The 288,358-nt window shown below is 44.5% G+C and overlaps 3 protein-coding genes and 2 long non-coding RNA genes across 9 annotated transcripts; 2 read left to right on the plus strand and 3 right to left on the minus strand.

The window, feature by feature from the left end:
• Positions 1-7,997: 7,997 nt before the first annotated feature.
• RFTN1 (raftlin, lipid raft linker 1) lies at positions 7,998-216,677 on the plus strand. Of its 2 annotated transcripts, none has more exons than XM_047875543.1 (10): positions 7,998-8,267; positions 27,431-27,583; positions 89,204-89,390; positions 117,665-117,773; positions 151,366-151,705; positions 159,914-160,117; positions 171,371-171,486; positions 202,266-202,369; positions 205,134-205,215; positions 215,321-216,677. In XM_047875543.1, exons 2-10 carry the CDS (start codon positions 27,439-27,441, stop codon positions 215,699-215,701), a joined length of 1,668 nt encoding a protein of 555 aa, XP_047731499.1. In that variant the 5' UTR covers positions 7,998-8,267; positions 27,431-27,438; the 3' UTR covers positions 215,702-216,677. The 2 variants fall into 2 exon arrangements, with proteins under 2 accessions (XP_047731499.1, XP_047731498.1); XM_047875542.1 differs by lacking the exon at positions 7,998-8,267 and adding an exon at positions 8,537-8,650.
• LOC125175196 (uncharacterized) lies at positions 198,716-199,807 on the minus strand. The gene is made up of 2 exons (XR_007155691.1): positions 199,351-199,807; positions 198,716-198,808 (listed from the first exon to the last, which is right to left on the minus strand). It is a non-coding gene; the product is annotated as an uncharacterized LOC125175196 (long non-coding RNA).
• A 13,814-nt stretch (positions 216,678-230,491) lies between the features above and the next one.
• Positions 230,492-271,697, minus strand: OXNAD1 (oxidoreductase NAD binding domain containing 1). 4 transcript variants are annotated; one of them, XM_047875568.1, is made up of 9 exons: positions 271,164-271,697; positions 266,114-266,269; positions 264,196-264,322; positions 263,856-263,919; positions 247,931-248,037; positions 239,286-239,427; positions 232,691-232,933; positions 231,798-231,906; positions 230,492-231,094 (listed from the first exon to the last, which is right to left on the minus strand). In XM_047875568.1, exons 3-9 carry the CDS (start codon positions 264,312-264,314, stop codon positions 230,940-230,942), a joined length of 939 nt encoding a protein of 312 aa, XP_047731524.1. In that variant the 5' UTR covers positions 264,315-264,322; positions 266,114-266,269; positions 271,164-271,697; the 3' UTR covers positions 230,492-230,939. The 4 variants fall into 4 exon arrangements, with proteins under 4 accessions (XP_047731524.1, XP_047731525.1, XP_047731529.1 ...); XM_047875569.1 differs by lacking the exon at positions 266,114-266,269; XM_047875573.1 differs by lacking the exons at positions 247,931-248,037; positions 263,856-263,919 and having other exon boundaries at positions 271,164-271,696.
• Positions 271,698-271,722: 25 nt separating this feature from the next.
• Positions 271,723-279,155, plus strand: DPH3 (diphthamide biosynthesis 3). Its single transcript, XM_047875574.1, has 3 exons — positions 271,723-271,970; positions 272,504-272,578; positions 276,716-279,155. The coding sequence occupies exons 1-3, from the start codon at positions 271,863-271,865 to the stop codon at positions 276,779-276,781; spliced, it is 249 nt and encodes an 82-aa protein (XP_047731530.1). The 5' UTR covers positions 271,723-271,862; the 3' UTR covers positions 276,782-279,155.
• Positions 279,156-279,558: 403 nt separating this feature from the next.
• On the minus strand, positions 279,559-282,439 carry LOC125174642 (uncharacterized). Its single transcript, XR_007155487.1, has 3 exons — positions 282,213-282,439; positions 280,555-280,637; positions 279,559-279,693 (listed from the first exon to the last, which is right to left on the minus strand). It is a non-coding gene; the product is annotated as an uncharacterized LOC125174642 (long non-coding RNA).
• Positions 282,440-288,358: the final 5,919 nt, after the last annotated feature.

Here is a 288,358-nt window from a genome sequence, read left to right on the forward strand (position 1 = left end):
GAAACTTATTCCCAATTTCAGGATCGGCCCCCACTATGCATAAGTTTTGGTGGTGGTGGTGGGAGGGGTCACATTGTGCCAAAGCATGAGCAGGATTTAGCAACCTGATCTGTGTCATCAACATCCAGGATGCCATCCACAGAGACATCTTTGCAGTGTCTGGTTTTCTATTGTTGTTTCATACTGCTCTCTGCTGTATTAGCCATAAGATCTGGTACAACCTCCTGTTGGTCCAGGTCTCTCAGCTAACTCTCCGGCTGCTTTAAATACATGAGAGGGGCGCCTAGGTGGCTCAGTCAGTTAAGTGTCCGACTTCAGCTCAGGTCATGATCTCACAGTTAATGGATTCGAGCCCTGCGTCAACTTCTGTGCTGACAGCTCAGAGCCTAGAGCCTGCTTCGGATTCTGTGTCTCCCTCTCTCTGCCCCTCCCCTGCTCGTCTGCTGTCTGCTCAAAAATGATTAAACATTAAAAAAAAATTAAACATTAAAAAAAATATTAAACACATGAGAGTATTTTGTGGTTCCTGTGCCTTTACTGACTACTGTAAACTTTGAGGGATTTACAGCCCTTTACCACTTTTGTGCTTCCCTTAGGTGCTCAGGAGTTGTTCTGTTTCTTCCATAGTATGGTACGGTCCAGTGGACCTGGAGGCTTCCTCAGACCCAGCTGCCCAGACAAACCATGCTGAATACCAGCCGGAGCTCTACCTGGGACAGGAGCCATGAGTCCCTTCTGGACTCCCATCAGTATTCCTTCTGGAATTGGGCTCTCCCAAACACATCTCAGGTTTTTATTATACCACCCACCATTATTATTACTCACTTTTATATCAGATATTCAGTTTTAGAATTTCCATTTGGTTCTTTTCTTTCTATAGGTTTTATCTCTGTGCTGAGATTGCCTATTTGTTCACTCATCAGAGATATTTTCTTTATATTCTTGAGAATAGCTATAATAGCTGCTTAAACATCTTAATCTTATTCCAACACCTGACTCATCTTGAGGTTGGTCTCCGTTGACTAATCTTTGTCTTGGATATGGGTTACATTTTCCTTTTTCTTTTGAACGTCTAGTAATTTTGGATGGTACTGTGGACCTTTGTGAGTGATACATTGTCAAGACTCTGGATTCTGCTATGTTACTCTCAAGAATATTGATTTTTAAAACATGTTAGCAGGAAATTAACTATGCTGAGCTACAACTCCAAACTTGGTCTCCTTTGCAGTGGGTGGTGCTTAGGGTCTAGTTCAGGGGTCAGGCAGATTTAATACAGTTTGGTGCTTCCTGTCTATGGCTCTCTCCTTTCTGGGCTTCTGTCCCCTCACTTTCCAGCTGCTGTGATCACTCTGAAATCTGTCGTCTGATTCCTTGGCTAGTGTGACTGTAGGTTTCTGGTTCAAGTTTGGGCTGCCCTGCAGGGTGCTAACTGGGGCCTTGATGAAAAGCCATTTAAAAAAAGGGAAACCCACCCACGGATGTTTCCATTTTTCAAATGTCACCTCCCTTCCAGTTTCTACCTATTTTCAGTTGCTTTTCATTGCCTTCAGAGAGTTGTTTCTTAGCTTTCGTCTAGAGTTTCTCTGTAGAGAATTGGTTCAATACAAGCTACTTTACTGCGCTGAAGTGGGATTTGCTGTGCTTCCTTTTGCATATACTGTAAGGGCAGGATATTGGGTCTCTTTCTGAGGGACTTAAAATGTCCACTCACTCCTGCACCTCCTCACATTTTTCTCCCTCCCTGCAGTATGGGATGATATTATGCCCTCGGGGGAGGTTGGAGAGACCTTTATCTGCCTCTTTAAGAATTGTTTTTTAATGTTGAATCTCCCTGGACAATTGAACTCACAAGCTTTTGAGACCCCCAAGACTTTTCTTTGTCTTTCTGCTGAAATAACCATTCCCTGAGCTATGGATGCCACACAGTTTAGCTGGTTCCCCAATAAAGATAAGGGGTGAGATGACAGGATGTGTTGGGATCGGAAAGAGCATCAGTATTCCAAAAAACCTGTTTGTCCATCTTAGGCATAACACCTGCGTTGAGTGATTACTTAGTTGTGGTCTAGTATGAGCGAAATTCAGTATATCTGATATTTAAGTCAGTAGTTTTAAGTAGTTAAGCCTTCTTATTTCATTCATCCATTCATTCAAGTATGTTTTACTCATTAAAAAAAAATTTAGGGAATGCCTATTATTGATCAGGCCCTGTGCTAAGTACTAATTATGGAATGAAAAGTGTGCTTATTACAGAAATTTCAGGTGTCAGCAAATATTAGGAAGGAACCGTAAGGCAAGCCTAGGATTAAATTTTACCTACTCTTTTGAGCAGCCTTGAAGCAATACCGATTTTGTGGTTTTAAAGTGACTTGGGACAGTGAAGAAAGCTCAAGAATTTTGAGGCAAAAAGTTCAAGTTTAAGCCCACTTCACCATTTATTAACTGCATCGCCTTGGGCAAGTCTGTCAATTTCTCTAGGCCCTTATTTCCTTTTCAGTCATTAGACAACTGCCCCATGTTGCTAGACTGAAAGCTTTCTGAGAATAGGAACAGCGCCTGTTCCTTCCCTGCCGATCTCTGTTCCTAGTGTAGTGTTGGCACATAGTATGTTCTCAATAAGTAGGTTAACATTAAATGTGTAATAATAGCTCTTATTGTGTTTTGATCATCTTGAGAATTACTAGGATTCCAAGAGGGAAATATTCCTAATTGGATCCCTCCTTTATTCTAACAGCTCCCAGATATGCTTGTGATGCCTTTCAGAACATCTAGTGGCTTCTAATAGGTAATATCAGCCAGCATAGGCTAGCTTATGCTGCAGAAACAACTTACAGTTTCAGTGGCGTAAAGCAAGTCATCTCCTCTTCATGTTACATAATTATTGCAGGTTAGATGGAGGGCTCAGCATGGACCGAATGTTGCCAGTGGCCTTGCTAGAGGGAAGAGAGAAATCTGGAAGGTCTCGTCCTGACAATTAAGTCATTTTCACGGAAGTGGTACACATCACTTCTGCTCACAATTCACCAGCCAGAACTAGTCATATAACCTCTCCCAATCACAAGGAGCTATGAAGACCAGTTCTACCGTAGGACCAGGAAAGGACCAGAAATATTTGGGGAACAGCACTGATGATCACCACAGGATTTTGAGCTGGTCCACTTGGGCCCATCTAAGTACAGGCTTAACAGAAATAGATAGGAACATCTTTTACACTCGGATCTTTTCACTGTCCCTGAGGTTTTGAACGGCCACACTCTCAAGGGCTAAATGGCTTCTTAGGCAGTTAAATGAGGGCTGAAGTTGAGGAATAGGAGTTAGTCCTTCTGGATGACCCACAGGTCATGCTCTGGCTGCTCTATATGGGAGTTCATTGCCAAATATCAGTGGGAAGGATGAACAGCACTTTTCCTTCCTCTGCTGAAGATCTGTAGTGCTCCTGGACAAGTTCTAAGAACTGTTGTCTAGTTGTCTACAGGGTTTCCAAGTGTTATGTGGATGATTCTCACTTGAATAGAGGGAAGCGGGCTTCTGGACTCTGACTGTCGTCAGTCCCTGAGTCCTACCAAATGTTCCCTATTGGCATAGCCCTCTGTTTCTCTCAGCTTCCCTTGCTCCTGTTTGACAACTTTGATCTATTCTTGGAAGGAGTGTGTGTGTGTGTGTGTGTGTGTGTGTGTGTGTGTGATAATGGGTGGGTAGGGAAGGAAAGGAGATGTGATAGGGGACAATGCTTCTACTTGATTTCATATTTTTCCATATCTTTTAAATTTTATATTTTAACCTTGACTTTCGAAACCCCAAAGCCAAGAATTTTACTTTTTTTTCCCTTGTACTGCCATGATAAGTCTCTCTTGTGGCACACTGGGTCTTCTCTAGTCTCAACTGAAGAAAAGAGGCTTGGTACAGCATGACAAGAAATACAGTGAGAGAGGGAAAGGAGTGGCGGTAGAAGGAAAAGCATATCAATTAATGTATCAAAATCTTATTCCACCATTTACTTAATGATTTATTTCCACAACCTTCTTTTCTATTCCTGTAGCATATATAGGCTTCTATATATTCATCAATAAATATATGAATATATATATAATCTCTGATAATAAAGTTTGTCCACAAATGCAAGTCAGTAGAGCATTCCATTTTGTCCCATAAATGGAATAACCAGTGAAGGGCTATGGATGTGGGTAGCTTTTGGTAAAGCCAGAAGGTTCATCAAGCTGCATGAGGGAAACAAGGCTGCAAATAGCCGCATGCTTCACACAATATTCCTGAAATTCAGTCTCACGGCTTTTTGCTCTAGAGAGCAAATTCTGTCTCAGCCACAGGAGGGCCCCTGCTCCCCTGAACTGCCTGTTTGACAGCCTGGGAATTCAGAGGAAAAATGAGGAGTAGATTCAGGAGCCAAATAACAATACATCCATGGGTTTTGTGATAGTGTGAATGGAACATTTGGCAATCATACGTTTCCTCAAACTGGCGATGTCTATGGGGGCATTTGCAGAGCGCTACTCTGACTACACTTTGGACAAAAGCCCCCGGCCTTGGCCAATCAGTGCATACATATAAAACATCCTAACAAGCCCCCTGTCCCCACCCCAATTCACACTTTCACACAGCTGAGGGTTACAGGGCATGTCTGGACGCCGGCACGAGTGTGCCCCGCTCCACTGTGACCAGGGGCACCACAGACTGGCAGGGGGTATGTCTGGGAAGGCTGTGCCTCTCACAATAAACAAAGGGCAGCGGGTTCCTCCAAAGCCACTGGCTCTGGGGCGCAGAACTCTGGCCTCTGCCACCATGCTTCCTCATAGAAACCAGTGTCACTCTACATGGGGCCGGCTTCCTGCAGCCATTTAGTGTGGAGCAGCTGGCCAAACTGTGATCTCACTGTAACTGCAAAGCCACTTAAAATATTAACCGTGCTGATAAAGATGAATAATTCTTGTACCTCCAGGGCACATAGGAGTTTACTTCTCTTTCCTGTCAGTCCTGAAATGCTGCTGTTCAGCTGCCCTGTACAAGAGCTGGGTTTCATGGCCATGTGAAAAAATAGAATAACAGCACTTCAGGTTCCCAAGTTTTTGATGGGTCTGCTTTCTGCATAAGTTGTTACTGCTCTTTACAGAATAATGGGGGACTGAGTTACTTTGAGCTAAGCTGGGGGTGCTGAGTTTGGTGACACTGTGGGGAGAAGGAGGGCACAATAGAGGATTAGCTGGGATTCTCCTTCCCTCCAAGCTTCAGTGTAGCTGGGGTGCAGCCAAATTGTTCCGGCTGCTGGTACCCATGGCCTTCATCTTCTCCGGAGTGGGGTGATGCCGCAGAGGCCAAGAGAGAGAATTGCCCCAGTGGGGGGTTCCTTTAACTGAGCTTTTGCAAGAATTGTACAGTCTGGCCACGGCTGCTTCTTATGCTTGCCTAGGCTGGCTTAACTCCTCTCCTTTCCATGAGGGGTGCTGAGAGAACCAGCTTCCCCATTAACTTGGGGCCTGCATTTTATTGACTGTGAACACTCAGGATCCCAGTTCTGGGGCCATCTGTGACCTGTCGTGCTATAACAGCTCGGTTTTCCCCGTGTTCAGCTCCCTCCCTGAGTACTTAGTGTTAAATCATAGGGGGAGGAAGTGTGAGCAGAGGAAAAACAGCACTATTACATGACCCCCGATGAGACCGCTGTGATAGAATTAAAAGCTGCCGCCCTAGGACATTCTAACAGATGACATTGTGAGGTTGCCAAGGTAACCCACCAGGATATAGATCCAGCATCTTTGGGGTTGACGCTGGGTAGGCGAGGTCAGTCAGAGGTGAGTCCCAGCTGCCCAGGGTCTATCCCCTGGCTGGCCAGTGCACGGCAGCCAATTGGAAAATCGAGGTTGACCTCTACACAGCACAAATGAACCCAACATTGACTCCTCATTGGGTATGCCAGGTGAAAGAGAATTAGAATATTTCAGATTTTCAGTGTCGGTTACGTGGAGCCTTGAAAGATCTGGATGCTAATGACTCATCCATTCATTCCATAAATGTTTATTGAACACCTACTAGGTACCAGATTGGAAGTGTCAGAATATCTAGGGGGGGAAGTTGAGAATTCTAGAAAACCCTAAAAAAAGGCAGATTCAAGCAGGGAAAAAAGACATTTAAGACATTTACAAATAGTACTTAGGAAGATGTTGAGTAGAAGAAAATGGAAACCATCAGAATAACTTATTAACCCCAATGATCTGGTGTTAAAAAAAAAAACACACTTATGTGCAAAAATTTATAGAATGAAAATGATTTGCTTAAAAGAAATCAACTTCTTCCCCTCCAACCGCAACCAGGTTATGCTGCATTTCCCCCCTTTACTCTTTATCTTCATTTAAATACTCCATGTTTCCTTTTGAACTTCTGGTTAACACCCATAATGTTATTTTTTTTCCCTCTGAGGTAAGGATTAGAAAAGATCAGAAAGATTTCAGATGGGCCCTGACTTGTGAAACTCAAGGCCTTGGCAGATAAATGACATAAAGATCTCTCCTTTTGGCCTCATAGGTGGGTGTTCAAAACCAGGGTGGTGCCACTGGACATTTGTCCCCACACACTACTGTTTGAACCTGGACTTGGGCTGACACCTGGTCTTGTTATATTCTCCCAGTGGGCAAGCCAAGCTGGGGAGAGAGCGGGGAATATTGGAGTTGGTGGTGGTGAGTGATGCCCATAAGCGGTGAGCTAGAAAGAGAAAGGAGCAAAACAGAAAACACAAACAGAATTGGTGGGCAGTGGAGTGGGGGCAGGCAGGAGGGAGGGACACAACTGGGATGGCGATGGAAAGAGAAAACAAGGAAGAAAATATCTAAGAAGCTGTGCTGAACAGGCATTCCTGAAAAGAAAATAGCGCTTCTCTACCCCTTGGGGGGTGTTATCAGTACCATAAGCACCTCATTAAAACACTGTTGGGGCCTGCAACCTGCCCACCACTCTGTGGGCTCCAATGCCTAAGGCCCCCTCTTTGCCCAATCAGAAAATGTAGATAGTTAATTAGATTATGTCAGCTGTCTTGCTGCAGTCCTCTTCATAGTATTAATAATAACAATGACAAGAGCTAAGTTATAGAGTGCTTCCTAAACACTTTACACATAAAACTCATGAGGAAGTGCTATTTAACAGATGAGGAAACAGGCCCAGAGCAGTTAAGTCACGTACCAAGTCACACAGGGAGTAAGGATGGAGGCTAGGCCAACCCCAACTGGTGCTATGATTCCTGCTTTTAACCCCTACACTGTAATTCTGCTTTGTTTAAAAAGTTCCAAGGGGAAAAAAATGCTTTTTAATGAGTGTTCTGCCTCACATCTTCACTTTACTAAGTCAGCCCTGACCTGGTGCTTTATTTATATAAGTGTCTCCTTGGGCAACCTAAAGTTGCAGGCCAAGATGGTCCCCCAGATCTTCTGAAACCTTAAGGACACCTGAAGTAGGCAGAATACAGCGGGCGTGGCAAGGGGTGGGAGGCATTATCCCTTTCATTAATCACTAACTCTCAAATACCTTAGACGCCTGAGATGGCCCACCTGTGGAATGGGCAGGAGAACAGTCCACTCTCAATGGTCCTGTTACACCCTCAGCCATCAGCACCTTGGTGGCTGTCACCATCCAGCACTCCAGCTCAAATATTTAGGGAACCCAGTCCCCTAGGCGCACTCTCATACAACCTTGGTTAGAAGGGGTCGAGGGAGTGGTCTTGGCGCCTGGACCTCTGCGCGGAGGGGCATTAGGGTCGACGGTGGGGTACGGCGTGTGCCGCGCGCAGGTGGCCCGCCGCGTGGAGGCAGCGGCGCGGGGAGTCAAGGGGGTGCAGGGCGCCGAGGGGCGCGGGGCGGGCCCGCTGCTCCCGCTGCGGCTGTCAGGGGCCGGCGGCTCCCCCGAAGATGCAGCGCAGCATATTTTGCACATGAGTTCAGAGGAAGAGGAAGTGTAGCCGGCGGACGCGCGGCGGCGGCGGCGGCGGCGGCGGCGGCGGGGGCGCGTCGGGGCTGGAGCCGGAGCGCGCCGGGCTCAGGGCGCAGCGAGCGGGAGCGCGGCGGCCGCGGGCTCCGCGGAGGGACGGACGCACAGATCGCGGGAGGGACATATACCGGCGCACGCCGCGCAGCCGCTTCCCGCCCCCACCCACTGGTGCCCACGCCTTCCCCTTGCCGCCTGCTCTGTATGGCACAAACTTTCCTCCCGGGACGGAACACGCTGTCTCAGGGAGCCCGCGCCGGCGCCTTCTCCTCAGCCAGTCCCTAACGGTAGGTGAGCGCGCGGCAAGATTTGGGGTGTAGGCGGGCACAGGCCCTGCCATCTGGCCCCGCGGACCGGGACCTGGGCGGGCAGGAGGAGCTCCGCGTGGCGCCTCCCTGCAGGTTGCCGGGGCTGCCAGAGGGCCACCGCCCCCACCACCACATCCCCTACCGGGGTTGGATGGGTCAGCGGCGATCCACGACTCGCAACGCTCTTGGCCAACTTTTTTTGAAAAAAAAAAAAAAAAAAAAAAAAAAAAAAAAAAAAAAAAAAAAATCATCCGTGGCACGCAATGGGGAGAGGCACCCTAGAGCAGTTTGTTAGGGGTCGTGGACTCTGCAGGCTCGGGGGTGCCTAAGAAGGAAGCAGAGGGGAAGCTTCGAGGCTACAGGTGGGTCTGGGACACTGCTGCAGGGGGCCCTTGGCAAAGATCTGTCTGGAGCCGGCTACGCAGTCCAGGTTCAGGAAGGCACGAGGCTGCGGTGGGGTGGGGGTAGAGGGTGGAGGCGCCTCTAGCCGCCCTTTTGCGTGCGCCCTGGGAGGTGGTTTGTTCCTGGCGCAGGGGTTCTGGATAGATGGGAGCAGACCTGCCGTGTGTCCAGGGGAAGCGCCGCAGCCACTGGAGGCACAGAGACTCGGGGCACGGGAAGTCCCCAGCGCTGAAAACGGCATCTCCCCTTCTGTAAGGGGACTTCTTTCCTCGTCCTAACCCGCTTTCCTAGGCTCAAGGGACTCCAGGGTAGGTCAGGTCTTGGCGGGGTGATAGTGACGTACATTTCAGAAAACCGATTGTCAGGCATGCAACACTCCTCCTTCCCCCTGACCAGAGCCCGTGCCCTTGACCTAGGATATCGCTGTCTTTGGCAGCGAGAACCGCGTGGAGGCCAAAGTGCTAAACCCAGGCACGCTCCCTGTTGCCTCCAGTTGCTTATGCTTAGTTAGCTGCCCTATGTGATTGTGGGTGGTCCCCAGGGACACTGAAAAGTGGCAGAGAGTTTGTTGGGGGGACTTAAACAAAAAGTGTGTGTGTGTGTGTGTGTGTGTGTGTGTGTATTTTTTTTTAATCCGGCACAAATCTCTATATTTGAGTGGCTGCCCTGGGTTTCCAGCAACAGTCCCTTCTTGTAATTGGCACAGCTGTTTTCAGATGCTGGGCGCGCAGTCAGACTAGGCGTCTTCAGCCCCTGCCATTGTGTGTCATCTCAGGATAACCGAGGCCATGCCAGGAAGGAAGGCGGGAGTAATGTGGGTGACCTCTGGGCGTGTGGGTAGGGCACGCTGTGCACCCCACGTGTCCCTGGCTGCCAGGATTCCTAATTTGTATCTCTGAACAGCTGAATTCCCTACCAAGTTCAAGTGACCCCAGATGTCACCAAATCCCACGGAAGGGTTAAGCAACAAGCTGTTTAGGTCTCTTTGGTGCGTGTGTGCTAACCTCAGTTGAAATCACTTGAACCTCAGACTGACTCTGCATCCTCTTTTGCCTTCAGTGGGGTTTCTGGCCCTGAGAGCTGGGGCATTATCCTCTGTATATCATGTGGCTGGGTTGGTTTTTCTTTGTTAGTCTTTTGACTTAATGGACTTGGGGCGAATGGAAGTGGAGTGTTGTGCAGTTCGCTAATAGATTGGTGCAGGAATTGAAAGAGAACAAATTGGGAATGAGTTCTTTTTCTCCCTCTTGAGCAGGAATTTTTGGCTTCCATTCAAATAATTGCTTTGTCTGTAGGGAAACAGGCAGAAAATCTTTGGCATGAGTGATGTGAGTTCCTGTAAAGCTACTTGTATTCTTCCAATCTTCATTCCGCAGCAGAATTGAAACTATGTGGGCTCATGGCTTGGTGGGCATGGGTATCTTGTCAAGTTTCTAACTTGGTGGGCTAAGGAGAGGGCACTATGAGTTTTTCTTTCCCTGACCTATCTCATTTTTAAAAAATATAAACAACTTGCAAGAACAGTAACTACCCAAATACACATATCTAGGGTGTAATTTTGCAATATTGGCTTTATTACACATCTGGAGATTTATTTGTCCCTCCATCAGTCCCAGCTTATTGTTTTATGCCCTTTAAAGTAAGTTACAGACATTGGCATGGGTCACTTCTAAACAGTTCAGTGCACATTTTATTATTCAGAGTTCATTATATGTTCGTGATTTTTTTTAGGGTAAAATTACAATTGTTTTAATGTTTATTCATTTTTGAGAGACAGACAGAGCGTGAGTGGGTGGGGGTTGAGAGAGAGGGAGTCACAGATTCCCAAGTGGACTCCAGGCTCTGAGCTGTCAGCACAGAGACCGACACGGGGCTTGAACTAACGGATGGCGAGACAGATGGTAGGACGTCCAACTGACTGAGCTACCCAGGCACCCCTAAGGTAAAATTTATATACATATAATGAAATGCACAAATGTTGAGAGTCATGTTTGCATAATGTTTTGATAGATGTGTACACCTGTATAATCCTAGTCTCTGTCAAGATAGAAAATATTACCATCACCTCAGAAAGTTTCCTCATCCCCATTCCCCCTTTCAGCGGCAACCACTGCTGATTGTTTCCCACTGTTAGTTTAGTCTGTTCTTGAATTCCTATAAATGGAATTATGCAGTATTGTGTAAAGCTTCTTCCACTCAGCATATTTCTGAGATTTATCCATGTTGTATATGTCAGTATTTTGGTCTTTTTTTATTGCTTAGTTATATTCCAGGATATGTCCATATCACAGTTTGCTAACGTATTCCCCCAGTTGATGGATACATGAGTCAGTCCCAGGTTATTGGGGTATTGTGAATGCAGCTGCTATGAATATTTGTGGACAAGTCTTCCTAGGGACATATGTTCTCATTTCTCGTGGGTAAATGCCTAACAGTGGAATCGTTAGGTCATAGAAGAGGTGGATGTGAACCTTGTAAGAAGCTGCGGGATCTTTTTCCAACACGGTTGTACCATTTTACAGTCCCACCAGCAAAGAATACGAGTATGGGAGTCCAGATACGACAACCCTATTTTCCTATCCCAAAGTCAAGAGCATGGTTTGACCAGTGTTTGGGGGTTAGAGGGTACAGAAATTGGACGCTCGAGACAGTGCGAAACACGTTGTTTTCATAGGTGGAGCAGCTGTAAGAAATCCCTGACTCTGCCAGTGAATGAGTTTACACTTAAATTATTGCAGATGATCAGACAAATATTTTATTTGTAGAGATCTTCAGAGAAGGGAATTCCACAGGGGAATGTACCCTTGGTTGTGAAAGAAGATTGATTGAGTGCTTTCTATATAAAGAAAAATAACCCCCACACCCCACAGAATTCCAGTACACTTCTGCTTAGAAACTCCTGGGGGATTTCTGACGTATTGGTCTAGTTGATGTGAACTTGGTGGAGGAGATTCCTGTTGGATTTCACCGGCTTGCGCAGCTGGCTGCTGAACGCGGTTGTGTTTGCTTTGTGAGGCAGATCAGATTTGGCTTTTTGAAGGCTCAGAAAACAGCTTTCCTGTTAAAGTGATTTGGACTGTCAGTGAGAAACATGACCTATCGACACCCTCTTGTCGTCCTGGCTGAGAAAATGGGTCGGTTCCCCTCAGGTCCTCTTACCCATTAGTCCCATTCTGTGGACCAGCAGCCGAACCCAGTGTGGACTGTTTTAGGAACAGGAATTGAGCCTCCCTGACTGCTTGCCACCCCAGAATGAAATATTTGCATCTGGCCAAGGTGTCTCAATGGGCTCAGATGACAGATAGTGTAGAGTCTCAAGACATTGCCCCGTTTGGGGACTGTTCTGATCTGACAGCCTAGGACAGTGCCTGCCACAGAATGGGGGCACAGTAAACATTGGCTAAATGATGACTGGTGACTCATGATGGTACCCGTCTGGGTGATTGCCCATCTGGAGGTTGACAGTGAGTGCCAAGATGTCAGGGCCCCAAGATGTACTTCACTAGAGGTTATTTAACCATAGCCTGGGAAACAGGTTCAAAGTGTTCCCACCTCAGAAGACTTGCCAACCGTAAACTTCCATTCTAGTAGCACTGTTGTTATTTCATTACAGATTTTACAGTATTATTAACAAAATAATAATTAACCCCCCGATGCTTACTCTTTGCCAACACTGTTAGGCACTTTACATGCGTTCTTTGGATTTAATCCACATGAGAGGCAAGTACTATTCTTATCTGCATGTTAGCCTTGAGGAAACTGAAGCTTAGTGAGGTTAAGTAACTTGCCCTAAGTTGACTTTTTCGTGTTTCCTAGATGTAGGGAAGAGACTGTGATGTTCTGGTTTTGCAAAGGAGATTACGTCTACAAGCAAAGATTTCCAAAAACGTGAGGCCATGGTATAGTAGAAACATAAACTGGGTAGGGCACCACAGCACTGCAAGAAATGACACACTGGAATCATTTCTTTTTCTTTTCTGCTTTCTGGGTTTGGGGCAGCCAGGCCTGTATAGAGATACTAATTATTTTGGTGACAATTTACGATGTTGTCCGTTGAGTATGATTTTAGTTTTATTGGAAGAAAAGAAAGATGTTGCCAGCTGTTGAGTTTGAGGGTCTGTAGCTGAGCTGTCCTGTTCAGTGGCCACCAGATACATGTGGCTATTTGCATTTAAATGTAAAGTGAATTAAAATGAAATAAAATTGCAGTTCAGCTCCTCAGTCTCACTAGCCACATTTCCAGTACTGTAGAGCCACACGTGGTTATTGGCATTGGAGTTGGATAGTGCAGAGGTGGAGTATTTTCACCATGGCTGAAAGCCCTATTTGATAGTGCTGCTCTACAGTAAGCATTTCTCCCTTTTCCTTTAGTTGAAGAGTTGGCAACACCCTTGGCTAAGGCTTAGGCTATTTTTCACTGACAAAGAGATAAATTTAGCCAGACATTTCTTTTATGTTTACCTTTTAAAGGTTTTGCATGTGTGTGATCTTTTTTCCCATTCACATTCAGTTTTCGACATAAATTTGAGTTTCCCTTTTCTCCTGGCCCCCCAAAGGGGCTTTCATTATTATCATTGCATATTTTACTAGGATGCTTTCTGTGAAAAGATCGGTACAGCAAGCAAGTGATGGCCACTGCTTGAGCCTTGTTAATTCCTTGCTCTCCAGATAAGAATTCGGTTGAGCTTTTAAATATGCATTTGTGTGACTTACTCCCCACCTGGGCTGAATTCAGGAAGAAGAATCGGCTCTCAGCGGGGCCAGAACCAAAGAGCTAGAAAATCAGGTCACATTCTACGCAAGATGGCTACCTGCCAAGACTGAGATGGAGGAGACACTGTTTGGGGGTATTGAGGGCTTTGCTTTGGAGTTTTCCTGGGTCTGACTGCCTTTGTGGCATAGGGAGTGCTGGAGAGGGCCCGGCAGCTTCCGTGTCCTGGTTGCACCAGACGATGAGGGGGATAGTGCCCTGGCTTGCCCTTCTTCTGTGGTTCAAAGGAGAGGGGACTCTAGCCCTCAGGTGTCATGGGGCACCAAGGCGAGCCAGTGGTGGAAAGTCCACATCAGCTGTGTGTTGCCTCGCTCGTCTGATACTGACCAACTCTTAAGTTACTTTGTGTAACCGTATTGGATGTTTTCACACTTTTTCAACCAGGAAACCATCTGGCTTTTATAACTAAAATGTCCCCTTTTGTTGTTCTATAGGCAGACCCCCTTGATGGTGAGCATTTATTTTTCGCAGAGGATTTTCAGCTTCCATCCGTGTGTGTGTGTGTGTTGAAATTTCCTACTTTGTATTTCATCTTGAGGAATTGCAGATTCCTGAGGAATCCTTCAAGTTTTATGGAATGGCTGCCAAATTGCTAAGTTTGAAGGAATTATTATAGTAGACCTTATCCATAAAGATGGATAAGAAAAGAGTTGGTTGGGGTGCCTGTGTGGCTCTGTCTGTTAAGCGCGTGACTTCAGCTCAGGTCATGATCTCACGGTTAGTGGGTTCGAGCCCCACATTGGGCTCTGTGCTGACAGCTCAGAGCCTGGAGCCTGCTTCAGATTCTGTCTCTCTCTCTTTCTCTGCCCCTCCCCTGTTTGCACTCTGTCTCTGTCTCTCAAGAATGAATAAACATTAAAAAAAAAATTTAAAAAGGAAAAGAGTTGGCTAATCACAGAGGGCGGTTAATGGAATGTGACTGAATCATGTATTACCAAATTTCAGAAATACCAAGTACAAGAAATCAGATTGTTCATTTAAACACTTCTGTAATTTAGAGAGGGCTTTTGGAATTTTTCCACTTTCTCGGAACACTGTATAAGCACCCTTTGCAGTGAGGTGTAATTTTGGCCATAGGCAGGTCAAAAGGAATCTTTACAAAGGATAACAACGGATACCAGTAATAATATTAATAATGGTTAACATTTATACTGCCTTTTCTATGTGTCTGAGCTCTTCTAAGTCCTGTTCAATATTAACTTATTTACCCTGCCAGTGGATTGTGTGTATATCCCCATATTATAATTGGGAAACCTGAAGTTGAGTGGCTTCCTCAAGGTTACCTAGTTAGCAAGTAAAGACTGGGATTTGAACCCAGGCGGTCTGGCTCCAGACCGTGTGCACCCAACCCCTGTACTATGTTTTGAAGAAGGTGAACTTGATGGGAGTGCAAGCTGGTGCAACCACTTTGGAAAACAGTATGGAGGTTCCTCAAAAAACTAAAAACAGAACTACCCTATGACCCAGCAATTGCACTACTAGGCATTTATCCACGAGGTACAGGAGTGCTGTTTCGAAGGGACACATGCACCCCCATGTTTCTAGCAGCACTATCAACAATAGCCAAAGTATGGAAAGAGTCCAAATGTCCCTAGATGGATGAATAAAGAAGATGTATACACACACACACACACACACACACACACACACACACACACACACACAATGGAGTATTACTCAGCAATCAAAAAGAATGAAATCTTGCCATTTGCAACTACGTGGATGGAACTGGAGGGTATTATGCTAAGCAAAATTAGTCAGAGAAAGACAAATATCATATGACTTCACTTATATGAGGACTTTAAGAGAGAAAACAAATGAACATAAGGGAAGGGAAACAAAAATAATATAAAAGTAGGGAGGGGGACAAAGCATAAGAGACTCATAAATATGGAGAACAAACAGAGGGTTACTGGAGGGGGTGTGGGTGGGGGGATGGGCTAAATGGGTAAGGGGCACTAAGGAATCTACTCCTGAAATCATTGTTTCACCATACACTAATTTGGATGTAAATTAAAAAAATAAAACTTAAAAAAAAAAAAGAAGGTGAACTTGAGAGAGACATGCAGATATTCCAGATATTCCATCCTTTACCAGATGATAAGTGTCTGTCCTAGTCTTAAAGGATGTTGGCTTAGCAGATATTTATTGTGCATCTGTTGGAGCAGGGCCTTGGGATAGCTGCTGTTGGGGATGAAGAAGAGATGATTGCTCCCTTTGGGAAGTTGGATGTCACATGGACAGATGAGGCATTACCGAAAGCTCCAGATCTCTCCCTTGAGCTCGGGACTGGTCCCTGCAGGTGCCTACCCCACACCTCTACCCAGTGGAGTTAACACATCTAAAACAAGCCCGTGTCTTCCTCCCATAGCCATCCCCAGATCAGAAGGGGCCCCTGCAGCCTTCCAGTTGCTCAGGTCATACATAGGCCCTAGAGGTGGCTTGGATGCCTTCTTTTTCTTATGCCCTATTTCTAAACTACCAATAAGTCCCATTTTCTACATTCAAAATATATCCAGAATTTGATTGTTGCTCATACCCCATCATCATCTGGTCTCTCCATTTCCACCATCAGTCATGGCCAGAGTGATCATGTCTCCCCTTGGCTTGAAACCCTCAAGGGGATCCCATCTCAGGGAGTCCTTACCCCCACCTGCATAGCCCACACAACCTGCCTTCCCAGGCCTCTCTGATTTCATGTGCCACCAGCAGCCACCCCCTCCCACCTTCCCCAGGCAGGTCCTGGAACCTTGCACTTGCCACCCCCTTGCCTGGTACACCATCCCCTTTATCCCATGGTCTCTTTAGGACTTCACTTAACATCACTTTTTGGGTAAGACCATCCCTGATCATCCTGTTTTTAAAAATTGCATCTTCCCCTGTGCTTGCTATCCCTCCTCCCTGCCTTATTTTTCTTTATTTGATGTAGTTTTTAAAATTTTTTTCTTCCTTTTTTTAATAATTTTTTTAATATTTATTTATTTTTGAGAGAGAGAGAGAGAGAGAGAGAGAGAATGGGGGAGGGGCAGAGATCAAGGGAGACACAGAATCTGATGCAGGCTCCAGGCTCTGAGTTGTCAGCACAGAGCCTGATGTGAGGCTCAAACTCGGGAACTGTGAGATTGTGACCTGAGCCGAAGTCAGACGCTTAACCAACTGAGCCACCCAGGCACCCCTAAAATTTTTTTCTTAATGTTAATTTATTTTGAGAGAAAGAGAGAGAGTACATGAGCAGGGGTGGGCAGAGAGAGAGAGGAAGAGAGAGAATCCCAAGCAGGCTTTGTGCCATCAGTACAGAACCTGATGTGGGGCTTGATCTCATGAACCGTGAGATCATGACCTGCACCAAAATCATGAGTCAGATTCTTAACCACCCAGGCACACCTAACATACTTTTAAAATTGAATTTCATGTATTATTTTTATTTGTATATTGTCTGTTTCTCTGCTCCTGAAGGTAAGGTCCTTCGTGAGGGCAGCGTTGTCCCTTTTTTTTTTTTTTAAATGTCTTTTGTATGGCTTTAGTATCCTCAGCATTTGGAATGGTGCTTTGCGTGTAGTAAGTGCTTTAATAAAGGAGGATGTGATGGGTAATTTTATATGTCATCTTGGCTAGGCTATGGTACCCAGTTTTTGGTCAAACGTGTAGGTGTTGCTGTGGGCCATGTTTCTTTCTTAATGTGATTAACATTTAAAGCAATAGACTTTGGGTAAAGTAGATTATTCTCCATAATGTGGGGGGGCCTCACCCAGTCAGTTGAAGGACTTAAGAGAAAAGTCTAAAATCTCCCGAGAAGGAAGGAATCCTGCTTCTGGACTGCTTGACTCAAGACTGTAACATCAACTGTTCTCTAGGTCTCTGGCCTGCTGGCCTGCCCTGCAGATATCAGACTTGCCAATTCCCACAATCACTTGAGGGTCAGTTTCTTAAAACACATCTGCCCTGCCTTCTCTCTCTCTCTCTCTCTCTCCCTCCACACACACACACACACACACACACACACACACACACACACACACTATCCTGTTGGTTCTGTTTCTATGGAGAGCCCTAAGACAGAGGGTCGAGATGGAAAGGAAAAGAGTGTCAGGGGGAGGTTCCACTGGAGGTAAAGGAATGGTATCTGGAGAATGTTCAGTGTGTACAAAAGGTAGCACTGGCCCCGTATAACCTGACCCCATGGTAGTTGAAGAGGAACAACCAGGGACTGGGGAGGGGAAGGAGGTTAGGGGTGAGGTTGAGGCTAAGGACTCCAGGCTGGGCAGTATATGTTTCTTATGCTCTGTGAGCCACTTGTAGGGCGCAGAATGGTTGCTCTAGCATTAGCCCAGGGTAAGAATTAGTGGATGAGAGACCAAGGAAGTCCTCCGACCATCCTCAGGGTGGGCGGGTTGGCGCAGAGAATGAGGTGGTGGAGTGAAAGGCTTCCGCCAGCACTCAGCTCCAGGCTGGCTGTGGCAGTGAGGACAGTGGCAGGAGCAGGCTGCTGCCTGGTGTTTTGAGCCTGGGTGTTATGAGGACAGGGGAACTCCCCACAGACGCAAGAAACATAGGAGAGAGAACAGGCCTTGATGGGCAAGGCGTCGAGTTCCCTGTGGAGCATATTCATTGAGAGTGTTGGCAAAGTTCTAGGTTAAGGTACTGAAACAGGTCCTTGGGCATGTTCACCTGGAGTTCACCAGGCTGGGAGGGAGACTGGAAGGTTTTTGCCCAGAGCAGGTAAAGCAAGGCCCACAAGAGGGGTATGCGGGCTAAGGCAGAGAGGACAGCATTTATGTGCCCTTTTTGAGCATATACAACACTACCACATATTAGAGGTTCCCAAACTCTGTACTGAAGCACCCCCAAGGCACCACAGCAAACTAGCGAGGGTGGGGCAAAAGGGCTTTTTACTTTTAATGAGGGGAACAGAGTGGCACTCGACATGTTAGCACACTAACTACTGTCTGTGGGTAGTTTACAGTAGGAGGTTAGACAGCACCGCATTCCTTTTGATGACGTCCTATCTCTACGAAACTGCGTGTTGGTGGTTGCTAAGAAACTGCTTTGTGGAACAGGCAAATGAAGATAGTGGTGTCCAGTGTGATTACAGGGTTTGAGAGGTCGTGTGGTGCCCGAGAGATGCACACATCCCATGAGTAAGTCATTGTGATAACTTAGGAATGAAAGAAAAAGGTTCATTCTTACAGTTTTTGTGTGCTTTTTTTTTTTCCAAAAGGCTAATAAGTTGTTTGGACATGAATAATTATTATGTTGTTTGCACCTAACTACCTCGTAAGTGGAACTGTAAGTATTACTTTTAGCTGGGGGGGGGGGGTGCCGTGGAAAACATACGGAGACGCTAAAGGTGCCGTGAAACGGGAAAGTCTCAGAACCTCTGCCATGTATTGTTGTGGGTGTTACAGGAAAAGCAGAGTTAGAAGAGGGGAGAAAGGAGGGGCATGGGGACCGCATTTCAAAAGTCCCATTTCTGGGGCACTCGGGTGGCTCAGTTGGTTAAGTGTCTGACTTCGGCTCAGGTCATGATCTTACAGTTAGTTGTGTTCCTGAGTTCCAGCCCTGCATTGGGCTCCCGGCTGTCAGCCCAGAGCCGGCTTTGGATCCTCTGTCCTCCTCTCTCTCTGCCCCTCCCACACTCATGCACGTGCTTTCTCTCTCTCTCTCTTTCTGAAAAAAGGTCTCATTTCTTCAAAAATAAAAGATGTGAAGTAAATAAAGTAAAATGTAAGCATTTGTTAAATCTTGGTGCTGGGTACAGAGATGTCTCATTTTGTTATCTTCATCTATATGTCCGAAGTGGTTTATACTGAAAATGATTTTAAGAGAGTGAGACAGAATGAGGGCTGGGGATAGAAATTTAGGGGTGTGCCTGTGTTTGGGAGGACAGCAGTGAGGCTGGGAAGAGGGCATCGGAGGTACAAAGAGGTTCAAGAGATGGAGATGTGGAATCAAGGGGGTCAGCAGGGCCATGTTTTCGACTGGGGTTCTCAGCCCTGGCCAAGAGGCTTAAGGATTCTGGGCCTGGCTGAGGCTGGGGTGAAGGAGACTGGAGAGGGTTCGGAGTGGGGAAAACCGGACTTGTTCCTAGCTTGTTGCCGGTTAGAATCCCTGGCTGCCGGTTAGAATCCCTTAGAGTTTTCAGCCGGGGAAACCCATTGCCCAGGGCTTCTCAAACTTTACTGCCTCTCAGAAGTTAATGAATCACTTGTCATTGAAATGTAGATTCTGGTTCTGCAGGCCTGGGATTCTGGATTTCTCATAGGTTCCAGGAAATCCTGGTGCTGCTGGGTCAAGAGCTCCACACTTGGAGCAGCAGGTTCTTCTGGGAGGGAGCTGTGCTTAGTGAAGAAGGGTGTTTGTGATGGGGACTGCGGAGGGCAGAAAGGTGGTCTGGATCAGACCCAGACTGAGATGTGTGGGCGGGGGATGGTAAGCAAGTGTTTTCCTTTGACGATGTAAATACTCTTTGTATTCCTTATCTTTTGCTATATAACAAATTACTCCCAGACTTGGCAGCCAAAAACATCAATAAACATTTATTATCTCACAGAGTTTCTGTGGGTTAGAAATCCAGAAGCAGCTGAGCTGGGTGGTTCTGACTTGGGGTGTCTCATGGGGTTATGGTCAAGATGTGGGCTGGGCTGGAGGCCATTCTGGGACTGAAGGTTGAGTTAGTGCTGGCTCTTGGGTGGAGGCCTCAGTTCCCTGTCCTGGGACTTCTCCATAGGGTTATTAGAGTGTCCTCATACTGTGGCAGCTGGCTGTCCCCAGAGTGAGGGATCCAAGAAAGGGTAAGGTAGAACCCACAACACTGTAACCCAGCCTTGGAAACCACACTCATCATTTCTGCAGTGCCCTCCTGGCTGACACGGGTCAGCCCTAGTCACTGTGGGTGGGGACCACTCGTGAATGCTGGGAGGATTATTCAGGGTCATCTTGGAACCTCTTATTGTTTTCAATGAGGAAAATAATGTGTATGCAGCACAGAAAATTTGAAAAATATACAGAACCATAAAGAATGTCACCCATAATCCCATGACCCCGAGGACATTTCTGGGAACATTGTGGTCTGTGTCTTACCAGTTAAAAAAAGAAGGTGGAGGGGCGCCTGGGTGGCTCGGTCGGTTAAGCGTCTGACTTCAGCTCAGGTCATAATCTTGCGGTCCATGAGTTCGAGCCCCGCATGGAGCTCTGTGCTGACAGCTTGGAAGCCTGGATCCTTCTTCGGATTCTGTGTCTCCCTCTGTCTCTGCCCCTCCCCCCCTCACACACTGGGTCTCTCTCTCAAAAATAAATAAACATAAAAAAAAAACCACCTTTTTTAAAGGTGGAGACATATATATGTACATATCTATATATTAATATATATTATAATGTATATAACATATATTTATACACACCCACACCTAGAAGAAGTGGTACCATGGAAATAATACTGTTTCATAAAGATTATTCTTTATATTTGGCATCCAATCAGGAACACTTTGAACAGGTACATTTTTCTATTGAAGTATAGTTGGCATACAGTGTTGTATTATTTTCTGTTGTGCAACATACTGATTCTACAACTCTAGACATTACTCAGTGCTCATCACAATACGTGTAGTCCCCATACAGTGTTATCGACTGTATTCTGTACTGTATGTTTCATCCTGCCTTTTTTGCTCTATAACTGGGAGTTCGTACCTCTTAACCTCCTTCACCTATTTCGCCCATCCCTCAACGAGTAAATTATACTTATCCTTGGGTTTCTGTCGTAGACTGTGTTTCTAGGGTATCAAGATTTGACACCCTCTGAATTTTCAAGTTTCCATTTACATTTCTGGGGCGAGAGAGATGTTCCTGTCATGTAAAAATGTCTTAATTTGGATCATCAGTTCTTACTCTGGGTGACTGAGTGATGTAATAAACATGCTTGAGGCTTCAAATACGGGATTTGAGTGTGGAAATAAAAAATGAGTTTGCCAGCTGACCCAGCATCATTGCATGTAATTGCCCCATCTCTGGTTGCTTGTCATGAGCTGTTGGCAATTGTAAAAATTAGCTTTACGGTCCTGCCACAGATTAGCGGCAAGTGTGGTAAATGAGGGCTCACTCTTAATGAAACTAATTTGTATTTGAAAATATAACTACATTTATTGCCCCATTATTTAAATGCATGTACACCAGTTGATAGTAAAAATGAACCTTTAAACTGAGGTTTTAGAAACCCTCACTGGAAAATAATCTTTTGAGGTGGTGATTCTTTTTTTTTTTTTTAATTTTTGTTTTAGAGTTTATTTAAAAAAAATTTTTTTTACATTTATTTACTTTTTGAGAGACAGAGAGACAGAGCACAAGTTGGGGAGGGGCAGAGAGAGAAGGAGACACAGAATCCCAAGCAGGCTCCAGGCTCTGAGCTGTCAACACAGAGCCTGACATGGGGCTTGAACTCACAAACGGTGAGATCATGACCTGAGCCGAAGTCGGACACTTAACCGACTGAGCCACCCAGGTGCCCCTTTAGAGTTTATTTTTGAGAGAGAGACAGAGACAGAGACAGAGACAGAGACAGGGTGTAAATGGGAGAGGGGTGGAGAGAGAGACGGAGACACAGAATCTGAAGCAGGCCCCAGGCTCTGAGCTGTCAGCACAGAGCCTGACGTGGGGCCCGAGCTCGGGAACAGCAAGATCATGACCTAGGCTGAACTCGGACACTTAACCAACTGATCCACCCAGGTACCCCAAAGTGGTGATTTTTCTTGAAGTGGTTTTCTAGTTGTCTTATGGGCATGTTGGGAAGCATTTCAGAAACAAATTAGAAATACTTTAAAATAAAAATCTTAAGATTTTAACATTTAAAATGACACAGGGTATCATGCCCCATTGCTGATCAGCTTTTTCTGGAACCAAGTCTGTGGTGATGTACTCTCTGTTTTAAAAAAAAATTTTTTTTAACGTTTATTTAGTTTTGAGACAGAGAGAGGCAGAGCATGAACAGGGGAGGGGCAGAGAGAGAGGGAGACACAGAATCCAAAACAGGCTCCAGGCTCCGAGCTGTCAGCCCAGAGCCCGACGCGGGGCTCGAACTCATGGACCGTGAGATCATGACCTGAGCCGAAGTCGGACGCTTAACTGACCAAGCCACCCAGGTGCCCCCTGTACTCTCTGTTTTATATCACAGAGATTTTCTGTGAATGTCCCGCACTCTGCCCAGACTTCCAGAACAGCCAGGCCGCTGCACCATGTGCTCTGTTCATTGTCTTTCTACTCATTTTACCTCTGATCTCCTTGAGAGCAGGGCCTGGTCTTCCCATTTTTATATTTCCTAATTGAGGGCCAGATTCAAAGCAGACCTTAATAAACGCGTGATGAATGAATGCATGCACATAGTCATGAACTTGGAAAAGTTCCCTCCCTCATGGAGCTGACAATTTCTGCATGAAGCTGGCCTCCCATGTGTCAAAGGCACACCTCATGCTGGGTTTGATCTGGAAAGTGTTGGTTTTCCAGAGTGTCACCATTTGAGGGATCTCTGCTTTCTGGTCATTTGCAATGTCTAATGTCCTCTCCTTGCAGCCTAGGATCTCAACCTCCCAGTGATTACCTTACTTTCCTCCATAATCAGCAGCCAGTTCTTAATTACTTTTAGTCAATTTCTGCTTGAGAACTGTATGTTTATTTTGGCTCTTTCCCCACTGTCTCGCCACAGGAATGGGGAAAGACTTCTCTTTGCTTTACCTTTGAAGAGCTTTTGGAAGGTTTTTCTTGGTACTTTCTTTGATGCTTGAGAGACCCATACTCATAGGTGCAGGGATGTCTCCCGGGAAGACAAAGGTGGAAGCAAAAGAAAAAATCTCCTGTATGACTGTCATATAATCAAAGCTGGTCAGTGATCCACTCACACATGAAATGACTAACTTGATTCACGTGACCGTAGGAATATGGAAGGGTGGAGTTGTGGGGGCTGAATGGACCACAGATAAAGTACCGGGAGAATCTCATCACACATAAGTGATTTTTAGCATGTGTCCTTTACAGAAATAGACAACAACAAAAGGAGAAAGAGCCAGGAATAGCACCGCTCTCACGATTCCACCCAGTGAGCTGATGCTGCAGAGTGAGCAGGAGGTAGAGGGGCTAATCTATCAGTCTCTCAGAGGGTCTCACTTCTGCCAGGCCTCTCCTGGGGTCAGCATCTGGCCACCCTGAGTGCAGAAAGAGAAGCATCATTCATTAACAGGACCCCTGCACTTACCGCACAGCCCAGAAATCTCACTCCTAGGTATTACCCTAGAGAGATGAAACCTTTGGTCCTCTTAAAAACCTCTGCATGAATGTTTATAGCCATTTTATTCATAATCACCTGGAAACAACCAAAATGCCCTTCTAAGGGCGAGTGGCTAAAGCAGAACCTCTAAATGCAGGCCATCTCGACTGGTAGTCTACTGAGGAGGCAGCAGGCCATGGTCTTTTTGAACAAACTTGGTGAATGAGTTACATATTGCATGATGAATCATCCCCAGACTTAGAGGCTTGAAACAGAAACAATGGTGTATTTTGCTCAAGGATCTGCAGTTTGGGCAGAGTTTGGTGGAAACAGCTTGTCTCTGCCTCACACAGTGTCAGCGTCTTGACCGAGACAGAGGCTCAACTTCCAAGATGGCTCACCAGCAAGATGGCTGGCAAGTTGGTGCTGGCTGTCGGTTCCTCTCCAAATGGGCCTCCCTGTGGGGCTGCTTGGGCTCCCTCATGGCATGGTGGCTGGGATCCAAGAGTCGGCATCCCAAGAATCAAGAAGTATGTGCTCCTAGTTTCTGAAGGTCCGGGTCCAGAAGCTGGCACAGTGCCGTTCTGCCATATTGTATTGATCAGGCAACTGTGGAGCCCAGATTCAGGGGAGGTGACATAGACCCCACCTTTCAATGGCAGGCGTGTCAAAGGATTTGGGGGCCATATTTCGAAACCATTACACTTACCATTTACCTTCTGCCCTATTACCCTTGAGGCCGATGTGCTTCCACTGAGATGCTCCCTGACTGTCGGAGGGAATGCGCAGCCACACCAGGCACCAAATGCCTGCATCTGGCAGTTCCCTCTGCTCTTCCCTCTGCCTCCAACCTCTCCCTGCCCTTAAAGGCCCATACCCATCCCTGCCCCAGGCCCCTCGTGGGATTCTAATACGAGCTTTGAAACCTCACATAGTAAACAGTACCATCAGGCGCTGTTCTATCTTATTTTTCCTCCATTGTGTGAGCTAGATTTTTCTGGTTTGAGCTATAGTAGGGACTGTAATAGATAGTTTTATTTTATTTATTTACTTTATTTTAGAGAGAGCACTCAAGCAGGGGAGAGGAGCAGAGGGAGAGGGAGAGAGAGAGAGAGAGAGAGAGAGAGAGAGAGAGAGAGAGAATCCCAAGCAGGTTCCACACTCAGGACAGAGCCCGATGTGGGGCTTGTTCTCACGACCCTGGGATCATGACTTGAACTGAAATCAAGAGTTAGATGCTCAACCTACTGAGCCATCCAGGCGCCCCACTGTAATAGAGAGTTTTAGAATGATGTGAAAATCTTCACCATTTTGACAGGGGTTGGGGGTTGGCAGAGCACAGGTGTGCTGGGTGTGAATAAGGTAGGGTCCTCAACACAAGAGAGTAAGAAAAACAAATTGACACTAAGGTTTTATTGGCTCACAACTGCTTCATATGTCTTCCTTCCCAAAGAGAGTCATGCTATAAAAGCAGTTGCTTAATTGGCATTGTGCATATTCCAAAGAAATTAATCTCTAAAGTTTGAGACATTGAGGATTCACCGATATTATAGTTTTGCTGCTGGCTGGTACTGTTTATCTTTTCTGTGTCAGACCACAGAGATGATTTACCCATAGCCTTGTCATATCCTATGAGATAAGCACAGTGCCCTTTGGAGTGAATTGGGGCAGAGACCTTAAGTTGAGACAGTCTGACTGAAACCTTAAAGTTGTAAATTGGGAGAATTTTTCTGATGCTTCTTGCCATCCCCCACCTCCTTAACTTTTTCTGAGTCTTTTTACTCGTCCTGGTAATTCTCTCCTCTTTTTTCTCTATTGTCAGGAAACCTGTCCTTTATAGAAGATGTTAAATCATACTAAAGTGTTAGAGGCTACCACAAGCTTAATTTGTTGCCCTTCCCATGGAGGTATTTGTGGTTTCAAAGGAGATCCTGAGGGAGAGTGATTCTAATTTCAAAGGAATGAATCTCTAATGCTAGAATTTACCTTATTAGGATAACAAGAATGGGAGGATTTTTGAGGAAGAGTTTTCTTTCTTTCTCTTTTTCTTTCTTTCTTTCTTTCTTTCTTTCTTTCTTTCTTTCTTTCTTTCTTTCTTTCGGGCCCCAAACACACATTCTTTCCTAGGGAGGTACGTGTGTGAGTGACTTACTTTGTGAGTCTCTGGGTTATTTCCATGTCTGTTCTGGTGGTAACAGTGCTCATCTTGCCAGGTTTACCTGTTCTCCAGTACACGGGAGCCTTCCTGTCCACTTCTCTTCTGCTTTGCCTCAGCAGATGCCCCTTGGCTTGCTTTTTAGTAAATATGCAGCCTCTGTACATATCAGCTATTATATCTGCAGAACTACAGAGTATTTTACAAGTAATCAGTTCATGCAGATTGCACATAAATCATGTCTGCTCTGGCCCTTTGGACACTAATGTTCCCTTATTAAGGCGTAAGTAAGCCTTCCTGTTCTCATCCATCCTTCCAGACTTTTTTTAATTACTAAAAAGTATAGCCTGGTTGTCACGACACCGCCCTCTCCCACTCTTCCCTTCCCCCACACACTTACTGCTTTTTTGAGGTTCATTGTGTTTTTCTGGAGCTTGCCAGTTTGCCTTAGGAAGCTGGGTACCTTGTGAATGGATTAAGCTGAAGGACATTCTTATCTCTAAAAGGAAGCAGTCACCACGTTTCTGTTTGTGATATTCTTGGCCAGTTAATATTTTTGTGAAATATGTTCTAATGGCAGCTCCACTACGCCAGAGAAGGGGGAAGAATTATTGGTCATGCTCAGCGCACCAAAGGAAAATATCTTCTACTGAAGTCTGGGCAGTGGATAAAAAGTCATTTCGTGAATGTCATTCTGCCTAAATAAACAGAGAACTTCGTTGTTTTTAAGCCCTCGAAAGGCTGGGAGGTCAGCCCACCCTAATATGCACATTATTCTAGCATTTCTCCATTTTCCCTTCCAACGATAGCCACAGATCTTCACTCTAACACACGTGCATTTCTGCTTCCAGTTTCTCTTGGCCTGCTATTAGTGTTCAGCCAGTCTTTATTTTGGTCTAAAACGACTCTCTAAGAGAGTGGAAGCGTCCTGTTATTTCATGTGGTTTGGTCTAAAAAAGAATGGAAGGGGGACTTTTAGATGAAGCAGATAAAAATACCACCGTCTACTTTAAGAGATGTTTTATGAGTATAAATTCCTGTCTAAATAATTGCTGGTGAGGACAGAAAGGACTTCGGAGTTTAGAAATTGTACCAACAACTTCTGATTCTCTCTTAGCAACCATAGCAAAAGCGACACGTCTCTTGTTTTGTCTTTTCTTTTCAGATGGGCTGACACCATAATGTACCACATTGCTTTTAAGATCTCATTTTTTAATCCTGTGTACAGATTATAGTGGAACTGAGGCGCTCTGAGGTATTATTTTCCTCAGGTAGGGGAAAAAGATAAAGACAAGTAGGCTTTTGGTGTCATCACAAAAGTGCGGGATGCCTGGTAATGGTGTCCTCACAGAAAGAGAAGCCAGCCTGGGTACTGAGCACAGTTCCTCAGGTGTTCAGGTCATCCACTGAATTATACTCTAGGCGTCCTAAAGGCTGAGGTCCTTTATGTAGTCTTCAGGGAAGTACGGGGTCTTTTACACTATGGTGCTTGAAAACAAAATCTCAGAAAAAAAAAAAAAAATCACCCCCCCCCCCCTTGTCCTTTTTTTTGGCTTCTGCTGCAGCTGCTGAAATGGGTTGCGGATTGAACAAGTTAGAGAAACGTGATGACAAACGGCCTGGAAATATCTATTCAACTTTAAAGAGGCCTCAGGTGGAAACCAAGATAGATGTGTCCTACGAATACCGCTTCCTGGAGTTCACTACCCTGAGTGCGGGTGAGTACAGGCGGCCTTGCCCCCCCTGGAGGTGGGTGAGCTCAGCTCAGCCCCGCACCCGAGGTGTGTGTCCCCCCCCCCAACCCAGGGCAGGGCTGGTGGGGCCTGACAGGACACGCCCGGGAGGTGAGCGGGGTGAGGGGCTGTGGGGAACTTGTAAAAGTGGGCCTTTGAAAACATACTGCCTTTATTTTTTTAATTTTTTTTTTCAACGTTTATTTATTTTTGGGACAGAGAGAGACAGAGCATGAACGGGGGAGGGTCAGAGAGAGAGGGAGACACAGAATCGGAAACAGGCTCCAGGCTCTGAGCCATCAGCCCAGAGCCTGACGCGGGGCTCGAACTCACGGACCGGGAGATCGTGACCTGGCTGAAGTCGGACGCTTAACCGACTGCGCCACCCAGGCGCCCCGAAAACATACTGCCTTTAGAAGTCCAGATTTGTATGTGCAGCTTTTCACTTTTGAAAAGATAGCAACTAAATTAAATTGTAACACGTTAAAACCACGTGCAAGACAAAAAGTACACACATGCTGGTGGGCCGTGTTTGGCCCCTGGGCCAGCTAGTTTGCAGGCTGTTTCGTAGGGAGCCATGTGGAGAAGGGAAATTTTGCCTTATCTCCTGTTGTGTCTGTCCCTCCAAAGTTACCTGCCTGCTGCCTGGCATCTTTCAAGAGTGCTTGTCCGTCTGGGCTTGGCTTTGCCTCATCCGAGCCGCAGGGCGTCCAGGTCACTCACTAACAGTGTCCCGGTGGCTCTGGGGTGACGGGCAAGAGGTAGCATTTTCATCCAGAGGAGCTGCTGAGCCCTGACCGTGCGGAGTGTCGGGCTGGAGCTGTGGGGCAGTTGGGCAGTGTGTCCTGATTTCCTGCAGCTTCTTACCCAGTGGGAGAGAAGACTCATACACATGAAAAACAAAACAAAACAAAACCCTCAACAGGCTATAATTGTAAGCAAGAGAAGAAAATACGTAAGATATGTTTTCGGAAGAGGAGAGATCATTCTTTTGGTGTGGAGGGCAGTCCCTAGAAGTTGTGACCAAACACAGGCACTAACTAAGGCATCTTGCCACTTTCTCCCTGGGCTGCTGGGTACATTTTAGGCTTCTGTTAACAGAAAAGAGAGTAGGTGGGGAAAGCCCTCATATTTGGGGGCTCATGTCTGGCTCTGCTGTGGAGTTGGCCTGCAGTGTGCTCTTCTGTCTCATGAACACGTGAATACCCGCCCCTCAGGGCAACTGTAGACTGGAAGAGGGAAGATGCGAGAAGCTCGTAGCACAATTCTCAGCACCTAGTAGGGCAGCTGGTGTTGCCTCCACCTCTGTTCCTGCTGAGACCACCGCTGCACCGAGGCTCCCGCTGCTTCTTGAGCCCCGAGAGAGATGGGCAGCTGGACCTCTCTGCAGGGACGTTCTGTGGGTCCCTTAGGTCCCCCCAAACTGAACCCAGCATCTTCCTCATCAGATTGGCTTCCTGCTGGTGCCCTTGATGAATAATGTCACCACCATCCTCTTAAACAGTCATATTTGACACCTTAGGCATCTGTGACCATACTTTCTCCTTGCCCACCATTTCCATTGCATCACCCAAGCCTATTAAAGCTATTTCTGAAAATGCTTGTAATATAGCTAACTTAACACGAGCAAATCTGAACACAAAAGTGTTTGGAGTATTTGGTCATCCATTATTTGTTCAGTGAATATTTGAGTGCCTACAATGGTTTAGGCATTGTCGAATGATTAAGGAGAAAACCAAAGCATGTATAGGAAAAGAGATTGCAAGGAAATACACCAACATGTTAAAAATTGTTAGGAAGCTGAGAATATGGGGTAATTCTTTCTCTCTTTTATAGACACATATATATAGACACATATATATAGACATATATATATATATAGACATATATATATTTTGCATCATGGTTGTATTTCTTTTATTATTAAGAAGAGTAATTTTTGCTCACAGAAACTTCCACAGACACGTGTCCTCCTCTGTGTACCTACTGCTCCATGACTTATCATCTAAGTTATCCCCCTAATCTCCTGATTAGTTTCTCTGCTACCTTGTACTCTGCTCAGAGCACCCACACTGCTTGCTGCATTGTGCTTTCTTTGACTGAATGACCTTTTGTTTTGTGATTATGAAATGAACATACCTCCACTATTAAAAAGTTACAAAAACACTGGACAAGTCCCAACTGATCTCCCTACGTCCACCCATATCCCCTACAGATCATGCCACTCTTCTGCTCAAAGCCCTGCCATGGCTCCCCCTCACCCTGAGTGGCACCAGCTACTTTCCACCCTCATTCTCCAGATGTTTGTCCTGCATGTTCTGCCATTTTGGTCTTGCTCTTTCTTGAACCCTCCAGGACTCTTTAGGGCCTTTGCACTACCTGTTTCCTCTGCCTAGAAATCCTCCCAGATATACCCTTGGCACAAACCCTTAACCTCCTTCTCTGTAAAACCCTCCCTGACCACCTATATAATTTCTATATATTTATAGAATATATATATATTTTATATATATATGTATATATTCTATATATATTATATAGATTTCTATATAACCGCCTATAGAAATTATATAATTTCTATATAACCACGTATATATTTCTACCTAATCTCCGACTCCCCATCCCTTTGTCCTCTTGATTTTCTCCATAACACTTCTTACCATCTAAAGTGCTACATATTGGAGCGCCTGGGTGGCTCAGTCAGTTAAGTGTGTGATTTTGGCTCAGGTTGTGATCTCACAGTTCTTGAGTTCAAGCCGTGTCAGGCTCTGTGCTGACAGCCTGGAGCCTGCTTTAGATCCTCTGTCTTTCTCTCTCTCTGCCCCTCCCCTACTCGTGCTTTGTCTCTCTCTCTCTTTCAAAAATAAATAAACATAAAAAAAATTTTAATTGCTATGTATTTTGTTTATTGTTATTTGTTTCCTTGTGGTCTGCCTTCTTTCGTTAGAGGATAGAATTTCTCTAACGAGTTCAGGATTGTGTCTGTTTTAGCCTCTGTGGTACCCTCAATACTTAGAGAACAGTGCCTGGCACATAGTAGATAATCAATAAATATTTGTTGAATGAATACTTAATGTATATTTTTGTGTCCTGCTTTTTTTTCAGCTTAACAGTGGATAGTGAGGCAGTGCCCTGTCATTCCATATGTTCTCAGAATATGATTTAAAGGCTATATATGATTTAATCACTCAGCATACCATAATTTATTTAACAGTCTTCTTTTATTGGACATTTAAGTTATTTCGGGCTTTGGGCTATTATAAATAATGCTGGCATAAGCAGTGCTATACATAAATCTTTGTGTGCATTTTTGATTATTTCCTCAGGAATTACTGAGTTGAAAGATATGAATGTCAGGACTCTTGATAAATTGCCAGATTGCCCTCTAGATAGGACCTATTTGTGTAAAACACAAATCTGATTATGCTGAGCCCTTTGGCGGGTTCCCTTGGAAAAATGCAGCGGAGATTCCGCCAGGCGCCCAGGACCTTCCTCAGCTCATCCTTGCCCTTTGTGGACCCTCCCCTACTTGGAGGACACCGGGCCTGGCCCCGCCCCCTCCCACCCCAGCTTCCGCTCCTCCAGCCTCACAGAGCCTGCCCCGCCCCTCAGCCCTTGCCAAAGTCCCACCCACCTGAAACTGTACCTCCCGACCTGCGTCCATCACAATTACTCCTCTATGCACGCCTGTCGTTCGTCAGTAGCATCCTTATGACACTTTTATTACATCATATATTAAACGTATTTGTGTTTCCTTGAGGGCAGAGATCAAGCCTTGCTTATCTTTCTCTTCGTCTTTCTTGTTCACACTTTTTAGCTGAGAATAGCGTGTCCTACATAACTGGGTTCTAGTAAACCAGAGTACCTGTTACGTATGCTGACTCATTTCCCTGGCAGCCCCTCAAGTTCTTTTCCAGAATTCTAATGGGATCCTTTGTTACTGCTCCAGAATGGAGCCAGCATTTGCTGAGAGCCTACTATGTGCCAAGTCCTGTGATGGGACATCTTCCCAACTTTTTCAGCTTTATTGAAATATAATTTAAGCACGTCACACTGCATGTATTTAAAGTGTTCAGACCCATGAAACCATTACCTCATCAAGAGGCAAGACATTTCCATCTCCCACAAGGTTTCTTCCTGCTCCTTTGTAACCCCTCGTTTTTTCCAGCCCTCTGTCCCCAGACAACCAATGGTATGCTTTCTGTCACTGATTTTATTTTCTACTAATGGAGCCATGTGGTATGTACTCTTTTTGGTCTGGCCTTTTCCACTCAGCTTGCTTATTTTGAGATTCATTTATGCTGTTTTACGTGTAGTAGTTCATTCTTAGTTTATGGCTGGGTAGTATTCTATCATCTGGGTGTGTCTCAGTTTGTTTTTCCGTCACGTGTTGATGGACATTTGGGTTGCTTCTGGTTTGGGCTGTTACCAATTGGGCTATTACCAATTAGCATTCATCTTTGCGTGGCATCTTATGTCATTTTATTCTCCCAGAAACACAGCGAGGTGTATGGGTACACACATCCCTTTTCTGCAGATGGGTAACCAACACTCAGGAGGTTAAGTAACTTTTCTAAAGATGCAGTGCTAGGAAGTGATTGGGGTGCAATTTGAACTCAGATCTCTTGGGCCTCAGAGCTCTTATGCCTCGGATACTGCAAGGTGCTAGACAAGTAGGCATTAACATCAAATAGAACATTCTTGTTAGAAAACTGGTGTTATCGGGTAGGAGGGTGTAAGGATATTCCTCGCCCATATTGTTTTGGCCATCGAAGATTTTTAAGTAGCACTTGATAGGCTTATTTATCATTGAGAAGATGCTCATCTGACTCTAACAAATTGCAAGTTGGAGGGAGGGTGTGGGCCCACTTCCACCTGGTGGCTTAAGCAGGAAGGAGTCGTGCACTTTTACGAAAGTCAGAATCAGAGTGAACGCTGTTTTGTTTGTCCCCTGCTCAGAGCTCAGTGCTACTGTAGATGATATTGGAACATGAAACCCCGCTTGTTGGGCTGACAGAGGTGAAAAGCAGCAGGATCCTCAAAGTGAAGCACATAAGCTGCCAAAAATCTCAATTCTGAGTGATTTGATTGGGTCTTAAATTTTCAATTAACTCTGGTCACCAAGGGATGAGCCTGCCCTTTGGAGAGTTTCATCACAGATAGAGGCCCATAAAGTGCCACAATTTCTGCAAAATGGTGCCTCATTATCCCTTTTGTACATATGTTTTGCCAGCTTCTCTGTGCCAGGCCACTCTAATACCACTTGAAAGCTACCTATGTCAGCCTCATGAGAATCAGTTGTGTTTTGTACATGTTCGGTGCCAGGGAGGTTGGCACCTGCCTAATGAGGCTAGTGTCCAGGGCTTTATTCTTGCTTCAACCATCTAGTCCTGCGCTGTCTTGTACAGGAGCCACCAGCCAGGTGGCTCTTTACATGTAGTAATTAAAATTCAGTAAAATTAAAACTTCAGCTCCTCTGTCACACTATCCACAATTTCAAGTGCTCACCAGTCACATGTGGACAGTAAAGGTACAAAACACATCCATCATCATGGTGAGTTCTGTGGGGGCCATGCTGCTCTAGTCTGTTTTCAAGAGAGGATAACTTGGTTCCACGTCTGAATCTGTACCTCTAATTCAAACTAATGTGCTATTTTCATTATGAAAGTTTGCCCGTGGGTCTGCTAGGGACCATAAGATGATAATTAATTGATTCCATAGATACTTACTGAATGTTGACCTGGGGCCAGATTTGCGTCCTGAGGACATATGGGTGAACCAGACAGGAGGTTTTCCGAGTTGGTTAGTTAGCTCAGCTGCCGTAACAAAATACTCCAGACCGGGCAACTTAAACCACAGACATTTATTTTCTCACAGTTACGGAGACTGAAAGTCTGAGATCAGAGGGCTGGCATGGTTGGGTCCTGGTAAGAGCCTTCTTCCTGGCTTGCAGAGGACTGCTTTCTTGCTGTGTCCTCACGTGACTGAGAGAGGGACAGTGAGTAAGTTCTGTTATGTCTCTTTTTATGAGGACATTAATCCTATCGGATTAGATGCCCACTCTTATGACCTCATTTAACCTTAATTCCTTACTCCAAATAGTCACACTGGTTGACACACACAGAATGTTGACTGAAAAGTCAACATCTGACTTTTGAAGGGAGACACATTCAGTCCATAGCATCAGTCTAGTCCGCTAGTCTAGATCAGTTCAAAATCTCTTACAGACGAAGAGCCAGGCAATTGTAGGACTTGATGCTAGCATGATGATGATAGAGGGGACGTGGTAGCCCCTAGTCATGTTGAAAGAGTGTGTGTGTTGAGGAAGACTTGAGATCCACAGGTGGATTTAGAGTTATCCAGACAGAAGATTGAGGGTGGAAGGAGATGATCTTTTCAGACAAAGGGGACAACGTATGGGAGTGTCAGAACCTGATGACAACATTGCATAAATGGTAAGCTGTAGGCAGTTCCATTTGGTTGGAGTGTGACCTTTGGGAAAAGTAACTAGAAGCCAAATGAGTAAAGATCTTGGGTCTTGGACTGAGGAGTCTAAGCTTTCTCAAGAGTGCTGAATGGTTTTTAAGGTGGGAACAGGGTGGGTGACATGTCACATCCACATTCTGGAAAGCCTGGTCTGGGTTTACAATGAAGGAGAATGGAAGGAGTAAAACTGGGGAAGGAGAAACCATTTGGAAGCCATTGCAGTCATCAGGCAAGGGGCGAAAGTGGCCTCTGTTGAGGGAGTGGCAGTGGGGACAAGAGGAGTGGGTGGGGTCAAGAGAGATTAGGAGGTGGTCCCAGGGACTGAATGGCAGGTGAGGAGGAGTGAGGGACTGGCAGAGTGGATGGCATGCTGGGTGCGTGCCCAGCTGGATACTCAGATTCTGCTTTAAAGTATTTTCAAATAACACATTCACTCTATCATCCAAGTAGCCCTGGGAATCTAGGTTTTCTCTCTCTCTCTCTCTCTGTCTCTTTTCAGTTGAGGAAATGGCCTTGACAGGTAGTAAGTAGTAAGTGGGACCAGAACCCAGTGTTTTAACTCTCTTCACATAGGATTTTTCAACTGCACATGAAAGAGAGTTCAGCGCCAACCTGTCTGGCCTGCTGAATGGTGTCTGTGTATTTGTTTAAATAGCTCTATTAAAGGTATAACTTATGAGCAATGAAATACACCCATATTAAGCATGTGGTTTGATGAGTTTTGATAAGTGTAAGCACCCATGGAACTGCCACCACACTCAAAATACAGAATTTTCCCATCACCCCAGAAAATCCTCTCATGCCCCGCCCCCCCAAGCCCGTGCTCCAGATTACTGCTGATCTGCATTCTGTCACTGTTAGTTTTGCTTCTTATAGAATAATGTAGCAGTGGGATCGTTTTTTGTGTCTGACTTCTTTTTTTTTTTTTTTAATTTTTTTTTTTTCAACATTTATTTATTTTTGGGACAGAGAGAGACAGAGCATGATCGGGGGAGGGGCAGAGAGAGAGGGAGACACAGAATCGGAAATAGGCTCCAGGCTCTGAGCCATCAGCCCAGAGCCCGACGCGGGGCTCGAACTCACGGGCCGCGAGATCGTGACCTGGCTGAAGTCGGACGCTTAACCGACTGCGCCACCCAGGCGCCCCATGTGTCTGACTTCTTTAACTCAGCGTGCTGCTTTTGTGATTCATCGGTGCCGTTGTATGTATCAAGAGCTCATTCCCTTTTGTTTGTGAATGATACTCCATTGTCTGGTTGTGCCACAATTGGTTTCATCATTCTTCTGTTGAACATTAGGGCTGTTTCCAATTTGGAGCTGTTATCAAAAAAGCTGCTATGAACATTTGTGAACAAGTCTTGTGTGGACATATGTTTTCATCTCAGTTGGGTAAATAAGGAGGAGTGGAATTGCTGGATTATTTGGTAAATGTATGTTTACCTTTATATGGAACTGCCAACTGTTTTCCAAAATAGTTGCACCATTCAACATTTCCAACAACAATGCATGGGAGGTAAGAGTTAGTAGCTTCATTTTTTATATGTGATAATGAGAGCCACTACGTATTCGGTATCTCATGTCGTATTAGTCCATTTTAAAAGCTAACAACAATCTCAGGAGGTAGGTGGTTACCTTTGTGGTATAGAGGAGTAAATTGAGATCTTGAGTTTCAAGGGGTTGTAAAAGCTACTTGCTCTAGGCCAGCAAGGTGTTGGGTGTTTGTAGCATATCCCGCCATCTTACGGCACAGCGGAGCCATCACTTTGGGCTCTCTTAGTTCCTGAATCTCCTGCACACTGGCTGGGTTGAAGCGAAATTGAAGTGCTTCGACCTGAAAAAGTTGAAAAGTATCTCCTGCTCCATTGCATATCTTCTTCAATTCATCTTATTTCTCCTCTTAAATTCTTGCTAATAAAGCATGTCCCATGACATGCATTACAATTTCTAAAATTAGTTCACATTGCCACATTTAAAAAATTCCCATCTTTGTGGTTTTCCTGTCTGACAGGTCTTTAAGAACTGACCTTTGGGATTTTTCTTTGACGTTGTGCTGACTAGGATTTTGGCTGCCAGCATTTTAGCCTTAAGCTCTGTATCTAAATTTTGGGTGGTCATGATAATAACACAGGATGACATTCATTATTCAAAACATGCAGATTGTGCATTGAATCATTTTAGGGTCCAGTTTTTATTTAACTTCCGGTCTGGGTCACCTTAGCCCTCACTGCAACTGCAGAAGCAGCTGATAATCATTGTCTATTTAAGTTGTCCTTTTAATCTGTCTCTACAACCAAGAAAAAAAGCTAACCTAAAAAATATGGATCATAATTTATATTGAGGCCTAAAAATTACAGATCAAAGTGTTTGGGGGCTATTGGGTGCCTAATAGCTGGTTATATGTCCCAGCACTGTTAGCCTGTCCGATTTCATGGATCATGAAGGGAGGTGATAAGCAGGGTCTAAGATATCAATCAAAATAATGTTAACCTCCAGAGAAAGCTTTTAGAACGTATCATTTTCTTAAAATAGTAGTTCTCCAACTTCAGGGTGAATCAGAATCACCAGGAGGGCTCGTTAGAAGAAGCCCAGGCCCCGGCCCGAGTTTCTGATTCTTTAGGTCTGGGGCAAGGCTGGAGAACCTGCATTTGTAACAAGTTTCCAGCTGATTTTCTTTTATCTGAGTGGAGATGGCAGAAAGAAAAAGGTATTTTTTTAAAGCAGAAAATAAAGTCAATAAATCCTTACATACCTAACTATCTATTGTCACCTACTCATCATTTATTTCCAAGTAGCTTGTAATATATTTGGAAGGAGAGGCCGTACTCCTAAGACAAAAATTAGTACCAGTGGATACATTGCTTCTCAAACTTTGCTTAAAAAATTCCCATGCCCACCCTACACCCCAGACCACTTCAGTCAGTCTTGGGGAAGGGACCCAGACGTCAGTATGTTTTGCAACTACGGGTGAGGCCAGTATGCAGCTATGGCTGAGAATGCATGAGCGTGTATAAAGTGCTAGATGGTTGGTGTAAGTGTGGGTACTCCCACTGGTTACCCTCAGGTGGGTCAAGTGTGCTGAGATTTTGTTTCCCTTCAGCCTTTGGACTGATGGATTCTTCTGCAGGTTGCCTCCAGTTCCCTGATGACTGGTTTCTTTCCCCAGAGTGCTGAGCGATTGTGTGACATGGTTTAGACTGGGAGGCCCTGGAATAAACAGTTGTCCTCAAACTTTGGCAACGCGAGAATCACAGGATGTAGATTGCTGCACCCCTACCCCTGGAATTTGTCATTCTGAAGTTCTGGGGTGGGGCCCAAGATTTTGCATTTCTAGCAAGTTCCCAGGCGATGCTTCTTCTTGGGTGTTGCTGCTACAGGGACCACATTGAAAACCACTGGGTTAGGCCATGGGCAGTGAACACAGTGGACACAGGAGGGAAGGATGGATTTGAGGAGGGGAAGCTGCACTGATGGGTTATAAGGGTTTACAAGGCAGTTTTTGGGTGCAGGTGAAAGGAAGAGAAGTGAGAGATGGGTTTAGGGGCCAGTTTCTTGCTGCCTAGTGGGTTTGTAGCCAGTGGCCTGGGGTCTGCAGACAGCCCCTCCTTGGCTCAGAGGCCTTGGCCCACTCATTGAGGGCAGGAGATCATACATAGCCAGGCTCTCGGGACAGTCAGAACTGTGGCTTTGGCCACAGGTGTAATACTCTGGCCAGGTGTATTGGGGGCCCAGTTACAACCCCAACATCTCGATCGACCTTTATTTTCAGTTGCATGGCTCATCACATTTAGCTTTAACTGTGCCACCTTAGAAGATCTGTAGGCTGTGGTTGTGCCCCACCAGTCATGTGTCCCAGCCTCTTCCTTGGCTCTTTTCTGGAAGCCTTTGCCTTAATTAAGTCTCCACCACCTCTGTTCCCTGCGCCCCTTTTCTGTTCCTTTGCTTTGCCCTTCCCAGCCTGACCAGGCCCCATACAAATGAGCTCAAGTTGAAAACCTAGAACAAGTGTGAATGGATGAGCTTGAGTCTGTGATAGATCAGGGAGTTGGCTAGGCGTGACACTTGGCTGCAGGGGCCTACAGGTGTGGGTCCCCCTTTACAGGGAAGCCCAACATGGTAAAGTATGGAAAGTAAGGAAAAGAACTGGGGGATGGGGTGGTTATTTGCATTACAGGAGGATTCTTGGTTTAAAGTGGGTTTCATCATGGGGTTCCTTTAGATGGAGCCTCAAGTGCTCTGAAGTGTTTGTTTTTCCATCCTTAATGAGGTATTTATTACCTCTCTCTAAATATGATACCTGCAGCTTTAGAACATAACAGATTCATCTATAATATTTGCAGCTCTTCAGCTGAATTGAACGTAAAGTCACTGATGTCAGGTTTTTTGTTTTTTTGTTTTTGTTTTTTTCTGGGTAAAACAAATAGACCAACCAACCTTGAAGCAAAATGTCAGAAGCCATGAAGTAGGGGGGGGTGGGGGGTGGGGATAGAAGGCAGGCCCAAAGCAGCCCTTGATGTTACAGCATAAGGCAGGAAGTCCCCTGGTCTGAGTTGGGGGTAATGGCTTTTTACATTCCCTAAACCTTACGCTCATCCCTGAGGGAGGGTCCTCCTGCTGCAGCCGTTAATCTTAATATCAGAAAGACTGTTCTACTCCTGTGCCATCTCTTGACTCTCTGAGGATCCCTGCAGATGATGAGATTGTGACAGGAGCAATGGACCTGAATGATGATGTTATCATTATTGTAACAATAACAACAGTACTAATAGGTAATCAGCCATGTACCATGCTCAGTGCAAATTAATCCTCACAGGATCTTGATTTTGCAGACGAGTAAACAGAGCTCAGAGAGGTTACCCAAGATGCCTGTGGTCACACAGCAAATATGTGATAAGGCTAGAATCAGAACTCAGACTTGCCTTCTTCAAATCCTTTGCTCATAAGTAGCGTTGGCTGTACCATAGGTTTCTCTGGTACAGTTTGAGGCTTGGTAGACTGTGGCCTGTCATTAAAAGACCCCATTGTGGCAGCCCTCCCTTCAATTGAGCCCTGCTCTAGGAAGAACTGTATGTTTTGGTGAATGACGTAGTGGAGATGAAAATGGCAACTGATTGTTATGCTGTATGGGGTAACGCGCAGGTTCATATGCTTGAACTCAAGTAATCCTTACAACTCTATGGGTGATTTTTCAGTCTTGTGGTATATATAGATGTAGAGGCTCATTCACAGGGTTGTTGTGCAGGGGACAGCTTGAACTTCAGTCTTCTGACTCCATGTGACCTGTGATCTTGCTGCTGCCCAGGACTTTCAGAGTCTGGGGCTTGGAAGCCATGTGAAGATCACACTGTCCATCGCCTATTGAGAACCACTTTCTTCTTTGGCAAAATCACGAATGTGGTTAATAACCCACTAGAGTATAGTGTTGGCTTCCTTTCGCTGCTGGTTTTAAAATAGGGCTGTTTGACCTCTAGCTCAGATTTGGAAGGCCAAGTCTGAACTTGGGTACGTGTGGATGGCTGCCACTTAGTCCCAGTTTTGTCACTATGCCAAGCTCAGAGGTTATCCTGTGCTGAATATAGACTCCTCCTTTGCTGAAAATAGTATGTGCAATAGGGTAGGGAAACATTTTTCTTTCCTAGAAAATCGCTCCTTGCTGCTCTAGGTAGCATCGACTTCTGTGAAACCATCTGTTCCTTCCAGTATAATTTCCAGACTATTAGATTAAACAGTTTCTCCTGACCCACTTTCGGCTTCTGTTTCCTTTCACTGTTCATTAATAAATTGTGTAGCAGAGTTTTCATGGAGAGCGTGTGTGTATATTTATTTAATTTCAGTTTGGGCAACAGCAATTGTTGGGTGCTGTGAATTTATTTAATTTCCTACCTGTGTTTCATTTTTGCTTCAGTTTCTGTAATTGCTCTGAGTCGGTTGCTTTTTTTTTTGTTTTGTTTTTAAGACTCATGAAAGGAAGTCAGCAGCATGAGTTATGAGTTGAGGTTCTGGTTGGGAGGTGTGCTAAAAACAGACCCTGTTTTTATACTGAAGACGCAGAGTGGTAAGGAAATCGGTTCCCATAAAACATGTCTTACTGCAGATAAATATGCTTTTACAGAGTTTGTGGGGATTTTTAAAGATAAATGAGATAATATGCATGACATGGCTTTAAGCTTTTCTGAGTAAAGCTACGATGTGCGTCTTCTGTATTATTGCTGCTTTTGATAATGCAAGCAAGTCTATTAGTATTAATGTTATTGTTAAATATTCACTAATGGAGGTAATAAGATTAGATTTAAGAGGAAGGAAGGCATTCTTTGCATTCCTTTCTTAATGTAAAAATTCTTCCTGCTCTTTTCCCAGCTAGTCTGAAGCCAGACCAAGAAACAACACTCAGTGTTGTGTGAGGAAAAGCTCAGGTTTGTATGTGTGTGTCTGTGTGCAAGCAGTAAATTTCAGCGACTTAAGTCTGCCTTCAGTGAAATGAAATTTCTTGGTGATGACTGTTATCTGTCAGAGCAAAACCAAATTATTTTTCTGCAGAATTCATAAAAGCAGCGCTGTAGTAGCGGGAATAATTTTTATCAAATTTGGTTAAAATGAAACAGAAAACAAGTTAATGTTCTATGTGTTCTACTAATGTTACTAGCAATATTGCTTCAAAGACTTTTTATAAAGAAGCTTTCTCCAGCACTTTGACCAGACTTCACTGATCCTTCAAAGAAAGGAGGCTTATTGAATGTTGTCTATGAAATATTTTTGAAAACAACTCTGGTATGAAAAGGTAGAGGATTCTGGCTTCAAGTTGGATGTCACTGTCATCATGTCTAGAAAGTCATTTGCTCAGTTCTGTGCTTTAGACATATTTCAAGCTGTTCTTTATTTACAGGCCAGATCTTTTGATAAATAAAAATTACATAGGTGATGGGTACCTGCTACACTTACCAGCAGCTGAGATGTTTTCCCATTTTATTGCATAAACATACTTTTCAGGTACATACATAGGATTTATTAGGAGGAGGATACATTAGTTTGATAGTCTTCTTCTCCAGAGAGGAAGGGGATTATTTCAGTTGGGTATCCCAGGTGTAAATTCAGAATTGTGTAGTAAGCATGAACACAGTATGGCACAATTTGGAGTGAATGTTGCTTTTGATCCAAGACTGGTAACATATTCCTACGGGAGCTGGCATACTTAGTGGGGTGGGCTTTCCTTAATGGAGAAAGCAGTCTTTTCTGATAAGCTTATTCATTAAAATTAATTCATTGGATATTTATTGATTACTTGCTCTTTGTCAGGGCGGGGTCCCTCAGTGTAGGAACCAATGTCTAAAACATTCCATCCAGTTCTACATTATTAATGTCCTACCCCAGGGTCTGGTTTCTCTGGAAACCAGTTCAATGCAGGCACAGCCTTTATAGAGTCTGTGTTTTATCTTGGAAAAGCATCTGCTTTGACTTACCGTGATCTATCTTTGACTTGGTGGGTGCTGCATGGCTGGAGATTTGTCTACTGTGTGGTGGGCACAGGAAGGCCCTGGAAATCTCAGACCAGGTCTGATCCCTGGGCCCACCAGCCGCAGTGTGGGAAAACCCCTGGGTTAGTGCCTCAACCAAACCGGCTTCCTGGAAGTGAGGGACTTGCCTGGGCTGCTCATGCCCACATCCGAGTTTCTGGGGACTTAGTAGATGTATCCAGGATGCCCTGGGTTTTAGTCTGTCATGCCTTTCTTCATAAGCAATGGTCTGCTTGGCCAGGCTGAGATAAGCTTATGAAAAAAAAGTTACTGCTGGTTCTTCCAATAGCCTGGGCTGAGTTAATTCCAGGACCAGGACTAGGGACAGGGGGAAGGGCACTGAGGGTTTTGAGGATTGCCTTGTTTTAGCCCCCAAATTGATGGCCCATCTGTTCCTTTTCTTACCAGTGTTTCTTATGAATCTGGAAACTGTAAATTAATTCTTATTTCTACTTGGCAGTACTTACTGTGGACTTTATATAAATGGATTAGACCAAAATAACTAAAATCTAAGAAAAAAACAACAACTATCTTTTCTCCTAATAGCCTTTACTGTCTTTGCTATAAAGTGAGAATTCAGATGTGGCTTAAGGCAAGAGATGGGGCTAGTGCCCCAGACAGGTGAAGGAACCAAGGTTTTGTTGTTCAAACTGGGAGTAATATGAGTTGAGAGCAAGGGTAACTGAGGTAAAAACAAAAACAAAAACTTTAAACTCAAATTTTATTCTTACTAGTTGCATGATATTAAACAGCATGGTGCACACCCTCCAAGATGGCCTCCAACAACCCTCCTGATGTTTAAGCCTTTGTGTAATCCCCTTCCCTTGAGTGTGGAAGGACCTAATGACTTATTTCTAGTGAATATGATACCATAAAAGTAATGGGATGTCACTTCCGAGATCAGGTTACAAAAAGACAGTGGACTCTCTCTTGCTCTCTTCCTCACTTCCTCTGAGTGAAGCCAGCTGCCATTTTGTTAGTTAGCCCAGTGGAGAGACCCACATGGCTAAGAACTTAGAGAGGCCACCTGCTAATAGCCAGTGAGAAACTGGGCCCTTGTCCAGCAGCCCCGGAGGACTTGAGCCCTATAGACGCACAAATGCATGAGCCTGGAAGTAGGTTCTCCCTTAGTGGAACCTTGAGATCCCTTCAGCCCTGGATGATGCCCTGAAGCCACCTCATGATAAGCCTTGAGCCAGAGACACCCAGCAAAACTTCACCTGGATTCCTGACTCACAGAAACTGTGAGGTAATAAATGTTTGTGTTTTAAGCTGCTAAATTTAGGGGTAATTTATTACACATTATTACATAACTAATATAGGCAGTTCATGTGAAAAGCTTTGTCTTGCTAGGATAGGTAGCATTGTAGAGTGGTGGAGAGCACAGACTCTTTGTTTTTCTTTCTTTCTTTCTTTTTTTAACTTTAAGTCCAAGTTAACATATAGTATAGTAACGCTTTCAAGAATAGAATTTAGTGATTCATCACTTACATATAACACCTAGTGCTCATCCCAACAAGTGTGCTCCTTAATGCCCATTGCCCATTTAGCCCATCTCTGCACCCAATACCCCTCCAATAACCCCCAGTTTGTTCTCTGTATTTAAGAGTCTTTTATGGCTTGTCTCCCTCTCTGTTTTTATATTATTTTGCTTCCCCTATGTTCATCTGTTTTGTATCTTTTTTTAAAAAAACTTCTTTTAATGTTTATTTATTTCTGAAAGAAGGGGGGGGCAGAGTATGAGTGGGGGAGAGGCAGAGAGAGAGAGAGAGAGGGACAGACAGATAGACAGAATCCAAAGCAGGCTCCAGGCTCTGAGTTGTCAGCACAGAGCCTGACATGGGGCCCAAACATACAAGCTGTGAGATCATGACCTGAACCAAAGTCGGACACTTAACCAACAGAGCCACCCAGGCATCCCCATCTGTTTGTATCTTAAATTCCACATAGGAGTAAAATTATATGATATTTGTCTTTCTCTATTATTTCATTTAGTATAATGCACTCTAGTTCCATCTACATTGTTGCAAATGGCAAGATTTCATTCTTTTTCATCACTGAGTAATATTCCATTGTGCATGTGTGTGTGTGTGTGTGTGTGTGTGTGTGTGTGTACGTACATCACATCTTCTTTATCCGTTCATCAGTTGATGGACATTTGGGCTCTTTCCATACTTTGGCTATTGTTGATAGAGCACAGACTTCAAGTTCCGTTTCTGCCACTTACTAAGCTATGTGACTTTGGGAAAGTCACTTAACCTCTCTGTGCCTCAGTTTCCTCATCTGTAAACAGGAAATGTAATAGTTTTGGATTTCAGATCCTATATTCCAGGAAGACTAGCTTGAAAGAGGTGGAAATGGGTATTAATTGACAGAATCCACAGTTTCTGCCCCAGTGAGCAGAAAGAAGGGGCCATATTGGTGGTTTTTGTGATCTTGTACCTCTTAGACTCCCAGATCAGGTGGCTGCCATTTAGCTGAGGCCATTTTTCCAGAGGAAGAGGCAGCCAACACACAGCACCTGAGCGATAGGTGCACAGGTCTGTTAGCCTGGAAGCAAATGATTAGTGTTCATTTTTCTATCCTTGCCCTTGCTTTGATACCATGAACCATGTCTGTAGCATCTCTCCCATTTCATGCCATAGGCCCTGTTGAGCAGAGAATATCTATTCTCAAGACTAAATTATATGTTTAAGAAAAGCCTTCTGCTTCGACCACAGTTATTCATTAGCTTGGATGTAAATTACTAAGCCTGCCTTCGAATTGTGAAAGTCAAGATTTGTGGCATTTAAACATATTGATGAAATGTAAATGCCCTATGGATACCCTTCCACAAAGCCCTAGCACTTAGATAAGTAAATGACATAGAAGGAGCTGGAAGAGATGGGCATCCAAAGCCCTCTCTTAAATTTGCAAATTGTTCTTTACAGGATTCTATCATCTGGTCACCCCCATCAGTAGTAATAATGTTTGGCTCCTCCCAAATGCCCCCAGTTCACTGTGGGCTGGTTACTTGTAGATGCAACTAGATTTTTTTTTCTCCTTTTTTCTTTCTCTCTTTCTCTTCCTTTCTTCCTTTCTCTTTTCTCTCTCCCTCCCTCCCTCTCCTTCCTTCCTTCCTTCCTTCCTTCCTTCCATCTTCCTTCCTTCCTTCCTTCCTTCCTTCCTTCCTTCCTTCCACTAGATCCCTCTAATTCAGATACATATTCTAAAAATTAGTATCAAATTTTTTGTCTGAATAAATAAAAAAAATACATATAAATGATACTAGCTGTCCTCAATTTTTGAGAGTTTCTTGTGTCTTCTTGCTGTTTTCATTTTATCTGCTCTCTAGCAGGAAAATAAAATTGCATTCGATTGACATACTCTCCTGCTGGGAACCCAAGATATATTACACCCTTTCTGTGTGTTCCTAGTTGTGATGAAATGGTGGAAAATCCCTGGCAACCTTAAATAAGATAGACACCAGCGATTTATCCAGAATCGGGAAGGAATATAATAATTTACTCATTTTTTCCCCATTAAAGAAACACCATAAAAGTTGAGGCAGCTGATGCCATGTGAACACCAGTGTGCTTTAATAGAGACCCATTAATAATTTACCTTAATAGTGTAATAGTTGCTGTTTTTGTGACCAAAAATTTGTTTCAACCCCTGCTTTATGGATGAAAAGTAGGATCAATTAATATTGAGTGATGATAGCCTCCCTGCGGAGAGAAAATGGGAAATCTTGGTGTCGTCATCCGCCTTGCGACTAAGAAATAGCTTTTCTTAATTGTACGGAACAGAGAAACCCAGGGGGATGTAATTCATTTCTCTCCAGCTTGCAATGTAAATTGAAAGTAAAGAAAAATAACCACATACCAGAGTGGGGATGTGAACTCAACTACTAAGTTATGTCTGACTTATAGGATTTGCTGGAAATGAGTGGACAGTTTTTTCCCCCAAGATGGAGCATCTCCTTCCACAATGGCATTGCTCAAGTATCTCTGATATCTCGTGACCAGAGGGTTTCTCTCTGATGGCAGTATGAAGTCTCTTACTGGAAGTCTCTGCTCCCACATCTTCTCCTGGCTTATCCCTTCTTCTCATCTTGTCTCTGCTTAAATTCCACCTTCTCAGAGAGGTCTTCCCTTAGGACTCTGGCTAAAATAGCCACTTCTCTTGCCCCATTCACTTTTACCCTTCCCTCCCTGCTTTACGTTCTTCATGGAACGTGCCATCATCTGAATCTGTTTTATTGTTTTGATATTTTTTATGGTATCCCCCAACCATAATGGTAATGTTTTATGGTATACCATTATTTCCACCATAATTTTTTATAGTATCCCGTACACCATAGTGTGAGCTCCAGGAGGACCTGACTTCCCTTGTGTATTGCTAAGCCCTCAGAGCCTTGATGCTAAGGGTGCTTGTTAAATGACTGAGTCAGTGAATGAATGATGAGTGTAAAAATTCCATAATGCAAAATAATTTAAAAATTCTTGGACGTGAAAAAAAAAATTCTTGGATATGCACACCAGCCTTCTTTTAAGGTATATTCACTTCAGGTAGATGACACAATCTGAGTTGATCCCCTGAATGTGGATTGGTGCCATTACCCTTATATATTTGTGCCAACAGCCAGAAGTCCCACAATGCAGTCATTCCACGGGTATCATTTTTCTGTAATATGCTCTTATAGAAATGTATATCCTTACAGCAGTGGTCACAATTTCTTATTTGTTCTGTGCCTTTTCCCTTGCTGAATTTTAAACACCTTGAGGATAGAAGCTGTTTCTATCTCATTAACTCTCTATCCTCTGCATCTACCACTGAGCTACATGAAGCTGCTTCTGGGAGTAATGAAAGATGCTGGAGGCTGGAACCAGCTGCTGCCACCAGGAGGAAGTGCCACAAAGAGAAGGAGGCCCCTTCTCCCCTCTCCTGCCAGCTAATCTCCATCTGGAGCCCCCACTGGTAGAACCTAATAGGAACCTAAAAGGCAAGAAGGAATGCCATTTTCAGAGTGCTGGCTCTCAACACATCAGGGTCTAGAAGGGTGGATGGACCTGAGTGACAGTGACCGAATGACCAGCACAGTCTACCCCTTCAGATTCTCGGCATCCAGATGTCTTTCTGCGCATTTTTAACTCGACAGGACAAAACAACAACTTCGTTTCTTCCTAACAAGACGTAACTGCTCTTTGTACAGTGCTCTTGCTCTTTCCCCAAGAAGGAGAGACACAGTGTCCTTCTCTGGGTGACGTGAGTGATTTTTCTACTTCGGTCTGTAAGATACAGAGTGTTCAGATGGGACTGGAGCAGCTAGAAGAGGCTTCGGTGTTGCTCAGACACGGATGCCTTGACTGTTAGGACTTGGCCTCTGCCCTCAGCCAACACTTCACCTGACTGGGGTTTATCACCTCGTAGAATAATCTAGGAATCTAAATCCTTAGTGGCCTTGAATCCCTGTTGCCTTAGTTTTCCAATATTTATTCTTGGACATGAAGTAACAAGAGGCACTCCAGAGACTGCCTTGGGTTCCATTTTTTGGCAATAATCTAGTTTCCCTTTGGAAATCAGGATCACTTGCCCCAGCCAGTACATTTTGGTTCTGTGGCATTCATAATCCAAAATGGCCAAGGGGCAGAGTCACCTGCCAGTTCACTGAAACCATTGCTAAATTGTCTGGTAGAAGTATTCCTTCCTTGAGAACCATGACCTTCACACCAGCAGCGCCAAGAGTTGTATGGCCAGGAAGCAAAAAAATCTGTTAGGAAGAGGAGCCATTCCTTCTTCCACGCCTTGGTTTTTACAATGAAATAGAACTGATTTTGCTTACATTCCTTGTCCTGAGAGAGTGAACTCCCAACTTGTCAGGATGTTGTCTCCCCATCTGGTTCCACAGGGAATGTTGGGCCAATAATTGGTGTTTTTTTTTTTTTTTTTATTTCAAATCATGTAAAGATTTTTCCAAGCATAGTGGTGGCTCAGGCTCTTTCAACTTCAACTGTGCATTTCATGGTGAATCAGTGGTTTAAAAATTGCATTGGATAGAAGCCTGTTTTTTTGGCCACGTCTCCTTGAGTGCTTTAAAGAGGCCATCAGATGCCCAAAGATGTCCAGTCCATTGTTCCCAGTATCACTCATCACCATGGGACTGGCTGTCTTTCTGGGGGTGTGCTGGCATCTTTCTCATGGCCCCAGGGCCATGTTTATCTTGGAGGGAGGAGAGAGAATAGCAGCAGCATTAACTAATTAGTCAACAGCTATTTATTAGTCCATCCTCCCTGCACATCAGGGAATAGTGCTGGTTGGGTGATTAAAAGCAGGGACTTTGGTGGGCACAGATCTGGGGTGAGGCCAGAAGACCTGGTGGGAGACCTGTCTCATTTACTCTGTGACCTCGAGTAAGTTACTCAGCGCCTCTGGGTCTCAGTTTCTTATCTGTAAAATGGCAATGTATTTCTCCTAAGTTGTTGGAATTGAATGAAGTCATCAGACATGGCATTAGGTAGGCCCATAGATAAGACTCAGTAAATGGTATTATACCAGATGCAAGAAGAGTCAATGAAGAATCATGTCCCTGAGGGCCTGACGGGATTTACTGCCCAAGACATGAATGATTTAAATGATTCTTTGGACCTTCATTCCCTCATTTGAAAAATGAAGTTGTTTGTCCTAATTGATCCTTCTCCAAGGTCCCATCCACTGCTGGGATGCTGACAGACAGTGGTTCACTGCACTGAGTGAGTAACCATGAGATACAACGGTGTGGAATGCGGCACAACCCAGGCATCAGTTGAGGAGAGGTCAGGGTTCACAAGGGTGAGGGCAGCCCTGAGGCCCAGGGTGATATCCCCTGAGGACAGGGCAAGATAGAGAAAAGTGGGGTGACTTTGAGGAAAAGCTCCCCCTCAGAGGTTGAAGGCAACTGGGTTGGGGGAAATAGTAGTGCTTCATATTAATACAGGGATTACAGAAGAATGCAAAGTGCTTTTGTGGCTCTTACCTTATTTAATCATTTGATAATACGGAACTCTGGGTCTTACAAGGTTTATCTGTAGGCGGGATAAGAAGAAAATCAGTTTGTTGAAATTTGGTACCTTGCAGCACCTCCGGTGACCTGGTGTCACGGCATCTGGCCCAACTTCGGAGCTGAGGTAGGTTGCTCTGGCCAACAGTGTTGTAGTGGGTTGTGCTAAAGGAATAGACAAGGTAATTGCATTCTGAAAATCTTATGTGTGTGCACTCACACACAATAGGAACTAGGTGTTAGCAATGAGGACATTTATCACCAACAGTGATTTTCTAACAGCATTTAGAGGGGAGAGGAGGCTCTCAGATCACCCCACCCAAGTGTGACCCTGGGCAGATGAAGGAACTGAGACCAACCTGGTGGCATGCCAGCCCCTGGAAGAACCCAGATTTCTTGGTGACTCCCAGTCTCACCATGGCCCCAGATCGGCCACATACCCCACCTTTTCATCATTTAACATTGTGTTAATCAGTTCGGGTTCAGATGTCCCCTCCTGTGTTGTTAGGGAACCAACTAAAGACCTGTGAAGGTCATTACGTGTTGAGACAAAGTCTGCCTCTTTCAAACGGGAAATCACGTTCTCCTGGATTTGGAAACATAACAGAATGGCTGCCTTGCCATGTTCTATGCCTCAGTCAGGCCAGGGGTTCCTTGTAATTCCAGAACATTCGAGCTGTTCTCTCATGGATGCCTCCTGGCCAGTCTTCCCACATACATCTGTCAGAAGCTATAACTGCTGGGCTTCTCCATGTTCTCCTTTCTGTCTCTTGCCTCAGTTATTTGACTGGGGTCTTGTTCTGAGACATTTTTTAAGGTTCTAGTTTCTTCTCCTCACCAAATGAGGCCCAGGACGTTGGCTCATAGCTCAGATTTGTATCTACCTGTGTAGATTATCTTTGTTGCTCTTATATATCCAGTGTTTAATGAATTCCTGTATCTCATTTCTCAAACTCTGTCCTCTGTCACAGGAAGGAGAGCCCTGTGGGGAGAGACACATCATCTCTCTCAGTGGCTCCGCACCCTAACACTTACTTTTTTAAAGGCAAAATCCCAAATTTCATAAGGTTATAACACTTCTTATGTCATTCAGGCAAAGAAATGTGACTTTCCCTCCTAAACTAGGCAGTTGTTTTTTTATGGCTTAATGCTTTGTCAGCTGTTGGGGAAATGAAAAGGGACAGAAAAGAAAAACAGCAAATACAAGAAACATAAGCAAGAGGTGCTTGGTTCTCCCACACCCACACCATCTTCCACAGCTGCACAGAGACCCTGTATAAAGATGCTGTTGGTGGGTATGTGTCCGGTGAATTCTGAGGCTCTGTGGGGGTGCTGATGAAAATGATTGGGAAAAAAAAAAATAAGGCACTCGCGTAAATCTTCCAGGGTCACCTTTTAAAAAGAATGGCGCCTTTCTAAACCACATCTTAAGACATTTCAAATTTAAAGGAATAAAAGAAAATTTGAAATTAAAATACTCTAATTTTTAGACAGTGTGAGATGGCAGACTTGTAGTTTTTATGTATTTTGCTCATTTTGTAAAACTTTAGGAATTGGAATAATCAATTTACAGTACATTTGTACCTAACAAAAAAAGACCTTTGATAAAGAAGTGACTTTAAAAAGAGGGATGGCTCTGGGCTCTACTCCCAGGTCTGTAACTGATCAGCTGGGCAGTGCTGGTCCAGCCACCTCCCCTCTCTCACCTCCTGTTTATTCTACACTTGACTGTGTACCATGTCACCACATAGGCCTTGAATGTGAATTTGCACACCAATCCTGCAAGGCAGGTACTATTGTAATTGACATTTTCCAATAGGAAACTCAGGTGCAAAGCACCTGGGTAAATCATTGAAGGAGACATGGATTTTGTGTCGTGAGGCTGGGATTTGAGCCCAGGCTGTCTGACATCCAAGTAAGTAACCTCTATACATACTGCCCCTCCGTCTGCATAAAATCAGCTATGACATGTGGTCCAATCTTGCTTTTTAAAGTGATTTAAGTTGTTATATGGGCATCATAGGGCTTGATTTATAATAACACGTTATTATTTGACTTGTTATATATTTATAAAGAGGGTTTTCACCAGAAATTTAGTTCTTGAATATCACTTGTTCCTAGAAGAAAGGTAAAGCATATTTTAAAAACTTGCTTTATTGTGTGGTTTGAGGGAATAGACGAGAAAAGTGGGAAGTACCTGTATTTTTATTTTGTAGGTGTAGCATATGTGAAGCTTTTCAAAGCACTGTTTGCTCACCTCACCTTATTTTAGCTTTAAATAGCTCTGTGAGGTAGGTTGGACAGATATTGAGTGTAGTTATAAAAGTTGCTTTTAAAATCCTTGTCTGGGGGCGCCTGGGTGGCTCAGTTGGTTGAGCATCTGACTTCGGCTCAGGTCATGATCTCACAGCTCCGTGAGTTCAAGCCCCACGTCGGGCTCTGTGCTGATGGCTCAGAGCCTGGAGCCTGCTTCGGATTCTTTGTCTCCCTCTCTCTCTGCCCCTAACCCACTCACATTCTGTCTCTGTCTCTCTCAAAAATAAACAAACATTAAAAAATGTTTTTTTAATAAATAAAAAATATATAAAATCCTTGTCTGTAAATTCTTACTTCCATGTCAACTTGGGATTGGTATTCACTGATCATCATTTTTCTTGAGAATGAGTCACATTTTAGATCACATTTTGGGATGATTTTTAGATGATATCCTGGACATTATGACTGTCATGTTGTGGAGACTCTGGGTTCTGTTACATTCCTTTGGTGAGAGTTGATTGTTTGTTTGTTGTTTGTTTGCTTGTTTTAGGAGGCCATTTCCTTGATTTGACTCTAATTGCAAACTACCTCCCTTGCGTGGCTCAATCTCAGCCTGGCTAGTTGGAGAGTACTTTATGCATGGTTCAGGGGTCAGCCAGAGATTTGGACAGAGTTTACACAACATTATTTGAGGCACCTCATCTCTGGTTTGTCTCTTTTCTGGGACCCCCCCTCCCCCCTGCATTTTCCAGCAGCTGAAGTTGCCTGGATTCTGTTTGTCCAAGCCAGTAATACTGTAGGTTCCTGTCTGAGCTTTAGCCTCCTCTGTGGTGCAGACCAGGACTTGCTCTTAGGCAGAGAGCCATACGTAAACTTACTAAGTTTAGTACCTTTCTTCTAAGTGTTGACTCTGCTTCAGTGCGGCTACTTGCCTTGGCACACTCTCCAGTGCCCTCAGATAGTTTTGTTTTGGTTTTTGTGCAGAGCCTATAGTTGTCATCTGCAGGAGAATCAGTCTTATAGGAGCGTCCTCAGCCACAGAAGTAGGGCTGGAAGGAAAGATATTAACATTCCTATTTTATAGACGGACAAGTAAAAGTACCAAGGGACCACATCTCTGAGTCTGTTAACAGAGACCGAATATGTCCCTGGGTCTGTAGCCTGGTCCTCTTTCTCCTGTCTCTTCCCCTCCACCTCTCCGCTCACGTGGATTGGCTTAGTGGTTGAACAAAGGAAGTTTCTTTTCCACTTCAATGCCATTGACAATACACTTGAGGTTCTCCTGCTGACACTGATAAACTGATCACTACTGGAGGGCAGGCACTTTGGGATGCAGTGGAGAGGGCATGTTTTAGAGTCTCTGATAGATCAGGGTTCAAACTTCACCCTGCTTCTTGCTAACCCCGTGCTCTTGAGCAAGTTTCTTAACCTTTCTGTGCCCACAGCAACACGGGGTCATTGTCAGGGTAAAATGTGATAACGTATCTGGAGTGCTTGGGACAGAGCAGACCTTCAGGAAATGTCTTTGTGTCAACAGAAAGAGTCCTTGGGGGGTGTTTTTTTCTGTGATTCATTGTCCTATCTTCCTATGGGGCCGGCCTTGGCTCTGTGTCCAGTCACTGTTGATAGGTGAGGAGGGAAAAGAATAAGCTTCATGTTCAAGGTGAGCGAGCATCTGCCAGGCCCAAGGCCATCTTCCCTGGAAGTCTGAGGGGTCTCAGAGCAACTGGTCTTCTCCCTGTTTCCCTCCGGGACCCTGCCCTGCCACTCTCCTGGAACTTCACATCTCTAGTTCCCTTGCTGCCTGTGCCAGGCTTTTGTTGAAGGCTGTGGCTCTGCTGTTGCAATGCCTCTCAGCATTGGCTTGTGCTCTCTATTCCCAAGACTGGTGCCCTGGGGTTGTCCTGCCTGGATAAGTGTAGCAGCCTTGCAGCTGGCTTCCGATGGCAACTCTTGCTCTTGTGGACTTAATAATGATGATACCACTGTGGAATACTTAATAGTAACAACAACCAGGGCACTACAACCACAGCCAGCTTACATAGCGTTTGCTGGACGCCAGGCACCGTTCAAAACCCTTCACGTATACGAACTCATTTACTCCTTCCAACGCTCAGTGAGGTTTGTACTAGGATTATCCCTATTTTACAGATAAGCACACTGCTAGGGAGTAGCACAGCTAGGATTTGAACCTAGGTGCCTAGCTCCAGAAGCTCGAACCCTTTGATGAACAGCCAGATTTTTTTTTTTTTTAATATGTAACCAGGTGGATACCTGTGGGGTTAGAGACACTGTTTTCTTCTGTTTATTTGGACCTGGAGTAGGCAGGGGACCCAAAGATTGTTAGTGGCCTGCTGCGAGAGGAAACTCCACCTTACTGGCCTGCTGTCAGACGTGGCTCGGGCAGGCTGAGTGATGGGAGAGTGGACCGGCCTTTTGCCAGTGTGGAGATGGCTGCATGCCTGCCTTCATGGGTCAGCCGCAGGAAGGAGAAGCGAACGTACCCTTTTCTGGCTGTGTCTAATTATGTGGCATTTTCTGTTTTGGTGATAAAGATTTAATCGCTCCGTTGTACTGGGGCACTGGGGCCTCGTATAAGTCATCTTTTATGATTGGTGATAATTGGCCCAGCTTGAATTGGCTTCAGCTAGTTTCAGTTCCTTACCGGTTTTATTCTGAGATCTGGTTTTAGCCTTATCTTTTTTCCTGAGTAAAGTTTGTTTTGTTTTAGTGTTGTTTTTTTTTTTAAACTCCAAATGCTGGGTTGTCTGTTCAGCCTTTTTCTTTACCCTGTCACTCTACTTGGGCTGACTTATGCATTAAGCATCTAATCTAAAGATGGTAAAGACACGAAAAAAACATCTGGGAGGGTTTTAGTGGCTTGGAAGAGAAAACACCGTGAAAGAGGGAACCCTGCCCCTCATTCCATCAGTGCTGTTAGAATCTGAGGCTGGATCTCAGGGTGGGGCACATTCAACAGCCATGAGGTGTAGACAGACGGCATCTAAAGGAGCCCTGCGTATCTACAAGAAACTCTAGACAGAACACACTACATCAAAAATTAACAACAGCGAGGATTTGGAAAATCCTAAAGATAAGTTTCCAAATGAAAAAGATAAAAAGCTTGTCGCCTGAAAGGGAATGAGGTATGAGCCACATAAATTAAGCTGACAGGATTTCTGGAAAGCGAAAAGTGTGCTGAGGCATTGCCAACCGTGGAATATAAATATATCTCACCCTGTTATCGTTCCGGGGTCTGTAGTCTCCGTATTGATGTTTCTGTGCTTTGAGTAAGCACTTCCTGAATGCTCCAGTCTTTGAGTCTAGAGGGCTTGATTTATGAAGAAAAGACGATAATGAATGGAAGAGGTTTCCGAGGAATTCATTTCGGGTTAGTGGGTGTGAGCCAGCTTCTCCCAGCTCCCTGACACGCGGGTGTGGTGGGGTGTGTGCGTGGTGGGGCTTCACGACTGCCTTCCCACGTGGGTTCACTCCCCGCTCAGACTGCCAAGGCTGCTTGCCCTGAACAGCTCTCATCCATTTCTTCCTTCCTTCCTTCCACCGAACTTTGTTTCCTCTCGCTTTCATCTCCTGAAGCTTTTGATGTTATGAACTGCAGTTAGATTTTTGAATCCCTAGGTTCCCTTCCATCTCTTTGGGCAAGTCGACTTTGTGCTTTCCTCTGCCTCACCCTTAGGTCTGGGGTAGGCGTGTGCCTGGCATGTTGAGGAACAGGATGCAGTCTGTGTCGGGGTCCAAGTAGAGAAGGGGGGAGTGGTAGGCAGTGCGATGGCGGGTCACAGGGTCCAGCCTGGGGGTAGGGCCCGTGGCAGTGTGGCTGTCCCTCGTGGAGCCTGTGAACGGAAGGAGACTGCATTCTGGGTGGCTGAACCGGTAGGCTGCGTGGCCGCTGTGTAAGTGAGGTGTTACTGACCTTTTACTGTTTGTCCCCTGCCAGATTCAAAGATCAAGGTGCCCTAATTTCTTCTTGTCTCCCTTCCTGCCATTTCCGATCATATCCACTTGATTCTTCTTTCCAACATCTTGCTATTCATCCCTCAGTCACATTCCTCCCGTGGGCCCCTGGCCCAGGCCTGTATCGCAGGAGTAGACTGCAGTAGTGACTCCCTTCTACTGACATTCTCACCCCCTTCTTGTCTTGTGCATCTTACCAGAAAACTCATTCTTCTCCACACCAACAAGGATTGGCCTTGAGGTCTGCCATTTTGTTTCCCCTCCTTTCTTGCTCTCCCCCCTTTAATCAGAGTGGCCTCCCTTTGTCCTCCCTGCCTTTCTCTGTAGCATAATTACTGTGTCTTGACCTGTGTTAGGTAGCTCACTGTCTAGAAAGAATTAGATACATGTTGTTTCAGTTATCTTTTGCTGTGTCAAACAATCCCCTGAAGTTGGTGGCTTAATGCCTTATTTCTCATGAGTCTGTCAGTTAGCCAGACTCAGCAGAACAGTTCTTCAGTTCATGTGGTATCACCTAAGTCACTCATGTGGCTGCACCAGCTGGGAGCTTGGCTGGAAGACCCAAGATGGCTCCATTCACTTCTCAGGCACACGGAGGTGGTTGTTGGCTGGGGCATCTTGATGCATCTTTCCCTGGTCTTGCTCTCCCCCTCTATCTCATCTGAGCTGGATCCTAAGAAGGTGAAAGTGGAAGCTGCCATGCTTCCAGGCCCAGGCCTGGAAATGGCACAGCGTCACTTCAGCCACATGCTGTTGATCAAGGCAAGTCGCAAGGCCAGCCTAGATTCAGTGGGAGGGGAAGTAGACCCTGCCTCTTGATGGGAAGAGTCGCATGCACATACAGAGATGTGAGGAGCTGGGGCAGGCAGTTTTGTAAACGAATATGCCAGTAAGTGGGCCCACAATGCCCGTGGTTGTAGGAGGAACAGAGGTATGCTTTCATTCATTCACTGTGGGCTTGCTGAATACTTACTGGATCCTGGGAGGATTTATTTTGCAAAGCTGTCCTCCAGAAAAGAAATGTGCTAGAGATGAATCTACCTGCAGGAGGCCACAAAAATCCTTGTTGCCCTGAACCCTTCCCTCCCCTGGGTGACATTTCTCTGCCGAGTAACTGGGCTGAACTTTTTAAAAATCTGGTGATGAATCATTTGTATTTTTAAAAATAAGTTTTTTTGTCTTCAGCTTGTTTTCTATTGGGATGCATGTGTTTTCCTTACCAGTTTTTAAACCTTTTTTTTTGTATGTTGAGGATTTTTAACTTCTTATTCTCATAACCTTTAATATTTAAAATACCGTTTAAAATAATATATGTTACAGTGGTTAGATTTCATGTATGTCTGTCGTGTTAATTCTTCAACTATATCATACATTCCTTGGGCTCAGAAACTCATTTTTATATTTGATAGTCTCGTGTTTTATAGGTGCTCACAGTAAGCCCTGAACTGCCTTCCTCGTTTGCAGCTGTAAGAAGGGAGTGTGTGTATACACGTATTTACTTCAGCGTAACCGTTGCTTTGTGGGGCTGCAAGCCTTGTGTGGCAATCGGGATATGCTTCTGAAATTCTCAGCTAACAAGATGGAAGAGACTCCTGCTGTAAAAAGTGTTGATTTCTGAGGATGCTTGGTGTTTTACTTAAAAATCAGGTATGAGCTTGAGGTCAGGCTCAGAAGGAAATGAGAGAATGACTGGTTTCCTGGAAATGCCCCCTTTGTGGTTTTATCAACGAGCAGAAAGAATCCTCTGAATTCTTTTACGGGCTCCGTGAAATGACCAATTGGAAAATTTGGAGTAGACAATGCAGGAGATCTCTTCGAGCTTTATAATTCAGTAATTTTTGCAATATTCCTACATGATATCATCAGTAAATGACTATAGAGATTTTATAGATATTACAACTTTAAAACAAAGTGAAATACTCTGACTTTTTTCATGTGAAATTCTGAAGGAGAAATGTGGTCCTCAAGCAAAAGTTTATTCCTTTGCAGTTGGGGTGGTGGGGTGATGCATTTTGAAGGCGCTCTTTTTATTTTTTTAATATGTATTTATTTGGGTGGGGGGAGAGCACAAGCCAGGGAGGGGCAGAGAGAAGGGGACAGAGGATCCGAAGCGGGCCCTGTGCTGACAGTCTGACAGCAACAAGCGCAATGTGGGGCTCAAATTCTCGAACCATGAGATCATGACCTGAGCTGAAGTCAGACGCTCAACCGCTCAACCGACTGAGCCACCCAGATGTCCCTTGAAGGCATTCTTCACTGCAGCAGCAGAACAGAGAAGGCAGAGTGTGGCTGGAAAATGAGTTTGAGGGGAGACCAGAGGTTGTGGGGGCACATATGCTGTGTCCAGGGCCTTGAGCTCTATAAGTGGGTGATGAGGACCATTGAAGAATTCAGAGCATCAGTGACATGGAATGATGGACATTTAAATTGTTCACTCATGGAAATGTGAGCTAAATTCTGCTTTTGCCTTTCTGTGTCTGAAAAAATCTTAGCCCTGGGGGAACCAACTGTGGGATCCTCTCAGGGAGGCCGGGGGAGCCTTTCCTTCCTCCTGAGTTTGCTTTCCTGTCCTCAGGGGAATTCGTGTTTCTTTTTTAAAGGCATGATTCCCTTACTTTTATAAGTTAGTCTTTCTCCTCTCTCTTACACCTTGCTTTGCCCTCTTCAGCCATAAATCCATTTTCTGTGGAAAAATGGGGCTCCGGAGTTGGCAAGATGGGGATGTGTCCTGCACAGCCTTCCGCGTAAGATGTAATGAAAGCCTGGCTGCCCCAACAGGTCGTGTGTGTGTGTGTGTGTGTGTGTGTGTGTGTGTGTTGGTGACCTCATGATTGTGAAACTTCTAGCATCCATAATTGACATCGGTGGTAAATTGCAACCCTCATCAGATTGTACAATTTTGTGAAAAAGAAGCAAATTGCCATGCATTGTGTTAAGCAGAAGAGGGGAAAAAGAAAGATGGCATTTCAAGTCATTGTTAAGTTTGGAACTGAATTTCTTTTTTTATTGTCTTGTTTAATATGGAGCGTGCATGTGTGTGTGTGTCTGTCTGAGTTGCCATCCTTTGTTGGGGACATTTTCCCTCCAGCTCAGGGACTGCCATGATGAAAATGTCTAGCAATCAAATGGATAAAAGTTGAGCATATTCTCCAGGATTCTTTTCATTATTTGGCCTTACATGTTCATTTTCTGAGCAATGACAGATACCCTCTATGAAATATTAAGGCCTCTTACCTCACAGTGGCATCCTTGAATACTTGCCTTCTGGTATTTATTTGTTTCAGCAGATCTCCAAGGTGACTGCTGAAATCCCCCAAATATTCCAGAGATAAAAGGGCCCTTACTTACATATGGTAGGACTCCTCCTTTTGCCATGCCGGGACTGTCTGGTTCAGACTCCTCTCCCTCTGCTTGTTGTGTTCATCTTAAAAAATGATTATAATAAATCATGTGATGGGGAGCAAATTAGCAGAAGAGTAGCAAGGTGGCTAGGGTAAACATCAGGGAAACTTTGATGCAGTCTTCTGTCTTAAGTTAACTTGCAGGTCACTGAAAGTGTGCAAGCCTCAGCTTCCTCTGTATAAAACAGGGGCTGGCAAATTTTTTCTGTAAAGGGAAAGATAGTAGATATTTTGGGGTTTGGGGGCACTGTGGTCTCACAGCTACTCAACTCTGCCATTGTCATGCAAAAGCAGTTCCAGACAATATGTAAGTGAATGGGTGTGGCTGCGATCCAATAAAAATTCACCAGAACAGGCAAGGGACTGGACTTGGCTTGCAGGCCATAGTTGGCCAACCCTAGTCTAAAAAATTGGAGTAATAGATACTTCCCTGTTTTTCTTCCCCATGGGTTTATAAGGGGGAAATTAAATACTGTAGTGAAAGCACTTTGAAAAATACAAAGGAGAGATTTCTGCTTCTAGGTAAGATTGAGTAGTTTGAAGCATACTGGTGATCCCAAGAAGAACAAGAAAAGCAAAGCCATGTAAAATATGCGCGCGTGTGCACACACACACAACGACATACACACAACGTTCTGTTTAAGAGCACCTGAGAGACGTTGAAACAATGAGGACTGGGTGGGGAGTGCTGAGATGTCAGGAAGGGGAGATGAGGAGGAGATGAGCAAACAGACCTGTAGCTACTGTATCCCTGGGGGCATTTCTGGTGCCAAGTGCTGGCAAGGGACTGGAAATCCAGGCTTTGCCTGGCTGGAGCATTGCTGCTCTGGGAAAGGAAAACTGGCAGAGCTTTTGCTGGTCTCCTCGGATGGGACTGGAGAGACAAAATTGGGAAGTCAGCTAAGTTTTCCCCTCAAGATGGTTGCTGAATTCTGAAGCTGCATGAACTAGGAGGTTGGAAGGCTAATCTGAAAGTCTCTAGGGGCACCTGGATGGCTCAGTCAGTTGAGCCTCTGACTCTTGATTTTGGCTCAAGTCATGATCTCAGGGTCATATGATTGAGCCCTATGTTGGGTTCTGTCTGCATTGAGTGTGGAGCCTGCCTGACATTCTTTCTCTCCCTCTCTGCCCCTCCCCTGCTCGTGTGTGTGCTCTCTCTCTCTCAAATAAAATAGGGGCACCTGGGTGGTTCAGTCAGTTAAGTGTCCCACTCTTGATTTCCTCTCTCTCTCCTCTCTCCTCCCTGCCTCTCCCCCATGCGCTCTCTCTCTCTTTTCCTCAAAATAAAGTTTAAAAAAAGTATTTAAATAACATAAAATAAAATAGTATGAAAAGAAAGCTTCTGAATGGCAGAAGGGACGTTGAGCAGTCATGGTGCTAAGAAGATAAAGAAAAGCGTTCAAAACCTCCTTTGGGAAGTTGCGAGAGTGAACATACCAGGCTCTCAGTTGAAAGCCTTGGTGGGCCACGTCCTGGGAACAGGAGCAAACCAGGGAAAGTTTGGTGCCGTTCCCGTCCCTCATTGGCTCAGGTGTTCAACCTCCTCCTCCACCCCAGCTCCATCTGCCAACAGAAGAGGGAGCCATCTCCTGAGGAGGGCAACTTCATCAGAAGTCTCTTCAGTTGCTGGGGCGCCTGGGTGGCGCAGTCGGTTAAGCGTCCGACTTCAGCCAGGTCACGATCTTGCGGTCCGTGAGTTCGAGCCCCGCGAGGGGCTCTGCGCTGATGGCTCAGAGCCTGGAGCCTGTTTCCGATTCTGTGTCTCCCTTTCTCTCTGCCCCTCCCCCGTTCATGCTCTGTCTCTCTCTGTCCCAAAAATAAATAAACGTTGAAAAAAAAAAAAAAGAAGTCTCTTCAGTTGTTTTATAGTTTTAGTGGTGTCTAGTATCACTAAAAAATTATTGGGAATGCCAATTTTTTGGGAATGCCACCCAGAAAAACAAGAGAGAAACAGAAAATGTAAACAGACTCACAGGCGATCCAGAATTTGCCAGTTAGATTTAGCAAAAACAATTTTAATAACTGTGATTCATATGTTCGAGAAAATTTTTGAATGGGGAAAATAGGTGAAAAGATGGAAAATTTCAACAGAGAATTGGAATCTACAAAGACTCAAGTGGGCATTCTACTAGTGGGAAAATACCTGAAATAAGAACTCAGTGGAAAGAGCCTACATAGAAAAGGACAAAGAAGGGGCGCCTGGGTGGCACAGTCGGTTAAGCGTCCGACTTCAGCCAGGTCACGATCTCGCGGTCCGTGAGTTCGAGCCCCGCGTCGGGCTCTGGGCTGATGGCTCAGAGCCTGGAGCCTGTTTCTGATTCTGTGTCTCCCTCTCTCTCTGCCCCTCCCCCATTCATGCTCTGTCTCTCTCTGTCCCAAAAATAAATGTTGAAAAAAAAAAAAAAGGACAAAGAAGAGTGAATGGAAGGAAGGTTAATGGGAATTTTCCAAACTGAAGCACAGAGAAGGAAAAGTGGAACATACAAAATAGAACATAAGGGAAGTAGGATACCATGAAAGGTCTACTATACGTATAATTGGATTCTCAGAAGGCGACAGGGAGAGGATGGGACAGAAGCAATATTTGAAGAGAAGATGGCTAAGAATTTTCCCCAAACTTATGAGAGCTAGCTACCCACAGATTCAAGAAGATGTGAAAATACAAAGAAAAAAACATAAGGTGCTGAATGGCTAAGGATGTCGTTTAAAAACAGATGATTTAGGGGTGCCCGGGTGGCTCAGTCGGTTAAGTGTCTGACTCTTGATCTCAGTTCAGGTCATGATCTCACGGTTCAAGAGTTGAGTTGAGCCCCGTGTCAGGCTGTGCTGATGCTGCCGAGCCTGCTTGGGATTCTGTCTCCCTCTCTCTGCTCCTCCCCTGGTGGCATCCTGTCTCTAAATAAATAAATAAATAAATAAATACCAAAAACTAAGTATTCACTGACATTTTATTTTTTATAAGAAAGTTTTTTTTAACGTTTATTTATTTTTGAGAAGAGAGAGAGCATGAGTGGGGGAGGAGAAAGAAAGGGAGACACAGAATCTGAAACAGGCTCCAGGCTCTGAGCTGTCAGCACAGAGCCCGATGTGGGGCTCAAACTCACAGACCACAAGATCATGACCTGAGCCAAAGTCGGATGCTTAACCGACTGAGTCACACAGGCGCCCCTCAATCCACTGACATTTTGGATTACTGTTACTGGTGGATGAGACCCATTTACAGGATGAACCTCCAGCCTCAGGCTTAATGCGTTTGTTTCCCTAAACCCTGTCCTCCAACCAAACCTGTTCATTTTTTATCTCCCAAGTTTTCCTGCTTCTCTGTTTTTGTCAAGCACAACCCCTAACACCAGCCCTTGGCCATTTCCCACTTCTGGGCACCCTTACCTAGTCATGGTCATTGTTAACATTATCAAGACACAGTTTTAAGGTCAGACAAGAGCCATATCCGTTTGGGTGGGATATTAGTTACTAGGGCTACTGTAACAAACGCCCCTGAACACGGTAACTTAAAGCAGCAGAAATGTATTCTCTCACAGTTCCAGAGGTCAGGAGTCTGAAATCAAGGGGAAGGGGCCACACTCCCTCTGGAGTCTCTAGGGGGAGATCTGTGTCTTCCCTCTTCAGTTTCTGGCAGTTATCAGCATTGCTTGGTTTGGAACTGCAGCTCCCTGTGCTGTCTTCACATTGCTTCTGCTCTGTGTGTCTGTGCTATGTTCTGTGTGTCTGTCTCCAAACTCCCTCTGCGTCTCTCTCATAAAGACATATGTGATTGCATTTAGGGTCCACTTAGATAAACTCCTTTTCTCAGGATCTTAACTTAATCACATCTCACCATATAAGGTACTATACGCAGGTCCTGGGGATTAGAATGGGGACATATCTTTTTGAGCTCATTAAACACAGTGATATTCTAGCAATAATAATATTAAGTGCTTAAAAATGATAGTGCATGCCAAGAACTTGCAAAGTACATTTCATGCATTATCTCATTTAGTTTTATACCAAGTATATAAGGTAGGAGCCATCATTACTACCTTTGTACAGATGAAAACTCTCAGGCTCAGAGAAATGAATACTTACCAAGGTCACCTGGCAGCTATGAATTGGGAGAGCCAAAATTTGAACCCAACCATTTGGGCTTTGGAGCTCCTTCACGTAACTGCTCTGAGTCAGTAGCTGGGTTTTCAGTTAGACTGCTTCCAGTAAATGGCTTTTAGACTGGGTACTTTCTAGCTCTAAAATCGTATGGTCCTCTGAGATTTTGTCAGAAAAAAACAAAAACACTTCAAACCTGTGTTATTTAGAGTATACAAATTTTAATGTGGCAGACAATGGAGAGAATTTGCTTATTATGCTCACAGAAGAAGAAGCCGATGTGAATTTGCTGTTGTGCATTTTGATATTTGCTGATGGTGGAGGTGTTCTGGAAGGAAAAATTATTCTGGACTCCCAGGCCAAGTCTATACCATCTGAGTGAATTGAGGTAATTGCTCAGATTATTTAGAGCCTGCCTGCCAGATAATTGAGGTAAATGGGGTTATTAATTTGAAGTAGCTAGGTAATTGGGTCTGCCTCCCTTCTATAATGTAAACATGGTCACATTGTGTAATTCTATAATTGGTTGAAAGCGTTCTCTCTATTCTTTCTCTTGAAGCACCTGCTATTGTCTGCAGCCTGGCCATTGGGTTACAGTGTATTAGATTATTACAGACAAACCCCAGTACGTAGCTTGGGTTGCCTGGTGAAAAATGCATACATATGTGTGTGTGTATTTATTTCTGTGTGTGTATGGTGTATATATTTTTAATTAAAAATGGGAATATAGGGAGTATTTTAAGGTTTGTTTATTTGTGATAATTCATGCGAGAGATTTACAGAAATGTGTGTGTTAAAGGTATCACCTTAGAGTCTATTTGAGGAGATGGTCTCTCCTTATTATAAGAGGTTTTTTTTCATTGAACCTTACTGTAATGTCTATATTGAAATCACCCAAGTAAGTTATCATGGCAGAGCCTAATCGTCATCAAAAATGGTCAAAGGAAAACTTGGTTCAGTTCATCAGCTTCTGCCTAAACGTTGCCTAATGGGATCTATGTTGTGGTTTTGCCATTGGATCAGAGACATTTGACTCGATCCAACGTATGCTTGCACTGGCCTGTGTTGTCGCTGTACCAGGCTGCCTGAAAGGCCTCCATGGGCCTTTTCAGATCCCTTTCCAAATGACTGACTAGTGTGTTCTTAGACTTCTCCAATTTATACTGGGGCCAAGCCTGCTTTGTCTGGGATTTTGTCTGAGAAGTCTGGCTATTCTAGAGTAGGGGCTGCCTTACAAAGGATAAGAAATTCTGGGGTGAGTGGGTGGGAGGGAGTGGACCAGGGTCACAGCTGCAGAGGCCACATGTCTCAGATGTTCTGAAACCTCCTGATTTTAAATATTCTTTCTGGCTTTAGACTGTACCTCCTGCATTTTGGCTTGGAAAAGGAGGCTTAAGAGATGGTCTGCTCATACGTCTTTCACATTTGTTATTTGTGTAACAGGCCTTTGATATGATACTTTCACCGAAGCCAAAAAAGGAGAAAACTGGGAAGAAAATTTCAGTTAAAAAAAATGTAATCCCCACCCAACCTCTGATTGAAATGTGAGGTTTTGATCTTGGCCAGTGGTGTTGGTGGTTGACATCACTGATCCGATTATTCTATTTCCTGCCTCACGTCGCTTGCCCAGATGTGATCCAGAGAGGATGAGGGCTGTTCAGACAAAAGTGGGCTCAGCAAATTCAGATGAAGTGTCCACCTGTGCCTCCTGAAGTCTTCCCTCTGGGCTGTGAGTTGATTTATAAACTTAATGGGCCTTGGGGGAAGAAAAAATGAAGAGGAATTTGTTCCTCAAATGAAAACCAAATATGGTTAAAAAAAAAAAAAAAGCTGCATGCAACTTATCCTCCCAGCCTCCAGTAAATGTACGGATATCAAAACAACACTCATTAGATAAAAATCACATTGGAAAAGGAGAAATCAAGACGATTTTGGTGTTTTGCAGGGCCAGAAGAATCCACATAATTTACTTTCTCCGCAACGTATGTATTACATACTGCATTATCTGGTTGTGTATAATATTTCATGTGTGATACCCGGATCATCTCTAAAACTACTAAACATTCAGACCAAAGCCATGTCCACATACAGTATTGAAATGAACCAACCATTTGGAAAGTTCACATTCTCAAAAATATCTTGGCTTTGGTTATCTGAGAAGAAAAGAATCACATTGAATTTGTTTCTTTGTTTGACAAACAACTAAAAGTTGCAGTAACAAAAAAAAAAAAGTTAAACCTCTTTCAAAACCTATTAGCTATAAATCTTAGAGCTTACTTTTCTCCAGCATTTAAACAAACAATGGCCAACATTCCTATGGTAATGTGCTCACTCTTCGTCCTTTGTCTAACAAAGTCATTATAGAGATAATGGATAGCTACTCAGGCAGGGGAATTCTGGGCATGGACTAGAGTTTTTAAGAAAATTTTTAGGAGAATTCTGAGTATAGATTTAAGTTTGATTTTTAATTTTCACTCTTTTGACATATGGGAAAATGAAATCAGTCTTTCATAAGAATAAGGCTCTTCCTGTAAGAGTTTAGATGGCTGAAATACTTTGTGGACATTTCTTAGACTTTTCTGGTTCGTGAAGACTTACTTCATTTGGTAGAAGTCCTGGTTGGTAACGTTAGAGAATTTATGAAACTGAGCATTATATTTTCAGTGTTTCATCAGATTTTTGTATTTCCAATGTGCTTTAAAAAAACGTGAACAAACTCACTATACCTTTGTATAAAATAAGAGTAACTCGGCCTTAGACACTCTCCAAAGGAAACTAAAGTTTATGGAAATTAGCTGTGGTTTTGAGAATTATTTTGGCGTCTTTGTGCTTTTAGTTTGTTGTGTATGCATCTGAGTTTTTAGTTACTGGAACCTGACATCTAAATAAGAGGCTGTTACTATGATATGTAAATAGAATGTATGGGTCGAAATGCTTGTCATTATGGATGTTGAAAGGACAATTTACGATTTACAAAGACGGAAAAGCTCAATAAAGATCTGTATTGAAGAGCTGGTGCAATAGGAAAGCTGATAGATGGGCTTCTTGTGGATGAACAGAATCAATGACAAGCGAAAGGAAAAATTCACTTCACTGGTAGGGAAAATGATTTCCAAATGTCAGCAAGGACAGTACTTTCTTCCTTCCCTGTGCCCTAGCCTGGGCTAAAGACCTGAGGCCCCGGCACCCTAACATGACTGGACTTTAATAATTCAGCAGGATGCTGTATTAATTAATACAGTAGAATGCATGCTGTATCGATCTATTTCCATGCCTCCTGCCTCCACTAGACCGTGTAAGCCCCTATTGGCCAGGCACCTTGTCAGGCTGCTTTTTTTCCCTTCCTGGCACCTAGTACAAGCCTGGTACATGGTAGGCGCTCAAAAAATGTCCAATGAATTAAGTTTTAATGATAAAAAACTTCTTTTTGTAAGAATTATTTATGTGTTCATCTTATTCTGCACATTTCAACCCACCATGAAATTAGTAGTTTAATTTTTGTTTCAGGCAGCGTTTACCATTTTCAATCAGAAGGACTGAAACAAAAAAGTAAAATCTTATTTTAAATTCACAGAATTAAATAATGGGTGACATTTTTATTTTTCTGGGCTTTTTTTTTTTTTTTTGTAAGTTTATAAAGCTTCTACTTCTGAACTTTGAGCTAAAAACTGCCCTGAGACTTCTGAGGCACCTTGTGTATTATAAAAGAAGGTATAATAATAACTAGTATTTATTGGGCATTTACTCTGTCTTAGGCATCTAACTCTTTCGGTTTCTATAAAGATTCTACCAGGCAAATACAGTTATTGTCCCCCCCTTTTTTAAAAAAAATTATTTATTTATTTTTAAGTTTATTTTGTTTAGAGAGAGAGAGAGGGAGGAGGGAGAGAACAGGTGGAGAGGGGCAGAGAGAGGGGGGAGACAGAGAATCCAAAGCAGGCTTCAGGCTCTGAGCTGTCAGCACAGAGCCCAGCCTGGGGCTTGAACCCACGAACTCTGAGATCATGACCTGACTGACTGAGCCACCCAGGCGCCCCTATTGTCCTTTTTTATGCTTGGGGAAACAGAGGCACGGAGAGATTTAAATGACTCACCCGATGTCTTTCAGCAAGTGGCCAAAGCCAGGGTCTGAGCCCAGGGAGTCTCCCTCCACATCTGCTTTCCTAACCACGAAGCTACACTGCCCCTGGGAGGGAGTGGCTGACCTGCACGCAGTGTTTGTTGAACGGACTGAGTTGAACCAGACAGGCCCGTCCCTTGGTGGAGACATGGCATAACCCTGGGTAGAAGCAGTAAGTCATGTGTACTAGTGGAGACCATAAAACAAATGTGGTGAACTGTAAAAGATTAAAGAGCTAGTTTTCCTGTCATTCTCCCAGAAAGTTTCACACGTACTTGTCGAAGTTCTTATAGAGCTGGCATCTGCCAATTTGTAAACTTTTTATTGACTCATAATACACATAGAGTGTTTTGTTTTTATGAGGGAAGTGGTGCTTGAAACAGTCGACATCTCTGTGTCAGCCAGACATGACTCTGGCAGTTCTCTGAGTGTGGTCTGCGGACCCCGGGTTGCTCCTAAGGGCAAAACTCTTTTCAAAGTAATATTAAGATTTTTTTTTTTTTTGCTTTTTTTCAGTCTTATTCTCTCACAAGCACACAATGGAGTTTTCCAGAGGCTACGTGATGTATGATGTATCACTAATTATGTGTGCTTGGATATACTGGTTTTAAAAATGTCTTAGTTTGGGGGCGCCTGGGGTAGCTCGTTCGGCTAAGCCTCCAACTTCGGCTCAGGTCATGATTTCGCGGTCCGTGAGTTTGAGCCCCGCGTCGGGCTCTGTGCTGACAGCTCAGAGCCTGGAGCCTGCTTCAGATTCTGTGTTTCCCTCTCTCTCTGCCCCTTCTCTGCTCATTCATTCTCTCTCTTTCTCTCTCTCTCAAAAAATAAACATTAAGAAAATAATAAAATAAAAATGTCTTAGTTTTAAGTTTTCCAATAAAATAAATATCAATAGATATAACCCACGTAAACAAACCTCTTAGGGAGTCCTCAAGAATTTCTTCCGTGAAAAGCCATTCTGAGACCCTTTTTCTGAGTTTGTTCAATAGATGGTGTTTACTGTTGTTTTTTTTAAATAATAACTGTATTCCAAATACACCTGAGTTTGTAATCCCTTTCCAATGTGCAAGAAGTTGGGTAAGATGAAATTTGCCTTAGAAAGATAAACCATTCTTCTCTTTGAGCTACCTTGCATCTTTTAGGGTACTCCCAAAGCCCTGAGCAACTTATTTCCTGAAAGAAAAGGTATTATTTCTTCCTTGGTTCTCCAAAGATTGGGTCTTCATTCTAACTTGCTGAGCATTATTTGAGAAAGAACAGCCCCAGCTACTGTACTTGTTAATAAGGCAGCCCGCTGAGTGCCAGAATCCATTTTTTCTGTGTGATCAAAACTAAGCTGCATTTCTCCTTCCTGTCATTTCACCCACTCTGCTTCGAGGTTTTAAGAATTAGCTGTTCAAAGATTAAGTGCCCTTAATCAGTTCATCTTCCATTACAATGTAAAGTTTCTCTTGTGTTCAGCAGAGAACTTGATTTTCATTTGATATCTGCGATCACAGAATAGTAAGTGGATTCCCAGGAAATTTCATGAAGAGCAATGATAATGCAGAGATGGGGTGGAGGTAGTGGGGGATGTTGAGCTAATTGATTAGTTTAGAATCTTCTAATTTCCATGAGGAATGGAGGAGCCCAATTTGTATTTCTCCTCCTTGGCATGTTATTCTCACAGATTGTCTGATGTTTCATTATCATCTTGACAGAACAGCTGATGTATAATTCTGTTGAGTAGTATATCCGTTGTGTTTTTGCCATGTGCATTTATTACTTCATGATTAGATTATTTTGTCTCTGTTAGTTGATTATCTGAGAGCTGGAGGAGTGAGCTCAGAGGAGTGTACATCTCTGGGTCCTGAATTTTCAGTGCCTCTGGCCCTTTGAACACAGCGGATACCTCCTTCCCCGATGATAATATACTGGGCTTTGGGGACCATAAATGACTGGTGTTAATGTCTTCTGCTAATAAAACTTTTGTTGCAGAATGTTCTCTTATTCAGAATTTCCCTAATCCTTACATACGGCCAGCTTCATTGCTTTCTGTCTGTCAACACTGGTTCTTCATCTGGTTCCAAGGTTAATTTGCACGCTTGTCATCCTGGGGTTTTTGTTCCCCTGCTCCCAACCTGTTTATGGAGCCTCTTCTCAGTGGATTTGAGAACTGCAGGCTAGGAGTGTGATGTGAGGATTTTAACATACACACGCAAAGCTCAGGCGGACAAATTGCGTTCATTCGCCAAATAAGCCTCTTTGGTGTCCCCCAGCCCCTAAAAATAACATCCGTCCTCCGAGTGGTAGTTAAAGAGAATCACCACAGAGCAAGCTTTTCTCACAAACGCACACCACCTAAGCAAACTGGGATGGTTCCGTTCGGCTGTTTCTGCAGCTGTTCGCTAATCCCCGGTGCCCAAGTACGTGCGTGGGAAGGCTTGATGGCCTGGAGGCTCCGTCACGGCGCGCAAAGTCTGGGGCTAGAGTGGGAGGCTTTGCTGGCTGCCAGTCTTCTTCTTCAGAGGAGGAGCCAGGGATCCTGATGGGAACTACAAGGTGTAGAGGAAGAGACGGTTTTGCGGTCTTGTCCTTCCCAGTAACTGTGTAGTTACTCTGTCCTTTTTTTTGTTTAATCATTTATTCATTTGCGAAGTAGTTATTGAATTCTGATAATTAGCCAGGCAAAGAGGAGGCCAGTTGTGAGGAGAACAAAACTAGCAAGACGAAGTCCCTGCCTGCCCAGGAGAGACGCACCAGTAAACTGTTACATTAACGAGAGTGCTAGATGGTGCCTTCAGATATGGAGGGAGGCCTTCGGCAGGGCTTTTCTAGAAAGCGTGGAGGATGAGTAGGGACTTTTTTTTTTTTAATGTTTATTTATTTATTTTTGAGAGAGAGAGAGAAAGCGAGAGAAAGAGAGACAAAGAATCCCAAGCAGGCTCCACGATGAGCCCAATGTGGGGTTCAGTCTCACAACCCTGAGATCATGACCTGAACCAAAATCGAGAGTCAGGTGCTTAACTGACTGAGCCACCAGGCTCCCCATGAGTAGAGATTTTCTAAGCAGACAGGGAAGGAGCAGGAGGGGAAGAAGGAGAGGTCAGGACCTGGTATTCCTCCGTTCCTGCCGCCATGCAGGCATTACTAATCAGTTGGGAACTATTTCATGGTGAGCTCACCCTCAGCCTAACAGTCTTTTTCAGAACATGGCTCCCAACAGCCTCTCTCACAATCCACCTCAAACTTGAATGAGCTAAAGAAGTAAATGGCCCTGGTTGTTCCCCTGCAGATCTGATTTTGTAGATCTGGGACATAGCCTGGGGATATCCATTTTAAGCAGACCTGCTCTACCCTACCCCCAGGCGGCCCTGATTCAGAGGTGCTCAGCAATAGTATTGAGAAATCATTTTCTGGCAGTTGATCTCTTGATTACATGAGTACATTCCAGCAATATTATTTTCATTCATATCAGAAGCAAATTGAAATTCTAGGCTCAGATAATTATAGACAGTCTTTCCACCTACAAAGCATGTCATGTTGGATTTTCAAAAATTGTGTAGGAATCAGGACAATTCTTTGAGGGGCTGCTCTGTGCCTTGTAGGTATCTTGCTTGCCCGGCCTTCACCGGCGGTAGTGACCTCCCAGTCACAGTAGTAACTAATAGTGCCCCCTTTGAATTTCCAAAATGTTTCCTGAGGCAATACCATCCCCTGTGAGAACCACGGAGCCAGATGATGGGCCCTGGGTTTTTGGAAGGGGGAAGGTGTGCGAGCCTTGTGTTTTAGCCAGACCACTGGGCTGTTGGTGAAGACAGTGTGTAGCTGGAAGGCAGGCATGGTAATCAGGAAGCCATAGGAAGCTGAGAGGGTGGCCATGGAAAGGAAGGAGGCTTAGAAAGGAGAGTCCCAAGGAAGAGACTTGACAAGATGCAACAGCCAGTTGGATGTAGAGAAGAATGAGGGAGAGGGAGGTATCTGTTGTTGCCTAAGGTTTGAGTTTGGCCGCTCTTGGATGTGATGCTATGGGCCATGACAAAATGCAGGAGGCAGGGCAAGTGTTGGAAAGATGGCAGGCTTTTGTTCCAAACATGTTGAGTTCCAATTGCCTGTGGGATTTGCAGATGGAGATTTTTCTGAACCAGCTGCAGATGTGGGTCTGGAGCTCAGGAGATAGAGACTTAGGAGAGTTGGGCACATGGAATTATCTGGAAGGAAATGGTGGTGGTGTCATGGAATGGATGAGATGTTGTTCAGGCTTGTAATTCCTCCTGGGCTAGTTAGGAGAGGGGGTCACAGAGGTTACACAGTGCTGGCCCTGCTGATGTTGGAGACTGTGTGCCTCTGTATTGTGATTCTCTCCAGCAGTACCCAAATAGTGTGGGTCCAGCAGGGGAGAAGCTTCAGTTCCCCATCTCATAAAATGAGTGTCCCTTCAAGCTCTAAATTCCCAACAGTATGGTTTCTGAATTGTCAAGAATAATATATTAGGTATGCCTGGGTGGCTCAGTCAGTTGGGCGTCCAACTTCGACTCAGGTCATGATCTCACAGTTCATGAATTTGAGCCCCACATCGGGCTCTGTGCTCACAGCTTGGAGCCTGGAGCCTGCTTCGGATTCTGTGTCTCCCTCTCTCTCTCTCAAAAATAAATAAGCATTAAAAAAAAAAAGGAAGCAATATATTAGGCATGAACATAACCTAAATTTGATCTAAATTTGAATAGAATGGGGGAAAAAGTAAGATATCTCAGTAGCCTCAGAGGAAGGGGGTCCTGGATATTTAGTTCATTCTCTTATGGGGCTCTTGGCCCTGCTCAGACAAATATTGTGTTCCTGGACCTCAGCACACATGTACAACCAGCTCACCAGGACTGTTCTAGAGGCCTGCCATCATAGTTGGAAACCTAGTTCAGAGCATCTGCTTATCTTAGGAGTCACTGATACCATTTTTAATTATAGAAGTTTTCTTTTTTTTTTCTTTCCATTTTTTTCTTTTAAAAAAATTTTTTTGAAGGGGTTTTCAATGTAAAGATCAATGTAAATGTAAAGTGCACTCCTTTCTAAATATGCCATGGAACCCAAAGGCCTTAAAAATTTGGGAAGTGTTGACAAACATACAGCTTTACAACTTTAATGGACAGTAGTCCTCCTTATCCATGGTTTGCTCAAAGTCACCTTCAATCCAGAAGCAGATGATCCTTCTTCTGATGTATTGTTAGAAGGTCAGTGGCAGCCTAACATTACATCGCAGTGCCTGTGCCATGCATCTCACCCCATCTCATCACGAAGCCACTTTATCATCTCCCATCATCACAGGAAGGAGAAGGGCAGATACAATATGATAAGATATTTTGAGAGAGACCACATGCATATAACTTTTACTATAGTAGATTGTTATAATTGTTCTATTTTATTATTAGGTATTGTTGTGACTCTCTTATTGTGCTGAATTTATAAATTAAACTTCATCATAGGTATGTATGTACAGGAAAAACATAGTATAGCTAGGGTTTGGTACTCTCCATGGTTTCACACATCCACTGGGGGTTTTGGAAAGTATCCCCTGCAGATAAGGGGCCACTACTGCAGTGAAAGAAAAACAAAATCGCAATGCACGTAACAGACTAAGGACTCATACCCATCTAATAGAAAATTGTATACAGATCAGTAAGAAAAAAGATAAGCTGCGTTATGGAAAAATGGGCAAATGGGATCTCGGCTGAAGAGTAAGAAATACATAATTACATTTGTACGTATCATGTATAAAAATATTCTCACCTTATTACTAATTATAGAAACTTAGAATAAAGCAACAGTGTCATTTTTCACCAACCAGATTGGTACTCTGGGGAAATAGGCATGGTCTCACTCCATGGATTGGTAAGACAGTTGTAGGGCAGTCAGGCAATTCCTATCAAATCTTGTGCCTGTGAGATGTGCGAACATGGGATTCTAGAAAAGCATTAAAAATGATTACCATTAGGAGAACAGAGGTGAACGAGGAAGCTTTGTTATGGCGGCACCCCACGCCCCCCCCCCCCCCCCCCCCCAGCTAGGGGAAATGCACACCAGGTATTGTAGAAGTCTGCCACGACACCGTTTTAATCTGGCTTTGACTTTTGTCGTCTGTCCCCCACCTCTGCACTGTGGGCAGGAAGTCCAGTGATGTGGAGAAGGCTGATAACAAGTTATTTGCATTTGTCCAACTGAAATACATTGGCCCCTACTTTATCAGTGTCTTTGAATATCACTATTAACATTTAAATTTGAAAATTGGATTTGCTTTTAAACATTTGCTTTGTTTATTTTCTCGTGTCATACCCTGAAATTAAGCGAGTCTGATTTACGATGGTTATTTATAATCACTGCGTAGCTATCTTTATTTCTCTGGTTTTCCCATTATAGACTTCTGTGGCAGTAAACATGCTGTACACACTCGTGGCTGTATTTTTTTTTTCCAATCAAGAAAATACACTATGAAATTTATGGAAGAAATAAACATTACATTTTGAAGAAAGGCTTCGTTTACCTACGTGTAATCATTTCAAGGAAAACACTGATCCAAGGAGTTGACTGATCTTAGGAAGGACTGCCAAGGGGGCACGCAGTTGTACAGAAACAGAGAGCGTGTTTTGGTTTTGAGGAGTTATTTTGTTCTGATCCTCTCGCACTCATTATAGTTTTGTGGTATGGTAAAAGAGCACTGGATTGAGAGTCCAGGGGTCTTTTATAGTCCTGATTCTGCCACTAACTATGTGCCTGTAGACAATTGTTTAATTCCTGTGGACATCACTTTACAATCGATGAAAACGAATGCACTAGTTTAGGTAATTAGGAAGACTTCCTAGTTAAGGGCATAGGTTCTGAATGATTGGATTTGTGTCTTGGGTTCACCACTTACTGGCTGGGCAACCTCGGGAAAGTACTCAACCTCTCTGATCGAGAGTTTTCCTCATCCTTGAAAAGGAGCTTATAGAGAGGTGGTTCGAGGATTAAATGAGGAAGTGTGTAACACGCATAAAACAATGTCTTATGTAGAGCTTATGTTCAGGGGAAGTGAGCTGTCGCTATCATCATTAGTACTTCTGTAATACTTCTCTTATCTCGTCTTTAAGGGCTCTTTCAGTTGTAAAACCCTCTGAAACCATGATTCTCGGAAAAGCAATTCAAAGGCAGTATTTGAAGTCTAGAACACTACATGGGAAGAGGAGGACAGTGGGGGAAGAACAGGCAGAGAAGCTGTCAGGTGGCCGCTGACCCCCCGCAACCTGCTTCCAGTTACATTTCTCACTTTCCATTTCCAGCTCTCACCCAACCCTCCCTGAGGCCGCCACCCGCGTGTGATCGGGGTGGACAGACACTATCTGTGCAGCCTCCCCTTTCTCTGTGGTAGCTGAGGACAACTTCTGGGCTTTAAAATAAAATGGTTGTTTTTTTTTTTTTTTTTTTTTTTTTCACTTTAAATGTTACGCCTGAAATGCTTCCAAGTGGAGCTGCTGGCAGAGCAGGCCTGAAGTGGGAGGAGAATTTAGGGTAGGAGTCCTTGCCGGTGGCGGATAGTAGAGGAATTTAGGACGTGTGGGTGAGGAAGGGAAGTACAGGACTAGAATTACCCCTGGCTTTATGCCTCCTTCAAGAAATATTTTCTCTTTGCACATTTAACTTCACAAATTTGGGATGGATTCAAGACAGACACGGAGAGTGGTCAGGGCAGTGGTGACATATTCCTGTCCCATCTCCTGCTGGATGCCTTCCTCTTGGCCATCCCCTCGTCTGTCATCCGCCTTTTCCTGGTGCGCTGTGTGTTAAAGGCTCTAAATGTGTTCTCACCATGGTTCCACCTCTTTTCTCGATCCTCTCTTTTATTCTCTTGCTCTTTTTGGAATGTGGTTTATGTTTCTCACTGGGACCTCCTGCTGTCCTTCCTCCGGTTCCTCGTTACTTTTACGGATGGTGCCGTTTTCTAGAACTGGCTCCCTAGACTTTGCAGTCCCGTCGCAGCTGTGGGCCCTTCCCCCTTCCTCATTCTGCGATACCACGGAAGTCTGTGGTAGCGTCTGGTGCAAATCACAGAGGTAGGAACCCCTCAACATGCTTTTCGCCTCACTTTCTTTTCTGAGTCCTGATGTTCTAGACCCATCTGGGGTTCACATTAAGAAATCAGTAGAAGTTAGGGGCGCCTGGGTGGCTCAGTTGGTTGAGCATCTGACTTCGGCTCAGGTCATGATCTCACAGCTTGTGGGTTCAAGCCCCGTGTCGGGCTCTGTGCTGACAGCTCAGAGCCTGGAGCCTGCTTAGGATTCTGTGTCTCCCTCTCTCTCTCTGCCCCGCCCCTGCTTGCATGCTATCTCTCTCTCCCTCTCTCTCTCAGGAAATGAATAAACATTAAAAAACAAAAATTAAAAAAAAAAAGAAAGAAATAGAAGTTTAAACCAGCATTTAAAAGAGGGTTGCAGGGAAAAAAAATGTGGGTGTGTGGCTTAGGCTGAGAAATTAAAGTCATATGTGAAAACTAAAGATTATTGATGTGCAGCTGGAATGGTTTCAGACATAAGGATCCACTTGCAGACATGAAGACCTGTCATGCTCGGTGACAAGTTGGGAGATGATTAGGGTTATTATAATATTGACAATAATGATCTTAGTGGTTCCCATATACAAAAGAGTTAAAGGTTCCAGGTCCAGTTCTACTGTGCTGTCTGCATTATCTCACTTAATCCTCATGCCGGCCGACGTGGTTAACATCACTTTTGTATGATATAGCCAAAACTGAGGCCCATCAGGGCTTAGGGCTCACCTAAAGTCATAAAGCTATTAAGGGGTGGCACTGAGAGTTTCAACTGAGAGTTTAAATAAAGGTGGGGCGATGGGCAAAATGGGTAAAGGGGAGAGGGAGACACAGGCTTCCTGTTATGGAATGAGTAAGGCATGGGGATAAAAGGCACAGCACAGGGAATGCAGTCGATACTATTGTAATAGCAGTATGGTGACAGATGATGGCTGCATTTTGTGGTGAGCACAGCATAATGCCTAGAGTTGTCAAATCACTGGGTTGTACACCTGAAACTGATATAACATGGTGTGTCAACTATACTTCAATTTAAAAAATAATAATCGAATAGAAAATAAACCCAAGTAATTTGGCTCCAGAGAGTGAACCTTGGCCCCCACACCATCCATCTTTCTGCCTTAGCCAGATTTGATACATCACCAGCTTTCTACCCTATAATTCAATTCTAGATTTCTGTTTTCTATTTGCCTAATAGGATCTGCATCGTTTAGAAGTAAGACAAACTACACTGCAGTTATAACAAATAATAATACTTCTTGGGACATGTGAGAATTCTGAATATCACGAAGCCGCCCATCCTACCCCCAGTGAAACCAGGCAAGGAAGCACAGGAAGGGAGACAGCTCTGTTAAGTCCAAACACTAAGACCACACAAATGAGTTTATTAGGGGTATGAGGGAGAATTTGCATCTCCGGAATGTAACATAAATCATCCAGAAAGTCCAGTACAAAGCACTGCCAGGGACTCAGCAAAACAGACCGGAGGGTCCACTGTCTATTGAGATTTCTGATCCGAATCATCTTAGCCGGGATGCCGGCTGGCTGGGGGCCTCTGTCACTTATTTCCAGTTTGGCCAGAGCAGTGATTCCCTGCTTGAGAGTTCCTGCATGGGGTAAAAGGTGTGATTCAGGAGGGCGTGCGATCTGCTGACAGAGTAAGAAGAGAAAAATGTTGAGAACCCACTTGCTCCAGAGAGGTAAACACTTTGGAAGTGTGACTGTGTTACTAGAGATTCTCGAAGAGCAGGGATTTAAGGGTCTCAGGGGCCAAAACATCAAACAGGAAGGCAGTACCAAGTTTTGCTTTCTTCCTCCAACTTGGAATAGTGACAGCTAGTGAAAAAAAATTTAGTATACGTGAAGGAAGATTACCCATTTGATCCCACACTATACATACTGTTGCAGCTTTCCCCCCACTCCTTGGTGTTACAGGCTTATTTTGGGAAAAGAAGTGACCTTACTCATAATTGGAGCTAAAGGATGCTTAGTAATGAATTAAACTGACACCTTAATAAAGGTGGAGAAGGGAGCATGCTTTTTGGACTGAAAAAAAAAAATGAGTCTAATTTAAAACAAAAGATTCTAGAACAGACCTGCCCCATAGAAATATAATGTGGGCCCTGGATGTAATTTAAAGTTTTCCAGTAAAAATTTCAAATGAAAAAATTAAAATAGGTAAATTCATTAGTAATTAGTAGGTAAATTAATTTCAGCATGTTTTATTTAACTCAGTATATTCAAAATATTATCATCTCAACATGTAATCAATACCAGATTTGTATCGAGATATTTTATATTCTTTTTTTCATGTGAAGTCTTTGAAATTGTGTGTGTTTTACACTTAAAGCACATCTCTGTTCACACTAACCACATTTCAGGTGCTCAGCAGTGATGTGTGAAGGGAAGAAAGACAGGAGGGAGAGGGGGGTGGGAGGAAATGTTAGTGAAAACCTGAAGGTGCCTTCTAAGCAAATAGATGCCTATCGCACCCTCTTTGGCAATCCCAAAGGCCACACTTCCTGGTAGTCCATTTCCATAAATTCTCACCGGCAAGTCAGGAAAATCTTTGCTCCTTCCTGGTTAAAATCCATCTTTCCCTTCTTGTGCCAACTGTTGTTGGTAGACGACATGTTTCTGGATGTAAATAAAAGCTCCCCCCCCCTTAAATTTCTTTTCTGTTTTATTATTCTGAAGAACCTTCCTTGGCCATTTACTCTCATGTAACTATTCTACTTGATCTCACCCTCCAGCTTTTCTCTTCCTCCACTGGAATCTGTGAGAAGGCAGCTGGAGGGACACACATGCGTGCATAGACCTCAGATACTATTTGGGACTCCATTTTTATAGTGGGAACCAAAATGCCTCTTAAAATTGGCCTCCTGAGGCATCATAGACCCCCATCTCTTCCATAGGCAAAAAATAAACCAGAGAGTGCTGATGACAATTTTGCATGCAAATTGGTTAGCGGAGCCCGGGGCTGCTCAACTTGTGTGTACAATTTTCTATTTCCATGCACCAATTTGGGAGTTTGCGCATGAACGCAGTAATTGTTCGTGCAAAGCTGAAAATGCAGGTGTGGAAGCCTTTTTTAGAGTAAGAGAACTGTCTGACCCCATTCTCATTTGAGTTTTGTTGAATCTTTCGTGATGTCATATGCATAAGTATTATTTATTAAAATACATTTCCAACATATGGAGCTTTTTGTAAGTCTTACGAATGTCTTTGTGACTGTGCCACCCAACATATGGTATGTCTCCACTACAGCGAGGACAAGGAGAGTCTACTGAGTTGAATTTGCTCGTGTGTCTGGGGGTAGTGCCTTTGAACCAACAAGTTGATTTCCTTTGTGGGTAGGAGTTGTACAAAGCCCACAGAAGATAGAATTTATTCTTGCCATAAGATCTTGAAACTATTCCTGCACATGGGGCATTTTTGTGCTTTTCCAACAGTTTCCACAGTGCATTGTTTTATATATTGTTTATATTACTATATTCGGAAATTTTAAAAAATTCTCCTAAGTAAAGAGTTTATTGATATACCAGTGTGAAACTCTATTACAGAGTTGAGATCCTTGTGATAATAACTCAAGGTAAACAGAAAGAGTAGTATTCCCTTGTGCTCTGCATAAATGCCAAACTGAAGTGTGCGCGTACCCTCGGGGCACCATACTTTTTGGGAAATTTCTTTTTTTTCCATTTTGTTCTGCCTGGGGTTAAGATTCCCCATCACTCCTTGTGTATAACCACAGACTTTGTCCTGTCATTATTTGGCCATCTCCGCAAAGTGGAATTTTTATATACTTCCTTTGCTTTCATTGTCATATCAACCCTTGATTTTTCCTCCAGGTCAGAGGTATGGATCCAACTCATTTTTAAAATTGCTACTTAATAGTCTATAGTATTGGATGAGCCATAGTGTATTCATTCAGCCATTCTGCTCTTGATGGATTTCATCATGTGCACGTAGGGAAGGAATTAAAATGGCCCTCGGCTGTTTCAGACTTGAAAAAAGCACCATATCCCTTCTTGTTCCGAAAGAGCTGACTGACCGCCTGGCTCTAATGGGACTGCCCCACGAGCTGGATGGGCGAGACCGTGTGTGGGGTGACGAGCCAGAGCCAGAATGTGTTTGCCGGCTCAGTGTGCTACCCATTTAAGGTGCCCCTTTGCTTTAGCCTCTTGGCTTTCAGCACACCTGAATGAGAAAGTACGAGAGCAATCACGCTTCTTAGTTGAAACTGAGAGTCCCCACAGCTCCTTGCAAAGATGCATTATTTTTCTGCTGTGCCTACTCTGAGAACTTGGCCACAGTGGCGTTGTATTTTCAGTACTGATTACTTTTATACAGAGTCTTCAGACTTTATCATAGAAATCCATATAGGGTCCCATTTACATTCTAAACAGTTTCATTTCCATATTGTTTGTACATATTCATTAGTGGCTGGTCTTGGATGCAATCAGTTTATTGTACTCTCAGAATCAAAGAGAACTACCCGGAGCGTCAGCTCTCAGGATATCGTGCTCAATTAGGAAAATGGCATAAAATATTGACAAGTAGCTTCCCTTCCGCCTCATGCTAAGCTCTCCTTGGATTTGGCATGGACCAGTTTGAATAGAAATTCTGAAGACTCGGTGATCCTTTGCTTCTCCCCTTCACCATAAAAAGTATTTTTAAGCGTGTGATATATTTTATTAATACTCCAACTTCAGTTTCTAGCCGGTTGCTTTTAATATTTGAATACCCCACTGTGAAGTCCAAGCAGCTTGAGGCCTGGTGTTTCTGGAAAAGCTTTCTTGATGAATCTTAGCCTGTGTCTTCTCTGACAAAATGGACCAGTGAGATGAGCGGGAACGCCGTCTTTTGGGTTTGATTAATGGGTACAGTCAATGGGAATTATTCAGCACTCTCCTTACAAAGTCCTAGACACTGAATTTTTTACAGTGTGATGTTGCATGTGTGTAATCCAGTGACTGCGTGTGATCCTTTGAAATGACAAGCAAGCCAATAACAACTTGATCTCCCCCTCTTCCTCCACCCTTCCCTTCACACACACCCCCACACATACACACAGACACACACACACACCCCTGTGGTCACAGCAGTCTGACAGTCTGATGCTTCACAGTCATTTGTGGTCTGGTGGCATGCACTTAAGAACTCATTTGATGAGGCCTTTGTTGCTTGGCCAACTCCTCCATGATTGGCCTGTAGAATCCTAGGTTTAAATAAGCTTTAAAAAGTGCTTTTAGTCGTACTGAGATTTTCCCCTTGACTTTATCCATGATTTAGGTAAGGTGTTAAGAGCTGTATTTTATGAAAGCTGATTGGTGGTTGCCAGAGAGGGGAATAGGGAACTGCTTACCGGGTATGGGGGTTCCCTTTTGGGGTGAGGAGAATGTTTTAGAAGCAGAGGTGATGGTTGTACAACATTGCGAACGTACTAAACGTCACTGAATTATTCACTTTAGAATGGTTGATTTTATGTTATGTGAATTTCACCTCAATTAAAAAAAAAAAAGAATAAACAGTGTTTTAGTAGTGTGGTCTCCTGAGCCTGGCTATGTTTTATTTTTTTTTCTTAAGTTTCACAAACATGAATTTTTGTGGTAAGACAATGACAGAAATCTGAATTTGGAAAGCCTGAAAACGACAGTTGTAACTTATTCTTCAGATTTAGAAATGACACAGATAGAAGCCTTCGGGCTGCACACATTATTTTAAAAAATTGAATTCCTATTCTTTACCTATACAATAAAAAAAAAAAACCCACATTTGAAAAATGATCGATTTTAGTGTTTCGCTAAATTGGATCTACTGCAAAGCCCAGGCAGACTGATGTTATAGAAATAACGGCCTTCAAGGAACTTTAAAAAAAAAAAAAAAAAAAAAAAAAAGAGGGAGAGATTTGGTTGAACAGTGTCATTATCAGCTTTACCTGTGAGGGAAATTACCCGGGGGAGATGGTGTCGGTCCTCTTGTGTTTCGCTCTCTGGTATTGACAGATCCATTAGCAGATGTAATTAGAAAAGCAGAGTTGGACTTTGAATAATTAGGTTAAAGTCACAGATGATGGCTGAGCAAAATAATAGAAGCTGTTGCAGTTCAGCGTGCCGTTGCCTGCCGTACAGAGGAGAGAAATGAGTGGCGGCTTGCTGTATGCCAGTGGTTTTGTTCTTGCCTTGGAACCTGGCACTTTCCCAGCAATAAAGTTTGAAGGAGCAAAGCCGTCCCTTTGGCTCTTCTGCAGATGTCTGCAGGGCTTCGTGTCCGGGGAATAAGTGGGACTGCGGAATGTTTTTGCTAAACAAAACATAGTCATAGCAAAAACAAAATCTCCTTCATCCCAGGAGTGTTAAGAAATGTGTGGTTTTGTGGATTAGGTCCCCCCCCCCCGTTTTCATTCCCCCCCCCCTTTTTTTTTAAGTCCTGGAATAATGGTTTATTTATTTATATGGAGTTATTTTCTGAAAGGAAAACAGAACACTTATTCTAAAAGACCTTGGGACTCTCATGCCACCCAAAATACCTTTCCGGCAGTACTTTCTATATTTTGATATTTTTTTTTAATCAAAAGCCTGTTATTGGTAATTGAGTGAGGAAAAAAAAAATATTTCCAAGGAATTCAAAATGTAATTATATAGTTCCCCCAAAATTATATAGTTCTAAACATTTTGTTCATCTTTACATCAGTGTAGAGGAGAGGAGAATTGGGAAATAGAGGGCTGTGTCAAATACCTGCAGGTGTATCCTTGAAAACTGATATAAATAGTGATGATGTGGGAATGAACGGAATCACAAGCTCTTCAGTATGTGACCGAGGCTTACAGCGTGCCTTGACAATGCTATGATCAGGGATAAGAAGGAGTAGGGGGCATCTATCCCCCTACATTTATCAAATGCCCCATCCAGTCTGCAACCTACCATGCCTTGGCTTTGGGCCATATGGACTTGGAAATAAAATGAGAATTACTTGCCATATCTAAAGATTAGGAGAGTTTCTATGAAGACCAAGATTTCTGAGTTCTTGAAGGTAAGAATGAGAAGTTTTGGCACCATTGGGCCCACATTCCCATTGACAATAAGCAGGCTGAAAGGCATGATACTGCCCTCTGGGTGAGAGGGTGCTCGGTATCCATTGTTCCTCCCATGGCTGTGTCTCTTGTTTGTTTGTCCATCTGGGCCCTGGCCTTGCGATCTGCCCCAGGCCCTCTACCAGGTCATGAGATAAGAGCCAGCCCCCACCCGGGCTAGTGGGAGAAGCCAGCTGGAGAACTGAGCTTTGTACAGCAGTGGCATCCAAGCCCTTGTGTGGGATGAAAACACGGCTCCCTGAGTGGGAGCACCGGGGCGTCCAGCCTGGTCCTCAGGTTTGCAGACTGACCACAGTAGATAAAAAAGACTTTGGAACTTGACAGATTGGAAAGTGGAGAGAGAGGAAAGTATGATCTTCAGATGGACATTGGGCCCTAACAGTGGCATTTCCTCAGACTGGAGTAACATTGGCCAAGAAAGCATCATCAGTGCCCCCCATCTTCAGAATATGAAGGATTATAATTAGAAATTTCAATTTTTGATGAGGTGGCTTATGGGTTCAGTCCTGGAGTGGCCTCATAAAAGCCCAGGAAGTCAAAGTAACTTCAGGTAACAGATACTGTTTTCTTTATAGCTCTCCACTAGGAAAGAGGGAACCCATTGTCCCCAGACATACTTCTTAGAATACCCCTTTTCTCTCCTATGACCGTGCAGGCATCTCTCCCCTGGAATGCCCCTCAATGTCTACAGTCAGAACAGGCAGAATCCTTTATAATCCCTGGGATGGGCAGAAGACTGGGACCCTCAAAGACAGCAGTGATTTTTATTCGGTCATAGTGGCAACAGATTATTTTCTTGCCTCTCTATCCATCTCTCCACCCACTCGCACGTGTGGGTATTCCGTATTCCCATTTTGGCTCTAGGTTAGGGGAACTCTTTCGGTTTGCACTGCAGACATTTATTATATTATCCAGTGTCACCTTTTAATTAGGAACTGGTACGTTACTCTTCAAACTGAAATAATGAAATCATTGCATTTTAATGCTGGAAGTTCCTTTCAGAATTGCCTCTCCAGGGTCTTCATTTTATAAACAACAGACCCAGGAGATGGGGTGGGAGTTAGATGACTTGTCCAAGGTTACATAATTTGTAAACGAAGTCAGGCAAATCTCACAAAACAAAAATAATGGAGAGGTTATCCGGGTGGGTGGGGTGAGAAAGAGACCAAGAGGCTACAATTGGTATGTCCATCCACACAGAGAAGTCATTCCTTTCTTTATTTTTCTAGTAATAATAGTGGGGGATTGGTCAGTTTATAAGAACTAGGGTTTTTCTGAAGGTTAAGGTTCAAACAGAAACAAGAAATTAAGGCCTTTAATCATATTTACAATAAGAGCCTGGTTTTATTTTATTGCGATGAGATTGTTGAGATTAATTTTTATTTGTTTTTTAACCATGAAGCTAAACTTACTTTGACAGCATGCATACCAAAAATTAAAGCCATAAAATTGCTGAGTTTTGACAAGAGATACATCTTTAGATTTTAAGATAAAAATTTTAAAGATACTATGTTTTATTCAGGAAGCATTTAACTATAAAGTGGTTGATCGCCCAGTGTTTTGAGTGCACTGATTTGCAAGCCTGGAGGGTAAGGGGTGTGGGTGGAAATGGGAAACAATTTAGTGGCCCAGCACTGTACTGTCATCACCAGCCTCAGTTGACCTATATCCCTGACCAACTCCCCACCCACCACTGCCAGCACCACTGAGAATGATACTTTGGAGCTTTATCCGTTACACACACATCATCCCGTTTGATTCTTACAGCCGCTGTACGATGTCATTATCTCCATTTTTTAAACAAGGAAACCGTGTGTTCACATGCCCAGGATTATCGCCAGGGAGGAATGTAGCTGGAATCCCAAATTTTCCAAACGTACGGACTGCTTTTATTTCTTTTTATTAGAGCGTGATGCGTAAGGGGGAACAAATACATAAATTATCAGAATCTTAGCAAAGGCTTATTTTATTACAGCAGTAAGAGCTTGAAATACTTGGCGCGTTCACAAAACACCACCCTGTGGAGACTGGCTGAGTGGGAGGGTCTCATACTGGTAGACTCACAGATGCTCTTCCTACACACTCTTATCAGAGAGGAGGGGAGCTTAGTGCTGCCTAGCATTTTGGGGTTTGATCGCTGTCGTGAAGTTACCCACCCCAAAAGGCCTGCCCTCCTACCAAAAGTCCATTACGTTTTGCAGATGAAACCACAGGCATCTGTGCCACACACGGTTATGCTCGTTCAGTTCGGTTGCTTTGTAATCTCTTGATAGCAGAAGAAACCTGCCCCTGTTCCCTTGACACCCTACATAACAGACCTGCTCCTGTCATTTGCAGGGCCCAGGAGAAAAAGTGCAAGACATGTTGGGCCTGAGCCAGCACTAGGGTGAGGCGAGGGAGGCAACATTTTTATTTAAAAAAATTTGTTTAATGGTTATTTATTTTTGAGAGAGAGAGACAGAGTGCGAGTGGGGGAGGAGCAGGGAGAGAGGGAGACACAGAATCTGAAGCAGGCTCCAGGCTCTGACCATCAGCACAGAGCCCGATGTGAGGCTCAAACTCACGAACTGCGAGTTCATGACCTGAGCTGAAGTCAGACGCTTAACCGACTGAGCCACCCAGGCGCCCCGAGAGGCAACATTTTTTAAAAAGACAAGATCAGTAACAGTGTGGTGCTAAGCCGTATTGGAGCTTGAGGCAAAAGAAAAAATCAATAATACTGATCCTGTATTTATTAAAATTTTGGATATTTTGTTGTAGACTTCTTGCATGAATTTTCACTTTGTAACATATTGCATTAAATTTTTATTGATCTTTCTTACTGAGTTTTTGGTGCCCCCTAAATTTTGCGGCTGTGGGGGTGTCTCCTTGCCCTCCCTTGGGCTTGCGGATGCACACATTGGGGCACCATCCACCCTTGCTGCAGATTGGAGAAGCCTGTCCAATCCCCCAGAGTGGGCCCTGGGCTCTAAGGGCAGAGAATTCCAGGGTCTTGGCTGTGGGAAGTTGGGCTATGGATGACAGGTGGGTACGTGTCCCTAGGTCCACTGTTTCCTTGCCCTCAGAGAGGAGAGGAGAGTGGTTGGAGGAGGGCCAAAGGAACCCTCTGGACAGTAGCTCTCAGCCTCAGAGTCTCTTGGAGGGCTTGGGAAGGTACAGATCAAACAGACTCTGATTCAGCAGGTCTGAGGTGGGGCCCCAAAGTCTCCATTTCTAATGTGCTCCTCCGTGCTGCTGCTGGTGGGTCAAGGAGCACACTTTAGAGCAGGGATCCACGGTGGGGGTCTCCTGGCCTGGGTCTAAGAAGTTGCTTGACAGATTTCTGTGCGTGGAATTCAGATTTCTGTGCGCGGAGTTCGGAGGGGCTCAGCGTTCTTTACCAGACTTGTCTTCAGATCTTTGGTCGAGCAGCATGTCCAGAATGTACCGTTCAAGGGAAAAGATGTCATACTTTTCTGCTTTCCTGGCCAATCTTTGCTTTGTCACTGTTATTAATGAAGGTTTCTCCAGGATGCTGGGCACTGCTTTAGAGTGAATCATTGCTATAGATTTTTTTTTTCCTGTAAATTTCTTGCATGATGTATGGAAATGAAAGCCACAGTGGCTGATGTTAAGTAGTGCTCTTAAGTACCCCTAGATTTGTTTTTAAGATTGTGTTTTAAGGGGCGCCTGGGTGGCGCAGTCGGTTAAGCGTCCGACTTCAGCCAGGTCACGATCTCGCGGTCCGTGAGTTCGAGCCCCGCGTCGGGCTCTGGGCTGATGGCTCAGAGCCTGGAGCCTGTTTCCGATTCTGTGTCTCCCTCTCTCTCTGCCCCTCCCCCGTTCATGCTCTGTCTCTCTCTGTCCCAAAAATAAATAAACGTTGAAAAAAAAAAAAAGATTGTGTTTTAAAATAACACATTATTTTATTTTATTTTTTTTAATTTTTTTTTCAACGTTTATTTATTTTTGGGACAGAGAGAGACAGAGCATGAACGGGGGAGGGGCAGAGAGAGAGGGAGACACAGAATCGGAAACAGGCTCCAGGCTCTGAGCCATCAGCCCAGAGCCCGACGCGGGGCTCGAACTCACGGACCGCGAGATCGTGACCTGGCTGAAGTCGGACGCTTAACCGACTGCGCCACCCAGGCGCCCCTAAAATAGCACATTATTTTAAAAAATACATAAAGAACTTTCAGATAATGTTTTTACATATAAATCAGAAAATTTTAAATGTCTTATCAACCCTCCACCCAATGACCCTGATGGATGGTAACAGTACCTACTGCAAGTACAAAAGAAAGTAAAAGCCACCTTTCCATCCTTCCCTCTATTCTCCAGCCCTTTTCTCCAATATTCATATTTTTGTGATTTCTTTCAGAAAAAAAATTTTATTCTGAAAAAGATTATCTCTCTATTTTTATACAAGACTAGCATAGGATAAACACTTGACACCTTGCCTCCTAACTTAATAATTTATCTTGGACACATTGCCATCAGCACATAACAGACTTACCTTAATCTTGTTAAATAGCCCATAGGATTCATCACCGGGTGTCCCAGTGTTTATTTAGCCAGCTCTCCAATGAAGAACTACTTGGTTCCACATTTTTGCTATGTGAACATATCTGTAGTATCTTTGTCCATAAAGCCTGAAAAACATCTAGGAGTCCAGCCATAGATGCAGGATCCAGTAGTGGGGTTGTTGGACAAAGGGTGTGTGTAGTTTTAGGTTGGAAGGCAAGCATCATATTCCCCTTCAAAAAAGTTTACCCGATCAACCATGATGAGCATGCCTGTTTCCCCAACATTCTTGCCCACAATGGATAGCATAGAAGTAAAAAGCAAAAAATTCTATTATTCCAATAGCAATATTAGTAGAAATAAACTTGTTAAGTGTACAATATCTATGTGAAGAAAACTTTAATAAGTGCCTGAAGGACCCCAAAGAAGTCTTGAATAAACAAAAATTATGCCTTGTTCTTGGATGGGAACTTGTAATATGATGAAAATATCCATTCTCCCTCAGTTAAGCTATAATTTGAACATGATCCAAAAATAATATCACTAGGAGTTGGGTTTTTTTTTTTGGAAGGAAGTTTTGATGAGCTGATTTAAAAGATGATTTAGAAAAAAAAAAAATAACAGACAAGAAGATTCAGAAACTAAACAGGAAGATAAGAAGTTTCAGGAAATAGCCTGACCAGATATTAAAATGTAACGTTAAAATTGTTAAAATAGATAAGTAGAGGACAATCATAAACTTGAATATATTCAGGAATATAATATATGATAAAGGTAGCATCTCAAACTAATGGGAAAAAATGGATAAACATGGGGGGGGTAGAATATTGAATTCATATTGAATAAATTCCAAACTGGATCAAAGATTCATATCCAAAAAAATGAAATATGTAGTAGCAGGAGAATCGTTTTATAATACCAGATGTCTCTGCTCTGATACAAAACTCAGAAGTCATCGAAGACAAGATTGAGAAATTCCACTTCATAAAAAAAAAAAATTCCTCATGACAAGACCCACTTTATGCAAAGTCAAAAAAGGAACAATAAATTGGGAACAGTATTTGCAAGTGATATCACAAATAAGAACTAAATCTCCTAATGTATAAAGAGTTTCTACAAACCTATAGAAAGAAGGACCAATAACCCAACAGAAAACTAGGGCAAAGATTATAGTTAACAGAAAAGGCGAAACAGACAGTATTTAAAACATGACATGTTAGGGGCGCCTGGGTGGCGCAGTCGGTTGAGCGTCCGACTTCAGCCAGGTCACGATCTCGAGGTCCGTGAGTTCGAGCCCCGCGTCAGGCTCTGGGCTGATGGCTCGGAGCCTGGAACCTGTTTCTGATTCTGTGTCTCCCTCTCTCTCTGCCCCTCCCCCGTTCATGCTCTGTCTCTCTCTGTCCCAAAAATAAATTAAAAACGTTGAAAAAAAAATTAAAAAAAAAAAAACATGACATGTTCAATAAAAAAAAAAAAATACAAGTTACATAATGAGAGAAATACAGATTACCACCACAGGGATCATTTTTTCACTATGAGATTTGCCAGGGCATGGAAAAAGAAATACCTTTGTACGTCACTGGGGGGAGGGGGGGGGAGGTGGTAAATCCATGTTACCCTGTGGAAGAAATCTGGCAATATCTGAGAAAATTACAGTGCATTTATCTTTGGTCTAGCAAATTCCTAGGTATGGAATTCCTAGGTATGATGTATTATACATGAGCACATGTGAAATTACGTAGGAGCGTAATTTTCGTCAGCATTACTTATAGAAGCAAAAGTTTGATTAATCTGTGGTACATCATACAAAGGAACACTGTTCATCTGTAAGAGGATGAAGAAGAATTCTGTGTGCTACTACTGAATGCTTTCTAAGCAAAGTATACTGTCAATTGATAAAAATTAATAAAAAATGAAATGTGTAACACTATGCTACCATTTGTATAAAAAGAGAGGGAGACATATAGACTTTACTTGTGTATGAATTCAGCAATTGTTAATGTGTATACAAAAAATGGATAATACTGATTGCCTTTAGGGAGAAAGCCTGAAGGGGGACCGGGCTGGGGTGTATACTTTCAATTGTGTATATGCTTACAGCTTTTGATTTTTGAATCTTGTCTGTCCTTCTCAAAGAATTGTTTTAAATCCAAATCTTTTTTTTTTTTTTTTTAATTTTTTTTTTTCAACATTTATTTATTTTGGGGACAGAGAGAGACAGAGCATGAACGGGGGAGGGGCAGAGAGAGAGGGAGACACAGAATCGGAAACAGGCTCCAGGCTCTGAGCCATCAGCCCAGAGCCCGACGCGGGGCTCGAACTCACGGACCGCGAGATCGTGACCTGGCTGAAGTCGGCCGCTTAACCGACTGCGCCACCCAGGCGCCCCTAAATCCAAATCTTAAAATAATTCCGTAGGTGAAAAATACTTGTTTTGATATTCATAATTCTAATGTTGAGTTAATGTGAGTGTTTTTTCAAATATTGACTAGCTTTTTGTGTCTAATTTTAGGCAATTGCCTATTCGTATTTTTCCTCCTCCCTCCCTCCCTCCCTCCCTTCCTAACTTCCTTCCTCCCTTCCCCCTTTTCCTCTTTCTTTCTTTCTTTCTTTCTTTCTTTCTTCCTGTAGTTTCTTTGCAAATTAAGGAAATTACCTCTTTGTCTTAAGTGTCACAGAAATTTGTTCCAGTTTGTCTTCTGACTTTGTTAATACTGCTTTTTGCCACCTGGAAATTTTATATTTGCGTGCAATTTCATTTTTTCCTCCTCCTCTTTCTTTTCTTTTCTTCTCTTTTCTTTTCTTTTCTTTTCTTTTTTAATTTTGGAGGGGATGGAAATGACTCTTCCAATATGACCTCTGAGAAGACTGACTTCTAGGTTTAAGACATCTAGTCAGCCATGCCTTGAGAGGACTTGGGAAATAACCTGCTGCTTTAAGTTCTCTTTGAAGGCAGTAGTTAAGACAGGAGTAAACTCACTCTTAGCAAGAGGTGACCTGGAGGTCTCTGCAAGGGCAAGGGGAGAGGGACTTGGGTGGGGGAGAGCGGGCAGTTTTGTTGGGTCCCTGATGAGCCTCTCCTCTCTCCATCTACAGCAGAGCTCCCGAGGTCCTCAGCAGTGAGGCTGGCCTCCCTGCACGACCTGCCCGCCCAGCTCCTGGAACTGTATCAGCAAGGCTTCTCACTAGTGGCCCTGCACCCCTTCGTGCAGCCAACCCACGAGCGGGAGAAAACACCCCTAGAGCACATCTTCAGGGCCATCCTGATCAAGAAAACTGATAGGTAAGTCTTCTGAGGGTCAATGGTTAGCTTAGCATTACGAGGCTGTTGCGTGTTGAATGGAGGAGGGAAAGTGAGAAGACGAGGGGTGGAGAATATATTTGAAATTTGCATGACGTTCTCAGGGCCTCTGCCCTCTGACAGGTAAGGCAAAGTGTTAGACAACCAGAGAGGAGTTTCATAGTGTCCTGTGACTGTCCACGCCTGACTCCGTGTCACATCCTGTCCCTCCTTTAATTTATTGGATTACACTCCACTAGAAAAATGCCTCCTCTGAAGAGGTGTACTCCCAGAATGATGTAGCTGGTAAAAGCATCATACTATTAATCTCAAATGCATGGCTGCAAAACACAGTATTTTTTTTTTTAAGTTTATTTATTTGTAGGGGCGCCTGGGTGGCTCTGTTGGTTCAGTGTCTGACTGTTGTTTTTGGCTCAGGTAATGATCTCACGGTTTGTGAATTCCAGCCCTACGTCAGGCTCTGTGCTAACAGTGTGGAGCCTGCTTCAGATTCTGTGTCTCCCTCTCTGTCTCTGCTCCTCCCCGGCGTACTCTCTCTGTCTCTCTCTCTCAAAAATAAATAAATTTTTTAAAAAGTTTGTTTGTTTATTTACTTATTTATTTATTTTGAGAGAGACAGAGACAGCAAGAGTTGGGGGGGTGGAGGGGGCAGAGAGAGAGAGAGAAAATCTCAGGCAGGGCTCAAACCATGAAGCCATGAGATCATGACCTGAGCTGAAACCAAGTGCCAGATGCTTAACCAACTGAGCCACCCAGGCTCCCCAAAATTATTTTTTTAGAGGCTATATGCAAACTTAATATCTTCCTCAAAACTGTAGAGATATTGGATATTTTAAACTTACCATAAGTTCTGTCAGTCACTAGGGAGGAGAAACAAAAGCCACTTGAATCAAGTGCTGTGATTGATTTGGTCTTCATTTTGATTTTCAAGACTTTGAGGATGTTTTCCAGTATGGCTTGCCCAGCTGAATGCTTATTCTTATGCTCTTATTGGGTCTAATTAGGCAAAGAGAGGTTGAGGTTGGTTTCTCAAAAGGAGCAGTATTAATTTTAAGTGATTTTTTGTTTTTAACAACAAAGGTGGGATAGTAAACACGTTACGTTTTTGTGCTTCATTGTGAAATAAAGTCTGGCGAGAGGAATCAGATCTGTCCTTTGGCCAACTATCATGGGAGGAATGATGACATGAGGTATAGTTTAAAAAGCGAGAGGGCAGAGTGACTGCTTCTCTTTCTCTCTGCCTGGAAGATAGACACCTGGCTAGTGAGCTCACCAAGGCCAGCTGTGAGGCAGAGGGCTGAGAGACTAAGATGGGCTCCTCCTTCCTGGCCAGTAGAGTTCATTTCTTCATGGCTGATCAAGCTCTGGGCTCTTAGTCAGAGTCAACATGCATTAGAGTTTGAAGTGAGAGATGGCAGGCACCTTTGCTAATGTCCAGAATTACCATGGTTTGTGTAGAGTAAAACTTTTCTCAAGTCTGTCTTTTCTGAGTATTGGCTTCTTTATGTCAATTTGCTGTATATCTGGGTCAGTCACAAGAGAGCGTTGTTCTGGGAGCCATAGTGGTTTTAGGTTCCACTGACACATAGGATATGCCTGATTATTTATAGGTCCCTTGTACCAAGTGTTCACTGTGTGCCGGGCTTTATAGGTGTCATTTCATTCCCGTAAGCAGCCTTTGAAACAGGTACTTTTTTTCTTTCCATTTTAACGGTAAGGAAGCTGAGGCCCAGGCGTTGACTTCTTTGTCAAGGTCACACAAATGGCAGCAAGCAGAGCTCTGACTGGTCCCAGGCAGGCTGACTCCCAGACCTGCATCTGAACCCTGATGTGAGGTACCTGAGGTGTTCCTGCACCCAGGATTCTTGTGGACAACTCCTTCCCAACAAAAGTGGGGGAGATACCTTTGATTTTTAGATGAAGTAATTTCATCATTCCACCTTCCTCCATTTTTACCACTCAATAATCTCAAAGAAGTAAGAATTTCAGAAAGGAAACAAAATAAAACCAACCTACCATGTACCTTCCAGGTTACACAAGGCATACACTGGGCATCAGTGTTTCTGTTCCTTACCTCATGCCACTGGCCTTGATGTTTAGAGGGGAAAGTCCACTTTGGTCAGGTCACAAGAGCATCCCTCTTGTGTAATTCCACTGTCAGGGATTTGCCATGAAGTCAGCACATCATAAATGAATTTGACTCTAAATGTGAAGATACGTTTTTTTTTTGGTTTTTTTTTTGTTTTTTTTTTTTTTTTTCCTGCTGTGGAGTACTGCCTCTCAAACTTTGATGTGCCTCCTGTGAATCTCCAGGGATATTGTTCAAGTGCAGGTCTGGAGGTGGGCCTGGGACTCTGCATTCCTTTCTCTCTTTTTTTTTAATGTTTATTTATTTTTGAGAGAGAGAGAGAGAGAGACAGAGCATGAGCCGGGGAGGGGCAGAGAGAGAGGGAGACACAGAATCTGAAGCAGGCTCCAGGCTCTGAGCCGTCAGCACAGAATCTGACGCGGGGCTCAAACTCACAAACCACAAGATCATGACCTGAGCCGAAGTCGGACGCTTAACTGCTTAAGCCGACCGAGCCACCCAGGCGCCCTGAGACTGCATTTCTAACACATTCCTAGATGGTATCCATGCTGCTGGTCCATAGATCACACTTAGAGCAGCAAGGGTTAGAGGACCTGACTAATTCTTATCCCACTCAGTGCCTGACAGTCACCTGCATTCCTGGGGATTGCCCCTTCACTGCCAGGGAGAGTTTTGAGAACTGGAAAAGATGAGAAGGAACATGCTTGTGGTTGGAGGGCCTGTGCTCTATGCTGACCTGGCTGTCAGTGAGTGCTGTAGTGTCAGGGGCACATTTGTAGATTTTTCTGGTACTAAATGATTTCCAAGGCCCGAACTTACTCTCAATTATCTGATCAGATGAAGTGGGTGAGAAAGCTCCTCTTAAGGATGAAGAACCCTCACTTTTGGGAATAGTCCATTATCAGCCAGTGGTGGAGCTGAAGTGTTCAAGAGGGGTTTTTTTACTTCCACTGAGGACAGTCCCTGAGCTAATGAACTTACTTTCCAGAAAAGGAAAATGGGTCAAGCTATTAAGAAGAATGAGACACGGGTGTGCTTGAGGGTTTTTAAGTAAGAGAAGATGGCATTCTCCTTGGGTTCGAGTTCACTCTGGTCTACAGTGCCTGGACCACCTGCCTGGATGACTTTAAGGAACATTCCAGGTTCTTAACAAGCAGAATCAGAGCAAGAAATTCCTTGGATAACTTTGTGCTGCATCTTTGAAGCTGCTCCCACCCCCACCCTGTCGTGTTTGTTTTTTTAAAGGAAATTGCTAAAGCCATGGTAATGACAGTGGTAATTTGCCATTCTCTTGGCAAAAATGACAGAATTTCCCCCACATCCATTCCCCATTAGTATTGGGTGGGAGGAGTGGGGGTGAGAAGCAGGATCATTATAGGATATCGTTTTAAAGGACAGGCATTTTCTCATAACAAACACAATAACCATGTGTGTTTGCAACTGAGAAAAGACACCACACTATTAAAAACAAACAAACAGGGGCGCCTGAGTAGCTCCATCGGCGAAGTGTCCCCTAGACTCTTGATTTCAGCTCAGGTCACGATCTCAGGGTTCATGAGACTGAACTCTGCTCAGGCTCTGTGCTGGCAGCCCAGAGCCTGCTTAGGATTCCCTCTCTCTCTCTCTCTCTCTCTCTCTCTCTCTCTCTCTCTGCCCCTCCCCCACTTGTGCTATAAACAAACAAACAAACAAAACCCAATGGAGCTTTTCCTGTACCAGTAGGGAGTTTATGTAGTAGAAATGAAACAAAGGAAGTACATGATTAATCTTTAATAAAGACAGTTAAAATGATATTTTTCATAAAGTCTGCCAAAGTTCTGACAGCTGTAGATGCTGTTAAATGAAGTAATTTAGGTCTCAAAGATGAAGTAAATGCCTGGTTAATATTTTTTCTAAGCGGACCATCTTGATAGAGCTGTAGGTAAACTTTTTAGAGTACCATCAGTCCAAATCAAGTTCATTTGCAAGAATTACCATGGGATGACTACTTGAAACTTGGATATGAATCTTAATACGTTTGAAAGGTGAACATAGGGGCGCCTGGGTGGCGCAGTCGGTTAGGCGTCCAACTTCAGCCAGGTCACGATCTCGCGGTCCGTGAGTTCGAGCCCCGCGTCGGGCTCTGGGCCGATGGCTCAGAGCCTGGAGCTTGTTTCCGATTCTGTGTCTCCCTCTCTCTCTGCCCCTCCCCCGTTCGTGCTCTGTCTCTCTCTGTCCCAAAAATAAATTAAAAAATGTTGAGAAAAAAAAATTAAAAAAAAAAAGAAAGGTGAACATAATGTTTTTAGCAAATAACTGGCCTTTGGGATCTGCAGCCAGACCAGGAAAAAGAATAGAACCATGCAAGCTTGCACTCATATCACTCCCTCACTCCCTCATTCGTTTGCAAACACTCACTGAACGCGTATTCTTTGTAAGGTTTTTTCCTAGGAGCTCCACTTGGTGGGGAGGTAGAAGATGCGAGGTTCAACTGGACACGGAGCTTGCCTTCCAGATCCCTGCGATTTAACTGAGAAAATAGGGGGCACCTGGGTGGCTCAGTCAGTTAAGTGTCTCAACTCTTGGTTTCAGTTCAGGTCATGATCTCATAGCCTGTGAGTTCAAGCCCCACATCAGGCTCCAGGCTGACAGCACAGGGCCTGCTTGGGATTCTCTCTCTCCCCCCTTCTTTCTCTCTCTCTCTCTCTCAAAATAAATAAATACACTTAAAAAGCAACTGAGAAAATAAGGCATGCCATGGGAGTTTGGAAAAAGAAGTCATCTCCTGCTGGAAAGGAAACCAAGGAAGTGTTTCTGGAAGAAAGAGCTTTTAACGTGGTCCTGATTTCTTTGGGGCAAAAATAGGAGTAATGTGCAAGAGGTAGAGGAGTGTATTTAAATCTTATAATGAAATGTTTTCTCGTGGAGTTTGGATAATTTGTGAGCATCATTGACAGTCTAACTGGATCATTAATGAGTTTTTCCAAAGGCTCAGCACAGTAGTATTTCTCTGAGCCCTATACCATTTTGACAAACCTTACTTAAATCCACGGAAGATTGCCTGATCTTTTTTCTTGAAAATTCTGATAACCACCCTTTCATTTTAAGATGTCAGGCCAACCCATACACCTAAGTACAAATTGTTCTTGATCCTAGGTGTGTTGAATTTACTTTGAAAACTGACTCAAGAATGAATAGCTGAATACGGAATATTTAATGAATAAGTAGAAAGAGAATTTGTACTCTTTCTCAAAGCTCTTTCTTTGGAACACTTAGTGATTTTTAACGGACGGTATAGTTAGTATAGTTTCATTCACTGAATTCTAAATACAATTAAGTTGTCCTTCAATTTTGGGGGGCAGCTTTCCTTAGAATGAGTTGCCAAAGATCTCAAAACTTGCCGGCTAAGAGAAGTCACTTATTACAATGTCACTTCTGGTATTTCGTGAATATGGGTTTAATTCTGGGTCATTTTATGGTTGTAGACATGAGTACAAAAACACATTGTGCTGCCCCATTTTTCAGCTGCTGAATTGTCATTGTTCACACGTAGAGCCATGATTGAAGCCATTTGGGTCCAGGTCCCCTGGGATCTTGCCTTATATGGTACAGAGGACCACAAACATTGGTGAATTCTGTCCACATTCATCAGGTGCCCTTTGGTCTAGGGTGAGGGGCTGGGGCACACAGCCAGGCGCCGCTAATGCAAAGGGTGGGATTCGGAAACCCTTGTGGAGGGTGGAAAATGCATCTAATGAACACTGCCCTTAGGAAAAAAAAAAAAAGGAAACTACCTTTGAGAATCTCTATCAGCCCACGAAGTAATACTGGAGCATTTCTCTACCTGATCTGTGCATGTTTTCCTGCAGGACTAGACTAGATGGGTGTCTCCTACAGTGAACCCCGTGGGGAAGTAAGTTGGTTCCGTGTAGAAGGAGCCTTCGTTAGAATCACACCTGGGGACAGGGGGGTGAGGTGCTTGCACCTGCAGAGGCAGAGGCGTTTGTGGGAACCCGGGTGGAGGGAAAGGTCTCCGCGCCTCGCCTCCCGGCTCACATCCATTCTGGGACACATCTGCCTGTTGAGAACAATTGGGCCGTTTTAAGTGGTAAACAGGCCTGTCCTTCAGTCAGATTTCTCTGAGATAAACGTGTGAGATAATAGCTTCACTATGCAAAGGTGGCTCTAAAGAGCTCTCAAAAAACTTCTCTGCTGGGCTGGGAGTTGTCAGATATATATGCAAATTATGTGAATGCCCAGCTAAATCAATAGGTCTTGGTTTTCACCTCTCACCCGGAATTTATTAATGGAGTTGCTTTAGAAAAGGAGGCTCTGTGGCTCCCATTTGCTCTGGGTCTGGAATGATGGGTGGATTTAAATTTTTTTTTTAATTTATTTTTAAGAGAGAGACAGAGTGTGAGCAGGGGAGGAGCAGAGAAAGAGGGAGACACAGAATCTGAAGCAGCCTCCAGGCTCTGAGCTGTTAGCGCAGAACCCACTGCCGGCCTCACACTCACAAACTGTGAGATCATGACCTGAGCCGAAGTCGGATGCTTAACCACTGAGCCACCCAGGCGCCCTGATGGGTGGATTTGAACAGGGAAACAAGTGGTGAGATGGGTCTCCCAGGCAGGCGGACTGGTTCTGGAAGAGCCAGAACCCAGAAAAGCTGACCGGGGATGGTGTGGGGTGACCAGAGCACGAGGTCAGAGGGAAGCAGGGAGAAGAGGCATGAGAAGCACAAGGGCCTGGATCAGGAGGCTTCCAACAGCTGGGCTAAGAAGTTTGAATTTACCCTGAGGTCCGTGGGGAACCGTTGCAATAGTTTTGTTTTATTTTGTTTTGTTTTGTTTTGTTTTGTTTTGGAGGAGCAACCCTTAGAGTCGTGCTGAGTTTTCAAAGTGTAAGAGGCGAAGGAAAAGAAAACTAAGAAAAAAGAAAAAAAAAAAAAACAAACCTAAGAGGGAGAAAAAAGGAGGCTGTCAGTTATGGAGGGAGCCGGATGGTAACTGAAGTAGGCTGAGATGGATGGGAGATGTGTCTGATGGGAGGAAATAGTGGATTTTAACATTTAGCTGAAAAGGGAGAGCATGAGGGTAGAGGAAGAATCGAGATACGAGTGCAGTTTTGACTCTGAGTGACCCGGAGGGGTAACTGGAGGAGGGGGGCATGGGGACGAGAAAGGGCTGTGTCTTCGTGGGGTTTCCCAGAAACAGATCCTGAGAGGATCAAGGAAGTGTTCCCAGGAAGCCTCGGTTAGAAGTGGGGACGCGGGACGGGGAAGGGAAGGAAGCCTGCAAGAGTACGATGTCAACCTTGGCCTGATTCGGCAGGAAGCAGCGAGTGTACCTTGAGGCTGGGGAAGCGGCTTCCGTACTCCTGCACCGAGGAGCCCTTTGCCGCGAGCCACCCTAGACACTTCCAGATCCAGGGCACATCCCGGAGAGGCAGTCACGATAGCCGAGGAAGACCTGGAACGTGCAGATCCTGGGGGGACGCACAGAACCAAGAGGGGCTTTGGGGGGCATCCGGGTGCGTATGCGCAGCTTCCACCGCAGAAGGAATGTGAATGGCATCAGTTAGGTCGCATCGTGCTTGCGGGCAGTTGCCGGTGGCAGGATGTCCACTGGCAGGTGTGTGCTGGGCGGTCAGGAGCCAGGAGAGAAGTCTGAGCTGAGTGAGGTCATGGGAAGCTGTGTGAGGCCGCGGGAAGCCCATGAGGACGGGCCCACTGCTGCGTCGCTGACTGAGCCCAGCCTGTCGTGGTCCCCATTCCCTACACCAGATGCCTCTGGTAATTCTTAGAAAAGACGCAGTGGCTTGCCGAAAGCCGCGCTAAGTGAGCTGCTCTGTTCCAAATTGACCATATGCTTGGAGTCTGAGAAGTTTTTCCTCTCAGACCGCATCAGCAAGCTGTACTCCCAAGCACTTACGAGCAGCCCAGATTGCTGGATGAGTCAGCTCTGGCCGCCCAGTGTCAAGTGATGCAGTGAGAGATGATACTTTTGGCTTTTTGCTGTTTTATTTCCAGGAAAGCAAATATCAGAAAGTGCCCAGCCTTTACCCCTTACTCCTTATTGGGGGCTGGGAATCTGAAATCCTGAAGACTGACTTTTTTTTTTTTTTCCCCTAAGACAGGGCTAGCAAACTGAGATGCCTCCAGGGGCCAGGATCTTGGGTTGGGGCTCCTGGGTATCAGAGAACCACTGCCTCACTCTGCCCTGTTGTTGCCAGGTGTCACCAGATCTTGTCCGTTTTCTTGAGAAAAGCCAGAAATCTGGATTTTTACATGAAAACTTCCCTTTTTTCAAGATTGCCTCACTTTTCCCAAATACAGGCATACCTTGCTTTATTGCACTTCTCAGATACTACATGTTTTACAGATTGAAGGTTTGTGGCACTCCTGTGTCACGCAAGTCTGTTGGTGCCATTTTCCCCAACAGCTGCTCACTTCATGGCTCGGTGTCACAGTTCGGTATTTCTTGTAATATTTCACACTTTTTCATTACCACTATATTTGTTATCATAGACTGTGGTCAGTGATCTTCGACATTACTGTTGTGATTGTTTTGGGACACCACAAAACACACTCATGTAATAAGACAGTGAACTTAATAGATCAAGGTGTGAACTGGCCGCCCCACCAACCAGCCATTCCCCCATCTCTGTCCCTCTCTTGGAGCCCCCCTATTCCTGGAGACACAGCAGTATTGAAATCAGGCCAGTTAATAACTCTGCAATGGCCTCTAAGTGTTCATGTGAAAGGAAGGGTCACACATCTCTCACTTTTAATCAAAAACTAGAAATGAGGAAGCTGAGGAAGCCATGTTGAAAGCCAACATAGACTGAAAACTAGACCTAACTAACACACAGTGAGCCAAGCTGTGAATGCGAAGGAAAGTTCTTGAAGGAAATTAGAAGTGCTGCTCCAGGGACCACATGAATGATAAGAAAGAGAAACAGCTTCATTGCTGCTAAGGAGAAAGTTTCAGTGGTTTGGAGAGAAGAGCAAACCACCCACAACATTCCCTCAAGGCAAAGTCTAATCCAGAGCAAGGTCCTAACTCTCTTCCATTCTATGAGGGATGAGAGGTGAGGAAGCTGCAGGGGAAAAGTTTGAAGCCAGCAGAGATTGGTTCATGAGGTTTAAGGAAAGAAGCCTCCTCCTTAGCAGAAGGCGGCAAGATGAAGCAGCAGGTGCTGATGGAGAAACTGCAGCAAGTGACCCAGAAGATGTGGCTGAGACAGTGCATGAAGGTGACTACAATAAACAGATTTTCAGTGGAGACAAAGCAACCTTCTATTAGAAGAAGATGCCAACTAGGACTTTCATAGCTGGAAAGAAGTCATTGCCGGGCATCCAAGCTTCAAAGGACAGACTGACTCTCTTGTTAGGAGCTAATATAGCCAGTGACCTTAGGTTGAGGCCAATGCTCATGGAAAATTCTGAATATCCTAGGTCCCTTAAGAACTATGCGAAATCTACTCTGCCTGTGCTCTGTACATGGAACACCAAAACCTGGATGATAGCTCATCTGTTTTCAACATGGTTTACTAAATATTTTAAGCCCACTACTGAGACCCATTGCTGAGAATAAAAGATTCCTTTCAAAATATTACTGCTCATTGACAATGCACCTGGTCATTCAAGACCTCCGATGGAGACGTACAATGAGATTAATGTTGTGTCTGTGCCTGCTAACAACATCCATTCTGCAGCCTATGGATCAAGAAGGAATTTCGACTTTCATGTCTTATTATGTAACAAATACATTTTGTAAGGCTCTAGCTGCCATAGATAGTGATTCCCCTGATGGATCTGGGCAAAGCCAATGGAAAACATTCTGGAAAGGATTCACCACTCTAGATGCCCTTAAGAGCATTCGTGATTCATGGAAACAGATCAGAATATCGATTAACAGGAATTTGGAAGAAGTTGATTCTAGTACTCATGGATGACTTTGAGAGGTTCAAGACTTCAGTGGGGGAAGTCACTGCAGATGTGATGGAAACAGCAAGAGAACTAGAATTAGAAGTGGAGTCTAAAACTGTGACTGAATGGCTGCAATCTCATGATAAAACTAATGGATGGGAACTTGCTTCTTATGGGTGAGCAAAGAAAGTGGTTTTTTGAGATGGAAACTTCTCCTGGTGTAGATGCTGGGAAGAGTGTTGAAATAACAACAAAGGACTTGGAATACCACATAAACTTAGTTGATAAAGCAGCAGCAGGGTTTGAGGGGATTGACTCTGATTTGAAAGAAGTTCTGTGGGTAAAATACTATCAAACAGCATCAGCACATGCTACAGAGAAATCATTTGTGGAAGAACAAGTCAATGGATGTGATAAATGTCATTGTTATCTTATTTTAAGAAATTGCCACTGTCACCCTAACTTTCAGCAACCCCCCCCCCCACCCTGGTCAGTCAGCAACCATCAACATGGAGGCAAGACCTTCCACCAGCAAAAAGATTAGGACTAACTGAAAGATTAGGACCATCAGATGAGGGTCAGCATTGTCTAGCAGTAAGTATTTTTAATTAAGGTATTTTGTGTTTTTGAACGTAATGATATTGTACACTTAATGAACTACAGTATAGTGTCAGCATAACTTTGCTATGCAAAAAATTCATTTGACTTGCTTTATTGCACGAGTTACTTTATTGCAGCGGTCTGAAACCAAATCTGCAGTATCTCCAAGGTGTGCCTATAACGTTGTGCAGCCCTCACCCACCCCACTGGCTGCCATCTTACAGTCTTTCAGATTTCTGTATGATGCTTCTTTCAGTGGAGTTAATCATTCACCCTTTGAGCTGCCTAGTCTCCCTTTCACACCCAGCAATCATCAGACTTCTCAGACCCTCTTGTTACCATTTCTGTATGTCTGCCCACCTCCTCTCCCCCTTGTTAAATCTTCTTTCATCTTTGGATTCCCATTACTTAGAGTGCCAGGTGGTGAGTAGGTGTTGCTCAATAGAATTTTCCTGAATTGAGTAGAACAAAACTATGCCCTGGAATTTTGCTACCATCATTCACTAAAAGACCATAAATTCACTGCAAAATGCATCTGTCTTCGGTTTACATATTTACCATACCAAAAGTGCATCTTGATAATGTAGCCACACAACATGGACCCCAAGTAATGGATCTCTCTCTCTCTCTCTCTCTCTCTCTCTCTCTCTCTCTCACACACACACACACACATCCTTTCGTTGCCCAAATAAAAGTGATTTGCCACAAGGGTATATGTATGTTATTTTTTGTTCTTCTTTTTTTCTTTTTAAAAATATCCAAAGGATGGCCTTCAAAGGAAAGGAAATCTTTGTGGACCTTAAGTGGAGTACAAATGTATTACATTGCCTTTTTTTTTTATAGCCCACAAGATAACATGAGCATTTTCTTTGGCATTTGCAAAGGGCAAAATTGGGAAAGTACAAAATTATACTGGAACTAAAAAGAAAGTTCTTTTAAAAATTATAATCGAAAGTGTCCTCTTTAAGTGGCCTTATGTCTCTTCATGTCTAATTTCTACCAATTACTTTGACTCTTGGGAGAATTATAGGGTTTCTAGAAAGAGGTTTCATAATTAAACGAAATACACAGGGGGTGGTAGCCTACAGGGGTGTGCCCTAGAAAATGCTCCCACACGAGGCTGAGGTTCAGCCCTGAAGCGTGCTGATTGTTGGAATCACACGTGGGGAAGAAAAGTAACGCTGGGCTTAGCGGTGATTGACATGTGTTACTGTGGTGGGGAAACCACAGCAGCTGGTTTATTCCCTGACAGCAGAAATTGAGGAAGGTGAATTCAAAGTTCTTTTCTTAAATCAGAGCAGGGAATACGAAGGTGTTTGTTTAGCATGGAGGTCGTTATTTTAGATTCAGATATAGAAAGGGCCCCCACTCTGTGCTCGCAGCTGCCCCTCATTGTTGGCGTGGTATCAGCCTTCATCAGTTTTCTCAAGCTTCCTGAGGTATTTGGAGGACTTGATTAGCTCTCCTGGGCTGCCACTGTACCCCCCAAGGAGCTGTCCAGCATCACCGAAGACTGCCTTAATTTATTCCTCCTATTTCCCATCTCACTCTGGAGTGACACCCTTCTCTGGTGTGTTGAAGTATCAGGATTCACTGTTAATTATTGTGTTTGCACTTTCCAATCTAATATGCTGGTGTAAAGCCACATTCTCTTGGGGAAAGAGAGTTTTCTTCAATCCACACCCCTAATGGCTTGCCTAGTTACTCTTATTCTCCACCTCCAAAGTGTCGGCCTTTGTCCCGGTGGAGAGAACAAGGGAGACAGACATGCACTGTTCAGTGAGAACTCATTCCTCCCGCCCGCTCCCCGTTTTATAGCTGTCCTTGATTGCCTGTGTTATTCCCCGTGTTTTATTATTTATTTATTTATTTTTGTCTCCTCTGAGAGAGAGAATTAGCATACTAGTGATTTCCAGTGGTTCCCCAGTAGTTTAGAATGGCGGAGAATAGCAAACAGGTACCCAAAGCACAGAAACACAAGCACTAAATTTCTTTGAAATATCCTGTTGATCTTAAAGCTTATGCAAATACTAAAGTACCATGAAATGTCTGTATTTGTTTTAAAATCAAATAAATAAGGCCCCCTTTCCCCACGGAACACACAATCTTTCAACAACAATGGAAGATATATTCTGTGGCATTACAGGTGGGCTATACAGATAGTTACACACTATTTTGAAGGCCTTGTGCACACAATGTAGGTAATTGAGTTGCAGATACTTTTACTGAAGTGTTAGATTTTTATATGCCTATTGCATATTAAATTTGGGAACTCAGATTGTCTTACTTTAAATATTCCTGGCAGTCTTTTTTGTCTTTTCTCTTTGTCAATCAGACTTAAATTAGTTTGTGTGTGTTTTTCAAGCTGAGAAAGACATGGGCATTGCCAGTGTTGCGTCCTGGAAAAAGGACTTAATTTTACATATTTAGCTATGAATTCAGCAGCAGGTGAGAAGTAACTGTCAGGTCCATATAAATATATTATTAGTGATTTCTGTGTTCTTAGGATTTTGATATAATGACTGTCTTTATATCTATATAACTGTCTCGTATAATTTTTTAAGTGAACGATGGAGCCATTTTACAAAGAGATAAAAGCTATAAATATGATTTAGTGGAGTACATCATTTCATTTGCCTTCCATTCATCAACCATGAGTTGGAACTGAAAGTGGCTCCAAAGTCTTTAAAAACCAAATTAGTAACTTGTATTCATACAACACCTGTTTTTGAGAGTCTGAGAGCACTTTTGCTTCACTCCTATATGTGTTAAGTCTTATAATCTATTCTCACTATGTCCTCATGACGGCTGTTTTTGTTGTTAGTATTTGTTGAAAACATTATCGTGTGTTCAGTGGAGGTTTTAGACTTAATTCTGTTTTGTAGCTGAAAGGTACCATTTTCTTCCCTTATTCCCCACCTCCCATTTCATAGCCTAGGAAAATTAGTCCTTGGTATTGAAGTGTGGGGTGGGTGAGTGGGACTGTGGGGTGGGTGTGGGGCTTAATTCTATCTTGAGGCTCATGGCTCAGAAATACACCATCTTTCAGCTCAGGGGTCCTGGAGCTTACAGAAGAGTCCTCAGAGCATTCCCAGAATCCTCTGGGCTTTGCAACATTGTCAGTCCCATAGCTGGGCTCTGGGACCAGAGGCCTGGTTATCCCCAGACTAGTTTCAGGACATAGGGCTGACACTGCAAGCCATTTGGACCACCCTAGATGGCTCCATTCAGCAGACTGGCTGGGTCTTATCAGTTTCTGCAGTAAAAAGTTCTGTGCAAATGGTTCTGAGGCCTTTAGTGAATTATTTTTCCTCTGTTTCCGAAAAATATAAAATAAAATAAAAAAAATGTATTTATTAGGTGTCTTGTATCTTCTAAGGTAGTAGCCTTTGTTAGAATGAGATGAGCACAATCCCTGCTCTGGGGGGGTGGGTGGCATTTATAACAATGCCCAAATTGTTGAAATTTTTATTTTCAAACTTTTATAGTTAAAATCCCCAAAATGGCTCTGTCAAGCAACCTGGATCTTATTAGGAACAAAAAGCCCACTTTCGGGGCACCTGGGTGGCGCAGTCGGTTAAGCGTCCGACTTCAGCCAGGTCACGATCTCACGGTCTGGGAGTTCTAGCCCCGCGTCAGGCTCTGGGCTGATGGCTCAGAGCCTGGAGCCTGTTTCTGATTCTGTGTCTCCCTCTCTCTCTGCCCCTCCCCCGTTCATGCTCTGTCTCTCTCTGTCCCAAAAATAAATAAACGTTGAAAAAAAAAATTAAAAAAAAAAAAGCCCACTTTCCTTGTGAAGAACATGTATACGTTTGCAAGTAATCGTTAATACAATCCATCATTTACGGTGCCAGCCATAATAGCCACCATCTGTTAATTGCTGTGTCTGGTCAGAGCTCTTGTTCATTGATTCAGGACATACATTACCTTTACTCCTGAAAGCCAAGACGAAGAAGCCAAGGCTCAGAGTGGTGACTTGTCCAGAGTCACACTTTTGAGAGAGTCCTGGTAGATAGTCCTGCCAGAGTCCTGGCAGAGGAGCCAGGATTCACATCAGAATCGGTCTACTACTAGCGCTGCTGCTCCTCGGGTTTTTAACCGTTAGGGTTAGGGGTAAGGTAAGATTTCTCAGCCTTCATAGTGTCTCAACTATTGACAGTTTGGGCTGCAACCATCCTGTGCATTGTAGGCTATTTAGCAGTATCCGTGGCCTCTACCCACTAGGTGCCAGGAGCAATCACCAGCACCTCTACCCCCAGCCCTGCAGTTAATGACAGAATGTCGCCAGACATTACCGATGTCCTCAGACAGGCAAAACTACCCCCGGTTGAGAACCACCCGGTTAGTGTTAGAGCGTGAGGCAGGAAGTAGGAAGTCCACCTCTATTGGCTTCCGGACAGCTACCTTTTTCAGCAGCATTTATTGCATTTACCTATATTTACATTGGAATGAAGTGTCACCTTTATTGTAGTTTGAACATACCCTGGTTCGTTCCCGATTCTTTAGTTTCTGTGATCTCTTTATTGGTTTTTGTGCCATGCCATGCCATTTTGATTACAATCTGTCTGTAATGTATATTAATATTTATTAAGGCACTCTTCTTCTTTTCCAGAATCTTAGTAGCTTTTGCATGTTGATTTTTCCATATCAAGTCTAAAGTTATTTTCTCCAGCTCCCAGAGAATCCTTTTGAAATTGTAATTACATTTACATAATAATTTGAGGAGAGTTTTCACCATGTGTTTTGAAGAACGTGGAGTTCACTGTTATTGTTGGAAGTAAATTTTTATGTTAGAGCTTTGTGATAATTCTGAAACTTCTATGCACTATCTAAACCAGTATGACCAAAGTGGGGAACGTGCCCATGTTGAAGGAGTACTGAGGCTTCTGTGTATATTTATTTATGTTGAAAAATTAGGAGAGAAATGATGTGTTACTAATATTGAACATTCGGGTTGGAGGTGGTACCCTGACTGGGTACTGATGTCAGAGACCGCCTGTCTGCATGAAGCAGGAGGGGTCCTGAGGAAGGCCGGGTTAAGAAGAAGACCTCATTTGAAAACTCAATGAAGTGGTTTTGTGGATTATTTTTACTAATTAGCCCTCATGAAATGTACACATGGCTTAAAAAATTCCTATAACGCGATCGCGGATTGAGGAAAATACCAGGAACGTAAATGTAAAATACTTCTCTCTCTCCTTCTCTCTGTCTTTGTCTCTCCTTTGTCCCTGTCTGTCTCTTTCTCTTTCTCACATACACACACTCACACCCACACACAGAGAAACGGCCACACTGACCCATCTCTCACTGTTTGTAAGAGCTTTCTTAGTGAGATTAAAAAAAAAAAAATCAATGCCCACCTATTCAGATCTGAGAGAAGATAGCCAAAGAAATTTGGAATCATCAAGAAGGCATCTTGAAATATAGGTTTACTTCCACTATTGTTAACCGTGAATCTCATTTCAAGTGTATATTAAGTCTTGAAATATCAGCTATTCATAATATGAACTTACTGTGATTATAATTTTAAAATATTGTTCATTTCATTTGCTCCTCATCTCTTGAAACTTGTTTTGTAGGTATTGTTTTATAACATATGTAAGATGCTGGTATGGTAGTAGGCAGGAGTTTTGACTGACCTAGTTACGTGATCCAAAAGTTTGGAGACCACTGGCTCATGGAACTTCTGGGTCACTCGGATGGTTCCCAAAGCAGTTAGAGTTTTGCTACTCAAAGTGTAGTCCCAGTACCAGCAGTATTGGCATCACCTGGGAGCTCCTTGGAAATGCAGGTTCCCAGGCCCCATCCAGACCTGCTAAATGGGAATCTTCATTTTTTTTAATGTTTTTATTTATTTTTGAGAAAGAGAGAGAGAGAATGGGGGGGGGGGTGGGCTTCAGAGAGAGATGGAGACACAGAATCCGAATTGGGCTCCAAGCTCTGAGCTGTCAGCACAGAACCCAACACGGGATTCCAACTCACAAGATCGTGACCTGAACCGAAGTCGGACGCTCAACCCATTGAGTCACCCAGGCGCCCCTGGAAGTCTTCATTTTAACAGGATCCCGGGGGGGAGCTGTTTTCACATTAAAGTTTGAGAACAGAGTTAAGCTGTGCTTTCCTATTAGGTAGCTACTAGCCACATGTAGTGATGTAAATGTAAATTCATTAAAGTTAAATAAAATGAAAAACTCAGTTCCTTGGGTGCACTAGCCACATTTTAGGGGCTTGGTTGCAATATGTGGCTAGTAGCTACTATATTGGACAGTGCAGATATAAGACATTTCCATCATCTAATTCAGTTTGAGGGTGTAGATGGGAAGAAAAGAAGGAAACAATAAACAGACTTTAACATGGAAAATGTGCATTAAATGTAGACAAGAAGAGACTTCTTGTCACTCAACTGGACATGGCCCATGAGAGAGTCGTGGAAAGCATTCAGATATTACTGTTAGTTTGATTTGCAGCTAATGTGACTTTTCTGAACTAGTAATATCAGGCAGACTTGTTTTTATTCAGTGTTCCATTTGTGATAAAATATTATTTGTGCATTAATACTGATATTAGTCCTTTCCACAACTTTCAGTGTAAATGAGGAGCCTTACTAAGGACCCCAGAGAAAGCAGGACCCTGCCCCAGATCCCATTCCTTGTGGTTCTTTTCTTTTCTGTAGCCCAGCCTGGCAGGGATTGAAATTCTTTCACAGCTACATTATACAGGGACCAATGGGGTAAAGGCTGTTTGTTTTCCTGTTGCTTTCAAGATTAATGGTGAACTCCTTGGGTTGCGCAGTCACTGATGGTTTATCTACCAGAGAGCTGGCTCTGACTGTAAACAGTGAGACGGGATGTGGCAAGATTTCTTAGAATAAACAGCAGTACTGAATAGTGAGATGCCCACAGTGACTTGCACGCACTTGGCAGTGCACAGCTCCCTTGGAGAGCGTGTGGTTAGGGTATCATTTGCACGCCCCCCCCCATCATTTCCGGAATGTTCCCGGTGATACCAAACCCTTATCAACAGAAGTGGTGAATGTCTGTTGGTGAAAGAGGAAGATGAAATTAGAAGAAAAGGCAGTGACCCATCTATGAGTTCATTCTTCTCTTTCTTTCTACTTCCTGTTTCAGAACTCCCCTGATAGATTACATAGGTAGGTAATTTATTTAAAGATTTGCTAGGATTTGTTTACTTCCCCCGTCCCAAGCATTTCTTAAGCTTCACTATTAGGGGAAATTTTGACTCCAGTAGCTTCGTATTTTATTTTGGTAGATTTGATTTATTTTGCAAGGGGGAGGAGTCATAAAATAATCAGATATCTTTTCCCCCATTGTTCTGTGAGCATCTCTGGAAAGCAGCATCTGTTCCTCTCCTCTTCACCCCAACTACCACTGGTTGCAGAGATCAGGGAATACCTAAAATCTCTCTCCCACCCATCCACTCCCTCTGCAAAATCTTAGCTCAGTTCATTACTGCTCTTCTAAAATATTCTTCCCTTCTTTGTCCATCACACACAATGCCACCTGCTTAATCTTCTTAAAGTCTGTATTTTACTATCTTCTCTTATCTAAGACCATCCATGACTTGCCTTTCCCTTGAAATGAAGTCTAGCCCCCTCCTGCAGCAACACACCCCATCCTTTCTTTCCAACCACGGTTCTTTCTTTTCTGCTGCCTACTGCAGACATGGCTCGAGTCCTTCCTAACAGCAGATTCATTCACCTGTTTGCTGGGGTCCTGTTTACTGGGCCCGCTGATTCCAATAGGCAGCCCTCACCTTCAAGCACCTTTTACCAAACTGACCTATTTATTATTTCTACCATGTAACTCATGCTTTTTTCCATCAATATCCTTACTAATTTCTGTTCTCAGTGCCTGGAATATCCTTTCATCCATTGTTCCACGACTAATTTCATACAGCTTCAGACTCCCCTGACAGAGTTCTTATTATTTACTTATTTATTTAACGTTTATTTATTTATTTTGAGAGAGATAGAGAGCGTAAGCAGGGGAGAGGCAAAGAGAGAAGGGGAGACAGAGAGTCTGAAGCAGGCTCTGTGCCATCAGCAAAGAACCTGATGCAGGGCTTGAACTCACTAACTGTGAGATCATGACCTGAGCTGAAATCAAGAGTTGGACGCTCAGCTGGCTGAGGCACCCAGGCATCCCATGACTTCTTGCTTTTTAAAAAATTTCTTATTTCCTGATCCCTGACTCTGAAAGTAACTGAAATCCCATAGCACTTACGTTGTTATGTGGTTTGCATATAGTAAACAGCAGTATTGGGTAGTTAGATGCCCATAGACTGTAGGTTTCTTGAAGCAGGATCTAATTTAGTGCCTTACATGGGGTCTGTGGTCAAGAAGGTGATGAACAGATAAATGAATAATACATAGATCTTTTTATTGTCATTAGTTTTACATTAGCTAATGAAACTAGAAAAAGCCTTTTTTTTTCTTTCCTTGACAAATCTTCAGATCTGTAGTTCATTTCCCTCTCTACCACTACTTAAAAAAAAAAAAAAGTCATTCTGATTATTCTACTTGAACTTGGTATTGCCTTGGGGGAAATATCTTAAAAATCCTTCCTGTTTCCCAGACATAGAGAATTTGTTTCTGTCAACTGACATTTAGTAATTTTTTTCTAGTTGGAGAAGTGCCTAGTAGTCTAAATTTGAGTTTATCACCATTTCGTTCTGATTATTCCTAAATGAAGCAAAAATAGTTCTAGTGATGAACTGCACATTCTCTCTCCTTTCTTTCCATAAATCAAGTTCAGTCTGTGCTTAATGTCCTGGGAAAAGGAGATATTGTTTAAACGCATGGTCTTTGAAGTTATCTAAGGGATTTAAGAGTTGAAGTGAGATCTGTTACATGTTTATTATTGAACAGTAGTGTGTATGGGGGTTCCTGGGTGGCTTGGTCAGTTGAGCATCCAACTCTTGATCTTAGCTCAGGTCTTGATCTCAGGGTCACAAGTTCAAGCCCCATGTTGGACTCTGTGCTGGGGTTGAAGCCTACTTAAAAAAAAATAATAATAAAAAGGTAAAAGTAGTGTGTATGGTAGTTTTTATTCACATGTTTATTTTTATAACAGTTTTTTGACTGTTTCAGATCTGCTCATGAAACCAAATGGGTATTTAATTAACTGCTTGGCACTTTGTCAGTATAATTTGAAGACTAGCCCTTTTGCCTACATTAATTTTGAGTATTTAAAGTACTCATAGACATGGTCTTTTTCTTTACTTTCAAACATGTTTGTTCAATGGCTTAGCAAAAGGTTATGTCCCAGCCACTGTGGAGCTCACAGGGGCTGCGTGAATGCACTGACCAAGATCATGATGGTTTAGCCAGCATCATGGAAGGGAAGAATCTGTTAAGTCATTACAAGGAATGAAGTATCTGAATTGGGTATATGGGTTGGTTATTCTGATTATGATATAGTTAGATAATCTGCTCACTCTTATCTCTTCCCTGGCATCCAGCTTTCTGTGACTCAAATGGGAAGTTGTCTATGTAACTGAGAGGCTAGAGGCTGGTGGTCAAGAGGTCAAATTCAATCCCAAGATGTTGGCCAGCATAACATTAAAAAATATTGACAGTTATGGCTGATATAAAAACACGATTTAATGACTTCTTAAAAAAAGACAAAACTAGAAGTTTTGGCAGCCCTGTTCTGGAATCTCTAGTGATGGCTGGGATGTATACTGCCCAGGTTACCATGGTTTCCACTATTCCCACTGTCCTCCCAATACCGTAGTGACACAGCACTTGCCTATTTAACATCACTCCAGCACTGGGACTTCTCTCATGGGGGAGACAAGTTTTCTGCAACCACATTGCCCTCAGAAATGGCATTGTGAGAGGCGCCTGGGTTGGCTCAGTCAGTTAAGTGTCTGACTCTTGATTTCAGCTCAGATCATGATCTCCTGATTTGTGAGTTCAAAGTCCTGCATCGGGCTCTGCACCGACAGTGAGGATCCTGCTTGGAATCCTCTCTCTCCCTCTCTCTCTGCCCCTGCCCTGCCCACTCTCTCTGTCTCTCAAAAATAAATAAATGAACTTAAGAAAAAAAAATTTTTAAAGAAGAAAAAGAAAAAAAAAAAAGAAATGTCATTGTGAGAGGACATCCAGTAGAATTCTGTGTCTGAATGAAAAGCAGAGAGAGCCTTGGTGGACATAAAGACCATTCCTATATCTTTTATATGAGAACAAAGTGTCTAGATTATGTGTTTTTGGTCAAAAATATCCTCTTCCACTCATTACCTGTGGGCCTTTAAGTTTGTATCCCTGATTTGACCTTCTGATCCCCTGGCTGCCTGGGGAGTGACTGCACAACCCTGGGCAGATGTGATCGTTGTAACAAGCACAGCTCTGATCTGCGCAGTTTTTATTATAGTTGATGTTTGCATGTAATGAGGTCAACACGACTCAGAGTAGGCGGTCTTTTCTTACGGTCCTAAACAACTCTGACATATGTGGCCAGTTGTGCTGACGTCTGAGGTACTTCAGCATAGGGGCTCTTTGCTCCCCTGCCCTACAATTAGGAAAGGTTTGCGCACAAGTGCTCAGCATCTAAGTCTGCTTTTATGTGTTTGTTGTGCAAGCATTTATTTAAAATTTTCTACTCACTTTTGGCCCACATCCCATTTATAAGGTGCCAAACAAGTGAGGGCTGTTTGGGATGATGAGAAAGTTCTGGAAATGGATAGTAGTGATGGTCACCTGACATTGTGAATGTACTTAATGACACTGAAAGTACACGTAGAAATGGCTACAGTGGTAAATGTTATGTACATTAGCCACAATAAAAAAAAGAAGTGAGGGGGGCAAGAAGCTGGATATACTTTTTGAGTTTTTCTGACCAAAAGAGGCATAGAGAAAAGTCCTCATTCTTATTTTACGTTTCCTTAATCTCTGGTCTTTTTTTTTTTTGGAAGGTTTGTTTTTCTCCAGAGTCTACATTATTGGTCTCTGCAAGTCATTCATTCTGTGTTTTCTCTTTCCACGGGCTTGTTCAGTTATTGCCCAGGGAAGGTCTCTAGGAGAGTGGCAGATACAACATACCCAGCCTGGGTGGTGGTTCTTCACTCTGACTGACATTAGAATCACCTGGGAGTTTCCAAAGTCTCCTTGCCCAGGTCATACCCAAAACCAATTAATCCGAATTTATGAGAGCTCCCCAAGTGCTTCCAGTGTTGAATGCAGCCAGGGCTGAGGTTGCCTGCGCTGTAGGAAACCCCGTCTGATTAAAAGAGCCCATTCCAGTGCCTGAAGTCAGGGCACGTCAAAGGCCATTTTCCTTTTCTTCTCCATACCCAGTTGTTTCAGACATTGCCTTCATATGATTTGAAGGACCTCCGATATGAGAAGTAGGGTCAGGCAGCGGTGTAGATTTAGTGTAGAGATGCTGACCCAGAGAATCAATATTAAAGAGTCAAAACAGGAAACACAAATACCCAAAAGTATAGAACGGCTTTTTTTCTCTTTATAAAAATAAATTTTATTTTAGAATCATTTTATATTTAACAGAAAAATTGCAAAGAAATCACAAATAATTCCTTTATACCCTTCATCAAGTTTCCCTAAGTGTTACTATCTTACATTACCATGGTGCATGTGTCAAAGCTAAGAAATTGACGCTGGTACCTTACTGTTAACTAAAATGTGGATTTTATTTGGATTTCATCAGTTTTTCTATTCATGTTCTCTTTTAGTTATGGGACCCAGCCAGTTGTCATGTTATGATGGCTTTTTAAAACTTTGCTGGGCTGTGAAGTCTTAGCTACTTCTCCAGTGCCCTTTAGTTATGGGACCCAGTTTAGTTGTCATGTTATGATGGCTTTTTAAAACTTTGCTGGGCTGTGAAGTCTTAGCTACTTCCCCAGTGTCCTGAGCAGTCAAGGACCGCCATGTGTATGTGCCTTGTTACCACTACGTTGCTACACTAAGAATTTGAATGCATTTTGTCTTATGTATTCTTGGCTTTTAGGGCATCACATCTCTGCCCAGTAGTATCCCTTTTATCCCTCTTCCTTTCAGAAAATCCCTTTGGAATGGAAATAACCCCCCCACCAACTCTCCAATGCTGCATACAAGTGGGGGCCTCAAGATGTGACAGGGTTAGAGGTTTTTTCAGTTAATTTTTCCCCAGGAAGTTTTTGAGAAGTGACCTAACAGCATGAAGATGTTTTTATTTTTTCAAGGGACCAAACTGTTCAGGACCCAAGTCAATGGATTAATTTGATAATCAACGCATTTTAATCACATATTAAATGTAAACAGATTTCTTTGCACTTTTTCCGTAGGATGGATTAAATCCTATTTCCCTTTGGGGATTTCAAGACTACTGGTAAATTGAAGAGAAGATTGTGCATTTGTTAATTGAAGCAGATGACAGGGTGGCCCATACCTTGCTCCTTGACATGCTTCCCTGGTTTGACTTTCAGGACAGACAGCATAGTCTCTTGGTTTTCTTCCTTCCTCCCTGGTTTCTCCTTCTTCTCCTTTGGGCTTTCTTCTCTTTTCTCCCAATGTCTTCAATGATGGAGGGTCCCAAGATTTAGTCTTTGACTATTTTTTCTCTATGTTAATTGAAATCTCAGCTGGTCTTGTGCTTTAAATACCATCTGAAAGCTGATGACTCTCATATTTATATCTCCAGCCCCTCTCCTGAAATCCAGACTGGAATATGTATTAAACTGTCGACCAGACATCTCTACTTAGATGTCTGCTGCATAAAGCAAATTCAGAACGTCTGGAACTGAATTATTGACCTTCCCCCAAACCTGTGCCACCCACAACCTTCCCCATGACAGCTGTAGCAATTTCGCCCGTCTCCCAGTTACTGGGACAAAAATTCTCAGTCATCCTCATCTGCTTTCCTCCCTCTACACTCCACAAGAAAGTCCTGAAAGTTCCGCCTTGAAAATATATTCAGAATCCAGCCTTTGTGACTCTTGCTATACTGCTAACAACCCACATTGAGCCACCATCATCTCCCCACTGGGCCTCTGAGTTAGTCTCTCTTAGCTGCCTTCAATCAATTGGATCATGTTACTTCTCTGTTCAACACTCTCCAAGGGCTTCCCCTCTTTCTGTGTAAAAACTGCTGTCTTCACTGTGGCCTCTACGGTCTACATTACCTCACTCCCCATTGGCTCTCTGGCTTGTCTTCTTTCTCTTCCTCCTCTGCCCTTCATTCACTGGCCTCCAGCCACAGGGCCTCTGTGTTATCTCACCTCAGGGCCTTTACACTGGCTGTTCCCTCTACCTGGAGGCTCTTACCCTAGATATTGGCATGGCCAACTCCCTCACTTCCCATAGATCTTTATTCTAAATGTCACTTCTCGGTGAGGACACCCAGACCACCCTCATTAAAATTGCAGCTTTCCCACATACTCCTGATTCTCTTCATCTTGCTGTTTCTTTTTTCTTCTGAACTACTGCTGAACATACTCTTTTATGTGTTCATGTATGCTTATTGTTTTTGGCCTGTCCCTCTCCACTAGACTGTAAGCTCCACGAGGGCAGAGATTTTTGTCTCTTCTGTTGTCTCTATTGATATATGCTTAAGAATAATGTCTGGCACATAGTAGTTACAGTCAGTTTTTATTGAATGAATAATTCTTAACTGTGAAGGGTGTTTGGAAAGTTAACGCAATTACAGATGAGAGTCGCTAAATCAGCAATGGCTAATGTTTGCTCAGCCCAGACCTCCCGCCATGGCCTATAGTAAGGGCTTTATAGGCTTTTGTCTTATTTAATCCTTACAATGATGTTAAGAGACAGTTATTCATAATATTTCCACTTAACAGTGAAAGAAACTGAGACACAGAAAGTTTAAATAAATTGTCCATAATTGTAAATGGCTCATCTCTAGTTTGCTTTAGCACCTGTAGCCTGTAACCAGTAAGTCTGGAGGAAATTATGGAATGGATAATGGAGGGAGAGGGGGAAGCATATTTCGTTGTTAACAGTGCTCTTGTCAGAGTGCTCACATTTAATTTCAGAGTATGCGGTGTTAATTTCCAGATGAGGGAGGCTTTAGTTTGTAGTTAATCCCACATCTCCAAAAATGCAGTCTGGCAGGTGTCTGCTTCTCTCTCCCAGGGTAGTCCTTGTCCTCAGAGATGTGTAACACTCGTCACCTGTCAGTGGCCACTCTCAGGCTGCTGTCAGCTGTCTGACTAGATCTTGTGGGCCTGGGCCTGGACCTGGACCTACTCATCAGTGGTAGGCCTGTTCTGAGCATGAAGTTATAATATCTTCCTACTCAGCATCTGTATTATTTTTCTATGCTCTGTAATGAATTGCCACAAATTTGATGGCTTGGAACAACATGCATTCATTATCTCACAGATTCTGTAGCGTATTTAGGTTCTTTGCATCAGATCTCATCCAGCTGCAATACAGGTGCTGTCAGGGGCTGTGATCTCAACAGAGGTTCAACTGGGGAAAGATCTGTTTCCACTGCTTCCCTTAGGTTCTTGGCAGAATTCATCTCCTTGCAGTCATAGAACTGACATCCCTGTTTCTTGCCAACTGTTATCCAGGGGCTGCCCACAGTTCCTTGCTATATGGCCCTTTCATAACATGGCAGCTTACTTTTTCAAAGCCAGCAAGAGGAACATATAGCTCCAGTCTGCTGAAATGGAATCTTATAGCATAGTGTAATCACAGGAGTGATACCCCATCCTCTTTGCCATATTGTGATGGTTAGAAGCAAGGTTCAGTACCTGCCCTCACTCAAAGGGAGGGTTTTACAAAGGCATGAACACCAGCAGGTGGAGGTGATTGGGAGGAAGGGGTCATCTTAGCATGTGTTCACCAGATCAATCATATTTAATGTGGTTAAATTGTGGAGGTAATCCCTGAAGCCAGGGAAGACCTATTAGTTGCTCATCTATTCCCTCAGCAGATGTTGGATTCGCTTTGCCAAGACTGTAGGTCAGGATGTGATTTTTCATGTGGCATCTAGAAAATTTGTAATAATGCCTATTTTTGTTGATTTTTTGTGCTCCTTTCAGTTCAGATGTAACTGAGTCAATTATCTGATGAAATGAACCAGAGATGCCTCCCTTCTTATAGTACTTCTTGTTATAGAACCAAAGATGGTAGTTATGAGGTCCTCTACTAAAGGTTATTCCTTATGAACCTGGGCTGTTGAGCTGCTGAAAGACAGACTCATCTTCCCTCTGTTCATCTTATGAGTGTTTTACTGAGTGGATACAGTGTCGACTTATTTAAAATGATTCCTGTTTTTTAGCCTACTCATTTAAAATCTCAGTGTGTGTGTGTGTGTGTGTGTGTGTGTGTGTGTGTGTATGTTGTTTTTTTTTTTAATTTTATTTTTGACAGAGAGACAGAGTGTGAGTGGGGAAGGGGCAGAGAGAGAGGGAGACACAGAAGCAGAAGCAGGCTCCAGGCTCTGAGCTGTCAGCACAGAGCCCAACACGGGGCTCGAACCCACAAACCATGAGATCATGACCTGAGCCAAAGTCGGCCGCTTAACCAACTGAGTCACCCAGGCACCCCCTCCAGTGGGTGTTTATAAATAACCTCACACAGTCTGACCTTTGTCTTCATATGACAGAGCAGCTGGGATTTCACATGTTAGAACACTGTCTTCCCATGCCTGTCTTTGTTGTTGGAGACCCCACGATACGCATGACAGGATGTGATGACCACGTCTTCTCTTTCAAAAGTCTGAAATATTCTGCTTTAGTTCCTCTCAATAGGTCTTTTGTTTGGGGGGGGGGGATAGAGGATGAGAATGTGGGGGGAAAATGAGAACATGATTCCAGTCTCTGATGAAGTTATAAAGCAGGAAGACTGGAGCGCAGAATCGGTTTCTTTTTTGGAGTTAGTTTATTCCAGTTTGACCAGTAGGAATCAGTTTATTCTTTTACATTTCAAAAGTATGTGCCTCAGTCCCTATGCCTGAAAGGATATGTTAGAAGGATAAATAAAATCAAGATATGCTATTGACCTTTGGTTACCCAATGATAATTGCACACCTGGGAAAAACCAAATCCTCTTTAAAATTTTTTCACTTTTGAATTCCATGTAAATCATACCCAGATGGTTAATGGTAGCACATAAATTGCTTTTCATGATATATAAGAATCTTAGAAATCATTTTTTAAAATATAGCAAATATGCATTCAGAAACCACTGATTTGGTAGGATATATGTGTATTCAGAGTTCTGTATGAAAGTGCCCACTTTAAGAATTTTCTGGCCACCCCTGCTCTCACAGAGGCTGGCATGGGCCCCTCTTAGGTAGAGCTCCTCATAAGTGGGCCGGGAGAGCCCTGCTCACCCCTCGGCCAGTGGGGAGTGACTGTGCGTGTGCTGTAAGCCCTTGGACAGAGTCCAGCGCCCTGGTCCCTAAGTCCTGATCCCCATGACCAGCCACCCGGAGAGAGAGCAGACACGCCCCGCTGACACTTAACTGCAGTCCATTTCTTCTTGCCTTATCCCTGGCTGGGTGGGCCAAGGAATCACCTTCAATTTCTGATGATCACGTGGCTTTCAGGAGTTCCTCAGGCCCCCATACAAGAGCTCCTTATAGGAGCTCTTCAAAGGCATGGTGTGGAGTGGTAGAATTTCCTTCTGGTATCACTTGCTGCTGGTTCTCCTGAGTGTTGCATGATGTACATGATGTGCACAGTTACATGTGGGAAGGACAGAAGCGGCCACACCACCTGGGTGGGGAAATGACAGGGCCATGCTGGATGCCTCTGCACCGACCAGAAGACCGAAATTGTTTGCCACAAACAACCCTTTATATCCACTCTTTCCCCAGGACTTTAGTTGCCATATATCTCGATAGATAGATAGATAGATAGATAGATATAATTTTTTTAATGTTTATTTTTGAGACAGAGACAGAACGTGAGCGGGGGAGGGGAAGAGAGAGAGGGAGACACAGAATCCGAAGCAGGCTCCAAACTCTGAGCTGTCATCACCAGAGCCCAATGCAGGGCTCGAACCATGATATCATGACCTGAGCCGAAGTTGGGTGTTTAACCGACTGAGCCACCCAGGTGCCCTGCTTTATATTCTTTCTTTAATGCATCTTTAATTTTGGTAGATTTTGCCAGATTGCCTTCTGTAGGGATTGAACCTTTTAAAAGTTCTTTTAAATTAATTTTAATTTTCCAAGTGCTATAAGAATATACTATCTTCAGAAAAAGTGGAAAAAATTAAAGATACAGCTAAAGTCAATTTCAGTTACCGCCACCAGCCCTAGACCCAGTTCCCCTACAGACAGATCCTCTCCTTCCCCCAGAATTAAACGCTGTTGTTGGTTTGGTGTGCCTTTTTGTCTATGCCTTGGCAGATACAAACCCATGGGAAATAAATATTATGGGAGCGTGTGTGTGTGTGTGTGTTGTTTAACACATAAACCATATTGTACTAAAATTCTATAATGTTGTGTTTTACTTAATGCTATGTCTTGGAGGTCTTTCCATGATGTGTATAATTATACATCTATGTATAATTTGAGTTTTTACCATAAATTATTTTTCAGCAGTGCCTTTTTGGTATTTACTTTCAGGAAAGAATTTGGGGTTTTATTAAATACCCAATGATTCATACATAAGTATATTACAAAATCTTAACCTTTGGTTGTTTTTTCCCCCTCTCTTCAGATCTCAGAAAAATGATCTCCACAACGAACGCTACATCTTGGAATTAGATTGCTGTTCCTCCTTAGACCACCTGACGGGCCAAAAGCTCATCCCGGAGTTCATTAAGAAGGTGAGCTCTGTGGTCAGGAGACAGTTGAACAGTTGTGCAGCGCGAGCCAGCCGGGGGCTGGCCAAGGGCAGTTCAGCCACACCGCACAGGCCAGGGTAGCAGCCGGTGCCTCCTCACACCTGGGCCTTCGGGCGGCCCCACAGGGGTGCAGCACCCCCTACCCCCCACGCCCCCCCCCCCCCACACACATAGCTCGGGCTGACGATGACTCTGAAACAAGATGACTTCCCCCCTTCCCAGTCTGGAGAGACCTTGGATCTTGTCTTTTAAGGCTGGAGTGGCATTCACAGCGAACAGGCCTGTGGGCCCACTGCTGAGACTCCTGCCAAACCCTCAGGGTGGTGGGCCGCTCCCCACCGCCAGCCCGGATCCCACCTTCCACTTGTCCTGTGGGGCCTCATTGCTATGAGCCGCCTTTCTTTCCTAGTGTGGGAGCAGCCCAGAGCCCCGTGACCACTGGCATATGCAGTTACACAAGGGAAAATTGCCTACTTGCAGGGGAGTCCTTCTCTGCCCAGAAATGTGTCTGGTTTTGAATTTCTCATCATGCCATACGAGGTTCCCTGCCTAATTGCAGGGTTCACTTGAGTTTCAGTAGGACATTCACTGCAGAAGGAATGTCCTTGCCCGGACTGGGGCTAAGTTCACTCCTTAGTGCTTACCTTGTTCTCTCTCGCCCAGTCTCCCACAACAACTGACAATTCCCCATCCTGGAGAGGTGATTATGGCTTGTTTGGGACCTCATCTGTCAGCTAATGAATTCATTAATAAATAGTGTTGGCCGTCAACTGTGGGCCAGAAATAGCGCATGCCTGCTTGGTGCTGGGACACGGAGAACAGCCGTGGTCCCCGCTCTCAGGCCCTCAGGTCCTCACACCTGTAAGGTGGACCCCGGAGGAGAGTGATGAGCGTTACCAGCAGGGAAGCAGCAGACACCGTGTGGGGTGGGTATCAGTGGTGGGGGGGGGGGGTATCTCACGCTAAGACAGAGAGGATGAGGAGTTACCTGGTGATGGGGCTGCACGGGGAAGGTCGGGGACTCCTCCAAACAGAGCGAGCAGCGTGTGTGAGGGCCCGGTGCAGGAGCAAGTGAGGGGAGTGAAGAGATCAGAGGAGCTTTGGGGAAGAAAAAGAGTGCCAGGGGCGAGAGCAGGGCCAGGACTCTGCTGTAAACGCAATGGAGGCTGCTCAGAGGATTTTTGCAAAAGAGTGAAATAATCAGATTGTCCCTTTAAACACCCAGTGACCCTTTTGCTGTTGTTTCCTTCCTGCCTCCCTCCCTTCAACATTGATTGAGTGTTCAGGCTCAACAAGGCCTTAGGAATAACCCCTCATGTACGGTGGCCAAGACCTGGAGACTGGGAGTCAGATGACCTCGTAGGTCAAAATTTCTGATAATTTTACTAGAACGATGCAGACTCTTCTCTGATGGAATTCAGGTCATGACTTAAGAAATGGAGGGATGAGGTGCCTGGTGACACTGTCGGTTAAGCCACCAACTCTTGATTACAGCTCAGGTCATGATCTTACAGTTTGTGGGATTGAGCCCCACATAGGGCTCAGCACAGAGCCTGCTTGGGATTGTCTCTCCCCCTTCTCTCTCTGCCCCTCCCCTGTTTGCACTCTCTCTCTCCCTCTCTCTCTCTCAGGAAAAAAAAAAAAAAAAGAAATGGGGAGAAAGGCAATTTTTGTTTGCATGTGCATAAGCCTGACAACATGAGTTTTTGTGTAACTTATGTAGATGCCTATACACATAGGGCCCTCTTTCCTGGATCGATGCAGACAAAATGTTCTAATAAACTTGAGTAGGGACACGCTAGAGGTGGAACTTACCCCATGATCTGAGTACTGGGGAAAAACTGTTCTAGAAATAGGCTTGTAATCAAGACTCGGATACTTGGAATGTTTGTAGGTAATTGGGTAAGATGAGGATGTGAGTCTCTGTCCATACTTTCACATTTGCTCTTTTAAAAACATATGATTTGGGTGGGGGGGGCCTGAGTGGCTCAGTCAGTTAAACATCTGACTTCTGCCAAGGTCATGATCTCATGATCCGTGAGTTCAAGCCCTGCATCGGGCTGTGTGCTGACAGCTCAGAGCCTGGAGCCTGCTTTGGATTCTGTCTCCCTCTCTCTCTGTCCCTCCCCCGCTCGCACCCTGTCTCTCTCTTTCTCTCTCTCTCTTTCAAAAATAAACATTAAAAAATAATGAAAAAACATACGATTTGGGACTTTTGTCTTAACCAAGCCAGATCATTGCATGACTGTTACATTGTGCCAATATCAGGTCTTAAGGAGACAGCAGCCTGATTAGTGGGCTCTCAGATACTGGTGTGTGTAGTGTTTGGAGTGTAGGTAGACATCTGTCTATCTGTGTGTGTGTGTGTGTGTGTGTGTGTGTACATGCATGCATGCGTATCAGTATCTGATGGTTCGTTTCATAGTAAATCATTGACACCTGCTTATTCTATGTTAATATAAGAATTATGTTTTTAACATTTTGAATATTATATACTTTAAAAAGCCCACCATGCCATCCTGCTCCTGCCATACCCCTGGTTTTCAAACAAAAACCATTGGGTCCAGACAGACTAGATAACTTGCACACTAGGGTAGTACTAAGATTCCTCATGTGTATCCCAGAATCTCTCACCTCTGCTCGTCTCTAGAGAGGTGGTTTATGGTCATGGTCAGCAGGTGGAGGTACAGTTTCTGCCAACAACCCAGGGGTGTTGAGATCCTGCCATTTGTCCCTCGCCGTCCAGTGTAGCCGAGAGCTGGACCTGGAAGGATCCAGCATTACTGGTCATTGGTGCTGGTTGTGGCTGTAGTTTCTAGGCCGATGGCTGTGACACCCGGGAGAAGAGGGACAAAACAATGGGTCTGGGCCTCCTTCCCTCTGCTCCTTTTTTCTGTTGTCGGACAAGATGTCTGGAGAAAACACCACTTCTGTGTGTGAAGAGCAGAGGGGAACTGAATACCCCTCTGTAGGATCAACAGCTTTTCCAGCTGATGGCAGAATTTTACACATGTGTAAATTTTTCTGTCATCGCACAGGTAGAAGACCATGGGAGCTTCCTGGGAAGAAATACACTAAAAACCATTTGTGTCTTTTCAGTAAATATTTAATGAATAGCCCGGTCCCTATTTGTATATATAGAGAGTGGTGACACTTGTTAATTGCCATTCACTTAGGCCAAGATGAAGCTGTGTCACTGGCGGCTACAGCTTACAGTCATTACTTTTTATCTGGGTCATTATTTTGTGTGAAATAATGGCTCCTGTTCCTGTGACAAGCAGATCCGTCTTACCATGAGATGGTAATTAACTCATTTTGTCATTGTACCATCATACAGGATAAGCTCATATTCTCTGCCTATTAGAATTAAATTCAAAGTGATTAAATTTTTTTTTCTTAAGAACAATGGCCCAGTATTATTTTTCCACTGAATGTTTTAAATTAGCAGAACTTTTGGATAGAGAACATGGATGGAAGGAGGGAAAGGAGATTTCATTATTTCTCACAAATGGGAAAAATAAAATCATCTGTATCTGTGTCATGTAAAATTAAGCTGAAGGTGCCATAATTCACAGCCCCTCTCCATCATGATTTTCGGCAGAGGGTGAGGGGGAATTCTGTAAAGACGACTCTGTTCCTTTCAGTGTGGTCTAATGATTTCTCTGAGCACTTTGGCTGTTCAAATTAAATCTGGGCTACTGCATTTTGTTTTTCCCCTCTTGTATCCTGCTGTGCTCCATCCAACCGGCCCTTTATGTAAATTATTTATTATGGACCACAGAACATTTAAAAGGCAGATTTATGATCAGACTTGGAGAGACTGTGTGTTCCAAGTCCTAGAACCGAATGCTTCAGGGACAAAGAGTCTCAGGGCTGTCTGAGAACAGAGATGCTGCCTCTGCTGCCTTGAAACAAAGGTCCCACCGCCAGGTACCTCCAGAGCCTGTCTTGTGTGGCTGGTTTGTGGGGCCCCTTGGAATTTCCTGTTCTTCAGAGTTCTCAGAGGACTGTAAAGGAGACAGAATGATGTCAAACAAAGGGCTTACATGTTCATCTTCACATTCCTTTACATTCTTTGGAGCTTCTTGGGAAAGAGCTCCTATGTTTGGAAAACGCTTTGAAGTTTTCAGAGTCATTCTGGGTTGTGCTTCACGGTTAATTTTGGACAAGAGGCCACACTGGCAGCGGTGTCTCCCTTCTAGACATGAGGAAACAGCTCCGAGAAGATGAGGACTTTGCCCAGGGGCTGGGACTGTTCACGGATGCAGCCTGGGCAGGTCTTTCTACAGGAGCGGCCCCAGCGGGAGGTGGTGGGATTTGGGTGGAGCAGGAAGTTTCTGCGGCCAAGTGGGGAAGGTTTTAGAGGTGTGGTATAGAATGAGGGCCCCGGAAAGTGAGGGCTGGATGGAGGGGTGAGGCGGATGGCGCTGTTTTTGGTAAAGAAAGGAGCATGGAAAGAAAGTTCAAGGCTGAGAGTCAAGTTCTGTTTAGCTGGGATTTGGGATGAACAAAGGGAAGAGGAAGGCTGTTCTGGGCAGGATTCTTTTGCTTGTGTGAAAACAGAGCCTTCCTCAAGCCAGCTCAGGTGCGGTAAATCAGGGGGGTTTACTACAAAGATGCAGGAATGGCCTGGAGCCCCTGTGACAGAATACAGAAAAGCCCTCCCCCACCCCCCACCCCCCAAAGAAAGCAGCAGCAGCAGCAGCAGCAGAAGAAGGAGAAGAAGAAGAAGAAGAAGAAGAAGAAGAAGAAGAAGAAGAAGAAGAAAAGGAAAGGAAAAGGTTGGGCTCCCTGGCTATATTATAGGCTGCTGGCCCATATTTATGTACCTGTAGGTTTATTTGAATTTTAAATGGGATTTCACTCCACAGAGGGAATTCCTGTGTGTGCCAGGCAGACCCTGTGCTAATAGGCTTTACACACACTATACTCTTAACCCTTATCTCACCCCCTCTGGAGGCTCATCCCTGTTTTATAGGTGGAGAAACTGAGGCACAGAGACGCTGTGCAGTTTGCCCAGAGTTAAAACTGTGAAAGGCGGGACTGAGATTTGAACCTAACCCATCTGACCCAAAGGGTGCATTCCTAACCATTTGGCCATGCTGCCTATTCTGTGTCATCCTCAGAAACGGAGAGGGGGCTGTCCCAGCTGGAGGAGAGATGGCATGGGAGGCAGACAGGTGGAGCTTTGTCTGGTACATAGAGATAGATTTTAGAACCTCTTGAATGCCTCCCCTCTGTGGAGGTTGGGTCTCTAGGCCTCGCTGCCCATCTGAGAAAGCCACACTCCTTGCCACTCTCCAGGTGAGAGACTTCAGGGCCTTTGCCCTCAGGTACTCAACTCTGGGCTCTGCCCCATAGATTCACTCCCTTTTATGATGGAAGGGTGAGCACTGACCTGCACGAGCTACTCGGACCTACGTTTGTCTTCCACTGGGCCACAGAGACCTTAGAATGTAGCAGTGGAGGGGAGGCGAGGCAGACCCCTGCCTTGTCCTGTGGGGAACAGCTCATGGTCAGAAACTCAGTGGCTTAGATTAAGCTAGATGTGTTGTCCTTTCAAAAACCAAATGGTGCGGGGCACCTGGGTAACTCAGTCAGTTAAGCATCTGACTTTGGCTCAAGTCATGATCTCAAGGTTTGTGAGTTCGAGCCCCGCATCAGGCTCTGTACTGACAGCTCAGAGCCTAGAGTCTGCTTCAGATTCTTCCTTTCTCTCTGCCCCTCCCCTGCTCATGCTCTGTCTCTCTCTCTCTCAAAAATAAAATAAACATTAAAAAAAATTAAAAACCAAATGGTGCTTCTTAACATCTTGACCTAAAGAGAAGAACCCAACAGATCTTTAAAATAGAAATGTCTCCTTTTAATGAAACAGAATATCCCAAATTCCCAGGATTATGAAACTTGGCCATAGTATATAAATGACTCATCATTTGCTTTCTGTCTGATTGCTGAGTATTAGGGCCTCATTTCTACAAGTGCGGTGCAGAGAGTTTAATTTTAATTCGTGCAAGATGCGGATTCAGAATGAAAGAAGAAATATGTTAAAAGCCTTCCCTTACCTACACCCCCACCTACCCCCAAGCCAAGTGAATTGTGACATTTCAAAAAGGTGGATCTGGTGGGCGCTGGGGAGGAGTGGAGGCAAAATGGTGTGTGAATGAGCATATGCCCTCAGAGTGGAAGACAGATTGCTGGGGGTGGGCAGGGAAGAGGCTGGTGGTGGAAGCAAGGCCTTGCTGGAGAATGAGGGCGTCCCATTTGCTATTGTCTCCAGAACGTAATAAACATTTGTCACAGGAATGAACAAATTAAAAGACGAATGCAGAGGAAAAATCGTTAAGATTGTGTCGTAGAAGGGGAGAGAGAAGTCTGAAATGACACTCCAGTGACTGAAGTGTGAGGTAGGGTCCCTTGTGAGGATGGAGAACACATGGCATGAGGAACTATTTGGGGGCAGAGAGGTAATGAGACTGGGGATGGGCATGTTGGGACTTGGTGGGACACTCAAGGGAACATTCCAGAAGACAGTTGTGATTGTTGGGCTGAAACGCAGGAGGAAGCTAGGAATGGAGCTGTAGTTATCTGAGGGGCAGACTCAGAGGCCCAGAGGGGCCAGGCAGGTAATGACAGTGAGAAGGAAGTTCAGGTGGCCATCTGGATGGCACATGCCCATCTCAAGGGGGCAGCCACCACTTAGCATCAACTCATTGTTGCCTGGTGGAAATACGAACCCAGTACCACAAGATCTTCTGTTGTATTTTGGTTGGCTAGTTGGTTTTGTCTCATTTAGAGAAGCCGACAATGTTTTTATTTTCTTATTGTGACATCTCTTGGTTTTTCAATGTAAGCCAATCGATCAGTTTAAAACTGTAAGATCTAGATCAGTGTTTCTCAAATTTTCTGTGCTGAAGGACCAGTTTTTTGTTGTTTGGTTTTAGTTTTTTTCCAGTCCATTAAGAAGTGATACTTAGGTAAAATACGGTAAAAACATGGCGGCAATGTCAAATGGCTAGAAAAGTGTCTACATGCCTGCCCTTGTTTTATGTACCTATCTTGTCATGGACTGTTAACAAAAAGTTGATGGACCAGCAGTGTGCTGAGGACCAACCACACTTTGAGTAGCCACTGTTTGAGGTGGCAACACCATGGGACAGGATAGAATCATGACCTGAGAACTCACTTGTGCTTGTGGAGGGAAGAGACGAGAATACCATGGCTGGAGCTCTGGAAAGGACCCAGAGAAGGAAAACAAAAGAAAGAAGTTCCATGAAGCAAGAGGAGAAAAGGAAGAACATGATGTTACAGAATCTGAGGGAAGAGAATATTATAAGAGCAGAAAAGAGGTTGAGTTAGAACCCACTGAGTGGGTGGCCCACTGGGTTTGGCCACTGGAGGCTACTGGTAAATCCTATAAGAGCAGTTTTCAAGAGTGGAGCAGGCAGAGGCCTCCCTCCATGGGTTTAAGAGTAAATAAGTTTGGAAGGAGAGAGAGAGTGGTGGCTAAGACAGGGTACAGGTGGAGGAAGTTCTGGTTGCTCTCAGTAGGAGTTAAAAGCTACCAGTGGAGAGGAGAAAACTAAAGAAAGTCAGAGGTGAGTTAAAGGTAGAGGCAGGTCCAGGTGGGGTGAGCCCACAGAGTGGACATCGGCTGCATACAGGGGACTGGATGCCCATTCCTCAGGCTTGGAGAGGAGGTAGGAAGCCACTTACAGGCTTCGATGCTCAGAGTGGAGAGAAAAATGTAGGCCCTCCTGCCTGGGGGCCTCTGTTTTCTTATAAAGTTCCTCTCCTACCCCAGCCTCTCTTGATCTTCTGTCCCCCTGCTATTTTCATTGGCCTGCGACCTTCCTGTTCTGTCCAGGGGACACAGTTGAAGTTAATCTTAGCCTGAGGGGAGGGAAGGGATCATATGTTTGTCTTGATCACTCCCCAAGAAACAAGACAGATTGTTGTGGTTCATTGTCTCTCTGCATGAATCCAAGATCTAGTAGTGTGGGCCAAGATCCATTCATGTTTCTTTGAACAGATCTTTGAGGACCCCTATGTGGTAGTGTCCCGGGATACCTTAGTGAGCCAGTACAGGTAATGCCCCTGGTCGTGTGAAGCTTACAGTGTAGCTGAGGACACAGACATGGAGCAGATAGTCACATGATGGAAGTAGAGTGACAAAATGGGTATGCGTTCCAGAGCAGAACACTGTGAGCGGCCCTGACCCAGGCTGGCAGTGGAAGGAGGGAATGGTCCATTAAGAAATGGGGTTTACACTTCGATCTAGTGGGTAATCAGGTGAGGGAGAGTCAGGGCTAGTGGTTATTGGAATGGCTTGGACACAGGCTGTGAGGTGGGAGGGAGCATGTTTGGTACAAGGAACAAGAAGGAGACCATTGTGATTTGGCGGCAGAGAATGGAGGATGAGTTCTGGGGGTGGCTAGGACTCACACATAGGCTCAGGATTTGGATCTTATCCCAAATGCAATGGAAAACTATTGGAGGGTTTTAAGGAGGAGCTAAAGAATGATACCAAATGTGCACTTTGGGAAGAGATGTAGAGATTGGATTGGGAGAAGGAGTCAGTGCAGTTAGGACACTGTTGGAGTATCTCTTTATAGACAGAGATTGTAGCTAAGCTTACAGTCAGAGTATCATCATAGTGGAGATGTAGAGAAGTGGTTTGAATTAAGAACTATGGATCTGGGGGGCCTGGGTGGCTCAGGTGGTTAAGTGTCCAACTTTTGATTTTGGTTCAGGTCATGATCTCATGGTTTGGTTAGTGAGATTGAGCCTTGTTTCGGGCTCTGTGCTGATAGTGTGCAGCATGCTTGGGATTCTCTCTCTCTCTCTGCCCCTCCCCCCTTGTCTGTGTGTGTGCGCTCGCTCTCTCTCAAAATAAATAAACATTTAAAAGGAAAAAAGCAGAACTATGGAGCCTAAGAGCTCACCAGAGTGAGTAACAGGGTGTGGCAGAGAAGGAGAGGATCGAGCTGGTTTGGCTATGCAACTGGATGAATGGGGTCCTTTGCTGAGATAAGGGAGACAGTGGGCCAGGACATTGTTTCCATGGTACAAGAGCTCAAGGCAGCCATCTGGGCTGGAGACACCAGCTGGAAAATGATAATTGAAACTGTGGTCATGGATGAAATCACTGATGAAGGAAGGGAGCTGAGCCCCGGGGAATTCCAGCACTGATTGCCATGCAAAGAAAAGAGGCAGAAAGGAAGTGGCTAAGAGGGCCTGGGAAATTCAAACATTGGGCGATGGAGGTCGAGGGTATCTAAGCAAGGAGGGGTTGTCAGCTCTGTCAGCGACCCTAAGACTAAAAATCAGAAATAACCACTGATAATGTCATTGGTGATGTAGTCATGAGGCCATTGGTAGCCTCTGTGGAAGCTCTTTTGGTGGCCTCACCCCTTCCAGCACATAATTTACGAAGCCTGTTCCAAAATGTCTTTGGGTTATAATTAAAAACCACTGCCATTTATCCCATAGAACTCATGTTGTTCCTGTATTATTCCTAGGATGGTTCCGAGATTTCTGGTCTTGTGGGCTTTTGTTTTTCCACTTTTAAATTTAAGATGTTCTTTCTTTCCTTGGGCTTGCTGAATCATCTTCATTGTTCTCCTTTAATGTAATTTTTATTAAGCAACCGAATTTTAATACCTGACTAGGGGATTAGAACTTGGAATTCTATGTAATTTTTAGCTTTTGCAGCACATATCACATGAAATAATAACAATAAGCAAACTTGTAGTTAAATCAGAAACAAAATTAACTTGGGATTCCTAAAAATGGTATTTAGATGTGCATAGAACAGAAAGTCGCCTGTTGTAGGCTCTGTGGGCAGCCTGTGGCCCTCAGACTTGCATCCCTTTGTGGTCTCTGCAGAGAAATTGCCCAAATCCAAGGAATCAGAAAATATTCTAGGTGCTAGTGGAGCAGACAAGACTGGAGGGAAAACAGAAGGTATACCGAGAGAGGTGGCAGATATATGCCACCAGATATATACCTGATATCTCCCTGTTTTGTTTTTGGGAGACATTCAGCCTGGGCGTTAACACTTTTCACGATACCTTTCTACCCTCCTGGCTCGCATTTGTCACCTTGGGAGGCTAATATCTCTTCCATCCCCACTTGTTGGTAGGAGGTTGATGATGCCGGGGCACACATAACTTTGCCTGAGGCCAGATGTTTGGTTGGCTGCAGGCGAGCCTGGGAGCTCCTGAAGGTGAGGAAGATGTGCGCCTCTCTAGGACATAGTAGTGGCCACGGAACACCTGAGATGTACTTTGCTCTCACAGTATTGAAGTAGGCCTCACAAGGAGCCTGGTGACGGATGATCCAAATGACCACCGTGTTCTAGTTCCCATGGCCTGCGAACCATGCTTATAGCAGACAGTAATGTTCCTTTGGGGCTGAAGGTGAAGCCAAAAAGCGCCGAAAATCTGGAGTTTCTTTCTTCTAAGCCAGCGTTTCTTGATATGTGCTCTTCCTGCGATACTCCTCAACAGAAGAGGTTCTGTAGCCCGACGTGTTTAAGAAACATGCATGTTGTAATCCTGTTGGAGGGTCATGATGCTCCTTAAAGGAGTCAAGGTTCTGAAAAGGTCTGTGGTAAGAAACTTCTTTACTTACTTTACCTCGGCATTTCTCGGCTATAATTTAAGAACTTTCCCCTTGCTTCTTGTCTTTCCCAAATTCCTATTTCTAGACCACCGTTGACAATCACAGATTGTTAGCAACAGCGGGGTGAGTCTCCTCTCTTTATACAGTGGGTTCCTAACACTGATTGTCTCCTAACATTGCACACAATGGCCCTTGCTCGCAGGAGTGAAGGACTTTATTGCACTTTTTTGGTCCTCCTAAAATAAGTGTGTAAGCCCAGACACTTGGTATAGCAACTGTGTCTCCTAATCCTCACCAAACCTCTAAAGAAGGGGAAATCTGGACCAGGGCAGTTTAAAACTCCCTCCTCTCTTTTGTCACTCCAGAAAGACGTGCTCAGCGCCTCTGTCATTCCTCTTGCTTTTTTAATAACAGACATAGCAATCTTCTAACACGTAGTCAGCAAAAACTAGGTCATTGGATTTGTTGACAGCTGTGGAATTCATAGATAGTGTTTGCTCTGTCTGGGTCAGTCCCGGCTTATCTGACCACGGTCCTTTAAAAAGACTGGTTTCCTGGGCATGTTTCTCCTTTTCTGCTTTCTTCCCCCACTCCCACCCTGCACTCTGCCATAGTTGTTAATCAGATCTTCAAATATATTGGTTTTTCCAGCTTTGATTTCTCATTCTTTTATCTCTCCCCTATAGTCACTAATCAAAACTGGCATTTTATCCCTTAGCAGTGCTATGGAAATACAGTGTCAGCCACCCATGTAATTTAAAGTTTTCTGGTAGCCATGTTAAAAAAAAGTAAAAACAAAGGTGAAATTAATTTTAATAATATGTTTTATTTAGCCTAATATATCCAGAATACTCTGTTTTCAATTTGTAATGAGATATTATATGTATACATATATATATATATTTATTTATATATTATATTTTTTACAAGTGAAATATTTGAAATGTGTGTATTTTACACTTGTATCACATGTCAGTTTGGGTGCTACATTTACTAACAGTTAAAGAGAAATGTCCTACAAAATAAAGTTCTGTAGGGGCACCTGGGTGGCTCAGTTAAGTGTCTGACTTCAGCCCATGTCATGATCTCACAGCTTGTGCGTTCAAGCCCCATGCCGGGCTCTGTACTGACACCTCAGAGCCTGGAGCCTGCTTTGGATGCTGTGTTTCCCTCTCTCTCTGCCCCTCCCCCACTCACACTGTGTCTCTCTCTTAAAAATAAATAAACGTTAAAAAATTTTTTAACAAAATAAAGTTCTGTGTAACAGAAAAAAATATTTTCTACTGCTTGAATTTTTAAATTTAAATTGAAGCTGGGGTGCCTGGCTAGCTCAGTCGGTTAAGCGTCCGACTCAGGGCATGATCTTGCGGCTCATGAGTTCGAGCCCCGTGTTGGGCTTTGTGCTGACGGCTCGGAGCCTGGAGCCTGTTTCAGATTCTGTGTCTCCCTCTCTCTCTACCCCTCCCCTGCTCACATTCTATCTCTCTCTCTCAAAAATAAGTAAACATTAAAAATAAAATTAAAAAAAAAAAATTGAAATTAATTGGGACACCTGGGTGGCTCAGTTAGTTAGGTGTCTGACTCTTGATTTTGGCTCAGGTCATGATCTCACTGTTTGGTTGGTGAGTTCAAGCCCTGCATCCAGATCGCCACTGACAGTGCAGAGCCTGCTCTCTCCCTCTCTCTCTGCCCCTCCCCTGCCCGTGCTGTTTCTCTCAAAATAAATAAAAGTTAAAAAAAAATAATAAATTGAAGTTCATTAAAATTCAATAAAATAAAAAAATTAGCTACTTAGTTCACTAACCACGTTATAAGTGCTCGATAGCCACAGTGGCCAGTGGCTACTGTCGTGAACAGCATGGTTCTGTAGGGTTCATTTGTACTTAAACAGTTTTGGCTCTCCGTGTTTTCTAGTTGATTAATGTGTTTTTAGCATGGATTAATGTGTTTTTAGTTGACACCAAAAAATGTGGTTATGAGTCTTGTCAGCCACAAGGAGCAAGGAGCAGTATCAGTTGATAGCATATATTGTATAACTGAAGAAAATTTTCCTTGTGGAAAGATCTAGAACACAGTTTGGAGCCCAGTTTACAGCCTTTTAGGAATATATTTGAAAAAATAAATTTCTATTTATAAAATGAAGTATTAATTTAGTTGTACTTGCATTTTTAAAAATAGATAAAATATATAAGCTTGGGAATAATACTTTTTTCCCCATGTTTACACTTCATGAAACAATTTTATTCCTACGCTTTTCAGGCATCTTTGCCTTCAGTGTCTTTATCATCACCAGAGTGACTTTTCGGGGCATCTAAACTAAGGTTTCAGCTCATCGTATGTACTTTCATCCAAATTGTTCGGAATTCAGCACTTTAAAAATTCATGAACGATGCTATCACTAGAAACTCTATCCTCAGTCAAAAATACTCATTCACCTAACACAAGGATAGTTGTGTTTTCTTATCCTGCTCAGATGTGTGGGAGAAATCTTGGCATCACCCCCTTACTCTGCATTGCCCTTTTTAAAAAGTCTCTTTTTATTAAAGATAGCATAAATACAGGAGAGAACATAAATCATAAGTGTCGGTGAGTATGCACAAAATGAATGCACCTGGGTAACCAGCACCCAAAGTCGAGAAATAGAACAGCCCAAAGCCCTCCTTGTGGCCGTTCCCCTCACCTCCCCCCACTTCCTCCCCAGAGATAGCCTCTAATTTCTAACACCAAAAGTTAGCTTCACCTGGTTTTGAACTTTATACAAGTAGAATCTCTCATAAATGGCATTTTTTGCTCAACACTGACCCCCCCATGAGCTCCATCAGTGTCCTGGTAGTTTGTTTATTTTCATTTGTGTATAGAATATTTATATTGCTTTTTTAAATGCACTCTTTAAGAAGCATGCTTACTGCAGCACGCAAAATTTTATTTCACTCCATAGGAATTATTTTAAATTGTTGTTAAATGTGTTTCCCTCCTCTTAAAAAATTAAGTCCATCAGATGACTTTATTATTTTTTTTTAATTTTTTTTCAACGTTTATTTATTTTTGGGACAGAGAGAGATAGAGCATGAACGGGGAAGGGGCAGAGAGAGAGGGAGACACAGAATCGGAAACAGGCTCCAGGCTCTGAGCCATCAGCCCAGAGCCCGACGCGGGGCTCGAACTCACGGACCGCGAGATCGTGACCTGGCTTAAGTCGGACGCTTAACCGACTGCGCCACCCAGGCGCCCCTAGATGACTTTAATAAAGGTCCCAAACCAGCTTAGATCAATGTGTTTTAATTAATAAACCCTCATAAGCACTTTGTTGTTCAAAACAAAGTGGCAGAGAGTCCTTGGATTGTGAGAGACTCTGTAAAATTATGTCAGTGTGTGAAGTAATTCCCTCTTTCCTGAGAAATAACATTTGCGGGCATAAAACCCCGGATATGTCCAGGAGATACGGCATGTGATTATGTGTGGGGCTGTGTATTTCCCCTTCCAGCCTCCTTTGGAGGGGGATCATCATGTTATTGCATGCTGGTTATTGCATACTGGTTTAACTCTCAGCAGGGGAGATCATTTGTATGGCCCTTCCTCCCCCTAGATATCCGCTTGGCTAACTTCTTCACTTCCTTCAGATCTCTGCTCAAGTTCACCTTCTCAGTGAGCCCAACCACCCTACCCACCATTTGTAAAAGAGTGATTTTTTACACTCTTTTTAAAAGTGATTCCCCTCACTCTTCTCTATTTCTCTCATTTGTAGCTCTTTTTGCTTCCTAGAGATATTTTACTTATTGTTACTTAGTTATTCTGTTCATTGTTTCTTGTCTCTTGTTTCCATGCCAAGAAGAGTGTAAGTCAGATAGCAGATGCTCAGTGAATATTTACGGAATGAAAAAGTGAAAGCCCATGGATTTCTGAGGCTTGAACAGAAATTCAGAGTTGTGTAGACAGATACTTTCAGAGGTAACGTGATGAAGATAAAGTAGACAGACATTCATACATTTTCTTTTTCCTGTAACTTGCAGTAGCTTTTTCCAGAGTTCAGGGTGTTTGAAACCTGTTGAGTAAACTCTTTCTGGAAGTGATTTGTGAAGGTTATATGTCACCCATTTCTACCTCATACTTCTCAGCAGACACGTTTACAAATATGGAAATCGCTGTTATCACCAGGAAAGTTTCCAAAGTGGCATGCATGCATATATATGTGCATATATATATCTTTCTTTATGAGATGGAACATGTTTTGAGTGCTAATTATGCACCGTCAGTGAACACATGTGGTAGCTGACAGGTTCACAGCACAGGTTGAACTTCCCCGTCTGCGTTGTTCAGAGGTGCTGAATGTCCCCGCTCGGTGAGACCTCCTGTCTGCCAGATTTGTGTGGGATCCAGCACAGACAATGAACGTGGGAATTTGGACTAACCTCACGGCATGTGGAGGGTGGGATGTCTCATCTGAGAAGTGGGGTTTATCCTGGCAAGCAGTTAAGCTGATTGCTGTATCTTCCCCCGAAACTGGAAGGTTTCGCTTTTATTGCTTGAGATTATGTGGAATCTTTTCTGAGGGTCTTTGAGAGCCAGTACAATAGGATCACAACCCATGTAAGGTTTTCTCCTTTCTGCCTTTGGGGAGAATTTCCACTCAGAGAGCCAGTCCCATTAGGATTAGTCAGCAGTGGAACATGGTGTGGGGAGGGACGGGTGGTGGTGGTGGTGGGAAGCACTTGGACACAAAAATTCCAGAATTTTCTCCTGATTCCAGTAAAGGAAACCTGCTGCTTAACTGACCGTCATTTAGGCAAGGCACATCACTTTCTTGAATTCTTTGTTCTCTTCTCTGTCAGATGAGGCTTTTGCACATGGATAATCGCTAATATTCTGTGATTCTATGGTAAAGCCATAGAATTATTCGAATTATTTCTCCCTCATCAAAGAGGCTTGTTTGACTAATTCAGGTTTATGATGGTGGCATGCTGGATTTTAGCACCACACATCCTCCTTTTGTAAATTCTGCTGGGCTCATTTTAGTATTCCCTGTGCTCTTCATCCAGTAAATCGATGTTTGCTGAGTGATAACTATTTTCGTCTTGCCCCCTTCACTAATAACTGTGATTGGAATTTAAATCAGGGCTATTATTTTTGTACGTTCTTTTTTCTTTTTATGAGGTTAGAAATAAAAGTTGCCTTCTAAGATTCCAGTGAAGAAAATATGTTGTGAGGAAAATCCAAACTTCAAATGATTCACTTGTTGGATCACTTCTGACTTAAGTGTTTACAGGACTAAAGAACAAGAGAGATTATCACTCTGTGGGTGGTGCTGTAATCTATAAAAGTAACACAAGATATGTATATTTGGACAAAAGGCCAAAGTACTTTCATAACCAGTTATTACACATCTAGTCTACGCAATAAGTGAAAATAGATAGAACCAAAGTTTCCCATCTAATTAGTTACTTCCCAATCTGTATTTTCATTCTGTTAGCCTTACAGTAGTATTCTTAGGTATTGAAAAAGTAGTTGGTGGGGGCATCTGGGTGGCTTAGTCGGTTGAGGTCTGACTCTTGATTTCAGCTCAGGTCATGATCTCACAGATTGTGGGATCCAGCCCCATATCAGGCTCTGCACTGATGGCACGGAGGCTGCTTGGGATTTATTCTCTACCTGTCCTTCTTGCTGACCCTCATGTGTGTGCTCTCTCTCACTCTCTTAAAATAAATACATAAGCTTAAAAAAAAAAGAAAAGGTAGCTGGGGATGATGGGTAGGTAATCTGATGGGGTATTAGGGATGTTATTGTTTAGCACTCTTATTGGTGGGAGTGATAGAGCTGGTGTATTGGTGGGGGTAGTGGGGTAGCAGGGATATTATTATTTTTCCAGTTTTATTGAGATATAAGTGACAATACTTTGTTAATTTAAGGTGTACAACATGATGATTTGAAATACCTACATATTGTGAAATGGTTACCACATTAAGGTTATTTAACACATCACTTCATGAGATCTGAAACTCTTTTTTGTGATGAGAATATTAACATCTTTTCTCTTAACAAATTTCAATTATACAATATGTACAGTTTTGTTAACTATAGTCACCGTGGTGTGATTACATTTCCAGAATGTATTGAGCTTATAACTGTACACTTGTACCCTTTGGCCACCACCTCCCCATTTCCTTTACTCACCCTGAACCCCTGGTAACCATCATTCTACTGTTGCTGTGTGTTTGACTTTTTTAGATTTCACATATAAGTTATATCATACAGTATTTGTCTTCTTTTATCTGACTTATTTCACTTAGCGCAATGCCCTCAAGGTCCATCCATGTTATTGCAAATGGTAGGATTTCCTTCTTTTCAATGGTCGAGTAGTGTTTCATTGTATACATATACCACAGTTTCTTTCTTTGTTTAAAGTTTTTATCTATTTATTTTGAGAGAGAGAGAGAGAAAGAGAAGGAGTGTGTGAGCAGGGGAGGGGCAGAGAGAAAGAATCCCAAGCAAGCTCTGAGCTGTCAGCACAGAGCCCAATGCAGGGCTGGAACCCACAAACCATGAGATCATGACCTGAGCAGAAACCAAGAGTCAGACACCCAACCAACTGAGCCACCCAGGCGCGCCCCCCCCCCAACAGTTTCTTTAAGTAGGGTTATTGGTAGAGGCAGTAAGGATGTTACTGGTGGAGTGATAAGGATATTATTGAGCAGAAGGCAGTCAAAGAAGCTTTTATAAAGAAAGCTTATTCACAGAGGAGAAGGTTGGGATATGGAGGATACAAGGAGTAGAAATCAAAAGAAAATACCTGAAAACATGGAAGAAACTTTAAAAGAAAATGTTTAAATATATTCCTGGTTGAAGTAAGGTTAGTTTTTGTTGGAACTCTTTATCATTCAGTTGGTGTAGAAACTTTGATTTCAATGACTTCCCGTTTTGAATGAGAGATGTAGCTGCTACTCTGACTCCCTTCTGAGACACTCCCCAGAGGGCAATGGAAGATTCTCTTTACGGCATCTTAAGAATAACACAGATGGATTTTTTTTCCTACGCCTCAAGCACAGAGGTCTCTACAACCCCTTCCGATTCTGATGGTGCCCGGGAATGTGGGCATTAGTCTGCGTCGCTCTTGAATGGTAAAACATCATCATTAATTCACATTCTGCACATTTGTAACTTGTGATAAACAAGAACTGAGCTTGTGTCTGTAGGTTTGCTCAGCCGATTAATAATGTAAGGCACGCTGCAGGGGCGATGCTTACCTCAGAGTACCTGCCTAGTGGTAGCAGTTCCGAGGCATCATCGTCACAAACTGAGAAGCTAATTACAAACTGTTCTTACCTCTCGACTAAAGCATATCCCTTGAGGCCCACTCCTTGGAAGTATTCGTGTTATCCTTGTTTACATTTCTGCATATTGAGAGTGCTGCCAACTGCATCCTTCATGAAGGATGGAGATTTTACTTTAAGACATTACTATGGTCTGGTGTCTTCCCATGGGTATGAGTTGGTGAGGATTGCTGTATTTTAAGAGGTTGCAAATTGCTGTGTTGTAATGAACTACCCCCAAACATAGAGATATAAAACAAGTCTTTTATTTTGCTCATAAATCTACAACTTGGGCAGGATTTGGCAGAGGTGGCTAATCTTTGTTCCATGCGATGTCAACCGGGCGGCTTGGCAGTGGCTGGGGGTCCACTTTCGAGAAGGCCACTCACATGGCTGACAAGTTGTTGCTGGCTACAGGCCTCTTCACAGACTCTTGGACTCTTGGACTTGGACTCCTCAAAACAGGATGGCTGGGTCCTAAGACCAAACATCCCAAGAGAACAAGGTGAACATTCATGGAATTTTTACGACCAGGCCTCAAAAGTCACATAGCACCCTTTTCACCTCACTCATTGGTCAAAACCATACGGGTTCAAGTAGAGGGGCATAGACTCTACTTCTTGATGGGGGAGGGGCAAGGTTCCAGCAGATAGTTTGGAATGAGAAATACTGTTGTGGCATAGAACGCACAATCTGCCACATACATGAATTCAGACATGCTGTTTTCATTCTACTGGGAGAGAACTTTGAGACCATGCTAGGGCAAATATGGAATACATAAAAAATAAAAAGGAAGGCAAGAAGTGGAATTGAATATTGAATATAAGGGTCATTGGACATTGAAAATAATCTTTAAGTGTAATTCTCAACTGTTGTAAATGCAAAGCTCCATTCCTCCCCCTTCAAAATAAATCCTATTTGTTACTCACAGAGATCACATGTCTTCGTGAGATCTGAAACTCTCTTAAATCATTTCCATCTTCCAGAAGAACCGTCCCAAGGTTCTCCAGGGTATTTACAAAGGAACAATAAAACATTCATTTCTTTAGCACATTGTAATGAAAACCATCCCCAAGTACTTAGTTTAACTGCTCTGTTTACCATGGGGGTTTCAAATGCCATTAGGACCGTGTTATATTTTTGTTGGTCTGAAGTCATGGGAATAGAAAAGGATTTTTTTTTTTTTAACCAAGAGGTAAAACTAGGATAGCACTTGTCCAACCACACCATCTCAACATTTTGTTAAAGTGCCTTTCATTAATGTTTTGAAGGCCTATGTAAATCAGGGAATGGTTGGGGGAAAAAATCACAAATACTGGATGTTAAAGCAGTGTGGTGTGAAAGGAAACATCTGTTCTTGGTTAAAGTTCTTTAAACTTACGTTCTTTTGCCTCAGTCATTTAACTGTGGTGCTGAGATTTGAGTTCCATGAAGACTCTAAAACTGGTTTTCCAGAACATTCTCAGGAATCTTAATAAGCCTTTGAAGTTCTTTGCCCCTAGCCTAAAATGCCAGGGTCACTGGCATTACCGAAGTATAAAACTGGGATTGTCAACCTCAGCGGCTCCAGGATTCTGAATTCTAGCTGTTTTGTTTCATTTTGTTTTTTTAAAGAAATGCATGATCTTGTGTTAGGTAGTTCCTTTAAGAAAAAAGGCTCCAAGGAATGCCCAGTTATGAGGCATTTTTTACCTTGATAAGAAGCACTGATATGAACAAATTGTTTGTTACTATATGTTTTCTTTTGCCTGAGGGGAAGATTGACCTGGTTTGTTAAGAGATGGGACTGGAAACCCAAGGGTTGCAAGTAATTTTATTTTAACAGTTGCTTTCTTAAGATGTACTCCTGGACTTGTAACCCCTTAATTTCTCTAGGCTTCAGGTTTTTTTCACTGTTAAAATGAGATGAGTAACAAATGATGTGCAGATTTTCAAAATCTCAAATGAGTGTTATTTGTAAAACAATATTAGTCCCAGATGGATAGTTCCTGAAATTGTAGAGTCAAAGACGCTCCACTTAGAAGTAACCTGAGATGCTGTAAATTTCACCTCTTTCCTATTCTTCCCTTTAATGGCATTTGGTGAGGATTTACGAGGTACCAGAAACTGTTTCAGATGCTGGGGACATAGTAGGGAACAAAATAGAGTTCTCACAGAGAACTCATTCCTGCCCTCACAGAGTTCTCATTCAACTGGGAAAAACACTAAGTTAGTAAGAAAACATTTAGAAATAAGGGATATGATAAAAATTAAGGAAAGAGATAATGCTGAAATATGTCCAGGTGACCATTTTTAGACTGGGATTTCAGGGAGAGCCATAAATGGGAAGAGGGGATCCTGGTAGCAAGGAGAATCCTGTCGTGGGGAGAGTGGGTAGAACAGCATTTCAAACAGAAGGTTCTGCTTAGACCGAAAGGGAAGGAACTTTGAATGGTAAAAGAACAAAGGCTAGGGAAAGTAGAGAGGTCTGAACAAGGTGCGGGGGTGGTCACCCAGGGGGAGGACAGGAGCGCTGGCTAGAGGTGGAAGGAGGGATTACAGGTCTGCACAGTGTCCTCTTGTGGTCTAGATGGAAGACCTTAAGCCTTCTTTGTTGTGACCCTGCACTGATGGGATGGATTTGACATTGTGGGAGGGGCCAGGCAGAGGAAGCCAAGGATGTAATACCAGGAGTGTGATGGAAGAAGCAGACCACATGTTGGGCAGGGAAGGATGAGAAAGAGGTCATTCGAGTCTTCTTTAAAGCAGCTTTCTGGGTCTTCACTGCTGGTCATGTTTAGGTGACCATGTGCCTCGTTTCCCTTGGACAGTTCCAACTCATCCCTGTTATCACAGCATTATTATTCATAATTTCACCTTTTGTTTTCAAAGTGTTCTTGTTTGGATGATTGCCAGTTGTTTAACACATCAGAGTCCTGTGGTACAAGACCTTTTAGTCGACAGACTGCTTTCTCTACTTTCGGTCTCCCATCCACCTTTCGCTCACATCCTTTCCCAGGCAAGAGTAGCTCTTAATGACCTTTCCCACAACCTCTGCGGTGACTCCCAGGCCCTCAACCACTCTTTTTGCCTCCTGTCTGCTCATTTCTGTTACCACCAACCCCTGCCTCGATTCGTACTACATCCTGTGGACAGATTAATTTTCCTTGGGAGAAACATGATTATGTCACTGCTGCTCTGACACCGTGATGGTACCTCATTGCCTACAGAGTAAAAAGTCCAGACTCTAAAGATTCAACACTCTTCATGATCTAGCCCTGGTATTTCAAAATGTGGATTCGAGTATAGGATATAGTATAGACAATATAATGCTGAATGGTATAATAGGTAGGAGTCTGGAACCAAACTGCCTGTGTTTGAATGCTACCTGCCATTTACTAGCTGTGTGACCGAGGCCAACCTGTGCAACTTCTCTGTGCCTCAGTTTTCTAATCTGTAACATGGGGCTAAAAAGGAAAATCTATTATTGTTGCTATAAGGATTACATGAGTTAACTCCTGTAAGGCCCTTAAAATAGTCTGTGGCACACCAGTGATCACGCAATAAATGTAAGCTTTTGTAATTATGGATTTTCTGTGCAGGCATAATGAGCATTTGCTCTTCTCTACATGATCTATGACACTTTCTTACCTCTTCCTGTTGCTAACCTTTGTTCCAACAATCCAGCTGTATTACTTCCACGGGAGCTACCGTGCCCCTGGCCAGAGCTGATTGGCCCAGAAGTGGATACCTGACCTAAGCTGGACCAATCAGAGCCCTTCTCTGGGATCTTTCACGGTGTGTAACTAGGAAGTTTGGACACTTCATCTCTAGTTGCTAGACTGTAAGCAGAAAACTCAGAATCTGACAATGATCCTATTTCCTGCCACACGGAGAAAATCTGTCCTAAATAAGAAAGAAGAATGATGCTAACAAATAAAGACAAGTAGGGAGAAAACTTGGAGAAAGTTTCCTGACTGTGCTGAAGACACTGGCTCCAGGTCTTCCTAAGGTCCATCTCTGGCCCTATTTGAGGCCACTTGGCTGCTATTTGAGATACCACTGAGTCATTCCTCGTATATAGGCCTTTCCTCGTGTACCTCCCTTTTGCATCTTTGACTTAGACTTTTGACAAGTTGGAGTTTTCTAGTGGGTTGGTTTTCAGGAGTCACCAATAGCTAATTGAAGATCTTTGAGGAATAGGCATTAAACAGCACATCTCTCTGTTCTACTGATTTCTAACTCCCATGCACTATAATTTTAATGAATTGTGAAATTATAGGCACCCTCTATATGAAAGGAGTCAATTAACACAGATAATGAAGGTCAATAAAAGTCCTTTTGTCAGAAATGCCTGCCCTGAAGGGAGCCACCAAAGAGGATGGGTTCATTCTCTACTACCACCAGCACACTGGGCTCCACCTCTTCCTTTTGTTTTAGGGAGTTTGTAGTTTTCTGGGTTCTTTCAGAATTTTCCAGGCCTCCCACCAAATCACCCCTAATAGCAGAGGAAGAATAAAGGCACCTCTTCCCCCCCAACCCCAGCCCTGCCAGGGCAAGGGGTGGTCCCTCAAACTGAGCATAGATAGTCTGAGAAGGACTGAACACATTAACTCTTCCAGAGTCTCGAAGTTACCCTTTGAGTTGGACACATACTAAATTCAAGAGGGCAGGGATATGGGAATGCAAGCTGGTGAGGCCACTCTGGAAAACAGTATGGAGGTTCCTCAAAAAACTAAAAATAGAACTACCCTACCACCCAGCAATTGCACTACTAGGCATTTATCCACGGGATACGGGTGTGCTATTTCGAAGGGACATATGCACCCCCATGTTTCTAGCAGCACTATCCACAATAGCCAAAATATGGAAAGAGCCTAAATGTCCATCGATGGATGAATGAATAAAGAAGATGTGTTGTATATATACAATGGAGTATTACTCGGCAATCAAAAAGAAATCTTGCCATTTGCAACTACGTGGATGGAACTGGAGGGTATTATGCTAAGTGAAATGAGTCAGTCAGAGAAAGACAAATATCATATATAACTTAATTATATGAGGACTTTAAGAGACAAAACAGATGAACATAATGGAAGGGAAACAAAAATAATATAAAAGGAGGGAGGGGGACAAAGCATAAGAGACTCATAAATATGGAGAACAAACAGAGGGTTACTGGAGGGGGAGTGTGGGAGGGGGGATGGGCTAAATGGGTAAGGGGCATTAAGGAATCTACTCCCGAAATCATCGTTGCACTATATGCTAACTAATTTGGATTAAATTTTTTAAAAAAATTAAAAAAAAAAAAAAAAGAGGGTAGGGATAGTGCCTGTTTGACTCGCTATTGTTTCCCAAGCTCCTAGTGCCTAGCACATACTAAGGTATCGCGTTATGGCATGAATGAATGGGTATTATTAACCCCATTTTATAAATGAGGAAACTGAGGTTCAGATACATAAGCTGGGTTGACCAGTAACTAAACTAGTGAGTTGCAGAGTTGGGTCTGAAGCTGTATGTCTCAGACTTCTTGTTCAGGGCTCATTCTAAGACCTCCTGGTCATTAAAGGAGAAAACCACAACACCAGCAGGTTTATATGATAATGGAGCTAAACTCCCAGCAGTGCTTAGTAAAGGTTTCAATTTCTAAAGCTAAATGTTAACACATCCGAACTCAGGGCATCTTCAGACTTGAGCTTAAACCCGTGCTATTTTCGAACCTTTCTTCTCAGAAAGCTGTACAAGAGTTTAGGTGACAAAAGAGGAGAAGGGTTGTGTGTGTGTGATAAAATATTCACCATAAAGACTCATGTGTAACTGTGCGACTCAGAACAGCATTTTTGTGCCTGGTCTTGACATAAGTGCATGCCTCTGTAGGTTGCCTTTCTATTTCATAAATCCCCAAAGACTTTAAAATGTCAGCTGTTGCAGAATGGTGGCCCATGAATAATGGGGGAGGGGTCAGAGTGGGCAGTGGTCTGGTCTAGGGTAAATTTGGGGTGTGTGTGTGTGTGTGAGTGTGAGTGTGTGTGGGTCTTGGTCTTTTCCCTATTGTTACATGCCCCTGAAGTCATTGTTGAAAACTGTTTCTATTATTCAGTATTTTTAAAAAATATTTATTTATTTTTGAGAGAGACAGACAGACAGTGTGAGTGGGGGAGGGGCAGAGAGAGGGAAACACAGAATCCGAAGCAGGCTCCAGGATCTGAGCTGTCAGCACAAAGCCTGATGCGGGGCTTGAACCCACGAACCGTGAGATCGTGACCTGAGCCAAAGTTAGACACTTAACCAACTGAACCACCCCAGCACCCCTCTATTATTCAGTATTTTATATGGTTTATTATGCTCATAATAATACTTCTTATGTGATGATGGAAATGTTCTGTATCTTCATTATCTTATACTATAGTCACTAGCCATGAATGGCTATTGAACACTTGAAATGTGGCCTGAGGAACTGAACTTTTAATTTCATTTTGTTTGAATTAACTTAAATTTAAATAGTCACTCTTGGCTTGCTTTATTTATTTATTTATTTATTTATTTATTTATTACATTTATTTATTTTTGAGAGACAGAGCACGAGCTGGGGAGTGTCAGAGAGAGAGGGAGACACAGAAAGCAGGCTCCAGGCTCTGAGCTGTCAGCTCAGAGCCCAACACGGGGGCTCAAACTCCTTAACTGAGAGATCATGACCTGAGCTGAAGTCGGACGCTTAACCGACTGAGCCACCCACGTGCCCCTCTACATTTTTAAAAATTCAGTGAGTTTCTGATTTCCAGCATAAATTAGCTAATGAATTATAGCCATTCCATTAAGTTCATCATAAAGTTAGAAACTGCCTATAACTTGTAGAAGTTAAATCTATTGGTTAAGGATTTACTTTCCCTCATTTCAAAATGTGGTGGGGAAATTTCCTTTACCTGATGACAGTGACCACTGGTAACCTTCTTGCCATACCTCACCCTCTCCCCTGGGACCTTGATTCAATGCCAGATTAAGTCCTAGTGGTGTTGTTTCTGTTTGGGGCACATGCTCTCTCATTGCCTTTTGGGAGCTCTTAGGCATCTCTTCATTTCACACCGAGTCAGATTTAGATTTAAAGACCTTTATCAGCCTGCTCTGTGCTGTCTTATACACCTCACTCCCTTTCCCTGTTTTCCTCCTGAATTCGAATTCTCTGGAGAAACAGACCTAATAGGATTATCTGTCTATTGATTGATCTGTCTGTAGAGAGAGATACTGGGATTGAAATTGATTGAGTTTAAGGGTCTTGGGAACTGACAAGTCCGAAACCTGGAGGGCTGTCCTGCCAACTGGAGGCTCAGGTAAGAGTGATGTTGCAGTCTGGAGTCTGAAGGTTGAAAACTGAGGCAGATTTTCCATGCTGTTGTCTAAAGGCAGAATTCCTTCTTTGGAAAAAGTCAGTCTTTGCATTTAAGGTCTTCCACTGATTGAGTGAGGCCCATTCACATTATGGAGGGTAACCTGCTTTAGTTCTAGTCAATTAATTATAGGTATCAGTCACATGTTTAAAATCTCTCTACAGCAACGTCTAGACTAGTTTGACCAAGCAACTGGTCATCATAGTTTAGCCATTTGACCCATGGCAACTCTTTCACTAGATTCAGACAGAATGGTCTTTGTCTCTCACCCTTCACCCATTCCATCTGGTATGGTCTGTGGGCACTCCAGTTCCTACTGACCTGTCAGCAGAAGCCCATTCTGCTCCTTTCTCCATGTGACATATAGCTTTCATTTTTACAAAATCCAATCCACGTTCCGCTTCCCTGTAACTGGTTTCACCCTGACCGATACTTATTCTCTAAAACACAAACACATGTACTAGATAGAGTGCAGGTATCCCCTGCTTTTCAAGAGTTCATGTTATGCAGCTTCCCTTGTACAAAAACCTACCTTAGTACCCGTTTTCACCAAGTGAAAGAAATCCAATGAGGATTTTTGCTTTTATGAAAAAAGGCAAAAAGCAAAAATAGCATTCAGCGTTTGTTTTGCAGCAAGCCATTACAGAGGCAGCACGTACCCCAGGCAGCAACACTGGCCCCACCAAGCTCCTTCCCTGGGGAACGACGCTCAGCATCTCAGCATCCAGCCTCCATAGCTTTGAACTATGTCTATGAGCATCTGTGCTTTATCTAGATTTATTTTGTGCATCTGTTAGCAAAATGTTTCCTAAGGTATCAGAAAGGCTTAAGAGAGGTTATTTTTTGGATCTGGGAATGCTCAAAATTTTTTCCATAGAAATTAATGATAATTCCTTCTTCACTTTATGCCATTCAGGCTTATAAAAGTTTTCGTAGGAACGCTCTACTTTCACATGGTAGGGCTAAGACCTGCATATACTTGAACTTATCTTTAGCAGCATGGTATTCATTTTGAAAGTAGAGTAACAGATTCTCTGTCTCAGTTTTCTGAGATTATTCCAATGTCATGTTGTTATTTTTCATGAAAGCTATTCTTTAAATAGAAGCTCTAATTTTTTACAATGAGTTGAGATTTTTTATAGAAATAAGTCTTTAAAAAGGAAGGAAAGATCTTTTTCACATCATAATCTCTGATTTTAGATTGGGAAAATAGAGTTAACTATCAAATTTGTGCTTACTCATTACAGAGCAGCTGAATGAAGTCTTGGACCAGTTGAAAATGGTGTTACTTAATTTTTGCTGCCTAACCCAGCAAGGGTTACTCCTTTAAGTATCGAGGGGTGTGGTGGTTCTTAAATGCAGCAGAAATAAGAAGGTGGGCGAAGCTGTGTTTCAGTTTAAACTGGTATCTTGGACACAGGCTGGATGACATGAAGTAGAAAGAGTGGTCTCATTAAAGGAGCATCACGTTGGTTTTAGGATACTGAGTTGAATCCAGACTTTGCCAGTGATTATCCCTGGGTGGTTTGACCAGTCACATAACTGTCTCAGAACCAGTTTCCTTTTCTGTAGGGTATTCTTTTGGAGCCTAAGATCATGCACGTTAAAGTTCTTTGTGGAAGAGTTGTACAATGTTAACAATTATTGTTTTAATAATCACAGTTGTTAGAGAAATTTTATAGGCACACGTGATAATTTGCAGGGAATTCTGTAACAAGGTGACCCGGGTGGTCGTGATTTGATCTTCCATATTGACTTGACCCCATGCTCATGAAGACTTGGTGTAGCTAGGAGGAACAGTGGTGTCCAGCAGCAGATGATGAGTACCTGAAGTAAGTCCATCTTAGATGTGTGGAGAATGGGAGTGGAATTTCAGAAACACTGGGAGAGAAATCTGGCAGGATGTGGTGAGCAGATACACAAGGTTAGAGAAAGGCAAGAGCTAAGGAAAATGCCTGTGGCTCCAATTGGAGAGATGAGGGCAGTGGTGGGCCCAGCAGCCATGATCATCGGCCGTGTAGGTTTGAACTCCAGAGGAGAGTCATGGCTGGAGAGTCTGAATTTGGGAATAATTAACACATAACTAGTGGCTAAACCCAAGTGAGTGGAGAAGGTTACTGCAGGGAGTGTAGCGCGAGGAGACCAGGTGGCTGAGGGTGAACCCCGATGAGCAGTAACTAGGGCCCGCCATTAGTATGCTCATGAGATCTGCTCAAGAAAGGTTGTGAATGAACGAATGAATACATGAGTAAATGCGAAACAAACAGGAATCTGTTTGGCAAACACAGTCAAATGACTTTAAGAGAAAAAAAGAGAAAAGAGAGTGCTGTCCTAGAGTTAAGAAGAGTCAAGACCCTCAGGGTCTAGGCAAATATTGATCTTTATAAAATCTAAATGTGGTTCCTCTGGTTAAAAAGGACTACTCCCCCTTTCTGGTAAACAATTTGGCAGCCTGTACCCAGCCTTTGAAAAGTTAATATCCCTTGACTCATTAATTCCTCTTCCAGGAATCCACCTGAAGGAAGTAAGCAGAGCTGCAAAGATTTATGCACAAAGATGTTTCATATGCCTGAGATGCAAACTTCTCTGGAAGGGCTGGGGACGGGGGGAGGGAGGCATTTACCTTTGCCATCTTTTTAGACGTTCTGGTACTCTACAGTACTATGGTGCAGGATATAAAATTTTCATTAATGTTTAAGATAAAAGATGAGCATTCAAAGAAATCTTGTGCTTTGCCCTCAGACCCCTATTCTCTGCCCTTGGAGTTACTATAGTGTGAAATGTGGGGGATATGCTGGCCTGCAGGGTGCAGTCAGAGCCTTTGTTGGCATGGTATTCAGTGACATCCACCATATGGCCCTTGTGATTTCCAGTTCACCCTCATTCCTGGCTTCTCCTGTCATGATCCAGAAATATTTATAGAAGTCACTTCAATACATCAGGCTGTTGCATACTATCAAGTTTTTGCCCATGATGATTCTTCTTTCTCTTTACCTGCATTACCATTCTCCCTTTATTTTACCTGTCTGGTGAACTCCTATTCATCCTTCAAAGCCTCCTGCAGTCCCCAAATAGAGTTTGTCTAGCATAGTATTTTGGAGAAAAAAATTGAATTTGAAAGTGTAAAGTGAGAGGTACACACTCTTGATTCTGTCACACTCCTCACCTCTTCCTACTGTATTACATTATTTCATTTGTTATAGCCCTGACCTGTCAGAAACTTTTCTGCTTCCCCTTAAGGCAGAAATAATCACTGTCATTTCTATACCTTTATATCCATTCCTACATTTAACATGCTCTATGAGAAATTTTTCCAGTATTTACTGCATAAAAGTAATATGCAGGGGCACCTGGGTGGCTCAGTCAGTTAAGCATCCGACTTCACCTCACGACATGATCTCGCGGTTCGTGAGTTTGAGCCCCACTTTGGGCTCCATGCTAACAGCTTGGAGTCTGGAGCCTGCTTCAGATTCTGTGTCTCCCTCTCTGCCCCTCCCCCACTCTCTCTCTTTCTCGCATGCTCTCTCTCTCTAAAATAAACATTAAAAAAATTTTAGAGTAATATGCATACTCATCAGATAAATTTTGAAAAATTACACACTTGGAGAAATATGACATAGCTGTCATGATACTGTGTCTATAAAATTTAGAATCTTGTTTTATTTTTTATTTTTGTTATTTGAGAGAGAGAGCCTGTGAGTGGAGGAGAGGAACAGAAGAAAAGAGAGAGAGAGAAGAGAGGGGGAGAGAGAGAGAGAGAGACAGAGAGAGAGAGAGAGAGACAGTCTCAAGCAGGCTCCACGCTCAGTGGCTTAGCTCAGAGCCTGACGCAGGGCTTGATCCCACAACCCTGGGATCATGATCTGAGCCAAAATCAAGAGTCAGAAGCTCAACTGACTTGAGCCACCCAGGTACCCCAGAATCTTGATTTTTTTAATATAACATTATAAAATAAGCATTTTTGCGCCACATTACTGTAATTGTTTTTCAAAGCTGTTTACAGTAGTTAGCTGAATCTTCTTGAGAGTAAGGATTTCTATTTTTGTTTTTGTTTTTGTTGGGGCAGAGAGAGAGGGAGACACAGAATCCGAAGCAGACACCAGGCTCTGAACCGTCAGCACAGAACCCGACACAGGGCTTGAACTCATGAACCATGAGATTATGACCTGGCCTGAAGTCAGATGCTTAACTGACTAAGCCACCCAGGTGCCCCATTTTGTATCCCCAGCACCTAAGTGCAATGTTGGTCTAGGCCAGTGTTGGGACTTGATACAGTTGAATTCGGGAACTGAAAAATTAATCAGTCTCCATCTCTACCTTCAAGGAGCTCATTCTGGGAGAGGAGACATACATATTCACTCATTATTTAATGTATTCATTCATTCCACAGATACTTAAAGAGCACCTCCTGTATGTCAGACATCATTCTAGCACCAGGGACAAAGCAGCACACAAAACTCCAGACTTCATGAAATGCATATTCTAGAATAGTGATTCTCAAACTTTTGGGTGTATTGGAATCACCCGGAAGGCTTTGGGCCCTATCCCCAGGGGCTCTGATTCAGAGTTTCTGAAGTCAGCGAGGCCTGGGAATTTGCATTTCTGACAGGTTCCCTGGTGATGCTGATGCTGTTCTCACTTTGAGAACCCCTGGCGTAGAGGATAAGTTTGAGGTACAGGAGGGCAAAGGAGTATGGTTGTCCAGTTAGTTGGGAGAGAAGGGACATGTCTGATTAATGCAAAGCCTCTCGCAATTTCAAGTCCCAGTAAGGAAAGAGAGGATTGGGATAATGCCCTGTGTCCAGAGTCCTCACCTCCTTCTTCTGGATGACTGTCAGCAGTCAGCAGGGTCACAGAAGCCTGGGACCGATGAGGAGAGAGGGTAGAGCAATAGTGATGGTCAGGAGTGCCTTCTCTGTGCCTGTCCTTCGGCACACCTGCCGTATGTAACGTCTAACCTTCATAGCAACCGCAAGAGAAGTAGGATCTCCCTCCTTTTGTGGATGAGAAAACTGAGGCATAGAAAGTGATATAACATACTCTGGTTCCAGAGTCGTACATCTGGAGCTCCAAGCCAAGCCCTTCTGCCTCCAAACCCCATGACTCAAGTCGAGACTGGCCTGTGGTTGAGCCCCCGGTGGGACCAGCTTTTAATACTTCAACAGTCATAGCTGTTTTGTGTGTGGTGAGACACCCGCAGCAGGGGCTGTGTGCAAGGGGGGCGTGTGCAAGGCGGTGCCGACAGTGCACCTGTTCCTGCAGCACGGTGGCAAATGGAGAGGCTCAGACTCTCGGTTCATGAAAGGGAACGCCACCCGGCTGAAACAGAGGTGTGCAGCTTTGAGGGGAGCTGGGTCACTGTCCTTCCTGTAGGAGCTACCCCTGGAAGTTATTAGTGGTGTTTTCCCACGTATGAAAATTGTGGCAGTTAGGTTTTCGTTTACTTCTACTATAAATTCAGTGCCCTGAGGATGTGCATAACACGTTCAAAACTTTAAAAAGCCACTTTCCCAACCGTTGGGAAGAAGCATAGGCAAGTGATTTCTGAAATTATTTCACAAACTTCTAAGACAAGAACAAGCCACCTCACTCTAGTACGGTGGGAATTGGGGAAGTTAGTGCTGAAGTGGCCCCATCCCCGAGCATGACACATCTCAGCGGGCTGCCATCGGCCGCAGCTGCCTTCAGTTATCTGGCTTCTATCACGTTAGAGCCACACGGAAGGACTGTCGAAGATCTGTGCTTTAGCACAATGTCCTCGACTTCTATCAAGGGTTAAGAGTATGTAGGGGCGCCTGGGTGGCGCAGTCGGTTAAGTGTCCGACTTCAGCCAGGTCACGATCTCGCGGTCCGTGAGTTCGAGCCCCGCGTCGGGCTCTGGGCTGATGGCTCGGAGCCTGGAGCCTGTTTCCGATTCTGTGTCTCCCTCTCTCTCTGCCCCTCCCCCGTTCATGCTCTGTCTCTCTCTGTCCCAAAAATAAATAAAAACATTGAAAAAAAAAAGAGTATGTAAATGATGTAAGAAAAATGTCTCTTCGTTTTCTGTAAAACTAAGGAAGACCCATTTGACTCCATAGCTCTGCAAGAGTCATACGACAAATTTCTCTGTTCCTTACCAGCAAATTATGCTTCTCTCTTATTGACCTGGCATGTTTCCTCATTTCATTTAAGGATTATAAAAATCCATGGCTCTCCCTATGTTGCCAGGAGGCTCAGAGCAAGCCTTCATATGCAGTAGCTTCCCTTAACCTCAGGTTCTTTGGTAATAATGATCTCCCACTCTTTTCTCTTAAAACTTTGGTACCTGTGTCTTCCTTTAGAAGGTTTCCAAAACAGCTTCTAAAAGTAGGCAGCTATCACAGATTAATGGGTCAAAAATGAATTTTTGGAATGGGATGGAGTGACTTTAATTTTTTTTTGTTTAACTTTTGAAGAGTGAATTGAGCCAGCCACGGGCATATGTGTGGACACATACATGTCTGAGAACACATATGTACTTGATGATGCCTTGAGAGGCATCCACTTGGTCTAGTGATTGAGAATGAACTTGGGTCTGAGTCAGACCTGGCTTTGAACCTCAGCTACTCACTGCTTACTTTATGACTGTAATGTCTCTGGGCCTCAGTATCCTCATCTGAAATGGAGATAATGATACCATGTGGTGTGTTTGAAGGATTAAACAGACGATTTATGTAAAATGCCTAGTACACTGTCTGGGACTTAGTAGGTCTACAGTAGACGGTAATCCCTACTGTTGTCATTATTTCTAGAAAAAGCTAGACTTTATAGAAAGACTGGATGGTACATTTGTAACTGCTGTAGATTGCCTTCTAGAGTGTGCATTGTTGAACTAAAATGACCTTCGGCTTAAAGTTAGGGCGTTTCATCCAAGGAGGGTGGTCACAGCTTACTTCTCCCTTAGAAAGAGTAGCTCCATGCTGGTGTTTCTTACTAATTCTCAAATGACAGTGGATGATCGCTACAGAGGCCTCAAGATTTTCTGAGGTCATCCACTCAGAGGCTGGTGACTAAGACTTACACAACTCTGAGGTCTTCACTTCCTGATTTATCTGTAAAATGACCTGAGCATCCTTGCCCAGGATGTCTCTTAAAGCCGATTTTCCAGTTTGGGTCGGCTCTTGCTTGATTTTATTAGGCTGTTACTTTCAATTTTTCTTTCACATACAACTATTACATTCAGTTGCCCAGGGGTATCTGTCAGGGAGGGTAGAGTTAAAGTGCCTTAGTACTTTGTGTGGTCATTAACCCCCCCAACACCCCCCATCTTGCAGGCTCAGGAAGTGAGAAGCAAGTTACCTGTTACCTAGACTGGATGGTGTATCCCATAGCCTACAGAGTCACGAGACAGCCGTAGCAACACCTGTGGGCCCAGCATGGCTTTCAGGTGCCTTTGGCTTAGGCGGAGCACCAAGGAACAGGTGTCTGTCCGTCAGATTTCCCTGCTGTGGGGAATGTGCACACCAGCCTCCACGCAGTGATGATTTCCCCCACCTCCGCCCTTCTTTGCCAAAACAATTGTTTAAAAGAGGAAGCTCTTTGGGTCATAAAATGTCATCTGGTAGTTAGTATATGGCTATATAGACATACTGGATTATACAGTAGCCTGACTGGCAGGAAGTAGGCGATTCATCAGAAAAAAAAAAAATAACGAAAAAATAAACTCTTACCAAAATGAACTTCCTCTTTCAAACTCTTTGTTTCAACTCATCCTTTGGAACCTTCTTTCAGCCTTTTAGAGAAAAAATAACCAGTAGGGATGAATGCGGTATTGCGAAGAGAGGTAATCCCAGCCCTATTTAGCCACGTGCTTCATAATTTTTTTCATGTTTTATTTTTGAGAAAGAAAGAGAGAGCACAAGCACGGGAGAGTCAGAGAGAGAGACACACATACAGAATCTAAAGCAGGCTCCAGGTTCTGAGCTGTCAGCACAGAGCCCAGTGTGGGGCTCAAACCCACAAAACTGTAAGATCATGACCTGAGCCGAAGTGGGAGGCTTAACCGACTGAGCCACCCAGGCGCCCCCAATATGCTTCATAATTAAAAAGAGCAAGCCCCATGCTGTCTGTCCCCAGGCGGGCCAGGGTTAGGGTATGGCCACTGCCTAGAGGGACATGGGACACCTGCCACCTTGAGAGACTTCATGTTCAAACTGAATTATCCTCAGAATCCTCCGGTGAGACGTTTTGGATGTTGCCCGTGTCCCCCCTTTGATAGAATAAAGTTCCCTTCACTCAGTCCCCTTCATTTTGTTTGCCTTACAGATCCAGGAGGCTGCAAGTCAGGGCCTGCAATTTGTCGGCGTCATACCTCAGTACCATTGCCCTGCGAGGTCGGCAGGCAGCAGCCCCCCAGTGGACGCCAGAGATGCGGAAAAGGAGCCGGGCAGGTGTGAGAATAACGAGAACCCGGGTGCTCCCGTGGGGATGGACGGCAGCCGGGAGCCAGGCCAGGGCCCAGGAGGGGAGACGCCCATCGCTGAGCAACCCAGCTTGCCCTCAGGAGAGGGGGATGGAGCAGAATTTTCTCCGCATGGGCTGAGCAAGACTCTGGATGGGCCGGATGGTAACCTGTTGGAAGTGAGTGAGGAGCCACTCTTGGGAAGTAAGTATGTCAGCAACCACTTAAAAGAGAGGCTAACGGCTTTTCAGTAGTCCCCATGGCATTTTAGGAAAAAGAAATGGAATTAGAGTGTAGAGACAGCAGTCCATCGCACAGGGGAAACTTCATCAGGCATTTTTCCGGGCCTCCTGACTGATTGCGTACTGAAGTTGTGACTTCCGGGAGAGCAGAACCACGGAATTGCCTTCTGGTCGCTCCGACATGTCACGTTCGAAGTAGATTCTAGAACTTAAGGGATTTTCGCCCCATGCTCTTGTGCTACCCTTGAATTGCCCTGCTCTTAGCACAGGAAAAGTGTTAAGATGCTGGGCACCAATGCAGAACGTATGCTCCCTTTTGGTCCCCTCATTTTGAATATCTGCCTAAAGAAAGAAATCAAGAAAGCCAGTTAAGGACAAATTGTGCAGGAAACTGGTGATTCAACTCACTAGGTACTGAAAACAGCCTGATTTCAGGCAGGGCATATAGTTGACAAATCAGCAGTGTGGAGAGAACACTGCCAAAGAGAGGCCACCAGTATGTGAATCCTCCTAATCACATTGTAACGGCCATTAGAGCAGGCATTTTAGGTTGGCAAATTCAAAGAACAACACTTACTAATAGCAGCCAACATTTCTTAATTGTGGTGATGTGTGTGATGTGGGTGAGCTGTAGTATCATTGCCCATTTTACAGCTGAGTAAACTGAGATTTAGAGAGTAAATCTTCTCCCAGGCTAGGAAATTGGCAGATCTGGTCTGTGAACTTATCTTGTTATACCTCTCTACTCTAATAGACTAGTAAGATTTCCTGAGGCCCTCACTTTATGGTGAGTGAAGTTTCTCTCCCTTTCCCTGTAATTCCCTTTCCTTTTCTTTCTCCAAGAAATCTAGCATCCAGCCATTTCCCAAGAGCCAGGCACCTGTCTGAGCTGCGTGGCCTCTTCCAGCCTTCAGAAGGTGCACTGGTAACAAGACTTCCAGGAGACCCCCAGGCTTTAGGGGGCCTGTCTGGGTCATCTTCCTAGTTCATGTTATTATTCATTTCCTGGTTCTTGAAATTAGCCTCTTCTTAATGATGAGGAACAGTTTATGCGCTGAGAATCTAGAAGAAGGTGGAACAGTTTCTTTTGTTATATTAGGTCAGTACTTCCTGGAAAGAAAATTGCGGGGTGGGTCATTCTGAACTTAACTTGCAACGTTGATTTAGAGCGAGAGATTGGCACTGCCTGCATTCTGGGATATATTATGGCTGTTGTTTAATATTATGGCTGGATCCTTCTTAAATATGTACTAAAGTAGGGCTTTTCAGCTCTGGGACTTTTCACACTGCTTGAGGTAGACTTCTCCCTCCAGAGTAGCCGAGAGCACATTTAGACCCTGTGTGTGCCTCCTGATGAATGTCCAGGTGTTATTCCAGAAACCTCCCATCTTCTCATTGCTGTTAGGCTACATGTGTTGTTCTGAATCCCCAGAAGGAAGACCGACCTCCTTGGAGGAGCATGCGAGGGTGAGAGTTCAGGGCAGGCACAGCCAGCACCCCCGAAGAAAGGTCCAGGAGTCATGGAGACAGGCAGCACTGTGGTTAAGAAACCAGACCCCACTCACATTCCATTTGCCACCTTCTACCTAGGCAGTCTTGGACAAGATACCCTCCTGTGCCTCAGTTTCTTACCCTGGAAAATAGAGATGCAACAATAGGTTCATATTGAAAGGTTAGGTGTACATTTTTTAAAACGTTCTATTTATTTATTTTGAGAGAGAGAGGCAGAGGAGAGGCAGAGAGAGAGATAATCCCAAGCAGACTCCACACTGTCAGCACAGAGCCTGACCTGGGGCTCCATCTGACGAACCATGAGATCATGACCTGAGCTGAGATCAAGAGTTGCACGCTTAACTGACTGAGCCACCCAGGCGCCCCGAGATGTACATCTGAAGCACTCAGCACTGCTTGACTCTTAAGTGTGAGCTGTTATTATTGGCACACAGGCTCAGTAGCCCTGACCACTGGCCTCCACCTTTGCATGGAGCCCTGGCTTTGAGAAAGGAGGCATTCAATACTGAAATTCCCCTCAGGACTTTTCTGAGATTTCCTGCTTTAGAATCCACCTTTCTCCAAGACTCCTTCCAGACTTCCTGCCCTCTTTGGTTGACTCTAGGGAGAATTAAACTGGGGAGACTTGTCCTAGGACCATTGCCCCCACGTGCCTCCCGCTGGCCTATGGCTGTTTGTCTCCCTCACCCAAAGAGCCCCCTCCGTTGCTGAACCCATAAAGACCCCTCAGCACCCAAGGTGTCCTGGCCTGTGCCTCATTTCTTCAAGTCCCTTCTCTTTACTAGCAAACCAGATCCCGCTAAAGAAGGATGTGTCTGGAAGTGGTCAGGCCAACAGTGGAGGGGAATTTCAGCCATGGGGGAGGGGCGTGTTACAGTACCCCACTTTAATCTCACTCAGTGGGCAGCTGGCTGGCTGTTGTTTACACACAAAGCTGGGCTCTTATCTCTCTGCTCATGAGGCCATGGGTCTCTCTGAAACCTAGGCAGCTTATTGTTATCCTTTGTTCTTCGTCGTGTGGAACAAATGAGCCTTTGGATCTTTTTCATCAGTTAATGAACACGCAGGGGTTATTGGCCACATATATGGCCTTGCTGGGGATAGACAGTCATGATGGTGGTAACTCTCTGGGTGAACTGTTCTAAGTTCCGATGAGCCATCTTGATGGTGCCTCACAACAACAGTTTTATGATGGCGGATGCTATTATTAGCCCATTTCACAGATGAGGAAAGTCACCTTCCATGCTACTCAAGTAGTGACGTTTTATATCCTAGCTTGAGCATTCAGCCTCCCCGAAGGCCGGACATGTAGGGACCCTGCCCACATTGGTCATGGCCTTCACCTGACCCAAACCTCTCTCCTAAATCTTTTTCCTGAGAAGTCTTACCAGTTCCTTGCACCATCACCCTTCCTCCCAAATCCCCCCAGCTTCCCCTCCCTGCTGCTTGCTTGCTCAGCTTTCAGCTTGCCTTTCTCGCAGGGCCCCCTAAGGAGGGTGAAGTGTTTTTACTCCTCTTTCTGCCAGGTGGGCTTAAATAGGCAATCACAGCAAGACAATTAAAAAAAATCCAGAGGGAGTCACCCTCTTTCCCCCTCCTTCTCCTCGTTTAATTTATTTCCTTTATAGGAGGCCTAGGGGAGCCGGGTCTAGGCTGCGACTGCTCACATGGGGCTTGCCAGTGAATTCACCATCCAGACACAGGGCAGGCTGCCCCTCCCCCTCCCCGTGGGCTCTTGAACGGCCTCTCTGATCCAGAGGTTATGCTCCCCTTCACCCATACAGGTCTCTCTGGGGACCCATCATGTGGTTCTCTTCCTGATCATTGACTTTTATTTCCTGGTCGGGGAGAATTTCCCTGATGGTTTGGTGTCGTTGCTGTGCAGAGACGGCCTGAGCTGGTGCAGGAACAGCCCCATGCCTCACTCCTGGACGCTGCCCTTCCCGCTCCTGCCCCTGCCTTATGGTGAACACAGAGCACCCCAGTAGCTCTGCTCCGAATGGCCCCTCGTGATGCATTTCTGCAGATGGGGAGCATGGACAGGCCAGGTGGGGAAGGCCGGTGCTGGGAAAGGTTAGGAAGGTATACCCAGACATCCACCTGTCCCTTGTCTCCTGGCTTCCAACATTCCTTTCTGTCCTTCCCTGGGCGTCTCTGTTGCCAGGAAGGTTCACACAAATTCAAATTGTTCTGCCACTGAATAATACTGAAACATCTTCCAAGCGCTGCCCTTCCTATCCTGTGCCTCGTCACTTAAAATGCTCAGAAATGCCAGTCAGAAACCCAAGCTAGTGACCTCAACTGTACTTCTTGGCCGAGGGGGTTTTATTCAGTAGTCCTCCTTGGCAGCCAGCTCCTTGTGTGGGGAGAGAGAGGAGGTGTCCTCCTGAGTCTGGCCTTTCTGATGTGTGGCCCCGCCTTCCCGCGCCCCCAGAATGGCGCTACCCTGTGGCTCTCCTCCTCCCAAATCTGCCACCTGCCGCCATCTTTTGGCCTTTCCCTCAGTCCATTAACAAACAGCTATTGAGCTCCCACCCGTGGTCCACAGCTCCTGCTTTCTGTGTACTGATGAAATTAGCCTCTTGTTAGATTTGGAAACAGCCCAGGGCTGGGGGTTTGAAAGACTCTTGGCTTTGCCACTTTCCAGCTTGTGATGTTTGGGGGATCCACTTAAGGCTTCTGGGCTTAGAACTGAGGCAGCCCTTCGTGTGGGGGTTAGGAGAGTCACATCAGATGGTGGAGGTGAAAGTGCCCGTAGCTGCTGCTGCCTGACCAGGGGATTCCCGTGGGGCGCTGTATGTGCCTGGTTTCCCCACTTTGCCTCCACAAACAAGCCCCACCCGGGCCCAGAGGTGTCCTGCTGCTAGTACCTGAGCCTGACAGAAGTCTGAAGCAGTTTCTCTCAGATTCAAGAATCCAAACGGGACTGAGGCCCTTCTGGCTTCTCATCCCATCACAGAGCCCACAGCCCTGCTTCCCAGTGCAAACCTTCCATCTTAGCCCCGCTGCCTGTCACCTCAGCAGAACTTAGCCCCGACTCAGTGCAGCTACCGGGTCAAGTCTGACTCCCACATGTTTCTTCTCCAGCCAACTCACCAGCCTCCTCCTCCTCCCAGTCTAGCCCTGGGAGTCATGCTTTACGCCAGATGCTGCACGCTCCCTTCCCTCCAGGCCGGAGGTCTCTTGGAACATCAGGACCCAACCAGCCTGCCTGCTACCTGCCAGTCACAGGCTCTCTGGAGCCTGTCTCTCTGCAGACAGACCACAGACTTCCATCCTGTGCCTGAATCCCAACTGCCTGGCCTGGGCCTCAGAACTGGGCATCAATTTCCTTCTTCCCTGCTCCTGAGGAGCTTAGCAAGGCCTTCGTGGGTCTGGCTATCAGGCTGGCAGCACCCAGTAAGCCCAGCGCCCCCTTCTCCTCCCCTAGCTTACTACACTTTCTGGCTTAGGTCAATCCAGCAACATACCTGCATCCCCTATCATATTACAGGGACTTTTCTGGACAGAGGGGATCCAAATGGCACAAGGCAAAGCCCCCCGTGTCAGGGAGAAAGAGAAAGACCAGAAGATTAAAAAATACAAGCAAGACAGTCTTGATTCTCCTTGGGTGCTCTGCCAGTCCAATTCTTCGGCTGTTCTCAGAACATTCTCAGAAACAATGCCTTCCCCCCTCCTTTGGGACTTTCTGTCCCATGTCTGGAAAAATCTTCCAGCTGGGGTCATGGCAGAGTCACAGAGCAGCTGAGAAAATTTAAACAAACTTGGGACTTCTTTTTGGAACTCTCGGTGCTTGCTCATGTGATGATGTGTGTTGGAGAATCAGAATATTAAAACATCAAAAGGCATCATTTGGGGACAGTTTCTCTTGGCCGGTTTCCATGTAAGTAATGAGAAAGAGGACCATGGCCAAGGATACAGCAGGACAGGGGAGTTAACTAAAGGGTTACACATCTGAAATCAGGTTTCTCCCAATATTTCACCACTACTAATCTTTTGGAGGCTCTTGATTCCAGCAGCGTTTCCTTCCTGAAAAATTTATTTCTGTCTCTGGCTTTGGCCCTCCTCCCTGGGGAGGATCCTGATGTGAGAGCTGGGGCTCTGTCAGCACTGCACTGTCTACCTCGTCCGTCGGGCAGTCTGTCTTTCCTTCACCTCACACCCAGCACCCTCCCTTCCCCTTTTGGCCTTCCCCTTTTTCTGTTTCTTTACGCATTTGGGAAAGTTGTGTTTCTGTCTTACCATGCAAGTGGGGAATTCTTCTGGTTGATCAAGTGTTGTCATGTATTTTTGGACTTGGGCCACTGTCAAATTCTCTACTCACCTCTTCCATATAGAGGTTGTGGTTTCTTTTTCTTTTTGATCTATATGTATTCGTGCTTGACTATAGCAGATTATGGTGACTGGTGCTCTGGTCCACCTTGGGTCACCTGAGGACAGCTTTCTTAGCCTCTGCCTAAAGGCGTTGTCTGGAATGGGAACAGGCCCCGGCAGGCCACTGCCCCAGGGAATTCATACCTCAGGAGTAGCCTCAATCCCTGAAGATAAATGCCCAGGCTTCCTTGCCCCGTGGCAAGGCAATCGGAGGGATGTTCTGTGCAGTTAAGTGAGCCCCAATGGCTGTAGCAGTAACCTGCTCAGTAATGCACCCTTCCCTGGCTTTCCTCTCTTCCCTATTTCCTACCCCTCCTCCCTCTCTGGGAGGGATTTCCAGGGATCACTTCCCAAATAAACTGCTGGCACTCAAAAACTTACAGGGTCTGCTTTGGGAGAAATCCGGGTGAAGTCAGGGATTCACTAAAGCATTGCTTATCCTCTTGTCCTCAGTAGGTGTGGCTTTTATTTGGACACCTAGCACCTTGGACTGGAAAATGCCTGATCGTGTAGTTCACATCCTGTCCCCGCCAGCTCCAGTCCAATGCTTGATTTCCCTCCATGGCAGACCTTTCTTTGCATGACTCCATTCCTCAAGTGTGTATTTCAAAGTCATGAAATAGTCTGATTACCACCTCTGTACACCAAGCCCTAATTTCTTGTGGGAAAGCATTTACTGGCTGGAGTCAGGCAAATGGACTGAGAAAGGTAAATTGGGGTGGAAATAATAAATAGGCCAGATTTGGTTGTTTAAAATCCAGGTGGCCATCTTTGAAGATGGGCACCTTTCTCTTTCTTTCTTTCTTTCTTTCTTTCTTTCTTTCTTTCTTTCTTTCTTTCTTTCTTTCTTTCTTTCTTTCTTTCTATCCGATGGATAGAAATGGCCCCCCTGGTAGCTTAACTCTTGCTGATGACAAAGTGTCATGGCCTGGCACTGCTCCCCAGAGATCGCTGCTGATGTTTGCTCAGATGGAGCTGTAAAAGACTTCCTTTGCCCGGAATACAGTACCTGTGTGGGATAATTTTAGATGTTGTGTGGATGGACATATTTGGTGTTAATGTGCCTCATCATTCCCTTCTGTTTATAGCAAGTGGTAGTTGTTTCCCTTATGGTCATGAAACAAAGTTTCCTTTTTAAATTCATTTATTTAAATAAAGGAAAGCAATTCTGTTTAAACGAAGAATAATTCAGCAAGTGTTTGGACACTGCAAAATTGTGAAGTACTTAAGTAGGGGATACAGGGTCCCAGAACGTGGGTCTAGGCCAGGTCTCTCCTGAGGGGAGCATGAGCATACTTTGTCCTTGTTGCTAATGTCAACCATTGTTTATGACCTTTAAAATATTTCTCTGAAAGAAGGGTGGGGATTTTCTTATTATTCCAATAGATATTTTTGGAAACCAAAGCCTATTCCTGACTAGCCTGTGTTAGCAAAGCTTTTTAAGCTGGGTAAACTCTGATTGCTTGACTAAATGAGTAACACAGAAAAAGACCTTCAAGACTCAGATTGAAATTCCAGGTATTTGCTCCTTGAGGCTGATACTGTTCACTCATGGCCCAGCAGCACGTACAGCTGGCGCGGGTCAGCTTCTGGGTGCTAGTGAGTATTGATTTTTGAAGAACTGAGCTATAAATGAAGGAAAGGGAAAGCTCAGAGCCCCACTCCCAGTGCCACCTACCTACCACTCCAGGCAGGAACCCTCATTTACGGGAACATATTTATTTTTACATATCAGTGGTGTATTTTCGATGTACTTGATTAAGTATTATGGGTTCGGCCCCAGGAAACACCCCTGCTGTTTATAAATAGTGAGTTCAAGGGTATACAAGGTTCCTGGAATTAGAGTAGTATTTTTATTTTTATGTGCCTCTGTATATTCACCTTTTTTTTTTTATAAAAAAGAATAGCTCTTACCCAAATACGTCTACTTTTTTCTTCCAAAACACCTTTGTATGGATTCCTAGAAATGTCTACCATGTCCTTACAAACACCTGACTATACACATTGATCCCAGATAACAGCTATTCATTACACGCCAGATTCAAAACCCATGTGCCACCCGCCCGCCATTGGAAGCTCAACCTTTGACTTCCATGTCACTTTCAAGGCTCCCTAACTTAGTACCTGAAATCAGGTTTTATTATTTGGCAATAGTGCAACCTAACAGAAAGTTTGCCTTTGATATCATTTCTTCAGGCTCCTAAGAGATTTACTACACTCGATGAGGCAGGTTTTTATCACTCTTTGACCTCTTCTCTCCCACCTTCTTTACAAATCCCAACAGAGATGGAGATCCTCGCCCTTTTCAACAAGCCGAAGAGCCATCAGAAGTGCCGACAATACTATCCGGTCACTATTCCTCTCCGGGTCTCCAAGAATGGCCAGACGGTGAGCGGTTTGGATGCCAACTGGTTGGAGCACATGAGTGACCACTTCCGGAAAGGAGGCATGCTGGTGAATGCAGTCTTCTACCTTGGCATGGTCAATGGTATGGAAGTTACAAACCTTGGGCAGCCCTCATGAACTCTGCTTCTCTTTTCATCTTAGACCATCTTTAGAGCCTGCCCCATTCAGAAAGCCCCGCAGCTGATGAACATACTGCGTTTGATTTCTAATTAACACCTTGAGGAATTTTCCACAGAAACCACCACCTGTGCTCCCTAAACCTCTCTAGGAGTCAGTCGGCCAGGTATCTTCTAGCACGACAGAGAAAACAAAGGGGTTCTGTTTTTGATGGTGGCCTCAATCTATGTTGCTTGTAAAGACTTTTAAAAAGATTATTCCCCATTTGCTAATTACCCCCTGGGATCCTGCCGCTCCAAAAGTGCAAATTGTTTGTAGACACTATTACCGTTTGAAGTAGCAGTAGCAGCACCTTGGAATTAACCACTGAGAAATGAATTGAACTGCCTAGTTTCTGTAAGCTCTGTAGAGATACACACTGTTTCTGGGTCTCACAGTCCCCGGTACCCCCTCCCCAGTAAGGCGTTGTCTCTGAGGGAGATAACATGGTGTACAGCCCTACTGATGGCTGCCCTCCTAAGGCAGAAATTCTGCCCACGATGGAGAAACACGTCAAGTGGAGAAAGGGTTTGGGGTTAACACGACAGCAGGTTGAGTGACTAGGGTGTGTCAAAGCCGGGAGGCGGTTTGGGGAGTGGGGCTAACATGCCAGCACGTAAAGATCCTGAAGGCTGCCAGTCAGCAGGATTTCTAAGTGCAACACAACACCAAATTTGTTGATCCCAGCAAAACCTGGCAGGGGGCTTTGACACCGCCGTCTTGGCTGTTGAGCAGTTCTCTCTCCAAGAATTAGCAGAGTCAGGAACGGAGTTTGGATTCGATCCTTGAAATGCCAGCAAACATCTTTAGAACTAGAGACATCAATATTAGTTCTGAATGTACATACTTTAAATCATCTGGAAGTCATAGAACTTTGTACAGAACAGCCGGGTCTTAATTTGGATGTGTGTCCCTTGTTCCTGTCTAAATATCAATATCTAATGCTAATGTGTTAATACAGTAGCAGCAGACATTGGATAGTGTAAGGGGTCGCAACCATTCGTAGAATGGACGAATGACCTAAGAAAGGTGGTTGGCTCATTAAGAATACGTGTCACGCGGCACCATCCAGCAGAACTTTCTGTGATGATGGGAATGTTCTCTATCCGTGCTGTCCAGTACGGTAGCCACGACTCACACCTGGCTATTGACTGCTTGAAATGTGGCTAGGATGACTGAGGACCTGAATTTAAAAATTTATTTGATTTTTATTAATTTAAATTTAAATCACTATATATGCTTAGGGGCTAGTAGTATATTATGCAGTTCTAGAGTATACATTTCATGAATACAACCAATGAAGAGTCCATTTAGTTCTCTGGCGGCAAGGTTGGAAACCTCCCTCTCCCTGAGGAGGCCCTGCATACTTGCAGAGGTCCCGGAAGCCAGAGAACATCATGGTCTGTTTTGAGATTCACCATAAAACACGAGTTGCATCTACTTGGGGCAGATATTTACAGCCCTGATTGATTCATTGGTATTAGAGGAGTCCAGAGAGGAGCCCTTTGCTTCCTGCTTCCTGTAAGGACACCCCATCACCCATCTTGGGTTGTGGCAGCCACACTTTTTATCTTGTCTTAGGGTCTCTCTGGCCATACATCCTTAACCCTGGGAAGCCTATAGTTAGTTACACTAACATCTTTTTTTTTCATGTTTATTTATTTTTGAGAGAGAGAGAGAGAGCAAGTAGGGGAGGGGCAGAGAGAGAGGGGGACAGAGGATCCAAAGCAGGCTCTATGCTGACAGCAGACAGCCTGTTGGGGCTCGAACTCACGAACTGTGAGATCATGAGCTGAGCTGAAATCAACAGTCAGATGATTACCCGACTGAGCCACCCAGGTGCCCCAGTTATACTAACGTCTTAAAAATGTTCAGGAAAGCACTGAAGGTAACAGCTACACAGGCAGCCCCACTTTAGAGAATTAGGGTATCAAAAGGGAAGTTTTCTCTGGTCCTACTGCCCAGCATGTCTGGGGCAAGCTGAGCCCCAAGAGAGGACACCTTGAAAGTTCACAATGCCATGTGAACTTTTGGGCCATTATGGCTTTGGCAATCAAGATAATTTCCTATTCCTTCTTCCTACCCCATTCTCTGACCTTGAGTCCAAAAGCACAGAGAATTCATACAGTTTTTTCTTCAGATTTGACTTGAGTGTTGGAAATGCTGTTATATCCTCCCTTGGCTTTAGCTGCAGTAAATCCTGCCTTCCTGCCTTGAAGACAGAACATGAAATTTCCCCTGGCAAGTGCAACTGTGGAAGCCGAGCCCCAAGCCTATGACATGTCTACGGCTCGGCCACAGCTGCACGTCTCAGTCTCGGGGATGGCTGCAAAATTCTCAGAACAAAATTTATTTAAACCCACTCAAACTTCAAATGCAATTTCGCCCTGTCTGGTTCGATGTGGGGGGAATGTGACTTGGGAGTAATGCTCAGTGGCCAGGGTGTTTCTGCTCTGGAAAAGCCCAAGGTTTCCGTTGGGCAGGGATGAAATATACATATGCTCTTTTCCCAGAATTAAAAAAAAAAAAAAGGCAAGTTAATCATAATTATAAAAAGGAACCTGTTTCTAATAAGATAATTAGTGTCCTTACAAGTAAACCTGGCAGAGCTAGAAGCACATCTTTAAGCTGTTTGCCACCTGGAAAAACACCAGTCCTGATTCTTAAATGGATATTTATACTCTGAAATATTTTCCACAGAGTCATAAAACTCGTGAGAACTTTGTCCCATAAACAGGGTGATGTTTTAGCTTGAATCGTTCAGTTAAGACTCCAGCTCCTGTTTTCAAGCCTTTACCCCTCGGGGACATGGAAAGACTTTAACGGTCCTCAAGTTTGGGCTTCTGCTGAGTCTCCAGAGCTCCTCCTCTGGAACTTTTATTAAGCCTTAGAAGGACCAGGTGTCTTCAGCTGGGGTGGCTGTGCCCTTGGGCCCTGGCAAGCAGAGGCACAGATAAAAGAGAAGCATAATGATGCTGATGGTCTCATAGCAGTTACTATGGGTTGGTGCTGGTCTGAGCAGTTCAAACACAGCAACTCATCTAATCCCCACAACTCAGTAAAGTAGATACCATCGTTATCCCTGTGATACGGCTGTGGAAACCGAGGCACAGAGTGGTTAAGTCATTGCCAAGGTTGCCAGCTAGTAAGTGGCAAGAAAGCAGTAGGAAGAAAGAAGGGTCAGGCTAGGGAAAATGGATGTGAGGAGGGGGTAAAAGAGGTGGCTGTGTTGGCAAGAGGTTCAGGCTCCCAGTGAGGCCTTGGGTGACCCTTGAGAAGGGAGGGGAGCTTCAGAGTCACCCTTAGAAAGTAGCAGGGCCTGGACTGCCAGCCACCTGTGTGGCTGCATCCAGGGGTGGGTCAGACAGCAGGGCAGACAGGCACACAGAAATGCTACCTGATGAGGCAAAAGCTAGAGTCTGTGTTGCCAGCAGATGGGAGAGGCCGGGAGGGGAATCTTTCTGCCATTGGTGAGGAGTTGGGTAGGTACAGGAGTCCAAGGTAAGGGCAAGGTGGAGCTGGGTGCCCACCCTCTAAAGACCCACGCAGGAGCCTGATTTCTCACCAAGGGCCTTCAGGCCTGCAGAGTACCTGCTGCTATCACTGGCCATCGATGCTACGGCTGCCACCATCAGCTCTCCTTGCCTGCCCTGGTCTTCCCTCTGTCCCCTGGCTGGCCTTGTCGTTTTTTCCGCCCCTGCCCTATCCTTGTTCCCACCTCCCTTTTCCCTCCCTTGGCCCTGTGCTGGCTCTCCTTCTCCTGCTCCCCTGGCCCTCCCCTCACCCTCTCCTAGCCCCACAGTCCTTACACCCCTGGCAGTATCATCTTTATCCATCCCACATTCAAATGTTTTCAGTTGGGGGTGCCTGGGTGGCTCATTCGGTTAAGTGTCTGACTCTTGATTTTGGCTCATGGTTTGTGAGCTCGAGCCCCACATTGGGCTCTGCACTGACAGCATGGAGCCTCCTTGGGATCCTCTGTCTCCTTCTCTCTCTGCCCCTCCCCTGCGCTCTCTCTCTCTCTCTCTCTCAAAAGAAATTTTAAAAAAATGAAACATGTTTTCATTTGTTTCAAAAATGTCCTTGGCAGCAAGTGGTCTGATGGTCTGAACCAGAATCCAGTCCAGCATTGTGCACTGCATATGGTGACCATATCCTCACTTCTCAAGTTTTACCTAAAAGAGTCCTTTTTTATAAGCCTCGCTCTTTGAAATAAACCCAGCCTCGTACACTGCTGAATGTCCTGCATTATTTGTCTGTGGTCGGTGCCTTGTGATGTCATTTACCTAATTTCTCTAGCCTCTGTATCCTGTACACTGGAATTTAGTTCTAAGGCCTTGATAAATTAAGCACTGCGACCACAGTACATTCTAGATGCTGTTGGGTTTTAAAGTTGCATCTCATCAGGAGACACATTATACCTACATGTTCCTCCATTCCTATCCTTTTGATAGATTGTCCTCATTGGGACTGTCCCTGATACCCCAGCCACATGTAAATCCAAATAACATTCAGTATTTATATCATCATTTTTGATGCCCAGCATAACCTAAATTACTTTATATTTGCAAAATACACAAGTTCAAAGTGTACCTGTTTCAAGTAGAATACACATACTACATTCACGTAGAGACTACAAACCCTCGGGCAGGTTCTGCATCTGTACTTCTTAGCACCCCAGTGTTTGTACACCGTGTGCTGTATACAGAAGGTGACTAATGCAGGTTTCTGGACGACGCTCGGTAGTGCCGATAGCAATGAGGGGAAAAGCCGGTATATGGGCGTGTATCACAGGAACCCGGGGAATTGAAGAGCTAGGTGTAGGCGGAATGGAAAGGAAGAGAGATGAGGCAATCCCAGGTGCTTCCAGCAGCCACTGCCTGGGAATGTTTGGCCTACTGATTACAGATATGGCCTCTGTTTCAGAGGAGCCACTTACTAATGTGGGGGTAGAGTTCCCTTATGCCATAGATGCATTTTCCCTTATATTCATAGCACATCTTCAAATGACTTTTTTATTGGAGTATAGCACATATCGAGAAAACTATGCACGTTATGAGGATATAGCCCAGAAGATTTTCACAAGGTGAGCACGTCTCTGTAACCAGCACCAGATCAAGAAACAGAATGTACCAGCCCCATCAAAGCCCCCCTCATGCCCCTCATAGTCCCTGGTTCCCAGGGGATGACCACAGTCCCAACTTGAAACACCATAGATTAGTTGTAAACTTCATATGAATGGAGTATGTGAATGAACGCCCTTCTTGTGTTGGGCTTCTTTCACTCATTGTATTTGTGAGATCCATCCACAGTTTTACATGTAATTGCAGATCATTTCTTCTCATTGCTATATACTCTCCTTTAGGTCGATAGATACAACTACTCCGCTTCCAAGTGTGTTTTTTGTCCCATCTAGGAAAGCATGGCGTCTGCATAGATTTGGCCCCAAACTGAAGCCCTAAGGCCAGTCTCACTGTGACATCCCTGGGATGGCACCCAAAACACCAGACATGGAGGATGGTGTAGTGGTCAGGCTGGGAATCTTGAGATGTTCATCGCCACCACTAGCTGGAGCCCCAGCACCCAGCACACAGAGTGCTAGGTCAGTAAATACCTGTTAGTTACTGAAAGGGCACAGGCTTTGGAATCGAACAAATCATACTTTTGATCTCTTTTGCCCCTTGCATTCCCTTTGAACATGGACACGTGATTTAACTTCTGAGACCTCCATTTTCTCACCTACTAAGAAGGAATGATTAGTCTTGCAGATGTGGGGGAGGGATTCAGGGAGAAACTATGAACTGTGCCTGGGCATGTGCCTCACATCCAGCAAACACCCAATCAGAACGTTTCTTCCCCGTCTGGTTGGTTAAATGGCTCCGAACTTGCAGGTTCACCTTGCTGCAACTGAAGATGGGTTGTACCTCCTCTAGGTCACTCACCACTTCAAAGTTAGAATGCAGGAGTGAAGGCAGGCTAACAGCAGCTGTGAATGCTCAGGAAGGAGAAGGCAGTAGACCTGCTCACTCTTCTGATAATATCAGTCAATTAGGCACGGTATGATCGGGGAGCAACATGGCACCATTAGCCAGGATTGGTTAAACGGCGATTACATTTATGGTGGGGTCATAGGTCATCGTGACAGCAGTCACATGTGCAGTTATGGTTATACATTTGGGACGTGCCATTCCTGGCACATACGGGGTGCTGTGAGCACCATGTAGCCTCTGATGGGGAGAAGGGGCTCTCAGAGACTCAAGGAAATCTGTTAGGCCAGCTACCTCAGTGGGGATGGTTTAGTCCAATCTAGCTTGTTAAAAGGAGAACGGTGACTTTTTCTTTTTTCATCTCCCGTAATTAGACCACATACGTTGACCACTCGTCATGGTGTGCACATTTCCAGCTGGACTTTGGGGAACAGCACCGAGGATAAGCCTGAAGCTTAGTTTGCTAGGTCTCAGAGGCTGCAGGGAAAGAACAGTTGCCCTCCCAGAATTTACCTCTTGGAATAATGGGGCGAATCCCCTTTTCACACCTCCTTTTTATAAAATCATAAGCTTGGAATGTTAAGGTGGCCTTTTGCCAAAAGACTGGCATCAAATATTTATACAGTACTGGGGCAAATAGCTCTCTGTGCACAGTAGGGAAGCATCTTTACTTTAATAAAAAATGCAGTGATAATGGAGTGTTTTCCATAGATGTAGGGTGATTTAACCTTTTACATTGGGAGCCTTCACTGTAAGAAAGACCTATTTATACCCAGCTCGGTGTGCATCACAGCAAGGCTGAGCCAGGAAGGTAATGAGAAGACGCGGAGTGGACGAGGCCGTCAAAACAAGGGGTTCTTTAAAAGCCCAGCTGTCTGCTCTCCGTGGTTCATTGGCTTTTTTGCTGTTACAGATGATCAAATTTTGACAGCCATTCCGAACTTGCTTTGTAGTTAGTAGGTGAATCAGCACTCCGGATTCAGAATAGCAGAGCAGTGGGCTGAGGGGCTAGAAGGCAGACGGTGGCTGAGGCAGCTGGTAAATAAGGACCTGGTTTATTCCTATTTCACACCCCAAGTCTGGCCATACATCTCCCCACTGACCACACAGCCCTCCTCCCAGGCCTGTGACCAGGGAGGAAGCAGAGAAAGCCAGGCAGTGGCTGGGATGGTCTGGATGGACTATGGTGTCTCATTCCCTCTTCTGGACCTCAGCTCCACTGCACGGTACTGTTGGCAGGCTAAATGCCATCGTAATATTTATGCCAAATTAGGTACTCTATTACTTAAAGCAAAGATAGGCACAATTTAAGGTCTTGGAGATTTTCCATTGAGATTTGTACGTAAAGACTTTGGAGATTGGAGATAACATATTTTGGTAGGAGTCTTGTGGGGATTTGTGCTGTATTGGTCTAATCCTGAGGGAATCATTGAATGTATTCTGGTCTCAAGCATCCCCAGGTCAGGACTTGGGAAAGCTTTACTCAAAGTGGTTCTATAGGGTATTCCTACTGTGGCAGGAGCTCCAGCTGGATCTTTGTTCTTCAGAACTTTAAAAGTGAGCTTTACTATGGTTCATCTTGTCCTGAGGCCCCAAATACCTACAATGTGGTTTAAAGAGAAGCCCTGTTCTTCGCTGGTTATCTCTGTAAAACGTTTCTTAGGAGGGCAGCGAATAAATACTTGGGGAAAACTTTTTAGCAGAGCAGATGAGAGAGGCAACCTTAGTACTTTTGCTAAGGCTGTTTGATAACACACTCTCAGTTTAGGAAACTAATAAGAAACTGGAGCATGGTGTTGATGAACTTAGATTGATCTCACTTAAAATGGAGTATTATCTCGTCATATTGGACAAGGCTGCTGTGCTCCAGGAATTGGTCTCACGGCTGTGAGTCATTGAGCTGGTCACGCCTCTCTATCATTCTGGAATAATCAAGAATATCCCCAAGCCAACCAAAGTACACCAGTCTCATATTTCTTAGGTTTAGGTTGGATGTTGTATTAGTCAGCTATTGCCACAGTACTGCTGTGTAACAAGCCCCCCCAGAGTCATTGGCTAAAAACAGTACTATTCTCACACATTGGTGGGTTGGCTGGAGCAACTCCATGAGGCAGTTCTGCTGGTCTCAGCTGGGCTCACTCTCAGGTGTGTGGGTCAGCTGATCTAAGCTGAGCTGCTCTTGGGCAGCTGGGGCATGTCCTCTCAAAGTGGTGGCAGAGATAGAAGAGGTTAAGTTTAACCACAAGGGCTTGCCAAGCCCTTGTTGCATCATACCTGCTAATATCCCATTGGCCAAACAAGTCACATGGATAAGCGCCTAGTTGGCTGGTCTCCCCACCCATCATCTTAGTCTTGACTTTCTTCTCTCCTGATTCCACTGCTCTTGTGGTCCTTGGCTACCCCTCATTCACTGTGCATCCCTACTCCAGCTGTATCCTCTACCTAACTCTCAAACCCTGAAGATCCAAAAGCCTTCCTTGCATGGTTAAGTACATATCTCTACTCAAAATGAGGAGACCCGTTTTGAAAAATACCCAACCACTGCCTCCACCTGCACTCTCTCCCCTTAGCCCACTTGATATTTTTATAGCATTTATCACCTCTAACATTATGTCACTGTCTCCCTCCCCACACTACAAGGTAAGCTCCATGGGGCAGAGACTTCATACGTCTTGCTGCCTGAAAGATCTCCGATGACCACAGGAGTACCTGGCACAAAATAGATGCTAGGTAGGCACTGGAATGAATGAGTGAGCAGCTAGAAGTGTTTTCAGTATAAGCTTAAATGCTTCCAGGAACACAGTACTCACTCTTCTGAGGTTTTACCTTCCATTTTTTAGACTACTCTAAGGAAGGTACTTTCTGTTTATATTGTACTCACATTTTCTCCCCATAGTTCCTAAAACTTTTTGATTCTAGCTCTGCCTTCAAGAGCCATGTAGAGGAGAGAAAAAGAAAATTCATTTTCATCTGTGTTGTCTGTTTGTATGATGCTTGTGTTAACTCTTGCATTAATCTTGTAGAAAAGGATAAGAAGAAATTCAAATTATACCTAATCCCACCAATCATAAGTGCTGCTAGATTTTATGTATTTCCTTAAAGTTTGTCTAACCCTTCTTAACATAAAAAAAATTCACATACAGCTCATACCGCAGGCTTGTATCCTGTTTTTTTTTTTCTTCTTTATAACATTGTCTCTAAGGAATGTTTCTGAATCATTACATTCCCATAATTTTTTTGTAGCCACATAGTATTTAATTATATGGAAGTCTCCTAACTTATTCGACTACTTTTCTATGGTTGAATATTTGAATTGTTGAGCATTTAGATTGTTTATGTTTTTAAGGAATTTATAAGTCATGCTGGTAGATAAATATTTGATGGCTTTAGTGGTTATTTCCTTAGAATAGGCTGAACGAGGTAGAATTTCTGGGTCAAAGAAGATGGACTTTTTTGTTTCAGGCTCTTTAGACCTTGTGAAATTGCTCTCCTAAAAGATTGTACAGTTAAAATTCCCTTAACCACCATAAGCTTTTTATACACGTATAAAAAATCTTAAGCTTAGCCATTTATTTATTTATTTTTGTTGTTGCAAACAATTTTCTCATTTAATGGCCTTTCAATTGTCTTTATGAGGTCTAGTGGAAGACAGAAGCTAAATATTTGTTAAGTGTTTACATCTGTCCGTCTTTTTCTTTGTGGCTTCTGGGAAATGCTGACAGTTCCTGAACTCCAATGTAATACAAAGGACTTTCTGAATTTATCTCCCTTTCTGTTAAAAAAAAATCATATTATTATGTGAATTATCCTTCTAAAATAAAAATAGTATATCACTAAAGATAGTTTTAATGTGAATTGCCATAACAAATTACCACAGGCTGGATAGCTTAAATAATAGACGTTTATTTTCTCAGAGTTGAGGAGGCTAGATGTCGTCCGTGGTTAAGGTGCTGGCAAATTCAGTTTCTGCTTGAGGCTTCTTTTCCTAACCTGCAGACAGCCACCTTCTCTCTTCTTCATCTGGCATTGCCTCTGTGCAGGGAGAGGGGAGGGGGGTCCCTCTGGTGTTTTCCTGGTAAGGACATCAGTCTTACCAGATTAGGACCCACCCTTATGACCTCATTTAACCTTAGTTAATTCCCTAAAGGCCCTACCTCCAAATACTGTCACTTTGGAAGTTAATGCTTCACGTATGAATTTGGATGGGGGGAGGACACAATTCAGTACCTAATGGTGTGATTGATTTGTAGATTAGAATCCAGGGACCAGGAGTGATTCTGTGTACACGTTCCCATGTCACAGATGAGAGACCAAGTCCCTGAAAGGGGTCACGTCACTTTCCATGATAGAGCATGGATCCAAACCACCTGCTTCTCTGTCTAGTCCTCTTTCCCACAGTCTCTTCTCTAAATGAATTTAGGGCATTTAAAAGCCATATTAAAAAAAGGAGGAGCGGCAGAAAACACCTCCCTTAATGTCTTCTGCTGTGGCGGGGACTCTGTTGTAATTTTCTTTATACTCTCACTGCCTAAGACAATGAATCCTTCTTGAATCCTGTTATATGTTTAACGTACGTTTATTGAATCATATAGAACTCAGAACCTGGCACACTGACCAGAGCAATGCCCAAGGAAACATTTTCAGTGGTAAATCATTTGGGAAAATTCCCCTTTCCCTCAAATTCTGCCTCTTGACAAGAGCTAAAGCGTCATCTGTACAGCTGTCCACATCATGAGAACTTCCAAGAATCAGCGCATCTAGAGTGCATCCGACAAACTCAGATCTGCTGTGTTATATCTAGCCCCCCTTTAAAAAAACCTTCCACCTAAATATAGTTTTCTTCTAAAAACTGTCTCTAAATGACTGTGTTTTACCCTGAATAAGTTCTCCCCAGTGCATCCTGACGTTGGAGCGTGAAAAAGAAGGTAAACGCGTGAAATCAAATGGTGATTGCTAACAATGAAATTTGGGCTCATAAAATCAAGGATATTATTCAGAACTGCGAGGTAAATTAGTCTCATTCATTCTGATGGGGCTAGACTCTATGGCTGTGTGTGCCTTCTTTAATTAACATGCTGAAAAGATGTTCTGATTGGGATTATTAATGAATGCAGTGAAAATTTTTGCTGCTTGTAAGGCTTCTGCCACAGACGGTTTACAGAACTCCCCCCGCCTCTTTTCTTTTTCCACAGATTCCTTACACAGCCTGACAGATGGAGTATTCATCTTTGAAGCTGTTTCCACAGAAGATAGCAAAACCATGCAGGGCTATGATGCTATTGTTGTCGAACAATGGACAGTCCTGGAAGTAAGTGTGAGATTGGCAGTGGTGCTTCCTTTGTTTGGACAATGATTGTTTTATCCGCTTGCTGGGTCTGACCGTGTCTGCTGTGGCTTTCCTCTGAAAGGCAGTTTGACCTGGGTAGACCTACAAGGCCCCTTTCAAATGCTTCTGTGCCCTCCAGTTGGGGCATGGGCCCCACTTTCCCTTTCTGTAGGAAAAATAGTGTGCGTGCTGGACCATTGGGTGGAAAGAGGTTCTTCTTTCATTCATTTGCATATCACTGGAAACTCCAAGTGACATACGTGAGGCCAACATACAGTCTGTGTCCACCGGAATGAGAGCAACATGATTGTTGGTGTTAGACCTTATGCCTCCCTCTGCCAAGTATCCTTGGAAGAAATTGGTGCATACGCACTCAGTCTTTGACAAAAAGCCCATGAGGCAAGTACATGACTGCCCCTATTTCACAGATGAGGAAACTGAGGTTAGGTCCCTGGCCCAAGGTTATGCAATAAATGCTGAAGGATGTCCTTGAGAGATGTTGACCCTTGAAGCCACCAAACTGCTGTGGGCAGAGTAATTCCTTCAGCCACGTCCCACTGGGACATTCGAAGACCTGATTTCTTTCTGAGATTCGCCGGTGTGTACTTTGAGGGCACTGTAGAAGGGTGGGCTTCTCAGACTCATCTCTTGTCCATCCAGCATCTTGGGTGTAAACGGGCAAGCTGTTTAAACATGCGGGACTGATTTCTGAAAGGATTTCTTGAGGAGGCCCTGGAAAAACACAGGGTTAGCATCGCTCGGAGGGCCCTTGCCAAACCGGGCTCTCTGTGCCAGAGTAAGACAGGTGTGGGTTCAGCTCTTTGTGAGGGGCATGGGGTGCCGGGACCCACCAGACAGTGGGTGCTTGCCACATCTTTGTGCCCTCTGGCTGTGCCCTCTGCAGCCTGATGGCAGGCGACGCCCTCACCTAGTTGCTGGAGGGCGGTGGGCACCCCAGCGGTCTGTCCCCTGTCCTCTACGCCGGCAGCAGTTCTGAGCGGGCATGCCTGCATCTGGGCAGTGATGTGCAGTAACTGCTTGCCAGGAAGGGGACAGAGTGCAATGGAAAACTGTACTAATCAATCAGAAATTGGAATTCCAAAAACACAGCATCCAGGGCCCAGTTAGATGAGGGGCCAGGAGCCCTAAAGGAAAGTAAGGAATCGGGTCATGACCTGGTTTGCCATCAGGCTCTGCCAGCTCCCCCTGCCTGACCTTGGTCTCATGTTCCCCTCCCCCCACACACACACACACCCCGCCTCGGGTCCCTAAACATTCTGAATTTAAGATGGGGCCATGCTGTTCATCCAGCCCACCTCATGTGGTCAGATGAAAGATGAAATAACAAGGGTGCCAATTGAGGATCTTAAGGACCCTATTAAAACAGCCCACAGGCTTTAACACTCAGTAACTCTGTTTGCTCTGTCACACTTAGCCTTCACAGCAAGCCACATGTGGCTGCACCAAAAACAAGTGCATGTGTGGAAGTGATTGACGGGTCACGGGACGTGTGCAACATCTCTTGCCATCAGCACATTAAAATGGCTGTTAAGGGAGGGCACCGCGGTTTCCTCAAGAAAGGTGGTTTGATGGTTTTGATCCAAAGTCTCAAAGTGTGCTCCTAGGACCAGCAGCATTGGCGTCACCTGGGAAGTTGCTATAAATGCAGATTGTTGGATCCCACCCCGGATGGACTGAATTAGAAACTCTGGGGATGGGCCTCAGCAATCCTTTTTCACAAGGGAGATCCTGATTCACGGTTTTAAGAGCCAGTGTCTAAAAGAACAGGATAGATGCCGCTCTCACCAGATGTCTGTGGTTGTGTGTTGGTTGATGAAAGTTGTGATAGGAAAAGTACCCCAGTGGCTTGTCTTTCTTCAGCCTTTGAAATTAACTGTGACCTTGATGAGCAACTGGAGTGAATGCATCCTATCTAAAATGTTTGTGGGAGGAAGTTAAGGTTACAAACTAAAATAAGGACACGATTGTCTTTTTAATTAGAAGAGGTCAATTTTATGGGTTAAGAGGCTAGATCAGGAAAGATGAACATTTATTCAGAAAGCTTTCCTGGCTGTGCAGATTGGTTTCCATTAGGTTGATTTGTTAATTTTATTTCTTTCTCAGATGTTTGAACTTTTTTCTCTCGACCTCCTATTTTTGTGCATTAATCTATTTGGTGTTATTAGTGTTGGGTCATGTCGTCATTGTCCCTCGTCCCCTTCTCTCCCTCACGGACACACGCACATGCACACGTGCACGCACACACGCACACACGCACACACTTCAGGAATGCTGTGGCTTTTCTCCAGAGATCCTGGGAAATGGCATAGGGTTTTAAGACCCACAGTGGGCCCAGTGGTGTGCACCAGCTTGCGAAGCCGGTTCTGTGCCTCTCTTTCCAACTCCGTATTCAGTGACGGATTCAGTCATTAGTAGCTTGAAATTGTGTTTGTGGAAGTACCTCACCATGAAAACTGGCAAAGCCTAGAAATTAGGATTCCACCCTCCCACCCCCACCCCGGCTCAGAGAGCCAGTTGTAAGCATTTACCAGCACATCACTAGATAGGCCTTTATTCCATCACATGTTGACATTATGATAGGCAGGTGTGGCTGGCATCCAGTTGGGCAGAAACACATTTTCTTAATTTTCCTGATAGTGACAAGTGAATTAATGGTTTTGATGTAGGTGTTCAGCCAGTTCTCCCCCCGCACAAGTCTTCAGTCTCACTCTTTTCTCTGGTGCCTTTGGAGCATTCCCAAATTCCCCACAGTAGAAACAGACCCCCGTCCATTTTAGCAGCGTCAGCTTCTGAGTGCCATCTCTTGAGGACTAAAGGAGGGGAGATCTCTTCTGGACAGACTGTACCCCTGGGCATATGGGTTTCTCTTCCTCTTTGCGGCTGTATTGGCAGACTTTAGGTCAGCTCATAGGTCGCCTCCTTCAGGAAGCCCTTCAGACTCCTTCAGAGTGAAAGACTCTTCCTTTGTGTTTCCGTAATTCTCTGTGCATAAGTCTGTCAGCTCCTATTATGATCACTATGATTTCTTTATCCACTTTCCTTCCCTACTGCGAGTTTCTCGGCGTGGGCACGTTCATCTTTGTTCTCTAAGGCTTCCAGTAAATGCTTCCTGAATTGGATTGCAGGCCTTTTGGTTCAGCGTTAGGTACACATACACTTCTCAGAATGAAGCGTGAATCCCTCAAGAGCTTTTAAACACACAGGTATCCAGGCCCTCCTCACAGAGGTTCCTTTTCAAGCCCACTTTGGGAATCCCTGCCTTAGCAGAACCACATGGATACACTGTGTCCCACCCAGCATGGCCCAGCAGTGTCCAGTCCAGGGCAGAACCCACAGCTCAGCTCTTTGAAGAGGATGTGTCAGAAGTCCCCCCTCCCCCCACTGACGGCCCCCCTTCTGCTGGCCCCTCCAGGTGTGTGGGCCTTTGTCCAGCAGCCTCACCTTTCACCCTTGAGACCCACCTGCTTCCTCTCTTCACCCTTTTGGCCTCTGGGAAGGGTCTTTCCTGTTCAAGCCCTGGGCAGATCCCTCTTGGCTTGTGGTTGACCCTGCCTTTCTGGCAACCTCTCCCCTTCCAGGCCAGCCCATAAACTCCTGGGCTCTGGCCACAAAACACTGCTGACCAGCTTGTTCTCTTTGCTCATAGTTGGGACTGCCCTGTTCCTTTTCTGCCTCCTGCGCACATTAGTATCCTCAGCTCGCAGTACACACGTGCCATTCCAGTCGAGCCACATCTTCCCGGCTTCCCTGTCCCCATGTGCACGTGCACACGTGGACGCTTTCATGAGAAAACCTACCTAACTCTTCACAGCTCTGCAAACACCGCAGCATGTTGGAAAGAGAAGGTAGATTCTGGAGTCTGGTCTGGGAATGCATCCTGGCTGTCTTATTCCCAGCCGAGTGACTGAGTGTACCCCCTCTTTGTTTTTCCATCTTTCAGCTGTATGAGTGGGAACACTGTCAGCCTCTCCAAGTTGAGAATTTAAAAAATGATATATTCGAAAGTTGTGAGTGTAGCTCTTGGCATATCGTAGGGAAATAGTACTTTCTTTTATTGGCCCCCTGGTGTCATCGGCTAGAAAGATCCTCTCCCGGTTGCCTTGCTCTTGCTCTGAAAGCACAGCAGAGGTTGGGCAAGGGAAAAAGTGTGGAGCCAAACGCATTGCGTGTTTCTCAGTTGGAAACCTGTGGCAGTTTTGAGTAGTATGAAAGCCCGTCCGCACAGCATCTGTCATGGGTATTTTGTTTACTTTCTTTGAGTTTACAATTTAGAGTGTGAGCAGAAAGGGTCCTTCTTGGAAAGAAAGGGGGAAACTACAGAGATGAATAGGTCATATGGATGAGAGACGGAAAGACAGAGAGACAGGGACCCTCTTTTTTCATTCTGAGGTTGCATGTCCTTCAGCCTGGGAGCCCATCACTGCTTATGGACACCATCGGGTGCCCTTGAGGCCTTAGAGCCTTCTCTGTCTTCACCCCTCTCCTTGGAATGAGCCTTCCGGTTCATCAGCGCCCCTTGTGAAATTTGCTGCCAGAACTGACCATGCGATAACAGTAAAAACTCTTTTAGCTGATGCAGTTGGTATGGTGGTTAGAGAGTTAATTGAAAAGCCAATTAAAAAGAACCAAAGAAAATCATATTCATACCCCCACACATTTTATTTTAATGTAAAATATATAAATACGCATCCATTTGCCCATCTTTTAGAGTTTGAGGTCTGCTGATTGGAATTTCACTTCACCTTTCTTGTGTAAACCACACCCAAGGTGTTGCTATCACCAGTGTCCTGGGGCAGTGTCTTGAAAGTCTAGGAAAGGGATCTCACTGCCGAATCCTTGATTTCATGATTTTTTTTCTTACTCTTTTCCAGCCCCCACCACTTCTAAGTCAGCCACAGTTGTTATTTTTAGGCAACTGCACTTTGTCAAATCTCTTCAAAGCATTCTACTTAGTTTTCCCAGAAACAACTTCTTTTGCCTTTACCATCAGTTTAAATAATGTAAATGAAGACACATAGTGATGACAGTGGGTCTAACTGACCTACGCAGGTCTGGGAGCCTGTGGGACTCAGCCTGCTGTGCTCGGTGGCTGGGATCAGGGGGCCGTGAGCAAGCTGGAGAGGAGCCTGCCACCTGTGAGCACTTGGTCCTCTGACAGCTGGACTTGGGCTTCTGCTCGTCCAGCAGGTGGTCGGATCAACTTTGGGGCAGCCATGACAGATTGCATCATGTAAGGTGGCACATAGTCAGTTCTCCCCATCCGCTCCCTGTGTATTCAATCTGTTACTGAACCGACTCCCAGTTCATCTCATCCTATTAATTTCTGCCCATTCTTCCAGCCTATGGAGACATTTTTGATCATGGTTATATCATCCTGCATTTTTGGAGGATCATCTCAGCTTTGGCTTCTCTGAAGGTTTCATTTGTAGGATGGCTCCTTTCCAGTCCAATGTCAAACACACTAGATGGAGGACATGGTCCTTTGGCATGTTTGGGGGGTTTTTCCTCTAGTTTCTAACCCGACGCCAAACCCTTTTGCCAGACGTTTCAGATGGCCCTATTGTTCCACCTAACATGTCACCATTTTATCCCTGAAAGAATCACGAGAGGCTCACTGAGATGCATTTCTGTAACTGACATCCACTCTGGGGTACGCCTCCACCCCTCCGGTCCCCTAACCCTGGAGACACACAGGCCCCACTCGTTCTGCACTAACTTCTGTATTCTGTAGACTTCTGGGGATCCATCTTTTGTTTCTAGGGGCTCCCAGCCATCTCTTGAACAATCCACATAGGATTTGTAAGGGAATAACATCAATTTCTGTGGTATCTACAATCCACCACCTTCTGCTGTGACAAGGGAGCCAATATTTATTCTTATTAAACCATCTGACATTTCTTTCATTGCCACGGTTTCTCTAGGATAATGATTTTGGTTCTGAGATCATAGCCTTGAGTGCCAAAGATAGTAGTTCTCTGTCTTTTTCCTGTGATTCAAAAGATTTTCCCATGAGTGACCACTGCCTTGAATGACCTTGACTGCAGGCACATCCCCTTCCCCTACCAGGCTGTAACTCCACCCCTTTTCCAACCCAGAGCAAATCACGGCACAGAGGAGGCCCGCAAGGTGTTCAGGGCAACGCTGAGTCTGTTCTAGCAGCTCTGGGTGCTCTCACTTGGTCAGATTCCTCGCGTCCCACTCGGTTTTGATAGTGACACATCAGTGCACTAAGTGGTATGACTGAGCAACTTTTCCCTAAAATGTAATGTATGTATACTTGATAAATTTTAAATTCATCGTTTAATGGGGAAAAACTGAGAGCTTTCCCCCTAAGGTCAGGAACAAGACAGGGATGTCCACTCTCGTGCCACTGTTATTCAACATAGTATTGGTAGTCTTAGCCTCTGCAATCAGACAACACAAAGAAATAAAAGGCATCCAGATCAGCCAGGAGGAGGTCAAACTTTCACTCCTCACAGATGACATGATACTCTGTATGGAAAACTCTAAAGATTCCACCAAAAAACTGCTAGAACTGATTCGTGAATTCAGCAAAGTTGCAGGATATAAAATCAATGCATAGAAATCAGTTGCATTCCTACACACCAACAATGAAGCAACAGAAAGAGAAATCAAGGAATCGATCCCATTTACACTTGCACCAAAAACCATAAAATACCTTTGAATAAATCTAACCAAAGAGGTGAAAAATCTATACACTGAAAACTATAGAAAGCTTATGAAAGAAATTGAAGAAGACACAAAAAAATGGAAAAAGATTCCATGCTCCTGGATAGGAAGAACAAATACTGTTAAAATGTCGATACTACCCAAAGCAATCTACATATTCAATGCAATTCCTATCAAAATAACACCAGCATTCTTCACAGAGCTAGAACAAATAATCCTAAAGTTTGTATGGAACCAGAAAAGACCCCGAATAGCCAAAGCAATCTTGAAAAAGAAAACCAGAGCAGGAGGCATCACAATCCCAGACTTCAAGCTATACGACAAGGCTGTAGTCATCAAGACAGTATGGTACTGGCACAAGAACAGACACTCAGATCAATGGAACAGAATAGAGAACCCAGAAATGGACCCACAAACGTATGGCCAACTAACCTTTGACAAAGCAGGAGAGAACATCCAGTGGAATAAAGACAGTCTCGTCAGCAAGTTGTGCTGGGAAAACTGGACAGCAACATGCAGAAGAAGGAACCTGGACCACTTTCTTACACCATACACAAAAATAAACTCAAAATGCATGAACGACCTAAATGTAATTCAGGAAGCCATCACACTCCTCGAGGAGAAAGCAGGCAAAAACCTCTTTGATCTTAGCCACAGCAACTTCTTACTCCACACGTCTCCAGAGGCAAGGGAAACAAAAGCAAAAATGAACTGTTGGGACCTCATCAAAATAAATTCATCATTTAAAAGCTTGAGGGTTTGCTTTAGAAAGCACGTTGCTAATCTCTATTTAAAATGTTAGAGGCTCCTGGGTGCCTCAGTCAATTGATCGTCCAACTCTTGGTTTTGGCTCAGGTCATGATCCAACCCCAAGTTGGGCTCAGCACTGAGCATGAAGCCTGCTTAAGATTCTCTCTCTCTCTCTCTCTCTCTCTCTCTCTCTCTCTCTCTCCCCCCCCGCCCCTCCCCCGCTCATGGTCGCTCTCTCTCTCTAAAGTAAAAACAGTAATAATAATTTAAAATAATAAATAAATAAATAATAAAAGATGTTAAAAATGGGGGCACCTGGGTGGCTCAATCGGTTGAGCGGCCAACTTTGGCTCAGGTCATGATCTCACAGTTTGTGGGTTCGAGCCTCACATCAGGCTCTGTGCTGACAGCTCAGAGCCTGGAGCCTGCTTCAGATTTTGTGTCTCCCTCTTTCTCTGCCCCTGCCCTGCTCATGCTCTGTCTGTCTGTCTGTCTGTTTCTCTCTCTCTCTCTCTCTCTCAAAAATAAATAAACATTAAAAAAAATTTTAATGTTAAAACTGTTAAATACCCACCCCTACCCATGACTAAGCAAGCCCGTACCTCCCAGCCACCTCTTGTAGAGAAACACATGCATTTGTTCACAAGAAGGCACACACAAGGACATTATTTCAGCGTGATTAGTACTAGAAAAAAGGAAGCTGCATACATGCCCATCAGTAGGAGAATGATTAAATAAAAGATGGTACATCCTTATTATGGATGCAGTCATTCTGTATAAACTGGCAGGGAAGGAACTCCAGGAAATGTTAATTGAAAAAACAAGCTGCAGAATGATGCTGTAATGGGTAATTTTATGTGTCACCCTGGCTAGGCTATGGTGCCCAGTTGTTTGGTCAAGCACCAGTTTGATGTTGTAGTGGAGGGAGTTTTTAGATATGATTAACATTCGAATTTGCAGACTTCAAGTAAAGCAGATTGCTAATCCTTCATAATGTGGGTGGGCCTCGTCCAATCAGTTGAGGGCCTTAAAAATACGCCTTTCCTGCAGACTTCGGAGAAGAAAGTAAAATGGAAAATAGGCAGGAAGTAAAATAGAAACAGGAAGTAAAATGAGGGTTGAATAATTCCACTTTCTTGGAAAGTGTACAACTTCTTGCTTTGAACATAGTTTAAAAAGGTGTCCGTGTATATGTGTACGTAGTCATATACATGCAATCTCATTCTGGGCTTGACTTTCATTCTTTTTTGGAGTTTGCCTCAGTTTAGTCACCATCCCTGGAGGGTCAGGTACCTCCGTTCTGTCCTTGTAAATCCACACTCATCAACCTGTGCAAGACATTGATTTCCTTAGGTGCCTGCAACTTTTCTTCTAGAGCAACACTTCCACCAGGAGTCAACTTCTCTTCGGGTGTTTCTTGCCACGGGGCCGGACTGAACTTTCCCCTGAACTTTTAACATTCCTTTTCTTCTTGTCCCTGGAGAGGGTCTCTAGTGCTCCTTGGCTATTAGGAATTTGGCAGAGGACAGCTTAGTTTGTATGGTCTGTGTTCCGCCAGATAAGTCACTCCTCTTCCCCAAATGATGGAGATCATATTTAAAAACAGTGACCCCAAGAGGTGCCTGGGTGGCTCAGTCTGTTAAGCGTCTTGACTTTGGCTCAGGTCATGATCTCACGGTTTGTGAGTTCAAGCCCCACGTCAGGCTCTGTGCTGATGGCTCAGAGCCTGGAGCCTGCTTTGGATTCTGTGACTCCCTCTCTTTCTGGTTCTCCCCTGCTGGTGCTCGCTCTCTCTGTCTCTCTCTCAAAAATAATAAATTAACATTAAAAAAATTTTTTTAAAAAACAGTGACCCCAAAAAGCCTTTTTCAGGTCACTGAGTCCTGACTTCTGAGTCTTTGGCCCTGTGCTCGGTTAGTGGGGCCCTGGGTGGCTGGCTGTCCCTGTTTTGTCTTTTTCGGGCAGAATTTTCCCTCTGTCTCCTTCTGGACAGCAGCTTCTTGACTTGGGGGGGTCATGAAATGTCACGTGGATTGTGGCATTGCCAAGAAGAGATAGACGATGGGCTTTTGGGTGGAAATCGGCCCTCCAGCTTTCCCATGGGATGGCTGGCAGTTGGTGGAAGAGGATTAGTGGATGCGAGACAGAGAACTCCCAGGGAATTGGGAAGCCCCAGAGGGTCAGAGAGAGGGACTGGGACAAGAGTGCCGCCCTGGGACGAAAACGTAAAGGGGTGTTCGCTGAGGCCCCTACGCTGAGGAGCATCCAGGAGGGAAGACTTCCTGCAGAATAAGTAGCAAGGCACTCAGTGCTGGATGGCATCCTGCCGACCGGAAGTGCTCTGGGAGAAAGTAGAGACTGACCAAGGCCCACTGGACACCGTGGGCTCCCAACGGGCTCCGACAGGGTGTGGATGAGCCAAGGGGGTTGGGAAAGGGGCTTCCTGCCGGTGGGAAGTGCCAAGAGCAGAGGCAGGCCAGAAGGGAAAGCACATCTGTACATTTTAGTTTCACAATTAGAACATTAGTGGCTAATGTCAGAGTTTTTCTAGATCCTCGGATCCCCCATTTTTAAAAAAATATTTAGTTAGTTTTGGGAGAGCGTGAGTGGGGGAGGGGCAGAGAGAGTGGAACAGAGGATCCAAAACAGGTCTGCGCTGACTGGCTGACAGCAGTGAGCCCGCTGTGGGGCTCAAATTCACGAACCTCTAGATCATGACCTGAGGTGAAGTCGGATGCTCGACCGACTGAGCCACCCAGGTGCCCCTCCTTGGATCCCTTTTTATCAATGTGCTTTCACTTCTAGAAGCCAGCACCTGTGTCTTTGCTGACACCTGCACCTGGGCCTCCGGAGCCTGCTTTGTTGCTCTTGGCAAGCTGAGCAGGGAAATACCTGGATGTTTAGGTGCCCCTGGGGTAGCTCTTACCTGTGACTGAGGAGGGTGGGTGTATGAAAGGCAAGAGTGAGGCGAACTCCAAAAATGAACGAAGGTTAAGCCCAGAATGAGATTGGGTGTACGTGACTACACACACACACACACACACACACACACACACACACACACCTTTTTAAACTATGTTTAAAGCAAGAAGTTGTACATTTTCCAAGAAAGTGGAATTATTCAACCCTCCTTTTGCTTCCTTTTCTACAAGCAGAAAACAAGTATATCTAAAGCGGAACAGAAGAAAGGACATGGTGATACATGACTAGTTATCTTTTTTTTTTTAAGTTTATTTATTTATTTTGAGGGAGAGAGCACGTGCATGTGGGTGGGGGAGGGGGCAGAGAGAGCGGGAGAGAGCGAGCATGTGCAAGCAGGGGAGGAGCTGAGAGAGAGAGGGAGAGAGAGAATCCTAAGCAGACTCTGTGCTGTCAGTGCAGAGCCCGACATGGGGCTCAATCCCACGAACCACGAGATTATGACCTGAACCGAAACCAAGAGTTGGACACTTAACTGACTGAGCCACCCAGGTGCCCCTAGTTATCTTTTAAATGTAAGTTTTTAATTACCCCAGTAAAATGAAGATTTCTCTCTATTAAAATGAAGACGTTACAGATAAAGCTACCTCCCACTCTTCCATTCCAAGGCACGCACAACCATTGTCAGTAGAGGTGTGGACCTCTGAGTACAGCCTACCCCCCAGAGCCTCCCGAGGGCTGAGGCTAAGCCTCAGGGGATGTTGCATAAACCTGTGTCCTCACTTGGGTTCAGCCTGTTGTTCGCCTCCCCCCACCCCCTCACCGCCTTATAATAAGCTACTTGCGTGTAAATCCTCCTCTCAGGGACTGTTTCTGGGGAAACTGGCCTAAGATAGAATATGTCTTTTACAAAAATTTCATGTGATAATGTGAATTATGTTGCAAATTGAGACAAAAAATTGTTGTGGGTTTTATAATAATTTTAAAGAAAACTCTTATGGTCCAAAAGTGTATATATTTAAAAACCGAATCTTCCTCCCACCCACCGGCCCTCCATGCTCTCTCCAAGAGGGAGCTCTTCCCAGAGATAAACAGAGTTGGGTGACACACGCAGACACATGTGCGAGTAGGCTGAACAGGTGCTCTCCAAAAGTAAGCCCTGGAACTTGTAAATGTTACCTTATTTGGAAAAAGGATTTTTGCAGATATAATTAAAGATAAGCATCTTGGGGCGCCTGGGTGGCTCAGTCGGTTGAGCGTCCATCTTCGGCTCAGGTCACGATCTCACAGCTGGTGAGTCTGAGCCCCACGTCAGCTTCTGTGCTGACAGCTCAGAGCCTGGAGCCTGCTTCGGATTCTATGTCTCCCTCTCTCTCTGCCCCTTCCCCGCTCATGCTCTGTCTCTCTCTGTCTCTCAAAAATGAATAAACATTAAAAAAAATTTATAAAGATAAGCATCTCGAGATGGGGAGATCATCCTGGATTATATGGATGGGTCCTAAAAACATTCACGTATATCCTTCTGAGAAGGAGGCAGAGGGAGATTTTACACACAAAGAGAAGACGTGAAGGCAGAGTTGAGAGAGATTTGGAAATGCTGGCCTTGAAGACTGGAGAGATGCAGCTACCAGCCAAGGGACGCTGGCAGCCACAGCTGCTGAAGAAATGGGTTTTCCCCTAGAGCCTCCAGAGGGAGCATGGCCCTGCTTTCACCTTGAGTTTGGCACAGTTGTACTGACTTTGGACTTCTGACCTCCAGAACTGCGAGAGAATGAATAGCTACTATTGTAAGCCACCAAATTTGCGGTCCCTTTTACAGCAGCCCTGGAAACCGGTACAACATACATAGACCTAACTGCAAGGGAGGCCTGTGGCATGTTCTTGACAGCATGTCTGCTTGGTAAGAGCGTCTGCGGAGAACTCTGCCATCCAGGCAAGAGCCCGGGTTTGCAGTAGGTTGAAGGAGGCTACAGTAGGGATCTCATCAGAGAGCCAGGAGTCCAGAGTTGGCCCTGAAACAGTGTGTTGTTGGGAGAGATGGACTAGAATGGGGGAAAGGTAGACAGACATTTGGAGGAGAGGTTCCAACGTGAGAGAATACAGGTGGTGGCCATGGTGTCAGTTAGGATGCTTTCCATGTCAACAGCAGGACATGTGAATAGAAATGACTTACAGTAGGGATTTTTCTTCTCATGTCACCAAGCAAGAAGTCTGGAGGAAAATCGGGGGTTGCAGAGTCAGCTTTTTCAATGGCTTAAGGACATCACAGAGGACCCAGGTGCTGTCACCTTTCTGCATTCTGGTCCTCACCCTGCCTGCCAGGTCTCTCTTTGGAATGCTAGGCCCAAAGTGGCTGCAGCAGCTCCACGCATCTCATGTGAACGTCATAAGAGCTGGGAAGAACTGGGCATTTCCTGCCACATGCCCTTTTTTTTATTAGAAAGTAAAACTATTCCCAGAAACTCTCCAGTAGAGTTTTCTTGGGTGCCCTTAGCTGGGACGTGGGTCACAGACCCACATCATTGCCAAGAATCATGGTTAGCTGGAGCTGGAGAGTGTGTTACCTAGGAAAGGGAACCTGGGCTAACAAGTAACTGTTTTGGCACCAACCGTGTCTGCCACTGAGTGGGAATAGAAAGGCAAAGAATGCTCCTAGAAACATTTTAAAGAAAACTAGACTTGGTGACAGCTTGGATAGCAGGAAGGTGAAAAGGAAGAATTTGATGTTTTTCTTCCAAAAACTCAATGGTCTTATTCTCTCAGACACCCATATTTCATTTCTTGTACAAAATTTAGCTCTACAAGTTAAGCTAGACCTTTTAAAACATTTATTCAACAAATAAATACTGAGTTCCTACTGTGTGTCAGCCATTGTGAAAACATGATGAATGGAGGGAATTTGGGCAGGAAGGATTGATGTCTTTAACTAGAAGGAAGGAGCTCAGTCATTAAAAATGAATTCCCACCCCCTGGCCTTTGCATGCCCATAAATAATTTCTCTTCGCTGTCACACATCCTGAGGGTAGTGAAATGTGCTAAATCACCAGGACCCTTTTAGAGCTGGAGACAAGGGAGAGGCAAGTGTGCGTTCTGGCAAAGACCACAGGATGGGGTGAATTTAGAACTTTGCTGCAGAGAAAGAGAAAGGTGAAAGAGGTCAGCACGTTTTCAGAATCTTGTAACAAATGCATTTTTGAAAAAACAGTATGCTTAAGGGGCGCCTGGGTGGCTCAGTCAGTTAAGCGTCTGACTTTGGCTTAGGTCATGATCTCGCAGTATGAGAGTTCCAGCCCCGCGTCGGGTTCTGTGCTGACAGCTCAGAGCCTGGAGCCTGCTTCGGATTCTGTGTCTCCCTCTCTCTCTGACCCTACCCCGCTCGTGCTCTGTCTCTCTCCCCCTCTGTCAAAAATAAATAAACATTAAAAAAAAATTTTTTTTAAAAACAACAAAAACAGTATGCTTAAAACCTCCAGTGTATGCCACAGAATGACAAGAAAGAGGCAATCCTCAATGTGATAAAATAGGCTTGATCTTTAGGTTTCTTGGATGTTTGAGATTAGAAGGGTGGAAGATAATTCTATGAGAATGTTAAGCACATGCACAGGCAATTACCGTGGGTCAGACAATTCTGTGGGTCAGAATCCAGGTGGGCTAAACTGCTAGGGTCACAGGAAGCTGCAACCAGATGTTAGCAGGGCCATGTTACTTATTGGGGCCTCTAAGGCAGGAATCTGCCCACCCCCCCCCCCCCCAAGCTCATCCAGGTTGTTGGCCAAATTCAGTTCCTTGTGGTTGTAGGACTAAGGTCTTTGCTTCCTTGCTGGCTGCCAGCCAAGGGCTGGTCTTTGCTCCTGGGGACTGTCACATTCCTTCTCGTGCTTTCCATGTGGCCCCCCAATAAGAACTTTTTAGATGCATAGACAGTCTTCAGGCTACAGATGAGGACAGGGCAAATGGTTCTCCAAGAAGAATTTAGTATATTAAATCAGTGAGTATAGAGGGCTGGGGGGTGTTCTTGTAGTTAAGTGATCATTCATTGCCACTTCTTGGAATTTGTCCTTTTGAAATTCACTTGGCCAAGTATTTTAATACAACTAAATAAAAAGGAAGGGTCTATGGGTGGAGCGTGACTGGTTGAGAGACTATACTCAGCAAAGGTGTGCTTTAATTCGAGGAAGATCTTTCCTTGTGTGCCCTGTGACGCCATCCTGTGCTTTGTCCTCTTTTGCGGCTTTTTCAATGGTTTGTGTAGAGATTTACAAGGTGGTGGGCCTATGGAGAGAGACCCAAAGCTGGGAAGTCCCAGGGTATACCAGGTGGCCATGAGTAGCTAAAGAATAAAGAACATGGATGCTCTTGGGTTCTCCAAAAACATTCCGGCTGGGCATGGGAGAAAGAGGATAAAGGGGGTGTCTGAGAGTGGGGCATGGGGAAGATTCTGGACAACCCACCTACACCAGTGTCAACAAGAGCTGCTTTTTCTGACTGTTTTTACACGTTGAGTGTCTAAATTAGATTACAGTTGGTGTTTGTGGAAAGTGCCCCATTACTTTAAAAAAAAAGGAAAAAAAACAAAAACAAACCAAGAAACCTTGAAAATTACTTACCTAATCCTGCTTCTTTCTGGAGTAGGTTTCCCTGACTCCTTAATTCCCTTCTAATCTCATTATCTCTTAATTTATCACTGTTGGATCAGACCATCCCAATAAAATATAAAAGAGATACATTTAAGTATAAAAAACATCAGTTGCATTTAAGTTCAAAAAAATAATATAGAAGGGAGAATACCTGATTTGACAGCAATTCTAATGAAAAGGAATTTAATACAGCTCAACAGTATACCTCCTACACCCCTCCAAATTCTATGACAAATGCTATAAGCTATGACAAAGTGGTATTTACCAGATCATAACTGTGATCTTTGCCCCCTCATTTTGTTCTCTCCTTTCCTCTGCTGAATCCCTTCCCCATCCCAAGTCTTCACCCTGGGGATCCTCACCTTTCCTGACCCAGCTCTTTGTAGAATCATCTTCCCTTCCTTTTGGCACTTAATATGTTCCATCTTACTTTAGAGTTATTTAATTTTTTTTAAACTTTATTTATTTATTTTGAGAGAGAGAGAAAGCACGCACATGTGAACAAGCATGAGCAGGGGAGGGCCAGAAAGAGAGGGAGAAAGAATCCCAATCAAGCTCCATGTCAACAGCATGAGGCTCAAACCCACAAACCATGATACCATGACCTGGGCCAAAATCAAGAGTCAGATGCTTAACCGATTGAGCCACCCAGGTACCCCTAGAGTTATTTAATTTTTAAAATTTAAAAATTTTTTAAATTGCACACACTCCATGACTCAAGGACTAGCTGTTCTTGATATCCACGTTCCCTGGTCCCAAATTAATTTCTCTCGTTTTACAAATTTTCCACAAACATTGGTTGAATGAACACAGAACATCCAGTTGCTGCTATTTAACAAGAGGTAACTGGCCATATTTACGAACATGCCCACAGGAAGTACCTGTCTTTCTGCTCTTCTGATGCTGGCTGATGCTGGCTGACTTAGAGCTCTGTGTCCCACCACACCCACCGTATTTGATGAGAAACACAGACAGACTGTAGGGGACACAGAAGAAAGGGCTAGGGATGGAGACATATGCATATCTATCTTGAAAGAGGAAAAAAAAAACGGGCAATCAGGTAGCCGACTCCCTATCTTTGAAAGGCTGACCTGTCATAAAGGAGGTAGACTCTGTTTTCCTTGATTGCAAGGGAGTAACTCGATCGCTTTGAAGAACCCCTGTGGAGCTGTTCGGCAGTGGAGGTGGCTGGGCCCTGGGGCTGTCAACAACCAAGTGCCAGTGTGATTCAGATGTTCAGCCAGTAAGTGAGCCTCCTCCCTTCAGCAGGAAGCACTACAGCAGTGGTTCCAGATCACATTGACCCTCACGATCACCTGGGGACTTAAAAATACACATTCCCAGGCATCACCCCTGGAGATTCAGTGCCAGTAGGTCTGGAGGTGGAAGTGAGGGATCCACATGTGAAACATTCCACCGGCCCAAGAGCCACAGGACTGGAGGACTCCCCTGATCCCTTCCAGATTCAACGAGCTGGGATGCTTGGTTGGCCCGTTGCTTTTAAGTTAGTGGCCTCTTTGAGGCAGAATTATTTTTTTTTTTAATATTTTTTTCAATGGGTATTTATTTTTGAGAGAGACAGAGACAGAGCTTGAGTGGGGGAGGGGCAGAGAGAGAGGGAGACACAGAATCCAAAGCAGGCTCCAGGCTCTGAGCTGTCAGTACAGAGCCCAATGCGGGGCTCGAACCCACGGACCATGAGATCATGACCTGAGCTGAAGTGGGACGCACAACCGACTCAGCCACCCAGGCGCCCCGAGGCAGAATTCTTAACATCCTCTTCAGCTGAGATAGAAGGGGATGTCTCTTTGCTTACATCACTTGACAAATTAGATTAAGAAGGCTTGGGAGACAGCCTAATGAGGCCAAATGGCCTGTTCGTTTTACAAAAGTGATGCATGGACAGTTCCTCAAAATGTCAATAGTTAACAGTTGCCATGTGACCTGCAGTACGGCTCCTAGACATGTATCCAAGAGAAATGTAAACACATATCTACATAAAAACCTATACACAGGGCACCCAGGTGGCTCATTGGTTGCACGTCTGACTCCTGTTCTCAGCTAGGGTTTTGATCTCAGGGTCACGAGTTCAAGCCCCGCATTGTTCTCCATGCTGGGTGTGAAACCTACTTAAAACAAAACAAAACAAAACAAAACCTATATATATGGCTCTTCGCAGCAGCATTATTCATAATATCCAAAAGGTGGAGACAATCCAGATTTCCAGCAAGTGATGAAAACATAAGCAAAACGTGACATATCCGTATAATGGAATATTGTTTGGCAATAAAAAGGAATGAAGTACTGATCCATGCTGTGGCATGGATGAACCTTGAAAACATTATGCTGAGTGAAAGAAGCCAGACACAGAAGGCCACATGTTTTACGATTCCATTTACATGAAATGTCCAGATTAGGTAAATCCGTAGAAACAGAAATTAGATCGGAGGCTTCCTTGAGGTGAGAGGAAGGAGAGTGGTTGCTCATGGGTACAAGAATTTTGGGGGAGTGAAGAAGATGTTCTAAATTCAGACTGTGGTGGTGGTTGCACATCTCTGAATATGTTAAATACCATTGAGTCGAAGACTTTAAATGGGTGAATATTTAGATATTTCAATTACATCTCAGTAAAGATGTTTTCAAAAAGTGGTGCTTGTAATTGAAGACAGGTTAGAAAATACAAATAAGGAAAAAGCAAAAACCCTCCTCTCCTCATCACTGAGAAAAGAGCCACATCACAACGTAACATCTTGGTATATTTTCTTCTCATAGATATTCTGTCTATATTTTCATATTTGGGATCATACTCTTCATACTGTTTCTACTTCATCAATTTAAATGGCTGAAAAGTATTTCAGTATATGAACAATCATATTTTAATGTACTTCATTAGTTATCCATTGGTGGATTTTAGATGGTTTCCATTTTCTTGTGCTTGTAAACCAGGAATAATTCTTCAGCTTTATCATTATACTTCATATCACTTTTTGATTTAAAGACCCATACTTTTTAAGCTAGCCAATTTTTATTTTTATCACACTGGAATAAATTTTACCTTTTTCAAAGTTTATTTATTTTGAGAGAGAGAGAGAGAGCGCGAGCATGTGCATGTGAGCAGGCAAGGGGCAGAGAGAGAGAGAGAGTGAGAGAGAGAATCCCAAGCAGGCTCTGTGCTGTCAGCACAAAGCCCGATGTGGGGCTCAAACTCCCAAACCATGACATCATGGGCCGAGCTGAAATCAAGAGTTGCTTAACCCACTGAGCCACCCAGGCACCCAGAAACAAATTTTACATTTGATTTTACCTTGAAAGTTCTTGATAGTGTTCAGAAGGGGGCATTGGGCAAGAAGGTGAAGTTCAGGGTTCATCACAGAAGTATTACTGTACTTAAAACTTAATTTGGGCCATGAGATTCTATAGAGTCCCCTTCCCATATGAGGACAAAATCACTTTGAAAGAAGCAGGTAGCTTTGTCTCTATTAAATGGTAGTCGGCTGTTTTGTTTTCTAATCTAGATCAGTTTTTGCTGTGTAGCAATTCCAATCTCTGTAGCTTCAGACAGCCATTTGCTTATTAGCTCATGATTCTTTGGGTCAGCTGAGTTCTACTCTGGAGCAGCTTAGCTGATCTGTCCTGGGCTCTCTCATGCCTCAGCTGATGCCTGGGTGATCCAGGGTGGCCTCATTCACATGGCTGATGGTTGGCTGGCTGTTGGCTGGGGCAGCAGGGTCTTGCATATTCTAACGCCCGGAAGGTTAGCTGAGCTTCTTCACTGCCAGTCACAGGGCTCCAGGAGCCCCAGTGTGCTACCTTATTTCATGCCTTGGTCTGCATCACATTTGTTAATATCCCCTTGGCCAAAGAAAGTCACAAAACCAGGCTGAGATTCAAAAGGTGGGGAAATAGACACCATCTCCTGATAGGACGATCTGCACTGTAGCGGCACGGATACAGGAAGCGGACAAATTTGTGTGTGGCCAGTTTTAATAATTTACCAGATAGTGTTTGCTAAAACATCCAGTGGCCTTAATGACTCCAGTGGCCAGCATATGACTCTGTGTGTTTCATTTTCATACATGAATATACTTCCAGCTTCCACATACAGAATGCCCAGAAGAAGGGTGTAACACCCTCCTGGCAAATTAACTTGTATTTTTTCATGGTAAACTCAGATCTCATCAATGTTAAATGTTTTGCTAAGACTTTGAGAACATAATAAGACAGCGGCAGCAGGATCTACCCCCAAAAGGCAACGGCGGATGCATTCATTCATTTACTCAACAACTATTTGTTGAGCACTCGTTTGTGCCAGACATTTGCCTAGATGCTTGGGATTCATCGTAATGAGATAAATAAAATCCTTGCCTTTGTGGAGATTGTGTTCCACTGAAAGAGAGGGCAATAAATGGATAAACAAATCTGTGCCAAGTAGTGATAAGTAAGATGAAGTGATGGGGCAGGGGACAGCGGGCGATAAGGGGATTTTTTAGAGGACACCAAATAGAGTTGGCCAGTCTCTCTGAGATCACTTTAATTTTTTTTTATTTTGGTTTGCTCTTCATCAGCTCATCCTTCGGTGAGTCACAGCCCAGATGCTGGTGGAAACCCAAGAGTACTGTTACCGCCTCTGGTGGATTTGCCTCTAGGCTGTAGTAGAGCAGGGAGCTAGAGAGAATGGAAGGACTCCTGGGATGGGGGTAGTGGACAGTCAAGGGATCTGACATGTCCTGAAGGTTGTATATTCTTGCTGGAAGCTCTATTAGAAGTCCCCTTAGCAGGAGCAGGGTCCTCAGAGGACATGCTGTGGGATTAGTGCAACATAATTTGGCCCGAGGGAGAGGGGAGCATGGGGAGAGATGGCTGAGTTAGAATCATGGTAACCATAGCAACAAGATGGTGACAACTGGGTCACTGTGAAGAGAAAATTGACTGAAGAGAATATTGACCGGATGCCGAAGTGGGAATGTGGCATCTTGAATTTACCAGGTGGAGATAGTCAGGGAGAGAAAATCTGTTGTGTTGTGCGTTCCGCAGCATCGTCTTTTCAGAGTGAGCCCAAGGCCAGCGTAGCCCAACACGCCAAGACACGGAGCTTTGTGTAGCTCTGTCTGTTGCTAGTTTGCACAGTGACAGTGGAATAATCCTTTCCTTCCGTTTCCTCCTCTGTTAAGATTTTGAACCAACCTTTGTTCAGGACCATTTTCTGGGTTAGCATTTAACGATTATTGGTCAGGTGTCGGGACTCTGCTGTGGAGGAAGGTGGTAAATGATGTGGTCTTAAAAGTTCTTGAGTTTTTGCTGACAAACTTTGGGGCTCCCAACTCCAAAGTAAATACCTTTAATGATATACTGTGGGAAAGCTCTTTTTAAATCCTCTCTTTTCTAGGTAGTAGATAAGCTGCAAAAACAAGAAAGAAAGAGGATTAGAAAATGACCCTCCATCCGCCTCATATTGTCTGAAGAGGGAGTAATAAAGTGGCAAATCCCATTTACCTCCTGAAAGCCTAATTTCCTCACTCATCAACGCAAGTGGGAGGCACTTGGCAAGTCCCTGGATGGAGAAAACGTTTCTCGTTTAATTGTTATCAAACAAAGCTGCTTCCAGGTCTGCCGGAGAGGACATGCTCACCCCTGATGCATTCTGTATGTGTGTGAAATGTCAGCTTCTGGAGGCCGTAAGCCCCGTGCTGCGACAGTATGAGGTCCCGCTGAGCAGCCAACAGGATGTAGATGCTTAACTGTTTGCACTCAGAACTGTGGCAGCGGCTGTCCCCACTAACGGCCAGGGTTTGCCCAGCCGTCACCCCCTTAACCTCAAAACCTCCGGCCTCATCTCCTCCGGCGTAATCCCCGAGTCCTGCGTTGTAACACGCGTCCTGTTCTCATTCTGCCCAGGCAGGCGCATGTTGGCACACAGCTCTGAGAGTAGGTACGGCGTGCCGTCTCTGCCACCCCACAACCCCTTCCTGCCTTCTGCGTTTGTGACTTCAGAGAAAACCACACATACCAGGACCAAATCACCCTGCTGGTCCCAGAATCCAGGGGAGTGTTATCTTGTACATGCAGGTTTGGTTTTCCTGCCAGCTTGGCGTGTGTTGTTCTTTAGGAGAAGCCAGAGCAGTGTCTCAAGCTGGGATGTTCTTCCCCAGTGGGGGTTTTTATCTCTCCCTCCCAGGATATGTCGGTGGCAGTGCCGGGCCTCATCGTAGGTTATCATAAGTTAGACTTCAGGGCTCCAGGTGTCATGCAAGGTTACAATGTGTCTGGCATGGAGCAAATGAGGGCTGGGTGCACCAGCTTTGAGCATGGCGAAAAATTAAAAACACTGAATTCCATTCAGTAGCAGCTATTACATTTTATTTCTCTCAAATTAGACCAGGAGACTTTCACCACGGTCTTCCTTCTAGAGATTTGTCTGGGCATTCGGCCCTTCGTAGAATAATGCTAGTGGATCAGTTAGCTTCTACTGTGGAATAAAACACCCAAAGCTTAGTGAATTAAGGTAACAATTGTTGCGGGTGAGTCCACAGATCAGCCAGATGATTCCGGTGATCTGGCCGAGGCCTGACTAACCCCACCTGGGCTCACTCATGCTTCGCCAGCTGTTGGCAGGTCCAACATGGCGTCTCTCAAATGTCTGCCAGCTGGTTGGGTCACCTGTCTCACAGCATCCAGCAGGCTAGCCCGGGCATGTCCCCATAGCATAGGCAGGGTTCCACAAGAGCACGTGGAAGCAGCAAGGCCTCTCGAGGCGCAGGTTCAGAACTCCCATAATGTCATGTCTACCGTATTCTGTTGGTCAGAGAAAATCACAAGACCAGCCTGGATTCAAGGGGTGGAGAAATGGACTCTACCTCTGTATGCAGAGTTATGTTGTAAAGAGGCCTGGAGACAGGGAGGTAATAATTGAGGCCATTTTTGCAAAGTGCATCTCAAACAACAATAACGACCATTATTATTTTGTCGGGCTCTCCAAGGGCTCCAGAGTTTGTTGCCTTTCTTGCATGGTGGAGAAAATCGGGCAAAGATGTGAATTAAGCAGCAGGCGTGGGTAAAGAGTCTTGGAATGGGAAGACTAGACTCTGCACTGCGTGGATTTCATCTGCCCCCTTTTCTACATCTGAGAACTAAGCTTTTTTTTTCTTTAACGTATTCTCTTTGAACGTTATGAAAGCCAAAGTTGTCTAAAATGAGACCGACTGCTTTCTTAGACTCTATTATGTTGGCCTAATTACATATCAGGAAAATGTTTTTCTGGGGCATTGTGTGTAAAACAAAGAGGAAAACAACATCTCCAGCCGGCCCTGGCGTCCTTGCCCCTCCCTCTCGCTGGCAGGGGCTGTGGTCCTGCAGGAGGCCCCGGGGGAGGATGGGGGCCTGGAAGGCAGGGCTGCTGCAGCTGGCCTCAGAGGGATTTACACTTTCTCCAGAGCGAACGGAGGGGCAAGTCATTCCCGCCTCTGTCCTTCCAGCACAGCTCATGGTGGCTTCCATCTGGTGGGGGAACTTGTTACTCTCCCCACGCCCCCTAGCCCAGGATCTCCTGCCGCAGGAGAAGAGGCTCACATAGCTTCCCAGGTGCTCAGCACAGAACCAGGTTGACTGAGTGTGGAGATTCTTAAATGAAGAGCGGTATGAGAATAGCCTTGCCCTTGGAAATGCTGAAGAACTCGCTGAGTTTCCTGCAAGACTGCCCCCAATGTTAATAGCGCCCACTTGCCATTGGATAAACAGAGATGACCCGTCCCGTGGCATTTCCCTCGGGCCCTGCCTTCGGGTCGCTGCTTTCCATCACTTGAGGGATGACTCTTCCCCACACGCCCTTGTGGCCGGGGTCCCTGCGGCATCCAGGCACAGTCAAGGTAAACCCACATTTCCTGAGACCATGGTTACACCCTGTCTCATCTTCACTACCAACCACAGGCTCGACCTCTCGCCATCTGCCACTTCCCTCCGGAAATGTCCTCGGCTGTGGTCTCCTAGGACCTCGCTGTCCACTCCAGAGATAGTCTCTAAGGCTTTGTGTTGCTTGCCCTCTTATGACGTTTGATGGTGTGAATTTTTCTCCTTAAACCCGTCTCCCACCCTGGGTGCTCAAGAGCTGATTTCTCCCCATCTGGTCTGTGTTTTATTTATTTTCTGCTCACCTCCTCACCAGGCGAGCTTGTCCTCAGCCAACCTCAAGGCTCCTTGAGTTTGCAACTATCCGAGCGTTAGCTGTGTCCCTTCCTGTTCTTTGTTTTCATCCTACCTCTCCCTGCCTTTAACGATGTATTAGTTTCCTGTGGCTGCTGTAGTGGCTTAAAACAACATAGATGTATTCTCTTACACTTCTGGAGGTCAGAAATCCAGAATGGGTTTTAAGAGATTGCAATCGAGGTGTTGGGAGAGCTGCGTGGTTTCTGGAGACTGTAGGAGGGAATCTGTTCCTTGACTTTTCAACTTAGAGAATCCATCCTGCTCAAGGCCAGTCACTCTGGCCTCTGCTTCCAACCCCCCACCTCCTTCCCTTACCCTCACCTGCTTCTCTCTTCATAGGACCCTTTTGATGACATTGAACCCACCTGGATAATCTTCCCATCTCAAGATCCTTAACTTCATCAGATCTGCCAAATCTCTTTTATCATGGAAGGTGACATATTCCCAGGCCCCACAGGTTAGGATGTAGACGTATTTGGGGGACTGAGTAGGCATATTCTTTTCTACCACCGGCCCCATCTCATCTAGCTCCCTCCTGAACCTACCTTTCACTCTCCCTTGAACTCAGCGTGTCTAAAGTGGAATTCACTCCTTCTCATTGTCCTCCTTGTCCTGCGTGCCTTAGTTCAACACGTGATCAGCCCATACCCAGACCCCCAAATCATCATGTGCATAAAACACAATTTAATTTACCAAGTCTAATATTGATGGACACTTGGGTAATCTTCGGGGTTTTGCTATTGCAGACAGTTCTCCAGTGAATAACTTTGTACATTTGTCATGTCTTATACATATAGGATCGATTCCCAGAAGTGAGATTGTTGTGTCAAAGGGTAAACGTATTTGCAGTTTTGAGAGATACTGTCAAATTGTTCTTCATGAGGTTGAATCAATTTGCCTTCCTGCCAGCGATGTATGAGAATGCCTGCTTCCCCACAGTCTTGTCAACAAAGTGGTTGTCAAACTTCTGGGTTTTTATCAATATGATAGGTGAAAATATCTATCTTGGTAGTTTTAGTTTGCATTTCTCTTATTGTGAGATTTGGTGGGTTTTTTGTGTGCTTAATGACCATGTGAATTTCCTTTTCTGTGACTCTCTTCCTATCTGTATGCATTTTAAAGCTTGGATTACTGGATTTTTTTTTTCTTGTCACATTTAAGGGACTCTTTCTTTTTTGTCTGTAATATGAGCTACACATGTTTTCCCATCTTGTCTTTTGTCTTTTGACTTTACCTAGTTTGTCCTTTGCCATATAGAAGAGTTTTTATGTCACCAAACTTATTATTTTTATTTTATGGCTTCCAGATTCTAAGCTAGCTAGAAAGACTTCCAGTAGGGCCATTAAAATTAAAATAATAAAATTGTGTTAAATGTGAGGAGTTGGATACAGGCACCAATTTTGCTTTCTTCTGAAAAATCCCAGTGAAATGACACAAAAGAAATGATCAATGATAGGTAGATAGGTAGGTAGACAGATGATAGAGTCAATCCTCATTATTCATGGATTCTATATTTGCAAATCCTACTTGCTTAAATTTATTTATAATCCCCAAATCAATACTCCTGGTGCTTTCACTATCATTTGCAGGCAAATGATGAGTGCCAAAAAACTTGCGTTGCCAAAATTCATGTTCCCAGCTAAGGTGATCTCTGCCTTCTTGTTTCAGCTCTCTTACTATAAAACAAGTGTCCTTTTTGGAGTCTGCTTAATGCCACATTTTTCACATTTTTGTACTTTTTGTTGGTACTTTTGCTGTTTAAAGTGGCCCCAAGCCTAATGTTGAAGTGCTATCTGGTGTTCCTAGGCACAAGAAGGCTATGATGTGGCTTACAGAACAAATACATGTGTTAGGTAAGTTTTGTTCAGGCTTGAGTTCTAGCACTGTTGTCCATGAGTTCAAAGGTAATCAACAAGATATGGTAAACAAGGTGTCTTTAAACAGAAATACACATAAAACAAGGTTCTGCACTGATCAGGTGATGAGATATTGTCATCAGTATCTCACAGGAACCCAACTCTGTATTTCCCCCAGAGCATTGGTTCAGAGTATTCAGTAATTCTTGTGGCAGCATTACAGAACAAAGCTCCCATGGATAATGAAAACTGACTGTAGATGATAGATGATAGATAGATAGATAGATAGATAGATAGATAGATAGAGATATCCATAAGAACAAAAAGATTGGAAGAAGAGAAGTAGAAGAGGAATGCTTTCAACGCATTTTTAGAAAATAGAAGGTGGATAGAGGGATGCTAATTTGTTTAACAAAGCCCAGGAAACTACAACCTGAATGTACAAGGAGCCATTTTCTCTTGCAGAACATGAGAAAGGCTCTGGTTTCCAAAGCATAAATGACCATGGAATGGTGCAGAGTGAACTGCAGAGCTGACAATTTGGGGCATTGGTTTAAAGTCCTTACATGTGGTAGTAAGGTCCCTCGCTCCCGTCTCGGCAGCTTTGGGGTCTTAAAAGTAGGGCTGCAGGAAATTTAAAAAGGTAATAAAAAGGCTGAAAAATAAAGTAAAGGAAATCTTTCAGGAGGTAAAATAAAAAGAGTAAGAAGATGGGGAGGGATAATAAAATGAAAATATCAGTCCTCCATTTTGACTTCTAGAAAATCCAAAAAGAAGGGAGAAAATGGAGAAAGGAAAAATTATCAAGGGGAAATAAAAGAACACTTTTCAGAACTGAAGGACAAGAATCCTCAGATGGCAAGGCCATCAAGTGTATACAGCCCTTTGTATATAAACAACGCACACTAAGGCACATTGTGAAAAGCTGAAACTTCATGGGGAAAAATATCCTAAAATCTTACAAAGCACAACAGGTTACAAAGTATTAGCAATCAAAAGAGATTTCGCAATAGCAGGGCTGATCTCTAGAAGCTAGTAGAGCAGTCCTTGAAAAATCGGAACAGAAAAATAGATTTCAACCCAGACTTCTGTATTTGAATTGTTAGTTAAGGGTGATGACAAAGACATGTTTATGAACTCATGGATTCAAATGACTTCCAGGACATTGTTTCCTAGCCACTGGAGGATGAACTCCAGCAAAATGTAAAGGAAACCAAGAAGGAGCCTTAGATAGCAGTAGGAGAAGAACCCAGCATGGAAAGCAGCCAGACCAGGATTAGAGCAAAGGTTCAGAAAGCTCCAGAAGTGATGTCTCTGATGGAGAAAAAAATAGAACTAATGTATTTAGTTAGGGATATTTGTTGACGGGCATAAAATAGAGGTGTTGAGCATATGGAATAAATTTGTGATGGGTTCATGTACAACCAGACACACGAAGAAAAAAAGTGAGGACATGATTAACTCCAGGAAAAATGAAGGCTCGTGTGAAAAAGAAGGCATAGTCACAGTGCATTACCTGACCCGGCATTGAGCAATATTTGCCAAGTTGTAATAACACAAACACTGACTTTTGATTTGATTAAAATTACACTATGACCATTTGGGGCACTAACAGGAAGTAAGAGAAGTGTATGGGAATGCTAAGCCTTTATTTCCCATGGTAGGAAATGAAAAGATATCTAAAACTGATAACAGTAGTATAAACGTACCATGCCAATAAGCGTTGGGCATCAGTGTTTTGGCAGCAATTTTACGAAAGACACACACGTGTTTTTGCAGGGCTCTGCCTTCACGTGCCCTCTCCATGAAAGGTGAGGGCCCAGCCCAATGGCTTTGGGGAACAAAGGCAAACATTCCTTAGTCACTGTTTTCGGGTACAGACAGCATCCTAGAGCTGGCCCTGCACACTTTTCAGTTATGGGAAATTAAATTCCGCTCTTCATTCTCAGTCATGTAGAAGGGGCCAAGTCTTTTCTTTGCAACTGCGTTTCTCCCAGATTGCTTCCACAGATTGAAACGGGAGAAAAGAGAAGAGCAGGCTGACATTCAGGATACAAACTTTCTCACTGGACCAGTGTGTTACCTCCTGATTAGTTGCCTGCACAGAAGGTCTTTAAAAATGATTAAAAGACAGAGGCATTTCTTAGCAAACTCGGCATTCTGTTGTCACGAGTTTTGGAGGGTAAGGGAAGGTTGTGTTCAATGTCTGTTTCCTTAGTTGATTGGCGACCACTGGAGAAATTATAGGGAACAAAGGAAAAAAGAGCCATAAATACAAATGAATTCCTTTTATACACGTTGAAAAACCACAGGACATGCTCCATTTTTTTTTTAGCACTCCAGGTGTGATCGGAGATTACGGATCCACACAGGAGAGTGGAGAGTTAATTAAAATTTGTGCTCCGACTTCCAGAAAGAAATGCCTTTCCATTTGATAAGCAGGCTGTCTTTGGAGTGCTGTTTGTGCTTTTCTGTCCTCATTGGAGTGTCACAGAAAAGCAGATCAAAGGGAGCCTCCATTCGGATAGGTTTTCTACCACCTTTCTGAGCTAATGGACTTGAAAGCCTCTTGCACTGACTGCATGGGGCTCGTGTCATATTCTAGAAATGCCGTCTTCGTACAGTATTGATAATATGCAAACAGGCTTTGATAGATGCTTACAGAAAATCACATTTAACATTAATTAAATCAAGACCATCCCCAATAGAGTGGGAGAGTCTGGCAGAGTGGGACACCTCACCCCCTACCATTTGTATTTTGCTTTTCAACTCACCACGTGACGGCCAGATATTAACACTTGAGATTGAACCGTCAGCTCTGTCAAGCAGGGTTATGTTTTGTTGTGTTTCCTCTTTTCCTTTCAGTCTTTCTGCTTCTGCACCCTCTGGCTGACATCCCCTACCCTGAGGGGAAAAACTGTTGGGGAGAAATCCTGCTGTCTTTCTCTTTAAGATAGTGACAGAATGAAATAAAACAGAGCAAAATAGAGGCCGCCCGTGCGAGGCCTGTCTGAGCAGGTCAGGCAGGCTTCAGCAGGGGTTTGTCCATTGTCTTGCTGTGCTGGGTGCCCGCCCGAGAGAACCCGGCCGGCCAGGGCACAGTCACTAATAAAAGGACTCCATTCTGCCACTCAGGGCTTTGTGAGGCGCCAAAGCTTGTCCTGGTTGCCATGGCTACTGTCTGATTGTGGCGGGTTTGTCACAGTGCTTGATAAAGTGGGAAGGTTATTCTTGATAGGCCCAAGTAATCATAACCTCGCAAAGCTCGAGAGTGTGGATTTAACACTTTTTCCCTCCCCTCTCGAAATCGGGAATGCAGAGATGGGGGCAGGGTTGTCAGGATAAAGCAGCCACAGCAGGTGGTGAGGGCCATGAATGGCAGGAGGGATGCAGCTAGCTAGCTGTGCCCAGGGGGCTGGGCGGAAAGGGGTGTCACTGGGTCATCTGCCGTCCCTTGGCTGGGTGGGGGCTTCAGAGAAGGGGTCAGAACGGGGTTCTCTCCTGACCGCCTCCCCCCATCAAGTGATTATACCTGTGCTCCTCTCTCCTTTCCTCCCTTCCATCCTTCCCTTCCTGCTCCCCTTCCTTTATTAAGGCCCTTCCTTTCTTCCCCTTCCTTAGCCTCCCATCCTTCCACTCCCCTTCTCCCCTGCTCTCTCCCCTTCCTCGCCCCAAATCCCTTACAGATCTGGTCCTTTCAGAACCCTCTACTTTCCCTTCTCAAGAGGAAAAGGATGGGGAACGTTAGCTCGGAGGTAACAACTGAGGGAATTCAGCCATAGAATTGCAGTCTCTTCACTGTCATCAGAAGAGAACTAACTGATTCTCTGGGCAGTACCTCTCTGACTTGCCACATCAGAACTACTGAGAAGGTTCCTTCAAACAGATTCCAGGGCGCACCCCCAGGTTTCTGATCTGGTGGGTCTCCGGGGAGGGGGCAGTTTGCAAGACTCTGAATTTCTAACGAGTTCCCAGGGGATCCCTGGGATGTTGCTGGCTCAGAGACCACACTTTGAGAACCACTGTCAGAGGCCAAGACTTATTTTTTACAGTTGAGGAAACAGGCTCCCAAAGGATAAATTCGTTGCCAGGAGTTCAGGTGGCTTGGTAGCCATGGTGGGATGGGTGCCCAGTGACAGGAGTTTTAAAAGACATTTGAGGGGCGCCTGAGTGTCTCAGTCGGTTAAGCGAACCCCAACTTCGGTTCAGGTCATGATCTTGCGGTTTGTGACTTCGAGCCCCGCGTCGGGCTCTGTGCTGACAGCTCGGAGCCTGGATCCTGCTTGGGATTCTGCGTCTCCCTCTCTCTCTGCCCCTCCCCCACTTGCACCTGCACGCTCGCGCACGCTCTCTCTCTCTCAAAAATAAATCAACGTTAAAAAAAAATTAAAAGCCATTTGAAGAGGTAGGGCTCATCTGTCTTCCAGCCCCCTAGCCCAGAGCAGCCAGATGAGTGGTTCTATTTCCAAAAGGCCTCCAGGAGGACAGCCACTCCCACCAATGGTTCCCTTCTGAGCAGTGCCTCCCCCAAGTGAAGCCCACCTTCCTCGGTGCTCTAGGCCCGGTGTGGCCTTCTGTAGTATATGCTGGAGTTTTCTCCCCCCGGGTGCCCCTTCCCCCACTCCGTCTGTCAACTCTCTGCCCAGCCCTTGGGCCCCAAGAAGCCCACCTTGACCATGGCTGGTATCCTTCCGCTCTGCTGACCTTCGAAGCCTCGTGGCCCTGCCAGTAGGCCATTCTGTATTTCCATTACTTGCATGTGTGTGCTCTTGCCTCTGTGAACTATGACCTCTAGCAGCGGGACCGTGCCTTCATTCACCTCTGTACCCACCACTCTGAAATACTAGCTGGATGCATCCACACGGCTGCCTCGGTTGGAAAGAGTCTGGACACAGGTTTGAGATGTTCTGAGGCCAACTACAAGAAGCCAGCCTAACAGGGATGGGGAATCCATTGTACACACAGGGCAGGACCTTCCAGTGTCAGTGGGGAGCCAGGAGTAAGGCATCAGGCCTGCTGCCTTGGGAGAGCACGAGGAACCCAGGGCAGTAGCCTCTAGTTAGGGCACCCCCCCCCCGCCCCCGTCCGTGGTGGCAGGACTGAGTTTTTAAATTGAAAGGCAAGTTAGCCCCCTCAGACACACGCGGAAAACACGGGCAGCACTCATTTATCCCTTTATGGAAGGATGTATAACAGGTGAAGCTCCCTCTGTGCAGGTGTGTGTGTGAGCACACGTGTGTGTGTGTGTGTGTGTGTGTGTGTGTGTGTGTGTGTGTTGTTGCTGCCATGATTGGATGATGCTAACGACATGATCACTTACGAAATGCCGTCTAATGCCCCACGACACACTCCGAAATCACCAGTGTGTGGTGTCATGAATATGGCTTTGAGGCAAGGTGATTGCACTTCTCCAGTGAAACTCACAGGAGGCTAGTTGTCCAGACAAGAATAAACCCAAATGAATGCATTAATCCTTTGGCTCCAATTCCTTGCCGACTGCACAGACTGAGTTGGGGCCCAGCAAGAAATCCCATGTTGGCAGTTTGGCTCTGAAATCTTTAAGTGTCGTTGGAGCCGGGCCTCCAGGCTGCAGGACGCCCCCCACCTCTTTACTGAACAGCACCCCCTCAGTCACTCAGGTGTTGACATGGTGCGGTCACAGCCCTCACAGTGGCCTTTCTCCCCCCAGGGTGTCGAGGTGCAGACAGACTACGTGCCCCTGCTGAACTCCCTGGCGGCCTATGGCTGGCAGCTCACCTGTGTGCTACCTACTCCCGTTGTCAAGACAACCAGGTAACAATAATAGTCATCGTTGTTCTTCTTCTTATCATTATTCAACACTTCCTCTGTGCTGCACACTGTTCCCAGTAAGTGCTTCATGCACATAACTTATCTAATCCTGTGACAAGTCTGTGAGGCTAGTGGGGTCACTCCGATTCTCTGGCTAGGAAGTGACAGAACCAGGATTTCAGATTCTTTTTTTTTTTTTTCAACGTTTATTTATTTTGGGGACAGAGAGAGACACAGCATGAACGGGGGAGGGGCAGAGAGAGAGGGAGACACAGAATCGGAAACAGGCTCCAGGCTCCGAGCCATCAGCCCAGAGCCCGACGCGGGGCTCGAACTCGCGGACTGCGAGATCGTGACCTGGCTGAAGTCGGCCGCTTAACCGACTGCACCACCCAGGCGCCCCAGGATTTCAGATTCTTAACCACCACCTCCACAGAGCGCTCCCCGGCACCCCTCTTCCCACATGGGGAGCCTTGGCCAGTGAGTCATTACTGCCAGGCATGTCAAAGATGAGCCCCCGGGTTGAGGGGCCCCAGGGCTTTGAGGTGCAAAAGAAATTGAGCCCCTACTGTGTGCCCTGTGCTGGCCTGGATAGGTGCCTTGCGTGTAAAATTTCATTTAGTCCTCAGAAAACCCCTAGAAGGTGGAATCCTTTTATTAAACCCATTTTACAGCTGAGGCAACGTGGCCAGGGAGGTTGAAGGGACTCAGCCAAGATCACAGCCCTGGACCCTGGTCAGTAGTCCCACAAAGAGGAGGTAAAGACCTGCAGTCTTGCCCCTTGCTTGAGGCACTTCTCACAGTTTCACATTTAGGGACACTTGTCCACCTGAGCTCAGCCCACCGTCCCCTCAGCTCACGGGCTGGTCCTGGTGTTACTAACCCTGAAAGGCCTTCCATCTGTATTTTGGGTGTATCTAAACTAATCCTCCTAACTATCCTGTGGGATTATAAGCATAGATAGGATTCCCATTTTGCAGATGAAGAAACTGAGGTTCAGAGAGGCTCTGTCACATACCTGAGGTCACACAGACAGTAAGTGGCAGAACCTGGGACTAGCACCTCAGTCTGCATAGTCAGGCACTTCTCCTAGGCCAGGCAGCCCCTTTGCTGACCTGTAGGGATGCCCCCTCCCGTGACCCTCAGTGTCCCACCTTCCCCAAGACCTGCTACGTGTTCACAGGGTGATGGCCAGCGTGAGGCAAGGCTGGCGATCTGGGGGGACAGCAGGGCGGTGCAGCCGCAGAGCCTAGACTGAGGGTGAGAATGATGGTGATGATCAGTGCCTTCCAGGGTCCCTCCCTGAACGCATCTGGGCTCTCATCATGTCTCCCTCCTGACACTGGGCTACAGTGGGGCACTGCACGTTGCGGGGGGCTAGTCTGCAGCACCTTTGGGCCCTGGGCCATTGGGAGCCTCCATGCTGCCTCATGGCCAAGACTCCTGTGGGTATGGGGTGATGCAGAGGGGTAGAAAGAACCCTGCATTTGTGGCCTGAAAACTTGAACCCGAGTCCTGAGCCTGCCACTTGGTAACTGTCCGTCTTGGTCAAGTCCCAGAGCTGCTCTGAATCAGTTTCCTTGTCCGTAAGAGGGAAGAATGCCTACCCCACCACCCATTCCAGAGGACAAGAGTCGTGATAAGAATGGACTTGGGTGCGAAGCCCCAGCTCTCTAAACCCAGAGGGTGCTGACAGGTGTCTCTGTCTCCATCTCAGATCTCACACCTGCTCAGTCACCGCCCCCCCCCCCCAGTCCTCTACTTCCCTGTGCCCTACATGCCACCTCTCGGTGGAGTGGGGAGCACATGGAACCAGGCAGGTTTGAGCTTGAAGCCTCGCTGTGTGATCCCAAGCCCGCTCCTTAAATGAGCTTCTGTGTCCTGACTGTGAAGGCGGTGGGCTCCCACTCCTTGGAGCTCTGTGGTGAGACTTAAACGAACCATGGTGTGTGAAACCACCCAGCCCAGCCCCAGCACAAAATACGTTCGTTTCCTCCCATCTTCCCCTCTGGCATTCCACGCAGTGATGCTTGCCTCAGCAGAGAAGACACTTGCAAAGAGAGATTTAAGAAAGTGATCAGAAGATAGAGGCAGGGCTGAGAACAGTGACCTTCACAAACACGTCTGCCATCTTTGAAGGCAGCTGTGTGGGGTCCGAGAGGAACGCGAGCTCACTGCGCCTTAAACAAGAGCGGCCCTCCTGAGCGCCCCTCACCTGCGCCTGCAGGAGCCGGGCTGCCTTGGCGAGGGCTGCCAGCGAGGGTGAATCGGGCGCACGGCCCTCCCCTCTGCTCAGCCAGGCTCTGTGCCTGCTGTTCGGTAAAGGCTGGCCGGCAGGCAGAGCTCACCACCCATCCCGGGCCAATCTGACCTCTCCATGGCTCATTACCAAAGACAGATTTGGAAGAGGCTTCCCACCTCTTGAGATTCACTAAAGACGCCAGTTTATCATCATTTGGCCAAGATGCCAGCTGTTATTCCACATCGAGGGAAGGAAGGGGAGTTTCCAGCAACGAAGCTGGTATGGCAGGGACACCCACAAAGCTTTTGTTGAGCCTCCAGCATAACCCTCTGGAAGCAAGACGGGGATGGCCTGGGAGGGGGCTGCTGCTTGATTCCTGACCTCTCAGTGTCTGGTGGCAGCTTTCCTTTCTGTGGGTGGTCAGCCTTGACAAAGTTAGGGACAGAAACATCTGTGAGGCTTGGGGTCCCCCCCCCTACCGCCACCAGGTGTAACAACTCATTCTCCACTCTGCATGTGTTACAGGGAGGGGAATGTATCCACCAAGCAGATTGTCTTTCTTCAGAGACCGTGTCTACCTCAGAAAATCAAGAAGAAGGAATCAAAGGTAAGTGACCTTGATTGCCTTCCCCAGTTTTCCTTAGCAGGGCTCCATCCTCAAGTGAATTTTCTATAGCAGTTGAGCAGGCAGTCAGCTCCAACTTCCAGGGGCTCTCAGAGGAACGCCTGAGCCCTGCGGCAAACTGAATCACACCCGAGGCTGCCAAAGCCGGACAGATGGGGACACTGGAGGGTCTTGTCCTGCGGTCGGGCCGGAGAGTGGAGTGGAACAGTTCTGCTGGACACTCATGTAGGCCAGATATTCCCAGTAAACTAAAAATAGGGGCATGAAGTCAGCTGCCATCTGACCAGGGGGCGGGATGGCTTGAGTTCATGCCCAGCTTCTCTGAATCTTCATCTCATTACAAGCTCTGGTTGCAGCCCGTTGGATCCGTCAGGACATCGGAAGTTTGGTGATTTTGGTGGAGGGACCCTGCCAGGGCTCCTTCTTGGTGTGCCCCGACCCGAGGGCCTCTTAGTGGCAGCGGCTGGTGTGGACAGAGACCAGCCGCAGTCTGTGGCAGTGGACCCTCGGGCTAGGCTGTCCAGGGGATGGCCAGGGGCCTTTCTCCCTCACTGGATGTCGCGTGAACCGGCCTGGAAACAGCCATGCTGAGAGCCTGTGGCTGCTCTCAGAAATTCTCCCATGTTTCCAGAAGTCAAACCCAAGTCTTTCCCCTGTGTCAGACACTTCTGATGCTTCCCAGCCCCAGCCGGTGGGTGATTCTCCCGTGGGTGTTTCACCATTTACTCAGGAAGAGATGAGCGAGTCAGTGTGTCAAAGCCCAAGTCAGGTGTCACCCGAAGCCAGCTTGAGCCACCTTTGCTGGCCAAGGCAGCGCTGCCTGGCAGAGCCTGGTGGACCCGCCCCGCTCCTCACACTTGGCACCGTCGCGTGCTCCCCTGTTAGTTCCTCGCGTCCTTTGGACACGGAGCCTGGACAGGAGCAACAAGCAACGGACAGATTGTAGCAGCCCCTCACCAGCCAGCAAACCCGGGGGGCGGGAGGGAGGGTCCTGGGAGGAACGCCAAGGAAACGGCGACCTGAAGCCAGATGGTGTAGAATGCAGAGGAAGGTCTCTGTCTCCGCTCCAAGATGCTAATGTGACAGGTGACGGCAGCCGAGGACCAGAAGGCAACCGCTGAAGCCACCATTAACCACCAGGAGCAGTCAGCCGCCGGCTGGAAGATGGATCTTCCCGGGACCACTGTCAGCTGCAGCTTTGCCCCAGGCTCCTGGGGACCGCGTGCATTCACAGTGACATCCAACAAAAGCACAGGCGAGGCCTCCATCAAACACCAAAACACGCCAGCTCTGCCCTTAAGAGAGGGAGGTGGTGCTGCACTTTCTGGATCCCAGAGGAGAGACGTGTGGTTTGATTTTGGTACAAAGGCTGTGGGGCTCACAGAGGGCGACAAGCAGGAGATTTTAGAGGTAGAGTTTTAAAGCTGCTGTAACAAGTGGAGCAGCTTCCGTCAGGAAAGTCCTGAGGATGGAGTCATCTAGTTCGTGATCAGGAGAAACTTGGCCCCAGTCAGCCGCAATCATCTGGGCGGCTGCTTTCTCTTTTGAAGGACTTATTTATCCCCTGCCCATTCATAGGGTTGGCTCACGTCCAGCGCTTGTTTTCTGTGTGACCTGGAGAGGTCGCCTCACGGGCAGAGCCCCAGAGAGGGGACTTTACAGCCTGATGGCTTGTCCCCCTTTCATCGTCCTGGCCAGTCTTCCCGCGGCTGACTCAGGTTGGCATCCTACTCCCACTGAGGTCTGGGTGCCACGTTCATGGCAGTAACTCCATCGAGCCCTCGCAGGACTGATGCTGTTGGCTGCCCTCTGCCTCTTGAAGCACCTTTTCTCTTGGCGCTGACCCCACACCATCCTGGTTTTCCACTAGGTGGTTCAAACCCAGCCCCATTTCTCTCTCACTCCCTAATCTCTTCCTTAGAAAATCTCACTCATTCCCCAGAGTGAAAAATCTGACTCCTACCTCCGAGGTGATGACTCCTACACCTGCATTTTCAGGACTCGCTTCCGCCCGAAACCCAGCTCCACGTGCCCCGTCACTACTCAGCATCTCAGAGCGACCTGTGATCTGGCTATCCCCCTCCCCCTGTCTAGAACAAGGGCACCACCACTGTCCAGAGGCACCCACCCACCCAGGGCTCATCCTTGACTCCCCATCTCCTTGTTGCCGTGGTCAAGCAGAAACTTGAATCCTCAAGACAGAGACTTGAATCCCTCCCCTTCTCTCCGCATTCACAAGCCTCAACAACTCTAATCCTCTGGTAACAGGTCTCCCCTTCAACTATATTCTCCATCAGGAGCCAAAGTGATCCCCTTAAGAAAGAATATTGCAGGGCACCTGGGTGGCTCAGTCACTTGAGTGTCTGACTCTTGATTTTGGCTCAGGTCACGCTCTACAGTCCTGAGCTCAAGCCTCTGCATCAGGCTCCACATTGACAGCACAGAGCCTGCTTGAGATTCTCTCTCTCCCTCTCTCTCTGCCCACCCCCTGCTTGCTCTCGCTCTTAATCAATCAATCAATAAAAAGAAAAAAGCATACTGAATCATGTCACCCCACTGCTTAAAGCTTTGTGTGAGTCTTAAGATAAAGGTGGAAATCTACAGTGCGATATCCACAGGACTGTGTGTGATCTGGCCCTTCTTAGTTCTTGTGCCATCACCCCCATTTTCTGCATTCCACCTACTGTGGCCTTCATGCTCTTCTGTGTCCATTCCTGCCACAAGGCCTTTGCTTTGACTCTTACCTCTGCTTCAGATGCTCTCTTCCTTTGTAATACGTTGGGAATAATCACATTCCTGTCTTGCAGAACTCTTCTTTTGGTCTAGAATTATTTGTGATCATTAGTTTATCCTCTGCTGATAGAGTCAGACATTAACTCCATGAGAGCAAAGCCCTGTTTTCCTGACTTTTACATGCCCAGTACTTGGCTTTTAGTAGGTACTCGACAGATATTTGTTGAACCAATAAATGAGTAATGAAACGTCTGAGCCCAGGACATTCTTATTACGTATGGGTTGAAATCGAAGAAAAGGGACCATAGGTTGGCACAGCAAGGACACAGCGTATTGAGTCCTCTTTTAATCAGCAAAGTGGAGGAAATTCTCCAATCAGGACTTTTTCGGCATTTGGAAGAAGCCTCTTTGTGTGTGTGTGAGTGTGGCTCTCAAAGCAAATAATTAAACTCCTTCCAAGGTAATAGGTGATTTCTGCCACACCAGAAGTCTTCCTTCCAGCTAACGCTCTTGATGTGGAGGCAGATAACGGACAGTTTTTAAAATGTGCGAATTAAATCCATTAGCCCTTGCCACTCGGAGCTCTGGACACTCACTGCTATAAAGTGAGGGATTTTTTTCTCTTCTGCAGTTATCGCTGACAGGGATGGCTCATTGGATCCTTCTCGGTATGGGCACCAGCGGGCGGCACGCCCGAGTGCCACAGACACGCTGGCTTGGGAAGCCTGCTTAACTTGTTCAGAGGCTCTCCCGATACTGCTCGAGATAAGGAATCCGTCCTCCCGGCTGGGCCGCCTGCCTTTAAGCATCTGAATGTTACACACCTCCCCTCAGATCCGCAACCCATAAAGCTGTCACTGTCCCACGGGTGGCCTTTTTGAGCCTTGGGATCTGGAACAACAGTTGTTTGTTAAAGCCCGAGATTATCCTCAGCTTAAAGGAGGAGGAGAAGCCCAGGTTAGGAAGGGAGCCCGGGTGAAGATGGGAGGGAGACAAGAAACCCCTCCATGGGGGACAGAGCTGGGGGCTGTGTTTCTCTTTAGCTCAGTGCTTCTCACACTGTGGCCCGTGGACCAGCAGTATCAGCCTTACCTGGGAGTTTGTTAAAAATGCAAAATTTCCTGGGAATGCAAGCTGGTGCGGCCACTCTGGAAAACAGCATGGAGGTTCCTCAAAAAACTAAAAACAGAACTACCCTACGACCCAGCAATTGCACTACTAGGCATCGATCCACGGGATACAGGTGTGCTGTTTCGAAGGGACACATGCACCCCCATGTTTATAGCAGCACAATCAACAATAGCCAAAGTATGGAAAGAGCCCAAATGTCCATCGATGGATGAATGGATAAAGAAGATGTGGTATATATACACAATGGAGTGTTACTCGGCAATCAAAAAGAATGAAATCTTGCCATTTGCAACAATGCAGATGGAAATGGAGGGTATGATGCTAAGCGAAATTAGTCAAAGAAAGACAAATATCATATGACTTCACTCATATGAGGACTTTAAGAGACAAAACAGATGAACATAAGGGAAGGGAAACAAACATAATATAAAAACAGGGAGGGGGACAAAACAGAAGAGACTCATAAATATGGAGAACAAACTGAGGGTTATGGGAGGGGTTGTGGGAGGGTGGATGGGCTAAATGGGTAAGGGGCATTAAGGAATCAACTCCTGAAATCATTGCTTCACTATATGCTAACTAATTTGGATGTAAATTTTAAAAAATAAAACAAGTTAGAAAAAAAATGCAAAATTTCCCTCCTCTCTCCAGGTTGCACACACTGGATGGGGTGAGTGATGGGTTTCAGGAGCCCTCCAGATGATTCTGACGTCTGCTCAAGTCTGAGGGCCGATGTCTTAGGGGAGTAGTTTAGGGTCCTTTCTTGGCTCCCCTGTGGACTGCCATTCAATTTTTATCATTATTGATTTTTTTAAAAATAGGCCTGTCAGGGAGGCTTCAGTGTAGATCTTTTTTTAAGTAAGTCAAAACAAAGTATCTTTAATGGCAGTTAAATCTGACTTCCATTAGCTAACCACTCGGCCTAATGAGTCAAGTGCCTGACCCAGCAGGTGCATCTTAACATTGTACTGTCTGAAAGCTGAGGCCCTTACGTGTCGGGTTAACCATTCCAAAGGTGCATGTCCTCTCCCTTTGTTTCTTCTCCTCCCTGGCCTCTACAGCAAGAGCCTAAAGCCTCTCGTCTGCCAAGAATGAGAAGCTGGAAGGGTAGTGTGGATGGAGCCAGAGACACCTGCGTTTGAATTCCAGCTCTGCTCTTTTCTAGCTGTGTGACTTTGGGCAAGTTGCTCAACCTCTCTGAACCTCTGTGTGTTCATCTATACAACAGTGCTAACAGTGATTAGTGAGAGTAGTGCTTCGGAAATTCAGGGAAATGGGAACCTTGCCACCGCGTGAGATACGCAGTAGGCACCTCGGTGTGTGCTTGTACTTTCCTCCGCAGGTACCCTGCAGCAGCCTGCCTTCACAGCTTGGTACGTTTCGCTTTCAGATGATACAGACCCTGAGTTTTGGCCCCTGCTACTTCCCCGCTTCATGAGAATGCCCCCACAAAGGACAGAAGGACAAGGGAAAGGTTGAGTCAGGACCTCCTCGGGACTTGTCTGCAGCACCCGTGACAGATGTGGAGGGGTGCCCCCCCCCCAGGAGCTTGGGGAACAAGTGACATCACCACAGCCCATCTGGGGACACAGAAAACAGTGTAGTCCTAGAAGGCATTTGGCTTGACAGATTTCCCTGTGATGACCAAGAAGGACAGAAAACGGCTGGGAGAGTTCTCGCCAGCTCAATGCCAGCAGCCCTGGCTGGTTCCCGGCGAAAGCGGCCGGTGTTCTCCTGGCGGATTATAGCAAATCAACAAAATGTGATCTTCTACAGGAAACTAGATGTGGCTGGACTTCCAGAAGAGGCATGGAAGTTCTGTTTAGTTACCAAGAGCAGCGCTGAGAGAATAGCTGGGTTTGCGTTAGAAGACAAGAGTCGAGGCTAGAATGTGGCACAGGTAGAATCGTCCAGGGTTGTGCACTGCTCAGCTGCAGAGGGGGCTCTGGGCATCCACTACAGCGTGGATGGGCCCCCGAGGTGCAGCACAGCCCCGGGCCGGGGGGGGGGGCGGGGAGGGGGAGAGGCGGGGCAGACACCTATTTCGGAGATGAGGAATTTGAGATTTGGAGGGATCAATAACTTGCCCAAGGACAGATGGCTCGTGAGTGCCAGAACTGACTGACATGTGACGGGAGGTCTGGGCCACCATGCTATCATGCTTTGACGTTTTAGCATTTAGAACCTTTCACCAGAAGTAATCTCACCACTTTATTGGCAAAAGTGAAGCTTCCTCCGACTTGCCTGATAGCTGGCTTCCTCTCCAAGTACTGTATACAGGCCGGCTTACCTGGCCTGTTTCTAAAAACATGCAAAATGCAGGGGTGCCTGGGTGGCTCAGTCTGTTGAGCGGCCGACTTTGGCTCAGGTCATGATCTCATGGTCCGTGAGTTCCAGCCCCGCGTCGGGCTCTGTGCTGACAGCTCAGAGCCTGGAGCCTGTTTCGGATTCTGTGTCTCCCTCTCTCTGACCCTCCCCCGTTCATGCTCTGTCTCTCTATGTCTCAAAAAAATAAAGTAAACGTTAAAAGAAATTTTTTTAAAAACATGCAAAATGCAGATAATAATTTGGGGACATTGATTTTTTTTAAAAAGGCTCTTCTGTTTTGATTGGAAATAAAACGTAGCAGCAGCTGCCCGTGACAAGGCAGCAGTTATGAACCACGATCGTGCCGTGCCCACGATCCTCGGAGGTTGCCACTGGGGGCGGCAGCAGTGGTCCTCAGGTCCAGAGTCAGCATCCTGCCCTGGTGGGTATGAGGTTTGAGATGTCTGCGTGGCAGTCTCTGCCCAAGTGGGCACCACTGGGGCAGGGGTCCGAGGCGTCACCCCGCCTGCACAAGGGCTCCGTTGCTGGAGCTTATGGCTTGGGTGCAGGAAGCTCAAACCATCCCAGGGGGAAGTCTGTCAGTCTGTCAGGTGTAATATGAGAGAACCCCCAAACAGGAGTGTCCGGGGAAACCCATCCAACACCATAGGTGAACTCATCTGAGGACTTGGGGGGCGGGCAGGGCCGAGGAGGACAGGATGGATGTTAAAGCCTAACCTCAACAGGTACTTCTTTCTGTTTTCTCTACTTTGATGAAATACTCACATTTACCAGTGTTGTCGAAACTCTTAAATCCAAGAACCCCCATGATGTGTTCAATCTCAGAACCCTGCGAGTAGGCAGATATTTTGAGGAAATAGGGCTCCACCACTAAAAACTGCACAAAGGTGGCAGATTAAAAACAAAAAAAAAGAAAAAAAATTCCTGTAGCACATGTTTGGTTTCTCCTAGCAAAGCACTAGGTTGTTTACAACATGGCGAAGCCTTAAGAAATCGTTTTCCACTGATGGTGCAGCTGCATTCCTGGGCTCCCCCTCTAGCCTAGCAAGGAGTCAGCAGTGAAACTCCTTTACTTTTTCTCTCAGTCACAGAGTGCCTAACCCTCAACTCCCTATTAGGTGACACTATGTGGTGCCACTGAAATAGAAGGCAGTGACCATCGTGGGACTTAAACTAAAACTCACCCTATGGTACCGTCGTCACAGAGCTGTGCCTGCCCCAGATTAGTCCCATGATGCTCTTCTTCCTGGTGAGACCACTCTGTCCCTCGGGGGTCCTGACTCTGGCCTCACCTGCCCAGCTCTTGCTCCTCTGGGGGCTTCTCTCGCGTCCTTTGTGTCTTTCACAACCGGGCTTGGTACCTGCTCAAGATTTTGTGACTGTCACCCTCCTAAGTGTTTACCACGCACAGGTCTCTGGCATCTGACTCTGAGCACTGGGGACCCAGGCCCCACTGAGTGGACTGCCCCTCTCTGAGGTGGGAGCTGTGCTGGGCATAGGTACCCCTCAGGATGGCAGAGGTCACAGGGATCTTTGCTCAGGAAGACTGAGAGCACCCCGTATGTTTGGGGTGTGGAAGAAGGCCACAGTCTCTGCTGGGCTGTTCGCCCACAGAACACATCCCTCTTTTGTAACCACAGTGACCCAAGTATTCTCTTCCACACCCTTCGTATTTCCCTGTCTGCTCAAGCTCATTTGCCCAGATTTATTCCCAGCGCACAGGCTCTCAAACTGGCTTCCTCTGGGGCAGTTCGTGTAGTCAGCAGGCTCAGCGGGACTTTGAAATTTTCCCCTCTTTCCTTCCTTAAATTAGTTTCTCTCTCTGGAAAGCGACCAGAAATAATGTCTAGACGCACCAGTACCTCCTCACTACACCCAAGCGAGGTTTTGACGCTGGAATTACAGGAGTAGCTCGGCTTGTGGGCTCTGTCGTCCTTCCATCCGTTCACCCCACAAGTAGGTTTTGAGTGCCGACTCTATGCTGTATTCCAGGGATACAGGTATAAATAAGACCGCTGGCAGCCTTGACCTGATGGAGTTGACTTCTAGCGTCAGTCATGACAGCAGTGTATCTGGTATATTATATCCCAGGTGTGTGCTAAGATTTACATGGATTGTCGTGGTGCTAAGACGCATCACACGGATTGAATCATCCACATCAATACCCTTTAAGGGAGGGCTTGGCAAACGGGGGCTTGGCTCCCGGGCCAAATGCGGCCCACCGCCTGTTTTTGTAGATAAAGTTTTACTGGAATACAGTAAACTTTATTGCGCACATTCGAAAGTTTACTGGAATACAGTAAACTTTGTCGCGCACATTCGTGACATATTAGCTATGACTGCTTTTACGATACAGCAGTGGAGCCAAATGGTTACAACAGAGACCGTATGGCCTGCGGAGCCTAGAATATTTATTATCTGCCTTTCCCAGAAAAAATCGCCAACGTTGTCTTTACAGAAAACCAAGTTGCCTGACGTTGACTTACGTTAGAGTTACTGTCCCATTGTATAGATGAGAACGCTGGGCCACTGAATGGCTACTGAATGGCGAAGAGACTCTTCAGGAAGTCTCACGCCACATCTTCCACATGACCCGTTCTTGTCCAGCTCTATTACTGACTGTGCGACCTTGTCCTCTCTAAGCCTCTGATGACTTCCCTGCCACATGGGGAAATGCTTTGCTGCAGGTCAGGCTCCCCAGGAAGCAGCCTTTGATAAATTTGGGTGGAGGAATTTTTTGGGGGGTGGGGTGCCCCGGGGAACACCTGTGGGGAAAGGAGGGCACAGGAGTGGGCAGGGGGAAAGACGGGCTACGATGCAGTCACAGCAGTGGCTTTATTAGCCAACCCCTGGGGGAGCCCTGGAACTGGGATGGCCTTTTGGAGTTGTTCTGAGTTGGGACAGGAGGGTGGGGCACACGGCACAAGGCCGGCCCCATGTTCTGTGCCCTTCTAATTCAGGAGATCTGGTGAGAGTGTGGGCCCAGTGCTTGGTCGCCCACAGCCTGCTCGGAAGGGAAGCAAGTAGCCAGCACCGTGGCTCATAGGAGGGGCAGGCCCCTGTGTCTTCTCCCATTCTGCTTCTCCAAATAATAGGATTTCAGGACCTCTTCTCCCAGAGCCAACTGAAAGACATACCCCCTCATCTCCAGAGTCCCCTGAAAACCACAACTAAAATACAGTGCATGGGGGCGCCTGGGTGGCTCAGTCAGTTAAGTGTCCGACTCTTGATCTCGGCTCAGGTCATGCTCTCACAGTTCATGGGTTCAAGCCCCCTCATCAGGCTCTGTGCTGACAGCACACACAGCCTGCTTGGGACTCTCTGTGCCTCCCTCTTTCTGCCCCTCCCTGTGTACATGCTTGCTCTCTCTGACTCTCTCTGTCAAAAATAAGCAAATAAATAAACATTTAGGGGCGCCTGGGTGGCGCAGTCGGTTAAGCGTCCGACTTCAGCCAGGTCACGATCTCGCGGTTCGTGAGTTCGAGCCCCGCATCGGGCTCTGGGCTGATGGCTCAGAGCCTGGAGCCTGTTTCTGATTCTGTGTCTCCCTCTCTCTCTGCCCCTCCCCCATTCATGCTCTGTCTCTCTCTGTCCCAAAAATAAATAAACGTTGAAAAAAAAAAAAAAATTTAAAAAAAAAAAAAATAAAAAATAAATAAATAAACATTTAAAAATAAGTAAATGAAATACACTGCATGGAGGGCATCAAACAGGCTCTTATGGTGGGTGTGATGTGTGTGGACCATGATTCAAGTTTGCTGCTGGTAACGCTCTGCTCCAGGAGTGCTGGGAATCGTGTCTTGCTCAGACAAGAGCTTGCGCACACAGACGGTGGGGTGAAGTGCTGGGTTCACAGAGACAACATTTATTTATCCCCATCCTCTCTGCTTTCTAGTTCCAGTGGCGATTCTCCCGAGAAGACATGCACAACAGGCAGATGAGGAAGTCCAAAGGCAAACTCAGCGCCAGAGACAAGCGACAAACAGAGGAAAATGAGAAGAATTTAGAAGACCAGTTTTCCAAAGCCGGAGACGTGGGAAACTGTGTGCCGGGCCTGCATCAGGAGGACGAGGCGTCCGAGGAGCTGAAGGTCCCTGCCCAGGAGATCACAGAAGAAAAGCTCTGTGTGGAGGGTGGGGCTGTGCAAAACGGTCCTGCGGGTCATTGTGGGGCCCCGGAAGGGGGCTGCGCTGAGCAGTCCCATCCCAGAGAGGATGCCAGGGAGGGAGGCGCCCAGGAAGTGGCCGCAGAGCCGGAGACAGCGGGGGACAACTGAGTCCTGAGCGGCTGGTGTTGCACGCCTGATGCGCTGGCAAAGCGGAGGCACCGTGCCGGCATCTGGGTGGGGGGCTGGTTTGCCCCAGCGTCACGTGTTACCCTTTGGCTTGGCTTGACCTCTTCTCGTGAGCTCACCGGGCCCTCTGAGGGCCGGGTCCCTGACAGTTTTGGTCTCTGCACATCCACTAGAAATGTGTCCTAATGCCCCAGTGTTAGAATGCAAGAGGTCAGGTTATTTCTTCATCTGTTTCCCAGTCCCATGGGAAGGAGTGGCCCATCCAGTGCCTGTGTCCCCCCCCCCCCCCCCACTGCCAGGTTCCCCAGGGAGCATTCGAGTCAGGTCCATCCATGGACCTCCCTGGCTACAAACCAAGACTGTTCATTCCCACACCCTGCCAGGGGTGCATTTTACATCCGCTGCTGCTCTCTGCAGCTCTTTGGTGATGTAACAACCCCCGGAGCCCATCAGGTGCCCTCCTCCATCTAAGCCCCACACGCCCTGCTGCTTTGACAAGGAAAATGACAGTAGGGAGGGGAGGTGCCCCACCTCCTGGCTTTTCTCGAAGTATTCCCATAGATACTGGTAATTTGAAAATGAAGAGGTAATTCTGTGTGTACACCTGATCTTGCAGAGTTTCCAAGAAAGTATTCTGTATTAGTATCAATGCCAAAAAATTTTTTAAAGAATTTGTACTCAGCACATTATCTGAACACACGTTCCTTCTTTCATTTCAGGGCAACCCGACTGGTTGGGAGCTCTTGTTATGTGCTATTTTAATCAGTGTATCATTGGCCAAGTTGTTTCCATGTATGCTATCACGTGTTTATATTGTCCAGAAAGTATTGTTAAGGCTTTAAGTAGTTGCAACTGGTGAACCGTGGAGAGAGAATGCCGATTGTCTTGACCCAAACAACAGCCTTTCTCTTCTCTTTCTTGTTTAGTTACTTAAAGCAATAAATCATCTATGAGTTTAGTGCATTGTGAGCATGGAATATTGTGTCACAGTGAAAAGCCTGTCTAGCCTCATGTCCAAAGGACTCGACTCCACAGTCCCCATTCATTCTTTATATAAGTTTCTGACTCCTGGCAGCATGATGATTTTGGAGAAGAAAATGAAGGTCCTGTAGAAAACAGCAGAGCCAGCTAAACACGCTGTGCTTTCCTGTCATGTGTAGAAAGAAGATGGAAAGTGGGATTCAGGTGTCACCAGGTGAGGCAGGGCACAGCCACTCCCCGTTGCCCGGGGTGGTGGAAACAACTTTTAAAACAAACAAAAAGCCCTACCTCGGTTTCTATGCATGTTTCCAGACTTTTAAGTAAATTATTTCATGAAGCAAGTCTCTTCCCTGTTTGCAAGTTTGCTGAAATACACGTTTATACTATATTTTGTAGGGCAGAATTGAAAACCCTGTACAGCCACATTGTACTGTTGTTTTCCTCTTTTTTTATAAAGTTTATGTATTTTCACAGAGACAGAGACAGCGTGAGTTGGGGAGGGGCAGAGAAAGAGAGGGAGAGAGAGGGAATCCCAAGCAGGCTCCGAACCACCAGCTCAGAGCCCGACACAGGACTCGAACCCACAAAACTGTGAGGTTGTGACCTGAGCTGAAACCAAGAGTCGGACGCTTAACCAGATGAGCCACCCAGGTGCCCCAGTTGTTTTCCTCTTGGTTTTCGAACAAACTTCCACCACCGAGGCCCCGAGCTTCCCTAAAAAGGTTGAAGGCTCTGTTCAAAGAGAAGGCAACTGTTTAAAAATGACATTTTCTGCAGTTATACCCAAGAACATCTATACAGCATTGATATTAAAAGTTATCTCTTGGCTTATATCTTCGAGGGTCACGGCTTTTTAAAAATGCAGTAGTTCGCAGAGCCTGGGACAAAAACAATGCCCATCTCTCACAACTTTGGAAGGTGTTTGGTCCCAGCATGCACCCCTTCAGGTGGATGCCTGTATCACTCAGCAGTAGGTACGTTTTTCAATAATTAAATGACATGTATGTTGGTTGCATGTGTAATGGGAAAACAATTGAAGGTGACTGTAGCTAATTTGAATTCCTCAGGGGGTTTGACCCTAGCGCCAGGCTAACAAGTAATTCCTGAATGTCTTGTCTTTTCCGGCTTTTCCACACTCGTGCTGACATCCGGCAAAATATTAGTCTACCTGAGGCAGTTCTCATACTGGCTGACTGGGGGAGCTTTAAAAATTCTTGATACCTGGGTCCCACTCGAGACTGGAGTGGCTGCTCCAGGGAGTGGCCTGGGTCCCAGGTTTGTAACCCCGCTGTGGATTCCACGGTGCAACCAAGGGTGAGAGTCGCTGGCCACAGGATTGCTGTGAGCTGAATCACAGCTTGTTCCTTGTGAAATGAAATGCTTGTTATGAAAAGTAAATAACCAACACCCTGACACTCCACCCCGACATCCTCCATGTGTCTTTCAAGCAGCGGGATTCCCAAAGGAAACGTTACTCTCCTATGATTACCGATAGGGTGAAAGTCCATCGTTGGCCCGGACGAGGCCTCGTGACCAGGAAAAGCCACAGAGGCTTGTAGGAGGCTTATGCACATGGCAGTCAGTCTTTGCATCTGTCACAGCAGGTCTGGAAGGAACGGGGAGTTCTGGGGGTGATCAGGTGACTTAAGTGGGGCCCTAAGTGACTTTGATGGCCTTGCTGCCACCGCCATCCAGCTCAATGGGACATTCCAGAGAGTCAGAGGCACCACGAGAAGGGGAGGCCAAGTCTGGCCTCATGGGAAGGACTGGGACTCTGCCATGGAGGGTTCTGTTCATTCTTCGGCCCAGTTGGTTTGCCTGTGGAAAGAGGTTTTTGGAAGGGGGGAAAAAAAATCCCCCTCAGGAACAAATGAGAAGTTCTTCTGAAGCTGTGGCTTAAATTCTGAGTCTTAGGCCAGGAGGGTATTTTTCTCTTTTTTTTTTAATTTTTTTTTTATGTTTATTTGTGCGAGAGAGAGAGAGAGAGAGAGGAAGGGGGAGAGAAACAGGGAGACACAGAATCCGAAGCAGGCTCCAGGCTCTGAGCTGTCAACACAGAGCCCGATGCGGGGCTCGAACTCACAAACTGTGAGATCACGACCTGAGCCGAAGTCCAGGAGGGTATTTTTCAAGACCTCTTCTTCACCTCCAGAGGTTCAGGGGAGGGTCGTGGGTGGGGAGGAGTGCCATTCAGGTGTGGTGCTCTCAAGTGCACATGGCCACAAGGTCAAAGAATTGACACACGGAGAGCCTAAGGACACCCATGTTAATGAAGCAGTGAGCCTGTTCGACATTGGGCTCCCCTTGGTGGAAAAGCCCAGCTGGGCTTTGGAATCGGCTGGTTAGGATGCTAACCTACACACGTAATCTCCAGGTAATTTCTCCACATCTCCAAGCACCAGTGTCCCCACGTGTGAAATGGGGCTGACCCCCACCCCGTTAGATTTTTGTATGCAGACAACATGTGCAAAGTGCTTGGTGTGGTTGTCAGTGAATCCTAATGCCGGCCGGCAACAAGGTGGCAAGAGCTGTCAATGCCCAGCCGGTGCCCACAGACTCCCGTACTTCCAGCCTCTCTGCACTCCGGGCCATGTGACTGGGTTCTGGCCAACAGGACATGAGCAGATGTGATGCAGGCCACTTCTGGGCCTGACCTTTACAAAGCCCCTCACGCCACCTCTGCCCTCCCAACACCCTTGGCGTAGTTCAAGATGGACCATGACGTGAGAGTACATCAAAATGAGCTATGCTAGGGGTGCCTGGGTGGCTCAGTTGAGCGTTGGGCTTTGGCTCAGGTCGTGATCTCACAGCCCGTAAGTTCGAGCCCCACAACAGGCTCTGTGCTGACAGTAAGAGCCTGCAGACTGCTTCAGACTCTGTGTCTCCCTTTCTCTCTGCCCCTCCCCTACTCCTGCTCTGTCCCTCTCCTTCAAAAATAAACATTTAAAAAAAATGAGCTATGCTAAACCACTGACAATGCAAGTTTTATCTGTTACAGAAGCATAGCATAGCCCATCCTGACAGAAATACTCTAATAACATTTTTCAAAGTCTTCACGTATTTGTTAGTGGTTTGTAAGTAACAATACGGTCAGCACGGTCCAGTCCTTGTCTGAATGTTTTCAAATCTCCAAGCTGATCATACTTCACTCGAGCTGTGCTTGATGGGACCAGCTTCAAGAAAACACTAGGACGAGACGTTCTAATTCACTTCTTATGAAGCACATTTTATCAGTTCTCCAAACATATTAATCATGGCCGGTTTTAAGCCACAAGACATGTTTCAGGAAGAGCTCTCGGGTGGCGCAGTGCTTATCAGGGGGTTCACGTTCACCAAAAACTCCTCACTCAGGCAACACGCTGCGGGCGTGCGGGGCCTGGCTGACCCCGGGAGACCCCGCGGGGCAGCACGGTCTGGGCTCCGGGCCCCCACCCCGAGCGGGCCCAGAGCGGCAGCTGGGAATGAAGGCTCAGGAAAGGGTTGGTGGGAGGCGGCAGGAGAAAGGACGGGGGCCGTAGGCGGCAGCCTCGAGGTGGCTCGGCACCGACTCCCCAGCCGTGCCAGCGGGTCGGGTCTCCCAAGGGTCCCGCGGAAAGTGCTGGAGCTGACTGCGTGGGCGGGGCCGGCTGCGCCTCGGGTGATGAGCGCTCTGCCGGCTCCGCGACCTGCCCAAGTGAGCTCGGGAGAGTCTGGTTTTCCCGTACCTGGTCCCCAGGGTCTGGAACAGGGAAGCACGTGGAGGTGAGATCTAAGGACAGGACCCAACAAGTCTTTGGCTGGGATTTCTGAGGTGACGGTTGCCAGGGAAGGAAGCAAAGCCAATGTTTACCACAGGTTCCTGTTGATAGAGATCATCTCTGTGGCCAGACTAAGAAAGCTCACTCCGGGTTGTCGAGAGCTGCTCTCTGAACCTGCCAGGTGCTCGCTTCCCTAGCCGCTGCGACACAGTGGGGTGTGGCATCTCCCTGCCGAGGCAGCCCGGCCGTGGCAGATCTGTGGGTGCATTTCTTTTCTTTTGTTTTTTTTTTTGTTTTTTTTTTTGTTTTTTTTTTTTAGGGTTTATTCATTTTTTAGAGACAGAGCATGAGTGGCGGAGGGGTAGAGAGAGAGGGAGACACAGAATCCGAAGCAGGCTCCAGGCTCTGAGCTGTCAGCACAGAGCCTGATGTGGGGCTCGAACCCACGAACTGTGAGATCTAAGCTAAAGTCAGAGGCTCAGCCGACTGAGCCACCCAGGCGCCCCCCTGTGGGTGCATTTCTACTGCACGAGGGATCATTCTCCACACACACAGGTAGTTGTTGTTTTTCATGTTTACTTATTTTTGAGAGAGAGAGAGACAATGAGCGAGCGGGTAGGGGCAGAGGGAGAGGGGGACAGAGGACCCCAAGTGGGCTCTGCGCCAACAGCAGGGAGCGGGAGGCGGGGCCCAAGCTTGATAACCGAGAGATCGTGACCGGAGCTGACGTCAGACATTTAACCCACCGCGCCCCCAAGGCGCCCCCACGAATGCGGTTTTAAGGCCCACACCACAGTGCTAGGTGCTGGGAAGAGAGCAGTGACCGAGACCGACCCCCATCCCGGCTCCCTCGGGGCTTACGACGCACGCTAGGTTCCCGCACCGGCAGCCGTAGCTGTGGCGAGTGGCGTGGACAAGGGCGGGATGCCGCGAAGGCACCGACAGGGAGAGGTCACCCGCTTACGGAAGGCTTCGCCGAAGGATAAGCAGTCAGGTGAGCAGTCCACAGGGTGGCAGTGTGCCTCGCAGCTCAGGGCGCGGACTGGAGCCCCGCTGCCCCGCTACAACCCGGACTCTGCGGCCTACCAGCTGGGTGGCCTTGGGCAAGTCACTTAACCCGCCTGTGCCCCGGCTGCCTCATCTGTAAAAGGGAGGTAGAGGCCGTAGCGAGAACGAAGTGAGTATATGCAAAGTGCTTAGAGAGCGTCTGGCACAAGGGAAGTGCTATATACAAACGTTAGCAACGAGGAAGCAAGACTGAACAGGAAGAATGTGAGAGCAGGCTCTGAAGGAAGCAGCTTATGTTCACGTAACTGAAAGAAATCAAAGCAGGTTCGCAGAGAGCGTGTGTGTGTAGGGGTGGGGAGTAGCAACCATGAGATTCGAGACAGAGATGGATGGGCAGGGCCTGAGGCAGCTGAGCCTCGGGAACCCTGGTAAGGATTCTCGTCCTCGCAGGAGTCATGGGGGGCCGTTGATCAGTTTTAAACAGGGAGATGACGTCAAATTTGCATGTTTAAAAGATCTCTCTGGCTGCTGAAGGAGAAAGGTGTGCAGGGGGCCCAGAGAGGATGCAGAGGGGGGCTGGTGCATTAGTGCAGGTGGGAGTGTGGGTGGTTTGCACCTCAGTGGAGAGCGAGAGGAAGGGTCAGCTTTGAGAGTGATTTAGGAGCAAAAATCGACTGGATTCTGCACTGACCGGTGAGGGAGGTATGGAAGCTACCAGCCCTACCAGAAACCGATGAGGACTGTCCTTATTGAAAGTATTTCCTCGGAATAGGGGTGTCTGGGGTGGCTCAGTTAAGCAGCTGACTCTTGATTTTGGCTCAGGTCATGATCTCACAGCTGGTGTGTTCAAGCCCCGCATCAGGCTCCACGCTGACATGGCGGAACCTGCTTGGGATTCTCTCTCTCTCTCCCTCACTCTCTGCCCTCCTCTGCCCATTCTCGCTCAAAATAAATATTTAAAAAAAATAAAATGAAATAAAAGTATTTCCTCGGAATAACAAATACTGCAGTGATACTGCCATCGTTCAAAACTTTTCTAGAAACCCTCTCGTGGATTAGTTTTCAGGATTTGAATGACTAACTCAACATGATTCTACAAAGTCACTAAAACATGAGTCTGGATACTTCCCTTAAGACCCAAAAAAATAGGTCTTTAATTTCTGGAGGGAGGAAGCTGTTGACAAACAGAAGCAGCTGGTGGGGAGGAACCATGGGTAAGTCATAGGTTGTAGAACGGGACCTATTTGTCTTGGGTCAGAAGGACGGAACCTAAAACAATTTTTAATGGCAGTGCTACAATTATAGCCAAGGCTGTCCACTGTGGGGACTGTGTCTTAGAAATGGAGTAAAAGGACTCATTCAATCCAGAGACATTTTGAAAACATGGATCCCATGTTGGTTGACCAGTAAGAGGAAGCAAGCTTTCCTCGCTGTAACTAACACAATCTTTAGTAATCAATACTTCTGTATTTAAACGTGTCGCTCACTAAAGTTCAGTATGGCTTTGGATTTTCTGCTGCCTCTAAATAATATGAAGGTTTAATGAAGGTAAGAAATAGATTTCACTTATCAGGTTGAGCATTAAAATGCTTCCTGTAATGAACCTCTGTTTGTGAATCCTGGGTACCTCTTCTCTTGTTAATTCTTCAGCAAAGAGAACAAGAAAATCATCTGAGAAGGAAGGACAACCGGCAAGCTTGTCAGGGCCTGGATCCCGAAATGCCTATGTTGCTAACTGTTGAGAAAACTCTTCTTTTCACGAAGCCAGGGAGCTATCAATTCAGCCGCTGTCTCAGTCCAGCCCACCTTAAGCCCCAACAGGCAAATGTTGTCAGTTTTCTTTCTTATTAATGGTGAATCCACCATTTCTCCTGAGCCCCAACTCCGGAATTTAATCAGTACCACAGTGCAGAAGTCCTCTATATCAAACCAAACTTTTCCCTTGCTTCGGTCCAAGGCAGTTTCTTCTTATTCTGTCGACACTGGAGATGCAAACAACAGTAATTGCAACAATGAATCAAGTATTTGAAGACAGTTAAGACCCTCCGTCATCTCTCATCAGAATGGCCAACCTCCGCTCCACTCGATCTCTAAGGCCCGTTTTTTCCATCAGGAAAATTGCAGAATGATCATGCTAAAAGGGATTCTAGGTTGTGTAGTCCTACCCACTTGACAGATCAGGAGAGCAGGTCACAGACACAGTGAGTCGTGCAGGAAGCTGTACAACAGGGATGACTTAGGTCTCTCGATGCCTGGCACCCTGTTCTCTCCATCCTACTACACAGCCAACTAAACTTGTTCCATTCTTTCTTCTCTCTAGGTGCCTATAGTCCCTAAGGACAGACAGGCTTGGTTGGTTTTTTTAAAAATCTCACTAAAATGGAATGGAGTGTTCTGGTTAAATGAGTCTCTTTTTAAAAAAAAAAATGGGGGGCGCCTGGGTGGCGCAGTGGGTTAAGCGTCCGACTTCAGCCAGGTCACGATCTCGCGGTCCGTGAGTTCGAGCCCCGCGTCGGGCTCTGGGCTGATGGCTCAGAGCCTGGAGCCTGTTTCCGATTCTGTGACTCCCTCTCTCTCTGCCCCTCCCCCGTTCATGCTCTGTCTCTCTCTGTCCCAAAAATAAAAAAACGTTGAAAAAAAAAAAAATGGGAGGCAAGTCTACCCCGTTAATGAGTGGGGAGGATTTTGGAACAAGGTCAGGGCCGAGTCTGTGGAGAGGAAAGGGACTAAGTCTCATAAGTCACGCATTGTCACTGTCAGCCATGTGAGCTTGGGCAAGCCATCCAGCCACTCAGTCTCATTTCCCTTACTGGTAAAATGGGACAGCATCTTCACCCTGATCATCCTGCCTACTTCACACAGACACTGTGGCTAATTCAATGAGCTAAAACAAATGTCTTGTCAAATGCCAAGTGCTTCTGTAGTATTCATTTGATAACAGAACTCTAGCCAAAATCTAGACCACCAGTGAATTCAGGTGAACTCCAGAGTTACTATTTCCCATCCCTTTTCCTTTATTACTTTATCTGTGAAAATGAACCTCTATGGCTACATCTAAGACCTTTGTGTTTAAATAATCTAGAGGTTGGGGGGAAAAAAAGGAGGTAAAGAAAACACAGAATATACTAAGAAGCTATAATAATTAGAACAGTGTTGAATCAGAGCAGGAACAAATAAAGAGACCTATGGAACAGAGAGTCTAGGGGAAAAAAAATCCATCTGTAGGTGGGAGTTTATATGTGATAAAGAAGGCATTTCAAACCACTGGGGGAAAGTGTGGAATATTTGATAAATGGTGATGGGCAACTGGAGAGCCATATGAAAAAGTCAGATCCTTATCCCCCATCAAGCACAAAAATTAATCTCCAATAGATTAAAGACCTGCCAAAGTATCAGAAGAATGTATATTCATAAAAGCCAAGGGAAAATATGTGATTATATATAAATTTAAAACTCTGGTGTAAGTTATAACAAACAATTCAGGGACAAATAATACATTGGGGAAAATATTTGCAATGCATATACAGACAAAAGATTAGCATGCATTCTATTTTATAAAGAGTTACAAATCCATAAGATATCAAAGTGGACATAAAATGTGAACACACCATTCTAAAAAAAAATGGCTAAAACATTTTTGGAAAAAATGCTAGGGAGCAATCAGGAAATTAATTTTTGAATTAATGTGACTAGGAAACACACTTTAAAGACTTAAACAACCTAGCGTCAGAGAAATGGGTACTTTCATACTCCATTAGAATATAAATCGATTGTGCATTTTACAGGGCCATTTGGCAATACCAGCCAATTTTTGATCCAGAAATGATCCAGAAATGTAATTACGTACATGATGGCATGCATCTACAGCTGGGAGTAGGCAAGAAGAGTAAATTCATAAGTGCACGTACCTGTCTGTGTGTCCAAGGTTAATACACTGCAAAAGGTCTAATACCTAGCAAGCTCTTCATATAGAAGTTCATGCTAGGCCAGGGAGTGGGATGGGAGAGAAGAAAACGTTGGCATTTTGATGCACATGCTTTCATATTATTTGATTTTTTATAATCCTGTTCATCAGGTAATTAAGAAAGAACAAAGGAATAGACAAAATCTTGGGACATGGACATGACACGGAGGTCAGGTTTATGGGCTCCTGCAGGGGCAGGGGCAGGGGCAGGGGCAGGGGTAGGGGCAGGGATAGGGGCAGGGGCAGGGGCAGGGATGGGGGATGGTGGGGATGGGACGGGGGTAGTTAAGAACCCAGAACAGACAGGATGGAGACGGCTGCTTAGTAATGAGGAAGTCAGGACTCCTGAACACAAATACTTTTCAATGCACGCCTTGAGTGGATGGTGGGTCAGAAGGTATCTTCGTATGTCATCACCATGCCTGCTGCCGAGGCACATATTAGGAAAGAAGAATATTAAAGACAAGACATCCCACTACTTCTCGAAGATGAGAATGGTATAATTCTTGGAGTTTCATTTAAAATAAAATGAAATAACAGCGCTCAGTTTAAATTATCAGCATACGATCATCCGCAGTACCCAGGAATGAAGGAAATTGCTGTTTTCCAATCAGAAAGAAAGAAAAAAAAAAAAAAAACCTCTCCAACAGAGGTGCGTGATGCTGGGCGATCACTGGGCTTGTGCATACATATTGCTGCTCACACAGTGTATGTGAACACACCCGCAGCAGCTCTGCGTGCGTCCTGTGTAACAGCTCTCCCGAGCACGGTCCCCAGAGTGTGGGCACAACCCTTCCCATAGCTCCACCCACACCTCCAGTGACCTGTCCAGCCAGCCACCTTCTATAGCTTCCCTTTCGAGTGGCAACACTTGCAAATAAACCATTTTGCCCTCCAAAGCATTTCTACTTTCAGTTTTCCAAATACTTAACTTGCTCAGGATAACCTTACATTTTCCTATCTACAATTTCTAGCACAGTGACTGCACATACTAGGTGCTCAATAAATCACACTTAGTTAACTTCTCACCCTCCAGAAAAAGCCATCACCTCACCATCCCAAGTGGTATCCCACTGAATGATTCTTTCATAGTTTTTCAGGCTGTTATTTCTCTCACCTTAAAAAAAACAAAACTAACTATGGCTTGGTTTATAGCACTGTACCAACCTAACTGTACTGTTGTTGACTTCTTAGCTTTGATAAATACACCATGGTTCTATAAGACGGTATTTGGGGAAGCTGGGTAAAAGGTATACGGGAACCCTTTGCAGCTCTTCTGTAAATCTAAAGTTATTTCAAAAGAAAAAGTTTTAAAACAAAACAAAATTTTAAAAAGAAAGATGGTGGTGGGGTGAGTTCTATGGACTCTACTTGCCTTTCCTATCTTTTTTTTCTCCTTCATAGTAAAACTCTTCGAAACTATTATCTATCCTCCTTCGTTACAATTTCTTTCCTCCCAGTTGTGGAAAGGAAACCACTACAATAGGTTTTCCTTCTTCACATGTTTTTTTTTCTTTTTTATTAAAAATTTTTTTTAACGTTTATTTATTTTTGAGAGACAGAGAGAGACAGAGCATGAGCGGGGAAGGGGCAGAGAGAGGGAGACACAGAATCCGAAACAGGCTCCAGATTCTGAGCTGTCAACACAGAGCCCGACGCGGGGCTCGAACCCACAAACTGGGGGATCATGACCTGAGCCAAAGTCAGACGCTCAACCAACTGAGCCACCCAGGTGCCCCCACGTTTTTTTTCTTAACATCCATCTTGTCGAGATCACCAGGGACCTTCCAGTTGCTAAATCAACGGTCGCTCGTTGGAACTCACCTTTCCCGTCCTACCGGCAACATGACACAGCTGGCCAGTCTGTCCTCCTCGAAACACTTTCTTCATGTAGTGTCCTGACGCCACACTGATCTCCTTTTCTTCCTTCACGTTTATTAGAGCACTGTTTGCAACTCCGAGAGCCATCAGAGATGCAAACATCAGCAACCCCCACAACTAACACAGCAGGGGCCACCCCAAAACAAGCTGAACAGCAAAAATCTGGCCACAATAGACACAATCAAACGTTCAAAAAGCCAAGAGTTCATATTGATACTTTTAAAAATCTCACCAGTGACCAGTTTTGAAGGTTGCTAGGGCACCAACTCATATTAGACTAACTGATAAATACAGGGCAAGAATCAAGCATCCGTTCTGTCTTTCATAATTTTTACAATACGATTTTCAAAGTAGGGGCTACCGACCAGAACCAGGGCTCCAGGGAACATCTTAATCTCAGAGCTCCATGCCCATCTGCACACACCTACTGGTGAGGGACAGCAGACCATTTGGGAAAGACCAAGTATTTGATCCATTTCCTGGTAAGTGCTGGTGCTCATACCAACACTTCAAATTTGAGAAAGACTCCTACATCAGCTTCACCTCTCTCTGGTATAGACTGTAGAAGGGTCGCATATCACTAAAAGCAACATCTTTTCACAAACTAATTAGGCTCGAATGATGTTTAAGAATCCCTGTAGGGGAGGCCGGGGGCCCAGTCAGTTCCGCATCTGACTCTTGATTTCAGCTCAGGTCATGATCTCACGGTTTGTGGGACTGAGCCCCATATCAGGCTCTGTGCTGACAGCACGGAGCCTCCTTGGGATTCTTTCTCTCCCCTTCTCTCTCTCCCAAAATAAATACATAAACAAACATTAAAAAAAAATTCCTTTAACACAGCTCATCAGCTTGGGCACTCCCTTTCACCCATGGAAGAAATATTTACTAAGCACCTGTTATGTGCCAAGCATAGTGCGGAACGAGACAGGGCCCTACCCGCACGTAGGTTAAAGGTTAGTGGACTAAACCTAAGCCATCCGGCCTCTTGAAATCCTTTTGGAATAAGACAAGGAGTAGCAAATTACTAACACACTCAAGCAGTGCTCTGCCAAGCACTTTATACGTATTATCACATTTAATCCCCGTGACAGTCCTGGGAGGTATGTAAGATTCTACTTTACATGTAGTAGCAAGTGTGTGCACACGTGTGTGTAATTACAAACTGAGGCGTGACACACTTGAGTGACTCACTCAAGGTCATCCATCTAGCAAGCAGTGGGACTCCAGGGCTCTCTCCAGTCTACACTCTCAGCCTGATCACTATAAATTCAAGCCCCCCTGGCTGGACTTAGTTCAGTCTGAGTACCAAAGAGATCTTGACTAGCCTGGCAAATGAGGGCAACAGGCCATTCTTGGCCAGCAGACCAGAAATACTGTCCGGCGCTCAGCACCAGAAACGACAGAGCTAGAAGGGACTATGGTCCAGGCAGAGGTCAAGACCTGGCCCGTCTAGAGAGGTTAAGGATGGTGACATCGACTGGCAGGGTGGTGGGCAGGACAGGTGGCCCTTGCTCTGTCACAACAGCAGGCAGACAGGCTGTGGCGGCGGGTGGACAGAGGCGGTGGGAGGCACCACCCTCTGCACACATCTCGAGCTGTGAAGAGGCTTGCCCTGCGCCTCCACTCCCAACACAGAAAAGCCTGGGGTGGCCACTTTCTCTATACCTTTGTGTCCCCGTCCCTGCCAGCTGCCTTTGCCAGTCGGCACAAGAGCCCACTGCTGCTCCCACATCCCTGAATCTCAGTGTGCCGCGCTCCTGTGCCTCTTGAGTACGCAGCCCTAAAGCCCAGCCCGTGGGCCTGGGCACTTGGGGACCAATTGAGGAGTCAGGGCTCCTTACCACGGCCAGAGCGTCTCATATTCCCTCCCCTCACCTATGAAATGCGGGGATAATCACTGCCTTGAGCAGACTTTGAAATTCCCATCAAGTCAACAGCCTCCCTTTCTTCCTGCTGAACTTGAATGTGGGATTGAAATAGCTGACAGATGATCTTTGCTTAAAACGTGACAAAATTCAGGGCACTTGGGTGACTCAGTCAGTTAAGTATCTAGCTCTTGATTTCGGCCCAGGTCATGGTCTCGTGGTTCGTGGGTTCGGGCCCCGCCCCGCATCGGACTCGGAACTGACAGTGTGGAGCCTGCTTGGGATTCTCTCTCTCCTTCTCTCTCCGCCCCTTCCCTGCTCTCACTCTCAGAAAAAAAAAAACTAAAAAAAATTTAAAAACTTGACAAAATTCAAAACAGGGAAGAGTCCACAATAACGATGCCAGCCATCATCAGGCCCCATAAATCAATGATGTGTTTAAGCCCAAATTCCCCGTGAGGCCTGTAGCCACAGAGATGACAAAGAGCAAGATGTCTTTCCCCATCAGCTGTTCCATCAGCTCAGGAACAGAATTCCAACTGGAACTCCTGTGTCTCTAGAACTGATCTTCCTTTCTTCCCAGACCCCTTTTACCCTCACAGTATTCTCCAAGCTGGTAGCCTGGGCCCAACACTGTGTCACAGGAAGAATGGCCTGGCCTCAACCTATGGACTTCTTCTGGCCTTTTAAAGATCTAAATGAAGATACGAAGAGCAGTCTGCTTTCTAGCAGTTTCATTAGAGCAGCCTTGCGATGAGGCTCCACCGTTCTCTCCGTCCGTCCTGGGGACTGCCTCCCAACCCAGGCTTAGCAAGGAGCTAAGTGTTAGCTGCTTTCTTTCAGTCATTCAACAAGTATGTATCGTGGAGCTGTTATTGGTGCCAAGAACAACCCTGGCAAAGAAATTAAATAAAAGGCAGAAAAGCAGGATTTGGAAATGGCTCTATACTCCCTAATCAATCCTCAGCACATTTTTACAGCCAGCCAGCCTGGCCATTGAAGGCAAGATTCAACATGGAATCCAGCAGTCACCGACGCCTTTGTCCCAAACAAGAAGCTGCCTCCTACATGTAGTGTTAAGGCAGGCAGCCAAGACGCAGAGCACAGAAAAGGATTTAATTTGAGGAGAAACGAACAATTAGTCAGGATACATACTTAGGACATTCATTAACACTAAGCGAACATGCCAGATATTCAATTCCCTAAAAAGGTTTTCCTAATAATTTTCCATTTCCAACCCCAATTTTGATGGTCTGAAGAAACAAGCCTTTAGGCTTGTAGTAAGGTGAACTAAGACCTTAAATATAAAGAATTTTCAAGGTAAGATTAATAAGAATGTATTTAAATTATAAGTTTATTGGACATAAGATATATATAGGTTGCTACCAAATAAGGACAACCTATATCTTACACACAGAACATTTTTATATGATTAAGTTTAAGGGTAGTCTCTTTTTTCCCTAAGAGGAAAGAACATCTATATTGACTGATTCAAGATGCATCATGAGATAATCAGTTATTAATAAAAGAAACTCAATATAGCAAAAATAATTTAATCAATGAAGTCTTGGCAAAAAGTTTATCATTGAAGTCTGTCGGCTGGTTTTTCTTTGATGCTCCAGCTGGTCACTTACTTAGTTCAGCCTTGGAAAAAAAAAAAGAAAAAAGAAAACCAAAAAAAAAAAACCGCTGAGGAGAGGTAAATTCATGGTGCCACAAATCATGTCTCTGTTACTGTCCTGAGAAGATTTCACAGCTTTCTCTCTTCTACCTTTGCCTGCTCCCTACCACCACTTCTCAAAGCAAATGTGTTCTTTGGGAACATGGCTGTTTTCCAGTTGCTTGGAGAAAAAGTCCGTCATTGGAGGTGGGCCACAAATATAGAACAAAGTCTCTTTTGAAATATGATCTCTTATCTCCTTCTCCGTTATTCTTCCTTCTACCAAAAACAAACAAACAAACAAAAAAAAAAAAAAAACAAAAACAGAATCAACAGCAAATAAGCCAGACATGCTTGTACCAAAATGAGGAAGGACTAACTACCACTCAGCAACTGTGTCTGTTTCCAGGAACTGCAGGTCAGGGAGTCTAGTGCTGAGGCCCTCACACAACGGCTCCTGGCGGTAGCACCTGGCGCCAGACCCAAGCAGAGAGTGCATCTCTAGGTTTCCGGCAGGCAAAGCGGGAAGCTCGTCATAATGCACTCTTCAGACAGGGCCAGTTAGCTTACTAATCTTTGGTAGAGATTCAGAACTCACTTCAGCAAAGTAAATAAACTGGTGAAAAATCTTTCCAAGCAGGGGAAACCACGAGTAGTTTAAATGACCATGAATGGCAAATGGCATCGATTCAGTCAAAGCTGGAATATAAATTCTTTGTAGGCATACTACAGCGATGACGCAAAGGTCCCCTTAAAAAATGTGGAAAATAAATTTTTAACATGGGCAGTAAGAAACCTGTATATAGTAAGTAAATCTCACTGAATCTGTCCTTACTTTTCCATGATGAGTCACCCCCCCAGGTCCCCAGGTAGTGACATTCCTAGGCAGCAACTCCCAACGGTAAAGCATCCACACTCGACCGACTGGCATGTCCTCCAAACAACCACGTGGAGATAGTCAAAATATCTTCAGGGGACTCACCGGTGATGTATGGCTGCAGTTCTGCACTGATTTGTGTAGTCTGTTTGGTAACATGCAAACTGCACGCAATCTTCTCAGGAAATTCATTTACTAAATCGAGGATATTTTGCTGGAATGTCAAACATATTTGGTCACGCTACAATTTTAAAAAATCAAAACAGATGTGCACAACCCCTGCCGCTGAACCTCAACTCCCATTCTGCACACGTCTGCCACTCTTCCTCTCTACTTAGAGAGGTATTGTCTGCAGCCTAGCAGGCCAGAGCATTCAGAGTACAGAGGGCTATTTGGCTTTAATTGAAATCTGAATATGCTAACAAGCATATTACTAACTCTCCGGGAGTTTTTTCTTCTTCCTTTTTCTCAAGCATCGGCAATTAAGCAGCAGTTTCACTGACCACAGTTGTGTCTTTTAACTGTTTCTGTTCTTTTGTTCATCCCGCAGCTGCAAAGCAATCCAGAGTGAAAGCCTTCTCCTGTCAAACGTACTTAGTTTCAACAGATGCAACCAATGGGGGTTTCATTTACCCAGCGGGTCTAAACTCTGTGCCTCTCACCTACTCCTGTAACACACGAGCCCACTTGTAGGTCTCCTGACTCGACGGAATCTCAGGGATGTGGCAACTTTTCTGTTCATCCGCCTCCAGATTCAAGCCCACAAACCTGCCCTAGGCCTGTCACTTCAGTGGGCGCGTCCTCAACACTAGCTGTTTCACTGTCCAGCATAAAAAGTGTTGGGTAATTCCCATCTGAACATGATAAAGCCTTGTCAAGCCTTTTGGTGGAGCAACGGTTGCAGAGAAGACAGAACTAATGGAAGAAAGTTCCATGGACGACTAATACCATGACACGAGTTTGCTCACGGCAAGCGACGAGACATGTTTCTCCCTTACCTTAAACAGGAGCTCACTGGTATTTTTTGCACTGTAGAAGAGCTTTATCGTTCCGACCTCATAGCCGCTTCCTTTGTTCGCCCGGTCTCTGTGGAGGTCTGCCGCGTGCCGCAGGATGGACAGCAGAGGGTTAATTCCGACTCCTCCTGCAATCAACACCAGGTTTCTAGAGGCATCTGCAGGCTGAGGGTCAAAGAAGAACTCTCCACCCACTCTCACGGCCACTTCAGAGTCAAGGGTACACTAGGGCAGGAAAGAAAAGATCCGTTAGTCCTTTGTGGCACAGGTCTTAAATCTAATGCTCTTCTTTAATAACACAGACGGTGTCTACCTTCTGCATGTTATTCAGTGTTTAGGACTATTTTCACAGCCAGCTCTCAACTGTGCCAGGGCCCTGTGAACTGATTCCACTTGTCCATTATACAGGCCATTTGCTACTCTGCCTCTGTGATCCACACTGCACAGCCACTCCAGTACGGACAAAAGAAGACTCGCGTCAGTAATTTTGCCATTTGTTAACTTCTTAGGTGAAGAGCTGGGTTGTGGAAAAAGGCACTGGGCTCAGGGGATGGCTCTGAAGCACGAGTCCCCTTTTCTCTGCGGCGCTCCTGTTTTCTGATCCAAGTCATGGAGCTGAGACAGGCAGGATGGAGCAAGTGTCACTATGCTGCGGCTGCCCTGGGCTCATAAGAGAAGACCCTGGGGACCGGGGGGCTTCCTCCGGGTCACCAGCAGGGCACAGCCAGAGCTGTTGCACAGGCTCGAGGCCAGCCCTGAGATGCTGGTCAGTACTGTCCGCTCTTCCCTGGAGAGGTAAGAATAGACAGCAGAGGATTCACACTAGGAGGGGAGCACCACAGACAGCCACCCCACCCAGGTAGAGCGCCTATTTGGTGAGGCCACTTAGACCAGAAATACGATCAGAGCTGAATGTACTGGTTCTCCATGGAGGTGATCCTGTCCCTGACGGGGTGTTATGGAAACATGTGGTAACACTTTCTTATCGTCACCATGGTTTGGAAAACCCAACTGGCAGTCAGAGGTCAGGGCCAAAGGTGCTAGATGTCTTGTGAAGTTAGCAATGTCCTCGAGCCGGCTTCTGTTCAGCTGATGGTTAAATTTTGAGGAATTTCATAGACTAGTTTCTACTGGTTGTTTGAAATCGGCCATTGAGGGAATATCTGCAGCACAAAAATCAGCAAATGCTGCAGACGAGGGCTTTTGTACTCAGCCGATCTAGCAGCACATCATTATCTCCAATGCCCAGGACTGCCGTGCGGAAACTTCTGAATGGCCCATGGGACGTACATGTAGGTGAAAACTGGTTCGTAATAATCTGAGACTAGATCCTAACTCATTTTACAAAAAACACAAAGCATTTTTTGCACGTATCTAGTGGCGTCTGAATTTTCCAGAATGTAACCATCATGTGGATTGTGCTTTGCTGTATCCAGAACTTTACCAAGTATGTTCACTGTTCTGGAAAACCACATCCCAGTTGGTAACATGCATGTGTGATGCTTCTGTCACCATAAAGAATCTTACAATCTGCATCTGTAGAGGGTGTACTCATGGTGATTCCACACTGAGGAAAAACCATCTGCCTACTTTGTTCTTCTAGTTAAGATATGCCCAACCATTCATACACTTAAACACACAGGGGCACCTGGGTGGCTCAGTTGATTAAGCATCTGACTTCAGCTCAGGTCATGATTTTGTGGTTTGTGAGTTCCAGTCCCGCTTGGGCTCTCTGCTCTCAGCACAGAGCCCGCTTCAGATCCTCCATCCCCTCTCTCTCTGCCCCTACCCCACTTGTGCTTGCTCGCGCGCTCTCTCTCTCTCACTCTCTCTCAAAATAAAAAAAAAATATAAAGAAACATATAGGCTCTGGTTGTGAATCACTTTTCTTTTTCTTTAAGTAGGCTTCATACCCAGCATGGAGCCCAATGCAGGGCTTGAACTCACGACCCTGAGATCAAGACCTGAGCTGAGATCAAGAGTCAGATGCTTAACCGAGCCACCCAGGCACCCCATGAATCACTTTTATTTCTCCTTGGCATTACACTTAGAGAATTATGCCACCCCAAAATTTGTCATGTGTTGATTACACTAACTTTGAATTTCATCTCAGGATAGTTCTACAAAGAGGGCGTTGGATCTGACAGGGTTGAGACTTCTAGTTTGGAGAAAATGCACTCATCTAGGAGCCAGAAGACTGAATCTTAATCACAGTCTATGAAGTCCATCAAGTTCCTTAATTTTTCTGAGCCTCTGCTACCACGTCTGTTAAATGGGTACCAGCACCTGTCCTACTCACTTCATAGGGCTGTGGTGGCCGTCATATGACACACCATGGGGAAGAGCTTGCTGGCATCAGGTTCTATTATGAGAGGGTGTTTTAGTCATTGCAGCCGTCACAGAAGAGAAAGCACTGAGGGTGCCTGCTTCCTTCTTCCCTAAAAACGAGAGTCTAGAACTAAAGAAATTTATATCAAAAGCAAAGCTTCGCTCCATTACATGTTCCTGATGCAGATCAACTGAATGAACACCCTCCTAAGAAGCAGTAAGTTATCATGTGCTTTTAAAAGACCAAACCCTCAGCATTCACTCCTTGGCACCTTACATGGCAGGTAGGCAGCTAAGTACTTTTTGACATGAATTGAATTTGGGGCTTTACAACGGAAAGATGTTAAATCTTAAGAGTTAATCTTTGAGAAATCTAAGAAAAAATGAAAATTATTTTAATTCACTAAAGAGGTTCCTTTCTGGAAAGTAAAGAACGATTAAATGAAGGGAAATCCTTTCTCAGAAAAAACATCTGAACTGAACAATTTTAAATATATAGGCCATTTTTACATGAAGAACGGTAAGTGGGTTTTCATTTTTGACAAAAGAAATTAGCAGCAAGGGAGCATTCTGTTAGGAATAAGTACAATCTAGGAATCACTACAGTGGCCACCAAAGTGCTTTAAAATGCCCCTTCTTTCCAAGTCTCAAAAAGAGAAGCTGTGATACGAGAGGCTCTGCCTAATGACGACAGATTTAATCTCTTTGTACCCTCCCTCCCCATCCTGCTTGCCTGTACACGTTTCTCTTTATTTCCAAGAATATAAGAGAGACTAAGAAATGAGACAGAAATCATTTTCTCCAATGGTCATCTTCGGTAGGACTAGTAATGACAGCAAAGCCTTTAGGGTACTGTTTTTAGAAACCAGAGTATTTTCAAAACCCTAAAGTTGGCACCAACAACAAAACAATGTGCATGCCATCTCCTTAGTGACAAAATAATCTTAACTAGATCTATCTTCTAATTTGCTAGCATCTGGAAAGAATGAAAAGCCATCTTTGTCTTTTATTGATCAATAAAAACTGCCAAGGTAGCATGAACACAAGACTCAAAGTGCTACACGGTATAATATGTAAGCAAGTAAAAGGACGTTACCCTCAATTACATAGCCATGTATCTAATTTGGGTATAGATTTTTCTACTTGCGAAATAAACAACTTTTCCACAGCAACTGGAGGCCAGCACACAATAGCTGTCTAGAACCCTTTACCCTGCCAGGAGCCTGAGCCAAAGCAGATAAAATAAAGGAAGACATTTATGGCACTTTATCCCCTGTCCCCACAGAGCAGCCTGCTGCCACCCAGACACTCACGTGCCTCCATTGTCCACTCTAATAGCTTCGTAAGACAAACCCTCAGGAGGAAAACAGCCACCTGAGAATGGTTCCAAGAAAAATCTGACTTCATAAAGGCTGTTTGCAACTCCCACCGGGCAGAGTGGAGCAGGCACTACAATTAAAATGTGCATTCAAGCAATGCCACTTGGAGATTTTCTACCGCCTCCAAGAATAAGTTCCTTCATTGAAATGTCAATGAGGCATGAAACCAAGCAGGGAGCTGTGGACCAGGACCAGGTCAGGTCACGTGGGAGGCTGATCACTGGAGGGGACTCATGGAACTAGGAGCCAGGATGGCTAAGCTCATTTTAACACTGAGTGTGGGACACATGGAAACCTTGCTGGTTCCACCCCCATGGCATCTTTTAGAGACTCAGGATGCAGCCTACAGACAGCCATGGGTGGAAAATCCAAAGCGAATCTAAAAGGGAATGCAGCAGCTGAGGACACATGGAAGGAGTGACTCAGAAGGTCAGAGGGTAAAAATGTGACAGGATACACTTAGAAGGGAAATGCTAAGGCAAGCAGCTGCCTTACTCTGAACAGATACAACTTGACATGCAGACCCTAATTAGAACAGCTATTTTTTATGCCCCTATATCTTTTTCTTTTTAATTACCTTACAGTAATACATTTTTTTGGCGTGGGGGGGGAGTATAGCTCTATGAATCTTAACACATACGTAGATCTACATAACTACCACCAAAACCGAGATACAGAACAGCTCCATCACCCTCAAAACCTCCCTGTGCTCTCTATGCTCACACCTTTCCCTACCCCTCACCCCTGTTAACCACTCATCTGTTTTCCATCATTGTATCTTTGTCTTCCAGAGTGTGACAAAAATGGGATTGTGGAGTACGTAACCTTTGAGAACTGGCTCTTTTCACTTTACATGTGGCCTTTGAGGCTCACCCAAGGGGAGAGCATCAATAGTTCATCCATTTTTATTGCTGAATAACAATACATTGTTATGAATGGATCACAGTTCGTTTATTCACTCACCCGCTGAGAAACATTTAGGTTGTTTCCAGATTTTGATAATTATGAATAGAACAACGATAGATGTTCCTATACAGGCTTTTAAATGAACAGAGCTTTCATTTCTCTAGAATAAACACCCAGGAGCAGTATTACTAGGACTTACGATAAGTGCATATTTAATTCCATACAAAACTACCAAATGTTTTCCAGATTGGCTGTATTACCTTGCATTCCTGCTAGCAATCTAAGCAATACAAGGGACTTCCAGTCACTCCACATCCTTACCAGCACTTGGTATTGTCAGAATTTTTAACTTTCGTCATTCTACGAGGTGTGTAGAGACACCGTGCTATATACGGTTTTAATCTGCATTTCCCTAATGAGGGTGAACATCTGGTCATTGCTTATTTGCCATCTTACATCCTTTTAGAGAAGTACCTTTCAATCTTCTGCCTATTTTTAAATTATGCTTGTTTTCTTTTTGCTGACTTTTGAGAGTTCTTTATGTATTCTGGGTATTACAGATCCTTTCTTGGATATCTAACGTGCAAATAACTTTCTCTGAGTCTGTAGCTTTTTTTTTTTTTTTTAATTCTGTTAACAGTATCTTTTGCAGAAAAATGTTTTTAATTTTGATTAAGTCCTATACATCAATCTCTTCTTTTATGGCTCTTGCTTTTGGTGTCCTGCCTAAGAACACTTTGTCCACCCTCAAGTTCAGAATATTTCCTAAGTTTTCCCCCGAAATTTTTATAGTTTTGTGTTTTCCACTTAGATCTACAACCTATTTTGGGTGAATTGTCAACATAAAGTATGACATTTAGGTCAAAGTTCTTTTTCTTTTTTTTGCATACGGATAAACAACAGTCCCGTCTCTACATGTTGAAAAGGTTACTCTTTCGCCACTGAATTTCTTCAGCACTTTCGTCAAAACTCAAATGGCCATATGTATGTTGGTCTATTTCTGAACCCTTTATTCTGTTCCATCAATTTATGTGTCTATCCCTTCACCAATAGCACACTGTTTTCGTTACTGTAGCTTTATTTTCACCTTAAATTTGAGCAATGTGATTCTTCCCACTTTATTCTTTTTCAAAACTGTTTTAGCTCTTCTGGTCCCTCTGCCCTTCCAATAACTGCTAAAATCAGTTTATCTACAGCTACAATATTTATACTGGTACATTCCTTTTTGGAAAAGGTGATAAGAAAAGGCCTGGGATGGGATGGAGGTCGTTGGTAAATATAGAAGGCACAGTCCAGAAACAAAAGGGATGGTGGTAAAAAGGAGAGAAGGGTCAAAAACTAAGAAGACAACTAATCTGTGCTGAGCTCATTCTTTGTTACCAGAGTTCTAAAAGGTAATGAGCAGGTAGCTTCTGTAGGATTGTGCTGAGTCCCATGGTAAAACAGCAGTTATTAGCGGCAAATGTGGATTCCCTCTCAGAATCACGTGTGAAGAACTCTCCAGAAAGGCAATAACACCACAGATTCAGCAGCACTCAGCTCTGGGCACGAGCGGGATGCAATCAGAAATTGTTTCCTTTCCAAATGAGAGAGTGATGGTTTAATTCCCTTTGTTTAGGACAGTTAGGAAAAAATAATCTGACTTATAGATGTACCATTTACGAGACATATATACAGACGCAACTTTCAAAAACTTACATAAGACATAAAATATTTCAGTACTAAAGAGTGTTCAACTCAACACTGGTAACCCAGAAGATATCATCAGTCTTCTTCCTTAATGCATCAAAAGGATTCTGCTTCTTTGACCATTATGGAGTCTGAATTGTGGATATAGGGGCTCTTTGTGAGCACGTACCCTTTTCACTCAAGCCTAGGTTTCTTAAGTGCATGAAGTGAGCTGAACACCAACTTTGTGGGAGGCAGTGATGCCCAGATCTCCAAGTTTAAACAGGTTTGCTCACCTGATTGTGAATCCAGAGAGCAGGGGGGTGGTTCGCATATTTCACTGCCAATTCTATCATCCTCTCTTGTTTTAGCAGTCTGGGGCTGGAGCATATTGAGAACCCACCAACCACAGAGACTCCTGGGATAAAGAAATCAACCCTAAAAAAAAAAGAAAAAGGAAATAAACTCTTTCTGTTGAAGCAATTTTAAAAGTGGGCAATAGGTAAGTAAAACTGACAAACTTTTAGCTAATTAAGAAAAAAAAAGAGAAAAGATAAAAGGAGTAAAACCAAGAATGGAAAAAAGGACATCATCACCAACCTTACAAAAATAAAAAAGATTATAAAGGAACTCTATGAACAACTGGATGACAAAAATTTAGATAGCTTAGGTGAAATGGGTATAGTCCTAGAAAGACAGAAACTCCCAAATTGGACTCAAGAAGAAACAGGAAATCTGAACAGACCCTTAACAAGCAAATAAATTGAATTAGTAATTTCAAAACTTCCTAGAAAGAAAAGGATAGGTCCAGATGGCACAATGGGTGAATTCTACCAAACATTTAAAGAACACTAATCTTTCACAAACTCTTCCAAAGAACAGAAAAGAACACTTCCAAGTTCATTCTATAAGGCTAATATTACCCTGCTACCCAAATCAGACAAAGGTATATAACAAGAAAAGAAACTACAGATCAATATCCCTTGTGAATATGGACCCAAAAATCCCAGGAATACTACGTTGGTTTAACATCTGAAAAACCCAGGTACCATCTTAATAGATGCAGAAAAGGAATTTGACAATATTCAAGAGACTTACATAATAAAAATATTCAACAAACTGGGAATAAATGGGAGCTTCCTCAATCTAATAAAGAACATCTACAAAATATCCAACATTTCACGTTGAAAAGCTGAAAGTTTCTCCTCTAAAAACAGAAACAAGACAAGGATGTTTGCTCTTACCACTTTTTTTCAACATTGTACTAGAGGTTCTAGCCAAGGCAATTAAGCAAGAAAATGAAATAAAGAAGCTACAGATGACATGATGTTGTATATAAAAAATCCTAAGGAACCTACTATAAAGGTATTATAATAAGCAACTTCAAATAATGTTGCAGGATACAAGACTAGCAAAAATTAATTGTAGGGGTGCCTGGGTGGCTCAGTCTGTTAAGCATCTGATTCTTAATTTCGGCTCAGGTCATGATCTCATAGTGCGAGAGATGGAGCCCTGCATCAGGCTCTGCGCTGACAACCTGGAGACTACTTGGGATTCTCTCTCTCTCTCTGCCCCTACCCTCTGCATGCTCTCTCTCTCAAAAATAAGCATTAAAAAAAAATCAATTGTATTTCCATACACTAGCAGTTAGCAATCTAAATGTGAAATTAAGAAAAATAATTCTGGGGCACCTGGGGAGCTCATTTGGTTAAGTGTCCAACTTCGGCTCAGGTCATGATTTCATGGTTCGTGAGTTCAAGCCCCACATCGGGCTCTGTGCTGACAGCTCAGAGTCTGGAGCCTATTTCAGATTCTGTGTCTCCCTCTCTCTCTGTCCCTACCCCACTCACGCTCTCTCTCTTTCTCAAAAATAAACAAACATTAACATTTTTTTTAAGAAAAATAATTCTATTTATAATAGCATAAAAAAGAATAAAACAACTGGGAATAAATTTAACAAAAAAAGTGTAAGCATTGCACACCATTGCACTACAAAACATTATGGGGAAAATTCAAAGAATATATAAATATAAGAAGACATCTAACATTCACGGATTGGAAGACTCGATAATGTTAAGATGGCAATACTCTCCAAATTGATCTACAGATTCAGTGTGTGCAATACCTATCAAAAACCCCAGCTGGTTTCTTTGCAGAAATTGTCAAGTTAATCATAAAATTAATGTGGAAATTCAAGGAATCCAGAATCATCAAAACAATCTGGAAAAAGAAGTACAAATTTGGAGAACTCACACCTTCTGATTTCAAAATTTACTATTAAGTTACAGAAATGAAGATACTGTAGTACCGGCATAAGGACAGGTACATAGATCAATGGTAAAGAATTGAAAGTCTAGAAGTGAACTCTTAAATATACGGTCAACTCACTTTTGACAAGAGATCAACACAATTCAATGGCAAAAGAATCGTCTTTTAAATGACTGGTGCTGGAACAACTGGATATCCACATGTAAAGAGAATGAAGCTGGACCCCTACCTCACACCATATACAAAAATTAACTCAAAATGGGTCACAGGCTTAAAGGTAAGAGCAAAAATTATAAACTCTTAGAAGACTTACAGAGGAATAACTCTTTGTGGCAATGGTTACTAAGATCCGATACCAAACATTTTAAAGAAAAAATGATGAAACTAGACTACAAAAAAATTAAATACTTTGTGCTACAAATGATACTATCAAGTTAAAGGACAACACACAGAATGGGAGAAAATATTTTTAAATCATATGTCTGATAAGGGACTTTGACACAGAACACATAAAGAACTCTTAAAAATGGGCAAAGGATTGGTATAACATTTCTCCAAAGAAAATACATAAATGGCAAATAAGCACATAAAAAGATGCTCAGCATCATTAGTTATTAGGAAAATGCAAATCAAAATCACAAGAGCTATCACTTCACACTCACTAGGATCGATGGCTAATCAGAAAGACAATAGTATTAGAGAGGATCCTGAGAAACTGGGACCCTTACACACTACTGGTGGGGACGTAATATGGTGCAGCCACTTTGGAAAACACTTTGGCAGTGACTCAAAATGTCAGTGTTACCATATGACCAACAACTCCACTCTTAAATACCCACAAGAAATGAAAATATATGCCCAATCAAAAACATGCACATGAATATGCATGGCAGCATTACTGGTAATAGCCTAAAAGGGAAAACAATCTGAATTTTCATTAATTGATGAATGTATAAACAAAATGAGGTACATCCACAAGACAATGAAGCACTGAGACATGCCACAACATAGATGAACATTAAAATCGTGTTAAGAGAAAGAAGCCAGCCACCAAAAAGACCACCTATTGTATAATTCCATTGATATGAAATACCCAGACTGGCAAATCCATAAAGACAGAAAGTAGAGCAGTTAAGCAGGTGAGGATGGGGAGTGAATGATAAGCAGTATAGGGTTTCTTTTGGGGATGATGAGAATGCTGTAAAATTTTGTTCTGTTGATGGCTGCACAGTTCTGTGAATGTAGTACAAACCACTGAATTGCAGACTTTAAAGAGTACTTTTTTTAAGTTTATTCATTTATCTTAGAGAGAGAGAGAGAGAGAGAGAGAGAGAGAGCGCTAGCACGTGCACATGCAAGCGGCAGAAGGGCATAAGGAGAGAAGAGACAGAATCCTAAGCAGGCTCCGCACTGTTAACGCCAAACCCAAAGTGGGGCTCGATCTCACAAGCCGTGAGATCATATCTGAGCCAAAATCAAGAGTCGGACATTTAACCAACTGAACCACCCAGGCACCTCTGAATTGTATACTTTAAATGGGTGAATTTTATGATACGTAGAGTATATCCCAATAAGCCAGTTTTTTAAAAGTGTTAAAAAAAAAAAAAGAGCAACAAAAATTCTTTCACTGGCATTTGACAAATTAAAATGCTGATGTGACCTTCTAAGTTCCAAAAATCTTATGTTGTCTTTTCTTCTAACCATACTGCTATAGTCTAGAACTCTTCCAAGTTTTAAGCCTTAGATACTTCTATGCCATAGAAAACCTTTTTTGGTGGGGCTTCTAGGCAATACAACAAAGCTAGTTACATACCAAGGAAAGAAAAATTTCTTAGAACCTGGAACCAAAAAAAATTTCGCATCCCAATGTCTAGAAAACAAACATCTAATCTAGAAGTTTCTCAGCCCTCAAAGAGCAAAAGTATCATTATTCCCCCAGTTATTTTCCTACCAGTAGGCTTACATGAAAGGTACACTATGTTCTCTACTGATATGATCTATGACCTTAAAATATGTTCTCTTCTGATCTCTGGCCTTAAATATCCGGACATTTTTTATAATCTTTAAAAACCAGTTCTGGATTGGAAGTGCTCCAGAAAAAGTCCCTAGCCTATTTTTTTCTCTATTCACTTGATTCTTTCCCATCAATACTTTTATTTCCTCTTCATTTCAGGCAAGATATAAATCTAAAGATTGTAGTTAATATTTATTAATACAGTTGTTGCTTGCTTTCAGAGAAGAGGTTTAATAGTTATCTCCACAGCTTCCATGTTCAAAACAATAAGTAAATCAATGAGCTAGGTTTGCTGCTTCATCTCCTGAACTACAGCGCCCTCTGCTGCTCGATGTTGATACAGACCATTCTCTCAGGTGAATGACAGGGAATCCTCTAGTAACTTTGGAAACCAATCTTTTTAAAAAGGGACTCCTTCATTAAATACTATAGAATTCAAATGACATAAAAACTTTATCTGAATGGATTTAAGAGAATATGCACAATACATTATTTCATAAAACACGCCCTTTCCAAGATTAGCATTCTTGAAGCCAAGAGTTGAGGCACCTACTCTACTCTATATGAGCGAGTATAGAAGAACTGGGAGAAAGAGCCTAATTCTTTATGTAGTGAAGCCACATGTCCATATCCAACTGTGACACACCAGGAAGCCCTGTCCTTCCCACAGATGCAGCCCCAGTGCCCTGCACATACCTGGCACGCAAACTGTGACCAAATGTCAATGCTTCACCATGAGGTCCTAAAACTCTTTAGTCCTCAGCTTGAGTACTTGGAGCCCCTCCCTCATCCCTTGTGCAAACACCACAGACAGCACCTGCTTACCATGTACAGTCACTGTGGCCAGTGTTGAATGTAAAGATGCAAGTATGTCTTGATTCCTGCCCTCAATAAACTCACCCTAATGGGAGGAAAATCAACAGATAAACATAATTACATGGGCTATGAGAAAATCTGCTTGGGAGAGATAAAATGCTCGTCATTTAAGGCCTGTCTGGAAGTACCTGCACTTAGCATAGATTTCTTCTTAGCTCCAACATACGTGATCTTGTTTTTATCAGGAAAATACTAATAAAGCCACTATTTTATTTTTTAAAACCTGTTTGGCGGGAGGTGGGGGTGGGGGCGCGCAATGGAAGAAGTAGTCAATTCTACCAGGGGTGGACGGATTAACAAAGACTTCAGAGGAGTCTTAAAAGACACACAGCACTCACCAGACAAGCGTGGGCAAAGACACAGTCTGAACAATGACACCAAGGAATGGAGCACTTTCTATGTGTGGTCATGTAAGAGTCAAGGCTGCCAAACACTGCCATTTAGGTTCTATACTGTCTACAAGGCAGCAGCCCTGCTAGAGGGGTGGGGTGTAGTCTTGTTTCTCTAACCTCACTCCTCTCATCTGTTTCTTCTTGGTGTCCGTGTCCTTCACTTAGTCACTTTCAAGCATGAAAACTTTTGTTACCTTATATGAAGTCACAGACACCTTTCTCTTTCCTAAAAGGCTTTGGCCTTGCTTTCCCTTGGTCCTTGCAAGCCCAAGCGTGGAACGAGTACTGACTGTGGCAGGAGGGGCATCATCATAGTGGAGATGCACACTTACCTACTCCTACTTGGCCTGCTGCTCTATCGAACAACAGCAGGGAAACCAGCCAGGGAACAAAGAATTGGAATCTGTCCCCTGGGCCTCACCAACACAGATAGATAATCTAACTGACTGAGTGAAACACTGGCTATAACAAAAAGCAAAAACAAACTAATAAAGTTAAACATGAGGCATTATATTAAACACCTGACATATCCCAAGACATAGGAATATTACTATTCCCTCTTAAAGACATGGAAACTGAAGCCCAGAGAAAGAAGGAACTACCCACATCACAGAGCTAGAAAAGCCAGCATGTGAATCACGTGGTCTCCAGAGCAGTAGGCATGTGACGCTGCGATACAGCCTCCCTCAGAGGACGGACCCGGCCCACAGCAGTGAGTGCCACAAGGAACACTGACTCTGTCAACTTCAGGCACTCACACGTGACACGGAGACTGTTGGTGGCACACTCCAGCCCCAAGAGAGAATCCCCATCTTTCTACCATCAGGAAGGAGGACTTTTAAGAAGGTCAAGAATGGGACTCACCTAGCTACTAGGCAGTAGATCTACTATTGACAGAAGCCGAAAAGGTTTAGTCCTGCTCCGGTGAGCAATGGTTTTGAGGGAGTGCCCTCTTTTGGCCTTTCTCTTTAGATTGGATTACTTGAGTTCTTGGAACTGGTTTCCCAAAAGGAATTAGTCCCCTCTGGAAGGTCCAACAAGAACACAGTGTAGCACAGAAGAGCCCCAGAGGCTGATCTCTGGTCTACATTAAAGTGTCTACCTGGAGACCTGTGCCCAAAGCTCCAGAGCATTCATTTATTTACTTAAAGGCAGGTCTAGAGTGTCCCTGTTTGGCAGGCATCAGAGGAGGCCAGTGGTCAAGAATTCAGTGGGATCGGTCGTGACCCAATCTCTGACCCCAAAGATAAGCCCAGGGGCAATCCTCTACCTTATCTCTAGCAGTACTCCACTCTGATAATCCTAACTTCACAGACTGCATGGCAGCCACGCCCACACTCCCTCTCTCCTAGATCCTTGCCCTCTTCCCCAAAATGCCACATGGAGGTTACTACCGAGCTGCTGATCTAAGAGAGCACAGAGCACATGCCATCCCAGCAACAGCACCGAAGACACAGGCATCACCAACCTAAGCAAATGGCCCTTCTGTAACCAAGAAATAAAATATCCAAAGAAACTTACAACCTCCAGAACCATACAATAAGTCAGTAGTAAGGGAGAAATGTTTTATTTTATTTTTTAATTGTTTTTAATGTTTATTTATTTTTGAGAGAGAGAGTGCAAGCCGGGGAGGGGCAGAGAGAGAAGGAGACACAGAATCCAAAGCAGGCTCCAGGCTCTGAGCTATCAGCCCAGAGCCTGACACGGGGCTCGAACTCACAAACTATAAGATCGTGACCTGGGCCGAAGTCGGACGCTCAACCGACTGAGCCACCCGGATGCCCCAAGGGAGCAATCTAAGGTTCAGATGATGGTAATGAGTGCTGATGGCCCCGTGACAGGGAAAGATCAATACTAAATAGTCGGAGATGACCACCCCTATGTCTGTCCTCTGAAACAGGAGTCTGTCTGGGCACATTCTAAAACCAATTCTGACATCAGTGAGATTACCAAATCCATTCATTGGTATGGGACATAGAACACCAAACTTGAAAGATTTTATCTTGAGGATCACAAGGGAATCCTATTTCTACACATATCACTAGGGAATGATGGTATTTTTCTTATCAGGTGACTACAGTTGCAAGTGCTAATACACGTGCAGGTACATCAAGGTCACAGCATTACAAACCAACGTACAGGCTTCTCTAATCGGGAGTCTTGGTGCAATTCGATGTTGAAGACACAGAGACAATGCTGTGCGCAGGACCCAAACACTTCCACGGAAAGGGGAATATGGAAAGACAGATCATCACAATTAAAGTCTCCACTTTTCAATGTAATAACTGCTTAACTATTTTTGAAGGGTAAAAATGTTGCCCGCCCCCCTAAAACAGCCCAAATGCATTTAATATGCATCACCGAACATGTGCTAAGATTGCAGTAAATTGCCTCACAAACGCAAATTATGGCAATCAGCATCTTGTTTTCTAGTTCTAAATTCAAAGGCAAACTATGAACACAAGACTGCTAACTCTTGCTATTAGCACACTTGCTATTATCACACATCCTCCTTCTAACAAAACCACATTTCCAGATGGACTGCCAAAATTAGTCAAGTGACTCCTAAGAAAGACTACCAAGATTGACATGCCAGAAATTCACTTAGAAATGAATGCTTTATTTAAATAAAGGAAACATACACCCAAACACACCTTTCCTAAGGAAATACAAGTTGCTTTATTTACAATTCAACTTGAATTGCAACTCAGGGAGGCCATTCACAGGAACGGTGGGACAGCTGGGCTGTCCACCCTGTCTGTATTCTGACTGGTCCTTGGTGTCAAATCGGACAGAATCAGGAGTGTGATGCAGGCTGGGTCTGGCTGGGGGATCCTGGTAATAAATTCAGCAAAATACTTAAACTCAACTCAGACAAGTGATACGGGAATTCAGTCAAGAAGGTGGTCAGCTCTGTGACATAACTGGGTATTCTCCTTTTCAGACTGCTGTGTTTACTCTGTATTTGACACAAAGGCTATTTTTTAAAAACGTATCAATCTCCAGCAACAAATAACTCAAGCAGATTAGATTATTCCAGTGCATTCTATTATAGCGACCATTCCTGAAGAGCATAATTATCAGAGATGTCAGGTCCCTGGCTCAGAACTAACTGCTTTGTTTCAATCTACAAAACTCAAGGCAGCAACTTTCATACATGACTGAGAAGGTCAAGGGCTCAAAACCAAGGTGAGATCCGAGGCAAGGAAATGAATCAGATTCTCTCTCCATGCCAAAAGGAGGCTCCCCTTGAACGGGGATGGTCTAGAATTCCTACTCCTCAGGAGAAACAGCCAGCCAATGTAGTCCTTTCCAGAAGAAAAACTAAGCCCTGCTATTTGATGGCAACTCCTTGAACACAAAACACCAAGGAAAGAGAGAAGCCACTTACCACTGGCCAGCTTTAAAAGAAAAATCTTTATCAGCAACAAACAGGTGGAGCCTTTTCACTGATGGCGACTCAGCAGCAGCCCCACAAACCTTAGCGGCCGACACGACCTAGAGACAAAAGATGAACTGTAGCTGAGGTTAGTGCGTACACACGTGAGGAACAAACTATGGCTTTCTGGTAACTAAGGTTTCTTGAAATCTACAAAGATGTGCTTTTTGTAAACTGCAAAACAAGGGAAGGAGCACTGTGCTTTAAAATGCTGCCTACCACCAGGTCAACAAATTTTAGTTATCTTATTTTTGAGAGACTTGCATTCAAACTATTCAAATTTTATTCTGCATATAAAAATCATCTCTTTTTTTTTTTTAAAGTTTATTATTTTGAGACAGAGAGAGGACACAGTGGGGGAGGAGCAGAGAGAGAGGGGGAGAGAGAGAGAATCCCAAGCAGGTTCCACACTCCAAGCTGAGCCTGACACAGGGCTCAATCTCACAACCCTGAGATCATGACCTGAGCCGAAATCAAGAGGTGGGAGCTTGACCGACTGAGCCACCCAGGGGCCCCACAAATTCAGCAGAATACGGATCTCGCGGTCCGTGGGTTCGAGCCCCGTGTCGGGCTCTGTGCTGACAGCTCAGAGCCTGGAGCCTGTTTCAGATTCTGTGTCTCCCTCTTTCTCTGACCCTCCCCTGTTCATGCTCTCTCTCTCTCTCTGTCTCAAAAATACATAAATGTTAAAAAAAAAATTTTTTTAATGTTTATTTTTGAGAGAGAGTGGGGGAGAGGCAAAGACAGAGGGAGACAGAAGATCCGAAGCAGGCTCCGCGCTAATAACACAGAGGCCAATGCAGGGCTTGAACTTGCAAACTGCGAGATCATGACCTGAACTGAAGTCAGGTGCTTAACCGACTGAGCCACCCAGACATTTTTAAATCATCGCTTAAAGGGGCTGTTTAACAAGTGTTTACTTGTTGAGTGTCTAATATATTCCATGCACCAGGCTGGATAATCTGGAAAGAGCTTGGGGAACTGGAACCCTGTGAACCATCTCCCTGTGTCTAAATTCTCGGTCAGACAACATACACAAAGTGAAACCCACTGTCAGCTACGAGCCTATGTTTGTTCTGAGCCTGTAAGAAGTCCATGACAAGCTAATTTCAGAAATTACAAGCACTTAGCAACTTATTTTTAGCAATTTCACAGAGTCTGTTGAATCTAATAATAGACAACAACTTGGGTTTGTATTCCCTATGATTTGTAATTTATTTTTTCTAATTCACTGTTGATATTTGCCAAAATATAAACAGTCCACAGCCTTAGAACAATATCAAAAATAGCTCCTCGCTACAGATAGTTTGAGAAGCACTATCCTAAACAACATATCTGGTTTCTAGAAAATTGTAAGGTCTGAGCCAGGCACTCCTCAGTGTCATCCACACCTCAGCAGCTCTCGAGTTCAAAATGCCTCTGCTTCCTTCATTCTTTGTTTCTTCCACCTTTGGGTTTTTCTTCCTCCTGAAATCTGAGACATCTTCATATGACATCTTCAGAACATCTTGTCACAAAAAAGACAACATGACTCTTTTCTCAACCTCCTACTGCCATTCAACTCCACTTCTGGAAGCAAATCAAAGCAGTAGCAGGTGACCAAAATACAGTCATTCTCCTTGGATGGTGTTAGTTTCACGGCTCCACTAAAGGGTGCCTTGGAAAGCTGTCAAGGTCAATCAATGAACCTCACACCCTAACACTGCTCCCCCTCAACCCCTTTCTCCCATAGGACTAGGTTTAACCAAATTGCCAGTGGGAAGCAATTCTTAAAAACCCACTGCAAAATTCTCCAGATGGATGGTGGTCTCCCTCACCGACTCAAAATATCTCTGAAAATGTCTTATCTTTCTCCTGCTCCCATAAAATCTCTTGCCTCTCTTCCTCTGGATTTTGGCCAGTCCTCCTTCTCCCCTCCCTGAGAGCAAGTAGGTCAGTTTCCACACTGACCATCTCCCAGAGTTTCTGATCCTAGTCTTGCCCATCCTCTCCGAACCAGTGCTCCCCCACTCCCGCCAGCCCCTTCCTTCAGGGCCACAGTTCCTCTCTCTAGACCTCTTGTTCATCAGGCAGGACACCTAACGCCATCTGCCTTCCAAAATAAAAGGAAGCAGCCTAGTGTGGCTGCTAACAGCACACGCTCTGTAACCACACTGCCGGGTATATAATCCCGGTCCCAGCACGCACTTACCAACCGTGTGACCCTGCGCACATTACCCAGCCCCTCTCGGTTATAAAATAAGGTCAACAACACCTGTACCTCAGAGATGCTGGTGATTAAATGAGATCATACGTGCAAAGCACTTATAATGCTGCTGGTTCATAATAAGTACTCATTAAGTGTCTGTTACAACGTATCTCACGGCATTCATTATAATTAGCTTACTAGTATTTATTTATTACATTATACATTACATTTTATTCTCTTATTGTTATATATGCCACCATACCAGTGCTTTCCATGTAGGACCTTGCAGAATGAGCACTGCACACCCCCAGGGGGCCTATTCTCATAGAGGACGAGAAGAACCTGTGAAGTACAGTGGCCTTTGTACCCCGTCCTAGCTATTTGCTAGAACAAACTTAAAAAGCCATAGTGGGGGCACTTGGGTGGCTAAGTCAGTTAAGCATCCGACTCTTGATTTCAGAGTGGGTCATGGATCTCATGGTTTGTGGGTTCAGGCCCCACAGCTCGCTGTCTCTCTCTCTCTCTCTCTCAAAATAAATAAGCTTTAAAAAAGCCTTATTGTCTTCAAGTAACTTTAGAAATTTGGCCTTTAATCTCTGCCTCTGATACTTCCTTACCTGACAGAATCTTCTGAGGTGCTCGGTAAACACAGGTAACTCAGCTTCTGTTCTCTAGCAACGGGTTCTAATGATGTCTGCCTGAACAAATGAACTCAAATGTCCAGGCTCAGTTCTTGCCCTCTCTGAGCTCTATGATTTTGACACTTTAAAAAAAATTTTTTTTAATGTGCTACTTATTTTTGAGAGAGAGAGAGAGACAGAGTATGAGTAGGGGAGGGACAGAGAGAGAGGGAGACACAGAGTGTGAGGCAGGCTCCAGCCTCAGAGCTGTCAGCAGAGAGCCCGATGCGGGGCTCGAACTGGTGAACCACGAGATCATGAGCTGAGCCACCCAGACGCCCCTGACTTTGGTACTTTTTACTTCTCTTCCATCCTGAAACATTCTTCTGCCTGGCATAGCTGACATTGAACTCTTCTACAGGGTCCCCTCCTGCCTCTCCAACCCGGGCCTTGCTCCTTTACCTTTCTTCCTTGCCCTTCCCCACTGGGCACTCTGTCTAAACTGCCTCACTCCCACCCCCTCTCCTATCTCTCGGCCAAGGCTGTCAGGCATTCCCAAAGCTACTAACCCCCACCCCAACTCCTCATTACTTTGCTGGCAATCAGGCCCACATCTACACTCCCCGTGAGTAACAGCAGCCAATGTCTGAGGGGCATTTATCTCAGATGTATTCCAGGTACAGGCTTAGATGTCTCATGTACACCAATTCATTCAGTCAATATGAATAATCATATTATATCCCAACAGATGGTGTTCTTACCCTTTATTCTGTACATAAGGAAACAGAAAGGTGTAGCAGCTTGCTCAGGATCAGTCAGGAGTGGCCGAGTCTGGCTTCAAACCTAGCTGTGCTTGGCCCTTCATCACTTGTTAGTCCCATCCCAAGGGTAAACTCACTTATGTGTCCAACTAAATCTACAATATTCATCCCTTCTACAGGCATTTCTTGAGCATGTGCTGCCTGGCACTGAAGAGGCAGATGGAGAAAGCGGCTTCTGCCCTCAGGGCACCCTACAGAATGGCTGCTTTCCATCATCAGGATTTCTAGTCAGGGCTCATCTTGGATGCGAGAGAGTCAAATCCATTTTCAACTGGTACACACATATGCATACACACACACACACACACACACACACACACACACACACACACACACAGAATCTTTGAGTCTCTTCTAGGCGTTCTGTCCCTACCATGAACAAGTTCCATGAATTCAGCTCATGTCTTTTCCTCCCTGTGCTCACCCACCAGCATCCTCAGCCAAGAATTTCTTCTCACGAGAACTGCTGCCTTAGACTCCCTGTCTCTCTCAAAGCAGCCAACAGGTAAATACTGCTAATATTCTGACCTCACCAAGTTATTCTCCATCTCAAAAACCTTCAGGGGCTAATACTCAACTCAAAAAAAAAAAAAAAAGCTAAAAGGCCTTTGTAGCTTAAGCCCTCCTCTATCCCTATGCTAGTGTTTACCAGCCAAACTGGATAATTCGCTGGTCCCCAAAGGCACCTGACATTTGCCTGCCTCCCCAAAGCCTGCCTGAGTCATTGGGCAGGCACCTCTCAGCTCTGTCAACCTCCTGCCCACCTTTCCAGGCCCTGCTCAAAGCCTAACCCCTGTCTGAGGTTTTCCTGCTTTTCCCCAGCCTCTCAACTCTACCAATAAAATGTTTCCACCTTCTTATCACACTTTGCACATATTGATGTAACTGTAAGAACTCATGAACACGTCTCTTCCATCACACAAGACCACAAGCCTCCTGAGGTCAGGTGTAGGGTAGAATCTATACCTGATACTCCCTAGATCAAGCACAGGGCCCAACACACAGTAAGACTCAGCAACTATTTGCAGAATACATGAAAACTCTAACTTAAAGTCACTTAAAATTGGTTTCCTGAACAAAAACTAGTAGAAGTTCAGGGGCCTTTTGTTGTTTAAAAAGAAAAGGGACGAAGGGGGCAGGGGTAACCACTATAGAAAATCGAGATTCATGTTTAAAACTGTGAGAGAAGTAAGGGAAGACAGGGATTTCTTCACTAGAACAAGGACTCTTCCTTTGTTTGCCACACAATTTCAAATATCTTATTACAAAAACAACTATTAGGAATCACCACAGGACTCCCCATTACAGTATTATGCTCACTTTTTTTTTCATATTTACCAAAAAAATGTTTATTTTATAAACATTATTTTCTTTTAATAATCTGTAAAAACATAGCCAAGAGCCAAATTCTTTCCGTTTAACTGGCATCTATCAGATTCACGGATAAAACTAGACATATATAAGCTTGAAACACACCCTAAAGAGTCACCTGGTGGCAGGGAAACCAACATTCATAATCAAGGGCGGAGGCAGGGGGGTGTGTACAGAATTTCAGCTGCAAGGTGAGCATGCCTCACAGTCAAATGCTAGAATGTACAAAATGAAATCACCACTAACTTGCTAATGTTCAAATATAAAATTCAGTGAAGAAAGGAGAGAAGTTATACTTTCTACTGAAAGGTCCTGTTTTCATGTAGATAGTCTCTATGACCAAAAATGTTCCCAGATGCTTTATGTCTGTTGCAATTAATACAAACAGTAATACACCTGTTGCTATGAGTCCTAATAATCTGGGCAAAACTGCTGTATCTGGTCACACAAAATACGTTGCACGATTCGTGATTTTTTAAAGATGTGCCTTCCTATTAACACTTTATTTTATTCAACTAATGCGAATCCACATACTTTATAAAGATTTCTAGTAATGCAGATTAAAAACATTAGCACTATCTTTTTGAAAGCCACATCTTTATTTTACTCTGAAGCTAGTTTCATATAATTAAGGACTATAATCATGGCCTGTGTTATATACCGCTTTCTCTACTTTTATGAATAAGCAAAACATGATGGGGAAACTATATGTTTTAACATTTGTACTTGTTCTCATGCTTAATGGATCAAAAGGTTTCACGACTAATGGCTCAACTAGCCATGTCCTAAGTTAAAACACATGGCAGGAAATGAAGTTTTCCATAAAATAATATTTAGACTCTTCTACTGTTCAATAAAATAACAATGCATTTGCCAACTTTTACTAGAACACATTTTTAATGGTTTGACGGGGTCAGCATCTAAAAGGAAATTCCATCATACTGATTTTAAAAACTGGTTTTATGTAGGATATTTTAATGTTATTGCTGCTGCAAAAGTCTCTGTGCAGGAAATAGGTCTTTCTGTGGGAAACCTGACTGGCTTCCTCTGTTTACTCCCATTCATTCGTTTGCTGGCTTAAAAATTTAGACAAAGCCAGGATTAGAGATAACTTTAAACAAAAATACAGTCAGGGCATAGAGAATTTCAGAGTCAAAGGAAAATTCAGTCATTATTCATAATAGAACATCATTTTGGGGTATCTGGGTGGCTCGGTTGGTTAAGCGTCCGACTCTTGATTTCAGCTCAGGTCAAGATCTCACAGGTTCATGAGACTGAGCCCCATGTCAGACCTTGTCCTGACAGCATGCAGCCTGCTTGGGATTCTCTCTTTCTCTTTCTCAAAATAAATAAACATGAAAAAAATAGTACATCACTTCACACACGAGGAGATCAAGGTCCAGGGAAATTACTTAAATTGTGGCAGAAAACCAATCTGATGAATAGGAATCTAACTAGAAGAAAGCGGTTTTACTGAAGTGATTTGCTGAAAAGGAAAGATCACAAATTTCTGTCAAGTGACAACTTCTGTCAACACCAGGTCCTGGCATGACAAATGGACTCCCCTTGCTCCCACCAAAGGCTACCCTGTCCACTTGGGCTGAGTTTCCTCTCTGCCTTCTCCAGCACACATCACCCCCTTTGGCTCTCTCTGTTAGACACACGTGAGCACTCGAATCTTCCACCTCACATCAGCTGCAAACACCTGTGTGTAACTTACCATCTGCCAGGCACTTCACATACACTCATTCATTCATTCTTCACAACAACCCTAGTAAGCAGGTATTATTATCATCATCATTCCCATTTTACATATGAGAAAACTGAGGTCCCAGGGCTCGTAAGTGGCAAAACAGAGATTCAAATCCAGACACCTGGCCACTGTGCTTTGCTGCTTCTCAAAATATAAACAAAACAATCCTCTCCCTTAATCCAACTGTCTCGTCATTGATCTGTTCCTATTCACATAAAACATTTTCAAAAATTATACACGGCCCTGGCTCCAATTTCTTATCTCCCATTCTCTCTTCAGCACAGTCTAGTCAGGCTTTCACTCTCAGCAATGTATTACCAGTCATTCTGGTCACCAACCATCCATTTTGCTAAATCCGGTGACGTCTCTCAGCAGAGTTCAGCACAGTTGGCCACTCGGCCTTTGAAACACTTTCTCCTGGGTTCACCAACACCCTGCTGATTTCCCTTAGGCCTCGCTGGCCCTTTCCTCTTCTGCTTCACCTCTAAATGTTGACACACCCCAGGGCTGAGTTCCAGGCCTTCTTCCCCCACTCTTTACATGGCTTACAACCTATTATTTCCAGCAGTGAACTCCAAACTCACATACCCAACTGCTGATTTCAATTTCCATTTCAAACAACACATCCAACACAAAACTCTTTGATCTCCCCAAGTTTCTTCCTTTGTATTATTATGGAAAACTTAAACATATACAAAACTAATAGAAATAGTATAATGAATCTCCATTATAAACATGACCCACATTCAACAGTTGATAGAAGGTGATAAAACTCAAGGCTAATCTTGTCTTATCTGTAACTCTACCCACATTCCACCCTCCCACCTCAGATTATTCCAAAATCAAGCACTTTATTTCCCTTCCTGCAATTTGTTCTTCTCCATCATTATCTACCTGGATTATTGAAATCCCAGAGCTAGATATCTCTTGGTTTCTTCTCCTCTTACTAACTGTACCCAGCCCCCAACGCAAATCTGTGAATGCCATCAGCCCTACCCCTGTTAGATCCGCTCACTGTTCTCCATCCCTACCACCCTACTCTAAGCCACCATCACCTCTCCTGGGACTGTGTCAATAGCTTCCTACTGGTGTCAAACCACAACAAAAGCCCAGTGTCCTACCAAGCAAATAGATGGCCCATTTAAAATGTAAATCATATGTCATTTCCCTGCTTAAAACCTTCCATCCCCCCCACCCCCCCCACCCCGGGCATCTGAGTGGCTGTCAGCTGAACATCTGACTCTTCATTTCTGCTCAGGTCATGATCCCAGGGTCCTGGGATTGAGCCCCAAGTTGGGCTCCACACTGAGCGTACTGCCTGCTTAAGATTTTCTCTCTCCCTCTGCCTCTCTCCCCGACTTGTACTCTCTCTCTCCCTCTAAAATAAATAAAATAAAATTTCCATCCCCTTTATTTTAAAAAAAAAAATTTTTTTAACGTTTATTTATTGAGACAGAGAGAGACAGAGCATGAATGGGGGAGGGTCAGAGAGAAAGGGAGACACAGAATCTGAAACAGGCTCCAGGCTCTGAGCTGTCAGCACAGAGCCTGACGCGGGGCTCGAACTCACGGACCGCGAGATCATGACCTGAGCCGAAGTCGGCCGCTTAACCGACTGAGCCACCCACGCGCCCCTCCATCCCCTTTAGAATAAAATCCCAACTCCCTGCACAAGGCCATAACAGTTTATACAACCTGGGCCCTGCCTACCTCTCATCCTACTACCTTCCTCTGAACATCTCAAGCTAGTCCTGCCTCAAGGCCTTGGCTCTTGTCTGTTCCTCTGCCAGAGATGCTGTGCACGTGGCTGGCTCTTTTCCTCTTGTCTTGGTTCCAATGTTACACACCAATTTAAAACAGCACCCCCGTCCCCAGCCATTCTTGCCTCCCATGACACAATTACCCTGTTTTATTACTTTAAGGATATATCACATCCGACATTCTCTGGCTTATCTGCACCAGAATGAAGCTCCACAGACAGCAGGGGCTTTACCTGCTTCATGCACTGTTGTATTTCCTGCCCCTAGAACAGGGCTGGGCACACAGCAGGCGCTCAAAACATGTCTGCTGGACCTAAAATAAAATCTATTTCAGCTGATTGGATAATAATAATGGCATAATGGAATAACGGAAATAATGGCGAGTAATGGAAAAGAGCCTTGCCTTATAGATGACTTAATTTATTGAGCAGAAGTGTGTCAGTGAAGAGCACTGACACTGTACATTTTAGACATTAACCAGCTCTAGGCATAGCTAAAAAGTAGCAATACAGGCAGTGCCTACAGTACACATTGCATCACCACTTCATCTCTTGAGGTGGGGTTCGTCACCGTCCCGACTTTACCAAGTGACCCATCCAAGGCAGTGCAGGTAATCGACCACAGAAGTGGGGTTCACACTTGTTTGCTCTACTCAACAAATGTGTAGTGAGTGCCTATTCCATCAGCGCTGTGCTGGATACTGTGGCTCCAACACTGCTAAGCTGGGCCTTCCTCCAAGGAGCCTCTGTCTTTGCAGGCTTCCACTCATGGAGTGAGTCGGCCACCCTGACGTGCCACAGGCCTACTGCCAGGGCCATCAGACTATAGCTCCCCGGGAGTTTCACCAAAAGACTAGAGCCCAGGTCCCCTATAAGCCACACAGCTACCTCTCAGCGGCGGATGCCTGAGGTTTCTCCCCACCATGCTCTGCCGTCAGAACTGACAGCGTGGTAGGGCTGGAATGCCAACTACTGCTCATTCTAGGCTGGATAAGACAAGCACAGCAAATTAGGTGCCCAACGGTTAGAAACACTGCATATTAAAGAGATGCCTACTCCCATGTCCCCAAGTTGAAGAAGGCCATTCCAGCAGACGCTCTTCCCAAAACGTGTAGCTGATGACTAGCAGAGAATTGGAAGGGTTAAACTCAGGACACGGTCCAGATCTCCAGCTAAGCAGCCCATCGCACCCAAACCCAACCCTCAGCAAAATCACAAGTCAAGCAGACTATCAACGCTCAGTAATCAACACAGGGACCATAGGACCCCCAAAGGTCTCTGTGCCAGGAGCCCAGCTATTTGACTTTATTAACTAACCACTGTGTCAGCCCCAATCTCTCCTTTCTTATATCCAGTAACACTTAAGTCAAGTTTTAATTTGGAACAGAGATGAGGAGATGTGAAATTTATCTTCCATTGTGTGGCTCAATCAAACTTTGTCTGAACCAAGTGCCACATTTTTTTGCTGTAGTAGAAAGAAAAAACAGTTTGAGGGGCGCCTGGGTGGCGCAGTCGGTTAAGCGTCCGACTTCAGCCAGGTCACCATCTCGCGGTCTGTGAGTTTGAGCCCCGCGTCAGGCTCTGGGCTGATGGCTCAGAGCCTGGAGCCTGCTTCCGATTCTGTGTGTCTCCCTCTCTCTCTCTGCCCCTCCCCTGTTCATGCTCTCTCTCTCTCTCTCTGTCCCAAAAATAAATAAAAGTTGAAAAAAAAAAATTAAAAAAAAAATTGTCTTTAAAAAAAAAAATTAAATAAATAAATAAATAAATAAATAAAAGAAAAAACAGTTTGATTATCAAAGGTCTGAGTTCAGAGACTGAGCCCTTCATTTACTTAAGCCAGTCCTTTAAATGTAGGCCTACAATGTCATTTTCATCCAAAACAGGCCAGTTGTGAGAGTGAAACAGGATGCTGGCCCAGGCAAATCAAGAATCAGGGTCATCACATCGAAGTCTCTGAAGTCTTAATTTCCTCACCTGTGCAGGCAATGGGGGCAAGGATCCCTTCACCTCCCTCCCGGGGTGGTTGGTGAGAATCAAGCAGCAACCTAATATAATCGAGTGCTTTGTCAACAAAAGGGTAATGACACACATAAGCATTTTTGGATAAGGCTTACACTTCTAAAAGAAGCAAACTAGTACAATTATAAAAGGATTCGTGGTTTTTCCACAATCAATTAGGTGCATAGAATCAGTCTCTTCTGAGCACAGTCCCACTAAGAATCTGAGGTGAAGGGCTTTACGTATCGTGCTCAGGGCCGCAACCCCAAAACCTAGTCTAGTGTCTTGCATATTACCAAATAAGTGCATAAGAATTCGTGATTTTAAAAATTCTTTCCTTACCAAACTCTCCCATCAAATTGATAGAGTCCCTCTTGCTCAGTGAGCCAGCCTTCTAGAGGCCAAGCATGGAGCGACCCCTCCAGTGAAATCTTAGTCGAGCCTCCACAGTCCTTACTGCATTACAAAATCTTACTCTTATCTCCTTGACATTTCCAAGGTTACCCAGGCTGCTTATTCTTTGATCCTTAAGAAAAAACTGTGCACTTGAACACAGTCAAATGTCATCTAATTCAGACCTCAGCTTCCTGCATCAGCATGACCTCAGGCTGGTTACATTTACAGCCTTAGATAAGAAGCATTAACATCATAATACGGTCATTCAATAAGTTCTTCGGAGGGAACTCAAGGCCCAACAAGGAAAAAACATTTCTGGGTGGGTGAGTGCTCCATTCTTTACCCACTCCAGGAGGGGCAGCAGGGTCCTTTGGCCCAGGAGTCAGAGACGGGGCTCAATTCCCCTCTGGTCCAGGGAGCCGCCCTAGCGTATCTCCTAGGCTCCACTTCCTCTTTCATCAAATGCAGATGCTATCCTGTTCTGAGACTACTTCACAGACTTGAAGTGAAGAGCAAGTGGCATGCTGGGAGCTCTTTCTATAAAGTGTACTTGCAGTACAAATTAAAGGCAAAAGTGGTATGAGACGGTGGTCCCGTTCCATTTTGACCCAGCCTGAGGTACTGTTCATTGTGGCAAGTCCAAGGTCAGGCTCCTGCTTCTACCGCTAGGAGCCATCCTCTGGAGGGATCGGGGTGAGCCCTTGCTGACCGTATACCCACTGAAGGTGTACCTCAGCCACCATCTAGCTTTATCCAGCTCCTCCCAGCTCCTCCATTCTGTTCAGGAGAGGAGAGGAAATCAGAAACAAACAAACAAAAAAAGAGCTGCAACTGGAAAGTTCTTCTGTCAAGGTAATACCATGGTTGCAATGACCCCTGTCATTTTCTGACTTCTGGGCATTAAAATTCTTAACTTTGCAATCATTCTATTAGACCTTACATTAACTTTCTGTGTGGTTTTCTTAAACTTCACTCAAAATAACCCCTGACAGTCTCAATAACTTTGTCCTGTAAAATTCTGAAATGCTACTCTACTTCAGGGACTGGCAAACTATGATCCACAGGCCAAATTTGGGTATTTTGGTAAATACTGTTTTATTGGAATACAGCCACTCAGATTTGTTTATATGTCGTATATGGCTATTTCATACAACAAAGGCAGAGTTTTGTAGTGGTAACTAAGACAACATTGCCCATGAAGCCTAAAATACTATCTGGCCCTTTACAGATAAAGTACACCAAGCCACGTTCTAATTCTACCTGCCTCAAAATACAACAGAAAAGAGTGTAGTCCAAGAGTGTTAAATAAACTGCTTTTTCTTCAAAACTGGCAAGATCTCACTTTAAAAAAAAAAAATTAATGTTTTATTTATTTTGGGGACAGCACAAACGGGGGTGGGGCAGAGGGAGAGGGGGACAGAGGAGCCAATGCGGGCTCTGCACTGACAGCAGCAAGCCCGACGTGGGGCTCAAACTCACAAACTGGAAGATCATGACCTGAGCCGAAGTCAGATGCTAACCAACTGAGCCACCCAGGTGCCCCCAAGATTTCGCTTTTTAAACAGAAATCCTAACAAATCACACATTTACAAAATGAGCATTTTTGTGTGTTAAGTGAGCCAAAAAGAAAAAAAGTATTTTCATATTTATCATCAGTGGGAAAAGTTCATTTTTACAGATCCATAAATCTATCATGCTGAACTAATTTTACACGGACTTTTCAAAAAAACACATCAGCCTAAAGCTGAATCCACAAACATACTACATACACTTGGTCCCAAAGCAATTTTCTTTAGAATTAGCTTGAAAAGCAGGGCCTAAACAATTGTCTTTTAAAGTGTATCCTACTATTTTATAGGAAATTTTATTGTCCGGAGGGCCTGGGAGGCTCAGTTGGTTAAGCATCCGAGTTCAGCTCAAGTCATGATCTCATGGTTCCTGAGTTCGAGCCCTGCATCGGCTCTGTGCCGACAGCTTGGAGCCTGGAGCCTGCTTTGGATTCTGTGTCTTCCTCTCCCTCTGCCCCTCCCCTGCTCATGCTCTGTCTCCTTCTCTCTCTCTCTCTCTCTTCTCTCTCAAAAATAAATAAAGATTAAAAAAAATTTTTTTTATTGATCCTCTTTGAGCTATTCAGTTTTATATTTAACTGGACAGCATGACAATATTCAAAATAACTTTGTAAATAACAGATGAATTTATTATTTAAAAATACCTAGGGGCGCCTGGGTGGCGCAGTCGGTTAAGCGTCCGACTTCAGCCAGGTCACGATCTCGCGGTCCGGGAGTTCGAGCCCTGCGTCAGGCTCTGGGCTGATGGCTCGGAGCCTGGAGCCTGTTTCCGATTCTGTGTCTCCTTCTCTCTCTGCCCCTCCCCCGTTCATGCTCTGTCTCTCTCTGTCCCAAAAATAAATTAAAAAAACGCTGGGGAAAAAAAAAAATTAAAAAAAAAAAATACCTAGTTTTTCCAGATGCATGGGATTTCACAAAGCATAAACATGTAAATATTTCATTGTAAAATACCGTACATTGTTTTTTATAAGTGTTTTGGCAGACTAATAAGTAATTAACAGTTGTTCTCTTAGGGTTATAGAACATTTCGGGGTTTGTTAAATGGGTTTTTGGGGAGAGGGACAGAGCACCTTCCTTTTCTTCAGATTGTTACATTCTCATAAATATAAGAAATGATTAGATTTTATACTTACAACAAACAAAAATACCCCAGGATGATTTTTATCTTTAGAGAGAAGGAAGACATGAGAAGGAAACTGTCATTTTAAATCACAGATATATTCGTAGAGGATTCTCATATTGCCAAGTAATTGTTACTTTGCTATGCTATATAAATCTACTCTTTGCAAATTTATATGTGTATATGCATACATACATATTATAAATGTTAATATACGTGTGCACATGTTAAATTAGTTTTAGGAGTGTAAATCTGATAGCGCTCTCCTTTTTTTTCTCATTTTATCAGCTTATTGCTTTGCATTTTATCTTTTTGAAAATTATGGAAATATTCGAGTCTAAACTTAAATATTTCTAGAATCCCGCTTCATGTTATATCTATGGGTATGTTATTATTTTTTTTATTTTTCTAATGTTTATTTATTTTTGAGAGAGAGAGAGAGAGACAGAGCGCCAGCAGGGGAGGGGCAGAGAGAGAGGGAGACACAGAATCCAAAACAGGCTGCAGGCTCTAAGCTGTCAGCACTGAGCCTGATACGGGGCTCAAAAGTCACAAACTGCGAGATCATGACCTGAGCCAAAGTCGGACACTTAATGGACTGAATCACCCAGGCACCCCCTAAGTGTATGTTATTTTTAATATAAAATGAGTAACTCCAAAACAAAAGTATCCTACTATTAATACCAAAAATGTAAATTCCTACAACAATGCAATTTCTGACCATGTTTTTTTTTTAATGTTTTATTTATTTTTAAGACAGAGAGAGACAGAGCATGAGTGGGAATGGGGCAGAGAGAGAGGGAGACACAGAATCTGAAGCAGGCTCCAGGCTCTGAGCTGTTAGCACAGAGCCCACTGCGGGGCTCGATCTCAGGAACCGTGAGATCCTGACCCGAGCGGAAGTCAGACGCTCAACTGACTGAGCCACCCGGGCGCCCCTCTGACAATGTTTAGAGAAGTATATAAGTTTTTTTTTTTACTGCTAGCTTAAATACACTACAACACTAAGATAAATATATCTAAATATGTGAAGATTCACTCAAAAAGCAAAATCAAATATCCAATTTATGTTTTTAAAAGAAAATGGGGTTACTCACTGAGGTAAAGGGTGAGGATCCTTTATTTCCCAGCCCTTGACACCCCTTCAGGTGGTAGATTAGTTTTTTAGAGTCTGAATATGGTGGGGAAAAAATCTGCACATGGCAAGGGTAACAAGAACTCATCCACCTTCCTTTCTCAGATGTTAGTGCTGTCTCCTTTGATGAAATAAGTTGTTCTAAAGTGGGGATAAGTACAAGGACTTTGAGACACGGTGCCGAAACAACAACAACAACAACAACAAAGAACAGGAAGAAGAAAAAAAAAGAAGTAAGCTACTCATAAACTGTAGGCTATTAAAGTTCTATCTCTAAAATATAACCCTAAACATTACACCTGTGAGGGTAGGTCCCTCAATTGCTGCCACACTCCCTTCATCAAAAATTAATCCATTCAGGATAAAGAAGATGTGGTTTATATATACAGTGGGATACAACTTGGCGATGAGAAAGAATGAAATCCTGCCATTTGCAGCAACGTGGATGGAACCGGAGAGTATTATGCTAAGTGACATAAGTCAGTCAGAGAAAGACAGATACCATATGTTTTCACTCATATGTGGAACTTGAGAAACTTAACAGAAGACCATGGGGGAAGGGAAAGGGAAAAAAAATAGTTACAAACAGAGAGGGAGGGAGACAAACCATAGAGACTCTTAAATACTGAGAACAAACTGAGGGTGGATGGGGGGGGCCAGGAAGAGGGGAAAATGGGCAATGGGCATTGAGGAGGGCACTCGGGATGAGCACTGGGTGTCGTATGTAAGCGATGAATCACAGGAATCTACCCCCCAAACCAAGAGCATACTGTATTCACTGTATGTTAGCCAATTTGGCAATAAACTGTATTAAAAAAATAAAATAAATCACTGCATTATCCACCTTAAACTAATGTAACACTATATGTTAACTATACTTGAATTAAAATTTGAAAACTTAATAAAAAAAAGTGAAATCCAAACAAAATTAATCCATTCATTCTAAGTTTTAAATGAAAAATTTGAGTATCTGGCTGTCATCTTTTCAAATCAGTTGTCATATGTCCTATCAGAAAAGGTTCTGAACAAAAAAATAACAAACTCTCCTGGATTGTCCTTCAAAGGGATCGAGGCGTTCCCTGTGAGCCAGTTGTAACCGGGTGCACTGCCAAGCCTCGAAAAACTTGCCGTCACCCAAGGATACAAACCTCCCGTCGAATGACATTTGCAGTTCTCTCCAAGTGATCAGTTTTCCTTTTGGATTTCATTATGCTTTAATAGAAAGTAAAATTAGATTATTAAGTATTATCTTCACAAAAATAATTAAATTAGTTTCCCCTGTAACATCATGACTGCTCAAAACGCACTGTAACATTATGGATCCTAGAAAGTGGTCGGTGAAAAGCTGCACATCTAACTAAAGCTTAGCGGTCTACCACAGGCATGCATATATGAGCCAGATGTTCTGATGTGCCTTCAGGAGTCCCACGGCCATCCACAGGTCAGGGCTTTGAATCACCTCAAATGACACCAGGGCCAAAAACTCACCTTGTGAGAGTAAGGTGGCGCAAAGCACCGGACGTCAATCTCAGCGAAGCAGCCTGAGCGCAGATGGTGCCAACAGAGCTTCGCAACAACCCAGGAACTATGACAGCAGCACACGCCATGGTGCTTCCTGGGTAAACATGAAAGTTAAACGATTTTGAGAAAGCAGGGAAATATTAGACTATCTTAGGGGCCAATGAAGAAGAGTTTGGGTTTTTGCTGGTACTTTTATGTGCTGATCTAACAAAACAGCACACATGTTAAAGGCCTAACTCGACTCTGACATAGTTTCTGCCACTATTTAGAGCTGATTCAACTGATCTCCACTGTACGGACATATGTAATCAGTGGTGCCATCGAATATTCATGCTATCAGTTTCCACAATCACTAACCAACCTCACGTGACTCATCTTATGCTATTATGGGAGACTAGATTTTATAACTGCCTAATAATTGTATTCCTCTCAAAGAGCATCACATAAGTCTTTAACATTTCTTGCTAGATAAAGTACAAGGAGCAAATTTTCTGAGGTTCACAGAGATGAAAATAAACAAACCGCACCTACGTGCAGTAACATAGATGAGTATCATTAATATCACGCTGAACGAAAAGAATGAAAAACAAACTCCGAAAAGCATATTCTGTGAGTCCAGTCATATAAAGTACAAAAAACAGACTAAATTAATCTATCAAGTCAGAAATCAAGTTAGCAGTTATCCTTGGGGAGGTAATAATCACCATGCTATTTCTTAATCTGAATGCTGACTGCATGGGTATTTTCATTTTGTAAAAAGTCATCAAACCCCAGAAGATTTCTAGGGTATTAAAGATACTCTGCACGATACCACAGTGGTAGTGATAGACACCATTTGTCTAAATCCACAGAACACACAATACCAAGAGTGAGCTGTAAACTACAGCCTCTGGGGGGATTATGATGTGTCAATGCAGGTCCATCAACTCTAACAAATGTGCTGCTCTGGTGGGGGATACTGATGATGGGGAAAGCTACACATGTGTGAAGGGAGGGAGTACGTGGGAAATCTCTGTACTGACTCCTCAATGTTGCTGCAAACTTAGAAATGCTCTTAAAAAAACAAAAAGCATTGAAGATTAATCAAGCTACCTTCCTAGGATTTAAGTACTTCTGTTTGTATATTTCAATAAAACACAAAAAACAGAAAGATTATCCAACATTGCAATTAAAAAACCTATAGGCTTATCAAAAAAAACAGCACGGATCAGGAGTCAGATGATCTATTTTTTTGGTTCCTACCATTCTGTTATCCTCTGCAAATTTCTGAATATTTCTTTGCCTCCGATGGTCCCTTTTAGCATGTTATATCGCAATATATATTTGTCCTATGTTAGAGAATATACGAAAATGTATGTAAACACTTTTTTCTGAGCTCTTTGGAAGGTACTATACATAAATTGTAATAAATTTTGGGTTAGAAAAATTCAAGCTGTGTGTGCTTACATTCCTACTCCACATTTGTTAAGTTAGTCCTTCATCTGACAAATACTTATTAAGAGTCCATTATGTGGCAGGCACTGGGGATACAGACATAAACAAAACAAAGACTTTCTTAGAGAGCTTACATTTTAGAAAATAGAGACAGAAAAGAAATAACAGTAAATAATCAAGGGATGATATAAGTCAGTTAAAACCAAGTCATATCAAAACGCACTGCTTTCTAACTAGTCTTTAAAAAAGCTAAAAGACCAACTTCCTGCCACAGTACCTTGTGGCATCATTGTGGATATAAACATGCTACTCACCATTTTTCTCTCTAGTAAATGAAAGAAGCATAAGGCCTTTCATCTCATGTAAGACTACTAAATGTAGTCTCTCTCCTCTGAATGTGCTAAACCTAAAATGGTGCATTCATTGTTGAAAGAAAGAAGGTGAAACTTACTTCAGAAGTCCATGAGATTTTAGAAGTCATTAAGTATGTGGCTGGCTGACTGACTGACATGTAACACTTTGGTCCTGGTATTATACTGAGACCTTTGGATATACACCAGTTGGAACAAGGATGGTGTTTCCATATACTGAAATTCTCACAAAGTTCCTGCAATGGCAGAGACAACATGTAAGAACCAAGTTCTGGAAACTGTTAAAAGGCAGTCTTAGCTGCAAAAGGAAAGGCTCATTATAATCAGCAAGCATCACCTCACAGCAAGTCTGGGCTCAACTACCTCCTATCCATCAATTCTTCCTCCTTGGGTTTCCACTTTTCTGATTTTTTTCTCTTATTGCTTCCTTTATTCAGCTTCCTTGGCCTGTCTTTAACTCTTGCTACTTAGGACATCCACCCCATGAAAGACCAGACCAAAGGCTGATTACATGTCAGTTCATGTAACATGTAACTTCAGTTACATGTCAGTGAAGGCCAAGTCCCCTGATAAAATTTAACTGATACATAGTTAATATGGTAACACTGTTCTGTTCTGGCTCAGTGCTTTAGACAACTATTGCTAAAATAAATTGTCCTCAATTAAGATATGCCTTTTGGTGATTATGCTGTTTAAAGGGTCTACTGCTCAACTGAACTTGAAAATAAGGAAATGGGGGCACCTGGATGGCTCAGTCAGTTAAGCATCCATCCAACTCTGGATTTCGGCTCAGGTCATGGTCTCATGGTTTGTGAGATCGAGCCAGGAATCAGGCTCCGTGCTGTCAGTGCAGAGCCTGCTTGGGATTCTCTCTCTCTCTCTCTCTCTCTCTCTCTGCCCCTCCTCTACTTGCACTCTCAAAATAAATAAACTTAAAAAAAAAAAAAGAAAATAAAGGAATGTTAATTTTTAAAAGTTGTTCTCTCTAAAATTCTAAAATCTTATTTTTTAATGCTAGTAACCATGACCAAGGGTGCCATCTACTGACATATAAAGGGTATTTTTTATCAATTGTGTTCAAAAAGCTTCCCAAAGCAGTAAGGTAATAAAAATAAAAACCAAAACCTACCCACTTTTTGACATACATCCAATGGTTTCATATACTCAATGTAAATATTTAATTACCTCTTGAAAATTAACATACATTAAGGATTTTCTAAAATGATACAAAGAAATACTTCATCAATGTTTCTATTCTCATAGGCCTTACCTCAACCAAAAAATTCTTAATCAACTCTATTTCTGAAACAGAAAATTCTCATCAATGCCAAATAAAACATAACCACTTATACAGTAAAAAGAAATTACTGCAGGCAACAGATTAAGCTTACGATTTAAAATGAACTATACTGGTTCAGTAAGTACACTCTGTTTAAGAATTGCCAAGATGTCAGACACTATTCTATACCGTGGAGACACAATAAAGAACCAGACACAGGGCGCCTGGGTGGCTCAGTCAGTTAAGCGTCAGACTTCAGCTCAGGTCATGATCTTGTGGTTCTTGAGTTTGGGCCCCACATCGGGCTCTCTGCTGTTAGCACAGAGCCCACTTGGGATCCTCTCTGTCCTCCTTTCTCTCTGCCCCTCCCCCACTCATTCCCCCTCAAAATAAATAAATAAACTTAAAAAAAAAAAAAAAAAGAACCAGACACCAAGCCCTTCTCGTCATGAAGTTTTATTAGTGTGTCCAATCAATAACAATAAACAGATAATTAATGAGACAAATATAGATTATAATGAGTATGATAAAGGAAATAAGTGGGGAAGTATCAGGAAAGGTCCCTCTCGAGAGACATGTGAACTGAGACCCGACTGATGAGGAAGAGACAGCCGAGCAGACAGCAAGGGCAGAGCCACCAAGCAGAGGTCTGATCACAGAAACAAGCCTACTATGTTACAGGAACCACAGCCAGTGTGACTGGAGAGCAGGGAGCTAGGTGACAGTGACAAGAGAGGAAGTCCAGCAGGTAGACACTTGTCAGGTGACATCAGACCATGGAAAGAGTATGACCTTTATTCCAAGGACAATGGGAAGCAACTGAAGGGTTTGAATAAGCCAGGAAAGGTTTACATTAAAGGATCTAATTTACATTGACTGAATGACCTAATTTACATTTATAGTAAAGGACCATTCAAACTACTATGTAAAGAATGGATCACAGAAGGCCAAGAGTCCCCAGTTTTAAGGCTCCAGTCTAAGAAGAGAGCAGGATAAAGCTATGAGATGGCAGAAGTAGAAAAACAGAGAGCCAATTTGGAAATAGAGCCCTATGATTTGCTAACAGATTGGATGAGGTCTGGGAGTAGTTAAAAAAGAGAGGAAAAAAAAAAAAAAGAACAACTCTAAGAGCATTCATACACTGAAATAAAGTAAATTCACAGAACTATCATAGCACCCGTTGATTCAGAATCCTAAGTGTCACTAAGGAATCAAAGGGGCTCCCAGCATTTGGCATTTGGTAAGGGAACTCTAGTGGTTCACAAGTTACGAGAGTGCTTGACCTGAAATCGGTGGAACTGCGTTCAGGCCTGACTCCTTCCTACTTTTTCATCTAGGGCCAGTCACATCTTAACATTTTAAAATCAAATGCCAATAGCACTTCATTGGATTGCTGGAAGGAACAAATGTCTATGCAAGTACCTGGCAAGCAAGAGGTACTAAAAAGCAACTCAATTCCATTAACCCCTGGCCTCTCCTCCCTGCCGAACAACCTAAAGAGGTTATCGGTTTGATACCGCCAATAAACTCGCCTCAGCCTGATGCACAACACCCAGTTGCTATTCAGAATTATAAATTAGTTCTAAATTCGATCATATGCTGAGAATTTTGGTCAATATTATTTTCCAGACCAGCAGTGTTAACATTTTATGATTTAAACACCTTTTTTAATTTCTAAGTTTGTGATTGCAAATGATCCTATAGCAACTAGTAAGTCTGCTTTTGTCACACTCTCAAGGTCCAAAAATGTCTCATTACAGAACATTTCCATTCCCTTTCAGGAATAAAAGTTTAGTAACCACACATCACACGTGGTTATGGTTTTACTTTCTCCAGCACAGTATGAACTCAAAACTGGGCAGAACCATACAGGGAACCACTGCTGGCCAGACAAGGCATATGGCCAACAGCTGGCAGGATGAAAACAGTATAGGAAGCCAAGGAGACTCCCAAATCTAGGTCTCAAGGAAACCAGCACTGCTCTGGCAGAAAATCTCTGAGCTCCAGGGCTGTAGGTTTCATCCAGCTCTGCTTCAATGCCATCCTATCACAGACAACATCAAAGTTCATTAAGAGCCTAGGTTCTGGAGTCTGACAGATCGGAGTTCTCACCACAATTTACCGCCACTTACCAGCTTTGCCTCCTTAGGCAAGCTCTTCAGCCCCTAAACAAGTTTCCCAGTGTTGATAATGGGATTAATATACCTACACCTCACTGGGCTTCTTTAATGACCTCATGCACACAAACCATTTGATAATAGTGCCTGACAAATAGTGTTCATTATAATTAATAAGTAGTTCACTAGTTTTTCTTTTTCCATTTTAGGTAATACAAACTCAAAAAAAGTTGGAAAGTTACAAAGAAATTATACATAAAAAATATATATATATTACCCAACAACTCCTGTAACTGCTAGGCTACTGACCTCAGATTTTAAAATTCCCCGGCAAATTGTTTTTGCTAGGTCCAAACTGCTTTCTAAAAGGCCTACCAATTCAGACTTCCAAAAACCAAATATGAATGCACCCATTTCTGCACATTCAAAAATGGCTCATCTTTAATTTGTAGGTACTTATGCTGAGAAGCACTGAAGAACTAACGATGGTTCCCAACCTCAAAATGATCACTGGGACTAGTGAACAGACCCTGGAAGACTGTCCCTTGTCCTCCTGTCTCCAAGATGCTACGTGGGAAGTATATGTGTCTACAGAGATACAAGGAGCAGCCATGGAGCTGGGTGGGCTTTGCTGGGATTTCTCCTTTGCCCAGTCACTCCAGAATCATCCCACTTAATTTAACAACTGTTTCCTAACTGCTGGGTAGGTCTCCAATTATGCTAATGTGAGGCCTTCGAGATAACCTTCTACCAACTTTTATGTAACTTACTGATTTTCTCCCAGACTCCTCTTTTCAAGACTTAGAAGAGCTAAACCATGTGGAGCTACACCTCAGTGTGCACAAAATTGGTAACTTCATGCAAATCTTTGAGTATGTGTACATAAATAAGCATAGGAATGTGTGTGTGTGCAAGTGTTACCCTCAACATACCATGTAAATATAAACGAAATATGGTATAAATAATTGCTAACCAAGTAAAACGGGTAACTTCCATGCAAAAGTGGAATGTGAGATCTGAACGCAATCTTGTAAATCATCTCTAACCCAACCCCTTTTTAGTCAGAAGGCAAAATAAGGCTCAATGAATGTAAATATCCAGCTCCCAGAGCAAGTTCCCAACAGTCAGATTCTGACCCCACATCTATTTCTCAAAGTGCCGTTTTCACTGCATTGCATTCCTAAGTTTGAATAAATGTGGAGTGATGGAGCGATACCTCCCATGGAATCTCCTTGCACTAAAACAGGCACTAGCACTGCCTTCAAGACAAAGCACCTTTTATTTGCATTTCACTTTAATGTATACAGAGGTTTCAGGATGATAACTCTGTCTGCAAATACCATTCCTTTGACAAAAAAGAAACTTGGTTCAAATAAATTAAATACTTTGTTCGGAGGCTTTGTGGACAGACAGGGCCTTCATTTCCTAGACAGGTGGTTTTGGTCAAGATATCCAACTCTGTTATCTTAGTCTGAACATCAATAATACGGAGTAACATCTAAACTCCCAGGGTTGATATAAGAATCATACTTAGTGCAATACTTGGTATATAGCAAACTCCCAATAATAAAAGCTGGTGTCATTACTATTATTACAAGTCATTGTCATTAATAATGACACATGCTTGGCAAACATAGGACTAGAACTCAGCCTGCCTTCCCGGCCGTGGTCCTCTCAACACAATTTAGGGCATTTGAAGATAATCTGGAATAAGGGAGAGAGGCGGGGATGTACCTGAATGGCCGAGCGCAGCCAGGAACTACAAAGTAGGCGTCGCCCTGAGCTCAAGGTCACTCGGTGAATCAAAATTCCAAGTGGACTTTTCGTCCGTCACCGGAGAGGCAGGAAGGGAGGTCCAGGAGGCAGAGCTGCTCCTGCCGCCGCCTGAGACCTAGCAGAGGAGCGCCCTCCTCTCCCCAAGGGCGTTGAAGGCCGGGGGGATGCCACCGATTCCGCAGACTAAGGCCCAGGCCTCTCTAAACCCGGCGGACTTGAGCTAGGACGGCAGCCGCAGTAAAGGGCCTCTGCGCCTCCGGCGCCGCGGGGACTTCGCTCGAAGACCTGCCAGAGCTCCACGACCCGCGCGAGACAACTTCCGGTGTCCCAGACGACGCGTCAGAGCGGCGCAAGCGATCCCCACATTTTATTGGTCGGTGCCTCCGACAGCCGGCGCGGTGAGCACACCACCTAGCAGCTGGCGCCCTCATCCAGGGTCTCCGCCCCCTAGCTCAGCCATCTCCATGGTGACCGCAACTGGGTCACCCATTTGGCCTCGAAAGCCGGCGTTGCGTCTTTGTGTATGCGCCGGAAGCGATAGTTCCTGAACCGGTGCCCGCTGAAAACACCCGGCTGGGGCCCGCGCGGGAGAAATTAGACCGTCCCGGGGCAGTGTCGGCTGGCGGGGACGACAGGCATCTGCCGACCCCAGTGACAATGGCCGTGTTTCACGACGAGGTGGAGATCGAGGACTTCCAATATGATGAAGACTCGGAGACGTATTTCTACCCCTGCCCGTGTGGGGATAACTTCTGCATTACCAAGGTAACTTCAGGGCCCCTCCCGGCGACTCGTCGGAGCAGGCGCGTTTTCGCTCTTGCTACGTTCTTTCCGCGGTCCCGTCACCTTGCAGCTCACAATTTTCCACGCCCTTTTTGCCCTGTCTCTGAGTCGCCGTAAAGTTGATACCCTGATTTGACCGTGGCACATCGTTCTGGCCTTTAGTCAGGCGGAGGGCTGGAAGGTGGAGGTGGGAAAGGTCAGATGGCGGGCAGCTGCTATCTTGCCATCCTCCTCCATTTAGGATCCCAGTTCTTTTGGGAGGAAGGGACGCGGTTTTTTTTAGTCTTCCCAGGGGTTTGGAGGCGACTGAATCTTGGCCAACCTTCCCGGGTATTTTCAAGTAGCGCTTCGCGGGAGAAATAGAGTTGATATCTCTCTCGGCAGGCCTTTTTGGCCCTCACATACCTTGTCGGGAGACGAGCCACAAAGGAGCTTGACCGTAAGGGTGGGAAGAGTTTGGGAGGAGGAGATCGCAAAGGGAAGACAATACCGTACGGTGTTTGATTTTGTTATAGGAAGATTTGGAGAATGGGGAAGACGTGGCAACGTGTCCTAGCTGCTCTCTCATTATAAAAGTAATTTATGACAAGGTAAGTCGTCGAATTTTAAAAGGTGCGGGGGTGGGGGGAAGTGGTTGGAAGGCAAGGACCTAGAGCAGTCTGTGACATGTAAGTGCAGGTTACTCATTTTAGCTTTGGAAAAGGCAATAAAGAAAACTGCGTAGCTAATGAAAATTATTGATTACACATTAAATAGAAAAATAATCATAAAGATTGACAACCTGTATTCCTCCTTTATTTACTAAGTAATTAAAATTGTTGAGACCTCCTAGACTTATTTTGGAGGGAACAATTGTATAGTGTTTCTTCCCTGGCTTATACGTATAAAACTCTGCATTATCATGTCATAGGTGCAATTTTACAGTTTCATTTTGGTCTTTGTCTTACTGTTTTTCACTCAAGGATATTGACAATAGAAAACAAATGTTCTGGGGTGCCTGGGTAGCTCAGTTGGTTAAGCGTCCATCTTCGGCTCAGGTCATGATCTCATGGTTCGTGAGCTGGAGCCCCGCGTGGAGCTCTGTGCTGACAGCTCAGAGACTGGAGTCTGCTTCAGATTCTGTGTCTCCCTCTCTCTCTCTGCTCCTCCCCTGCTTGCTCTCTGTCTCTCTCTCTCTCTTTCTCAAAAATAAATAAACATTAAAAAATTAAAAAAAAAAAAAGAAAAGAAATGTTCTTATTGCCCACCCCTACCCCAACTTTGATCTGTACTTGGAATGGAGTCTTAAGTAAGAAGCTTGACATTGTTTCCTTTTTCCTTTTTTTTTTTTTTTTTTTTGGTGGTGGTGGTGGGAGGGAGATATAATTGACATATAACAGCTTAACATTCTTAAGAATAAACTCTAAAATGAGTATAGGGAAGGTGAGAACAAGGCACTTAGTCTCATGAGAGAAGCAGGCTATAATTTGGAAGCTTACAGATTTATTCCTGTATTAAAATGTGTTCTGGAACAAAAAGAGAACAGAGTAAGGGAGAGGAGGAGTGCTTGTATGAGAGGAGGTTGCAATTTTAAATAGGGTGGTCAGGGCAGACCTTCCTGAGAGAGGCCTTATTGAGCAAAGTTTGAAAGAGGTGAGGGATTGAGCCCTGGGGGATAACAGCAGTCCAGCAAAGGGAGCTTTCAGTGGACAGGCCCTAAGGCAGGAACAGGTCTGTTTTTATTGAGGAACAGCAAGTGTGACCAGAGCAGAGTAGATGAGGGTGAGAGAGTAGCCCAAGATGAAATTAGTGGAGTGGGGCGATCACAAAGGTGTTTATGGGCTACTTTAAGGACTTTTGCTTTTGCTGTGAATGACACAGGGGACCAATGGAAGATTCTCAGACAAAGGAGCGCTATGATACACCTTAAGTGAAAATAGAGTGATTCTGGCTGTTGTGTTCAGAGTAGACTGGGAGGCAGCAAGGATAGGCGTTAGGATATAGCAAGGGTAACAGTTAGGAGGCTGGTAGACGAACCAAGAGGAGAAAATGGATGGCTCGGACCAGGCTGTGGCAGAGGAGATCGTGAGAGGTGGCTGGATTCTGGATACACTTTAAAGGATAACGATTCTTTTTTTACTGATTGGGTATAGGATATGAGAGGAATCAAAGATGATTTCCACATTTTTGGCCTTCGTAACTAGAAGGTAGGATTTACCGCCAACTGACGGGGAGGTGTCTGCAGGTATAGGGACCGGAGCTGGAGGTACTAAGTTTAGGAGGTCTACTTTTGATCCAAGTGGAGAGCAAATGAAAATGCAATTTGATGTGCAAGTCTGGAGTTCAAAGAGAGAGAGAGAGAGATCAGCTGGTGCTGTAAATTTGGGAGTTACCAGCACACAGATAGCATTTAGAGCCTTGAGACTGGATGAGATGACCATGGCTGTGAATATAGATAGAGATGGACAAAAGAAAGGACTCCGCTCGGACCCCTCCCAACGTTAAAAGGTCAGGACGTGAAGCAAGGAAACAGCAGAGCTGCCTGAAGAAGGAGGAAGAAAACTACCGGTCTCATATCCTGGAAGCCAGATGAGAAAAGGTGGAGGAAGGGAACACCCTTGTCAGATGCCACTGAGAGTGAACTGACAGTCAACGATTGGCTTTAACAGGGAGGCCATTTGTGACGGTGGTGAGAGCAGTGTTGATGGAGTAATGGAGACAGAGCCCGATTGGTGGAAAACTTCTTGGAGAGAATGAGAAGAATAGGAAGCAGCAAGAGTAGACTTTTCTTTCAACGATTTGCTGCAAAGGGGAGCAGAGACATGGGGCAGTAACTGGTGGTGATAGAGGATCAGGAGAGGGTTTAGGGTGGTAGACATTCAGCTACATGGGTGAATGTAGACACAGGAAGTTAGATTTAACCATGGTTGTGGTTTTGTCAAGTAGGTAGGAGGGAGTGAGGGAAGAGGGATTGTGATAATTGACTGTGGACTTTGAAGTAGGTCCAGAAAACAGAGAGGAGCAGCGATGATACATCGTGTGACTTAAGAGTCAAAGTTGGTGGGTTGTAGAGAGGGAAGGAGAGCAGTGGCAGAAAGAGCAACCAGTCCCTCCTCCAGTTTCTGTGGTACCGGCGCTCTGAGGGAACACAGCACCACCACTTGAGAGGCTATAGGGGAAACGGTGCCCTTAGGGGATGGCCTGTTCTCGAACCCAGCATTAGGGTCATTTGGAGCTGAATAACCGTTGTACAGAGCTGTAGGGTGTTTAGTAGCATCCCTGGCCTCTGCTCATTTGATGCCAGAAGCACGTCCCCCGAATGTCTCCCAAATATTGCCAGATGCCCCCTGGAGACAAAATCAGCACGCCCTTCCTACCACCTCTTGAGAACCACTGTATTAGAGCAGGAAGACGTGGTTATGTTTTAAAGAAGGGGTTGAGAATATGGAGCAATGTGCTGGTCACAGACCATAAATTTCAAACAGCAAGCTGGGGTCGGAGAGGAGGTGCTAGGTGCTGGGCAGGAGTGAGAGAGCGATGACATGATACAGGCTAACCCTGCTGGGGATCAGACTACAGGAGATGAGGGGTAACCTGGAAGGCAGAGGTTTTTCGTAGCTGACATAAGCCAGGATAACTAATCAGAGATTGAAATGCATTTACAACATAGCTGACACTGCAGATTATCTGTGTGGGGAAATGCATAAAGAGCAATCTCTTTTAGCTGGAAGAAGTAATTACCTTGGGGCGCCTGGGTGGCTCAGTCGGTTGTGCGTTTGAGTTCCACTCAGGTTATGATCTCACGGTTCCTGGGTTTGAGCCCTGCGGCGGGCTATGTGCTGAAAGCTCAGAGCCTGGAGCCTGTTTCGGATTCTGTGTCTCCCTCTCTCTTTGCCCCTCCCCCACTTGTGTGTGCGCTCCCTCCCTCTCTCTCTCTCTCTCTCTCTCTCTCTCTCTCAAAAATTAATAAATAGACTTAAAAAGTGACACCTGGGTGGCTCAGTCTGTTAAGTGTCTGACTTCAGCTCAGGTCATGATCTCACCGTCCATGGGTTCGAGCCCCGCGTTGGGCTCTGTGCTGATGGCTGAGAGCCTGGAGCCTGCTTTGGATTCTGTATCTCCCTCTTTCTGCCCATTCCCTGCTCGCGCTCTGTCCCTGTCTCTCAAAAATAAATAAACATTGAAAAAAAATTTTTTAATAAATAAATAGACTTAAAAAAAAAAGTAATTACCTTGAAGAGGATAGGCATTTGAATGACCACATATTGAATTTGGGAAGTTATAGTGTAGTAATTAATACAGAAACTTAAAAGGTGTGACATGTGTTTACAAATGTGATTTCTGACAAGTGGATGCTCTGTGGTGAAGGGGGTGGGCATGCTTGTTTCTAAGATAGGCTGCTTTGAATTAAGTGTGAGTTCAGGACTAAAAACTGAAGCACCTTTAAGATGATAATTTTGGTGCCGACACTGACTCTGAACAAGGATGAAGTGATACAGCAATGAAAAACTAACAGCTGTGGGGTGCCTCACTGACTCAAGTCGAAAGAGCATGTAACTCTTGATCTTGAGGTTGTGAGTCCAAGCCCCACGTTAGGTGTGGAAATTACTAAAAAATAAATAAATAAACTTTAAAACAAATCAAAATAAAAACGAACAGCTGGATTGATTCTGCAACAAAACGAAAGTCTAATATTGATGCATTTGTGACACACTCGATGATTAATGTAATTACTTGTTCTGTCTTAGGATCAGTTTATGTGTGGAGAAACAGTCCCAGCCCCTTCCACTCACAAAGAATTAGTTAAATGCTGAAGAAGACTTTAGGAATCCAAATGCTGAACATTTGGGAATGAGCCAGGCTGGAAAAATCAAATGCAAAGTTACTGGCTTCTTCCTGAGGACAACCATTCTGTAGTTGGCTCTTCCATTAGAGTGTGGATCCTTGCCTTTGGCTGCCAAGTTCATCTCCAATTAAAGAAGCAAGTGCACGACACGACATGCCTGGATTTTGTGCTTAGAACTTTGAATTGGATGTGTTGTTAATTTTCCATGTGAATTTTGTGTCTCACACCTGTTTTCTTCCTTATCCGATCACAGCATCATCTACCTCAAAGTCATTAGGATTCCTTAATAAAAGGGGGGATTATATTTTTGGTTTAGTTATTAAGATGATTAAAATGAGCCCTTTCTTTCAAATCGGACATCAGCTTTGCTGTTCTAAACTCAAATTAGCTGCTTTGTCCACATGCACTTTCAGTTCCCACTGCTCAGTCTTGCATTCATTAGAACGTTCATGTTCTGTTTAGCATGCCACTTCCGTTATACTTCCTACATGGAGTTCTGCTCGTGGAATTAGAGAGAAAATATACTGAGCTCACCCTTTTTCCAGAGCAAAAAGTTAGAAAAAGTCAAAAAGTGAAATGGTCAAAGAATCTGGCGTTTCCTTATCAAACTTCCGCATGTTCCTCGAACATTGGGACAAGACAAAAAGAAAAGCAGCCGAAGGAATGAAATCGGTAGCAGAACGAGAGGAGGAAAACTTGCCAACTTATAAATTAAACGCTTGAATGGTTTTGCCAGGTCAGAGCAGGTAATAACTGCGTATCTGGGTCTTGTTTGTCTGTTTTTAGATCAGGCTAATGAAATTGCTTTCGAGACAGGGGTTCGTATCAAGGCCTTGCAGCTGGCAACAGTGCTTTCAGCGTTACCTCAAAATCGACTCACTGCCCCTAAAAGGTAAAGCGTCTACAGCAACTCTTGGTTTGCCGAGGATGAACTTGAAGATGAGATGCCGACTCTAAATAAATACGTCCCTGGGGATGCATCTAACAAGTGGTTATAAGCTGTACCTGAACCAGACGTGCATTCTTAGAAGTGTAAAAAGAATTTATAAAGACAGGCTATCAGACTTCCTTTGCTACAGTGTAGTAGCCAGAAATCAGAATCGCTTACACGAAAATTCAAGATTTTCTTTTATATGCACAATTTTCCTATGTGTTTATAAAATTTAAAAATTCACTGATGTCCGGCAGGTTGTTTTGGATGGGAACGTTTCCTGCAATTGGAAAAAAATAGCTTGCCAGAACATGACCAGTCTGTCACTGGTTGATACGTGTGCTTCACACACTCGCCAAGGGTTTAAATTAAAACAACTAAGTGGCCTTTTTAAAAAACAAAACAAAAACAAAACCCGCAAAAAAACACCTTGCAAAAGCACGGTTATGTGCAGCTGTTACGTTAAATCACCAAACATTGTATGCCAGAAGTGCATAGTACATTATATGGTATTATATAACATATTCACGGAATGAGAAGTCTCACTGCTGTTCAGGGACACACTGATGCCCCAGAAGAATCCGCCAGTGAATTTGAGCCAATGGCAGCTTAGATGAGAGCATGTTATATGCTGACTGCTGGGAATTAACTCTAAAGAGAAATGAACTGTCTCATGCTTGGATTTGATGGTTTTGTAAATCCCAATATTAACTCCTTCAGCTGATGATGAATTTCAGACAGGAACAGGCACCCCTGATGTAGGTCTACTGTGAACATAGAAGGAATAAAAGTCCCCAAGTCCAAACATCCCAGGAGAGAAAAAGTGCACTGGCAGTCGGTGATCAATGATAATCTGCAGTGATGGGAGTGATTCTGTTTCCAGAATTTGTTAACTGCAAAAGAGCAAGGTTTAATCCTATGTTAAGCAGAAAGTAACACAAGGGCCTTTGGGGTATGACTAGAGTTCTTTGTGATGCTATGTGCCTTGTGTACTTTACCAGACCTTTCAGACCACTTCTGAGAACTGATTTGTAATCCAGGCTGTCTCTTACTAGCTTTGTAGTCTTTGCAGTGGATTTGTCACTTCTACAATTAGGAGACCAGATCAGGTGATTTCTAAACTGTCAGTACTAGAACTTAAGCCTTCATCGCTTGCGGGAGCTGAAATGGTCATTGAAACCTCTATAAACTCAGAACTAAATCATGAACTATTAGAGAAGGAGACCCCATGCTTCTTTAGTGACTTAATGTTACCACACTTCAGAGTTTGAAAATAAAGTCGACTATTTAAAGGATTCTGCATATTAGTGTACACCTCCAGAACCACTTTAGGGAAAGCGCCCAATGCTTTTGATTGCTGTGCATATTAATTTATTATCAGGATACTAAATAAAGTCATAATTCAAATCCATTTGTTTTCATGTAGCTTTCTTCCCCTAACCGCCAACATTTTGTATTAAAAGGTTTTGATACCATTTTCTATGAGGTAGAAAGAAGCCTTCACCTGCTTCGGGAAATTTTAAGTAAGTTTCTCGTATGGACGGTAGAGTTTTTAAATGGGAAAGAAATTGTCACTGTTTTTTTAGTTTGGCCACATGGGTTTTGGTTGTGGATTTTAATTTTTCCTGGGGGAAAAAATAGCTGTGAATCAACTGGCAGTCAGGCAAAGACAGTTGAAGGTTGATATTTTATTTTAAGGCTGATGATCAACTCTTGCAGTTGTTTGAGAGCCCAGCTCTGGTCAAGACACAGTTTGAACCTCAGTTCGTCCACTATAATCTTGGACAAGCTACTGAATGTTTCTGTATCTCTATGTCCTGGTGTGTGAAATGCAGACCATAACACTACCTCTTTCCTGTGGTTGATCTGTGGATTCATTCATTCCGAAAGTGTGTGTGGAGCGCCTGCCACATGTTAGGCACTCGGTAGGGTCTCTACCATCATGGAGCCTGCAGGCGAGTGGAAGAGGGGAAGTAAGATTACAGACTGTGGTTACGGCCCAGGAGGAAACAAACTGTGATGTGACAGCTTCAGTAGTTGTATCGATAAAGGGCAGACACAAGGCATCGCAGGTGGGGCACTTCTTCTGAGACTTGAAGGGTAAGGATGAAACAGTCCTTGTGAAAATAATTAAACGAACTAATGACTAAAACATTTAGTACAATACCTATCATATGTGCAAAATAAAGGTTAACCATTCTGATTCCAAAAGGAATTCAACATTGTTTTGAGCATTGATAGCATTCTTAGAATAAATATGAGAAGTGCAAATTATTGGACACCCTTCCCCCGCACTTACTGAATCTGGGGGCGAGTGTTAACAAGCTCTCCGAGTGATTCTGATGCAGCTAACATTTGAGAACCACTGATCTAGAACCAGTGTTCAAACTTGGCAGCACATTGGAATTATCTGAGGAGCTATACACGGATGCCTTAGAGAAGCTGATTTAATTGACCTGGGTGCAGCTTGGACACCAAGATTCTTAAAGCATCTCCCTGGTGATTCTAATGTGCAACCAAAGCTGAGAACCACTGGACTAGAAAAACAGGAAATTCATAATCGCAAAGTACAGAGGGTCCAATTTTTTTAAGTGGTCACACCTGCTTTGTGGAGAAAGGCGTGTGGACTCGGTTGACCCCACACCTTGTATTCAGGCATGAAATCAGCCTTAGCAAGTGACCTAAGAGCCCAGGCTGGGCTAATGAACAGAGTTGGAGAGCGCCAAACTGGGCAGTCTCTGGCCTGCGTCCCTTGTTCAAACAGACAATCCCATCGTTTCTAGCACACACTCTGGCTGCTAATTACATACCTTACAAAAGTGACAGCCTCTGCAGGTGTGAGCAATTAGGATTTCTCTAACTCCATTGGAGGATGCCTGCCACTCCCTGCTTCCTACAAAGCAAATTGCCCATGATTACATATTTGACTGGGAAACCATTTTACAAATTATTCCTTGTTAAGGGCTTGAAACAAAGGACAAATGAATAGGGAATCACAGTTAAAAATACTATCCCCTAGCTCACAAAATGCTTACATGGGGGAGGTGTATCTAAGGAAGTCAAATGAGGGGCATTTGACAAGGGAAGGGGTTCAGTAAAAGGTGGCTCCCAAATAGAGGTAAATGTCTAGTAAGGGATGAGGCATCCCAATAAGTGGCACAGAGCCACAGGTGCTATTCAGTGGGTCAACACTTGGGACCGAGGCAAGTAATTCCCATCTGAGACCTGATCATGGTAGCAGGGTCCAGTCACTAAGCAAAGATTTGGGGGGCAGATTTCATTCTTAGAGGGGAACTGAGTTCTTGGATAGGGTCAAATGTTGAACCTTTGGACAAAGATGAATGCCAAGATTGAGAGTGGAGAATGGGGGGAAAACAAACTGTTAATGGGCACTATCTGTGAAGGCAGCACAGGCCATCCAGGGTCACCCCAGAGGGCACTGGGTCCCAGTCGGCAGTCCCAAGTGACAGAATTTGGAATATTACTTCCAATCTTTCTCTGGTGGCCAATGCTAACTTAGGACCACACAGGGGAGGGTATTCTGGAAATGTAGTTATATAGTCCCAGTTTAACCAAATTGGCACCACATGCAATGTTGGGAAGCCAAGGTGAGAGTGGGGCACTTCATTTGTTCTTAAGCAGGTAGAATGATAGCAGCACGATGTCATTTGGATTACATGTGATGTTGATACCATTATCCCAATGTTAACTGGAACCAAGTTTTTGTTAATGTGTCGAGTATTGTGCTACAAACCACCCAAAACTTAAAACAGTAGTCGTTTGTTCTCTCTTGTGTCTAGGGATCAGCAGGAGTTGGCTGGTGACTGTAAACAGCAGGCTGCAGCTGGTTCTGGTCCCATGCCACCCTTCTTCCTCAGACCCGGGGACTTGCCAGGACAGCAGTGCAAGAGCCATGTCTGCCAGTTTTCCATTGGCCAAAACCAAGTCACATGGCCAAGCCCAAAGTCAAGGTGCAGGGAAATACAATTCTCCCATGGAGGTGGTGGGTAGGGAAGGGGTGGCTATTTTTGGAAAGTAATCTAAGTGTCAGGCTTGGCATTTCAATCCAATACTTTTGACTCCAAATCTCATGTTCTCTCTTCTGTGGCCGTGTTGGAATAATTGAAAAATTTTCCAAGTGATAAAATGGAAGCAGTTTGAAACATTAAAATAAGTCAGCCACTCTCATGTTGCTGGCCAGACAGACATCAGACAGCAAGCCCATGGGACTAATTTTTTGCTAATTTTTTGTGTTTTGAGATGAGCGAGTCTTTGGCTGTGTTTTCCATATTCAAATTCAGACCAATGTAACTCTAGTAATAACAGATTAATATTTCCAAAGTCTGCCATAAATATCCACTTGAAGATATTGAATTATTAGCCCTAATTATAGAGAGAAATGGAACATAGGCTCATATGATGTCATTAAAAGTGAGATGTAATACTCATGGGAACCTTCACTACCCACCTTACTGACATGTCTGTTTCCTGCTTGCTGGCACTTTGGGATGTTCATTTTGAATGTTTTTATGACAACTAATTCCCTGATACATTTCAGCAGTACCCAATGGTTTGTTATCCAAACTGTTTCAAATCAGGTGAGCGGCTCTTGCTTCAAGTCTCAGGTGACTGTGGTGCCATATCTGAAACCTTGAACTTTAGACCTTTGACACAGTCCACCAGATACAGCTTATATGTTTCCAGCCAAATGTGGCCTACTCATGACTTGTCCATCTGGCATGGCTAAGCACTCGACACACCATGCTGAGGGGGAAAAAAAATCAGTGAAGTTAGAATTGAAGCAGGACTTTCTGCTTATAAAAGTGTTAGGATTGTTAGTAGTTAGCCCCCAAATGGATAAGTACTCTTATTCAATCAGTAAATATGCTCCAAGGTATTTTTGTTTATGAGAATTGGGCCTCATCTCTTCAAAGGGCGATTAAAGAAATAGAATTATATTATGGAGACTCTTTAAGAACAGGATGGAAATGTTTTGCTCCTCTAAGTGACCCAAAGGCATGCATTGATAGTTAAGGATTAGAAACTTGGTTCTTTGCCAAACTTAACCCTTATTCACCATCACTTTTTTTTTAACTTTATTTTTTATTTTTTAAAATTTACATCCAAATTAGTTAGCATATAGTGAAGCAATGATTTCAAGAGTAGATTCCTTAATGCCCCTTACCCATTTAGCCCATCCCCCCTCCCACCACCCCTCCCATAACCCTCAGGTTTGTTCTCCATATTTATGAGTCTCTTCTATTTTGTCCCCTCCCTGTTTTTATATTATTTTTGTTTCCCTTCCCTTATGTTCATCTGTTTTGTCTCTTAAAGTCCTCATATGAGTGAAGTCATATGATTTTTGTCTTTCTCTGACTGACTAATTTCACTTAGCATAAAGCCTCCAGTTCCATGCATGTAGTTGCAAATGGCAAGATTTCATTCTTTTTGATTGCCAGTACTCCATTGTATATATATACCACATCTTCTTTATCCATTCATCCATCAATGGACATTTGGGCTCTTTCCATACTTTGGCTATTGTTGATAGTGCTGCTATAAACATGGGAGTGCATGTGTCCCTTCGAAAGAGCACACCTGTATCCCGTGGGTAAATGCCTAGTAGTGCAATTGCTGGGTTGTAGGGTAGTTCTATTTTTAGTTTTTTGAGGAACCTCCATACTGTTTTCCAGAGTGGCTGCACCTGCTTATATTCCCTCCAACAATGCAAAAGAGATCTCTTTCTCCGCATGTTTGCCAACATCTGTTGTTGCCTGAGTTGTTAATGTTAGCCATTCTGACAGGTGTGAGGTGGCATCTCATTGAGATTTTGATTTGTATTTCCCTGATAATGAGTGATGTGGAGCATTTTTTCATGTGTCGGTTGGCCATCTCGATGTCTTCTTTGAAGAAGTGTCTATTCATGTCTTTTGCCCATTTCTTCACTGGATTATTTGGTTTTTGGGTGTTGAGTTTGATAAGTTCTTTGTAGATTTTGGATACTAACCCTTTATCTGTTATGTCATTTGCAAATATCTTCTCCCATTCTGTTGGTTGCCTTTAGTTTTGCTGACTGTTTCCTTAGCTGTGCAGAAGCTTTTTATTTTGATGAGGTCCCAGTAGTTCATTTTTGCTTTTGTTTCCCTTGCCTCTGGAGACGTGTTGAGTAAGAAGTTGCTGCGGCCAAGATCAAAGAGGTTTTTGCCTGCTTTCTCCTCGAGGATTGTGATGGATTCCTGTCTTACATTGAGGTCTTTCATCCATTTTGAGTTTATTTTTGTGTATGGTGTAAGAAAGGGGTCCAGGTTCATTCTTCTGCATGTCGCTGTCCAGTTTTCCCAGCACCACTTGCTAAAGAGACTGTCTTTATTCCATTGGATATTCTTTCCTGCTTTGTCAAAGATTAGTTGGCCATACGTTTGTGGGTTCATTTCTGGGTTCTCTATTCTATTCCATTGATCTGAATGTCTGTTCTTGTGCCACACCATCACTTTTAATGGAATCACTGCATGGTCATAACCAGGCAAGAGGAATGCCTGACCATGGCCAGATGGCTCCTGTTTTCTTGCTTACACACGCGTTCTGCCCCATCTGTGAGCTCAGTGGGTCAGGGCCCTAGGCAAAGAGGCCACGGACGTTACTGGTCACCTCTCCAGGCCTTGTCTTAACTGTGAAACAGGGTGGGTGTGAAGAAAGAATTCTGAAGGTCTCTCTCAGCTGTGTTCTGATATGACTTTTAAGCAGGTGAACGATTATTTCTATTCTCTGATGAAGTTGTCCTGTCCTGATTTCTATTCTCTGATGAAGTTGTCCTGATTTGCCTGAAGGAGCAACCTGGCGATGAGTGCTGTGCTCTGGGCTGGGAGAGGGGACAGAGGAAGAGAAGGAGGGGGAAGCTGACAGGGGCCAGGCCCTGTTGGGGGAGCCAGAGCCCCACTGGACAGGAATGTTGACAGCCCAAGCCGTGTCAGCAACTGAAACCTCTCTGGGCTCACATGTTCTTCTTCCCAAGGGGCAGCCTACTTAATGTGAATAACATCTGTGGAAGCTTCACTCCAAGGCCTGAGGCAAACACAGCCCACTGGTTACCAGGCAAGGGGACATCTTACCCACCTAGCAGGGCTTTTGCATTCTGGAGCTGCGCTGTCCAACATGGTAGCCACTGACTATGTGTGTTTTTTTTAATCTACATTTCAATTAAGATGAAATAAAATTAAGAAGTCAGTTCTTAATTTCAAGTACCCATGTACACATGTGGCTGTGGCTTGTGGCTACCATATTGGATGGTTCAAGTAAAGAACATTTCCATCATCACAGAGAGTTCTATTGAGTGGCTCTGTTCTAGAATGCAGCACAGTGCTCAACTGAAGAAATATAAAATGCCTCTCCCTACTTCCTCTTCTTATATGACCTTTCTTTCTTTGCTTGCATTAGAATGGCCCAGCAATTTATTCTGGGAGGCTGAAAAAGATGAGCTCTTTGATATTAAAAACCTGAGTTCACGTCTCAGCTCCCTTAAGTCAAGTTTACGATAGTCACTTTGTTTCTATGTCGGTAAAATGATGAGTTTTGAAGATCAGATGGGATAATAAACATGAAATTATTGATAAGCCCAATGAACTGTACAGATTCGCACCAAATGATGCACCAAGAGAAAAAGGAGGGGAGATTGTCATTAGAGTTCTATCAAAAAGGGGGTGAGTTTTGGAATAATATTGGTGGCTTTTCCAAGGGGACTGTAAAGGTAATAAGGATACTGTCTTTGAGGGACAAAGCACCTATCTCCCATTTCTCCATCCTTAGGGAGTCTTCATGCAAACCAAATGGGCCTAAGAAGAGGCACAAACTTTTGATTTTATAATGCAAGGTTGAGGGGCACGTGGGTGGTTCAGTTGGTTAAGTGTCTGACTCTTGATCTTGGCTCAGGTCATGATCTCACAGTTTGTGAGTTCAAGCCCCTCATCTGGTTCTGCAGTGATGGCAAGGAGCCTGCTTGGGGTTTTGTCTCTTCTTCTCTCTGCCCCTCCCCTGCTTGTGCGTGTGTGTGTGTGTGTGTGCACGCGCGCACGCACGCGTGTGCTCTCACTCTCAAAATAAATAAACTTTAAAAAAATAAGATAATGCAAGGTTGAGGTCCTTCTGACCCCTGGAACTATAAACACACACCATGAAAAATGAACTCAGGAGTCTCTGTATGATAGGGAAAGATAGGATAAAATAAGCAGAGAGGGAAAGGTTAGGACCTGAGGTTCCTGGGTGGGGAAAAACACATGTTTTGGAACAATGCTTGGAGCATCTGACTATAGCAAACCCCCTCGGATAGAAGGTTCCTCTTAAGAATGTAACAAATACCACCTACTTCCCCTTAGGAATTTGACAAAAGACCTAACTGAAAAACCATGGTAGACCATAAAACATATGACCCACAAGGAACATTATGGCCATAGACCACCCCCTCATACTTGGAATCCAGCCAATCAGGAGTGGACAACCCAGCATCTAGAGTTATCAAGCCAATAAGGGTAGAACCTGAGAAGGAACGAGGGGGCAGGGAAGGGGGCAACCAGAACCTGATAAAACAAGGACCCCTTGCCTATAGAAGGCATTCACCTTCGAATGCCCCCTCTCTGTAAAGAGAGCTTTCCTGCTGTTCTTCCTTTCTGAGCTTATACTCTCATAAATTTCTGTCTGCTGCTCGTTCCGTGTCCACCTCTTCATTCTTTGAAGCGGCGAGCAACGAACTGCGGGTTTTGAGGTAAAAATTCCTACAACATCTGGAGGTACTCAGGAGATCCTCACAAGGCCTACTCCTTAGCCTCTCAAGGAGATGAAAGATGAGAAGTTGTCCTTATTCCTTCTTCCACTTTACTGCAGAAATTCATGTGCAATTGTGTCGACTCCAGTCACTTCTGAGTTACCTCACATGTGAGTCTGTTGGTTCTTATATAACAATAAATTGTGTTTGCTCTCTTCTGTACACACATGAAGAGGTCTTTTTGTTGGCAGGATTGTTTTATGGCCCCAACAGAACCAGCGAACACTTGGGTTTCTGATGTGGAAAGGAGGTGCCAAAGGGAAGGCCTCCTTCTGAAGGAGATGGGCTCAGAGGAGGGCAGGGCTGGGCTTCAGGCTGACTCGCAGTCCAGGGATGCTGCATTTGAGACCCAGGCCAGAGGAGAGCAGCAGCTCTGGTGTCCTGAGGCCCAGCAGTGGTGTAGGCCAGGAAGGGAGAGGCGTACTATAGGCCAGTCCTGAGACTGCCTGGTAGTAGGGCAGCTTTCCACCTCCAGCGTGGCAGACTCCCTGATAACTCCAGAAAAGTCCTTGAAGTGCAATTTCTGTTTTAAGTGCTACAGGGCTTCTTTGCCTTACATGAGATTTCAAATCACTGAGCTTTCAACAGCAAAAGTCCTCATAGTTTCCTAGACGCTGGGAAGGAGTCCCAGGTCATACTGTAACTTAGTGGTGGAAGCAGGTGGAAAATTGGGGAGCCTATGTGCCCTTGGTTGAATGGTGGTGAGTGATCACACACTAGTACAGTGCTACACAGGGGCAGGCCGAGGGCAGCCCAATGGCTGTAAGAACTAAGGGGCTGAGGGACAAACGAGGGAGGGAACCACCTCGTCCTACCAAACCTGGCACTGCAGGATTTTCTGTACATCAATACCCAGTCTTCGTTGTCTCGCCGCTTCGACGAATGAAGAGGTGGACACGGAACGAGCAGCAGGCAGAAGTTTATTAGAGTATAAGGTCAGAAAGGAAGAATAGCAGGAAAGCTCTCTTTACAGAGAGGGGGCATTCGAAGGTGAATACCCGCAACCATAGGCAGGGGTCCTTGTTTTATAAGAATCTGGTCACCCCTTCCCTGCCTTCCCCCCCCCCCCCGTTCCTTGTCAGGTTCTACCCTTACTGGCTGCACAACTCTAGGCGCAGGCGCTGGGTTATCCATTCCTGACTGGCTCGACTCCATTGTGTGAGGAGTCAGACTGGTCAATACTGTCCCTTGGTTAAGATAAGTTGTATGGTTTAGTTATTTCAGTCAGGTATTTTGATTGTCAAATTCCTGAGGGAAACCTGAGGGGGAGTAGGTGGTGTCTTACATTCTTAAGAGGGTCCTTACGCCTGAGGGGGTTTGGCGTAGTCAGATGCTCCCAGCATTGTTTCAAAATATGTGTTTTTCTCCACACAGGGACCTCAGGTCCTAACCTTTCCCTCTCTGCCTATTTTATCCTATCTCTCCCTATTATAATCCCCACTCTGAACACATGACTCCTAACTGCTATTATGAACCAGGACGATGACCGATCTAAACTGCTTCCTGCTGAAGGGGGACGATGACAGGGGAACCGCAGTCAGGGCAGGTTCAGAAGTCGATCCAGAGATCCGATCTAATGGGAGGGTGTTTGTTACATCTTGGTTTGCAAAATTGCCTTGGATGTCTTATTTTTCTGGCGTATACAACAGCGTCTACGAATGACACACAAAAAGAATATCAGACCAACAAGCAATATTCCAAATGCAGCGCCCCCTAGGGAGGAAGCCACAACATAGGAAGGAAAGCTGCATTGTAGCCATCCTAAAAATCCCTGGCATGTCTGGTCATAATTTTTTACC

Source organism: Prionailurus viverrinus, chromosome C2 (assembly GCF_022837055.1).
Source record: "Prionailurus viverrinus isolate Anna chromosome C2, UM_Priviv_1.0, whole genome shotgun sequence".
NCBI classification, from domain to species: domain Eukaryota; kingdom Metazoa; phylum Chordata; class Mammalia; order Carnivora; family Felidae; genus Prionailurus; species Prionailurus viverrinus.

What these genes read in the sequence shown, in the direction of transcription:
- DPH3 (XM_047875574.1), top strand. Translation starts at nt 271,863, where the DNA reads ATGGCCGTGTTTCACGACGAGGTGGAGATCGAGGACTTCCAATATGAT. An exon ending in ATAACTTCTGCATTACCAAG is followed by an intron (nt 271,971 to 272,503) that starts GTAACTTCAGGG and finishes ATTTTGTTATAG; the next exon opens with GAAGATTTGGAGAATGGGGA. An exon ending in TAAAAGTAATTTATGACAAG is followed by an intron (nt 272,579 to 276,715) that starts GTAAGTCGTCGA and finishes GTTCTGTCTTAG; the next exon opens with GATCAGTTTATGTGTGGAGA.
- RFTN1 (XM_047875543.1), top strand. Translation starts at nt 27,439, where the DNA reads ATGGGTTGCGGATTGAACAAGTTAGAGAAACGTGATGACAAACGGCCT. An exon ending in CTGATCAAGAAAACTGATAG is followed by an intron (nt 89,391 to 117,664) that starts GTAAGTCTTCTG and finishes CCCTCTCTTCAG; the next exon opens with ATCTCAGAAAAATGATCTCC. An exon ending in TCCCGGAGTTCATTAAGAAG is followed by an intron (nt 117,774 to 151,365) that starts GTGAGCTCTGTG and finishes TTTGCCTTACAG; the next exon opens with ATCCAGGAGGCTGCAAGTCA.
- OXNAD1 (XM_047875569.1), bottom strand. Translation starts at nt 264,314, where the DNA reads ATGGCGTGTGCTGCTGTCATAGTTCCTGGGTTGTTGCGAAGCTCTGTT. An exon ending in TCTTTTAAAGCTGGCCAGTG is followed by an intron (nt 239,428 to 247,930) that starts GTAAGTGGCTTC and finishes TTTTTTTTTTAG; the next exon opens with GGTTGATTTCTTTATCCCAG. An exon ending in CCAGTGAGCTCCTGTTTAAG is followed by an intron (nt 231,907 to 232,690) that starts GTAAGGGAGAAA and finishes TTGACATTCCAG; the next exon opens with CAAAATATCCTCGATTTAGT.